The sequence below is a fragment of the Dromaius novaehollandiae genome, chromosome 9 (assembly GCF_036370855.1).
Source record: "Dromaius novaehollandiae isolate bDroNov1 chromosome 9, bDroNov1.hap1, whole genome shotgun sequence".
In the NCBI taxonomy this organism is placed as follows: Eukaryota; Metazoa; Chordata; class Aves; order Casuariiformes; family Dromaiidae; genus Dromaius; species Dromaius novaehollandiae.
The window spans coordinates 16,941,040-17,220,982 of NC_088106.1; the positions used below are offsets into that span (position 1 = coordinate 16,941,040).

General features: G+C 38.8%; 3 long non-coding RNA genes across 3 annotated transcripts; 1 reads left to right on the top strand and 2 right to left on the bottom strand.

Annotated features, from left to right (window-relative positions):
* The first annotated feature begins 41,609 nt into the window (after positions 1-41,609).
* On the top strand, positions 41,610-163,991 carry LOC112981690 (uncharacterized). Its single transcript, XR_003258778.2, has 22 exons — positions 41,610-41,723; positions 44,642-44,894; positions 47,221-47,355; positions 49,973-50,147; positions 54,949-55,041; positions 59,427-59,511; positions 60,316-60,380; positions 62,486-62,619; positions 66,969-67,199; positions 67,301-67,461; positions 70,543-70,759; positions 88,812-89,086; positions 91,393-91,435; positions 91,530-91,626; positions 95,008-95,183; positions 96,541-96,603; positions 100,642-101,018; positions 103,363-103,459; positions 135,388-135,566; positions 151,719-151,914; positions 161,521-161,563; positions 162,658-163,991. It is a non-coding gene; the product is annotated as an uncharacterized LOC112981690 (long non-coding RNA).
* On the bottom strand, positions 90,711-93,256 carry LOC112981691 (uncharacterized). Its single transcript, XR_003258779.2, has 3 exons — positions 93,159-93,256; positions 92,335-92,903; positions 90,711-91,485 (listed from the first exon to the last, which is right to left on the bottom strand). It is a non-coding gene; the product is annotated as an uncharacterized LOC112981691 (long non-coding RNA).
* LOC112981694 (uncharacterized) lies at positions 94,386-122,444 on the bottom strand. Its single transcript, XR_003258782.2, has 3 exons — positions 122,345-122,444; positions 112,793-112,977; positions 94,386-94,528 (listed from the first exon to the last, which is right to left on the bottom strand). It is a non-coding gene; the product is annotated as an uncharacterized LOC112981694 (long non-coding RNA).
* Positions 163,992-279,943: the final 115,952 nt, after the last annotated feature.

The window sequence follows — 279,943 nt, forward strand, 5'->3', positions numbered from 1 at the left end:
CGGAATACAATATATTACTGAAAAAGATCTGCTTCCTTTGACGTTATCCAACCCACCACTCTGTATATAGTTTATGGATACAAGAGTTAGCTGATTCTTAGAAAAACGTGTACTCTCCAAACAATAACAGTTTGAATAGATTACATTGAAACCCTCTAGAAGTTAGCCTATATATATCGTATTATAATATTAATAGAAAAATCAAAAAGACAATGAACAGTCTGAGAGATACGTGACTTTTGTGCTTTAGATTTGAGACTGTGCCACTGAAGCTGAGATAACACAGTTTGCAAAAGAACTGAGAAAAGTGCCCTTGAAAATCAGGGAAGGTCAAAGAGCTATGCACTTCAGGCCTTGATTTCTGCAGGAGGGCTCCAGCTAGGTGCTCAGTTTTCCTGCAACACAACAAATCCCTGTTATTTGCAAGGAAGCCAGACCATACAGGAGTGAGAACAATCTTCTGCTCCCTGGTTGTTTTCCTTTTTCCCTGTGGCTTTTGGACCATGTCATTTCCCTTTACAAAAAAATAGCAGAGGGGAGATTCTAAGTAGCCTTCCTTTGGATGAGGCGTCACCTCTTCCCCTCCTGTTCTATATCCTGCTATCTTTCAAAGTGAAGGAGTGGTAACTCTGAAATCTTTGTCATTTAGCAGCTGTGGGAATTGAATTCACTTTGCCTGGAGCCATACACAGCCCTTCTCACCACCGTAGCTGATGTTTCATAATTGTTAAGGTCTGTACCCCCGCAACATGCCTGGGGAAGGGCAGTCGTCACCATCACTGAGACACAGTATGACCAAAGGCAAGAAATTGCCTAACTACGAGATGTAAGGGTGCACCTGGGCTGCGTCCTGATGCTGGTGACATGCGGTTCAGGTCTTTGGTGCACAGGGGCCGCACCCCAGTTTCCGGTGGAAGGGAGACCTAGGGAATCTGGCTGATCAGTGGACTAGGATCTCAGGGTGTATCCCAGCATTTCCTCACCTGGAGGTTAGGCATCACCAAAGAGACTGATGTGCCTGCCCTCTGTGCTTTCTGTAATAGCACGTAAGAAGACTTTGATTTTTGTGGGTGGATTATCATTTAATTCCAAAGCATCCTTCTGGGCAGGGCACTTCCCCGGGCATCACTTTACTGCAGAAAGTAATGATACAATCCTCCTGGCCCTGGAGGGATGCACTGACAGCTGACCTGTCGTCTTGAGGAAGTGAGACTGAGAACAAGCCTCCTTCCCTGTGTTTATGAGGGAATTTTTAGTTGCCACTGTGTTTAGTGAGATTTTCTTATGTACAGTTGTATGTTGGAATCATCTTGTAGGGACAGTGGAACCTCTAATTCGTGAATCCTATCTGAGTCAAAGCACCGAGCAGCCCAGGCTTGAGGTGGACGCCGTGAGGTGTGCCTAGGAAACTTTTGCAGACAAACCCATCAGTGCCCACAGGGATTGGCAGGGGTTTTGTGAGTTGCACTTTGGAGCTGGGGCCCCGTATGCCATGGGCTGCAGGGGCATTCAGTTGCCCCCAAAGAGTAGTCTAGTGCCATCTAAGAAGCCTTGTTATGTCCCTGCCTCAAACCTACCTTCTCTAACGCCTAGCTTAGCCCATACCCCAGCTGATAGACAGCTTGTGTTTTGCTCCTTTCTAGAAATTTCTTGTGCAAGATTAGGGCTTTTATTTGCTGCCTTTGTTTTCCTAAATGGCTGAATATCTGTTTCCTACTTTATGCCCAGAATGTTCTAGAAATCTTGATCCTCTGATCTTTGAAGTTTTACTCTTGTCCACCTTGATTTCCCCAAAACTCACTGCTTTTGGTCTCAAGCAACCCAATTGTCTTTCACAAAGGACTGCTGCTGGCACAGAAACAGCAAAAATGCAAAATAGGATTCAACTGTATTGATTAACATTTCCTGTTCTGTGATGGCTTTTGTCCTCTTCTTTGTTATTTCATATATATTCAAAAGTAGATTTAATCCTACCAACACTGCTAAAATTAGTTTCACAATTAGAGTACCTTATTTTATAATGAAAACATGGGACTCTGGATTTCACACATGCATTAGCGTTTGCAGGATGAGGTTATAATACAGTGAACTCATTAGAACAAGGGATTCTCTCTTTTCTGCTGTTTGCTGCACAAAGAATAATAGAGGTTTGATCCATGTCCTTTTTCTCTTATTGACATTAAAAAACAAACACACAATGGAAACTGCACGTAGATGTTACCAGACAGAATAGAACTGAATACAGCTGGTTGGAGAAGTTTCATAACAAACTCCTGTTTTATAGATTTATGCTATCAGCTGCTCCTACATTTTAAATTATCTATATATGCAGCTCCTGTATGTTTGGAAGAGGCTATTTAGTGAAGTAAGCAATCTATTCTGATTGATATTTGAAAAAATTAGAAGTCTGCTTTTTTATGAGTCATCTCTAGCATCTGAAAGGCATTTGGGAGCTTGAGAGGTGCCTGAAATCCAATGGGTATAAGAAGAATTACTGAATTCTCAGCATTGGTCCTGTCGCAGGTTAGTTTATTATATTTGAAGTTTAGAATTTAAACAATACATTATCATATTTTGATGATTCCCACAGAAGAATGAAAATAAAATGTGCTTAAAAACAAACATATACTTAAATTTTGGCAGATAAGTCCTTCTTAGTTAACACTTCACAGAAATTACTTGTATGTACTTGACAACAGCATACATTTTTCATAAATCTGATTCTTGTGTTCTCAGGCAAAATATAAGGAAAAAACAGCAAAAAGGAATATGACAAAGATGACATCTTGGTAAACTCACTGAGCTTATTATCATCAATAGTGAAAAGAACTGGAACAATAACCAGGCATATAACTTTGGGTCATTCTTTACTCCTCTTTCTCTTCATCCCTAGACTATGGCCAAATCTGACAAGTTTTTTTCTTCTAAATGCATGAAAAAAGGTAGCCCATCCTATCTGACAGCTTAGCCTCTTGTTCAAGTTCCAGTTACTGGTGAGACAAGGTATAGCAATCATCTGCAATGGGACCATGAAGCCAGTCTAATAACCTGAAATACTCAATAATACTGAGTCTTCCAACCTCCCTCATCTGAATCGTGCTACTGTGTCCCCTCGTGGTATATTTTATGTTACTAAATTCAAAGTGTTTTGGTCCTCATTTTTAAGGTCTCACTACCAGTTCCTTTATGAATGGTTGCTTAGACCCCTTTCTTACCATGTCATGAGGAAGTTAGTGCAGTGTCGTTAGTGCACTAAACACGAGGATGAAAGTAATTTTGTTTTTCTCTGGTCTCATTTGGAAGTGATACATTACTAGTACATTACTATGATGGTACAGTGACCTCTGGTCTTCTACTGGTCAGTCCAAGGAGTATTGCCCCTCCAGTTTGAATTGTTAGCAGACAGCATGTCTTCACCTTTTCTGCAGTGGAAAGCCATTGCTCTTAGGAGTCTGCTCTCTGTTAACTGGCTACAGAAATAGCCTAGAGAGGTTGTGAGAGTGAGTGAGGAACAACTGGTATGCAACTGCTATGGGATCCTAGCAACAGGGATGAATAGGAGGAAAGACAGATACATTAATAGGTGCAGATCTTCACACATTGTCATATCACATGCCAGGACACACTGAATATGGTGGTGTTAAGCATGCAAAAGGGTTATCACACAGCAGCCATTTGGAAGGTATGCTTGCTTCCCAGCTGGGAAAGGTCTTTATATATGTACCCTTCCTCTGTAATGATGTCCAGCTGTGGATTTAGGTTCCTTATTTTATGAAAGTGTTGGCTTCAAACAGCCTTAGTATAAGCAATGCCATGTACCAATACTTCAGTTGTTCTGAATACTATCGGACACATGTTAAATGACTGGTGAAAACTACCCATCAGAAAAGAATTTCCACTGATCTCTTGTATGTAGGGTAATTTCAGTTTTTGCTGAGTTCATCCTGTTTGTTGCTTAACTTTTTGTAGCACAAAATCTACAGAATGTGTAGGCACTTCAAAAACAACATCTAAATTTTTTTGTTTTGTTTTATTTAAAAGCTATTTCAAATTGCCCAGGCATATTTTTGTCCCATATCACCAGCAGGACTCTTAAGCTCAGAATATATTATTGGTTTCTTGATGTGTTATGTGTTATCTGACATCTGCTTTCTTTGTCATGCCAAATCCTCCAAGCAATATTTTGAAAGACCTGAAAGATATTTTAAGTAGTAAACATCTTCTGGCAACAATACTTAATTTCATCACTACTCTTAAAAATTTTGTCTGCATGTTAATTGCCTTCTGAGTTTCCATACGGTCTCTCCATTGGTATTCTAGGATTTTTTTTTTTAACTACGTACCTCATGTAGCTGATGCCATAACTTTTAGAAAGATAGTTATAAAAAGGTAATAATCTTTGTGATTTCCTTTCCCTTATTCCCTTCAGGCCAACCTCCTGAACAGAAGAAAAACTAAATCATTGATGCATGAGAAAACAAATACAGTGTTTTTATATATACTGTAGTTTGAATTTTCTCTATAGCACTTCCTTAAAAACACTATTGCATAGTTATCCTAATTACATGGTTGCTGTCTGGCCAGCAAAAGAAGAGTTCAACAAAATAACCTTCAGCAATCCTCTAAAGACTGCGTTGGACTTTGATACTATTTTCTTTAGCTCTGACCTTAACCTGGTGCTGAAGGTTATCTAAAGACAAAAATAGACTCAATGCTGTCTACTCTGAATTTTCTGCAGTAATAAACATTGTTATGTTTGTGCTAAGATCTTCAGGTTTTCTACACAGCCAGTCCGAATTTCTGGCCAGGGCCTCAGTTTTCCCATCCGTAAACTGGGTTAACCACTGACTGAGATCTGTGGATACCATGTGCTGTGTACCAAGCATCACTGTCCATGCTTTGATTGTAGTGTTAACAGGATGTCATCTTCTACCATCCTTCACTTGGAAATACTTAGCTATATAAGCCTACAGGAAGCACAGGGGAAAGAAGCCCTTTTATTCTTCTCAGTAGTTCATTTTTTTCCTGCTCAGGGAATGCAGGGAGGTGGCATTTCCAGGCTGCCCAGGAATGGGCACTAGCGTTCTTCTCACACCAGGGCAGAAGAATACAGATCTCTTTACTGGAGGCCCCATTTCAACCCACTGTGAATGGTCCCACTGAAGACACTGGGCCAGCTACACAAGAAAGACCAACTCAGTGCAAACCAGGTGGCAGCATCTGGCCTGTTTTTTTTTTTTGCTTGTCTTTCATTTCAACTTCACAGGATATCTTGGCTTGCGTCGGACGATGGTGTTTTTCTTTAAATGCTTTAGTTTTAGCACCTCACTGAAAAGGAAGGAGTTAAAATTTAATATTTTGTATTTAGCTATGTGATCTTTGCAGGCAGAAGCAAGAGAAGTGGGGCTGTGCCTCAGGACAACCAGAAGCCATGGAGAAGTGCAGTGCAGGGACAAGCATGAGATGATAACTGTCTCTCAGTGGGGCTCATTCCTGTGAGCTCAATACCCTGCTAAAATGACTGGCTTTTGGTCAGCTTAGAACATGGGCAGAACTTGGTTTGCTTCAAAAACACAGCAGAGACATACCCTGTAGCCCAAGGGGAAACCAAAAATCTATTCCTGGTAAATTGAACTTTCAGGTTTTTCCTTTCAAATAGCCAGGAATCCAAAGAACACCAGAATACAGACTGTTCAAGGTTTTCTTCCAGAATACGTTTTTTTATTTCTCAGGATTCCTTTATCACTTTATCAAAAAGTAGCTGGGGAGCAAGGAGGAGAGGGAAATAGGAATTTCAGGAAAAAGTGATATACTCATGAAAAACAGAGAGAAAAGTATCTGTAAGGCTGGACTACCCCACTAGAGCAAGCTAGTTTCAAAGCCAATGGACATTACAAGCCCAACTATTCCCAAAGGGGAATTATAGGCTGCAAAGTGAAAACGAACTGTGTGGGTATGTGTGTGCTGGAATCTGGGGGTAGCGAGAAAAGAGAAAGATGCCTTGTTTAATAAACATGTGCTACAAGTGTGAAAGCTGCAGTAATTCAGTTTCTAAGTCCTACCCACATCTCCATTTCACAAATTCTCTCTTTCATATGGATATAGAGTTGACCTTGCAGGCTTTTAGGCTTCTAGTGGACAGGGTCAGTCAGGGCCCAAGCCACCGCTCAACCTCCCCCACACATACTCAGTTATATCTTTTTACTATCTCTGCTGGACACCGCACCTTTCTGTAATTATAAATGTCTGCTTTCTGTCACTTCAAAGCTTTCTCAGCACTGGGAGTCCTTCTTCAAAGACTTTACATCACTGAAGAACCTCTGTCATTGACAGGAGGTCTGTCTTTGAAGTTTTTCATGCCACTTATTGATTTCCCCTTTTTAGGATGTTCATATAAGAAAATATTTCACTGTGTTTGAAAATCTGTATATTTTTATGTTGTTGAGGAGCTACCTCTTTGAAGAAACAACACTGTTGCAGCAGTGTCTCTGTATGAAGAAATCTGATAGCATATCTGCTGTATGCTTTATGTTCCTTCAAGCTCTCATTTTTAGAAACTTCCTGTCTTTGTTTCTTTTCTACTTTTAGGTACTATTTAGGTACTTAAGTCAGTGTGAAGCTTTATCACCTATGTAAATAAGCCTAATTTAATGATACTGTCCGTGTACTTAAAACTTTGCATGTGCTTAAGTAGGTATCCTATTGAATTAGCAATGAAAAACTGATAACAGTAACTTTGGTTTGAGCAAGTGAAAATGATGTATGCATATTTAAGTAGGAAGTATTTGGAAGTATAGCTGTACTGTTGTTCCCATAAGTTTGAATTTTATTAACAATATGCATCAAGACAACAAAATTCTACATTTTTAAACACAAAGATGTCTCAGATACTCTCAAGTTATCATCATCAATTCTTTGCTAAGCTACCAAAAGGGACTGTGTGAGCACTCTTTGTCAGATTCAGTACAAAGTCACTTTCTTAGCAGAAACTACTTGGAAAGTGGTGTGAGCAAGGCTTTGCAACTGGGGAGATTAAGGCAAGCTCATCCAGGCTGTCCTACCAATTCAGCTGTGAGGGAAATAAGGATCATTTGATGGGTGGTAAGGTCTTCAACACTGTTTCAAAATCCCTCTCTCATTCTGTTCTAATGGGCAATTTAGTAGCTAACATTTTTGGAGACTCAACTCAAGTCCCTTTAAAGTATCTGAAAAGGAATCCTTTTTTTTTTTTTTTTTTTTTTTTTTTTTGAGCCTTGAAACCCTTTATTTATGCCAAGGCTTTTTTTGTATATAAGAAGGGGTCTTCCATTGGAGTTGTCTGCAAAATGCCTCTGAAAATTAAGCAAGTTGGGACATTTCAAAGCAGAGATGTCCCAAGCCAGCACCCACTTTGCTCATTTCAATCTTTGACACTATGAAGATTTTTGAGGAATTGTCTTCTGAAAATGTTTATCTTCTGAGCTGGCTTCCTGGGTAAGTTCACATTGTTCATATGTTAAGAGGAAACTTTTGACCTTGGATTACTTCAAAGATCTGATGGTCTTTCTCTTTCTCTCTCGATATTTTGTCAGCTCCCCCTTCTTCGCACATAGGTTAATGTAGGCTTTTTGTTCTTCAGGATCAAAAGCTATGGAGTTTTCCCTTATTCTTTGTATTCCCTTATATATCATACTGTCTGTTCTAATTCACTGAAAACAATGAAAATAACTGCCTAGGATATATACATGCCTGTATAGAACATTCTTGAATAACCGTAGTATGCTGTAGAATAGAAAAATATTTTCCTCTAGTGATATTTAATGACTTTAGATATATTTAAAGGCTATCTTCCTAGTCACTGGGAAATGTTGCAACAGTTGAATGTGTCTGAGAGATGTACTGTTAATGTGGAGCTGTTCTCCATGTGCAGAAGAGATCTGACAATTATGGACTTAGAGCACACGTGTGCATTGGCCCAACATCACATAGACAGTGAATCTTTTGCAACATTGGGTCTGTTGTGCACCGGCAGTGCTGTGCATGCATGGATGCGTTGCGCGGTGCATGTTTTACAGGGCCTGCCTGAATACCCAAGGTTCTTAATTCCAGTGCTGCAGAGGCAAGCGAGGCAGAGTGGGAATTGCCCAAAAGTTCCATGTTTCCAGGAAACTGCTGGTCAGCTGGACTGCCTGACATGGGAACCACGGAGTGAGAGGCTGAAGTTAGTAGGTTTACCTGAAACTCATTGCAAAAGTACTAGTCTAGCTAAAATGCTTAGAGTTGTCAGGTGTGTTTAAAGGAATACACGGCTTTGAAAATGCAGAAAGATACATTTTATCATTCATACAATACCTGGGCAAACAGCCAAATATTCTTGTCTTTTTTTCCCCAGAGCTAAAGTATAGTAAAACCTCTGGGAAATTTGGACCGATACTGTAAGTGACACAGTATCCACAAACAGGCATGTTTGTGAGGATAATCCAGAGTCAAGAATGAGCCTGGATGAGACATCAGATGCCTAATGTTAACTGTGGCAATTATGTTCCAATTCTGCATTCCATGGCTGTGACATTTCTGTTTAAAATCAACCCAATTTCTGGATTCACAATGAGATGATGCCATGGCTTCACGTTCCTTTTGTGGTGTAGACAATGATAAAGTTACTGATAGGTTTTCAGTTTAAACATAAGCTGTCTTACTTTTGGGGTACTACTTACAATGGCTGAAGACAGAATTAGAATTACTCCAAAACTATTTTGCTAAATTAAAATCCAGCTCCTCTGCTTGAGCCAGGAAATCTACTGAAGGAAATATGTATCATCATGTTAGTAGGCTAAAGATAAGTTAATTCTAAGAAACTGATGTTGGACTAAAGAAGTTTTACCTTTTATAGGGGTCTTGACAAGAGAATATCCTGACTTCATGACCAGAGGCAGGAGGTTGGCAGTTTTTCACATCTGCTTTAAGTGCTTCCTGTCTTTACAGGCTTAATTTGGCAGCTTCTACTGAAACTACTTGTAAAGTTCTTGTTTCTGAAATTTTCCTGATTTCAAACTCTGCTTCACTAAGGTAATAGAATGACTTCTGTAGCCATCTGGATCTGACTTCTGTCTTTCATGTACCAAGTTGAGTTGACACTGTGGTAGACAGGGAAATGGTAACTTCTCTTCTCCTTGTAAATTTTTTTCATGTACCAAGTTGAGTTGACACTGTGGTAGACAGGGAAATGGTAACTTCTCTTCTCCTTGTAAATTTTTGTCATGTTCAAGCTGAGGATTCCCTACCTACATTTTCTGAATATTGTCTCAAATACTGTGCCAGATTTATGGAACTGTTGCTTTTCTACTGCTGCTCTTCCTAATAAAATTACTCATAGCCCATGATAAGGCCTTACTCCTTTCATGTCTCCATCTGAACCCAGAGCAGCTTGCAGAGGTGTTCGGGATAGTTGGTTAAAAAAGGTAAGAAATGATCAACCCTTTCTGTGTCTTTTTATAAGCTGTGATGACACTACCTTTAAAAAAAGAATGAAATTTTTGTAAATGAGATTAATGTGTTTTTCTTTGTAATGAATTGTCATTGACATTTTAATATGAAAGGGCAAAAGTTTGGGGTATATATTTATCCTATATGTTTGTAGTTCGTATAGAACAATTATATAATGGAAGGCTGCTTGTAGTGCTCTTCTCTGTGCATCATTAATGTGATACTTTTTTCCTTGTCACTAGTTTTAAACTGTAGTATTGTAAGACAAACATCCTCCTTCAGTTGCTTCCATTATACTGCATACTATTATAAAATGAAAGGGGAATGTTGTACTTTATCTCTTTATATATTATAAAAATAATGAAGAGGATAATTATCAAGGCTGTAGTGCAATTTCATGGCTTTGCTGTCAGTTGCAAACTGCTTGAGCTGCATTCCTTTAGTATAAAATGTCAAGAAAACCCCATGATTGAAATACAGTCATCTAATTAATTTCTCTCTGTTATTACTTTCATGGGCTGTGTCTGTGCAGAATACTCACTGATGGTTAATAAAAAGAGAATGAAATGTAGACAGTCCAGTGTTAGCTTTTAAGTTCTGAGTATCTTTCCAAGCCCAACCTTTCATTGTGCTGATAAACACAAATTAGCAGACTGAAAAAAGAGCTGAAACTTTCAGTCTGGTATTCTGTGCAGAGCCTTTGCTGAGTGTCTGTTGTATCATATCTCTCTTCAGTAATTCAGTTCAAAGCTGAGTGTCTTATCTGAAGTCTTACTGGTGTTGCCAGTGTCTTGATGTGTGTCATTTCTACCATAGCCATAGGGTACCATATTGTCTGAAGCCCTCTGCTCTCTTGCACTGCTGGATCTTAAGGTCTGTTACTCTATATAATGCTACAGATGTCACTGTGCCTGTATACACTACCGGGAACTGTGCTGTTTATACGAATATGAGCCACTCTCCTGATTTTTGGTCCCTGAAATTGCATTTGTAAAAATGCCAAGACATATGTGTATGCAGGTTTGTCTCTTTTTTTCTTTTAAGATTAAAAAGCAGGCTGTTTATATAGTATCAGTGGGTGGTAGTTAACTCCAGCCAGAAGGTGGGGGCTTGCTGCCACTTAAATATCTTGCTATTAAGAAATGCAGGTGGAGTCTGTACAAATTTGTGCAAAGGACCAAGAACATGGACTCTGTATAAGCAGAAGCTGAAACAAGGGATGCAGTTCTCATTTGGAGAGAAAAAATCTGAAAACAAGTATTTCCCTACTCAGTGATTTGCAGGATCATCCTCTGTGTTAGAACTAAGCTGTGCTGCATGAAGATGTGGGATATCCCACTGACTTCCTAAGCCCAAGGTCTCACCCAAGCTGAAGCTTACTTATTTTGGTACTGACAGCTGCAAAGGTTCATATTTACACTAACTCCTTAAAAAAAAACATGAAATTCCCCCCTTTTTCACAAATAACTGTGGTAAACTTTGAAAATTGTCTCTCTTTTTTTCTTGCTCAATCACACTGGGTGCCGTAACACTAGAGTTCCTCTAGCAAGAGCATTAAGATGCTTTCCGTTATTGCAGTCTTGAGGATCTCACAGTATCCTGTAGGAAAGACCGTTTCTGTTCATGTGATGGAGATCGGTTTTACACAAGGGCATTTGGGCTGCAGAGGAGTTAACTTGCCAAAGACTACTCAAATAGGCTAAAGCAAAACAGTTCCCTTAGCTCCTTGACCTCAAGTCAGTGGTCTAACACCTTCATATTCCTTCCTGCTCACACATTGGTCAGTCTAGGGCATTAAAAATCAAACCCCAAAACATTTTGGATGAAGATGTGGCCCCTTTGGAATTCATGGCAGCTTTGTCAGCAATTTCAGGGAGGCCAGGGCTTCATCCATGGTAATTAACTGCAATAATAATGCAACACATTCAACAGGAAAATTGTCCAAGCTCCTGCTTTTGTCTTTTGCTTGAACTACAGCTGTCAAAATGTTTTACCAAAGTCTTTTGTAGAGGAAAAAAAAATCTCTCTGGCTAAACTGAGTAAAAATTTGGAAATTTTGAGAGTAAAACTCCTGTTTCAAAACTGTTCCCCAGTTTTACTCTGGACCAGATGTTCTTATTAAACCTCTTGCTGAAGACCATTTTTTTTGTTTCTTGTTTTTAATGGAAATCACAGGTTTTCTAAATTCCCTGCAAAAGTTCATTAGCATTGATGAGTTCTGCTTTACACATATGACACTGCCTCCTGCAGGCTAAGCTATAAGTATTCAATATAATTATGGCAGACCATAAATAATGAATATACCTATCAAGGCTTTGCAGGATTGCTTGTGACGTGAACATAAAACATTCTGAGAATGGGAGAAGCAATTGCTTGGTATCGGCTGTTTAATTGTCTGATTTATAGAGAGGGAGTTGAGCCTGGGTTTGGGCCATACAGGATGTTAGTTAATTCTGGAGGTTTGTGCTTGAATGGGTTTCACTCCAGCCTGTGATAGACATTTGTGCAAAGAAATCAAGTGTTGTTTTTGTTCCTCCACTGCTGTTGCTGTTGTGCTGCAAATCCTCTGAGTTCTTCTGAAATCACTGAAATAGCAGGCTATGTACCTAGAATGGCTGGCCGCGTGGCAGATAGCTTCTGCCAGGTATTCCTGGTACGTTTGGCAGCTCAAATGAGGAATGAGTTAATATCTTTTTCCAGGGCTCAGCATTGCATTTAGGCAGAACCCTGCACTGGAGGGAGCCACATCCCTTCAGTCATATTGCCTCAAGGAATCATGTCTCAAAATGCAGAAGCCCTACTAGGTGTCCTGGCAGCCCAAAGAAGTCCTCCCTTTGCTGCTCTACTTCAGGGGGTGAAAATTCTTTCTATTAGTATAGTCAGCCAGTTTTGGTTGCCAAAACATTAGGTGAATTTCAGCCGTGGTCCTACTTTTCCCTCACCTATTCTGTCCTTCTGTATTACTGTGCTGTAATAGAAAGGCATAACAGTGTGCCTTGTTCTCTCCCTTTTTTCTGGTGGTAATAAATCTGTGAGACATCTGGACATCAGCTGCTCTTTAATTTGGACTGTCCAAAGAATTGTAAAGAGTATTAAATGTTGATAGAAAGAATGTAATTTTGCAATGTAATTTTCTTGTTAGCTCCATAAATTAAAATGATGGTGCATACAAATATCCCTTTTATTTCACAAAAGGTCCATTTAGTCCAGTGACTGGGAAGAAACAAAACCACCTGCCTCAGAGGAAAGTAAAATAACTCTGTGATCACCAGTATTAAGATAATCTGTCCTCAGAAAACGTTTTTCTGTAACGTTCAGGAGACAGAACTTGGATTCTTCTGTGAACTTGAAGATTTTCCTTTCTCAGACTTCTTATTGTCAGTCTAGGGGTGTAGTCAACTTGCATCTTTCAAGTTCAGCAGACGTTTTACAATGGGCTGTGAGAGGGTGACTTGAATCACCTAATTTTCCAAAAGCTGAGTGTTTCTCTTGGTTAAATTAGAGCAGGTCTGCAGTCATTCCATTGCAGTCACTGCAGTTGTTCCTGTTTGACAGTGAAGTTATGGAGGAAAACTGGTGTCCAAAGGTACTGTTTACTTTTAAGTGATGAAATAAAAGTCCCTAGTCACAATAGAGAAATATAAGCACCTTTTTAAATCTTATACAGGGAGCTGGGAATAGGAAAGAAGTCCAAAAAGGAAAGGAGCCCAGCTTGTAAATGGACATTATATTAGGGTCTGTTTGGAAAGTGCTCTTGGAAATCCATTATGTAACCTATCATAAAAACAAATCCTGAAATCCATGAAGTTATATGGAATGATTCCCTGATCTGAGCACGATATGGTGTTTGCAGATGACTGTTCTGTGTATTGTGCCTTGCCAAGCTCATTTTGTATGATCTTCAGTGTGTTACAGGCTTAAGGTGCACGGTCATTATTTTTATCTCAGGGAGTCTGTTGATTTTATGATCTGCATTCGCCTTATGAATTCTTCAAGTCTAATTTCTTTGCTTACCTTCAACTGAGGCATTTCATAGTTATACAAATATGTGTTTATCTCTTTCTCTGCTTGAGGCTGTTCTAAACTGCCAGGATCTCGTGGAGGGCTAATTTCAGTAATGTATAACACACTGAATGCGTCTGCAAAGGTGTCAAGGGATAGAGCATGGAAAGTGCACTGTAACAATTCAGGAGGGGAATACCAGTGAAGGACAGGGACAAGAATATCAAAAAAGGCAAAGATGTCATCCACCTCTGACAAATCCTTCATATATTTATACACAGACACTATGTAAACTGGCTTAAAAAGTTGGTTATCTGCAGTATTTGCTCTGTATATCTAATTTATACAAAAGTCACTGTCTAATTGGCTCTGCCTCATCCATTTGACTTTCTTCTGATCTTCGTTTATGCAGTGATTATCTTTGTAGAGCCACTTTGCAGTTATCCATTTTGTTGATTCTATTTAATGGAGGTGTTTTTTTTTTTTTTTTTTTTTTTACCAAAAAGCAGGGACTTTTTATTTCAGACGCCGTTAAATGTCTTTCCTTGAGAATTTTGGCTGCTTTTGATATAATGTTGGATCCAATAGCTGATACCCCAGCTCACCATCTGGCAGTTGATTTTCCTGCCCTTGTGTTCATGAAAAAATAGTTTGTCAAGAATGAAAATAAAAAGAAAGAATTTGATGTGTTATGGATAACTTTTTTGGAATCTCCCTGTGAGCAACTGGCAAGACAGCTGATCTGGTTTTGTTTATATTGCTTTGGAACAATCTCTAAGTGTCAGTTAGGTCTCTGACTTGCTTATTATTTAGGTCCAGTTTAGACGAGTAAATAATCCCTTTGACCTCAGTGAGATAATTAAAATGTGTGGGTAGTATTTGGCTTTAGATGCTAGGTGCTGGAATGGGTAAGAACTAAGCAATAGCAGGTTTTCCCTCTCTTCCATGCATGCATTGTAAAGAGTGCTTAATAATTAAAGAAGAATTAAATGATAAAAATAAAAAATGTCCTGGCTTACTCTTGGTACACCAAAAGTGGCCACTGGAATTGTTTGTAGTGCAAAAACAAAATCAACGCTTTTCTTCCTGCTGGAACCTTTGCTACATTGTATTTTTGTCTCTGTTATTTGTGATGCAATGGGCAGTGGGACCACGGTAGTTTGCAATTTTTGTGGTCTAAATGTTTTGATGTATATTTAAAATGGGTAAAATGAAATGCTTAATATTTTAAACTATTTTAGAGTCCTGGTTCTTGTGAGGCACAATTTGAATACAAAGGGCTGTATTAGATATAAGGAAAGAAGAGCATCATCATATAGCTTTCATTGAGGTTCTCATTGTGTTGAAAAAGAAATGAGAATGGTCTGGTACTAAATGAACAGGATGGTGAAATTATCCAAACACTAAAATTTTCAGCATGCCTTCATACAATGTTTAGGCCCATATTCGGATCCTGTATTCTTACTTTAATGATTATGACAATAAGACCAAGAAACTTGATATGAAACTTCTCCATAAGAATGAGTTTGAGAGAGCAGAGCTAGATGTAGGATACCTGCAGATGAGGAAGTATGTCCCTCCAAGTTCAGAGTTGTTTTAAGGCTAAACATGTTTCTTCTCATCTGCCTCACTAAGCTATGTCTTCTTTTGCCTCTATATTAGAGTTGGCCTTAGTAAATACAAATAAAATTAAAAAAGACTCTTGCTTATAAAACCTGAGATAACTGTAAAACCGAAATGTGGCTGTGTGGCTCTTATCCATTTTGGTAACCCATGCGAAATGAGAAAGAGACATTTTAAAATTTCTTCTTAGAATTTCCATTCTGATTCTAATGAAAAACTTGAAGGTAGAAGAATGTTGGAATTTTTTTTGCCCCAGATGCTTTGAAACATTAAAAAATAAAAGGCTGGAGTCTGGCGTTGGTGTAGACCAGGTAAAACAGCAGGAGCTATTGTAATATAGTGAGAAGGATTCAATAAATCTGAAACTGTTACAGCAGCAATGGGATACTTTCAACATAATTCCCATTTCTTTGGGAACAATTTTGTAATTTAAAGTATTTATTTATAAGGTAACTGGCAGAAAGAAGTAAAAGTGACAGTGTTTTCAGTTCTTAACTAGTAATCATAATCTAGTTGAATTCAGGGTAGAACAGCTACTGTAATACATGAGAAACACAAGATAATAACGGAGTCTTAGCTGAGAATACAGAACATCTTGTATTTGTAATTGCATCCATCTTGTAAATGAACAGAAACTTTAATTGAGGAAAAACTTACTATGGGAATCACTAGCAACAAAAAGCTGTCTTATGAGCCTTACTTAGACTAGATGTTATTTGTCACAAATCAAATTTGTTCAATTATTTTGATAGAGGGAAAATAAATCCATCAGCAGAGCTTTTTGGAGCTACAGATGTGTTGTATATGTCAGTGTTTTTTCCAGTAGGGAACTATTCAATAACATTTTTAATATGCAGCATTCTGGGTATATTATATAATAATAATCAGTGTAATTTAGTGCATTTTCAACATATTACAGAAAATTGTATTATTAATAAGTTTGGAGTTGTTAATGGTAACTGAATCTTGGGTTAAATAACTCAAAGATTAAAGGCTGAGGAACTAATAGCAAAATAATACTGTGAGAAGGGGCTGGATGCTCTCTATTGAGAAGTGTCAATAGATCCACAGCCAGGCAGTGAGACACTGGAGAAACCCGAGCAAATCATGTCCTATGACCATTTCTGAATTAACAGAAATATTAGTGGTAAAATGGAAATGTATTGAAAATAGGTGCTAAGCAAGGATGCCACTTATCTTGAAATATATTCCAAATATATCCCAAACTGCTTTTTATTTCCCCTCTGGTGAGACAAAGGCAGAGGATGGATGCAGTGGATGCAGAGGACAGTGCAACCTATATGAAACAGGGAAGTAGAAAACAAGTATTATTTATGGCATGTACATGTATTATATCCAGTTCCACAAAGGTGAATATACCATGACCTTGGTATCCAAGCATCCTATTTCTGCAATATTTAGCCAGATCATGGCCGGCACAAGAGATAAAAGGATTTATTCCCTTGTTCTAATATGTTATTCTGCCATTCCTTGAATAGAAAGGAAGAGCTACTTGTTCTCCAGGGTGGTTATTCCTCTCTGGATTGGTTATACTTCCCTTTTGTCACCTCCCAGTGACAAAGAGAAGCAGGAGTAGAGAGAGCTTTGTATCTGCCTCTGCAATATATCCTGCAAAGTTGGTATGATGGGCTGCCGAGGGCATCCTGCGTCACTAGAGCAGGGGGATTGGGACTCTTCTCCCAGCTTAGTAAGATCTCACGCTACCAGTTCCATCCCTCACTTTAAAAGGATTTTGACAGCTCTGTGGGATCACTGCCTAGGCATATTGGTCTTCAGTTTAATTGCATTGCCTCACAAAAAACTACTAGATCACTGGTGTTGCTAAACACACAGACAGGATAAAGCTACCCCATCAAATTAGTTAATTATACTACTTGCTCATCCAATTTCAGCATTTCACACTTTGTAAAAGAGTGGGTAAAGTCTCGTCTACCACGTCAGCTTCTATACACTACAATCATTAAATCCAGTAATAAGCTTGGATGCAAATGTGACTAAAATAATTTTATTTAAAAAAGCTTCTAGAAGAGGAGCTTATTCATTGCCTTACAACTGAATCATGTTTTCACAACAACTCTGTGTATTCACTTACTTTGAACCAGCCTGAATGATGGGAGAATCAGAACTTGACTAGTAATTTGATTTGTTCCTGCAGTCTGGGGATACTGTTATTCCAGCAACGGGGATTATGTGCTTTTTTTACACATGGAAATTGAGCAGAGGAGCACAAGCTATTTCACAATAGCTCCCCTTGTGGACAAAGTATTTTGGAATAAAAGATACTTTAGTCTGGAATAATTAGTGCACTGATTATTCTAGAACAGAATAAGTGCGCTAATTATTCCTACAGTGTCCACACAGGGACAAACAGAAATCTATTGAAGAATAGCTTATTCTGCGATAGCTATTTTGGTCCATTTCCTCATACAGGCAAATCCTACTGCTGTTGTCAGCAGGTAATGAGTGTATAGATGGAGAATGTGGATGGATTGCATTAATGATCTCTTCCCATTAGTGTTTCTTTGTGCTTCACTTTTGTTAGCTTGCAGAGTTAATTGCTTAAAACTCCCTCTTAAGACAGACACATTTCTAATCCCAGTGTCCCAGTTCTTACACAGAGACCCTCCAAACTCTTTTGAGGGTGACCCGTCACCAGCCAGCTGAGCAAGTCAATGCTCATATCTGTTTGTTTAAGCAAAATTGATGTTTTTCAATGGAATGTATTTGTTTTTCTGCTTGGTGTTAAAGGTTCTGCTGCATTGAAGCCCTTTTATACATTTTCCTGAGGATCACTTTGCAAAATAGTTTTGCGATCATTTGAAAAGTTGCTGGAAATTTCACCCATGTGAATATTGTTTCATCAAATGGACAGAAAACCCATCTCTGTGGGAGTTTAGGGAGTTACTGGTATGGAAGGGTAGGAGGAGGATTCATTAGATCCCGGACTCTATTTCTCCCTCATATTAATAATCAGTACTCATGCAGCACTTCATGTCTTTAGTTCTAAACTAATACCTTTTCACCCAGGTCATATTACCATCATTATTGACACTAATGTCTTTTGTTTAATCCACTTGGGCCCTGTTAAGTTTAGAAATGCACGTTTCTCTAGAAGAAGGAATTGTTGCTTTGCTGCAGTGTGGCTCTCGTGGTGCTCCCGCCGCTGGGCGAGAGCAATGTGCTGCTAGTACCGGGAGGTGAGGAGGTTAATGTGACACTGGGGATGACAGCACCCTCACCTCATGAGGTACACAGGGGAGTCGGCAACCAGTATTAGCTTTCAAACTGAAGATGAGAACAGCTTTAAGGAAAGTTTTTAAAAAGGCCGCTAATCTTGAGTTCCTAGTTTGAGCCATTTTAAGGTAATCTCAAACAGATGCATCTCTCTAAAAAGGAGATGTAAATAATCTATGCCCATTTAAAAGGGAATTACCAGGCAAACCCAGTGGGCTGTATGTCTAGGCTCTGTGTAGCTTCTGTTTCTGTTATTGTAGAAACTCTGGCCTAAGAGTAGAACTAAAATAATAAAACTCATTTTTCAGTTCTGATGCTAACTTACTTTATAATCTTAGGCTACTCATTTAACCTTGTGGGGCCTTAGTTTTGCATGTGTACAATGCATTGAAGATACTACCTATAGGCAGCATGACAATATAAAAGGTTTAATATATCTACTAGCAAATCTGTTATGGAGATGGGACTCAACCATTTAAAGGTATGGAAGTTGCAACGCAAAAGATGGGAGAGAAGCAGAGGGGGATGTGTGTAATCTATATATGGGTTAATGCCTATTTCATTACAAAAAGCTATTTGTAAAGTACTAACTATTATTAAAGGCTGTGAGAGGATAGTTTTGAAAGATAACCCTGTATCAGTTCCTCTGGACCATACGGGTTTTAGAAGTATCTTTCCCTCAGCAACTGAATTTCCCTATTTAATTGGCTGCTACATTCCTATTAAAATCAGGTTTCACTATGCCTAACTTTCTTTTTCTCAGTGTGTATCATAAAGTTGTAATTTAGGTGGTGCTAGCTCACAAATGTGAGTTACCAGTGTTCTTATAGTGTGATTTTGATAGAGCATATTCTACCACTCTCTCTTGTCACCAGTGAAGTGCAACCTCTCAAATAAGACAGTGAGTGGTTGTATTTAGAAATCTGTTTTCATGGGAGAGAGGGAAATACGAAGAGGAATTTATTTGTCTGCTTGTCCCTCCTCTGTTACTCTGTTGTTTGCTTCTGTCTTTTCCTGCTTTGCGCAGTAACAGAGAAACAGAATGCAGATGGGGCCATAACTGGAAAAATTCTAAAAATACTCTTTTGGTGCCAAACACTGGAAAAATACCTTATTTCTTTTCATTTAGAGGTAGAGAAATGGACTATTTGGTTCAACAGCAATTTGGGCAATGGAAAACTATTCTTTTCTTTTATTACTCTGATCGTCTGAGTAAAACGCTATACCATAGCAATATAATGTCTTAAGGATACAATGTCACTTTCTCACTGAAAACTTAAGATGTTATACATGTTTGCAGCTGGAAAACTACTAGTAGTTTGCCCAGTGCCTCCCCAGCTGAAACAACATTCTGAAATATAGCAAACTGACAGATTCTTGAACTTTCTCCTCTGGTTTGCAAGGGTAAACAGAAATCCAAACAACTGGAGGTCGGCTTGTGTCGCATTCAGACAATTTAGGGACCTGTCCTGATCTTTTGTACTCTTTCTCTGCAAATCTTTTACAAGGCTCAAGGAGCAATCACTGTGTACGTTTTTGGCCATTACAAGCACAGATACCTAATTTAGCCAAGTGTGTAGGTTGAGGCTTTCTATGTGGGTTGTCACCGAGCGGCGTGGAAGAATTTTGCTCTTCCTGGTACAGAGTCAGCCATGTCAGGAACTTTAAAGGCCAGCATTCCCTCTGCATTTGGGGCAGCCAAAACAGAGAAAGGAGCTGGTTTCACTCTTCCTCGGTTGGAGTTTGCCATATGATAGTGTGTCCTAAAGTATTCAAGATGCTACAATTTGATCCAGGCACTTACAAGATTGGAGACAGGACTGTTTAGATAGTAGTGCAGCAGGGACAAGGGAACAAAGGGTGGCTGGCAGGAGGAGGAAGAGAAAAATGCATCCTACATTAGTTATAATGTAGAGAAAAGCTGCAGATTTAACCAAGTGTTGCGCCTCTCGTGTGTTCTCTTTTTCTTGCTCTTGAAGTACAAAAACGCTTACACTTGCATGCCTATCTGGAACATTATTTAAGATCTCAGAGAAGCGTGGAGAGTCTGACTTTGTGCAGTATTCATAGCTGTGAAGTTGTCTTCACACACGCCTTGTGGGCGAGAAGCCCTACCAGCCAGACATGGGAATGTTTCCCCTGCTACTCTCTGGGTAACGTTACACATTTTTATACAGTCAGGCCTTCGGGTTCCACAAGTTCCCCCTCTGCGATGTTGCTGAGCTCAGCTGTGCTCTGCTTTGTTCTGCACTAGGTTTAACTTGGAGAAAGGGAGGCTGAGGAACAGAAACAAAAGTCACTGAGATCATTGGGAGCCTGGTGGGAAATTTCTAACCAAAGAGTTGCGAATGATCAAAAGATTAGAAGTTTGCTTTACCTAACTAATGATCTGCAAAGTCTGGAACTACAGGAGAGAGGTTTTTTTTTTTCTCCTTGCAAATAAGAGATTTTTATTTGAAGTGGTAAAAGCTCTGGGTCAGCTGCTTTCCTATAGGCATTACTGGTGGGTATTTCAATCTTGCCTTTGTTTAGAATTTATAGAGTTTGTGCTACTTTTTAAAATAATTTCTCTAACAGTTATGGGAATAGAATGTATTTTGGAGGGGGTTTTTTTTGTTTTTTGTTTTTCTTGGAGATTAGCATAGGCCTTCAAAGCCAAATCTGGATTATACCTCAAAGGGTTTGCGTGTTATCAGGGTACGTATGTTATCAGGGTTAAACAATTATTTTTCCTGCAGAAGGCAAAAAAGTAGTCTGACAGTAAAGCAAAGTGACACTATGCAGCTCACGAAATATGGAACTGACCTTTGCATTCAACTGGGGTAAGAGCCTCAATAGTTCCTGAGTTGCTCGGGTTTTGACAGACCCAAAAATTTAAAGCAAAGCAGGGTTCAAAAATTTACAGTTGATTATCATACTCTGTCAGGGATTCTCAAGGTCTTTGTATGCAGGGTATCTTGAAATGTGCCCCACGTTCGCTAAAAGCTGTCCTTGTTCTGGCTGAACAAATCCTGACATTTTGGGTTGTTACAGAACAGTACAGCTTTTTGCATTGTTTGTATGGATGCTATTACCTGAGCACAGAATTAATACGAGAAATTATTTTTATTAACTAATCTTGAGTGTAGTGTTTTGTATGGGATAATGAGTATAATTTGAACCTTCCCAGCTTTCCACTCCTCAGTGTGTCTGTTGTTACACCCCTGTTGTTCTGCTTCTCCGCAAATGAATGCGCCCTCTTGAGGTGCAAGCATATTTGGCAAATCGTACGCTTCTGCTTCCTGCGCGTTCTTGTAATGTTCTGTTCATAAGAAAAACTTGTACTCCTCTGGTTTCCTCTCTTTCTGTGCAGATATGGAGGTCAAAGACTCTGGTTGTGTGAGAGTCCCTACCGCAAGCTTATGGTGGCACAGCCATATAATTTTGTCTCTGAGACTCAGTTTCCCAGTCTGTGAAATAAGAAACATATCAGAGCACACTCAGAACAGCTGCAGTGGTTTGTTTCCTCTCAGTTTTTCATTAACTTCAGCTGAGATGTGTATCTGGCATGTGAACAGCCCCAATTCAGTTCAGCGCAAAGGAAAGCAGGCCGGCTTAAACCATCTCCAGCAGTTTTAGCATACTGACAGCAGTGCTGAAAGCTAATCTCTCTGACTCTGCCTGGCTGTGGATGGGGAAGTACTACAGCTCAGATGACAAGCTGATAAGGGATATTTTCTGCCATAGTTGCTCCTGCTGCAGAGAAATACACTCTGGGAGTGTTTACATGGATGCCACTGGAACAAGTCGTAAAATAAGCTGAGACGGCATCAGGAAGGCTGAGAAAGCCTGGCCCTATACAAAATGTTAGTAAATAGTATTAATGCATCCTAATGCTTTTATTAATTTCCCTAATTCAACTTTCTTATTTTTGCAGTTAACTTTGGGACATTGAAATTCATGACCTTTGGGTCAGATTTATGAAAGGCTTGCCTTTGTGTTCAGGCAAAACTCTTTGTGTCTGTTCTTTTAGAGAAACATTTCTTGCTTCTTATCCAAACTAATGGTCCAGATTCTGATTTAAATTGCATTGGCTTAGCCATGGAATGATTCTTTTGAAGCCAGTGCGGTTGCTCCAGATTTACACTGGTGCAAACAAGTGCTGAAGTCAGCTCATAAATAACTTGGGTATGTGTGATATTTTGTGGCGAATTCAATTCAATGGTATCATAGTCTACATCTACACTGGGAACCTGGGAGCCTGTCCTTGGCCATATCCCAGCTCCTCATTGGAGCAAGACCTTGGCATGCCCCAGCTTTCCTCCCCTCCTTCTCCTTGGACAGGAAAGCCGGGGAATGTGTGCTGGACAGAGCTGAGGCACATTTTGACAGCTGCCTGGTTTGATGAAGAAACAGTGAAGACCTCAGGGCACAGAATGACACACACTCAGAAATGCAGCCATAAAACAAAAGCTTGTGATAAAATTGTGTGTGAAGCATCAGTGTAAGCCCTGCGGAGTGTAGGAAAGCTTGGTCGTTGTGCTTTCTTTTAAGCCCATGCAGCGCACACAGCCACCAGCCAACATCAGCTCTGTGAAACAGTGATGATGGGAGAGGGAAGAGGCTCCCAAACCCTTCTGAGTTTTGCAGTGTGACAACACTGTCTTGGTGATCAGCCATTTAGTGCAGAAATTTCCCCACCTGCTGTCTCCTTACTGAGAGTACGATCAGGGCTTGTAATCGTATAGGTATGATTGACAATGTCAGGGAATATTGTCTCAATACAGTTATGGACAAAACTTGTAAATAACCACTTAGTTATTAATTTGATTGTGTTTAACCTCATGTAAAGTGGAGAACTTAGCATGTGCATAAAAATGTGTTTCAGGTTACCTAAATGGTCTAGGAGGGAATGCATCCGTTGAATACAAGTTATGCAAAGGGTTGTGCAGCTTGTTGGAGCAAGAAGAGCCCTCAGCAAGGTATGAGGGGAAAAAAATAGGAGGGTAAATAGTGAAACATAAGGAAACAGTTCAGCAGAAATGCAGCATGAGGTTGCTTCTTCTCGCTTGGAAAAAAATGGTGAGGCTAACACCACTTCCCTAGTCCCGTGGCTGGGAAATGGATGAATCCATATTTCAAGTGATCATCCCAGTGATGTCATGTCTTTATTTCTCTCCCCACCTCTTAAATACAAGATATTTTAGGGAGAATGTAACTACTTTAAAATGTTTCGTTTAGTCAGTATTAAATAATCTTCCAAATATAATACTTTCAGCTTCAGTATTCACTTGTATCATTGTTTCTTCAAGGCATCTCCACTGATTTTAGAGGCTCACTCACTCCAGAACTATACAGGGTAAGCTGAGATCTGAATGGGTTTCACAGATTCCAATCCTTATTCTTCTGAAGTTCAGTTTTTCTTGTCTCTAAGCGGTCACCTGAAATACTCAGGAAATACGGATGCTTGAAGGGAGAAGGAGACGTCCATAAATATGAGGAAAGGGGAGACGTTTATTGTACTTATGTAATAAATAGTTGTCTCTTGTGCATAAGATAAAGCTTTGTAAATGAACGGAATGCAAAATTTCAATGGTAAAATGTACTAATTATTTTGGCATAGTCAAGGTGTATTTTATGAAGGTGGGTGTTGTTCCAGTTCTTACTCTGTTTGGTTTAATTCCAGGAGACACACAGTCTGTGTCTTTTTGAATTTCAGTGTTACTCTTTCCTTTTCATAGCCAACTTTTTTTTCCCTTTCTGAAATGTGTAGCTTGGAAACGAGGTCCTTTTAATGAAGCTTTTGAGTCTCACAAAATATGATTAATCTGATTAGTGGTTCAGACTCTTTTTATGCTTACATTAACTAACACAAAGAGCCCCCCTACAGGTTAAAGTTTAAATGTGGATTACCAGATAAAGCTAGTCCTGACGAGGTTTCTATGGTGCAAGGAAAAATTGAATTTGCCTTTCACCTCATTTCAGCCTTTGTCATCCTGGTTTTTGCCCTTCTCCCTCATTCACAGTGAGCATATTAATTTTGCAGTAAAATCTTTAAGCAATTATGCAGATAGCTTGGAAAAAGCAACACACAAACACAATAAGAAAAGCTTAGCTGAAAAATGGACCCCAGATATTCATTAAAACCAGATGACAACATTCCTAGTAGCATAACTTTGGATGTTTGGACTAAATTTGTATTAATGTGCCACAACCAGATGACAAAAATGAACCTCTGTCTTACGACTGTATGTGTGTATTGTACTTTCTATTTACAAAGTAGTGAAGTATAGTAAGTAACCCATGAATGTCTTTTTTGATAAACAGCTAAGAAAGGCTATCCCTTCACACACAAACACATCCATCTTTAGATAGCATTCCTCTGTGGGAGGCTTGCCTTCAATTTAACAGATAATGAACTTCTTCAGATGAATCAGAAAATTGATAGTGAAATGAAGTTTAGTATTTTGCAGTGCAGCATCTACCCATACAAGGATGTTTATAGTTTCAAAATGTGGTTTATTAAAATTGCCCTTTTTTTAATTTCTCATCAGTCTAGTTACTCTAGCTATTTTTTATCCCTAATCACTTTATTTTGCAGATTATTTTTGTTATTGCTCTTTTAGAAATGGCTACATGAAATTGGAGAGAAATAGCACCTGCAAATAGCACTTAATTAAAAGCATGATTGTATTCAGGGGCTTCCTACATAGTTCTGTCTCTGAACAATGAAGATGGAAAGGATTGTTTTTTGGCATGCTCCATATGATCCAATAAAGCACAACTAACACAGCACACTGGCCAAGATGGACTACAGACTCCCCTCAGTGAACACACATAATTCCCATTACTGCTAATGGGAGATGCATGTCCCTACAAAGAAGCAGAAGAGATCTTATATGTACATGTCATACACATGAAAATGTCTGGCAGGGAAAGAGGTGTTTAGTCCTGACAAATTGCCAGGAGGTATTTCGTTTTTCTGTTAATTATAGTAATTATTTATCATGCATTAAAATAGTGCCCTAAATTTACATGGCACTATGTACAGCACAGATACACTATATTCACTGCTGGAAGGAACGTACAATGTAAAGATGGCAAACAAGTACAGTGTTAGGCACTGTACATCATCCGGAGTAAGAAGAAGTCGTGATCTTCTTCCTGGAGGTAAAAATTTTAAAGGACCCAAAGGGCAAGAGACCTGTCTTGGGCACAGCGGTCAAGTGCAAGTGTAGCTGAAGAGACCCAGCTTGGCAGAGGTAAGGTGAAGGGCTTGGGAAGAGCCTAGGGAACGGAAATCGGAATTCGGGGAGCATCTTTCCAGCACCCCAGGAGTGAAGGTGTGGGCTGTCAGCATGATCACTGCTGGGAAGTCAGCGAAAGGACCAGAATAGCAGCTGCAGCTGCAGTAGCAAGAGAAGGTGAGCTCAGTAGCAGCAGTTGAAAGGCAGGGCTGAAAGAGAGAGCGCAGCCATGCACAAGGTGAAAGATGAGCCTTACAGGAGAAAGAGCTTTAGCAAAGGAGATGGAAAAGAAACTTGGAGATATTTTTGTTTGTTTCCTGGTTTATTACACTGAAGCAAATAACATGGTATTCCAGTTGGCCTATTCAAGAGAAAAGCAAATGATTAACAGGCCTGGAAGGCAGTCTGGTGAGTCAAGGGAGATGTACTGGAAGGCAAATCAATATGTTTACTTTGGGAAGGACTAACTTGGAGATAGAAGCTGTTTGTCAAAGAGGATGATGAGGAACGAGAGAGAGAAAGCATGAGAGGAAAGACAGGATGAAAAATGAGGGATTTGAACAGAACTTGTGGAGAGAAAAGGCATTGAAAGTTATTGTGAAGCCATCGAGAGAGCATGCTAGGAAGCAGAAGAAGAGTTCGGTTTTTGACTTACCCAAATAAAAAGCTGTTTTACTCCCTTGATATTTTCACGTGAATGTTCAAGGATTTCCAACAGGAGAGGAAGCTTTAGCCAATTGAAAAAGCCAGGTACCTGCTGTAGAGGGCAGCATAGCCTGGAACTGGAGGAAAACATCTTTTCTGTGGCAGAGACAGGAACAATAATAACCACTCGCCACTGAGTCTTATGTTAATCCTTGCTGATGTTGCCCTGGCCTTCCCCTATTGTTGGTTTTAACTGGACCCAAGAGAATCTAGCTTTTAGTCTGTTTGGAAATAGGGCTTATATGATTACACATCTCCGTGTGTGTGTTTTGTGTCTGTGTCAGGCTGTGTTCTATAGAAGGTGAATCTCCTGGCCACTTCCAGCCTAGTTTGAGCAAGGGATTGAGCCCTTCAAGAAAATTAACTTCCTGCAAGTTCTGTGGCAATTGGTAGCGACAGAAGATACGCTATTGTTCCCGCTGTGGGAAAGGCTTCTTGGATATCAGGAATCCTTGCAGGACAGAGAATGTCCCACCTGGGGCAACATTTTCAGCTGGAGCTTTGCACCTCTTGAGGTCCCAGAGAATCTAAATATGAGCACAAAGCCAAGGGAGAACAGGCATCTTTCATTCTGCTGCTCGTGGAACTACTTGTATTGTAATTGAAATTTAATCTGAGTTCATGAAATGTTTATGAACCTGGAGCAATTGTATAAAGTTTCAGTCAGTTGCACTGCAATTTCATTTGCATATTTATTTGGGGGAAGGAACACAGGCCATCGAATATTGCAAAAAAGAATTTTTTATTCTTTATTTGAATTTTGAGTTGGTTTGAAGTAGGTTACTGGAAACTCTTGAGTAATTTGCAGGATTAAGAGGAGCTGTCTGGACTCTGTTTGCTCAAAAGAAGTAGCTACAAGCTTTCAGCCCTTGTGTTATCTTTGAATCAGCTGGAAAATAACTGATGGCAATAACCAGTGGCAGGCCTCCCAAACTGTCAGCTGAGAGCTTCGTTATGTATTCTTTCCCCCAGTAGGATTACCCGGGAGAATGTAAGGGGGAACACAACCGCCTAAGTGCTGCTCCAGAGACACGGGAATGTGTTTAATTCAGCAGAAGCTGAAGGCAGTTAGAAACCTACGTGTTCTTTCTCATAAGGCAAAAAAAAAAAAAAAAGCAGCAGACAGATACTATCTGAGGACCTTAGATTACATGGCTTCTTGAGCCACTCTGGAGATGTAGGTAGTTTAGAAAAATCTCTTGACCTTTTCAGGTTCCCTCCACCATGATAGTTACGTGTAGCCATGTAAAACGATAGGTAGTTTACAGCTTGCCTTCCCTGCGGTGAAGCTGATTTACAACATGCTTTGTGTGTAATTTGGCCATAGAGAGACAGTTTTACACCCAGCGTTTGCTTTTTTGGCTATGATGAAGACTGTAAAAATACTGTGATTCTGGAATGTGCATGTTCTTAATTTGTTTCTTCTTGGAGATGCAGGACTTGCTGAGAGTGGCAGTAGATTGAGGTAATCCACTGACCTAATATCTAGACCTAGACTGATTAGATAATCTTCTGAATGAATGCATATTTATTTTCCTGATTCAATAGAGTTATTGTGTGGGAGCCAGTCCTGACTTCCACTCAGTGGAAAGATTGGGCAGCCGCTTCCCTTTCTCCTCCTCCTCCTCTTTCCTTGAGGTCACTAATGGTTCAACTTAATCATGCTTTGAGGAATCCTGTGGTAGCAAGCCTTGGCAGAGATCTTAATTATTTTCTGCAAGGTGGACAGACACACATCCTTACTTCTCTGCTGCATCTGTCCAGCAGTGCTCTCTTTTATGATAAATCAATAGATATCTTTTATTTACCTTGTCTCATACTATCAGCACTAAGTGAAATTCATTTATTTATCAAAGTACCAAGGCCTCAATATTTTCATCTAGTAAAATTATTCACAATTCCTTCAAAGTTCTGTGCAGGCCACTGAATGCTGTGGCTTCATGGCCTCCGAGAGGGGATTTAGCCCGTGCGGGAGGAGCTTGAAGCCTGGTGATTTCTGACAGTGGACAGGAGAACCCAGGCATGGGCTTGCATCAATGCAGCAACTGATTCACTGCAAGAAAACCAGGTTCACCACTCTCCTGCTGCGTCCGGCTGTATGGGAGGAGCAAAAAGCACTACTGGTGCTGGGCTATCTGTGCTTATCCTCTGCCTGGGTGCACCGACCTCTTGCAGCATGGCCCTCAGCTGGAAGCCTGCTTATGTCACTGTGACAGCTGGTTACATCACTGATATCAATACTGCCCTACTCTGGGGACCGGATCCAAATGATAGCTCCTCACAGCCACCGGCAGTCAATATCCACTATCCTCTTCCCTTGCAATACACAGTGCTGGTGCTGAGCTGACTGCTCATATTCTGGACCGTTTGGCTGGTAAGGTTAGATAATGCAGGAGATAATGTCCCCTATCTCATTAGCTCAGCATGGTTGGCAGAGGTCTTGTATTGCATCAGCTGAGGATAGGGTAGCTTGATTTGTTGGAAGGTTTGGATCACCATCCATCATGGGCCAAGAAGGACCAGGACTCAAAGCAGGCTGAACTGCCGCTCTTTTCCTTGCGTGTTCATCCCCTCCATCAGGATCACTCAGTTTCTACCAGAGATCTGATGTGGTAGATGCCACGGCTTTTATCCATCCCTACAGGAATCTCAGATGACAACTGAAATTAACGCCTATATTATTATTATGCGTTAAATTTAAATAATCTATTTAAGAAAATGACTAACAATTTTATGAGGGTCTACTTATTAACACGTATGGCCAGAAAAGCAAAAAAAGAAATGTATTGATTTGGGAAAATAGGTCTAGAATATCAGTGGTGCTGATACAATCATACTTGCAAGAGCTGAGGCCCACTGTTCTGAGTATTCATTAAGTTATTGCCTGGCTGAATAATGGAAATTTGGAGAGTGATTTATATTATTGAAATAGCACAGAAACTACCACAACATCTATGATTTACTTTCAGTCTTTCATATATATTCATATTTTGTATGCACAATGACAAAAACTGGAAAATGTAAACTGGGAGTGTGTGTGTGTGTGTGTGTGTGTGTGTCCTTCCCCTCCTGTTCCAGCGAGGAAAACGATCTGTAGATTCATTCATCCACTTCTGATCATTAATTCCACAGAAAAGTTGACCTGGCCCTTAAAAAATAATCTGCAGTGTAATTGTTTTTGAAGGCTTTTTTTGGATGCTTTCAAACAGTTTGTTTTCAGTCGGTGATAGTTTGTCAGGATCATTAATGCTGATATTACCTATAATGTTTCAGTTACAATTTAGTGCAATGGACATCTGTTTTATATTTGTATCTGTGTATATTTACAGTTCGAGAGGTGGGGAGCAGAATTTAAATTTTTCTTTTTGGTATTAGAAGTAAAAAAAAAAAAAAAGAAAAAAGTACCCAGCTGCGGGAAAGTTTGTCTAAACAAGCTTTATTGCCTGCAAGTTAACAATATATCTTTCCTTCCCTCCCCCCAAACTGTTGATTTCTTTCTGTCCTGGCTTTTTTTTTCTTTCTTCTTTTTGGTCAGTTTGATATACATTCCCCCTTCCTGGCTGATGTTTCTTATTAAATTATAGACATATGTTGAATGGAATCATTAAATCTCACAAGTCGGAGTCTAGTTTTCTCGCACAAGAAAAATCTCTTCAGCTTCTTTAGGACAAAAAGCATCATGTATTTGGGCTCTTTTAAAGCACTTAATAAAGCGTGAAAAGATATGACATCAATCCCACTAAAACACAAGGGAAAATGAATGATGTTACTGTAAATCTTTACATCAATCACCGCCAGTACTTTTGAAACAATATAGTTTTGTTTGCATTTCAGAAGTGACAAACAACTCTTCTGACTGGCTTAACATAGTCACTTTCCATTAGTCAAGACCAGAAGCAAGTCAGAATTAAAATGTGGCCCGCGGTTGCTAGGCAGCTGAGTTGTCTTGACATGGTGGTTAGTTTCCTTTTCATCGAGTGACAACAGTGAAATGAAAGAAGTTTTGAAAAACTTGATAATGGTTTTCAAAGGAGGAGGATAATTGGTGGGGCTAGCTTGTGCAGCTCTGTGTGGAAACTTTCGTCCGCAGTAAGGGAAGACTGTCACTAAAAATTTAAACTCTTGTACACAAACTTGACCTGGAATCTTCTCCAGGTTTTCAGCGGTTCATTTGTAGAACACTTCTCTCAGCCCAAGGGGTGCTGGGATGAAAGCGTCAGGACAGATGGGTAAAGCCCCAAAGGAAGAAAAGAATCAATAGTTGTGATTTAATCCATCGGTGAAAGGGAGGAATTAAGTAAAATCTTTAAAATGGGGAATTTGTAAAAGATCTTTTGATAGTACCTATAGCTGAAAATAATTTATTATCTGATTGCTGTTGAAATTTAATGGTGTTTGGACTTAGAAAAGCATATTTGTGACACATTTCGCCAGATACTGAGCAATTTTCCTGCTGTTATTTTTGATATTCTCTAGACAATAGGTAATTTAATTCAAACAAATTTCCCTGAGATGACAAAAACCTAAGGCGTAACATGGTGATCGCAAGGTAAGCTTTTGCTGATGATGTTAATAATGCAAAAACTAATGGGACATTAATATTAATAATCACAGAAGTTGATATGAAGTAATATTTGCATTAAACTGTTGTAAAAGTCAAATGCATGTATAGCTGTCCATATCATTCATTTGTTAAAAGAAAAGGAAAGAAAAAAACGCTCAGCAAAATGTACCCATAATGAAAGAAGGGACCAATTAGGGTTGGATTAACATTCATGGTTATTTACAGTTGTTTTTGTACTTGTTCTTGTGCTCTGACTTCCTAAAATTTCACAACCCAAAGATTTAGAAAAATGGGGTTGTTTAGACGCGAGGTGCAATGAAGTGGCTGCAGCCATTGTGCAGACACCACCTCTCTCATTATACCCTCTCAATCAACACTCGGCACACAGGAAACCGCAATAAAGCCCATCTGCCACGGTTAATCTGCAGGCAAACCCACACCCATGTCTGTGCCCGTTACTCTCCAGCCTTATTATTCTCAGATCCAAAGCTTCATAAGGGATCAGCCAAAGTCCATTAAAGTAAATAATAGCTAGAAATGACAGGCTTAGCAAGGATTGGGAGGAAGTTGAAGACCAATCTGAGCTGTGAGCTCTGATTAATAGAGAAAAGCATTAGGAGAAAAGGGGAGAAAAATGACCTCAGCCTGCTCCAAAGAATTCCTGAACCTTGGTTGTTAGGGCAAGTGCTACCATCTGAGACGTTAGTGATCCTTGAATTTCCTTCACTTTGATGCAGCTCAAATGGGAAAATTTTGAAGGTTCAGCAAGGCCCCAGACCTCAGCTGGAAAGCCGTCTGGAGTCAACCCTGTCAAAATTCTCTTGTGGAAAAGAAAGCCTTTATTAGCTAGATTGCAACAAAAAACCCACAGCCTCTCATAAGAAGAGAATGCATGCTATAGATTGCATATACATTAATTATTAGAGGGTATTTAATTGTTCTCAAATGCATGCAAATGTGTGCAAAAATCTTTTAAAATACCAGCCAGAGTAAAATAAAAAAAAAAGAAAAAAAATAAGAAAAACACTCTCCTCTTTTCTCCTCATCCTATTTTTCTTTGTTCAACTTCATTTTTAATAGAACATGCAGTTCATTGACAAATGATAGAATTGCCCTGCTTGGGAGGATTGGTAGATAACACTGATGCTTGCAAGGATGTTGCATGTAATGTTTGCTCTCCATTATCTCAGCTGTGTGTTGTACATGAACAGACTATAAAGAAACCAACACCAAATCAACCCTGCAAAAGGATTTCTTTTTCTCCTTTTACTGTTAGGTTGTAGCGCTAAGGAAAATTAATCTCGTAAAAACAGAAACCTGGGCAGTTTGAAAATATTTTCTGTTGTCTCTTTGCACAAATTACATGCCTCTTCTCCAAGTATCAGGTGGGAATATGATTTATTTTAATTGCTAGGAAGCATGAGCAGTCATTTACTATTCATTCTTTTATGCCCTTGTATGGCTTTTTAAAAGTCCACTGTGCAATTAAGATAGCGTGTGTTCCACAGCATCTCTGCAACTTCAACTGAACAAAACCCTGGCAATAGAAAACCTGGAAGTGATTTTAGATCTAGCTATATTGAACTGATCAATATTGTTCGACAGCCCAAACAAAACTATTCAGAAACATCTGGTGCAGCTGTACAGGTGTCTCTCCGTCCCTGATGATTTTTTGGGCAGATATTAATGATCTGAGTGAGGGCTTCCTGTGAGGGCAACTCATGCGATGATACATTTCTTCTGAAAGTTTATGTTACAGTGTGCAGTTTTTATAAACAAGATGGAGAGGACGGTGGTTGAAATGATGACGGTACCATGATATTGCCGATAACTTGGCTGATGCTCTGTTCGTGTGCACGTGATGCAATTTTCATATTTTAATCTTAAGTAGAACCAGAAATGACAATTATGAAAAGACAAAATAGATACCACCAACAGCTGTAATTGCTATCTACACTGCTCAAGGATGGGCAAAAGACATAGTAAATCAATATTAAGATCTCTACATATGCAGGTATCACAACAAGGACATCATATAACATCATTATAAGCAAATCCTAATAAAATTTGGACAGTTATTCCAAAGAATACAGGATGAACTTGGTGTGTGTGTGTGTGTTCAGCTAACTAGTTCGCTGCAGTTTCAGCTGGTGTCTTAAGAGAAAATAAATGCTTGCATGTATAAAAGCATAAGGGTCTTTCCATAGAAAAGAACATGTGTTTTAGGAAAAACAATTCTATTTTATTTTCTATAGGTGAATAGACATTGCTGGCTTTACTGGTAAGAATTCCAACATTTTTCTCTTGGTCAGGTAGAAGGTATAAGATGGCGAAGGGTGAAGTGGCACTGGCTTACTTATAGAAGTAGTAAACTACAGTCTATCTTTTTGCCTTGAAATGTAGGTGGCATGTTTGGTTTGGAGCTTTGGGCCTAGCTGCTCAAACTGCATGCCTTATAAAACAATTCTGTATTAAAAAGTAAAAATATTCCAGGGTTAAAGAAAACGTACAAGATTTTCAAACGAGTGGAAGCAAATGCTATCATGATGTGGCTTCTGTGTAGTAATTAAATGAAATGCAAAAATGTAGAATGCAAGCACTAAATATTCAAGTCACTAAGATAACTGAAAAAAGCAATAAACAAACTGAACATGGATGGAAAAAGGAAGCAAAATGTTTTGTGTAGCAACGTTCTATTAAAAGGAACAAATAAAACCTCCTTATGCTTTCTTTAAAATTAAAAACAGCATTATGGTATTACAAGATAATACAAGGAAAGCCTACATATAAAGCCCGACTTCAGCTGTAACCTTTTAATGTGATTTTATACAACTATTAACTTTTCTGCCTAATGAAAAACAGAGTTAACCCAGCATCTCTTGGCGTACACATGATGTTGTCCAAGATACGTTTCCTTTTGACATACTCAGAGCTATCAAAGACAGTCCCCTGCATGCATCTTTTAAAAGTCCTGAAAGTGAGGATCACGCAAGATATCACAGGTGTCTCAATTAGTTTTGTGTACTTTTGTTGCTAAAAGAAATGTATTTTCACATATACTTTTCCTCTTATTTCCAAGGACTAGGCTGCCTAGAAATATAGACCTCATCCAATGAATAAGGCAGAGTCGGAACAGTTCAATAATAATTTTTGCCATTTTGTTATAAGTAATGCTATAAATTTGAATTGATTTTGGAATTCATTTGTTGACAGAGGAATAGAAATAATAATCTCTCAGTAACATTCAATCAAATAGTCCATCAATCAAAAGAGTCCGTTGCTGGAATCAAAGTCCCTTCTGTCTGTGAGAATTAAAAAAACGGATTGTGACACTGAATCCAAGTTGCTCAGTTTATTATACAGGAACTCCAGCCTATAGCTTCCTCTTATGTTATTGGTTAGTCTCCCTTGGATATTTTCTTGCTGGCTATGCTCTTAAATGTATCTGCAGTCCACAGATACTCCTATAAATTTTGTTTATTTTACTCTAAGCTCCTTATTTCTTACTAGAAAGAATATTTTTAATGAAAGATTTAGTGTAGGCCTCTGCTTATAAACATGAATTTAAGCACATGGAGACAGAGATTTGCCCAACTTCAAAATACATGCAAAGTAACAACTTGTACTCTTTAGTCATTTTGCATGCTGTTCAGCAAAAGGTGTTGGTTTTTAACTCCTAAGCCACCAGGAGGTTGCATTTCCCATAACTCGGTGCACAGGATGGTGTCCCCCCGTGTTTTGTTTAACACCTGGCACGTTGCAGAATCCCATATATGTCACCCACAACTGGGCGGGTTTAACGAGCGACCGCCCAGACTTGTTTCAGTACAGGTTTTGTTTCAGCATAGCGTCTAGATTTGTTGCCAGTATAGAAACTGCAGATTCTGGTTATAGCGAACATCTTTGAATGAATTTCTGAGGAAACACAAGCCTATGCTGTGGGATGATAATGCTGTATATTTTTAATAGAAACCATTTTACCTCCTCAGTGTACAGATACTGGATAGAAATGGAGACCCATCAATCCTAACCAAAAGCTAATAACTGTAAAATTCTCTGGGCAACCTTGGGCATAATTTGGGGAAGTTGGGACCAATTCGCTAGGCATAAAGCATCTTCAGCCTAAGGGTTCCCTGGCATTTTTGACACCCATCACCTCAGGGAGCCAATTCTCACTTTGCCCTATTTACTTGTCGCAAAAGCCCCATTTCTCATTCTATTACCCCACAAGTGGTAAGCGGAAATCCCTTCTCCTCCTTCTCTCTCCCTGTTCTTCCTTATCGCCCATAGCAGAGAGCTTGAGTAAGGAACTGTTTCCAGAACTGTCAGGAGCTTTCACATCTGTTCCCTTCCTGGAATAGAAGGAAAATATAAATATTTGGCCCTGGGATAATTTATTTATATGGGAGCAGAAATTCATTTTAAAGCATCCGTGTCAAGGATTCCCATGGGTCTCTTAGACACCCCAGAACTACCTCCAGGAGAGCAGGGACTTCATTGCTACAGTAAACACACTTACAGTTCCCCACAAACACGTCAATAACAGTCACAAATAGCCCCACTACGTCTCGTACATCGAGAGGCAGGGAAGTGTGCAAATGCTATTTTTAGAGATGAAGCTGGAAGTTTAATCTTAGTTCATGAGAAATATAAAGATTAAAAAGAACCCAAATTGGAAAAAAAGAAAAAAGAAAAAAAGCCCAAGTTTTTGGGGGAGCATCAAAAATCTGTGGAGGTAAAGCAGGAGCAATAGGGGGAATGGAGTGCTATTTCTCCTGCCGTTATCTTTCCAGCCTGTGTTTCTTTGGACAGTAATCACGAGACCCAGATGCTAAGGGTAAGTGATATTTTCCCACAAGCCGTTTCTGGCTCGCTGGCAGCTTTCGCAGGCAGTTGTGCTGGCAGCCCTGGCGCTGCCGCTGGCTCCATCCTGCGGCTCTGCCCTCCACGGGGCGCCTGGGCTGCGGGGGGCCACCGCCCTCCCCGGCCCTCGGGAGCTTTGCACCGGGCAAATCCCCCGCGGAACGGGCAAGTGGGTGCTTCCAGGGCAGGAGGAGGATGTTCCCTGGCTGTTGTAGACGTTAGGTGACTTCAGGTACTCAGGCAAACTTTGTCCATTTTGCAATTCCTCATTCTGCGTCTTCCCTGACGTTTAATGTTTGTCACGAGCACACGGCTGGGGTGTAAGCCCAGGTGTTAGTCCTAGTGCGCTGCCAGCTTTTGCATGATGTCCTTTATCTCTGTAACTGCATTTTGCTGTCTTTTTGGAGACTTTTTTTTTGTATTGTACCATATGCATGACATATTAACAATCTCAGCCTATCAGAAAGTAAATATAATGTCTCAAATACAAGTATAAGATTAAAAAAAGAGAGTTCTGCACTACAGACAACAATGGCAGTTTTTTCCCCCCAACTTACCTGTAATTTGATCGTGTTTTAGAACAATTTTTTTATAAGTATTTTGTGAGTCATTCTGCTTATTCCATGTGGAACATATGGATACAACTATCTTAAAATAGTTTTTAACACATTATTCCACCTACTTGATACGTATGTTGCTACATAGCCAATATACAATATTTCTTTTGCATGTTTATTATTTTCTTGAACAAAATTAGAAGAATTATGTTTATAAAAGAGATTTATAGATAAGACCCTTGAGCTTTTTAATAAATCAGGAAATAATATTATACACATTTTATACTATTTTCCCTTTTCTGCCCAGTGCGTTCTACTTCATTTACAGCTGAATTGAAAAAACAACATTCCTTGAATAGTGATTAACTTCTCCTTTGTGACTTTCTAACTTTCAGTTTATTAATTCTGGATTTTTCATTATAATCAGTAAATTGCATATTTGTCAAATGATTGCAATGAAAATGCAGAAAATTCTATTCACCTGCACAAACAGATCTCTGGAGAATTATCTTTTTCCCTGAGTGCTCTATGCGCTTTCTAGGCTGCTGCTTACCAGAAATCTGTGAGATCACTTGTTAGATTAGATTGGAGTTGTGTATCATTTTGAGATTACTTTGTCTACAGAATCATTTCTTAGAAATCCATATACTGAAAATGTTTATTAACTGGCTGTTCATGTGCTGTCTGCTTTTTTTTTAAATAGAAATAATGAACTCACTAGAAATGAGAAAACAAAAACCCTCTCAACCAATTTGTGTGAGCTTTTACACTTTGATGTCACAAAATCTGTTTATTTCTATCTCTGCCATGAAATTACCACATGCCAGAGATTCCTGTATGAAATGTTGACAGTCCATATTCCTAAAAATGTATGATTCTTGAAAATTTATTTTTACTAGGCTGACATCAAAGACTACTGTGGATTTCCTGGCCATTGTGGACTGATGGGTAATATTTTTATTCACCATTAGTTCTGCAAGAATCTAAAGGAAGGAAAGGCTCTCGTCTCAAAGAAGTGGTCATGTTAATTTGCAACCATTTTTTTTCTTTTAAATGAAACACACACAGAACGGCCAGTAAAAGCTATTCCAAATCTAGGCATATTTAGAATATCTGTTCCCTAGAATCCATTTTTATGAATTTCCTTTCAGGACACCGTGGGTTGTTCTTACAAAATCTAATTCTCCTGACCGGTCCTTGGTAGGTTCCACACTTCCCAGCTCCTGCTCTTCAAAGGAGAATGCCTCTTTTTGGGGGCTTGCAGGACTGGGTATGTAGATTGTGAGCTATTTGTCCCATACTTTTTTTTTTTTTTAACGTTCCATGAAATGGCATGCATCTTGTGGAAACAGCCATTTTAAGTGTTTGCAGCTCGTCCTTATAGGTTTCCTTACAGGTCAAAAAAAAAAAAAAAAAAAGAGCCCCAAAACCAAATAAAACCACAGTGGCTAATATTTGCCATGTACTGTGAGTACAGTTGTTGGACATATTGCTAAACTATTTCCAGAGCATCATTTCTGAAACGGAATCCCATTTTTTAGCGAAATACCTGAAAAGGCAGTATTAGTGTGTCAGTTTGTTTGTTCACATGGCCGCTGGCTCCTGTGCTTTCCTCGCTAAACTGAGGTAATTAAACAGGATTGTTCCTTTTCCTCCCTGCAGTGCTTCAGCCCTGAAAAGTTTCTTCAAAGAAACTCTCGGACTGTAACTCAGGCAGCTTTGGAGAGCAGAGCTCGCACTGTACTTCAAAGCGCAGAAAATCGTGCAGCTGCTTGGAGCCCGCTTGCCCCAGGAGGTGTCACTGTTGGGACTAGCAGGGTGAGCTCAGATCTGCTGTTGATTTTTTAAAGACTACACTGACCATGAGGTAGGAATTGACCTGTATTACAGCTCCTTCCCTGCCCCCAGCCCTTCTGGGGAAAGGTAATCACAGGTAAAATTCGCTGATGGCTGCTGTAGAGATATGGGGGGGAAAGAAAAGGGAAGGAAAAAACCCAAACACTGGATGTAGGGTACCTTAAGAAATACAGGCTAATTCAGACTGGTTGAAATAGTCTTTTTTCACTCTCAAAGTACTTGTAAATGATACTGCATTGAAGATAAATTTTCGTTGTATAACTTTTTTCAATTTAACGTTCTTCAAAGTGAAGGACAGATGAATTTACGTGATGTGGGGGTTTTATTGTGCAAATGTTAAGATCTGACTAAGTGGGAGTCTCCTAAGTTATTTGATATTTACTAAACCCTTTTCTTAAAAAAAAATGAAAAGGTATAAATATAGAGCACTCCAATATTAAAATTTTCTAGCCATAGGTACAGTGAAAGTATTCTGTGTGATTTCTGGTGGACTTACAGAGACTGTAGCATCTTCCAAAAAAAAAAAAAAAAAACCACTGATTTTAAGATTAGAAGTTTTCATGATGACTGTTCTACATAGTGCAAAAATCTTAGTAAGCTAGGCTTAGATTTTGGAGAAGCCTACTGTAGGCTGAGGTCACTTGCTTCCATGGTTAATTATATTCACATTTTGCACCCGATTTCTAGTACCAGTTTGTCTTCTTTCAGCCTTCAACTTGTGGATATTATCACATTTGTTTCTCTAGATCTATCGGTTTGTCCATTTTCCATGCATTCTGGTGTTGAGAAGTTTCCTATCTACGCAGCAGTAAGTTAAGACCCAGCGAGTCACGTCTTTGCCTAGCTGATTTTTCTCATTCCCCTGGCTACGGCTCAGTTTGTGGTTGATATCTGGACATATGCATTCCAAGGAATTTAAAAAAAGAAAGTCAGTTTAGTTTTAAGTGTCTTTAAACTCACACTTCATGTTTTTGTATAAAGGATACAGCAGAGACTCTTTTCTTTTCAGCTAGAACTGCTGGTATTAGCACACTAACTGTTGCCTGTAACATTAAATTTTACTTCCAAGAACCTAAATGGGGGATTTTGAAGTTCTTTGTCTTTGTGTTGTCACTGTGGAAAGCCCAGAGAAGCAGGGTTCCACTATCATTCAGCAACTTCCTTTTCTTGTGCTCTTGATTTAATTTCTCTGCGCTTTGATGTATGTTTTACTTGAGTTGCAAGAAATGCATATATAAAATGCCACATGCGTACAAGAATTCCATATTTAAATGGTTTTATTTCTCAACGTTAAGGGGAGCCCTGTGCACAAAGAAAAACGATTGCCCATTAATTTTTAGACCTATAATCCTAAAATGTCTCAAAATGTCATAGAGGCACATACATCATAGCCAAGATAAACTTTTATAGTCTTTTTACTTTTTTTAAAAAAAAGCAAAGTTATACTGTACATGGTAGCTTCAAAAAAAGCACAATTATGCTATTTTGCACAATATATTTATCAGTAATCCGTTCTGTGTGCAACTTTAAGATAAAAGCCTGTAGTTATTTCACTGCTTGCTTTTCCAAGTCACTTAAAAACAGAAAAATTGCACATTGAGAGACTGGCCAGTAGAGGCCTCTCTAGATTTGCCTTATGATTAAGGACTCTCAGACTGCCTTGAATCAGACACAGTTAGCAAAAGTACTTGAAAAGATTCTGTTGCATGGAGGGGGGGGAGATCACTTTTTAATGCCCTTTTAAGTTGCACGGTGTTGATTAATGTTGCCCTTTACATTAATGATGTTTCAAGTAAAAGAAAACAAATTTAAAATGGATAAATTCTATTGAGGATGCATTAATTAAACAGAGACTTTACCATATGCTGTGGCTGGAGTGCTTGCTGGCCTTTCTGTTGTTGTTACCTGTGTAAAATCCACCCCATCCTCTACATGAATGCCCAAGCTGAATAGCCATTTGAATGAAGGCTTTAGTTTGATTCGCCATACAAGGGGTACTGTGTCACTGTGTTTTCTTTCTAGGAGTCACTAAGTGATTTCTATATCTGTTGTCATGGTGATATAGCAAAGCAGGGGAAAATGGGGGCAACTCCAGGCTTTCTCTACACCCTCTGCACTAAGAACTAAGATGTTGTTAGCAGGCCTATAAAACATTGGGCTTTATCTGGGCCTTCTTTTTGTTCTCTGATTGTCAATAAAACTCATTTTAAGGGTAACAAGGACATCTAAATGTCATCTGTCACAGTGTTAGAGAGATTAAGTTTGTTTAGGAACTTGTGCTGGACAAAAGGCCACTATTTGTTCGGCAGATACAAAGCAGTGTTGGCCATCAGCAGTCTTGATTTAGAAGGAGGCTGCATGGAGCATCCAGGAAAGATCAGCTCAGTTGCAGGTGATAGTAAGAGGCTCCTTGACATGACAGCATTTAAAACAACACCAAAACAAATATGGTTTTGAGTCAGGAGTGGTATATCGGGGTTTTGTTTTGTTGTTTTTTTTCTTAATGTCTGCTTTGTAGACTGCACGTTGCTGGAGTAGCTGCATAGACCTGAGGTAAGAAAACAGCCATTGACAGCAGACGGCCTGTTTAAAAACATGACACACACACCTGATAGTCCTTGACTGAATAAATAGAAGAAGGAAAGGAGGTTTTTCATGGAAAATCCAACAATAATAGGTGCAGCATTAACTCAGCATTTACTCAATAAGAGGCTAAATGGAAAGTACAGATTAATGAAGACATTGGTGTTATTAAAATCAAATCCTGTGGTTCATATGCTTTTCTTAATAATGAACATTGTGGCTATTGGAGAGGAAGAACAGGATTTTTTCTATTAATTTGGCACACATCCCAGATCTCATTCAACCAGAACCTATCCTGTGCAAAATGCAACCCATGGCCTTTATGTTCCACAGTCTTTCGTTTTATATTTGTGTTAATCCAGAAAAAGGGCTTTTCTTTTTTCAAATTAAAAAAAAGCAAAGGGTGATCTTTGAGCTTAGATATTAATTAAATAACACAGACCAGCCATGTTGATTTTAGCACAAAGGTTGGTAGAAAAATGTTCTTAGAAGGGACATGTGATGGTGTTTATTGGCGCTACAACTGTATTTAATTCTGATATTTGTGTTTGGATAGAAGCATGGTGTATAATGCTGACTGTGAAATCTTTTGTGGCTTGTTGTTTATTTAATGAGATCTATAGTAGAATATTCAGATCTTATACCTTGACAGGTAAAAAATATTTTAATCTCATTTGGTAATATTGCTACAGTTCTGCTACCAAAAAAGCAGCATTTGAAATGCATCTGAACAATGGAGTTGGCAAAGCTAACTGCTTATTTCGCGATATGCTCTATGTGAACTGTTAGTTTGACGTGCAGAAGGAAGCTGCATAACTGACTTGATGGTGGGTTGTGCGCATCACTGCAATATCAGCTCCTTAGCGAAGCATTGCTCGTTATGTTGACCCAGCCATTTTCCCCAGAGGTGTGCAGGATGAGCCATGGAAGAATGCAGTGCGGAGCAAGGAGGAAAGAGATGACCCATGGGAAGGGCGTCTTCATCCGCTCTGGGAGCCCAGCAGTGAAAAGCAGGAGGGAATGGTGCGTCTCGGGGAATTAGGCCTTTCTCTGTAATGAGCTATCAAATCAAACCATCAGTTTGGTTCTTTCTGTGGATGGGAATAACTCTGGCTTAAGTAGTAAGAGTCGGTGGAGCATGTTCTGTAAGCTTCCATTTTCTTCATGTCACAAGACAGTGCAGTCACTAGTGAAACGAAAGTGCAAACACTACAGTAAATCCCCTAGAAAGAAATCTTGCCAAGAACGCAAAGCTATATCATTTCATTCCCTCTCTGGGTGTATGACAGCAAAAGTTAAATGTGTGCAAGAGTGTGTATTGTAACGCTTGCTTTAACATACTCTGCCCTAAGATCCTGTTTCAAAAAATTGCTTGCCTAATGGCTGAAAAGTTGTCTTGAGATCGCTGTTATAAAGGATAGAAACCACCTTCACTATCTGCTGTCTTCAGCGAGACCCGCATCCTGGGCTTTGGTGCATGCTGCAGAGGGCAGCTTGAGGGGGTGCGAGAGGAGAAGACCAGCATTGCTCTCTTGTCTCTTTCTATATCACTATGTCTGGGGAATGTAAAATTGTGGCAGGGAGCCTCTCTACCACCTACAGCTTCCTCATGTGAAAGAGGCTTTCCCATCCAAGCAATTTACATGGTTTTCTGACCTCTGCGTGACCAGGCTCTTGCAAATTACTTATTACCAGGAGGCCAGAACCCAGGCTTTAGCGTTCAGTATTGGAATCCGTTGGCAGAAAAAACATACTGCAAGGATGTTGTGAGAAAAAATGAGTGGCTCTTTCACTGCCGACTTCTTTATGTTTATGACCTGCCACTCTTCTGTTTTCTATTATTTTAGGTATGTAGTCTGCTATTCATTCAGCCATGCCAAAGATTCCTTAGTGTGCGCAGAGTTACAAGATACAGCCTGGTCAGGGAGCCAGGAGATGCTGTGCACCTTCTCCTTGCTCTAACCCTGCTTTGCTGTGGAGGAGGAGTTGCCTCAGTTTCCTTCTCTTTAGAGCAGGAATTCTGGAGTTTACAAGGGGTCCCCAGCACCTTGCTGGACCTTTATTCAAAGGACAGCCTGACGACGTAAACTGATGGATATTTCTAATGTTGACAGTGATGCCAAGGAATGTGGTGCTGCAATGTTTTCTCCATGATGCAGCACTGTCTTCTTCTGGTGGAACAAGCTAATATATTAGGGAACAATGCTTAAGACTCAGGTACTGAATTCCTGCCCAGTTATTTTTAAGGGTAAATTTAATTTTTAGGTTTTTCTCTGTGCAACTCTGTGGAAGCTGTCACCTTGGCATCACTGGGACAGCTAAGTGCTACTCAGTGTGAGAAAGGGTTGCAGAATTAGGCCTCAGTTAGGAAATGTTTTAGGGCCATCAAAAGCCTGACCCCTTCTTTGGCTTCAAAGAAGTTATTGCTAAGTATTATTAGAACATTCAAACTGGGACACTCGTAATAGTGCCTGGAGCAGAAAGTGCTCTCACTTCAATAGGCGTTTTGCATCGGCAAGGTCTCCAGGAGCAAGCTCACAGCCTTTGAGCTTCCCGCATGCTGGTGGGAATAAGTGGGCAAAGGTGCCTGTGAGTCTTCAGGTGCACAGAATTGCCTCATCAAGGCCTGTCTGCAGATACCTTTCCTTGCACTGAGAAGCCCCTCGTGTTGCGTAATGTATTTTTTTGATGTAAGTAAAGCCTGGAAGAGCAATCCTGCCGGTTGGTGGGTGCCTTCAGTTTCCATTGAAGTTAGCAAGAGCAGAGGGCATTTGCCCCGGTTGGCAAGCACAGACCTTTAATGTTAACTAGAGAAATTACCTGGTTGTACACCAGAGACTTGAAAATTGTGGGAACATTGTACCCGTTATTAGAGCAGCTGCTCAGAAAAGAAAAAGAGAATAATAAAATTGATTCTTCATATTCTTATCTGCCACAGATGTTAGATGTGCTTATATTTGGTAAGATGATTTCCTTGGTAATACTTGTTTTGATGTTATTCCTGCTTGTGGTTTAAATAATAAAAGAGCAATGAAATAACTGTACACTGAAAGAAAAAAGTGCTGTCAACTTCTATTGGAATAGCAGGGAGCCACAAAATATTATATTATTATTTTTATTCAGGCTTACGATTGGATGGGAGATGTGACTGTTCAAACTCTCTTAGTAATGAGTTTAATGTTACAGTTACAGAACAAGCCCAGTTAGAGAAGTTATTGCTATTTAAAGTTAGTTCTAACAAATAATGAGAAAAAATTAGCCAGACAGCAAAAATGAGTTTTATTATATTTTTATAACTGTTCAGTTACTGTGAATTGCTAAGATTTGTAAAGATCTTTGAAGATGAAAAGCTCTGTGTAATATTATTATACCAGCTTGGAGAAAGCAAAAGGAAAAATCCCAGTTCATCCTGTTATAATCCTTTTAGAAATTTTAACAAATCCAACTGCTTTCAAGTAGTGGAAATATTTCAGAAAGTGCCACCACCACTACTGCTGTTGCTCCAGGCTGTATTATCATATACCATAGTGTGCATGGAAGCAAAGCTTAACTAAGGTCATTCTAATGAATTTTGAACAGTTACATGGACCTAATTTGACTTTCTGTCCTGTATGAAAGGCAACCTCTTCATGCTGCAGCACCCAGCAGAAACCCCTGAGTTATCTTATCAATCTCATCTGCATTTTTCATCATCTGAAAGAGCTGCAAGTAATGCTTAGGCTATGAACTCTGTGCACATGTGTGCCTTTTCCATCTTCAGCACAGGGGCTGAACAATAGGTTTTCTCAGCCTGAAAGGAACTGAAAATGTATTTTATTCTGCTATCTCCACTTCTGGCTCCAGTTTCATTCTCATTTTTGTTACCAGATTTGAGTTCTTGGGTAGAAAAGGAGAGCATTTTACCAAATTCCTTTGATATCACTTCTCTCCTTCATTCACAGGTGAGCTGTGAAGCTTTCAGCAGCTTTCCAGGAAGCTGGTTCCCTGTTGTCCGTGGAGCAGGCACCTGGAAGTCCTGATCTCACAGATTCCTGCTAGCACTGCTGGGGAACAGGGCTGTCCCTGCCTCGAGCCCTCCGTGCTCTCCCTGCAAAAACCCGGCCCCTAGTCTGCCCAGGGGTCCATCCACACTCCAGGTCCATCCAGCACTGTCCTTCCTCTGAGCTTGTCCAGTGCTAGTTGCTGCAGGAGAAGGTATGAAAACCTCTTAGTAGGTAGAAAAATACCCTGCCTTGCGGCCCCAGGTCTGCGTGTCTCAAACTAGTAAACATCCTAGAGATTTAGCATTCTTTACAAGATATTAATTCTCATTTTTCCTGTTCACTGTGGTTATTTTTTACTCCCATAAAATTTAACTGAGGTAAATTCTTGCTCTCAAAGAAATCAAGCATTGGTGAGTTCCAGAGTAGTTGGGAATGAGAATTGCCATTCTGCAATGAATGAAATATAAATATGAACATTAAAAAATTCCTGAGAAAAATGCTTTTTGGAAAATTTCAATTTGGAATCGTTGGAACAGTTGCTTTTGATAGCATTTTGGTGCTTCTTTTAAACTTTTACCTAATATATAATATCCACAGTGAAAGAAATTGAGTCAATGCATCAAAGTTTAAATGAAATATTTTACTTTGTTTGAAAAATGTTTGTTAAATGTTTTTATATAATGTTACAGATCCTTTATTTATATTGCCTCTGTTTTGATTACCTTGCACTATCCAATGGAAAACACCGAAAAAAATGTATTCAGCTGTCTACCATTGTTTAATTATGAAACCAAAATAATAAGTTTCTTTTTATCATTGTTACATTTGACATCTTTTCATTTCAGTATATACCTTGTTCTGGGTAAAGCTTCTAACCTTTCTCAACTATTCAGTGTTCATACTTGAATCATGCCCTTCTTACATATCTCTTTTCTAATGTAAATAACCCTGTTATTTACCCTTTCTCTTCAGGTGACGATTTTTTTTAGGTCCTTGGCCATTTGTAATTGTCTCTCTCTCTCTCTCTCTTTTTTTTTTAATCAGCTCCCCTTTATCTCTGCATTATCCCTGAAAGTAATCAGAGTTGGTGCTGTATTCTGGAAATGGTTATGTCATTGGTAGAGAAAAGTCTTTTAATGATATCTTTATTTTTCTCTGTCATATTCTTGCATCATGTTTACTTTTTTTTCACTGCAGTTCAATATTATACTTATTGATATATGTGCTGTCTATCTTCCTGAATTTATCTTAACTGAAAACACTTTAAGGTTAACAAGAAAAAAAATTAAAGCACTGAATTAAACAAATTTATTTGTCACATTAAAATATATTGTTATCATGGTTCGCCCATGAAGCTTAGGTCTCTCATAGGGTGAACCATAGTTGTCCTTGGTTGTTGAAGGCATTTAGTAGCTCATGTTCTCGTTTTAAAATCCTAAGCTGTTCCTAAGTTTTTCGACAGGTTTTCAAACTCTTTGACAAACCTATGCCACGGTTTGTATAACAAAACCTGGTGCACTCTGCATTGCTTTCGATTCTACGGCAAGAGCAGCACATAGCTGTAATTTTATTCAAGTTCCCGGCACCATTTTGTCTAAATTGCTCTTCCTTTGTGTACCAGGTTTTGCAGTTCACCTGTCTGCAGGTTCTTCAGGATATACTGAGTATTGCCAGGCTGCTAGGATGCTTAAAGAATTCTTATCAAAATGTGACTCTGTCTTCCACTGTCTCATAGGAAACAGAAAAGGCTAAAAGCAGACTGTGTAAGGCACCTGTATCTGCAAATTAGACTAGTCCTGCTTAGCTTTAGACATCCAGCTATGTCGGGAGGCTGATTTCTCTTGGCTTCCTACATATTCTATGAGACAAAGTAGAGCTTAGTTTATTTTCAAGTGCAAGGAAGCGGTAAGTAGCATCGCACGCGTGAGCCCTTTGTGTTTGTAGCAGCCCCGGTCTTCCAGCTTCTGTGGAGGGAGAGGTGGCCCAGGTCACAAGCAGCTTGCTGCCTTTGGGGTACTAGGAGGTGCTGTGCTGTTGGGGAAGAAAGGCTACACACAATCCACTGCTCCATCCCGTCAGTCCCTAGTAATATTTGCAAAGGCCTTTGGGATGTTTGGTTTCTGCAAAGCTTCTTGTGGTTTGTACAGCAGGATAACCAGCAACTCAGTACAACCAGCCAGTAAAAGTACCCCCCACAATTCTCCGAGTAGTTGCAAACAAATGGGAGAACAGGTAGGTATTTTGGTATTGCCTGAAATCTAGTAGATTTGATTTTTGTGGATGTATTGTGTAGCAGATGTTCCACTTCTGAGGTCCATCACTCAATCGGCTACATGACCTGCCCTCTTGTATTGTAATGGGGGAGTTTTCTGAACTTGGTAGATATTAAGCCTTTTTGACTTTTTAATGCTTAAGCCCACAGATGACATTAAATGTTGCCAGCTTGCAGAGAGACAATATTATAACCTCCTGTCAGTAAATCTCTGTGTTTCAGGCATGATCAATCCTAAATTCTCAGTCTTGATTCCTTTTGTTAGATATTAATTTCAGTGGACTTCATGATGTGTTTTGGCTTCTTTGTCTGGATTGATACAAGACAGTTCCAAGATCATGGCAGATGCTCAGGTCTTCAGACAAACACGTATTTTCAAGGAGCAAGCATGGAGGGCCTTGTAAGTGGATATTTTGATTATTTGGCATCCCAGAACCCTTCCCTACTTTCTATTTGTAACCAAGTTACTCAATGTGGCAATTTTTCATTTCTTACTAGAACCGCTACCTGAGCCACCCCAGATCTTCACCCAATTATTCTGTGGATTTTTTGTGTGATTCCTTTTCTTTAAATAATGAATCCAAAGGGCCTGTTGGCTCCCCTCTCAAGATCTCCCCTCTCAAGTGGCAGCTCAGAGACTTATTTGAGATTAAATACAGTGTCAGATCAAGGCCTAAAATGTCTACTGTTAACTATTAAGTCCTCAGAGCTGTCCAAAGAATTACATGGCAGCACAAACCCCCCACTTCCAAACAGCAACAAATGTTGAGCAAGAAAGATTTGAGAGAGCTAAATTATCTCGTTAAATTAACTGGAACATTTTAATTTTTACTAGAGTTGAGTGAGCTTGAGTAAATATGACGAATTGGAAGCTCACTTCATTTAGCAGACATCAAACACACACAGAACGTTGCCCAATTTAATTTAGCCCTGCCAAGCTGGGAAAATGCTTGTGTAATGTCAATGAACAAGAAAAGGGCTAAAATTTACTCCTCTTTGAGAATGCATGCATAAATCCCCTTGACATAAACTGGTGTTGTATATGTGTGTACCTATATATATCATAAAGCTTCCCTTGGGGAAAAATCCTCCAAACACCTGCAACCAGAGAGAATTTGTGCTACTATGAGTTGTTTCCAAAGAAGTCAATAATAGCTTTTCCTATTGTTCTAAATGGAATATGTAAACTCCTGCCTTACACCCCAAGGTTTATCTCCTTTTCCTCTGCTGTCTCTTATCAAACACATACCAGCACAGTCGCTTGTTCAGTCATGCTCAGTAGAGAGGCTGTTATTTTTTTTTGGCTTTATACCCTGAGCTTAATGGGCACATTTTGTGAAGAGTGAGCCAACCAGGTAAATAGCTGCTACTATGGAGCTTAAGAGCTACAGCTCTCAAATTAGGAGGTGCTTTTTGTCAAATAGGCCTCTGTAGCTCTAATATTAGTAACAAAACAAGAGCTTTTCAGACAAGAAAAAAATCTTTAGTCTGACTCTGTATCACACTTAACTCTGTTGCCTTGTCAAATATGTCAACGTTCATATTATACAGTAGCATTCATCTGCAGATGCAAAAGTGCTTTACAAATATTACCCCTTGAATAGTTTTAATTTATATTTAACAACCGGTTTTGTGAGATATACTGCTCGAAAAGAATCTCAGTGGACTATTAAAAAAGTTAGTATAAATAAATTATAGTGATTTTTTGGCTTTCCTGTTGCTCTTTAGAAGGGTGTTTGTTTGAGCTTCAGAACAATGCTACCAAAGCATGCTCCAAACAGCTTTTTTCTCCTTTTGTTTTAGCACTGTGTCCACACATCTGCATGTTTCTCCCAGTCCAGTTTCAGCTTCTCCATTGTTGTAATTTGTAAGCGTCTTTTGGTAGAGCACAAGGAAGTAGGTACATAGGAGCCAGAATGCAGCCTGTGTAGGCGCATCGTGCTCTCAAATGCATACAATAGGTAAAAATAGTCATCCTTTTTCTCCAACTTGTTTATGAAATTTTATTACTTTTTTGCATGCTTCAGAAACATTAGATAGAAACATTACTGAAGGAGTTCCTTGCCTTAAGGCTATGCAACTTCTGCTAGTGTTTTAAGGCATTTTTATTGAATTTTTAAGCAAATGTACTTTGAGCACACTCTTTCATTTTATGTTTTCTGAGGGCGAGGTGGCAAGCCTGCTTGCAGAAGGCAGATGTCACAGACACGAGCTGCACTAACAGAGCTTGCACTGTTACCTATCTGGAACCAAAATAGTAATAAGTTACTTACCTGATCACTGGTAACAAACTGGATGTTAGTTATTCCCTATCATAGTTTATCACCTAGATTATTAGTTATAAATTATTGTAGTGATATTCCAGTCTCTGAATATGTCTGCGAGAAATGGTATTATGCATGTGTTAACAGAAGAATGCATTGAGGCAAAGAGAAAGGAAGGCCATATCCCCACCGGGAAACTATCTTCAAGGCTTCTGTTCTTGGGTTCCTGATTTTAGCACTCTAGTTCTTGAATATCGGAGCTGGTATGTGCTCACAACACTGCTTTGGTGTTTCTGAAACTGCAGGTACTTTTTCCCTTTGAAAATCAGGCTTTTGGTGCTGAAAGCTGGGTTCCCAAACAGAAACATTTAAAAGCAGGAGCCTTTAGAAAACTTGACCTTGATCAGGGATGCACAAAGAGACAGTGAGTGGAAAAGAATCTGGACTGTGCATCAAGTGATGGTTGAGGAAAAAGAAGTTGCTACTGTGGAGCACATGAACTCTTGCTGGTAATGTGGAGAGGGTGCTCTTGCATGCTGATGGAAAGCATAGTGACCACCAGTCCTTTGGGTCTTAAGTTGCTGCATTGTGCTAGGATGGGTTTTTTGCAGAGGGAAAGGCTTATGGTCTTTTTTAGATAATACTTCTGCTGACAACTGGCAGGTGTAAGAAAGCTGCCTTTCAGATAAGCAGTCCTGAAATAATTAATGAGTTCATAAGGCATGGATAACTATTGGCATTCTATTTTTTAAGAGCAGGTGAAGTTACTAGACCTACCCTAAAACTCCGGGTTTATATCCTTGACGATGGGCTACACAGAAGCACTAAAACCATCGCACACAAAGGCACCACGGGATTTCCACCATCAACATGAGCTCTCTGCCTGCCTCTGGCACTAGCTGTCAGAACTGCTTCATCTGAAATCAAGGTAAAGAATCAGCTGCACTAAATACTACAGGACAAAGGCATAAACTAGCTTTGTAACCCTGGGCAACCTGGATGTTTGCTGACTGACAGTGTGAATGGCAGCCCAGTTGTCAGTCTAAAATATCATCCTCTAATCATTTCAGATGTCACCCGACAAGATGATGGCTACTAAAAAGGGGAATAATTTGGGAAAAGTCATAAAGCCCATTATCTCCTGCTGAAACCATTTCTCTTTGCCATTTCTGAAGTCTCTGCAAAATAGATCCAGAATCCCATATGTAACATGTGATTGGTTTATTAAGAGAGAGCGGCCACTTAAAGCTGCACTGGGTAACCCATTACGTTCCTGAAGAAACCTGCCCCCGAGATGCCACTCCTTCATTTCTTGGGAGGTGACTCCAATCCAGACATATAGGATAAGTGAAATATTTTATCTGTTCAAAATATAACAGGGAGCAAAAGGCGGTTGTACCAGTTACTCGCACACACAGCCTAGCAGATCAAGGAGAGAGGCTGGACTTGCTCACAGTGGCAACACGGTGTAGTTTCTGGCTAGGAGTCTTACTAATATTTTTTCTCCTTAATAAAGAAAAACACATCTGAAGACATTGTTAAGGCATTTCCATTTCTGTTTAATTTATTCAGTTGCATTTTAATTTCAATATGAAGAGAAGACTACATTCTAAACTTCAGCGTGAATGAAGGGCTGCACATAAAAGGGGAAATAACAAATGAAAGGAGAAAATCTCTTTTGAGAAGGACAACAAAATATAGCAGTGGGGGAGGGGAGGATGGGAAAGGAAGGCAGAAAATGGTCCCTGGGTCTTGACCCTGACATATAGTCTGCAAATCTGAAGTCAAAATATAGTTTGTCATTCAGATAAAACAAAAAATGAACCCACAAGTTGATTCTTTATAGCAGACAGTTTTAATGACACAAAGCAAAACTGGAAGACATTTATTGATCAATGTGTTAGTTCTTTCCAAGATCCAGTGGAGGAGATCCCAGGCTGTGAGCCAGAAAATTCTTTATCTCATTCATGTAAAATATCTCAGAGAAATACACTGAAAGAGAGCTGCCAAACTTTGGCAAAGAGGAGGAGGATATGCTTAGAACAACTGTTAAACATCTATTTCCTGTAGGCTATATTCGTGTTGGGCCTGATTCTGCCATTTTCACTCTTGCTGGCTGATAACTAACTCTGATTAGTTGCAATGAAGTCAGTGGAATAACCTAAATAGTAAAGATTGGAATTAGAATGAATACAGGCAGAAGAATGTGATCATTTGTCTTAATGAATAATTTTAGAATGCTTGCTATCTACCTGAGCAAATCGAACATAGCCATTATTATAATGTGGAGGCATGGAAGAATTACACCTAAGAAAAGGTGTAATTTCTTACTGACAGTTGGATTTCCATTAGTGTATCATGAAAGTACAGTTTCTTCTGGACTAATCAGTTCCCCTTGCCAAAACTTTCTGTTTTTACACATGCTAGTTCCCAAGTCTTTGGTCTGAATTTACAAACTGGAGCTTGAATTCTTTTATTGAAAAAATTATGTAAAAAACAGCATACTGAAGTATCTTCCCGTGTCAGGTTAGCTAATTTTGCTGTCTGCTTCCAATAATATTACAGCTGTTCCAGCTGTTACATCACATGCCTTACTTTAGCTAAGGTAAGTTTGGAAACACAAGGCCTTGGTGGGAGACTGTGGACACCGAAAGGTCGATGTTCCACCCATAGTTTGAGATGAAGGTCCTGAATGCTCGTGGTCATGGAGGACCTCAGAACAACTTCATATAAAGTATTTATTCCAGCTGTTGCAGAAACTGATCTTAACTGCCTCTTAAAAGATGCTAAACTCTGGTATCAAGCCTCAGTGGCTGTAAATCGTATTTGTAGTATAGGCTGTGTTTTACTGATGAGTGGATGTGTGTGCGTATGTGTTCGTGCGTGTGGTGTTCGTGCGTGTGCATGCATGTGTTTACATATCTCAGGTTCCCTTCTAATCTGTAGAGTATATACATGTTTATATAAATCTATATATTATTTATTACTCTAACCCCCTACCAATGAAAATCTATTTATGTTTTAATATACCTTCTTCCGTGTGTCCTGCTCAGCTTAGATGACAGAAACAATGTGATAGTAACAGCAACTCCTTTTTTATGGCTAGAATGGCCATACATACTTGAACTGTAGAAATGTAAAATCAGAAGGCAATAAATTCTGGCACTGCTGAGAATTACCAAGTCCTATGTGATCATGAAACTGTCAAACTAAAAGTTCAGAGACACTAGGAAATAGAGATGTATGAGTGTCTATGTGTGTATGTATCTGTGTCTATAAACAGTTGTTTTCTGTAGACACTTTTAGAAAATCTATCCAATTCTGTATAATATAGTAAAGGTTTGAGTTTTCTATGAAATTTTACATGGATTTTATATTTATACACAAGTTTCCTATGTCAGCAATAAAAATCTGCTGAAAACAGTGTGAAATTGAAATACTCCCAATTCATTGTTTAAATAGAGCAGAAGTAGCCTGCTGTTTCACAAGATTTTTTTTTCAAAAACATCTGTAATTTTAGGTGTTCTGATTAAATTTTGCTTAGAGTTTTGCTGCTGGTTACAAACCTGAAATGCATAGTGAAATCTCAGGGTGCAAAAACACTTAGATCAGAATTAAGAGCAGTGTTTGCCTAGTACCTCTGAACCTCAGAGTCTTTTAAAGCTCTGATCTACATGGAAAGTCTGAAAGGAAACATCAGGGCTGTAAGAAGTAATAATAAACAGCAGATCTTGAAAAATAATCTGCAAAGAGCCAAAAGCCCATTTTAGACAGCAGATTATTAAATTTATTACTGAATATTGCTATGAGAAATCTCAAAAAATATTTTTCTTACCACTGATGCTTCAGCTACCCACTTTATATATTCTGTTCTTTTGGTCATATCACTATTATCACAGCTCCAATGAAACTAGTGCTAAAGCAGCTATAGGGCTGTTTGGCTTTAGTGGTTGATTTTGTTTTACAAATTTTTTAAAGAAATCTGTGAAAAAATCCTGTTAGTTAGTTATCTTTCATCTAGGAAAGTCATGCCCTTAACTAAAATTTAATTCCTTGTTATGTTTTAGTGCCATACTTTGAACATCCCAGTCAATTGTCTATAGAAATTGCATCTGCCTGTGCTTCTGCAATATCAACAACTCTTTAGTCTTCTGGATACAAAAAACTAACATTAAAAAGAAAAAAAAAAGCACAACTAAGAATGTAACGTGGTGTTGATTTGGATTGCATTACAGTTAGATATGCTTCGGCATCCTGCAACTAAACCTATCTGACCAATAGCGGGTTTAGTCCTTAGTGGCTAAGCAAATGTGTGTGGGAATTTGAAATTCCTTTTGCAGAGTTGTTAAGGACCTTTCTCCTCTGCTTTGGTACTTGAGCCAGCACAGTGGACTGTTGAATGCAATGACTTGTTTTCTCCTAAAGAATTTCCTCCTTCATTCTCACTGATGATCATCTCTGTTTTTCCCATATTACCTTTTGGCAAAAGTGACAGCCTAGTGTGCATTAAGAGAAGGCCATGAGAGAGCTACCGAGCATCCTGGCCTGTAGCAATCTCTACCAAAGGGAATCACTAGAATGGTGTTTGCTGGAGGTTATGTAGGTACAACCGGGCAGAGGGATCTCTAAGCACGAGCCTGGTTCCTCTGCTCTTCCTTACAGGTCTGACACTGGCCGCTGCTGGAGGCACAAGTGCTCGAGAGACTTTTGGTCCCACTCGGCCTGGTTGTTCTTATGCTACAACTCTTATGTTACACTTTGATTTTTCATCTGTTTTCTGCAGATAGTTAGATTTCTAAAGGGTAAAAGGACCAGAAGAAAGTTCCCTAACTCTATACTTCTGAAGTCCTTTGGTTTTACAGTCTGTTCACTGCATAGGAAGGAGGAAAGAAAACGAAGGTGAAGAGAACAAATATGGTGGCATCCCTGCCTTTCTCAGGCTGGTAATCCAGCTGGTCACAATTTCAGCTCATTGTGGCTCAGTTTTCCCAGCAGTCTTAGCACTTTCTGCAGCTTAGGGTCTCAGATGTCAAGAGTTGATAGAGAACTACAAGAAATGAGTTGGTGACTAGTGATCTCTCGTCGTTTTTTTTTACCGGATCTGAAAGTCTTGTCCAAGTTTCCCATAAAAGGCAGTTTCTCTGGAGCAATTTAAAGGGAAAGCTTTTTGCATATTCATTAGAAGAATCTCCTTTAAAAGTCTGTTCAAGGGAGCTTCTTTCAGCCTAACCAAACTTATGATTCTGAAAATAAAGTTCTACTGCAGCAGTCTTTTCTTATATTGTATTTATAGTGGGAATTCTGAGAAATCCCAGCCAGTTGCCAATTGCAACATTGTACAAAGCTAAAAACCCCTATAGCCCCTATAGCACTTTCCCAATCAGGCCTGATGGCAACATATTCTTTTCCGTTCACACATTTATTCTGCGCAATTGAAATTAATGCAAATTTTAGTATTTACTAGAATACAATGAAGTTCTCTTTAGTCATCTTGGGCAGACTTGAAGAGTTGATTTATTTATTAGTGAGGACAGATCTGGCAAAATACTTGTGTTTATCCTTAATTTCCTTAATTGTAGGACTATTTTTTTAAGCACAGTGCTCTATTGTAAAGTTTGGATAGGAACATGCCTGAATGTTTTACTAATGTAAGTCTCACGATTGGATCCGTTGCTATAATGTATGGGTTCTTATTAAAAATGTGTTATTTAAGTTTTTTTTTTTTTCAGGAAGAAAAGCCCAGCACTGCAATTCACATTTTAAGAATGATCGAGTGCTTTAACTGTTTGTTAGTTCTCCTTGGATATGTATTGTATTTAAAGGTTAAGTATGCCTCGATGAAAAAGTATTTGCCTTTAGCTGTTTATTGCTATTTTATCAATTGCTTCAGACGTGAAAAGCCTTTTTATTTTGGTTGAGGTTTGTTTATTTCTCACTGCTAAACTTTTCTGTAGTTTGCACTATATGTCACTTCAGTATTATGCATTAAAATCAGGTTTGAATTTTGGCTTCTCATTGGACTATTTTACAAGGAGAGAGATTTTACACACTAAAATGTTTTCTGTAGAACACAGCTAAAAAGAAAAGAAAAGAAAAGGTGAAGTAACTAAGTCTATACTTTATGTCTCCTTGAAAGTATTCTCTTTAAAAAGAGTTTATGTAATTTTACATAATTCTTTTGGCAGGAATGTTTATTGCCCAGCTGTGTGAAATTATTAATGTACCTCTCAAGCTACATTTTCAAAGATTAGTAATATATATATATAAACCTCTTTGAGGGTCCTTGATATATACTATTTTTATTGGAGACCCTTGTTCCACTTCAGTAAAAGGATGACACAAGATGTTTACTTAAAAAAGAGTCTTTGACATCCTCCTGAGAATGTTTTGATAGAATGGCATACATTTGGTTACAATTAGTAAGCCAAACAGTTTGCCATTGTTATCTCACTGTGTTTGTCTAGAGACTGTAAGGAGCTTTCAAAAAATATCCATCTCCATGTTTCAGTTAATTGATTGCATGTTCAGTAGGATTACTCTGTTTTATAATACTCCCTGTCCTTTTAGTTTTATCTGAGAGATTTTACATGAAGGCATGTGGTGGAAAGCAAAAGGGAAATATTGGCACAGCTAAGCATAAAGAGATATTGTAGTTGTATCAAGGCTAATATTCCTCTGTGTGGGAAAAAATACCGATGTGTTCCCGCTGCTTCTGGGTGCAAGATGTTATACCCGAGGGCTGAAAGTAATAGTTGCTGGTGCGAAAGTATTCACCAATATCAAGTGCAGATGAATGTGTTCTGAGCCAGCTGAAAGCTGAGTTAATCATATTTTAGCTTAATATTTGAACTTGTACTCTGTCTGATACAATAAATGATAGCTGATTTAATTCTTTTCAAACTTTATTAACAGTGTGATTAAAGGACTCAAACCCTTATCTGACACCTTTGCTATGCTGTAATCTGTTTGCTAATTTACCATTTTACATGCAATTCATAACCTCTCTTTTCCTTCTGTATTTTAGCTGAAATACATCATTCTCTGCTGCATGCTTTACTAACTAAATAGAGATTGAAATCTTGAGTCTTGTTTTGGATAGATAATAGGTTATCTTTGTTTTTGGATAGTAGGCATATCTTGGTAAATACATCCCATGTTGCTAATGATTGTTTGGTGGCTACATGAGTTAGCTGTCTTTAATGTGAACTAGTGTCCACGTCACAGAAATTGCCGGTGCAGTTGTGTCCAGGTGAGATCACTGGTATTCTAGGCTCAGGCCTGACAGCAGGACCTGGCGGTACTGTGCCTCCTTTTATTATTTTGTTTGTTTGCACTCTTATTAGAGCAACCGTCGGTCACAATTCCTGTAACAATAAGTTTGCACTGGCAGGAGAGATACATTGCAGGAGAGCTTGCATTGCCATTCCACTCGATAAACCTGTGTCTTTAGAAGGGCGTCCTGTATCTCTTCTCTATGAGACTGGTAAAGCCATGCTGCTTCCATGAATTTTTGGTGAGAGCGGTTAATACTGAATTGAATAATTCCCCTTTGAATTATATATTTAACAAAACAATTCCTGAAAAGGCCTGCTAGGTTCTGGATGGGTGCACAGGAAGAAAAGGGTAAGAAAATGCCTCCTTTGACCCGCGGCTGTGGAAGAGCCGTTATTTGCAGCGCTTTCCACAGCTATTGCCTCAGCTCCCCCAGCAGGGTGGGGAAGGACGGCTTGCGCGGAGGTGTCCTCCGTGGCTGCTCTGCCCCATGTCGCCCTCCGAGTGTCAATGCAGAAGGCAGTCAAATTTCGTGGGTCTCTGTGCCACAGACACATGACTTGCACCTTGGCGTACCATGCGCCAACCCTCCTTTTGTGCAGCAAAATCATGCTGTCCGGTGCCTCCAAAAGAGGAACTGAGAGTTGGGCCCCTCCGTACATGTCAGCAACAAACACACTCTTTTTCATTTCCTTGCCATCAGATCTAAGCTATGTCAGTTCATGTTCTCTAGAGCAGTTTGAATTCAATTTAGCTGGTGATTAAGTTACTTTGTTCAAGTGAATTTGAAGCTGGTAGGAATGTTTGCTCAAAGGGTTAACCTAACCTTCTCCAAGATTGTAACAGACACTGGAAGATCAAAAGCTCTTCCAAACTCCTAGAGAAAAAAAGAATTACCACTTTTACAGTTTTCAGTCAATGTCTTCCCTCTGGAAAGAAAGTCTATGCTTAACATACTTAAGCTCACAGTGCAAACGATTCATATTGTCTCTAATCATAAACATAGTTTGTGTGGTGTTTCAGTTCTTTAAATGTATGCAGTAGCCATGTTTGTTAGTATTTGGCACTGGTGACATCATCTTTGTTGAAATGCCGGACAGTGTGATGAGTCCCAGATGTTAAACACACCAAAAGTCGAAAGGCAGAATGAAATAGAAGGATCAACTGTAACAACTATGGAAGTAATAAAAGGCGATTGATTCTGTTTTCTTCTAGTATTCAAAGATAATTCTTTTTAATTTGTTTGAAGCTTGTTTTGCATAAATGATCAATCAGAGGCTATACTGAAAACTCTGTGAGTGCAATATAAGGGAGAATTGAGATGTGAATTTGGGTGAATGCTGAATAAAGCATAATTTGGCTTCATGATTGCACTACTTCCTTTGTTTTTTCCAGTCTTTTACTTTTGTATGTGCAGATTACAATATATGCAGAAGATGTGCACTGAGAACCAAATGTTCCTGTCTTTGAACTGCCAGGATTTAACGTGTCATTTGGATAATGGTCATGCATGGTTATGTCAGCACATCATGTTTTCTAATGTACTGTAACATGACATGCCAACGTAACCAAGAGCAGCACCATTTCCTAATGACATGTCATGTCTGTGAAATGTAAAAAGGATGTGACTTGCTGAAGATCAGGCTTAAAAATGTGATTTTATTTTAAAATTAAAATCACTTTGTACACAGGTTTTCCTTTTCCAAAAGTTGCTTTCATGAAAGAGTGTTTTAGATGCTTTAAGGGAAAAAAAAAATCTTAAAGGTACCTAGATATGGTTTCAGATTAAATGCGTATCTGCCCAAACATTTCATGTTGCACACATATGGTAAAATAAGCATTAACAAATAACACATCCGTCTAGAGCAACCTCAGCACTAAGTGAGGCTGACATGACTAATGTTTTCAAGGAAAATCAGGCAGAGGTGCTCCCTTAATCTCATACCATGAAAAGTTACTTTTTTTGCACATTCTATGATAGTGTTCAGTGTCATAAAAAATTCCCATAGTCACAGTTAAAAAGTTGGTTTGGAAAACGACTACTTAGTTGTCAAATTTATTTGCTTAATGTAGTGCAGTTCTCCAGGTTGCAAAGGTATAAGACAAAATGTGTTAAAGCCAAGGGGAGAAAAAGGAAATTTAGAGCTTGCGTATTGGGGGCATTACAAGAGGAATGTACCCTATAAACATGAATTATCAGCTAGATGTATGTAACAGATATGTCACTGTCTTCTCTTATAAGATTTCACATCAGAAAAAATATAGAGATGTATCAAATTATAATCTTGTTTCAGTTCTTCTTAGTAGATTATTCTTCATTTGTTTATTTGGGATGAAGCTTTGAAAAGTACTTGGCATTACTTTCAGTACATTTCTGTTAAAATTGATAGGGGTTTCATCACCCGAAATCAAGGGGAGCCGCATTAACCTGCAGTTACGTGTGCAAAGGTTCCAGGAGGTTCTTGGAAAAGACTCCTAGGACTGTAAATGTGAATGTGTTATTAAGAGAGGAGCATTTGTGTCTATGAGGTGTTCGGTTTGTTTTGAAAACTGAGTACTGACACAAATCTCAGGCTTCGTTGTGTTTATTATGAGCAGCCATCGTGCGTTTTTACTGAGTGTGTTCACAGAGTAGCTAAAAAAAGGATGGGAAACAGTTTTCATCTTTCACTGAGGAAGCAGTGGAAAAAACTCTGAAAAGAATACATGTTTTCTAAAACCTGAAAGTGGAGGAATTAGTGAATGAGGTCTGTGGCATTGGATGATGGTACAATTTTCTGTGTGCTGCTCAGCTCCAATGACACTGACACCACTGAGTAAATGGCATTTATTTGAAATTATTTTGATTTCTCTTGCCTTTGCTTTCAGACTACATAGTAATTTGGGAATAAACAGTAAAAAACATACCAAATTATATTGTTCCCTCTGTTTTTAGGACTGCACATAGTTTATATTCCCATCTGATACATGAAGAATAAGCCTTTTTTGTCAAGGGCTCCTAAAGCTATTAAACCTTACAGGTAAGTCATGCAGATACCCTTACTAAAACTAATACTGCTACAGGATTTGGTTAGATCTTATTTTCAAGAGCACTTATGTTATTTAGGAGTCTAATTCACAGTTCTGAGAGCAGCTTGGATGCTTAGTATATTAGATCTCACTGACCTTCAAAGGGACATCTAAGCATTTATGGTCAGATTCTGAATGTAATGGGAGGCCAGTAGGATTTTCTACAGTGCTTCTGCACCTCACTCCCTTTGAAATCTCTTTAAACACTTTCCTCCTGAGTCAATTTAAAAAATGGGTCATGGATTTCTAAATCATGTGCGTAGTTATGAAAATATTATGTGTAATTTATTTACACCTTCTGAATACCCTAAGAAAAAAGTGTGCTGTAGTCCTTTAGTAGAAAATGTTTTCTCTGAATTTTGGGACAAATCTCATTTTTCTGTCACTAATGTGTCATTTTAGTCATTACTGCTGAGCTGTATCATTAGAAATCTAGGTCACATAGGGCATGCTTAAATTACATATCAGATGACCCAAATGTTTAAGGCAAGCTGGTGTAATTCAGCATCACTTTAAGCAATTTATGCCACTGAAGATCAACCCCCTCAAAGTCCTGCATCTTCCTTAGTGAAATTACTTCACCTTCTCAAGTCTTTTCTAACATCTTCACATATTAGCCAGGACCCCCTACCTTCCCATCCCTGGCTTATTTGACTGGCTTGTGGGACTGATGCAATTACTGGCTCCATATACAGCCCATTATTAGTTTAAAAAATACAAAAATTTAATCTGAAACACAAACATACCTGTTATAGATGGTGTGTGGAAAAGCTGAAGGAGAAAAATTGCAGACAAAAAAAAGAGAGAACTTTGCTTAAGGGTAAGTAAAATATGTTTTATCTATTCATTGCATAGTTATGATAATACAGTATCCTATCATATAGTAAGGTATCATACAACATAATGTATCTTTTATATGACTTGGGTTATAACTGTCAGTGTTATTTGCTGAACAATTAGTATGTGTGCAAACAGAACAGTTAGCTTTGCCAGTTGTGCTTTTCTTGCTTTATTCTTCCAACCATTTTCCAGCTGACGTTTCCTTTTCTTTCCATTCTTATGGCTAGAAAACTGTTCTATTGCACACTGACAAATGTATACTGTGGTAATTAAGAGTACTCTTCAGAGCTATCGATTAAACACCCAGTGACTTCTTGCAGGGCCATTACATTTGTGCCGAAACAGTGTTATCAGACTCTACGCTAGCACAGCTTTAGTGCAATGGCTTTTCGTTGATTCTGTTTAAAATACATGGGAAAACATTTGCCAGAAGCATGTGCTGCATGTGATGTTGAGCACCGACTTTGCAGCTGTCTCTGTAGTTCTTAGAAAGGTGAAAAAGTGATGGCTTATGCACTGTACCACCCAAGTCTGAATTTTTTGCCTAAGGTCACCTTATATTTGTAGATCATGGAAAATTAACCTGAATATTTATGATGGCATCAAAAATCAAGCAGCTGGAAATTGTTTACAACATTTTTAAGAATATGAAACCAACTTCTACTGTAAAATAAATACATCTGTTAGAACTGGAACTGAACTGTTAGAACTAAAACTGAAAGCTCTTTGGTTCCATCCTGTTCTCTTAAGCACCTGAAAGCTGGAAAATTGTCAGTAGTTCAGTTTTAAAACACTGATGAGGAATGTATAGGTAAAAGCTAAAATTGAACACAAGTACCAATTTAATCATTTTAAAGACTGTACATGAAAACAAATCAACTTTAATCAAGTCTTAATTTGAAAGAGATGCCGTAAAACTCTGTGGACACTTCCAAAATATAGGATTGCAGTGTAGCTAATTTTTCAAAATTTTATCCACTTATGCCATTTTCCTTTTAGAAAAATAAATTGTTCTATAGCACAGCAGTGCATATGTGCACATTGAAAAAGAGCACATTAAAAATGTGCGCAATATTGGCTTCAAATATTTGTTGGATTTTCCTTCTGCAGAATCATGATTTATAATCTGCGACTAATTTAATAGCTAACTGGAAAAATACATCAAGAGAAATAGCACTATCTTTGTTTAGGCAGAAGTAATCTATTCTAAATCTTGGCACTGCTGGCGAGTTGGTTAGATTGCACTGAGGGTATGAAAACATCAAAACATTTGGTTTTGTTCAAACTAGAGGAATAATGTGTGTACTTTAGATGAGACACACTGCTTGCCTAAAAATGAATATCTTGCATGAAAGGGAAAACTGCGCATCTGTTAGAGCTATGATTTTCGAACTTTTTCTTGCCAAGTACTACCATCAGCAGCAGTGGTGACAGCAGCATCAGCTTCCAGCTCTACATGGGGTCACATGTCACGTTGCAAACACTTGCGTACCATTTGTGGTATGTGGATTGCAATTTGGGAATGCCTGTGCTGGAGCTCTTAATCCATTTAAATGCAACTGTGCTAATAAATAAAGGATCTGATTTAGAGACTAGAGTTTCATTTTACCTCTCTTTAGGAGGTTTCATATTATGTGTATTTGGTTTCTCCAGTTCCTCCCAACAGCTAAATGCTACTTGCACTGTCCCTTGATTTTTCATTGAAGTACTTTTGACTCATGAAGCACATGGGTTTTCAGGGTCTCCCCATTTCATGTTTTAAAGAAAATTCAAAGATCTGTATGGTCAGCAGTCCCCGTCCACTTTCTGAGAGGGTCTTCGTGAACCTTTCAGTTGACGTGTGGTTCACTCTGCTCCGTGAGCTGAAAACAAACTAGCATTTTATGCTACCCCATGTTACCAGCTACCCAGTCCTAGACTATGAGTCACTGAGCAGCATTGCATTACAATTCAGTAGAGCTCTGACAACCAGCATGCAAGACTTCATCAGAAGGCATAATGCTAGTCTGAGAGGATAATAACTATGAGGCATTCTTTTAATAAGGACCATTTTTAAATGTTAAGGATGACTTGTTTTAATTGAAGGAGGGGAAAGGAACTCCTACCAAGAGTCGAAGAGATCCTGCAGAGCTCTTCAAAGTCTTCAAACTGTCTCATATAAAACAGCCTGAGAATCAACAACGAACAGAAGTTTATGAAAAATGTCCCACCATCTTAATGTAAGTTTCCGCCAACTGGGTTATGCTCTTCTGCAGTTTAAAATTTGGCCTTAGTCTAAAATAAGACATCTGACCATCCTAGTTACTGCAGGCAAATCTTGAGAGACTCATTTAATGGACCCAACTTTTGCTGGATTTATGTAAGCAGGGATGCAGAACAATTACCATTCAAACCATTCTTTTCAATCTACTATACAATATCCACCTGTTCTGTCAGACAGCAGGAATGTATGCCACAAATACAGACTACTGCCGTGACAGCAGCAGGTGTATGGCAGCAACAACTAATCAAATCAGCTGAATCGGGGGTGTGAATCACATTGCACTTCTGTATAATGAAAACAAGAAGAAAAGAGCTAAATATTTGCTTGTGGATTTTTGTTGTGTTTTATTTTTAAGCCCTTGATTTAAACTATAGGCAGTACAAATAGTAAGTGCAAGAAAAACTAATGTATAATGAGGAATTCAAAGGAAATTTACATTTCTTCCTTGCTGCAAAGGATAGGCAGAGGGAGATAGGTACAGGAGACACCCATTGTAATCAGTTAGAAAAAGCGAGGCATGGGTTTTGATTTTCCTAAAGAAGCAAATGCAAAAGAACTCTTTCCTGTACCATATGACTCATGATGCTTCTTTACTAGGCTTAAAGAGAATTGAACTTGAGTAATAGCACCATTAGAGCTCTTTACCGGGAGCCAATTCCTGTGGTTTCACTGGGTCCAGCTGCTGATGACTCACAGAGGAAGTGGCAGAGATTAGGTGCACAGGGAAGAAATCAGAACAGCTCAGAAATAAAGCAAATCAACCAAGCATTACCTTTTGTGCACAACAGAACAATGGCTTAACAGCTAAGGTTCAAAATGATCCGTCTTATTCCCCTCATTTGTGCTATTCGTGTTGGAAAGACCACCAGGAAACATGTGAACCACTGTGGAATACACACTGTAATCCATGGAACATCTCAATTAATATTCCCTCTTGACTACAGCTAGAACAATACATAGCATCAAGCAGTTTAATCTCCGGCAATAATGCCTTTTGTAAGATCAAGAGGTCTTTCCCTTGAATTAAGTTTGAAGCAAGGATTTTGAAAATTAGTTAGGTATTCTGTATGTTGTATAGTGGTGGCTCCAGGTTTCATAAGCAATAGCTAGGTAAAAAGCATAGAAAAAGGTTGGTTGTCATTAGTAATGTTGCTGTCAGTAATTTCTCCTTTGCAATTTTGACATTGGGTTCCCTTTAGAAGAGAGTTAATCCTCCAGTGGGCTTTGTTACCCACCAATATATCCAAGACTGTATAAAATTTAAAACACTGCTGCTAGTATTCAACTTCATGCTAGAGAGAAAATATGTCCCCAGCAGCAAAAAGTTAAAATGGCTAATTTAAAAGGGAAGATGCAAAGGGAAAACATACTGGGTCTTGTTTAAATTACTGAGGTACAGTAGTAGTACTGCTGTTGGCTCACATCACCACAGTCTCAGACACATAGCTCAGGGGATATTTTCTTCAAGGAAATTGCTAAGTCTAACAACTGCTAATTGTTTAGTCTATAAACTCCTTGGTCTTATTTGATTTGCTATAGATTACTAGAGTAACTTATTACAAGACATGAGAATATGTTTGACTAATTTATGCTGTTTCTTTTACAAATATTTGAAAATGATAAAATACTAATAGCATTCCAGGAAACAATTATTGCAAATCCTGCTAGGTCAGCAATTTTTTCTTCTTCTTTTAGAAAGAAATTGAAGCAGAGTTAACCTACATTCCACTTTCTATTTCCCATAAGAATTTCACAGTTAGGATCAGTTAGTGATTATAGAGAGATGCATTTTATAAACATTTCCCTTAGTGATTAACGTGAAAGAATTCACTACCATCTCTTTAAAATATTGAGTAATGAAATTTACTTTGCAGTGTTTACCATCAGCTACTTGAAGCTGGCGAGGTGACTGTGTGACAGTGGTACACAGTCGCTGCAGCAGAGTTTTTAAAGGCTCTGTCTGCCCTCAGCTTAAATTGCCTGTGCTTTTGCGCCCTGCCGGTGCCCGACTCCGGGGAAGCCGAGCAGTAGGCAGCACCGAGGGCAGCCAGGGCACACACAGGGTGCTATCGTGCTGCCGCAGGCCATGAGCTGGGGCACCGCGGGTTCAGGGAGACCTGCACGGGTTGTCCTGAGATGCAGGAACTCCTCTTCCCTGCATGCAGCCACATGGCATTCGTGCACTCAGTAACGCAGGGACAGAGCAGATCAATTCATTTACCTTCCTCTCTTAAGGGTCAGTTATTTGATGTTTTCATTATTCAACTATCTCATCTGCACTGACTCTTTGGCAGATATGTGAAGATGAAAGGGATAAAACCTTACTCCTAGTAATGCCATAAATATGGAGGAAAAAAGGCGACATACATTTAATATGCGCTAGAAATTGTTTATTTGGTGCCGTTATGCTATCCCTTTAAGATATGCTAATTTGAACTGGTTGTCAATACAACATCGCTTAGCTGGTCTTCATTTGGACCTTAGAGCACAACAAAATTATTGGTACATAAATCTCTACTAATTTACTCTAGATTATAATTCTTTCATCAACATGCACATATAAATTATACTATTAATCATAATGATTTCTTTCAGTATTCATGTGGATGTAATATGTAATTTCATGGGAATCCCACTGTAATTTAGGATGAATTAATGTCCACTTATTGGAAAGCGCCTACCTACATTGATGTTTCTAGAGGAAAAAACCAACAACCATGACACGTCTTAGACTGCAGCCTAAATGACCAGGGTGCTAGCAAACAACCACCAAAGGAACGTCACTGCAAGTGAAGGAGAGTTATCTTAAAGGCAGTTTGTTTCAAAACTCATTAGGCCAGATGGCAGCCTGTCTCCTAGGAGCGCACAAAGTACGTGTGAGGGAGCGGAGGGGCTTCTCTCTCCTTCACCCCGACACCGGGGAAGAGCAGTGTGAATACGCGGAGTGAGGGGAGGGCAGAAACAGAGAGGTGTTGCTAGACACTGAAAAAGGAACAGGACAGGTTATCCCCCAGGATGACTGGGGGGTCGAGGCTGGCAGCGGAAAGCCATCTGCTGCCCCTTTTTGGTGGGGCAGGAGCAATCACAGCTAGCTCAGTCTCCATGAGTTACACCTCCGAGTTGGCCTCCACAGTAAATGCCGCTGAGGAGCAGCAGAAGCAGCAGTACTTTTCTGCAGGCTGCATTTTAGCAAATGGATTACACGTGTGGAGCGGGTAGGCTCACGGATTGAGCGCTGGACTCATGCAGCTCATGGGTGGTGCCTCAGCTGGGTTGCTCTGGCCTCAGTTTCCCCTCTCTAAAAAATCACAGGTGCCTCCTTGAGAAGTGCTGTGCCCTCTCCAGAGGTAAAATATGATATTACTTAATCTAGCTATCAACTATATAAATGGAATTTATATATGTGTATGTATATATACACACACACACATATACACATAAGTAAGAAAGTGAAGGGAAAAAAGGAACTTCTGACTGTAAGGAAAGATTCATTAGGAAAAATGAACTAATCAGTGTTCTCCAAGGAGAAATTCATTCTGTTTAGGAGGCCATACCCTCTGCTGCTGCACATACTTAATATAATTTATATTATTATTTAAATCACTGCGTAAATTTTAGATACTTTTAAAAATCGAGTTAATGGACCATACGTTACTGCTTAGCATCATTTATATCAAGAATTAGTGGCTGTTATGATAATATATGTGAATCCAGAGGAGAAAACACAAACAAGCACGTATCATAAAACTCATCTGCAGCATGGGTTTAAAATACACCCACAGAAATGAGCCCTTGGCAAAGTTGTGTGCACCGTGATACAGACTCTCCTTAAGTTGAGCGCATCCCTGTGTTTAAATATTGGGTGTTCCTAAAATCCCTTACCACCAGACAGTGGTTCTGTTCCTGCACCAACCTGCCGTGGCAGAATATTTACTCTGCTGGGAAGCATCTCCCTCTCCTCCCTTTGGATACAAAGGGATGTGTGATCGCAGCACAGGTTTCCAATAGCCTGAGGAAGAAGTGAAGGAGGCAAATTAAGGAATTCTGGGGGAAAACCCAGGGACGTAGAGAGGCTGCTTAGGAGCTGAAGAAAGGGGCTGGGAAGCTTTAAACAGGCACAGTCTAGAAGCAAAGACAGAAGGAAAAAGAGAAAGATAATAAGAACCTGAAAGAGTGAGAGGATCTGGCAGCTGAGATAAATCCAAGGCCTTCTGCTATGGGCTCATTAAAAGACAGAAGATATTCCCTTAAAATGTCTTACCTGTACGAGGCAATAAAACAGCTGTGCATCATTGCTTCCGTTAGGTTAGCGGTGCTGTATTTCATTCCCGTGCGTGCCAGCAGCAGAAAAATTTTGACAAGAAGCCCAGTTTCTGAAGCTTTGACACAAAGCATTTCAGAGACGGAGATTCCTGTCACTGTCGTGCTGGAGCCAGCGGGTCGCAGAAGGGAGCGCACTGCCACGGGGAGCGATCCCGGCTGGGATGGCAAAGAGCCACCTCGGCCCCAGGGGAGAGGAGCCACTGACACCACGAGGTGGGTCCGAGGCAGGGGAGCAAGCACCAGCGGCCCACCGATAATGCAGGGGGCCCCTGTTAACCCTTCTTACTTAACTGCACTTCTCTAACTTACTTTAGGATGACCCTGAGAGGAAGTGGATTCAAATCTTTGGAAGACAGAAACTGAGGTAGAGAGAGAGTCATACAGCCCTTCGCTATGGACGAGGTACCACAGAGCCGCGTCCAGGAGTTGAGACAGGGGCTCTGGAAGGGAAAGGGCAAACCTCGCTCCCTGGCACGTAGGTATCAAACCCCTCATCTCGCTGGAGAAAGGGTCTCTCATCCCAAATCCTTGCACAGGACGGGGGGAGGATTTGTTCAGATAAAAGGTTGGCCGTTACTTTCTGACTAATTAATTTTTGTGCAATTGCATTAAACATGGTCTTCAACTAGAAAAGCAGTCTGGAGCTGAGGCTACTTGGCTTTTGCATCTCAGGCCTAAATTCATCTGTGCATTGTATTCCCTCATTTGCAGTCTTTTTTTCTTTCTCAGGCCTAACTTGTAAACTTCTTACTTTGTGAAAGGAGTTAAGTGTTTTTTCCTCTAAATAGAAATTAAAACTCTAGCCATGATCCTTTGCTGCTGTGGCAGTGCAAAGGAGTACAAATAAGTAAGCTTTCATTAACAGAGACAAACTTGGTCTTCTGACATCTTATGGCAAGCCCAGACTAAGCAGTTGTAATGAAAGTCTAATTTTAAATAGAAAGAGCAAAACTCATCGACCACATATTGCTACCTCCTGCTTGCACTAAGCTTATGTTCGGCCAAGAGGACAGTGAGAAAAGCTACCCTACGTGTGTACTGGCTAAATGATTTGCTCCTACTAAATGGGTTTTCTTCGAGAAATACCAGTCATGTTTTATAAAGCTGGGTTTTACTTTGCAGTTTGGAACCCACAGTCACCTCATTCCTGAATATGACGTTGGATAAAATTGTTTTCCTTTCTAAAACCCTAAAAATAATGTTTTGGTCTGTTCATTTCAGGTAATAGTAATTGTCTAAATGATTACTGTACCTAAATTATTAGTTGCTGTCTAAATGAATGCCTGCACTGTTAGGTCACCCGGCGTTTTGTATGAGCATTTGTATTGCCTATACATAAATAATTTTCTTTTCTGATGAATTCACAAACTGCTGCCTCAAATGCTCCCTACATATTGTGTGTGTATTACTTGGGGTCTGAAACTAAGTGGGTAGATTGCTCACAGCAACGCATTTCATCCATGTCCTTTAGTTTCGGATGCAGAGTGCACCTCCAGCTGTCCAGGAGCACCTCCATTACCCAGCGTTGTGGTAGAGCAAATAGCATTCTGGCCTCAGTCTTCAAGCAGTAGATTAGTGACAGCAGTAGGCAGACAACTTTTGTCCCCAGGGAATATTAGAAATCTAGAGCTAGAAATAGATGGATTAACTGAAACGCAACCCAACCTCTGATCTACATTATTGCCTCTCTTCTTTATCTCACAAGGGATGCAGAGATAAAGAGTGATAGACACTGATAATGATGGAAGTCCATGATAATACACCGAAGTGATAAACTTCTTTGTGGCCCTCATTGTGCCCAGTTGTTTTCAGCTGGTTATGAGCTCTAGCCTCAAGCTATTTACACCATGATCAGGCTAGTAATTAGCAAAATGTTTAATATAATATAGAAGCAATTAGGAGGTGATAACATGCAATTAAGATGTGTTTTCAGATTAAAGATTTTATAGTGCTCTCTTTCTTGAAAAGATAAAGTGCCTATCTCAAAATGTCAAACTGCAGTGATTTAATCTGAGTTATTTTCAATTAATATGCATGTATTCTTGCGATGTGTTCACCGTTGTTATTGACATTGATAAATTAAGCTCATCCCAGCAGAATTTATCCTTGAGTCGCTCTATATTTCCTGAATGTCAGTTCTTTATTTGTATTTTTTTTATGCCTACAAGCTGTGCACGATCTAACTCTAAGTCCCTTGATTCATCCCTGGGATTACAGTAATGTGTCAGTCTGAGTGGAACAATAATCTGAAAGGGCATTGTTATAAATAGTGTGTTAGAATATAATTGTTTGTCATGTCGTTTCTCCCCTTTAAATCCCTCTGAGTCCTGTTTAAGTAATTTAGACAGCTAGAATGACAAGAGTCTTGAGATTTCACTTATAGAGTTGTCCAACCAGTCTTCAGCCTACCCGGCCTTTTGAGACTGTCTCATCTGCAGAGTAGGAAGTGCAAACAACAGATGAGTTCCGACTACACTGTGGATTTGTTATGAGATTTCACACAGGCCATTTATAGAACAATGTAAATGCTACTGATACTAATTTTGCTCTGGCTAGTCAATAGACTTGCTTAGACAATAGGCATTAGGATGTTTCCTATTATCATTAAAGAAGTTAAATCCCAAAGCATAGCAGTTCAGATACTGCAGTTCTGTGTCTGAAGGAGAGGCTTTTTTAAAAGAGGCTTTTAGATAAATTTTCCAATCATAAAGAAAAAATATTAGAGGCAAGAAGGACAGGAGATGCTTTTTGCTGAGCCAGCTTTTTTCTCAAAAGAGGTAAAGCACCTTCAATTAAAAAATATGCTAAAAATGGGGGTACTCTACTTGATCCAGTTTCTGGATCATGGAGGATTACTCCTTGTAACACATATTTTGCTCTTTGGTCCTTTCTAGCTTTTTTACATCATTTCAAGCAATGAGGCATTTAAGCACCAGAGAATGTGCACATGCCACATAACAAAAGGTTCTCCTGAAATTTAGTTATAATTCCCTTTCCTTTTTCGGCTATGTATTTTCACCGTAGCTAGTGCTAACACTTTGCAAATATTTGTATTTATGTCTTTTCTCCTTCCCTTCATTCTACCCATTTAGGGTCTGTTTGATGATATTTTGGACACACATGATTGCAAAAAGGCAAGTTAGCTGGCAGTCATTGCTAAGCAGGGCAATTTACATTTGGCTTTGTGTCATCTGACTGTGATTAAACTCTTTGGAGACTGTGGATTTAGTAAAGTAAGATGATATAACTCACCATAGTTTATGCTGACTGGCCATTTCTTATTATCATTTAGTCAGCTAACCCAGTTCTTAACAGGATAGTCGAACACATTGAAATGTTGCTATTTGACAATCCCTGAGTCATTGTTGGTCAAGCCATGCATATTAGATTCCTGTCTATAGGTAAGTGTTGATAATATTTTTCATTAATTATGTCAGACCATCTTCCAGCCTCTCAGTATCTTTCAGATAAGTCACTCAGGGCTTAGAATCAAATGCCGTTCTCAAGTGTTATCTGTGAATATCTCACTGTCCTGTCCCTCGATTTTGCTTCACAGACCAAAGACAAGCAAAGAACAAACAAGAAGATTAAAGGAAACCACCAAAAGCTGTAGAATTGTCAGCTAGTACTAGTGCTCATTATATGGATGAAGTTGTTGACATTTTACATATATAAATGGTCTGAGAAAAGCTATGTAAAGACTTGAAAAGAAGCCTTTCTTTTGACAAGAGGAAAAAGGAAAAAATGTTAAGAACCTCTGCTGAAATTTATTGGTGAGTAGGTAAATATCTCCTGCCACTGGGCCAACAAGAAATCCCACTCTAGGACTGAGATTAGCTGTACTCAGCTGATTCAACCCAATAGTACTGAGGTCAGGTGGAAAGGAGTGACAAGCTAGCTGGAAAAGTTGTAATAGTAGTGTTTATTTTGGATCAGTACCAAAGGTATGACGAGTTATCTGGAAATATTTTAAATGTCTGGGGTAAATAGAGAGACTCAACCCAGAAAGAATTATGGTGTTTCCTTCTCCTGTTTGGTGAGGTAATTCTGTGAGAATATCTTTGCTTTGCTCAATGGATCATACTTTGGTAGAGGACTTACTGGCTGCAGCAGCCAAAACTGATGGCAGCACTCTCTTTGGTTTCAATGGCTATAAGGTGGAGCCCACAACCACGGGGGGCTGGTGGCAATGGATGTCCCATCTTGGACACTTCAGCCAACCTCACAGCAGAGAGGGGAGAAGGTCCTTGCATACTGATAAAGCAGTGCAAATGCTGGAGTCAGTGAAATAGTTGGTGTCACTTTTACAAAGATCACCCTGTTGTTCATCTTGAAGCAAGTGCTGAAAGCAGATCTCAAAAAAGGCTCCTAGTTGCCTCTGATTGTCTGTGTTACCCTGAGCAAGTTACTCAGTAGTCCAGAGGTGTTAACAGAGGGAGATAATAACTAAGGTTGGAAAAATAAAGGATAGATATAAAAAAAATTAATGTTGACAATATAAGACACAGTCTAATACATAAACAAATATACCAGCTACACAAGTGTTCAATGCCACTGGGATATTAACCAAGAGGGGTATGTCTATGCTGGATTTGCCTCTAGCTACAATTATAAGACCATTTGTCCAATATATTTTTGTCTAAAATTTTTCTTTACAGGCACGCCATCAATGTCATACAGTGCTTACTGAATTATGCCACTCACATATTTAATAACAAATAATCCTTACAGGAACTATTATGGATTTAAGTGTGATTATAGTAAGGATATCCAATAGCTACTTTAACTTATACAAATATCCATTTTGCAAAGCCACAGACTTAATTATGCTGTAGCCCATATCTGTGTCAGTTTTAGTTGTGCTTCTAATAACTTCTTTTTACTTCTGACTAAAAATGATGTGTGTTACAAAATTTTCTCAAATAGTGTTTGTGATTATTAGGTCATCCCCTCACAGCTGAGAAATGTGACATTGAAAATGTTACAAAGTGTGCCAGAGTTAGTGTCACTAGCCATTTCTTTGGGTTAATTTCTGTATAAGTGAAATCAGAATCAGGCCCAATATTTAATGCAAATGGTCTTTCATGTGTGACATAACAGAAAATTAAAAATTTCCACTTGATCAATAGTGTCAGCTGGTAAAAGAAAACGTGGTTTTTTTCTAGTGTTTGTTTCTCTGTTTCCACATTTATGTAAAGCACATTTAAGAAAAGAGGAAAACAGATTTTTGCACAGCTACCTTTGAACCTTGGAGTTGCTTTACAACACTTATTGCATTACTAACAAGCCACAGGTGTACACTACAGGAGCGGGTGAAAATGTAATTGAGGGGTATGATGACAGTTAATTGTCCATAATGTATTTATCCCAAGATGCACTTATGCATCTGTTATATATTTAGGTATTTGTTACTAGTAGCTTTGGTGATACTTAAGCAGAGGGGCATCTATATCTAAAAGACAATAAAAAAGGAAAATGCTATCAAGGGGCTCTAAAGTGGCAAGACAAAGAAAGTTCGTCTCTTTTTCACTGTCTCTGAAATGAATAGGCCTATTTATTTCAATGGGATTTTTTTTTCCATGTATGCCATATTACGGTTTGAGTACAAAACACTTGACTCCTATTTCAGGGTGTACTACGAGACTGAATTACTTGATTACCTGCAGGCATTTTAGTAGTGATATATTTTGATATTTGCCTTTCTAATATAGTTTCTTCTCTGTTTCAGCTTATTGTTGTTATAAAACAGCTTTGCACAATAGATTAAAGTAGCGCCTATTCACCCATTGACACGTAGAGGATTTATGTGTGGGAGTAACCCACAAAATTCCCCTCCTCTTTACTGCCTCCCTCCATGCATGCCTTGAGAATAGATGTGATAATTAGTCATCTACTTTTATCTATATTTGTATGCCATCCAGACATTTAAGATGAGAACAACAAGCCGCTGTACTGAAGCGGTGTCCTGAATTCAAAATGTTGTGATACAGCTCAGCTGACTTACGGTGATTGTCCATTTTCTGGGCCTGCTTCCACTCTCTGTGAAGGCAGTAGCAAAACTCCCACAACGGTCAGCAGTGAGAATAACCAAGCCTCAAAAATGAGGTTATTTCTTTTTGAGATAGATCAACAGAAGCAAAATAATTGAAACCAATGTGCATGTCTTTAAAATCCAGCATAGATTATACCAGTCACAACAATATCATGTTAGTGCAGTGATTAGTGTCAGGCAAACCCTGACAATAGCTTATACTTTCCAAAACTTACGATGTAAATGGACACGCTGTACAAGGAGGAATAGAAAGGAGCAGGCTAACCCAGTATCACACAGTGGCAGAGCCGAGATCCTCACTCAGTTCAATAGTGCATTATGCTCCTTGCAAAGTTAACTTTGTAATCAGAGTTCATCTTTCTTGCTGCAGAGCTGGTCCTGCATTCTGATTTTCTTGCACGTACTCCTATTAAGTTTAGCAGGATTTTGTAAGAGGGACAGTAGTCCAGCTACATGTAAGATCAGGGCCACATTATCTTAAAAGCACAGAACTCAGTTCATATCAGAAGCTGTTTGCTACATTTGAAATTAGCTAAACATTAGCATCTTAGAAATATTATTGTAAGTTGCTGAACACTGATATTAACCTGCTGCATGCTTGGAGTGCTCTGATAAAAATGCAGTTGCTGTGGTAATTGTTATATTATGTTCAGAAAAGTGCCAAGAATATAATTGCTTGCAAAATGACTGTGCAGTTCAGCTTTAATCTACATGGCAAAACTGTTTACTAAAATTAAAAAAAAAAATCCAAGTCTTTGCATAAACAACTATATTCAGAAGTAGGCTCTTTATTAAACTTTTAACACCAAAATTATGTTTATAGTTTTTAACGAGATGCTATTTGTAACATCTGCTGCTAAAAACAAAACCAAAAAGCATGTAGCACCCAAGAAACCCCAACAAAAAACAAAACCCCAAAACACAACAAACCTAAACCACCAGAGGATGATTTCCTTAAGAATGTTCTCTCAGGTATGTTCAGAATATTAATTAGGCCCATCTATTTCTGTCGGATAATAACAATGTCCAAGAACTGAATAGAATCTGTGACCTGTGAAAGGGCCATTCATATGCTTTAGTCTGCCTTAGCGCATTCCTTAACAAGTGAACATAGACCTTTTTCATAGTCAACCTAAATGTTTCAACTGTGTGTTTCATGGTTTGGTTATTGTGTCTCCAAAACACATAGCTTTTTTCTTTCTCTCTCTCTCTCTCTCTCTCTCTTTTTCTTTTTTTCTTTTTCTTTTTTTTTTTTTTTGGTCTAGTGGGAAGTATTCCATGCTCCTCTCATTTAAATGCTTACACATTTATGGTTATTTTTACTGCCATACCTATGGGGCTTCTTACTGTATTGCCTGTAGCTGAAGGAGATTTTAAAGGAATTAAATTTGTTCAGTTTAAATCTTCAGGGGCATACAACAATATCTTAAACAATTAGCAATAATTAAAAAGCATCTATTCGAACTGTGTAAAAACCAAATAGATTTCATTTAAATACAGTAGTCAGGCCTAGAGGTTTTTTCATTAGCATTAGGAAGGATCTTCTCTCCTCCCCACCCTGCATTTATTTTAGGCAATTTTTCAGCAGTTACTTTATTAACGTATTCTGTCAGTTGTTTGGCGGCTTCCAAGGTACAAAATGAGTTTGTCGTTTCAGAGCATTTCCCAGTAGGTTTGTCAGGGATCACCGAAGCCTCCATACAGCTGACTTGAGCTGGCACACTCTTTGGTTGCCTACGCTGAGGCTGAAAATTGAACTGATTCAGAAACTTAAATGTTAAATGCAAGTCTTTCTATGATAGGCACATTGGCTGTGCAAATACATCCACTGCACAGTAGTCTAATGGAGATACAGTCCCACACATAATCTTGGTATATCTCTGTAATTATAATAAACATTAAAATGACATTAGAAATATTTGAAGATCTTACAGACAAATCTCTCTTCATTCTGTGGGTCTGAGTTGTTAGATTTGCTGAGTGATTCTCCTCTGATGCAGTGCTCTGTGTGAGCAGGACTGTCCTCAAGCATGGTGCATGCACTGTGAGCAGTGTCTGGTGCTCCTGTGGACATCAGTGATGGTGGAAGGTACCATCAGGTGGAAAGCCAAAAGCTAGCTGTGGTTAATCCTCACCCAGAACTCCTTCCCCATACAGCCCCAATTCATCTTGCGTTTCTTCTAAAGCATACTTGGGAACCTAAAGTCAAATACAGGATGTAGCTGGGACCTTTTTAATTTGTGCTGTTGTGAGTGAATTGTGTGTGGAGAGGGAGGTTTCATGCTGCCCCTTACATGCCTCTGCTCTTTTCCCTCTCTGTTCATAAACATGTTCAAAATTTTCATGAGAATTGTAGCATGAATAATGCTGTTGGGGTGCGGTGTCACATATGTACTTTTTGGTAGCAATTTTGATTTAAAGATGCCCAGCTGATCACTCTTGCTCCCACAGCACAGTTCAGTGACCCCAAAAGAAACTTGGGTTGACATATCAGAGAGGGCAGTGTACAGCAGCCAGGGATAGAAAGGCTCAGTAGGCTTAAGGGAGAGTGGCAACCTCTTTTTCCAGCTGAAGATAATGTCTGCAGAACTGCATCATTCCTGTGTTATAATCAAAAGTACTTAGACTTTTAGATACAAACTGAGCAAGTTTTACAGAGCTATTTTATGGCGGTGCTTAAATACATTAGGATTCAGCTCCCCTCCTTTTTATAATTTAGCCAACAATGTATAAATTTGGCTAATGAGTTCTTTTTTCAAACTTGATATCAATGGATATTTTCATAAGTGGATGAAAGGGGAAAGGATACATTCTAGACAGTTTGTTGTAAGTGCCAAAGAAAGTGACAGCTATCTACATGAGCAAAATTTCTAACAGAGCCTCACCTTCACTGGAAAATGCTTAAGAGTCCACAAATAGAAAAAGGTTAAAAACTACTGACCTAAATAATTGGTTCAATTTTCAAGAGTGCTGAGCATCCAACTGTTCTCATTGATTATAAACAGATGATGATAACAAATAACAGCTCCCATAGTTGATGAAAGGGATCTTTTCTCGGGAACTTGTCCACAGATGCTTAGAAGAAGGATACATCTAATACAAGTCTTTGATAAAGAGGAACATTTCTCCCTTGGTTGCCTATTTTGTATGCATAGCGTACATAAATATTTTTGCTTTCGCACTATCTTATTTTTCCTTAGAACTCAGTGTAGAATTGAACTGTAACAGATAAGAGAAAGCATAAGACAAGATCTTAGTTTCATATGTGGATTGTATGCTACTTCATGGTTCAGTCCTGAAACTGCTTTCATATTTACTGTATTTTTACATCCCTTTTTAAACTTTGTAAATTCAACTTCCTATAATACAGGAAAGTCAAAAAAATGTATGAATAATCTTTTAAATTTTATACTAGCTTTAGATCTTTTTTGGTTGCCACATCCAATAAGTTTCATGTTTTGATTCTATGTTATCGTGGTAAATACAGAAAACCTGTGTTGTTTACTAGGAGGAAAATTGTAGTAAGTGTGACCAGGAGAAAATTCAAGCTTGCTTTTTAACTGATAATTCCTGACACCTTCCTTAAAGTCTTTCTTTTTGATGTTCCTATTCATACACTTCGGATTGCTAGGTTTTTAGAGGTTCATCTTAATTAATCTTTTGAAAGGTTCTGCCAGATTGATATGGACAGTGAATTTTGTCAGTCTTGTTATGCAATACTTGTACTTGTGACTGACAAGAATCTGAATTTAAAATACTCAAAGTCCTCGTGACAGAAAGGCTTTATATATATTTGCAAAATATCAGGGTTCTAAAATAATCAGGATTCTAAAATAATAACCCTGGTCCATTTTGTCCAATTCTATATTGCTCTTATCTATCAATATTTTGGGTAGCTATATCATACCAATTGTCAGCAATGACACAAATTTATTGCAGAAGAGTGTTTTCCAGCACTTCTTGTTCTAAGTGAGGGCATTATGCTGCAATGTTGACATTAGCTCGAGCCGGCTTAGTTTATACAGAGATTAAGCCATCTGATCTCTAAAGCCATAACTGCCAGGCGAGTGTTTGTATGAGTATTTGACTAAATCAGTAATCTGTCCTCAGAATGGTTTAAAACTGAAAACTCTCCTACCCCCAAAATTCTCCAGACAACTATTTAGAGATAAGATATTCTAGTCTTGCATTTCGGAAGCATGTATGGTCATTGTGCCATTATCCCACAAGGTGCTAAGCTTGGCTAAACAAGCAATGCTGAGCGTAGCCTGTAACTGCCAGGCTTGCTCACTATGCCCGGTACATACTGAATGGCAAAGTGGAGTAGGGTCTGAAGTCAGTGAGCCACTGATAAACCATAAGGGGTAGGAAAGGGAAAAAAGGATGCTCAGACACAGAGGAGATCTGCAGGCAACTGCTGGTCATTGCACTCAGCAAGTGAATGAAGCTGTGCTATGGGAAAGGGCAGCAACAGTCATGAAGGTACCACCTACACCTGCCTCACCCTCTGCCTATTTTAATGACACCCAAATGCTTTCAAAATCATCAATTTCACATTATGACTTCAATTTAAAGTGAAGTTTTTTAAAAAATAAATACAATCATCCTCTCCACTCAGAAGAGGGAGCCAGAAAGCCAAACTCAGGAAATCCTGGAGGCCGTAGAAATAGGAAGGCTGCTGAGAACACACACATGCAAATGGCAAATTTGATTACAACGATGGGCTGTCTGCTTTGCAGCTCCTGGAAGCCCACCCTCAGCCATAAAAATGCAAAAATAGTGCAACAGGCAATGTGGCAGAACAGGGCGCTCTGTATTCATTCACAATTAGGTGTTCTATTCTGTTGTCACCAGATGCTGCCACGCACATTACACAACAGAAATGGGATTAGCAGGAATAACAAAAACCTGTCAAAGCACAAAACCATGGCCTAGTAGTCCTGACAAATTAAACAGCCTACAATGAGTGCCAGAGCATGAAAATCACTCACCCTTCTTCTTCTATCTCTCAGAGGTAGGCAGTAAATGTCTTCTTAAAGGCAGGCCACCATGTAGTCAACACAAGAAGAAGGGAAAAAAGGCATTTTCATTTCTGATTGAGTGTAGAATAAGGATAAACCACCTGGCTAGTGAATATCTGAGAACTGTATGTTTCATTCGGTAAAATACAGAATAATTTCCATGTTCCTGGTATGCCCTAAGTAACCTATGACCTAAGTAACAACTTAAATTTTGTTATACCTATCAATACTCGTTCTGTAGTTATGAACTGCTATGGATTGCTGTTCACATTACATAGATTTATATCTATGTAATGCAAAATAAAATAGGTTGAATAGGTAAGAGAAACTTATGCTTTGCTCACTGTGCTCATGCTGGTGGGTCATCAACATAGGATGCTGGAGGATTCAGAGGGTGAGAGAAGGCTATCTGTATAGAAACCAGCTCCAAGGCTGGAAACCAGATGATGAGTTCTTTGTGCATTGCTCTGGGACAGCTGCAGCATTTGCAGGTTTTTAAGATAAGAACAATGATAAAACAGGAAGCTGGTGCCTGCTATAGCCTGTTTTACTTATCTTGAGTTTAATAATGGTGTTATTAAGCTGAGCAGCCAACTGTGCTTGAAATTTCTTTAGAGCTATGTGATGAGTTGCTCTTTGTAATGCAGTGGTCCATTCTGCATCAAACATGTCAGAAACAGTGACTTGTGACAAGCTTTCTCACGTGCTTTCTTCAGGGCATCTTTTGGCTTTGTGGGCTGTCTGCCGCTCACCCTATTCTCCGTAGCTGGTGATCAGTGGCCATTCTCATTGCATCTGTACGGCTCTTCAGACAGAAGTTTTTTTCTCCCAGCCTCTTTCTTTACTCTCTGGTCCTAAGCTTGGTGTGCTGGTATCCTTGCCATAACCTCAACTTTATGGTTCTTCATTTTTGCTGTATACGGTTTCTATTAACAGATGTGAAAGGACATCAGCTAAGGTGAGGGGTACGGGTAGGTAGCTAGAAGATCAAAATCATTAGGCAGATTTCCAGATGATACTTTCTCCCACAATTCTCTTTTGTTTCCTATACTTCTTTATCCTCACTTCTCTTCCTGCCTAAGGGGTGGCAGATGAGTAACTCAGATTTAGCTGCTACTGTAAGTTTAGATGACCAATTCAGCAAGGGTGACAAATGCTACTTTCTTGACCCCATAAGATTTCCAAGATTTCTTCTGGGAATTACTTACAGAAGATGTATTTCTTATCTGTGGCACAAAAATCATTTTTCCACTTTATTTCCGCCCTCTGAGAAAGTCCTTGGAGTAATAGATAAAATGTCAGAAATAATTAAGAAAAATACTGATATACACTGTGGCAGCGAATTATACCTTTTGGAGATAGTCATTGTCATTGTCTGTAGCCAGTCCCCTGATAGATATAAATGCCAGCTTTATCACCTTATTTTAGATGATGATGTGTTGAATCAATGTTGATGAAGACTATATTTTGGGAACTTCAGTTGAAGGGAAAAAATATTTTCTATTGAGAAGCAGAAGACCTAAGTTCAAAACTGAGTAAGTAGTCAACATAGAATACAGAAATTCCTTCATATAATAACTGTTTGATCCTGTTCATGAAAATTGTTCCTTCTGTTTTCCATTCTTAATTTCCCTTTGACTTGCTTTTGCCTTAGACACCTTTGTGCATGGAAAGTAAATATCTCTGTATAAGAGTGCTTAGACCATAACCATGTTAATATGTTTAACAAATTAAACACTCAGAACATCATGTCTGCAGTGGTGGGCCAGTGACAATGGCTAAACTCAGAGAGTTCATGTCATCTTCATGTTGTGAAGGAGAAAATAGGTAGGTGCTGGCCTTCAAGGAATTTCCATCATGGAATCTCCTGTGACTCCATAGCATACATACTAATATTTCAGCAGCCATATGCTATGGTAGATATAAGCAAAGCCAAAGAGATCAGAGACCTTTCCTACAGCAGATTTAGGAAATGCATCCTTTCTCTTGAGGTTTCTTGCAGGAACCGATAGCCTTGGAGACAACAGAAATGTTTATGTTTTCATGACATCCTAGAAAGGAGCGTATAAGGTTTACCTGAGAGACAAGTGAACAATACTTACATTTAAATAGAAAATACAACACATTGCTTGCCCCAAAGTGACTGAAGCAGAAACTCCCAAAATATTTCAAGCAGCTCAGGTAATCCTGATCGAGAAAACTGCCACTGTGGAAGAATTAAGAGAGTGAGCTTAAAGGGGCTGATTTGCAAGACAGTAGAGACACTGGCCGATAAGAAATGGAGAGTTGATGTTAGTGTGATAAAAAGCATAAAAGCAGAATGGCAGGAGAAGATGCAGGAAGAAGAATAGGAATGGCAAGAAAATATAATGAAAGATATACAGAGGGCTGGTTGCATAGCAAATTTGCCTGCAATAAATATAATGTATCAGTTCACTCAGGGCTGGTGGTAGCACAGTTCTGTCCCGGACTTTTAGTCTAAGAGCTTGCTTTCTGCTCAGCATGGAGAGCATGTACCCTGTTAGTACACTTGCCCAGGAGCAATGCCTTTACTTTCCTGACTAAGCTGCTATTCAGATTATTAGGTGTTTATGTCCTTAAGAAAGAAACTTTTTGTCTCACATCTTTTTTTTTTTTTTTTTTTTTTTACAAAAAGTCATGTTTATTTTCAAGGGAAATGGATCATGACTAGATTTATAGTACTGTGTTCTCAAAGATCAAAATGCATGACCACAACTGATTTATACTTTTATTTATAGGAAGTAATATAAAGGAGCAATGAGCTTATATGCAGCTTAAGTGTTAGGCATTTATCTTTTTCAAAATGCATTAGGAAGGCAAATGGACTTGGAATGCCAGTTAGAAAGCAAGGATCGCTCACTGCAATTTATTACTTTTTGTATTTAGGTAGATTTGGAGTACGAGTTATAGTGTCTGCAGATAACTTGAACTGCCTGCTGCTGCTCTGCTATATACTGTGAGGTACAAGGTAGCAATTGGTTGCATAAGGGGATAAGATTTGGTACTAAATCCTCTTCAACTTCTAAATGATACTTCTGTATTCTTTGATTTTTAAAAAGCCTTAAGAGATATGTCTACATAGTAGATAGATACTATAACCTGCTCTGGAATGTCTCTATATAAAATAGGTCTTGCATCTGCATGCAAACCTCTGTAGCTTACTAAAAATTTTTTCCATACCTTGGGAATTCTGGGATATTGGGACAGAGCTCAGGGCAATAGTAGTCATGATCTACATTTGACGTAAAAAGTAGCTGGGGACAAAATCCTCAGCAGGGGCATGCCCCAGGCATGCTGTGTTAACATGAAGGACAATCTCTTAAGCCAAAACATTGTAATTAAACTATTTTTCTGCCCCAATATATTCTAGTTATATATTCTACTTATATATAAAACCCAGACTCTCCCAGAAATTTTTTAGAGTTTTTCTGATATGTTTTGATCACTCTTTTTTTGTAGCTTTAAATCTCTTTTCTCCTTGTCTATATATTCAAAGAAAAAATAACGATGGAAAAAATATCCTGTTTGCTTCATGGACAGAACAGGTCTCTGATGGCAAACAATAGCTCGTTGTTCATTTTTATTACACAGGCATGTAAACCCACTGAGACTGGCTAGGGAAGTCTACATTTTGCTGCCTTCATAGAGTTCTATATGGAAAGCATGGAAAACTCTGTGGTATCTGAGACATGCAAGCAGTCTCCAAGAATACAGTGTGCAAATATAATCTGATACATGTATCAGGGAGCTGGAAAGTACATTGCATTTTCATGTAAATGTATTAGCAAAGTCCTCAAAACTAATTTCTTGAAGTAGTTAGGAAAGCTGACAGAGCATAACAGACCCGGACACTCTTTTTCTTGTTGCTCAGCAGACTGTGTTGATTGGCTGGGCTTAGCAGAGTGCTGCACACATCAACTAAGTACAAATTGTTGGCATCACCTGAAGATTATTGTTATCACTGGAAGACTGCCTGTCATGTGGTTAGTTTTAGCGCACAACATGGAGTGTGGTATGAAGCAAATTGTGGATGTTGTAAGATGGAGTACGAACTCGGGAGCTGCAGAGCATATCCATGCTGACACAGCCAAGGGGGCCTGGCAACCGAACTCTGGCTCCTGCTGGCCCGAAACCCAGATCTACCGAAACTTCTGAGAAGACCCCCTCTCCTCACCTCCCTGTTGGCATCACTGTGCTTTGAATCAGGCTCTGTCCTGCTGACATTGCAAAGGATGAGTCCACCTTAATACTTTAGTTTGGCTCAGGCATGTACTTCTAAAGCAAATCTTGTGACCATCTCCACTTTTTGTGCTTTCGTTCACATTGAAGAACAGTCTTGAGTGTGTGAACTGGAATTGCTTCTGGATAAATGTAAACCAAAAGAGGTGCTCCAGGAGTACATCTGATGTACTCAGTCTATGGGGTCAGACATGAGCTACTCTCAATTTAAAAAGAAAAAAAAAAAAGGCTTGTAATGATTATAATGTCGATCTCTGGTTTTCAGCATCAACTGTTTTGCCCTGCAGATCCGCTTCTGCTGGTCTGCACTACTTGCTGGCATAGACATAGCCTTAGGGCTCAAATAAGCTTTTTCTTGCAGTATAAAAGAATCTTTCTTGTAACTTCAGAGGATGCTAAGTCTGTCTGTGGTTCAGGTTCTTAAAGACTGAAATGGTGAAGATAATACTTGACCATCTTTATCAAACAGTACACATTCTCAGATGAAAGGCTGGGTAGGTCCAAAATGTAGTATTAATATTTTAACTCTGACTATGGCACCAGAATCCTTATATAATTCTCTTTAATATATACATATATTTAAAAGGTACTCATCTGAACAGTTAAAAATATATCAAAGTTCATGGCATTGCACTAACCAGATTATTCTCTTAATACAAAGTGCTTGGACTGCCATGTGATTTTCAGTGCCTAGTAATTGTTTATGGACCAGTTTGCATCACAGTGCTGTGTATATATATAAGGGTGAAGCAAAACAGCAGCCTCTCTTGGTGTAGCAGACTGTTTCTAAATAAATCTGTATCAGGTAGGTACAGTCTCATCCTATATGAGGCAAAAATCATGAATCAAACATTTAAAATATTGTGACAGTGTGACAGGGCAGTTTGACATTGTGAATCTTTCATGAAAGAAGAAAAATATTCTTTGCAGTGTTTTGTTTCAGCTGTTTTACTCATAATCAGATTTTCTTCACTAAGAAAATACTGCCCTTTGGATTTTTGCATTGAAATGTGAAAGCAATGTACACATATCCAAGTGAAATTAGATTTGGTTATTTTTTTCTCTTATTGAAAATCAAAGGTACTTAGGACCCAACATAGGAATTGTTTATGTCACTGCGATATCAAGCCATTTTTGTGGAATTGCAACAAAACATGATAAAACACAATTCTTTGCTGTTGATGCTGTTGGCAATGTTTTGGACTAGTGAAAGAGACACATGCCTTATTATTCAGCTGTATTTTGCTTTCTATATTAATATATGATAAACATACAATTAGTTCTATAAGTCTTTGAAAGATACAGATTCACTTTAATATTTTAAAATTAAGTTTGATCCATCTTAACTTTCAGCATGAGTTCTCATTGGCAGCATGACGTTAATAAATCATCAGAGCACCATTGATCAACTGACTTATTTAACACTGCACAAACAGCAAGAACTTGCACTGGGCCACAAACCCCACACCGTGCCTTTGTCATTAAGAGAGTTAATAATTTCACACTGACAAGTTATTAAGTTCTCTCTAGCCTCAGAGTTAATAAGAAAAATATTTAGAAGAGGCTTGTAAGCAAAGCACTAGCCTGCTTCCTAAGAGAGGCCGTGGTTGAGTCTGGTCCCAGATCTAGGAGAGCTGGTCCAGGTGATACAGTTGCTACTGGCTCTATTCAGGGCCCCAGTTTCTCTACCTGAAAAATTAGGAAGATTATTCTGGTCCTTATAAAGTGCTAACAGATCTATTGAGTCTCATTCTTTTCAATCCACTTTCTACTTCTGTTGTAGGATACAATTTTCCGAGTGCTGTAACCCTTAACCAATTATCTTAGACTTTAGTCTGACTCGGCTCATTACATGTTTCTTTGCTCTCCATTCCCTGCTCATCTTTCTTTGATGTTGCATTTTCTTACATTCCCCGCATGCACTTGTAGGATTCTGCCTATATTCGCCTTATTACAACTTCCACTAGCTTCATAATGAACTGGCTCTGTTTTCTCATTTCATGTACTGAAAAGAAACCACTGCCCAATAGCAACCATTAAGAGCACGAATTTCTCCATCTCACTAAACAGAAACACTCAGATCTTCACCTGATAAATGTAATAAAATTTGCCTAGCATCTAAATTAGGTCTTAGATTAGAACAGTCATCAAGGCTCCCTCTCTACTCAACAGAAAGAAATATTCAGAGAATGATTCAGCCCATACAAGATTTGAAGGTGTATTAATTCTCCATGAAGCAGAGAAAGAGCCTTGGATGATTCAGTTCCTTATCTAATGTCCTTTACACAAGGAACAGCTGAGTAGACCACATCCTTCAGCCTGGGAAACAGCTGGTGCAGGGAAGATATGATGAAGGTTTAGAAGATTGTGAGTGTCATGAAGAGGGAGAATTGTCCACTGTTTTTTCAGATACCAGAAGTGGGGGCAGAAAATGAAGGTAAAAAACACCGTTCAAAACAGAATAAAGTGGTTTTGTACACAGCATTTAGTTAAGCGCTGGACTGCCACCTGCCAGCATGCTGTGGATACCAACAGCTTACGTGGGTTTGGTGGTGACTGGCCATGTTCACTGAGGAGAAATCCAGTGAGGGCTGCTAAATAGGAGGTCTCTAAGCTGCAAATTTTCAGAGGCTGAAGAGAATTTTGGGGAAATGTCACTAAACATTTGCTCCATTCTTATGCTCTGTTTGCAATGTGTGGTTGTGGGTTCCCCACAGAGGACAGTCTGTTCAGACCTGCTAATGGGCCTGCTCCTGTGAGCAGAGTAGCACGTACACATTAGCGTTTGTAAGACAAAGTTTCTAACATACCATTAAATTGAGTTTTAAACAAATGAGCTGATAGAAATGCCATTCAAATAATCACATTTCAGTTCAGCAAGACTGGATTTCAGTTCAGCAAGACTGGATTTCTTTTCATTTGAGAGAGAGCTCTGATCTAATTTTGTGTCTTCCGACTGGATTTTTATTTTTCCCAGTTGGCAGGGTAATGGGTTACATTCTGGTAAAACACACAAACATTTTCTAACTGCAAACCACCATGTTTCAGTGGTTTCAGCTTTTGAAATTGTTATCTGCAACTGCTATTACTACACTATTGTAACTACCACTTTTTCCCAGATTGAATGCATTGCTATTTGAACTCTGATCCCGTGGATAGAGTGTGAACAGCACCTTTAGTAGGATGGCAAATGCTATCTCTTAAGCCATGGCCATTTAAATGGTCATAGTCTCTTTGTATTGAGCCCTGGAAAAGGACAATAAGTTCTAAACTTTTACTAATGAATGAATTGTGTGAATTAATATATTTAACCATTTTAAAACATAGAGTATGTGTATACTGAGTTGTTTGTGGGACTGAATCTCTAGTAATATTTTTAATTAGAGATTGAATATGGGTCCAAATGCAAAGATCTTAATAAGTATGTGAACCACTAATCACATAACTAGGCAGACCTTGATGTGTCTTCAATATTTAATTTAGTCAGAAAACTTAAATAATTCAGTGATTTTTAATTAAGGAAAATAGGGTATTTAGTTAGATTTTTTTTTGGCCAGGGAATATATGTCAACATTATTTCATGCCTTTACTCTTCTCTAATATCTTCTTTTTCCCCAGCTTGGTATTTTATGGCTTTTAGACTCTTATTTAGTTATGTATTTTTTTGAAAACAGTGACTTTGAAGCCATAGGTTTTTATTGATCACATTCACATTTACAAATCAAAGTGTCCTTATTTATATTTAAATCCTTCCTCTCAGCTGCTGTTTGTTGCTTTTTAGTTATGTCACCAATCCCACTGGAGCTCAAAAAATTTAGCTGGTCCTCTCTAAATTCCCAGACATGTTCCTTTCCCATGTACTCTCCTGTCCCTGCAGCTTCTGATGTAAAACAGATTTAAGTTTGTGTAGAGCAGAGGTCAACATGAAAGCTTAAAACAAAACAAAAAAAAGCTGGCATTCAACTTTTAGCTCTGCTTCCTATTATAACTCAGAGCTCTATTTTAGTCATTTAAAAATGGTAGTATTGTTCTGCATCCATACCCTACCTCTTGCTTTCACTGAATTTTTTAATGACTGTGATGCCCAGCTTAGACGAACTTCTAGGCTAGTCAGTTATCATGCAGCTGAAGTGCAGCCAGTTATGCCACTACAGGAAAATTGACAGATATTTTTCGAATTGGTTTCTGTGAAGTTTGCATTTATTTTGCTTTAGGATGTGGCCGAAAGTAAAGCTTTGAATATGTTCTTTCCATTGCTTTGCGCAGTCATGACTTGAGTGAGTCTTTGGTTTGGGTAGTGGGAGTCGTGGTTTCACAAGATCACTTCAGTAATAGATTTATTTCCTATAAGTTTATTGCTAAGTTTTTCAAATTTTTGTAAAAAAACAGGACACCTTCTTCAGTTCTGTAGCTTTGTAATAACACATGCATTTCTGAATGCCTCAGTAAATAATGAGTTGTGTTGAATGAGGATTAAATACTGCATGCTATGGTTCAATGTGTTAGCTCATTTACCAGTGTTGTATATATGTATCCAGCCTTCTGCATTTTTCAGTGCTTAATCAGATGGAAATAGCAATTGGAGGTGTAATTCAGTGTTGTGCTTAAGGTCATTAAACCCTGTGGTAATGGGCAAATCCAGACCCTGCTGTAGCCTTATAAGGCAATTTGGCAAAGAAACCAGCACTTTTTTACTGAGCTGGTGAGAGCTGGACAAGAACCATGTCCTTGCTGAGGGATGAAACCCCATTGTATGGATGCTCTGTGTTTTCGCGTACATGGGACAAGTTTAAGCTGATAAGGATATATAAGAAGCACCTGCTGTTGTGTGTCCTTCCAGCTTCTCCTCTTCTAGGGAGAGGTATGTACCCAGAATAGTGCTGGAACTGCTCCTTGGTGTGCTCCAAAAGTATATGTCTACTCTTCAGTTCAGCATGGGAGTACCCTGGTCAAGGACTCTATCGTGTACATTTCTGCAGAAAGAGAAGTACTTTTTCGCCAGGACCTTCATCCACGCAAAATGAATCCAAAGCTGGGGTAGGATGGAATGAAGGTATTCACCACTGTAATAGTTAAGTACAAATCAGAATTAAAATCCTAATACTATAAAGGTTTAGGCCGTAGGCCTCTGTAGTGGGTTGGGAGTTAGACTGAAGTTAGAGGGATATGAAAAGTATGTGCACTTACGTAGGAGCAGACTCATAAAAGATTTTATTAATTAGGGACAATGGGTAGACTGCTCATAGCAAAGTCACAGCTTTCAGCTGTGAATTTGGTCTTAATTAAGCACTTCTTTTGCTTCTCAACAAATATGACCACTCCCCCCCTAAATGGTCATTTATTGCCCCTCTCCTTGAGATGATTTCTTAGTGGAGATGGAGGACAGTGTGGAATACGGAGAGTAGATAAAACAGCTCTGGAAAATTAGAGGAAGGGTTTTTTTGATGCATGACAGCTCAGAAATCATCTTGGCCCTAGGGCCTTCAATATGCTTGAGTCTTTTGTCCACAATGAGGAATCTGAGCATTTTGAGCATTTTGAGGAAGGTCAGATGGTTAATTTTGAAGTTGTTTGCTACAGCTGTGTAAATCTTAGAAAATCCTGCGAGGCCCTGTAAGAGGCTGGACTTTATCACAAGAAAATTGTCGCTGTTGAGGGAGATTCCTTTACAGATGTTTCTGAGATGGAAGGAAGAACGGGGAGAATAGATTTTGCATAAGCTCTGGATCTAGTATGCCATGGAATTTTCAAAAGCAAGAGCTATTCGGTAGAATCCACGGCTGATTTAAGATTGTTTTAATACCTCTCATTCCTTACATAGGAACTCTGTGAAGCATACCAAAGAGTAGCAGATTTTAGAAATTTCAACAAATGGTATTGTTAACCCCAAGGTGCTCAAAAATCATGAATTAGATCCTGAAAACGTTTGAGATAAAAATAAGAAAAACAGTACATTTAAAACATATAATAAAAGTTAATGTGTCATATTTTCAAGGATTCTCTGATATTATTAAGGGTTATAAACACTGTCTTTTGTTGTTAGACTTAATATATTAACATTTGCTCCATTGTTATAGACAAACACTAAATAACGGAGACTTGCATATAATCTTGAGCTGGCAATGTTGTCCAGATGGCAGACTTTTTCCTCCAAACTGTGGCAATCCATCTTCACCCTTGTTTCCATATTAATTACTCATGCACATTATTGTATGCTGGTGAAAGCTAAAAGAGTAGAATTTCCAGGTCCTAATCCTAACTCTTTTTGCATTATAATATTGAAACATGGTTGTCAACAATTTTGACAATTTTTTTGGTGATAAAAGCATGACAAAGATACTTGTGCATTCTGGTTAAAGTCAGAAGTGATTACATTCAGTCTTGTGTATATTCAATAGAATCTTTCATTTGGCACATGCAGTAGGTTACTGCATGAAAACAGTTTATGTTGCAGAACGTGGTAAAAGATAACTTTTTTTTTTGTAATTACAGGAAAATGATTCTTCAAATTCTGCTGTTTTATATACCCCAAATCTCCTGCCTTTGCCTCTCTTGCTATTGATGCCACCGGAAAGGAGCATATTCTGCACAACTCTAGAAGTTAAGCTTTGTATTTCAATGCATTTGCTACTGCCCCTTTAGAAATACGAGATACAAGCCTGAAACTACTACAGATCTTCATCTGAGTATTAGCTCATTCAGCAGTTGAAAGAAACACTATCTCCAGCAGCCTATAGGCAAAATTCCCACCAACATCAAGGGAGCAGGTAAGAGTTTGGGTGCAAGTGAAAGCTTTATGAGTCCTTGTATTCAGAATGTTGTTACTTAAAAATATTGCAATGCATTGTTTTTTGTTTCCTGGAGGGTCAGATTCTGTCACCTCTCTTGCCGTAACTAATTTACAGGGCTTCACTGAAATAAATAGGGCTATTTACAGAGTACTGGCTACTTCTACCCACAAGCAGGACCCTATTAATTTGCATACAAATTATTTTTAATGTCAAAAAGCTCTATTATACTTATTTAAACTTGACATTTTTGCTGCAGCTGAAGTTAAATAGGTGAAAATTCTGTCTTCAAAATCTCAAGTTTTAAAAGAGACATGACTCTTTGGATTTTGGATAGTCTGACTTCCTTTTCGACTGATGTGTCAAGTCCAGTATTTCAGTGTGAAACACTGATGTGACAGACTGCCATAATGCAATGTGTTTAACCACCTCAATGATGCATCAACTGGAAGGAGTTCCCAAAGATTCAGTTCACACATGCACACACACGAAAGAAAAAAAAGGAAAAGGAAAAAAAAAAAAGAGGGTGAAACAGTTTGGGGGAAGCGGAACGTAAATCTTTTTCACATAGTTTGGCACAAATTTAATTATGAAGTATTTGTAAATGTTCAAGCAATTAGGCCACTCAGTTGTCTGACTTATAACTTTGAAGACAGATTATCTTTTGCAAGAGAAAAGCTTCTCTCATCCCAGGCATTTTATGGTGACTGCTCCAGAGGGGAAATATATTTTCCATAGGTGATGAATGTGGGAGAAAAGTGTATATTACCATGGTGTCGTTAGCTGAATTTCAAGATTTTCATAAGAATGGGATAGTTAAACCTTTAAATTCCCAAATTACAAAACAGAAAAAAAAAAAAAAGAAAATCACTTTCCCCTTCCCACTCAATATAAATAGTCATGTAGTGTCAACTCCGTACTAATTGCAGGTAGATTCACATTCACAAGTTGAAGGAACTGCATGAAAGCCCATTAATTTTTCTCTGTGGCATCAAGTGCTTTTCCAGTGTCTCACTTTCACACTTGTTTTGCTTGTTGCCTATTTAAGCTCAAAACCTGGTAATTCCCTTACAAGATAAGACAGTCTTTATAAATTATCAATAATTTAGTCTCAATGAGACTAAATGGATTGAACCAAATCTGTTTCTTTGCACAGAACATTATCATAGCTGGAAAAAGTAAAGTTATAAATCTATGACTAGAAACCCCAATATCCACATTGTGGATATTGTTCTGTCAGATTCTTTTGTTTCTCCCTTTATAGTCAAAACATATCCTCGGTTGTATCTACTGGGTCTCATCATTTCGCCTCATAGCACTATCTTCTTTGGCTTTACTGACCACATAAATCACAGAGCTTTTGTCTGATATTGGCTGATTGTTGTCTTCAATTATCCTGAGCTTCCACATCCCCCTATTCAGCAAATACAACGTATCGTATAGGTCTGCCACAATTGCAGCTCATTGTAAAAACATATGATTGATACTCAAGACCTGTTCCTGCACAGAGACCTGCATGAATGTATTTTATGCCTGCTCAGAGTCCCAAAACACCCTATGGAAGCAAAAGTACTTGCATAGATCCCTAAAGAGTTTGGGGCTATGTTTTTAGATTCTCATATTCATATCATAAATACCGTAACAGTGTCATGCCAGGTAAGGTGACAATGAATTGCTTTGGTGTATGCTGGTCATGCTGATATAAGCGATAGGTTTGCCAGCTGATGTCAGGTGGGCAGAGGATGAGTAATCTTTTTAGAACAATTATTGTATTCTGGCAGACCAAATAGCAGACCATTTTGTGAGCTAGTGTCGCATGTCCCTTCCCAGTCACACTGAATTGTTACAAAGCTTCAAGCTGCAGGGAAGGTATTTGGAGTAGAAAGTCTATCCTATTTACTGGCGGTCGATGCTTGGAAGATACCTTTATCAGTGACTATGTATCATTATGATAGTACACTTTCGTATGTGATGTAGAATTTGTGATACTTATATGTGGGTAGTACACCTTAACAAATGGCATCTTTATTGAAGTTAAGGCATGGCACAAACTGGAGCTTGATGTCATAAAACTGCCAGGCTTATCAGCAGTGCTCTGTACAAGCTTGTGCTGCCAAAATCAATGGGAGGAAGTTGACCAACCAGCAGGGAGCGAGGAGGGGAAGAAAGGATGATGATATGGGAGAAGGTTATTGACTCCATGGTAAAAACTTTGGGAACCACCGATGGGTGACTTGGCTGGCGTGTGGGTACTGTGGAACAAAGGCTTGTAAATATTGTTTCAGAAAACCAAGAATGGGAGCAGGAGGGAGGTCAGCATCAGATCAGGTGAGTACGCACTACACGCTGTTGTGTTTCTTGAGTATCATTTTCTGAATCTGTCAACAGAGGAAAAAAATTATTAAACATTCCTTCCCCCAAGACAGGAGCAGAGCACGACTTTCACAGAGCAGCAACACAGATGGATTGGGCAGCACAGTGACGGCAGCAGCAGCAGCAGTGAGACCCTGGAGCTGGAGGTGTGTATGACCCTTCTGCAGAAGAGAAACTGGCAGGACAAATTCAGTGAGTATATTTTATGTGGACAAACCAGAGCTGTCTGCAGGCTGGGTGCAGATTGGAGCAGAACATGAATGGCTGCGCTCCACTGACGAAACGACAACCCAGATACTGTTCAAATAGAGAACGGGTTGAATTTACCCTCTCTCCTGTTGAAGGCAGTCCCTGTCTTGGCTGCAGAAGGAGTTTGAGCCCTGAACATGTAGACCAGAACTAAATCATAACCAGAGTCTGTCTGAAACCTTGTCTGCCAGCAAGCACAACAAAAATAACGTCTGTCCGAGCTCTGCTGCAGCTGAATTCAGATGTATCGCAACAACGAGCTGCCTCACTAGTGCTGACTGCATGAGGGAGTCTTGGCTGGCTGCTCGCAGCTGCATGTAACCTTTTTGAAAGCACCCAAATATCTCAGGAGCCTGAATCTCATTGAAAGTCAGATAGCTGAAGGGTAACTAACGTAAATAACAGTCTAAACACAGCGAGATTGCCTGGAATGGTCTCATAAATCTCAGAGCTCTCCCTCTACCCAAGACTTGGCACTTCCACTCTGTGGAAGTTGCATAGTGGCTGACGGATTGTTGAACGGCGTTTAGTCGGCCAGATCTGGCGGATTTTTGAAACAGCCAGTGGCTGCTAAGTTTTTTCAGCCTCCCATTGCCCTTCCTTACCCATGCCTGTTGATCTTCTCTGGGACTTTGCGCTGGCCACATGACGTAGCTCTGGAAGTATGTGGTGCTGCACGTCTGCGTCACGTGCTGCACGAGGTGGTGGTGAGCGTGGAGCCGTCTCACAAAGCATGCAGCATGCCAGCTCTCTTTATTTCACTGAGGACTGGAGGGTTTTTTTTCCCTGTGGATCTTTTGCATGCAAGTCAGGCTTCACATAGCCCACAGTCAAGAAAAAAAAAAAAAAAAAGAGAGAGAAGGGGGAAAAAAAGAAATCCTCCACTACAGAGACAAATAGCAACATGTGGCTGGAAGATAACAGAAACATTCATGCAAGTGCAAAAATTAAATATGGAAATATGAAAATGAGGGAATCTTTTTTTTTTTTTTAAGCAATAGAACTGATTCACTTGTCATTGCTGGAAATTACATGGGGCCTTATTTCTTTAGCAGCCTTTGTCAAAAGAACAAAATAGAAAAAAAATGTCCAGAGATAAGAAGCACCATCTCCATACCCACTCTTTGCAGTTGGCTTTGGTAGTGAGAGTCTTTTGCAAAACTTTGCAGCTAGCCTAAAAACAAAACAAAGAAACGAAAAACCATTAGAAAAAAATGTGCAGGATGCAGATGTGCAGTCTTCCTCCCTTCCCGGCTATGCCTTAAGTCTTGCTGCAATGTCACACCTTCCTGGAGAAGGCTAGATTTATTTTAAAGGGCTGTTTCTTGTTTTTCTACTATCATTTTCTGCAGCTCCTCCCTCCCCTTGTGTCCCTTCTCGCTGCACACACCCCACATTTTTGCCAGATATTTAGTGTAAAAATTATTACCTCAGCTTCCTGCAAGCTCTGCCCCTGCCTGTGGTGGTTTGAACAAGCTGCCTGGTTGCTGCAAAAAGAGCGGAGCGCTCAGCAACGAGGCTGGTTGTCTCTGAGCCACATCACGCTGGAGTTTGCAGTTAAGAGCTGCCTCCAGGAGCAGCAGAGGGATAGAGATACAGACTCCAGTGTTAAAGATGCAGGCTACTGGGATCACACTGCTCCTTTGCCTGTTAATGTGTCAGTCTGTGTTTACAAAGGGAAAACAAACAAACAAACACATGATCCTGTAAGTTTTATTAGTCCCCAGAAATCAAGTTATTGAAGTATTCTTTGGCAGACAATAAAATGAATTTTCTAGTCTTCCTCTTCTTATAGTAGGATTTTGTAGGCATTATGATCATACTGCAATTTAAAGTGCATAGAGCTGGGACTGTCTCTTACCAGGGGTCTGTGCTGTGTCAGGTACAATTAGAAACCGGGGCTAATTGGGGCCAATATGCAGTTATATGTAGTACAGTGATAGGGAAATAAGCTTTAATTTTAGGCTAGCCTGTCGTGACCTGTGTGAGGAAGCAGTTCTGCCTTTGGAAACTAGCATGGGCCTATTTTGTACATAGACCCCCTGTTACTGGGGTGCAAAAATAAGCAATGACCCATGGAGTTTATCTATAGGAGGACAGTCCAGATGTTGCAAGTGCTCCATGGCAGAGTCTGCAGCTGCAGTTTTGCCCTTTAAAATGTGCACAAAACACTTTTTAAAAAAATTGTTTGATAGTTAATTAGCTACAACATTCCCCAGTGAAGGCAGCTTTCCATTAAATAATCAATAAATCATCTAAAATTGGGGTGATTTGTCAGGCAAAAAGTTCCTGCACTATGTCATGGGAGCCTTGTGACAGCCCAGCTTTTATGGCAGGGAGCAGAACAGGGCTTTGCAGTGTGGTAGGAAAGGCCATGATCATGGTCCTGTCTCCTTCCCCTCTGACTAATAACAACCTGTGCTTCAGAGCATGCTGTTTTGAAGTTTGGAGAACGGGAGAATTATAGCTACGCCTTGTGCAGGCCTGCTATGGTTAGGCCTTCAGAGCAAAGCAATCACTAGCACAGAAGGAGAAGGAGCTGGCAGTGTGTGCATGCGTGTGTGCACGCACACTGTAATGTCCAGTCTCCAAACAAAGCAGAATCTGTGACACCCTAACATCCTCGGTGAGTAAAAGGTCATTAATGGGACTTGCCTTGCTTGGCTGTTTTTGCTATGTTATTCTCCCACTTTTCTGTTCCGTGAAGTCCTGGATAGTCCCACTCTGCAGGAAGGCGTGATTGTGACCTGGTGCACCCAGAAGAAGCTTGTTGTGCTCAGTGGGTCAGGGCCTGACAAGCTTTCAAGAAGACGTATCCTGGTTAACAAAGTGCTTTTGACACTGAGCAATGGCAATATGAACAGAAAAGGGAATCAGAGGCAGGATTACTTCTCTTTCATATTTCGCATCAATATAAAGAACACAGGTTTTGCTCTCTCTTGCAAGAGTTGTGTCATTCTCCAAATGAGGTAGGTATCCTTTCACTGTGCTCTTTCACGTGTGCTCTTAACTGTCACCCATGCACCCTGTTCCCACAATTTGTAGTGTACTTTGCAGAAATTTACTGTTCTCCACCTCTTTCTTCTACTTTGATGTCTTACTTCCTCTGCTCTCCCCCTTTATGTTTTCTTTTTTCCTTAAGATGGTTCTCTTATTAAACTTTTTCCTCTTCTTGACTAGCTCTTTTCTAATTGTTCTTACTCTCTAGAGAGTATCTGTATATCGCTCCTGCTTTCTCTTTTTTGCTCTAAATACTCTTCCCTGTTTGATTTTCCTAGGCTAGTAACGAAACTCTGATTGACCATCCCTCAGCTTTGAAGAGTGTCTTTTCCCATCTCAGCCATACAAATTGTCTACCTCAACTTATCTTCACCTTCTTCCAACATATAGCTCCTCTGACCGCTGTGTTTGCTAGGAATCTGCCAACTGATCACGTTCAGAGACATCTGGGAAGGTAACCTGCTCCAAAGGTTCCTGCTGCCTGTTCGTTCCCTAAACAGAAACCTGCCTAGTTTCATCTCCTCTCCCCCCCACAGTTAGCCCCAGGTATTCATTCAATATTCAATATTGTATCAGTCAGAAGGAGATTGCTTCTCATCTTTAAAGGGTGCCCAAAATGGTAAAAGCTTTTCCTTTTGCCTGCTCCTAACTGGGTCTAGAGAGATGGGAAGTTGGAGACAAGGCTACCTCCACGCCTCTTGGTGTGGCCTGTCCTGCAGCTCCCCTGTTGCTGTGACTGCAGTCAACAGATAGGCCTGGGTTACTGCGAGTAGATTGTCCTTCTTTAGGCTGGCAAAGGCTTGATGGAGACCTAGTTAGTCAAAACGCTGTGCGTATTCTGAAAGCAAGGACAAATCAGATGCCTTCTTTAATACGCTGAGGATTCAGCACCACATTTCAGATCACATGTTTCTTGGAAGGACGGCTTAAAGACGGCACAGGCAAAAAAATAGAGGAGTCCAGTTCTGATTTATAATGTACTCTTTGTATATGGCTTCTCTCATGTGGAATGTGGGGAGGTTGTAAAAAACTGCACAAAATTAACTTGCAGTAGGTTAAGTAAGTTCGTACCTCATATATTAAATAAATAGTCACTCTGCTAGAGGAATACATAGACATAGAGTACATGGTAATGTTCCAAAAACATTCAGGTAGGAGGCAGCTTCATGGGCCTGCAAAGACTTTGTTGTCAATAGACCCACAGAATGATATCTGCCATTTCAGAAGTGAGATCAGGGGTCAAAAATGTTTTTACAGTTGCAAAAGTTATGTAGGAAAGCCTGCAATCTGCCTGATTGCAGCAATCACTTCTGGCCCCCACTCTCACTTCTAATGCAGAGGTGAGTTTTGCTGGAGGGGGAAGGGTTGTAGCAGATGAGGACTATACTGTTCCAAACACGTTTTTTCCCTTATTTGCTAGTAATTCAGGTTAACTAGTGTAGTGCTGGAGATTCATGTATTGTACAAACATCTGGCTTCTATTTTTACTCTGTTTAGATTTAATCTGGCTTCAATGGAATATTGTGATATTGCATATTAACAGCCTAAATATCCAGAGTGAGGCAAAAAAAGTTTCTTTCTATTGGTTTTGAATTTTCATGTCTTTATTATCACTCCTTGTCCTTGTGTAACAAAACAAGGAGAACAGAAGCATAGATCTATATTCTCTAAACCAGCCACAGTTTCACATACTTTTATCATGTTCCAGAGGAAGCTGTGCTGTTGTTTTATACAATGCCAGTAGTACCACAGTACTTTAAACAGCTCTGTGAAATGCAGTTACTTCAATTCCTGCTTTTGTCATTTCCTAGGACATTAGAAAGATCTGGAGCCCCAAAGGTTGGATTAAGATCTTCACTTCTTCAACAGCTGAGGTCAGTGGCACCTGTCATTTGGTCTGCACTTCTCACTCAGTCTGAGACAGGTTACTAATAGACTCCCCCAACTTAACAAGCCAGCGAGCCTTAGAGGCAGCTGTTTCCACTGTTGTGCCTTTAATGAATGAGCCCTAAAGAAGGTAATTTCTTTTCTCTTAATATATTATGTAGCATCAACACCTGGACTCAAAGCTTACTGTAGTTTTAGGGGGTCTTCCCTTAGTGTTAGGGTTTGAGTAAACTGTGCACCTGATACTACTCAGACCCAAAATACTGTGAGGCACTTATTTCCATAAGAAACCCATTTTGTGTTATTAAAATACAAAAATGTCTAACTGGCTGACTTCCATACAAAGGGGGAGGGGAGGGAAGGAGCCACACATAACTTGAGTTACTCGAGCATAAGGTATTTTTATTCAATTGAGCCCTTTACTTCAGATTAGGATCATAGCTTCTTTTGAGTGTACAAGTTACTTTGAGTTCTTAGTTCAGTGCTGAAAAACTAACACTTCTAGACATCTCTGACAAGTTCAAATAAAAAGCCATTAAGGTCTTCTGAATTTAAATCTCACTGGAAAGTTGAATTTACAAAAATGCCTGTCTACAGCGTATATGAAGCTTTACAGGAAAACAATAACACAGGTTAAGGCAGCATAGGAAAAATATCGTTTGTATTTGCATCAATATTGGGAGAAGAAGAGCTGTATATTATAGCAAACAATTTTGTAATGGATTCTGAGGAAATGGTGAAAAGATTGTGCTCATCAGGAAGCGATATGTGTATTTTTTCTTTTTATATCCCTGCGTAATAAGGCGCAATTGTGCCAGTGTTAGATTTGCAATCTGTTGGAAGGCTATTGATTGATTTATTTATTTGTACATACATGATATGGAAAATTTAATGTATTTTTTATGATTTAAGCATTATACAATAATAATAATAAATGACATATGATTCTTATGCTTTTAACCCACTGGATTTACAAAGAAGGCCAATGTTTTAACAGATGGATAACTCAGAACTGACCAGGAAGCAAAAAAAAGCCCTCTAAAACTAATACATCTCAAGGAGGCTGTAATTATTTCCTTCTCTGTGACTTACAGCAACACATTGAAAGTTAATAAAGATAAATGTAACATTTACAGGGTAATAAGAGATTGTGGAAGGAAGTAAACAAACCTAGGATATAGTGCATCTAAGTAAACACAAAGGTTGTAAAACCTTCAAACTCAAATATCAAGAGCACTGCAAATTAATGCTGCGCACAATAGAGCCTTTGGAAGCTAACTTAATCCACCCCCATGTATCTACATGAGGGCCATGCATAACAATGCATGAGCTGGATTTCCATTAGAGTTTCCTCTGCAGGCTGTCAGTTGTTTGAAGAAATAACAATTTCCTAGGCATGAAAGCTTTTTCAGAATGTTCCCACTGATGTGTAATAAAAGTGACTTTACTTTTTTTTTTCTTTTCGCCTCTCCCTCAGCCCCTCCCCCCAAGATGTGACTTTTGGGGGGAAGAGGATGGACTTAGACCCTTGGCCCCCTACCAGTTTACCTTGCCTGGATTATCAGTGCAGGTGTTAAAATAATTGAAGGTGTGGTAGGAGATACAACCCCTAATAGCTTTTCCTATATGGAGATTACCTAGGTAGAGAATGCCAGAGTACCTGAAGAATAGGCATGTGAGTACCTTATTAACATAGCACCATTCAGCGGCAGCTGCATATCTGGAAAAAAAACCCTTTAAAGAGCCTATTCATCTATGTTAATGGGCCCATTGCACAGTACATTGTGTGGGAAATTAAGTCTCTGGCTGTGAACTTCCTGTGCTGTGCAAGCTGCCTTGACTCTTTTTTATTGCTTCAGTGTTATTATCTCCTCCTGGAAATAAAAACAATCATGTTCTCACATTTGAGAAGCCAAAACATTCCCAGATAACAAACTGGTTGAAAGTTTCTTTTGTTTCCCTTATTAAGTGAAAAAATATGTTTTGAAATTAAAGTAAACCCTAAATTAACATCAAAGCCCATCAAATTAGCTGAGCTGTCATACACATGACAATGTTGGGTTTTCTTTTTTTTCCTCCCCTGTAAAATACACAATTTAAATTGCTTTCCTATTTATTGTTCCTTCCTTGGAATTAATTTTTGCCACAAAATATGTTAATTTATTCAAATGAGACATGATTTTTGAATGTTTAACTGGCAAAAGAACTGCTTTCCTGCTGAAAGACTGAGGTAGAAAATAACAGGTTTTTTAAAAGTTTTTCCCTCTCAGATATACCCTCTTTCCATTTTTGCACAGAATTGATTGATTCTTTAAAAGTAGACGTGGAAAAGTATACTAAAAATGGAAATCTTGCTTACTCAACATATTTCCAAGCTCTAGCATGAATTTGAGAGTAACAGATGATGTTGTACAGCTTATATCACCTTCCACCAAGAAAGAATTATCATCAAATATTTAAACATTTTTTTCATCCTTCCTTTATGATCCAAATGCTGCACATTGCATCATCATCATCATTATCATCATTATCTTCATCATGCTGATAAAAGAAAGGACTAATGATCAATACTAACTGATTACAACTCAATTAAGGAGGATCTTTTCAGTGTAATTTTTTATATCTAGCCTCTTCCAGTCCTTCAGCATTTTCAAGTTAACTTAATACGTTCCACTATTTAACATGTTTAATGAGCATGCCAGAATATAAGTAAAATCATCATTTAATGTGCTGTATTGCTTCTATGGTGCATACTCAACTTCCCTTGGACAACACTAATATATAAAGAGCAGCCAAAAAAATCCAAACTCTTGCTCTCTTAGAAAATGAGAGTTCTTGATGTAAATTGGAATAGAATTTAGCTCTTCAGATAAAAAGCTAGCTAGAAGCACTGCAAAGATGCAAGGAATTGCTGAAGTAGAGCAGATTCACTCCAAGGCAGCTACCAAGTGGTAGAAATAGTAGAAGGAAGTTAATGTGGAACAAGCTTCATATAAATCATCACTTTATCCAGTCTGTTGCACAGACTTCCCTTCCATCTATCCTATTATTTTTCTTCAAAATTTTAACTATGAACTGTTTGGGGCAGTGATGGTTTGGTACTGTGGCTTCACATAGTACCTTGCTCTATATTCTCTGCTTGATAGTGTCATCATAATGCAAATTATTATTGTTGCTGTTAGAGACTGCACTGAGTTCTCCTCGGCAATAAGTAATATCTCTGTTAGTAATGTCACTGACAAGTGGTATTGCAGCAATATCAAATAGGAGATCAATGTTTCATATTAGTTAATTGTTTAGTCATGGAAATCCTTCCCTTAATGCCATTTATCAACTAAAGTCACAATAAATTATATTCTGTTCAGCACATCTTTCAGTATCACTCTGAATTACACTTTGATGACATTTAGGTATTGGAATATTAAACATATTTCTCTTTCCAGTACAGTCTAACACTTTGTTCACAATGCGGGCCATGTGGGAACGTGTACCCATTAATGCTCTGGGAGACACTGCTAAGAGTTTGCATATTTTAAAAAGTCAGAGAAAATTAGAACTGCAGGAAGACCAACACATGGCACCGTCATTACGTTAGTAGACATGGCATTGACATTATTACTTTTATTTCAGCGGTATTATCTTGCATTACATTTTTACCCTGTGCTTTATTTTTTTCATTTCTCTCTTGTGAATGGGAAACCATATAGTGTACTTATTTTTTAAAAATATTATATATGTGTCTCATTTTGAATTTTTAAGACTGGCATTTTGCAGGTTTTATAATAAGTTGTTGAGAGTTTAAAAATATACAGGGAAGTTCCAGGCTAACCATTCCTATTTAGTCACTCTTACACAGCAGCAATGTCATTTTTATATAGCAAGTGTGCTGTTGGCATTTCAGGAATCACAGAGAGGGCAGCAATTTGGGCACAAGCAAAATTTTTTGAAACAGTTCTTGTAAAGATAATTCAGATTAATGGGCCATTTACAGTCTTGCTAACTTACTAATTGACTATGTGCTCTAGGTAATCAGGGTGACATTACTGCCGGCACAAAAATGACATCTCGTCATCAGAAATTTTCTTCATTGGCACCGAAAATGCCAGGCACATCACCTCTGACTGTGTGGCCACCACATCTATGAACCTTATTGATTTGGAGTCATGCTGTGCCACACTGGAAAACTGCTCCCTGCTGAAAGACTCAAGTGGATCAATCCTGAACCATGAACAGAAACTCAATAACAAAATGTAGTAGGCACCTTTTCCCATTAAGTATTCCTCAAAGTAAATTACATTAGAGAACATCACCATGAGGAACTTCCCTTGGGATCTGTGGCCTTCCAGAAACTAACACAGAGAAACAGCAAAACAGGAAGGAAAAGATGTGTATATTGCCAAAGGTATTTTATAATCACTGTTCTCAAATATTTTCCCATAAGGATATTTTAATTTTGTACTGTAATTCTCTTTCTAAACCTTAAAAACCCAGCTTCCTGTTTGTTTTTTACCATGATTGAAAGTCCCTGGTAAGTCATCCTGTGACAGATGACTCTGAAAAAGAAAGTTTTCTCTGCTTTGTCAATGCTTCAGCATTTTCATGTATTTATCAGCATTTATTTTTGAGAGTCTCATTGTGATTGGGCTTGAAAATGAAACAAGCCATCTAACTCCTTTCAGCCTCATACTGTTAACAAAGAAGGCAACAAAAGCTGTTCCAGGGCTTCATATTTCCTGACAAAAGATAGAGGGCTGCAGCAAGCCCCATTCATATTTAAATGCTCCTGGCTTTGGAATTAAAAGTCCATCTTTCATGTTACCATTTCCGTTCCTTGCTTTTTTGTTGGTGTTTGCCGGCAATGAAAACTATGTTCCAAATATTAGCATGATTCTTCATTTCAGTCTACAGAACTTCTGTTCCTAGAAAATATTCCTTTTTCAGACCTGTAAGGCTTTTATAAATAGCAGTTGCACATCATTTTTGTTTTTAATTGTCTTTCTTACAAACTCATTTTGGATCAGGAAAAATATGGATACACTCACTCTCTACACATGTGAGTAATTACTGGTTATAGTTGAGTAAGTTTTATTAAAGCCAGTGAGACCCCCACTCTCAGGAAAGATTACTCACATGAGTAAGGGTTACAGGACAGGACAGGATCATTTCTGTTGCTGAGGTCTCGGACAACAGTATTTTTGCCCAAGTGGCTGATCTGAAAACTTGACAGCTATAACCTATGGGCATAGGGTTTAATTCTGAATTGGTTTTGCTGTTAATGAGTAGAGCAAATTTCATTAACAACCCTCCTTGCACTGTAGTCAGTCATGCCTAATATCTATATATTTATCTATATTAAATATTTTAATATTTTATTTCAAAGAAAATTCTGGATTATGCAAAGAGGGGAAAAGAATATGCACTGACATATTAAAAAAAATGTTCAGTTACTTGGAAAAAGTGATTTCTCAAAGCCATGTAAAAGTCTGGAAAGTATTATTTTTATTCCTTAGGAAATAACCCTGGGTTTCTAATTAATGTCGTGAAATTAGTGCCATTTATCTGAAAAACTGAAAAAAGATCTATATATGCTCCAAAGTTCAGTGTTTGTCCCTGAGCTCTAACATGGGATATACTGTGTGAAAGTCTAACATGGGATACACCATATATCATCTCTATTTAGAGCCCCTAGGCAGGAAGTATGGATAAAAAAAATAATCAAAATTACTGTTTTTCTTTACTGAAAGCCCTCTAAGGAATTCATTGGAATGAGTTCTGTCTGCCCATCTAATTGATAATTATTTAATTAGCAATTTATAATGATAATGGGATTTTACCCCCCACCAGTCCATCTTGTCTGTAAGAAAAATATAAGTAGACAACCTTATGTATTACTTTACCACTTTTGGCAGTTGGCATAAGATATTGTGGGCCAGCGTTGCGATTCCCTACAGTTAAACCATAAAAGCAATGTATTCATATATTTCCTTTGCCCACAGTGTTTCCTTTTCTCATTACTGTGGGTGACTGGCATGCTCACAATGTGTGTGGGTGCGCAGGCTTGTTGTGTCACCATGGACAGTTCTAAGAGCAGCTTCATTAGTTCTTTTTACAACAAAAGCTAGGTTTTTTTTCCTGCCTTCTCTTTCTTTCCCTTAGTTGGCATGCGGGCTGAATTTTTCTTGGACCCCCTGCTTGACTTTTTTTTCAGAACTCCTTTTGAACAGTGCAGCAGTGTGAACACTAGGAATTGTAACTGATAGACTGTTTGCAGGAGAACTCATGAAAGTTCTCTTTGTTCACTTCACATCAACCTGGTTTATGCAGGCCCTCCCCCACCGCAGCCAAATGGGGAAAAGGAAATCCACTTTTAATTATACATTGATGGGAATCACTGTATAGTGAAATTGCATCAAGTGGAGAATGCCCACTTTATACTCTTTTATCTAAGAATCCAAAAGAAGCGTTGGCTTAAAAAAACTGGATATGCAAGTGTAGGCTTCCTCATATATAGCCAGGCGTGGCTAATTTAAACCAATTTACCAACTCCACTTCCAGTCCTGATAAAAATTTTCTGCAGGATCTTTGCACTGCTAACGAGGCTTGGCCTTTAGGCCTTGAGCCTGTAAGGTCTTATTTTTGAGATCTCCCCAAGACAATGGGCCTTTTTGTGTGAAAAGAAAGACTCACACGTGTAAGAAACTTACAAAATTTGAACCAATATTGTTGCTTTTTTTTAATTCCCTCAGACAAGCACAGTCGAGCAATTGTGTAGATGAGTCCTAAGGGCAAAAAGAAAGGAGAGCCGGTGGCAGAAAGAAAAGATTGCACAACCTTGTCAGAAGTGTAAGTAAACAAGAAAAGCAGTTTGTGTCATTTTATGCTGTTGCCCAGTGAAATGAATGGAAAGATTTTCAGCAGTACTGCAGGGACCTCTGAGCTTATAAATCATTTGAGTAATATGCTAATAAATATGTAATATTAGTTTTCTTAGACTTTTTAAAATTAATATCACAAAATACCATTAATGCAGTTATGACAATGTGGGATATTCAGCTTTACTGCATACTAATGAAAGCTTACTGTGGTTATATTTGCCTTTCGTATCCTCAGAAAATGCAGAAAGGAAAGATTTGTGGTTTGCTCAAACATGTGGTCAGGAAAGGAATGCTTTGAAAAATATTCTTGAAGTTCAGTTTTTACATTCTTTCCTAAATTCCTTTGGCTTGGTCGTGCCAATTCATTTATTTTTTTACAATTTAGGCATCTGTTTTTGTCATCTTTCCTAACGAAAAATAACTTAATATTGGTGAAAGAAGTGTCGTGAAGACCAAAGAAAGTGTAGTCTACCTAGAAACAGCTTATGATACTACCCATATAAGTAGTCAAGAAAAAATGTTAACTGAGGACATAATTAAGTAAGTGGAGTTATGTAAAAGGACTGGGGAGAAACAAAAAGATCTCTGTGAATTTTAAGTCATTTTGGCCTGGCAAACAAAAGAATCCGGAGGAGGCTGATAAATTGTACCTCAAAGACAAAATCCTGATTACATCAAGGTCAAGGTGAAGGGTGCAACTGTGTCTTGCAGAAGCACAAAGGGCATGTGTTGGACTGAAGGACTTCAGCCTGTGTCATATGAATCCCGATGCAGGCACTGCATCTAAGTAGAGCCTGAGAAAATGCAGTGACTTTACACCGCTCTTACTGGCATACACTTCTCTGCTGCATGATCTAGTCACAAATGTGTGACTACATAGTTCTTTTGTCCCCCTTCTATTGGGACCTATTCTACCCCTCTCCTATTTCACCGCTGTCCCAGATTGTTTTCCAAGAGGCCTTCAGAAATAAGTTTATTCCTTCCTTAGCAAATGTTTGCACAAGAGGAAAACACGTGTGTTTTGTGTGGTTGTAGTCAGAAAAGATCAGGAGCTGAATAAGGCAGAGATTACAAACGATATTGGCTTGAAGGAACTGAACCAGAACTAGTCTGCGGGAATGCTCTAGAGTATCTAATAAATAACAACGCAATAGCCTTGCACCTGATACAACACTTGCTGAACTGCATTCCTTTCCTCACCTGCAGTTCCCCCAAGTTATCCTCAGGAGGTCATAGTAAGAACTGAAGTTCTAAAAAGCAGGGGGTTTCCATGGCTTTTTTTGTTTATTTGTTTACCAGAATCAAGAGTGAGTTTCATACTTGCAAATCAAAATTGTGTGATTACATGAGTCCATCAAGGTTCTGCTGTACCAGAGTGGGATCACTATACCTTCTTAGATGCTCACAGTTTTGAAGAAGTAAAAACGAAATATGGAGGTATTCAACAGCTAAATATTGACAAATTCTTATGGATATCTTTTTGGCAAAACTAAAGCACCTTATGATGTTATACTGCATGAGGCAATTTGAAAAGGTTCATTAATCTCCAGGTAAAGAAAGGAAGGAATCTGAAAGCACAAGATCTCAGTGAGATTCATGGACTGGGTCTAAAATTATTCAGAATAAGCACCAGGTCAGCTTCCAACAAAATGAATTGTCACCGAGTTCAGCCACCAAATGACGTGGAGTCATGGAAATTGAAGCTGAAGCAGCTGTGTGGCAGGAGAAAATGTTCTTTTAGATCTGGATAGGCTGAGCCGCTCAAAGAAGCCTCAAGAAAAAGACTGCACAGGAACAACTGACACACAGCGGGAGCTGACTGGAAGTGGTCCCTCTGCCTGCTGTGAGGGAATCATCCAGGGAGAAGAAGATGGGAATGAAACTGACTTGGGGAAAGGATGAGTGGGGGCCTGAGGATAAGAAAAATAGCTTAGGAGTGTGTTAATAAGGAAACCTGAAGTTTGATTGTTCTGGTTTGGTTTCCATATATGTCCATACTGGAGGTTATTCAAGAGAAGCTTCAAAGACCAGTCTCAAGTTGGCTGCTGAGAATAAAGCCACTGAGGAGGGATAATGCTCTTACAATAAAAGGGTTAAAAAAAATATAGGAACTTTTTTGTCATGACTGTGTTGTCCAGATTCTCTATAGCTCTCCTAGGGCAGGGCAACTGCTTGCTTTCAGTGGCGTTACTGCTCATTTATTTACACCCTCATTCAGTTTAGAATTGGGGCTCTCTTCTTGAAAGCTTTGAAAGATATAGTTCAGCAAGTTTCCTTCTGTGAGAACTTAGGATCACTGTTTGAAAGAAAAGCACTTGAGGCTGATGCACTTCAGTTGGAGTTCTTCTGTACTGAATTTGCACATTAAGTACTATACCTTGCTCTTGCCTGCTAAAACATCCCTCATTTAAGAATTCTTCTAAGCGTAAATGACAGAGAGTGGGATATGGTCTCCAGATCTATGCTGTAAGCAGGCCCTTCAGGCAGCTTGGGGAGCCAAGAATTGCTGGAGTGTGGATATGCAACCCACATCATCCTTTTCCAGTGGTATGTTCCTGCGACAGTGGTTGGAAAGGCAGTCCCATGCCACTAGAAAAACGCACCAAGCCAAACTTCCCACAGCTGATTTTTCTAGTGTAAGCTTACTTTGGGTTCTGGGCTAATGTAAAGCAGATTAACATATGTAAGACATAAGCACGTGGGTCCCTCAGTAATCCAAAGTCTCTCTACAAGGGCATTCTATTCCAAATGGTGATATATTATTAATAAGGGGACAGATTTGTACCACTTACTCATGTTCATGAAGTATTGCCCAAGAGTATGATCCTCACAAAAGTAAGGATACGTAACTGGACATTAGATTGATAAATAGCACTAATGATTGAACATTCAGTTTATGTCTATAGAATCTTAAGCAGATATCCAGCATACAGTCACTTCAATCTTTACTGACAGGTTTCAGGCAACTGTCTCCAAGTTTGTGGAGATATCAATGAGATCAGACTTTGTCCACTTACATTTTTATACTCTGCTTGGCTGCATATAGCCAAGAAGGCTGACACCTGCTAATGGAAAAGCCTTTGACAATGGTATGTCTCTTTTCACAAGAATATGAATAGCAGTCACAGATCAGGAACCCCGTTTTGATTCTCACCATATATTTTTCTTTTCTCCTCAGTTCAGCCATACTCATTTCATTAGGCTAGGTCAGTTAGGTCAGGCAGCCTTCTAATTATCTCCCAGAACCAAAGCTGTTGCTGAACTTTTAGTTCAGAATATTGTCTCTTTGCCTGGACCTGGTAGGGTTATCCTCCATTTCACTTCAAAATTATGAGGACCAATTCTTATATGCTTGTGTATACTTTGTATACCTGCCAAGTCTTCTCCTTCCATTCCTTCAGGTAGTCTCAGAAGTGACTGATTATAAATGCTGATCTGACTCTCTAAGCTTTCAGCAGCACACCTGAGGTTCCCATTTTCTTTCATGGTGAACAGTTTTTCTTTCTTTCTTTGACTTTTTTGAGGAACTGATTCCAAAGATTTTATTCACAGTAGTTAACAGGTGTGAACTTGTGTTTGCTAGCATAAGTATCGTGCTGGGTAGCCCTTTGTTCACTTCCTGCTGCTTCCCCGCTCTATTATGGCAAAACTTACTTTAATAGAAGTTTTTTTTTTTTTAATGGTTTGTACAGCACGTATTTTTAAAGCATATTATGGAATAAAAGTGAATACCTATCATAACAATGTGTTCCTATGAACCTCTAACAATTGGGCAGATCCCTTGATTTCAATGGACCTACTCCAGAACAAGGGACTTGTACCACCTGAGCGGGAGTGCTAGAATCTGGCCCTCAACAGATGCAGTTTTGTTTCCACCAGCATGTGCCAATTAAAATGATTCTGCTGTAATAAAATATCAGGAGACAGAAAAGAAACCGCCGTGAACTAAGGCAATACTGAAGAGTTAAGCGCCTTTTCAGCAGACACAGATCCCCTGCTCCACTGGTGATCAAGGGTAATAATGACATCCACTTTCCAACGTAGTGCTGGGCTGCTGAGGGCTGATTCTGATGCCGGTGGATGGTGTGAGTTGTTGAGGGATATTCAAAGACCGTGTTGGATGGGCGGCGGGAAGATCTGAAGCCACAGGAGATGTGGAGCAGAAATAATAGGAGGAGTGGTAAGAATGACACCATTTCCAGAATGTCTGAATTAAGAAGGAAGGTAGGAGAGGTTGAGCTGTGTTTGAAATGTTTTGTCTGCTCAGTACAAAGTATTTGTACAGCGTTTCTGCTGCTAGTGCCTGGGAAATGAAAGTGAACAACTGAAAAATTTAGTTCTATGATTCTTTAGGAGAATTGTTTTAGATAGCAAACAAATGAACAAACAAACTAACAAACAAACAAACTTTCCTCTGATTATTTTGCTTTTAAACAGGAATTTATAAAATGCTGAGATAAGTCTCAATCTCTTTACACCTGTTTCATGCCTTTGTTACCTGACCACTGTCAGGGACATTTCTCCTGATTTCCATAATTTGAGTGGAGACTGAAACCTGTGGTCATACTTGAGGAAACTTCTTACCTAAGAAAACTTAGAGATAAGAATGTTTCTGCAGTCAGTTTGTGTCTTGCCTGGTTCTCTTTACTGTGGCTATTGTTGCTCATATAAATAAGAACAGCAATGCTTGTACTTGCTGACGCTCTGAATAATTACAATTCAATTTCTATAATGGTAACTGTGATATGATTTCAAGCTGGTTTTAGTGTTATAGAATTTACAAGATATACTACTTTAATTATGACTTTTGCCCCTCACTGCTCAATTTCTTTCTCTTTTCCTGCTTGAGTGTTGTAATTCAAGCTTTGTACTTTTTCATTCACCTTGATTTAAAAAAATAGTTGGAATGGGAGAAATTCAACACCAAACAGCATAAGAAAAAAGTAGAGCAAGAGCAAAGAAAGCGTACAAAAAATGAGGAAAACATTTTCATTGAGTCTGACTGGTGTGAAAGCAAAATAATTTAGGAGGAGAAAATATCAAATAATTTGTGCTAATTGTGGAAATGGTAAATGGGTTCATGTCATATTATATGTAAGACCTTGCGTCAAAAAATGTATCACTTCTACTACTTTACCTTTAGCCATTTCAAATGTTAGCTGAAATACCCAGAGCTTCTGAAACATTCACTTTGCATCACCAGTGCGCCAGGATACAGCACACACAAACTTTTTGAACTCCTATGCTCTTCAACCATATTTCCTTTTCTCTCCTAAATTTCCACCTCTGCTAAAGAACTCCCAGGCTTCTTGTTCTCCCGTAAACTTTGTAACAAACTTTTCAAAATACCTGGTGCTGGCAGAGACAGGAATCACACCTTGGTAAGGAAAGGGAAGGTTTCCCCTTCAAAGGGGAAAGAGCTTCAAAAGAGAAGCTCTTTGTGAACATGCAGAGGTTCATTCCCAGTAAATGGGCATCAAATATGGATGATCCATTTTGTAAAGTTAGGCATTGGAAGTAATATACCAATTTAGCCAGTGGCCAATGAGATGAAAAGCTTGGCAGAAAGGAATTATAAGACATGGCACAGATAGAAATAGAGAAATATAACAATATCACTAGAAATGTTTTTAACAAGAAAACAGTCTTTTGTTGAAAGGGAAACATTTCGCAGCAGAATCTTCCTATTTTTTAAAGCAAGGCTGATTTTTTATAAGTCTCTAAAGTCCAATATGGATGCTTTAATTGCTGAGAGAGAGACAAATATGGTCTTGCATTCCCTTCCCAGGTACAAATTCACACTTGAACATCTAGAACCATTTTGACTGGAAATAGACATTTTGACACAAAGCATTTTCTCAAAAGTAGTCATATAATTGTTTTCAAATAGTTAGAAGAAAAATCAACATTTTGAAAGTTGATGCAAAGTAACTTGTGTCCTCCAGATAGCTCTATTCATGTATTCTTTAGCTGTCAGAAGTAGAGCGTAGCTCAGCAATTACCTGCATTACATTCACATCTCCCTTTTTCTGTTAAATCATGCACACACATTTTCAATTTATTAGCACTGGATAAGTGGCCAACTATCTCTAGAAGCCTTGTAATGTGTAAATTACCCTAGCCAGTTCGAAGATGGGATATGTGTCCATGAAAGTGAATTACTCACAGATCACAAAAGAAACCACCTTTTCAAAATTATTTCAGATGGTCTAATTATCTGCAAAATGTAGGATTGGTTTTGTGCTGTTGGAATTTGTTAATATCCACCAAAAATGCTTTTGGCATTTTTCTATGCACAGCAGGAAAATCGGTATGGAACTGGAACTTGTTGTTAATAAAACTTGAAAAGAACAGCTTAAGGTCTTTGCTGAGCTATAAATGGTTTAGGCCTCTCAAGCCTACATACTGTCTTAGGATGAGAGCACATGGAAAGGACACATGAAAAGGCAATTAAAGAAAAATTTGGGGTTAGGGTATTGATATTATTAATTAGAGATGAATCATGCTGATTAGAAAACTTGACACTCCAGAAATGGCAAAGCAAAGCAATCGCTAACATGTCTGGAATTCATATTACCTGCCCAAGCAATTTTCTTTCTCCTTCTGTAAGTGAACAGTATTGTTCATTTCAGTAAGATATTAGAAACAGACACTAGACACTCAATTCCCCCTTCTTCAGGCAACTGGGATTTAAATATCCATTCAGTGCAGTAAATGATACATCTATCACGAAACTCCTTTTTAACTCTATATCTACAGTTGCAGAGACATGGGTAATATATAATTAATAGGCATTTTACATTTTTATGAAGAGCAGAAATGTGTACAGTTTTTTCCTTTCTTTTAATTTGCGACACAGGCAATGGATTACCGGCATTGAATATATATGAAAATGATGGTGCTACATATGAGAAAAAAGCAAAAAAGTTTTACGGAAGGTTAGATCAAGGATGTTAAGTTTGGTGAAATACTGAAAATTAATATCTATTTCTGTCTTATATTAAGACTCAGTAGTAGGTTTCTGTATCAATAAACAATGTTTACATGTTAGCCCCATATCTGTTTTCATTTAATTTTTCTTGGCTTGTGTTTAGTAACACTGGTAGGTGTATGCTGGGAGTGGTTTGTGAAGAAGCGAGATCTGCTTGGGGGACTGTGATTTGAGTCTTGTGGGTTGGGACTGTGGTGTTACGTAGATGTGCTAGACCTGGCTTATGCTCTGTTCCTTCCCAGAATCAGTATCGGGGGTGCAGCGGAGTCTGCTGGAACTCCTGAAAGGATTTCCCAGAGCTCAATGTGGAAAGTATAAATGGAGCATTTAAGTAATGTAGGGTCTCAATAGGAAAGCGAAATTAAACATTTGAGTCAGCATCTGGTACTAAAGATACAAGAAAATTCTTCCCTTCCAGATTCACTTTTACAGAACACAAATATGAGAAACTATTTTGGACTGAAGTGTCAATAGATGACATTTTTGAACAAATATGATAAAATCAACAGGATCAAGCTGTCAGAGTGAGATGGTGCTTTTCTAGGTGGAATTCAAACGTGAAATTCTTAAAGTTTAGCTTTTATACCTGATGAGTTAATGAAAAGTATGAATACGATCTCTTTGAGAAGAAATACAATTCTGTAGGAGTTTAATGAACAATGTGAATTAAGATTGGGTGATAAAGGTATTGTAGCTGGGTTTTCCAAAGGCCTTCCAGAGGGTCCCTCTCCCAAAAGGTCTTTAAGAAAATGAGTTCTTATGAAAAAAAACAGAGAATGACTTGGATTAATAATTGAATAAAAGATAGGCAAATGGCAGGAATAAAGTAACAATTTTCACAGTGAAGGTAGATTGCTAGTGGTATCACAGAGGTCTCTGTATTTGGACTTGTGCAGTCTGTACGTTCATAAATGACTTTTATTAAGGGAGTGGAATGATACAGGAGATGCCACTGTTTGCAGTTGGTATAAAATTATTCAAGACTGTCAGACTTACAGCTAATTGTGAAGGTTTGCAATAAGATTTCCAAGCTGACTGGATGATAAAATGGCATAGAACATTCAGGGTGAGTTCCAGTTGCTGGAATATAGACCTGTAGAGTCATCTTAGAGGGTCTAGACCTCTAAATGTCAAGCATTTTAGAGGCTTGACATATCCACATGAGGCTGGCAGACCTGAGACAGTCAGACTGTCCTTGTCTATGAGTTTAGATGCCTATGTTTGGGCAATTGAATCCCATCCTCAGTGTCCGTTAATGTGTAGTAATATGCATGGAGAAAAATAACTCTAAACCTATACAAAGATGGCCTCCAAATTTTCAAGTAATTGGTCTTGGAGTCAGTGTAGATGAGGTTCTGTAACATCAGTAATGGTCAAAACTGCAAATCAGTTGCTATTATAATTAGCAAAGGAATAGGAAAAAGGTCAGAATAATGACTATGCTCCTGTAGAAACCTGCTATAGAACTATGCCATGAATATTGTGTTCACTTTTGATCACCCCACCTTCAAAAAAGGTGTAAGAGAACTAGGGAAGGATTATAGGGAAGACTGGAAAATGGAACTGCTTTTGTCTGAATTTAAGTAGATTAGGACTCTTCAGCCTGCAAAAGCCATGTCAGAACAGAGATAAGACAGAAAACTGTAAAAAAAAAAAAAAAAAAAAAAACCCAATAATATCAGAATGTTAACAGGGAGTAATTATTCACTATTTCTCACAGTACTAGATGTAGGGCACCCAAAGCAAATGAATGCCTTTTAGGTTTAAAATGGAGAAAATGCTGTCAATTGTGGACTTCATTTCTACGGAAAGCTATGGAGACTGAAAGTACAAATGGGCTGAAAATGGCCAAGCAGGCAGCATCATGGAGTTTTGGTCCATCAGTGGTTCTCACACAAGATAACCTGGAGTCAATGCCCGCCACAGTCAGTTTCCAAGTCAGAGAACTGAAGGAGAAATCACTTCATTCATGCAACTGTCTCTGCTTTTCTCTAGCCACTCACCAGTGCTGGAGCAAAGAAGCACAGTTACAGGAAATTTAGTCTAACAGTCATGACCAATTCTGTGTTTCTATTATGACATTCCTTACCCTAAACTTTAGTGCACAGGCTTCTCCATTCCTTAAAATGGTTGAATAAATATGCAGGGTCTCTTCTTCCACGTATATACAATTGAAATCTAAGAATAAATTTTAAAACATCAAAGCTTGCTAAGAGAAACAAAGAAACCTCTCAGGACACCCACAAAAAATTTATTGTCTCATATTTGCATGCTGAATCAACTTTGAATCAGAGCACATATTTAACATACCTTATATTCTTAGCTCTGACTGGAGAAACAGCCTAAAATCATCGCTGAATTAGAGCTTCCTCTGGAAGGCAACAGCTTTTGAGCAGTGACAGAAACTTTACACAACTGTTCAGGCCAGCCGCTATGTGAGGGAAACCATGGCTGATGTAGGTGCACATACTGAATTCAAATGCACCGAAGGTAATCTAGAAAATAGAGAAAACAGAAACACAGGAAAAATAAGACTAAAATCTTCATGGATTTTTATGGCCAGTTACTAGTGGTTTATTTTGTAGCTCTTACTTCCACTTGGCGCCTGAAACCCTCTCATACAAAAACACGTGCCTTTCCGCTCTGCTCTGCAGCGCTGTGCTTGCCCTGCTCAGAGGCCTCTGCAGCCTTTTCCATCCAGCCAAGGACAGCTGGAAGCTTGTTCTTACTTGCTAGAGGCTGCTTAAGGCAGTTGTCTTGAATTCAGCTATATTCCGGGTCCTGCTGGAGGAAGCATCTGTGCAATCTAGCTCGTCGAGTGAGCTGTACAGGGCTCGTGTCAAATCGAATGCCACTAGGAAGGCTTTATGAGAAATCATCTTTCTCTGACTCGCCTACTAGATGTTTCCTGCTATCTGAGATTGTTCTGAGCTTTTGCCTATCCAGGTAAATAGGTGACTGTTTGCAAAGGCGAGTGACATCAACTGACAGCCTTTAGTGCTGCAGCTCTGGCTTAGTTTGCCACTGAGGACACACTGTGCCAGTGTTCAAATTAAAAATCATGACAGCTCAAGGTGATGTAACTGTTACAGCCAAAATCCTAATGTGAACCATAAGCAAACAAGTAATAGAATAAAGTAGGCTCCTAATATTTGATACAACTATTTCACAGGGCAATCTTGATTCATTTCTACTGTAAAAGCTGTTGATCTCTTCACTAATAAATGTTAGTAAAAGTGTTTTAAATTTGCAAACAATTGTATATATATATGTGTGTGTATAAATATATATATGTATACACACACACATATATATGCATACATATATGTATATGGGCATGTAATTTTTTTCTTTATTTATTTTGCCTTGCCTGAGCTGGGGAAATATGAGTCAATGGTGTAACTGATGCACTTGTAATTGTATGTGAATCCCACAGCAATGAAACTGGATCTTCTTCCTTAATGAGAGCTTTGAGGGCACACTGGGAGAACTGCAGCGGCAGCCTTGCCTGCTGACAAGCCCTTTGCCATTTTTGGCACTCAGGCTTTGCAGGGTTTCTGGTTTTAAATCTCTATGAAAAGCTAGGCGCAAAGATAGACACAATATGGTAGTGATATGCAGCAATGGTCCAGTGAACTATAAATCAGTGATAGCTTAAAAAAAAACCCTGGTAATGTGGTAAACTGGTCTGGCATCACGAGGAATGCATAAGAGATTCTTCTGGGACAAGTGCTACAGAGCACCAGGGATGCACTTAGATAGACAAAGCCGTCTCTGAAATACATGATGAAGTCTATATTTTTAAAAAAATTTTGTGGAAGACTTTTTTGCCCAGTCTAGACTAAGCTGAGCACTAACAGGTCCAGGTATTTCTCAGTCCAGCAGTGAAGTGGTTTCTCTGTCAGGTGATTGCTAAACCAACAAGGTGACATGTCCTGAGCCAGGAGGGCTAACAGGTGGGACTCTCTGCCTTAGCAGATAAATTACTACCTTAGGCAGTATATAAGAAATAAGCAGAGCTTAACAAGGTATGGAGATAGGGGGAGTACAGATTAAGAAAAAAAAAGAAGGCATATATCTTGGCATTCAGTAAGGATTGTGAAACACAGAATTGCCAAAGCAAAAAGAAAGAAAAAAGTAAGAAAAAAGCAGGAGAATTGCTGCACACTGAGGACAGAGTAGCAATTAAAGATAATCCAGGTATGACCGAAAAATTAAATGAAGACTTTGACTGTATTTTGAAGTCAGAAAAAACCTCAAAATGGGAAAATGGGATTAAGTGAAGCATGGGTTTATCAGAAAAAAATATCATGCAGATAAACTTGCTATCTCCTCCCCTTTATTTTAATGATAACTCGATTTCTGAGATAAAACAAATGCAGTAGATTCAACCTGCCTGGTCTTCAGTAAAGCATTTGAATGCATTACTACATGGGGAATTATTAGCTAAATTGGAAAAGATAAGGACAAGTATCAGCACTGTAAGATAAGTAAAGAACTGACTGAAAAGGAGACAGGAGTGGGCTATGTTGAAAGGATTTGTCTTTCTCCCTGGAGGAAAGTTACAAGCAGAGTTCCTTTAGGATTGGTCTGGGGATTAATTTTATTTAATATTTTCCTTAATGACCTAGGCAGAAAAAGTAGGAGTGTACTAATTAATTTGCTGATGATACAAAACTGGGAGATGTCATGAATACAGAGGAGGATTGGAATATTATACAGGAAGAATTAAATGACCTTGAAGACTGGGTAATAGAAATGGGATGGAATTTAAGGTCATGCGCTGCAAGGTCACGCATTTAGGGACTAATGAAAAGTATCTGCTACGAACTGTAGGCTCATCAGTGGGAAATGTCAGAGAGGAAAACCACCTCGCTGTAATCGTTGATCACGGAATTACTATGAAATACCAGTGTGCTTAGGCCATGAAAAAGGAAAATGCAGTCTGAAAATATATTGAGTAAGATGTTTTTAATGGAGCAAGGAAAGTAGGTATTCATGCCATTGAATAAGGTGCTTGTCCAACATCACCTAAAATAGCACAGCCGATTCTAAATCCCTGTGGTTGGGGCGCAAATGCTTTTTTTAAATAAAACAAAAAAACAACAAAAAAAGCAGATCCAAAGAGTGATTAGGATGGTGACTAGGGGAAAGGATGGCCTATCTGAAAAGAAGCTCAGCCCAGCAAAACAGAAGTTGCAAGGGGATGCAATTACTGTCTGTAGATGTACAATGAGGTAAACCCCAGGGAGAAAAAAAAGCTCTTGAAATTAAGTGATAGTTTTGACATGAGAACAAATGGGCATAAATTGGCTATGAATACGTTTGGACCAGAAACTGGAAGAAGGTTTCTGAACACCAAAGCCGTAAGAACAGGAGTGTGGGAGAAAACACAAAGCTAGACAGGTTTTTTAAGTGGGTTTCTGTGATGTGATTCATATGGTGGCAGAAGTTTGAACTTGATGATTCCTGGTCCCTTCCAGTTCTGTGCCCTGTTTTTCAAGGAATCTTGCTTCACTTTCCCTTTTCTTGGGTTATTATATTTTCTTGTATATTGTTGGTTTTAACTGTAGATATTTTACACGAAAACCTCCTTGATATAGTACAGATATTACATAATATCTTTCTGTATATTACCTATTCTCTTTTCTCAGAGGCAAACAGCAACAACAGCTCATGTCTTGCAATGATCAGGAGAATGGAATGAAACAGAAATAAAAGTGCTATATTTCTTTGCAACAAATTTGTTATACTGCAGCAAAAAATCTAAAGTCAGAATGAAGTGGAGAAAATAAATATTTTGAGTCACATTCAGTGCAAAAGCATATTCAGAAGTAAAAACAAGTTCACTGAAAGCTTTTGTTTCCTTTCTGCATACTTGTAAAATCTGTTCAATCCTTAAATTTTTGGAAATGCCTGAAGTACTTTCCAGATCTGAAAATTTTCACAGCACATAGACCAAACAATTTTCATGATGACCCATTATGTTTATTATTATGTTCTTATATTCATGCAGTTCCTCCTTAGACAAAAATTACATTTTCAGTGGTGTTAGGGATTTTTTCTGTGAGGACTACAGATGCTAATCTTTAATAAAAAGTTAGTTAGTTTCTTAAAATGTAAATATTCTCTTTTCCTAACAGGACCACAGTTGTTAGGTTATAATTTCTCAGTTTTATGTCATTGCTATTAAGAAGAGCAATAATTGTCGGGGGGAGAGGGCCAAGGTGTCCTGCTCTTTCTCTCTCTCTCTCTCTGTTGAATGGCACGGCTTAATCATAATGAATGGAAATAGTCCCAAGGATATGTACAGTATTTGTGCTATAAAATAAAAACAAGTCATATTGTGCCTTTAATGCCGTCTCAAATGGATTCTCTCATTATTGCATTCTGAGAAATTCTCTGCCCTAGTATGTCTCAAATCTCATTCTAATCATTACAAATTAGCAATGTAGAGGTTGATAACCAGCAGCAGCGTACTCTGATATGAAGTAAATAACGACAACCCTGTGTTTCCCAGGAGAGGGACTGTCCTTTATGATATCCAGTAATTTGAACAGAGTTCTTGCTATCTAACTGATTGAGGTGTTATAACTATTTAAAGTTTGAGATTATTTCCAGTGTCTACTGCATCTAACAAATATTGAATTACAATACTTTGTGTAACCAACAGCTTATTCGTTTTTGTCATGTGCTGTTGTGTTGTGTTTCATCAACTTCAGAGACAATGATGCAAAATAATGCAATGTGACACCATGAAATACAATAAGATGTGACATAACACATTAGAAATTTAAAGAATGAAAAGCATCAGTCAATTCGGGAAATAGGAACCCTGTCCAAATTTATTGTGACAAGTAAGAACAGTGCAAACACTAAACAGTTTTCAAACCAGAGGGCACCATTGTTTTCTGACCACCCAAATTGCTTGCAGATACTGCCGTCATCTTTATTTTTAGTTTAATTTAGTATGCGCAGAGCTGGGAGCTTTTTCAGTTTGGGCTGTGTTTTTGTTGTTTTGGGGTTTTCCTCTCTCCTTCCCCCAGCCTGGCATTAGTATTTAAATATCTAAATTGGCATCTGAACGACTTGGAGTGATTGTCGGCAACTTTCCATTCCAAACAAACCCGTTCCTTGACATTTCAAAGATGCATTGCTAACAAGCTTCCAAGGATTTTGTTAAAATCCAATTCTGTGAACACAGGCTCAAAATGGATGAACAAAAAAGCATCTGTATTAGGAGAAAAGAAGTGTTTTCAGTTCATATCTAGGGTATGCTAATTGAAAATCTAGAATCAGGCTGCTTTCCTGTAGAGTACTAAAATGAATTGGAATATGAAACAACTCTCTTACATCTGACTACTCCAGACTTTTCTTCCTCACATTTTCACTGTCATCTATTCATATCTGTCTGGTGATATTTAGGTCTGCATTAATGGATTAAAGTCCACATTGATCTCAGTTGGAAAATATGAGTTGCTGTTGCTGATCACCCTGTGCTATTGCCAAAGCCTTCTCCTTTGCTAGTAAAGTCAGATTCTATTGAAGTCTATCCCAAATAGTCATCTGTATAAACAATGATATGTGATTCTAAACTTCAAGCACATTTTCTGACCAGCTGTACTAACCATTTTTATGTAAGCTTTATTTAAGGGCAGCACTACCATGCCGTGAAGTCAGACAATGAAGAGATTAAAACTATTTCTTTTTAATCATTTTAGGGCTTGGATGGCTCATTTGATCGGACACTGGCCTTTCATCACAGGGAAAAGCAGCTCATATCTAGCCTTGGCCATTGTGTTCAGAAGTAATCTTTATGGGATGCTTATAAAATGTTTATAATGAAATGAGTACAGGGATTCTCAGTTTATTTGTCAGCATGGTGAAGAAGAACAGGGAGCTGTCAACTAGCATATACACAGGTGAAAATTAAGTCTTCTAAAAAGGATTTTTAAAAGTGCAAAGCTCATACAAGCACCTAGCTAAATGAATAATAGACAGGTGACTACTAAAAACACATTTTCCCTTGCAAATCAAACATTAAATAGTACAGAAAATCCTTTTAAACCAGTAAGTGCTATAAAAATCTCTGTAGAGGTTTTTTTTTTTTTTTGTGCACTAAAGGATAAAATCCAATATTTGTTGAGATGCATGGGGAAACAAATGAATTAAATGTAGGTATTTATGTGCTCCTCCTGCCAGTTTAAAAAATAATAATGATTCTGGGCCAAATCCTTAGCTGAATGACACATCTGAGGAGCTCCAATAGGTGTTTTTTGTGATAAATAAAATAGCAATATACACTTGTTTTACAGAACTGTCTAAATCTGTCATTAATTGAGTTCCATTTATCACATCAGCTGAGAGTATGGCTCAAAAAAAGATTCACCTGATTTTTAACATGAATTGGAATCTAGATGGGTTCAGTCACAACAGAAGTAAAGTTCTGAAATGCATGTAAGGCTGTCTGAGCAGACTTCTAGACATCATTGCCCTCAGGTAGAATAAAATCTGATACTGATGTGATTTAAAGGCAGCTTTTAAAGTATTTGGGTAACCAGCCACAGTTCATTTTGAAACTGGCTTGTAAGTATTACTATCTATTTAAAGAATTACTCACGATCATATGATCACATGATACTGAGTTTTCTATACAGCCAGGAAAACAATTCAGAGGAAAGCAGCCTTCCAAGTTTCCATATTTATGACTGTAGTCAAAGAACAAATTAATTTGTGTCTGGTTAGAATTCAAACAAGTTGGGGTTTTTTTTCCCTCTTTGTAGGTTCAATGAATATTATGAACTTTGTGAGTTATTAACTCAGCATCAAAAATTGATAGGCTTTTCATGAGCTATTTATAAGTTGATATATTAATAGGCTCCTTCAAAAAATGCAACCAACACCTTGGTTTCAAGTTTTACGTAACAGCCAAATTATTGTCAGCCATTGAGATTCTGCATTTAGGGCTTTCCATTAGGTTTCAGAAAGGATTGAAGAAGGGACATTATTGGCTTCCTGAATGGGAGCAGTGCAAAAGTCTAGAGACTTTGGATTTTAAGGATTTAACTTATCCGCTACAGCTACTCTGCTAGAGACTTGAGCATAAACTTGAGACTTTGAATTTTTATGATTTAACCTACTGTATGCCAGGACAACAGGCAAAAAAGAAAATCAGCAGGGTTTCATGAATCATATGCAACTCGGTGAGCATATATAATGTAGGCACATTATATAGAGAATATTTTTAACACAGGTACCATTTTGGCTGGTAATGGAAGAAGGCTTCTATAGATTTCTGGGGCTGTGCATGTCTCCCCATTGTATGACTCTGAGGCCTGCCGAGAAAAACCCCCGGGCCCATGCTCTGCTTGCTCTGCACAGTCCAGACCCGGGGAAGGACCGCAGAGTAGGTCAGTATTAGGAGAAGAGCCATGGACTTAGTCCCTACCCGATGGCCTTCAGAGCTGACACTTGCATTTACAGATGTCCTGGTAGCATTTCTCTTCTGCACAGGGCCTTGAAGCCCCGCATCAGGAGCTCTCTGAGGCAGCAGGGCTCTTTTCCTCCCTGGCAATGGTTTGTGCCTGTGCCTTCCAAAGAACGACTTGCAACTGGCATTGCCAACTGCTTATATTGTAAATAATGAACCTGATACTGAGTAAAGTTGTGGCATACTCTTTATTCTTGCAATTTCCAAGTGCAAGTTCCTTTGAAATAGCCTGACAGTTGAAGGAAAGTAAATGTTTTGGCGTCGGGGGGCTATGCCCATTTATTCCTTAGTTTCTCTGCTACAGCTGCAAAGGAGAGAACAAACTGGAGTGGTGTGTTTTGCGACGCGGACATCTGCCCACTAAATCTGGATGAGCCCACCAACATGTTTCATGTAGGTCACCAGTCAGCCATCAGATGGTAATGACTTTCAGTCACTAAGGACCTGTCCAGGTTTGAACGTGTGACCTAGAGGTGAAAGGTTCTGTATAACTCAGCACTCCCCTGAGTCACCCAGTACCTCACCAGTTCACACTTTGATGAATCAAGTCAGAAAAGAATAGAAACACGCTGCAGACAATACAGATTGCATGAACCAGACTCTGGAGTCAATTTTTCCACTACGTTTTCTGCAGCTTCAGTGCCATCAGCACAAATATAAATTCACGTATAGCCAATAAAAAAATTATCTACTCCAACTTTGGGTAGAAGCCACTGCATTTTTTTTTTAATGTGTACCTCCTCACTGCTAGATTTTTGGGAGAAGCTGCCTTTCAATTTAAAAAGGGTAATGAGATGATATAGAGCTAGCTGTTGCATGACAGGGAGGATTAGTTTCTTAATATTTGCCTGTGCTGGAATTAGAACCAGAGCAAAAAAGGTAGGTATGAAGAACTGTATGGCATTTTGAAACAAATAGTAAACTGAATGGCAAGTATTGTTTTCACATACATCAATATAATTATGGATCAATTAGTCTTTGAAAGTAGTGGAAATACTAGTAAAATAGCAGAATATGAGCCATTAGTGTAGGCACTTTTTGTATGGGAGTTACTTTGGCATCTGTGTGCATTTTTAGTATCAGTTTCAACACATATAGTGGTTGTAAAATAAGTTGCTAACATTTAAGGCAACACTAATGTTGCTAATATTTAGATATATGTTTTAAATTCAAATTCAAATGATGGCATAGGTTATATTTTCCATCCTTTCATGAATTAAAGATTCCAAATAGGGAATCAGATGTTAAAAAAAAATAACTTCTTCTCTCTCAACTTGAACAGTTAGGAATTCTTAAAAAGTGATATGCAGCCATTGGTTCTGCTGAGATGTCTGTGGTGTGTATAGCTTCAGGTCCCACAAAGGCAAACAGCCTCTTGAACTCACACCTTCATTGACTGGAGAAAGGTTATATGCTTCTAAGGCTACAGTTTGCCATATCACAGATTAGTAGGTGCAGCATGCAAGTTAAAGATATGTCTATTCAGCAGAAAAAAAAGAAAAAAAGAGAAATTCTAAATTCTAAAATGTCAAACCACTTACCCTCCTGCTTATTATTTTAAAATTCTCACTTATGGCTTAGTGTTGGGAACTGAAAGGCTGAACAGAAATATTTTTAAATCCATGTTGTGCTGTTTCATATAAAATAGTAAGCAGATTTTTTAACTGATTAAGCTTTTTGCATTCTCATTTGAGTACTGGTCCTTGGAATACAAATGAAGGAAAAATAAAAATTGTATAATAACTGATCTTTGCCATGGTGTCCAGATTAGAACCATGCTCTGCGTAGAAGTGATGGGCATGTAAGCCTTTTCTATCAGGAGATCTGTCTGACACTCATCAGGCAGTGTTACTTGATCACAGCTGGATAAAAATGCACACCCAGGGCAAATCTGTAAACACCAGCTTAATCTGCATGGGAAAAGTTACTGTCATCTCCTCCGACAGAAAAAGCCTCCAGGACACATTCCAGCAGTAACAGTCACTTCAGTTTGTTACAAATGTTGTCAGAGTTAGACACAAAACCATTATAGATGTCAAAAAGCTACAACTGAAAAAATAAATGTATTGCTTTTTTGGTATTTTATTTTAGAAAAACTAGAAAAGTCAGTAGTTTTATCACTATGACCAAAGGAGTGTGTATGTGTTGGGGGGAGATCTCTATCATACACCGCTAACTAGCAAGCTGTATTTTAGCCTGTAATGCACAATGCTCTAACATTGCTTCTTTTTTATCTCAGGACACCTTAAAGAGATTTTTTCTTTTGAGGAGGGGCTGTCATTTGGCTAATATTTTGCAGAAATCTTCTTTGTGCATAAATTTAAAACAACTTTGTCTTTAGGACATTCCAAAACCTACTTTTGGCTTCTTACCTCTGTCAAGGGTTGTATTTGCAATTGCAAGACTGGATCCCATTATTCTTGTAATAAGTCCTGGAAAACACCGTGGATCACTTCATCCTCAGAATAGCTATAAACTAATGAAAAAAAAAAAGGGCTTTAATCAACTCTAGACAGTTTATCTAAAATAATGTGATTACAGATTCATATCTTTCTTGTCTTTTTTAAGCAGACATTCACATTTCCTTCAGTGAGATTATGCATATGTGCAAAGAGAGCGGGACTTGGGATTTGAGTCAGCTACCCAGTACTAGCAATGGGAAACTTTCATTTAAATTTAATGTGAGCTAGACCAGACCCTTGAGTCTCCAAAGCGAGAATCCTGATGCCACAAATTCCCTCTCCAGCCTCACATCTTCCCTTCTACCCTCCCATGCTCACACTCATGCATAACAGAGCTGCAGAATGGCTGGTTTTCTGCAATGTGTTAAATAAGAGGAAAGGGAACATTCAGAAGAAAACTAGGTATTTGGGGCTTTCTTCAGCCCAAGATTAATGTCAAGAGATTTTTCTTAGCATTAGTGTCAGTGCTAGCCAGGAAAAATGATCCCATTAAAGGGCCCCTCATGAATAATTCATGAGGCCCAATTTAGTGTTAGTACTAAGGGTGAGAGATAAACAGGTGATAGAGTTTGTAGGGAAACCATTGCGCTTGGCATGGTATTTTGATGTTATTAATAGTATTTTTTTAACATCTGAATATGTGTGGGAGGAGAAATAATATAGTTTTTTAAAGTAATGTTACTACTCAACTTTGAAAGTGAGGATCCATGTGATCCTGTATCACCAGATCATTAGTGATGAGCTATTCCCCCTTAAGTGCATTAAAGTATAATGCTCCATAGACATGTCAGTAATTTAGGGGCTGTGTTTGGCAACAGGATTCCTCGCTTCTTTGCTGTTCTCTTCTCAGTCCATTGTGAGTATGGAAGAATAGTTACCGCATGTAGCAATTAAGAATTTTTTTTCTCCTCAAATTAAAAGTTACATTTTTGCAATAACTGCAGTAGTTGAATAATTTATGTCCATTTAAATGGAATAACAGCACCGATGTTTACTGAAAAACCTTTTGTGTTTAGTGTAAAAAGGTGAAAACTATGGTGGTCTAGGAGAGATGGGGGAGGCCTGTGAGTACATGAGTGTTATTGTGCCTGTGACAATTGTCAGACTTCAAAAATACAATTGACTTCTTTAAATTATAGCATTAGTAGGTATATTCCAGCCAAACAGACTTTACAGGAGATGGAGAAAGGGCTGGTTGAGCTGTATTAGCTGATCACACAGGAAGCCCCTAATAAGGCTGTAAGGATCCTTTAATTTAAGCAGTATGTCCTGCTGTGTGATCACACATTTAAAAAGGAAAGAAAAAAGAGAAGAGCTACGGTATAGCTATAGGTGCCTGTAGAAGGCAACTGGGAGTCGTGCCTTTTCCCTGCTGCCCGTTGTGGCCAGCCACAATTCGAATCTGAGCGTCTCCATGTTCTGCCACCGCTCTTCAAGCCTCCTTTTTTTCTAAGCAACCTATGCATGGAGAAATGGCTACCAGCCACTCAGTGGTTTTGTTTTATACTGTATATTTTGCAGTTCTCACTTGTAGTTAGAAATACAAACAGAAAGAGAAGAATTTTAAATTCCTGGCAACTCTGAACATATAAAACGAGAGACAGTTTAGTACAGATGTATTTGCTGGGCCTGGCAATATGAGCCTTTCTATCTTATCAAACCTACTTTTGCATCCAGCCATAGGATATGATTCTGATTTGCACTAGTATAATTCCAATGCTACTTCCAAGGTGCAGGAAGGCTAGTGAGATCAGCATCAGGCCTGCTGCATTTATTCTGATAAATATTTACTGAAGATTGAATTCTACCAAAATGCCACTAGGATTTTACTCTAAACAAAAAATTATGTCTTTGGACTTGTGGCCTCTATTGCCAAGATCTGTGAGCTGTCAATCCCAGATGCTCATTCCCATGCAGTGGCTAGAGCTTGCATGGTTGAGCTGGTTTAATCCAAAACTAGGATGTCTCCACCAGTGAGTGATTGGCCTAGAGGCATGAAGTGACAGGACAGTACTTCAAAATTAATTTACTTAAGTGATGTTGCTGGTCTTTCTAGAGTGGTCACCTCTGTGGGACATTGGTTTTGTAAGCTAAATGCACATTTCTCAGTGTATAATAATCACTATCCCCTTAAGCCCCATAGGGCGACATAAATCCACTTTAAAAAAATTCTGTAGTGGCTTGTCTATGCATATGATAGTTCAAATTTCTATGGTAAAAAACACCGTCAACTCCCCAAGTTTCTGTTCTCGAAAAAAAACTCTAATATATCCAGGCTGTAATTAAAAAGTTGTATTTTTATAGCTGTACTTCATGAATCTCTACAGAAGTTAGGCAAGTAAAAAATATTCCCTGCTTTGAAATTTCTGTTTTATTCCTAACTGTACAAAGTGGGTAAAATATGAGAGTGAAATGCAACCTAGTGATCCAGGCATTGAGGAGAATAATGATACAATACACAGAGAATAGTTTTAAAGCATTAGGTTGAAAATGTATTAACATTTTACAATTTCACACCCCGATAATGCAGTCTAAGGGGTCCAGCAGGAGATGACGTGCCTTTACTGTGATGCCAAGAGAAGGTTTTCTTTCCACCTGCCCTCTTCAAGTCACCTGGAGGGATCCAGCTAACTGGTCAGCAGAAGTAAGGATGGAGATATGGGATTCCTTCCTCTTCACCAGACTTAAAAGATTCCTCTTGCTGCAAGGAGTGAGGTCAGATATCACTGGGGCCCAGACTTGGGTTTGCTAGTGGATTTGTCAAGAAGCTGAAATTGTGCCAGCAGCCTGCAGTTATCCTTCTGCCTCAGGCTATTGTCAGTCCTCATGGTGCTACACTTTTGTCCTGAGGAAAGAGGGAGGAACAAGCATGGTCCAAGAGGCTGGTTGCTTCCTTCCTGCTGGTGAGAACAAGGTCTTGCAGGAAGGCGGTCAGGAAGACCCACTTTTGACCACCAGGATGGTCTACGTGCTTCCCGCCTCCAAGGCATTGCAGGCTGCAGGAGAAAATGTTTTCTTGCTTCTGTGGTGAAGCACTATCCCTGAGGGAGCAGAAAGGATGGCATTCTGCTTTACCAGCACTGGGGTATACCTTCCCCTTCTGCTCAGAATACATGTGTAAAAATGCATTCACTTCTTTGAATAGTTGGTAGCTGTGTAAACGGTATGCTGTATGCGTGTATATCCTAGTTTTTCAGGTATCAGGAACATGCACATTTGCAAGTTTGGCATTATCTGTTTTCTGTGGCATTTTTGAGATGCTACATAAACACTATTCTACTGTAAAATGCTTCTGCCTTGGCTTATGCTTGGCACCAATTTGCATTGTAATATTACTGACACTGCCATTTAATTTGCCTAGTTGCCTATGGCCTAAGTGTAGGTAATTTACAAACCTTTAACAATGTTCAGCTTTCCTAAATGGTAGGGAGAAGTGCAATTACACTTAAAATGCACTGGAGCTCTATGTATCAGCAAAAAAGGACCTACAAAAGACATAATTACGATGTAATTGCTCACAAGTTGATGAAGTAAACATACATTATTAGAAGGCACTCATCTATTCAACTTAAGTGACATTACAGATAACATATTGCATAAATAGGAAGCCATTTTGTGACTAGTTAGTATAATAATAAAGTTGAAATTAAAATGTGTTATATGAATTTCTAAGAGCACTTCGAGCCTTGGCATCAGCTATATAGTGGCTTGCATTATACTCCATTTCTAGTTTTAAATGTTTGAATATTCTCTAAAGATATGTACCAATAAGTAATGGCATTATTAGGTACCCCCTAAAAAAAAAAGTTTCAGTTAAACATTTAGTTTGTCTAAGGCCATTTTTATACAAGGAAAATCACACAATGAAGCAGGAAATGGTCAGAGAGAGTGAGGAAAATTTTCAGGTTTTCCATTTGATAGGCAAAATTGTTCAAAACTTACGCCAGATTCACTCTCTCCTTCGTTTGTGGTCATCTGAACATAACTATAACAAAGGCAGTATTACTGCTGTCCATACCCCGTTCCAGACACCTGACAGAGCGTAATACTGCAGAGGACACACTGGACACCTGCTATTCAGGACTCCTACATTCAGGTGTAAAGACCAAACACCCAGCACCAGGGTCCTCCTGCTCTGCTTCAGTCAGTGGTCTTCCCTTATTGCAGCAGTCACAGGCTCTGCAGTGTCTGTGGACTTTGGTCTTGCACGACAAAATTGCATCCTGAATTGCTATCATATTTTAAAGATTCATGGCCTTGCATCTTTTTAACACATAGTGATTGAATATGAGCATGTAGAGTTAAATTTGGACATTCAAAATAAATGGTCTCTCTGGATCAAATTCTGTCTGAACCTACCAGCCCTGTGCCTGATAGTCAATGGCAGGATAGGCTTTGGGGGGTATTTGAGGCAAATGATGAGCTTACGCTCATGAAGCCTCAGGAACACCCGTTCCTCAAATGAAAACACCATATCCTCTCAAACCATGTGCGTATATGAGCATTTTCTCCTTTTTCCTGCTTCATAATGATGCATATTCCTTATTCCCTGTCCCTAGATGAAATCTTTCAGTGCCTGAATAGCTGCTGGGCTCCCTTCCCTTGCCAAGTTCCCCCCCCCCCCCCCGAGAGAAGTCAGGCTCCGTCTGCGAGGATGCAGAGCCAGAATGGTGAGTTTGGGGCCCATATCGTTACTGAAAGCAAAGTTGTCCCCTCAGATTAAGCTTGTGTTGTTAAGGTCCTAATTGGTGTAGAAAACTTTATTTTTAAAGAGTTTGCTTTCTTCTTTACCTCTTGTTATGCTTTGTGCTTTCCCAGTTAAAATCACAGTTCAATTTGAAAGTCAGGCAAATATCTTAAGACTCCTGGAGCCAGCTATTTAATGCTTTACTTTTCTTGTATGACCTTACAAGCTGTCTGACATAGTGTAGGTCTAGAGTGGATTGTTTACTTTTAATTTGCTCATAACAGCTTTCCTTGCCAACTTTTACAAACAATATGATATCATAGATTTTTACTTGGGATTCCACTCTGTTGAACACAGCTCGAATTTTTTTTTTCTAACCTCTTTTACTAGATAAATATGATAGTGGATTACAAACTTGTTAAGTATTTCCTTTTGGAAAACATTGTCTGATACTCGATACTGTACTAGGGCTCAACCTAAATTGGTTTAATTCCTTCTACCTGCTGTGTAGTTAGATGAGATCAACTAGACAGACCTTTCCCATTGGTTAAAGGTCAAAAATAGCCTAAGGAAGTGTTGTTTACAACACATCATGTTGAGAAATATACTTTTCATAGAAGGCATGACCATATTTTCATTAGCAGTGATAAAAAGCTTAAACAGTGCTGCAGATATAATTACTGAGGATTATTTTTAATCACAAACCTGTTTTCAAGAAGCTGTAGAAGAATAAAATTCACCAGAGAATATATTCATTATTATTTTACAATAATTATAACCAGATTATATGAAACATTGTTATATTTCCAAGCATTTGAATACATTTTAGAAACTCCAGTCACTTCAGAGTGAGTAAGAGTCATATTCTGATGACATTTATATAGCTGTAAATAACTTCACTGGCGGTTGACCCTATGTAAAATTATAATGGAGTCACTGATGACTGAAATTTTGACTGACATTGTTTTTTTCTCATTTTAATTATTGTTAGATGACAAGATGGAAACTAATCTGCTTATTTATACTATTCAAATTATTTAATCCTTCCAAAAAGAACCAAATTATTAATAGATTTTTAAATGTTTTGTAATGCAGTTGTCTTCATTTTGCAGAACTGAATATCAAACAAAGGTTACACTCATCTTTACAATGAATATGAGTTTATAAAAATCTCACGTTAAATAAGTTAAAAAAAATGTTTAAGAAATATAGTGTCTGTTCCAAACTAGAATAAACTGCTGTCCATTTTTTTGATGAAAGCTTGAATTTTATACTAATCTAGAGTGAATTTATAGTGAATTTTATACTTACCTATAATAGATGCAGTGGTCACTGAAATGTTAATAACATCGTATCTTCAGATATTGATATTGACTGTTAACGTATTTTAGAAAAAAAATTCAATATTCTCTGCTAACTAATGTAAACATATAAAGAATGCACAGGAGGCACTTTAGCATTAGCTTTTATATTTTGTATGTATAGTTTCCTAGGAGAGATTTATTTCTAGGATATTTTCTCCAAAAGAAAAACAGTACAGGGTTTTCACCTTTATTTTATATTGGAGCCCTAAAGCTTGCTTGAAAGATGTTTACATGGACCTAACAAAACAATTAGTCATTTTCTTGAACCATTTAAGCTGGAAAAATGGCTTTTTCATTAAACCTGAATGTTTCATGTAGACATTTTCAAAACAAAACAGTAATATTTTTTATTTCGAAAATCCTGTTCTTTCATAAGTGATTATTTCATTAAGTTGATCTTATAGGACAACCAAAAAAAGCCTTGAGCCTCAAGTGTAACCATTATTTCTTTAAATTTAGGCATAGTGTAAGCCAAAATTTTAAATCGTGTGCATACATTAAGTGGGATTTATGGAAATGATGGAGGCTATTCACATGCTGTGTTTCAGAGGACTGGGAATTAGAAGTCTTTGTTCCTTCCATAGTTGGGGGAAGAGAAAGGCCTCTCCAGAGGGGGATTCAGCAGTTCAGGAGTTACAGGATTTCTCTACAGGAAGAAGACTGCTAGAATGGACCATGATATTTTTCAAACAGTATCTGACCAGTAGAGTGAGAGTTACATTTACAAAATATGGAAGAGATCAAGGTTTTTCTGCTAGGTATTAGTTATATGGTAGGTAGTGTTAAACAAATGATAAGAGATTGATAGATAATTTCCTGTAAAGTCCAAATGCAAATTTCAAAGTAAAAATAAATGCAAATTTTCCAAAACTATAGATATTGTTCCATGTTGTTGCCATCCTCCCAACAGTCACATCTGTTCACACAAGTCATATCTGAGAAGAATAACATTTTCAGTTTTATACGGCTTGACATCTTCGGAAGACTAGACAGGGGAAGATCTGGTAATTTGGTAATTTACAGCATTAGATAATTAAATCACTAAAGAGGAGGGAAAAAAAACAACAAAATGATGATGAAGAGTGACTTTCAGACATTTGTGATGACACATTTGCCTCTTATGTGAAATTCCCTGAATTTTCATAAAAGATATGCACTGCAGCCTTGAAAACCTGATTTTATTACAGATCATTAGCGTTACATCTGAGCTGGTTTTAGGAAAGCTCTCAACTTCAGTGATCTCCGGTCAACTACTTGACAAAACATCCTGACGTGTTGACTTTTGAGCTTCTTTGGCAAATCATGATTAATTAATTTTTGGATGACTGTCTTGGTACTGGAAACTACCAATGTCCTAAGATGTAAAATCAAGGTTAATGGTAATGCCAGGTAGCATACAATATTTGAATATTTAGGATGATACCTTAAATTTACTATTTTTCTTAATCATTCTTAGTTTACCTTTTTAAATGATTAGTTAGCAAAAAATGTGTTGCACATTTTAAACAGCACTTAAATGGAATCAGTGGATCTTAAACGTTCAGCAGGTGGAGAGTATGTGGCTAATATGGACAGCAGAGTCCATGTTTGTATTTTATATGACAAGAAGCAGTAACTTGGTAATTAAGTAAATATTGTAATAAGTATGGCTCTGACATCCACTTGAAGCTTATAACTCCCCAGGGAACAGATGCTTAATTTGTGGCCCTGATAATAACCTAATGAACCTCGCATCTTACTGGATAGCTTAATAAACTTCAAAGAAAATAAAACAAGAATCTATGAGTAAAAGTACATCCTTAGCTTTTCATTAAACAAAATGAGCATGAGTCAAGGCCCAGCATGGCTTCCAAAGTTAAAGCTACCAACTACAAAGCAAATGTATGCAGAGAAATGTACAACAAAAGACATAGCTTTTAAACCTCCAGTTGAGTCTCCATAAATGTTGCTTACAAAAGCTACCATTCTCTATGTTAACAAAAAGTTGTGGATATGTTCTTCACTAAATCCTCTTTCCCCATATAATCCACCTTGTGCACTTTATCTCAAGTGTGTTTTATCTGATCTAATCCTGGGCTCATTCATTCTCAGATAGAAGCAACAGGATTATTTCACACTTAAACTAGGCCCAGTCTTTCTGTGGGTCCATAAGAGGACACCTGGGTAATGAGAAATTATCTATGGAACAAAAGATTAAGCAGGTGCTAAGGAAAAATAATTCTTTCAAATACAGCATTTATTTATGGAAAAGATAAAACATTTTTATTCAGAAAAATGTTCAGAGGAGGTCCTACATTTTAAAAGATGTGAGCTCATACAATATTTAGTATCAATATTACTTGGCACAAGTTACATCAGAGGAGACCAAATTCTGTTTTAGTCACACTAAGCAACATTGATTTCCTTGGAATTAATCTGACTTTTAATGGGTGTAAAGTGTGCAGTATACAGGGCATATCAAAGGAGTGATTTTAACCAGCTGAAAGAAAACAGTTCATACCCTTTTTCCCTGCTCTACCAGCCGTTAGCTTAGTATACTTTGAGTAACGGGGGATAGAGGAGGGAGGCTTTGTGGCTCAGTAAATTAATTTCAATTTTTTTTTTTTTTGGTTCACAGTAGTTGGCAAGACAACTTGGTTAGAAATAAAATCTCCCCCCACCCAGAAGTTGTGGGACGTGGATTAGTATCAACCAACTTCAGTCTCCTTTTCTTGATTTGGCATAAATTTAAAAAATGTATACGTGTTCATATATCTATTCCCATACCATCTCTATAGCATCTATATCTGCCTATGTATCTCCTTTGGCTCTTGCCTGACTGAACATGAGACCTCAGGATCACCTCAGATACTGTCTCCTCTCCACTTCCAGCGTCCACCAGACTCTTGATGCTGGGTATGAAGGCAAAGCAGAGGATATGCCCTCTTTTCTTTAATGAAGTTACCTTAGTGAAGGAGAAGGAGCGTCAGGCACATCTATGGAAAAAAGAGGCATATCTCCCAGCAAGCAGGGTCACTGTGTAGACATTTTTGCCTCTGTGTTCCTTTGATTCAATTGGCTAACAGGAAGAAAAGACATTTCACATGACTTAGTCCATATAACACATCCTCAGCTCAGTATTAGCTAGAAATTAGAGAGTCAAATATTTCCAGTTATAAAACCATGGACCAGTTCCCGAGGAGATATAAACTGGTATAACGTGCCATTATTTTCTAATCATTCCTTCCTTCCTTTTTGCCATCAGCCTCCTTACAGACCAGGGTACAACAGCAGAGAATTTGTCCCCTAATTCCACAGATGCAGTGGGACCACGGACTGATATCATGACTGAGTGGTCATCCTCTGAGTTTTGTTCTCTCCAAAGAAATATTGCAAAAGTGCAGTATGTGAATAGTTTCACAGGATTCAAATGAATATATTAATGACTTATTACACTAGAGATAGAAAACAGATACACATTAGAAGGAAAAAAAAGAGCAGATGTGATCTAAATCCTCAAGCCTAGAGATATAGACTAATCTACTGCTTAACTGGCTAAGGGGGAAGAAAGGTCCAGTAGGTTATACAGCTGCACGGTATTGCAGGTTTTGTTCCTTTTTCCTTGAAATGTGTGATGATCCATATCTTGTTCTGGCATAAAGATGGAAATGGAGTTTACATTGGGCTTTCAGTTTGGGAAGGGAAGGGAAGGTCTCAGTTCCTTGAATTTTCACAGTTTCACTGGATGTACACAGGGAGGTGAGAGTGCTCAGCACCTTGTAAGCATCTCTGGCTCAATACCAGAAAGCAAGAATACTACATTCAGAAGTGTATTTACTTAAAGTGCTAGGAAAAGGTACTTCAGCTTTAATATTTTAAAATTCTTACCTAAGACATGATGCATGCTTTGTGGAAGCAAGCGCGCCTCAGCAATACAAAGCTTCAGTTTAGAATTGTATTATCAAGGATAAAATGTCTGGATACTGAGAACTGAAGTTAAAAGGCATAAATCCCTTCTTTTTTGAAGCATATGCAAATACAGCTATATTCAGTCTTAGGGCTTGTAAGTTACTTTTCAAGTTGTCTCCTAAGTCAATCTGTATGAATAACTAGGTTTTTTTAAATATGTTTCCAGAGAGATCCAAAAGATTTAAAGAAACATTAATATATTATTAGGTAGATGGAAAAGATACATCATGACTTAAAAATTTGCTTGAGCCAGATCAAAATTCTGATACTTTAAATACTTAAAAAACTTGAAATGAAGTAAATTCATGATAGTTCTTGTGCAAATATTGAAAAGCTTCAGTTGTAAAGTACTTTTTTTCCTGAACTTGTAGAGACATTTTTCTAAGTGAAATAATTCCAAAATTAATGAGAATTTTATAGAAGAGGTTTTTTTTTTAAGAAATCAAAATTTGAGCTGAAAAATCGTGCTTTGGTCAATTTTTTAAAAAATGCCTATAACATGTCCTATGCCTATACATGTTATACCATGTATAACTGAGAATGGTTGCCAAATTTTTTTTTCTTCTGTGTGGAGTAGCTCATTTATGCACTATTTTATCTAACAAATTAATGGAGCACGTTTTCTCCCAGATATGCCGCTGGTAAGATCCTTTAGACTTAGAGAAAGACTAATACAAACATGTAGAAAGACAAAATTAGAATCATGCTAACATTGTTGAATGCCAATATTAAACTAAAGCTAATTTTTCTCCATTAGTATTTGGCAATGGAAAACACTTCTTTTTTGTCCTTCAGTAAAGCAAGCTTTGCTCATCATCTTGGTCTCCCCAGATCCTCCCTGTTGGTGTGACAATTCCAGCACATTGACCAAAAGGGTGAGGGGTGGAAAAATAGAGTAAATATGTAAACATCCGAAGCTCAATAAAGTACTATTAATAGCTTCTTTTAGAAATGACTGAACATGGAGCAGCAATTCTCTGTCACCTCCAGGAATTCCTCTAACCAAAGATTCATGCACATAGATTTAGAGAATTATCCCTCTCAATAGTGGGAGCAGTAATTTAGTACCTGCTGTTTACAGTCATTTAACCCAGGAGGTATTATCCAGGACACATACAGAAAAAAGATCATTACATTTTTTTTGAGTTGTCATCCAATAGCAATTAACAGAAATGCAAACAAAGTTAGGGCTGTCAAACAGGTAAGATGAAATTTTAAATTCTTTTCAAGTATAGCATTTCACTGTTGTTTCCAAATTTAAAACAATATGCTGTTACTAAAAAATTAAATATCAGTAGACTTTGAAGACCTCAAAGTTTTCAGAAATATATTTTAAACAGAATTTTTGTCCTTTACCAATATCATGGTAAAACATATTTGTCAGTATCAAGAATATGTATTTATCTTACTGATGGGGGTAGTCCTATTTGTTTATGATAAGCTGTTGCTTCAGATAAAGGTATTCTCTTGAATATATATTCAATTATTATAATATATTATTATTTTATTATATTATATTATTATATTACTATATCATTATATTGTTATATTATATTATTATAATATGTTATTATATATTATTGTATTATTATGATATTATAAACTTTTATATATTAATCTTATATACAAGATATGTGACTCTATGGCTTTATGTACAAAAATAAACCCTGAAATGACATAAAATTCAGGCAAAGTGGTTAATATTCTTGGCTTCTTCAACAGAGTTCCAAACAATATAGTAATTGAGAAGGGAAAATTAGAAAAAATTTTGCAGGAAAAAAGAAATCACCCTTAAGTACTCAAGCATCAATATAAAAACCTTTTTGTCTAAGGGTAACAATTTGTGTATCAGTTGCTGTTCTCTGATAACTGAATAACACAGTAAAACAATGGGTGCTTGTCTTAGAACAATGCAACTATTTTAAAGCTGATAATTGTTTACAGTGTGGTTGGAAAAAGTGATTCAGAACCTTCATGGCAAAAGATACTGCGCTGACGTTGTCAGACTTAATTTTTGACCAGTTAAAAATGATTTGCACTTTCTTCCGCATAGTGGCCCTCCGCCCACCCAAGCAGCCCTACTTATTACTTGGATTTGAAGTTTAAGAAATAAAAAAATAGCATGCAAATTGTCAAATGGATAAATAAGACAGAATGCGTGTGTATGTGTGTGTGTGTACATATATACACACACATATATGCATATGTGCTATACCCCATGTATCTATATACTGTGGTGGTTGCTCTTCTGACCAACAGATAGTGGCAATTATCTGTATATATGTACATGTATGAGAAAGAGGGAACAGATGTCCATGATTATGTAAGTTATGGTAATTAACAGTACATAAATGAAACAAGTTTGTTTTTGTTGATGTGTCACTTGCACACTGCTCCTCTTGAGCATTGGGTTACATCCTGTACACGGTCGCCTTATTGTCTACTGTCATAAAAATTCTGGTTTTGTTTCTGAGCAGTCACAGAATGGGACTTGCCAGCTGTCATGGAAAATGTATTCAGTTTCATTTCCACTTAATTTATCTAATCTTAATTCTATTATTATTTTATTATAATTATTTAAATGCTTTGGGCAACAATCTAAAGTAAAAACAAATAAACAGTAGGAGTTCCAGATAATTTGTAAGTGATCTGAAAGGTCTAATGGAAACAACATCTTTATTGCAGCTTTATTTTTTGAAAGGTTAATATTATAGAAGCTTCATCGTTGCTGCTATAGTTAACAGTCTGTCAGCGCTGACATGTTAAATTCCTGTTTCATGAGATTAACGGCTAAACTATAAAAACTCTCTCTGGACAGAAAAAAATTTTTATGAAATAGTGTTTAGATGTTCAAACCTTGTAACTGCAGGCCTGATACCACCCTCATTTTCAGCACTATGAGCTTGAAACTCAGACGAGTATCTGAGACCATGATTATGTCCATTTCTCTTCAGCTCTACACTTGCATCCTGAGGCACATGCTAACTTCCCTGGACTTCAATACAATCTGAGTGCAGACTTAAAGATCAACCTGTTCAAGCGTTGCGCTGAACTGAAATGGAGTCAAGGACTGTAGTCTTCGGGCCGCAGCCTGGAAGCTGCTCATCTCTCTTGGGCTTCTTCAGAAAAGACAGTGAGTAACTGCATTCGAATCAGTGCACAGCAATAGTCTGTCTCACATTCAAAGTGTTTGTTGTTTTTTATGCTTAATCATAACCTTCAGCTTGCATTTAATCTCTGAATTCAGTAACATTTGTGCACCCAGATTTAATCCACCCTGTCTACAGAGTCTGGGTACTCATAGAGTTCTCATTGTCACTCATTTTACTTCTCTGTCAGCTTTGTTGCCTTGTCTCGATCCTCCACATATCACAGCTCGGTTAGGATGGCTTGCAGGGTAATTTGGATTCTCACTCTCTTTCTAATGCAACAAGTTAGTTATTTTTGTAGCCTCAATCTCATTTTAAGATCTTTTTTCTCCTTCTTTTCTAATTCAGCATTTAGATAGTGCAATTCAAATATATAAAAAGATGTTTCACTGCTTTCATGTGATTAAACCACTGGCAAAAGCTACAATCAAAACCTGCAAAAGAGCTAATAAAAATATACACAATTGATTCATTCAAAATGAAGAAACAAAGCCAATCCACAATTTTACCCCCATTCTAGAAGTTTCAGATAAAAAAAATAAACTATTAAATTCAAATATTCCATTGATCACATAATCACATAGTGTTTAATGTCATCTAGTGTGTGAGAAGATTTTGATTTGAGTAAGAAATTGCTGTAAAATATCCTGGGCCTTATCTAGCTATCACTGAGGCTGATGCAAGGCTCTCTGTTGAGCATAATGAATGCTGGATCAGTCCCTTATAATCACCATATACATAGGAATGAGTTGTAGAATTTGGAGAAAAGAGAATTCAAAAGGAAGCTTCTGAATTACATCTCAGCTTTTAACTTTTGAGAATTCAAACTGTATTCAAATCATTATAAAAAATGTTGGATTTTTAACTAAAGAGAAACAGCTGCAGATTGTGTTACTTCTCTAGCATGGGGTTTTTTTTCACTGTGTGAGACAAACAGTTACAAGTTAGGAAAGGAAGGCAAAATTCCAGAGTGATGATTCCAAAAGCAGTTTATTTAGAAACTGAAACTTGACTTTATTTTCTCACAGAAATCAAATGTGTTCGTTTGGTTTGGATACTGCGTATTGACAAAGGGTGGGTTGTTTTTCCTTTTTATCTGAGTCTGATTGTGGAGACAGAGAAAAATAATCTGTACTGAGTGCAAACAATGATCCAAACTCATTGTTTGCTTGAAATGGCTGACCTTGCTAGAAAGATGTGCCCACACAGATGACCGTGCCTCTAGAAGTAGTTAGGAAATCCTGGCAAGTGGCTCTGCGTCTGTGTGAACAGATGCAAGCCGCTTTGTCGGTGCTCTGATCCAGGAGCCATATAACGGCGATCGGCTGACAGCGTGCCTGAGGAAGTCTACTCTGGAAAGCCTGGCCCGCACGTCCTCCTGTTGAAATTCTTCTGAGGGGAACCTATATTCTCTCTTCCAAAGGGAACAGGGAAAGGCACAACAGGACTAAATCAGTGCCCCCTGTGGCAGCTCAGCCTACCGCCACGGGAGTCACATTGCTGTGTTAGAAACGGGGAAGTTTGGTCGAGTGTACCGGTTGGTGTCAGAGCTGGGCAGCCCATCACCCTGTTGGTGGAGCTGGACCTTTCATCTCTGGCCCCGTTTTCTCATGATGGACACGGCGTTTTCTCCTCCAGTTGGCATGAGAAAGCTGTGAGACTGTGACACAGAAACCGCCTTGTAGCTTGCTATTAAGAAAGTTTAGCAAATTGACTGCTGCTAAAATAAGAGATATGAAAGTGCCATCTGCAGTTCACTCACACGGGGCAAATCTCACAGGCCTTCCGTAGTCAGAACACCCATGGAGTAAGCACGGCAGGAGCTGACCCGCAGGATAATAGGGATGCATACTGTATGAATTGGAAGTAACACCTGGCCTTTGTCTGGAAAATTACCATTTTTTTAGGCCAATCTTCAAAGCTAAACATTTCTTTAGGACTCTGGAGCCATTGAGGAGGCAGACAAAAGGAAGAGAGTCATGGAGAGACATGTAAAAGCTGTAGATCCAGCAGAAAAGGCAGGAGGCTATGGAAGAAGGCTGGAAGAACAGGAGTAAAAGCCTCAGTATAAAATTCCAGTTCTTCCTGTATGGATCAGTTTTGCCAAGGGTGAAAGGAAAATGAATTTCCCAATACACTTAGGTGATCTGATTACACAATTACATGCTTGCCTAAACTTTAGCTACATACAGTTACCCATCCTTGCAAGTAATCAGTTTTTGGTCTGTGTTTTACAACATATACTTAGTTTAAATACAAAATACATTCATACGTGTGTGTGTGTGCAAATATGCATAATCATCAAAATCTTTGCAGTATTTCTCATTCTAGATGAAGAAAATGCAGCATTTCTGAGTAAACATACATACCATAGCGAAAGAATGCTTTATCTTTAGAAACATCCAACATGCATTCACTATGCAGGTGTAATTAAGAGAAAATGCTGCTCTTCTGCATCAGAACTCAAACTTCTAAACAGATGCACAACCAGTTACACTCAGGTGCAAAGGAGAATTGCACAGCTTAACTGGAGGTGTTGTATGCAGACTATTTGGCAGTTGCATTCTCACAGATATCTGACTCTACTCTGAGACTGATCCAGCATAACATATGAGTAGGTTGAAGTCAACAGAACTACTCAAATGCTTAAAATTTCACACATTCTCAAATGCTTGCTTTTCTGGATCAGGGTTTTGTGAATGATCGGCCCCAAGGCCTCTTGGATTTTTCTTTGGGTGATCAGGTCATCGAAATGAGAATGCCATCTTTGTAGAGACTTAGCAGTCACAAACTGCAAGCTGATCATCAGCCTAATTGCATGTCATCCTTTCCTAAATCAGATTAGTCACAAATAATTATCAATTGCAGCTCTAAAATCCTGACGTAGTTTGAAAATATAAGAGTTTTTATGAAGCTTATCTTGGAGACCCAGTAAAAAAAAAAAAACAACAACAACAACAAAAAAAACACAGACATGCCAGCTCTTAATATAGCTGGTGATGCTGCCTAACAGCTACGAGAAAACATCAGGGAGAATTACATAAAATAGCTAAGATCTTTTCAAGGACAAGTCAGCTAGCTGACCAACAGCAACTGGAATCTGCTGTAGTTGCCAGCAGCCACCATCGATATTTTTGCATTGTTTTGTCTCCGCTAGCTCACAGCTCTGTGCCAGCTGTTAGTATTTTAAATAAATTATGCAGCTTTGATTTGTACAGGCAGCGAAAAATCCAGCTCTTCTGCTGGTGGCACCAGGTTTACCCAGCCTGAGCAGCCTGGTGTGAGCTGTAGAGGTTACGTCAGTCTCCGGGTTGAACCATGAGCCGCAGAAAACCTCTACAACCATCTCATGGGCTATGGGGAGACCCTGTCCCAGGAGAACACTCTCTTGCACAGCTGTTTACTCAAGCTGTGTACAAACACCATTATATAACCCTGAGACAATATTCTTAAGTTTCTTAAGCAAAGCAAGGAGACAAAGCTATGGTCTGTTAGCATCTCAGTGTCACACTACATTTAATTAGGTGGCTTACTTAGTGCTTTCTGTGCAATGCTGTACACAGAACTAACTGCATATTATAACTTTGGAGAAAGACTTCTTGAGACACCAAATATATTCCTAGTATGTAACAGGTTCAGGTGTACAATATGTCTTGCCTGAACAAATAAATTCTGGTTTAAGTTTCTGTTCATCTGTCTCTTCCATCATCAGAACTGATTTTTCCCCATACTAATCTCTTTGTCCAAAATTAAAGCAGCAGACTTTTATATTTCCTTCTCGAGCACCTGTTTCCTGTTTTGAAATCTAGGGTAAGGGGTACTCTAGTGAAAGAGGTTTTTTTTTTTTTTCCTGAGGGAAAAGCCCTTACACCTAGAGCACAAATAAGGTTGGTTGTATTTGCCTCAAGTGCCAGAACTTAACATACCCTTATGCTCCAGTTATCCAGCTGACATTCTTTATTTATTAGATTTTTAGTACAGTATGTGGCATTATAATCAATGCATTATTGACAAAAGCACTCAGATCACACACTATTTATTTAATTTACAATGCTGACTCTTATTTAGTAAAGTTAATGCATGCACTGTGTTTCCCTGGCACATTCAGATATATTATTCAGAAAGGGCACATGGATTGCACAACAAACCACTATAATGTCTAAGTTATGTCACAAGCATTTCTGTAAACTGTTGATCATTAACCTATTCTCTGCTGTAAACCTACCTTGCTACACATGTGTTGGGCAGTTATTTGGGAAGTTTGGCCATAGTTATACAGCATTTTTAATGTCTGCTAAAGTCATAACACAAAAAGCATTTTATTATAACCTGCAGGCATCATAAATACTAAATCTCCAACATTTTTATAACCAGTTGTATCAAAGGCAATCTGATTGTCACTCTTTTGCACATAGGATTCTCCCATTAGTAAGCAGTCTTATATTACAGGCATAAAACACTGTTAAGCATTTTAGCTCTGCCAGACTAGCTGCAGCTGTGTCACATTTGTGTTTCCTTATTTTATGTGTGCCAGTTATCTAGATTAAAGTTGGAATAGCATAGCACTCCACTAGATGACAGGCTTGGTTTAAAGCCAGACCACTTAGTGATGCTTAACAAACAATTTTCAGCTACATACAGTAGCATAATTCAAAAACCTGAGAAGACTCTAAATTATCAGGCATGCCATGAGAGACCATTTCTGTTTTGGATAGAAAACAGAACATTAAAATGGTCCCCTCACAAATACATGGAGTCTCCCAAGTCAGAGACATCAGTGAAATCATCTGATTTAATTTTTTTCTACTCAGTTTTGAACAAGTGTGTGGCACTCCATGGCTTTGAACGTACACTTACCAGTTATCACCAGCCCAAGATGGAAAAACAGTCAGATCAGTCACCCATGAACTTCAGCAAGTCCTGCTTTCAAAAATATTTTTTTCTGTTCTCTGTTCTTACTCACATTTATTCTCTGTTTGCTTGACTGTGGTTTCTAAGCTATTAGCTGCTGATTCACCCCTGGTGATGGGCTGCCCCAAGGCAGCTGTGGATTGACTTGCACCCTGTTAGATATAGATCCACCCTGAGCTTCCCATCCATTAGGGTGGGACAATGTGTCCTCCTAGATCCTCATGCATATTTGTGGGAAGTCTGTGATTCCTGGGTCTGACACATCCTTGCCCATGGTGAGGAGGAGCAGGAGCTCTCCTGTACTCTGTTGAGTGTATGGACTGGTCTCATGCTTGACCTTTTGGGTAGGCTGCTACATGAAGGAAAACCCAGCTGCACCATCCAATGCCCTTATTTTGCAAGTTGTTTAAAGTAAGATTGCTTTTTGCAGTAGAAAAGCAAGCAAACTAAACTGTGCAGAAGGTAGACTGAAACTAGGTTCTGAACCTAGAGGTTTATCCATTGCTGCTGTGGAAAAAAAAAAAAAAGAAGAAGAAGGAATTAGCCATTGCAACTGCATTATATACAGAGAAACAGGCCAACAGCCTGACTACAACACTGCCGCCTCTGTGACAGCTTGGGACGTATGTAATGACCAAAGCTGTGCTTACGGCTGATTCCTTGCACATTAAGGAATGAGTGTTTGTGTTAACTTCAGAGAGAGAGAGAGAGAGAGAGAGAGAGAGAGAGAGAGAGAAGGCTCATTGCCTGGACCTGCTGAGGGAGAGGGAGAGAAACAGGGCTTCTCACTTGAATCCTCCAACATGATTTAAAACAGAGAGCTTTGCCTTAGCAACTCCATACATCTGCACTCTTTTTTCGGATGGTTCCTGAAAGCGTATGTGATCACAGGCCTATACTAACAACTTTGTAATCCATTAATCTGAGAATTAGAACTCTCAAAGATGTGAAGCCCTGTGGCATTTCTTGAGACTTACCAGTTGGGTTGAAGAGAGAAAAATAAACTGGTTCCTCCATAGTGAAAAAAAGGGAAGTTGTAACAGGATCCCTTATCAACTCAGGGAAGTGGCAGCTCTCTAGACTAGGGGCTTGGAGATGCGGCCCGTTCAGCATGCCTGCCTTCCCCAGCATCTGCCCAGCTAGAGGAGGCCACTATGGTGGGGAGCCGTTAGAGAAAACCGTAAACCTGTCCATACGAAACCACACGTGACTGGTTTTCTTGTTTATTATAAACTGTGCTGTAAACACAAAGACAATCAACAATAGCAGGAACACCTAGCATTTAGCAAAGGTCCATAAATGAATGAAGTCAAGAAATAAGAGGTAACCTGAGCACCGGTAGCAATAACGTAACAGCTGTAACCTTTCTTTAAGAGGCAGAGAAACAAAATGCATTCTGCTGCTCAAAAAGGATTAAAAAGAGCTCACAGTATGATCTTTGCAAAGTCTTATTCATTCATTAGTCTCCTCTCTGAAAACTTAAGAGAACATACTCTTCTATCCTTTACGCTTTATGTTGTGTGCATTTATATTTTAATCACTATAAAAGAAAGTCTTGCACATTTCCTTTAGCCATATCTGTCAGTGTTTTAACATTGCAGGGCCTGATTCTTCAGCTGCTGGAATCAATGGAAGTTTTCCCACTGATATCAGTGACAGAAGGATTGGGCCCCTAATTTTTAGAGGATTGAAGCCATCCTTAGAACAGCATATGCTCTGCTCTCCACTTTCTTTGATGACTTCTAACATTCTTTTGATGTGGACTCCAAAAAAGACATTTTTATCTTTGGATATATGTGTTTTAAAAGATGAAAAACACCGAATAGCAGAGTAAGAACATTTTGTGTTTCAGGCCACAATCCTATTTAAACCAAAACTTGCTAATAAGTGTTAGATGAAAGAGAATAAAAAGTAGAAGAATAAAAATGTTGGGCAAACAAAATGAGTAACAACTAAATAGACACCCTCCAAACTCATGGAAATACCATACTGTTTGAATCAGCGGTGTATGCACACATGATGTGCACTGGCATGGCATAAAACTGTGACTTACACCTCTGGTGTCTGTCTATGATTATGGGCAGGATATTCAAGCAGAGGTCTCTTTGTGAGCACCTTGCTTCTGCTTCTCTGCACTCTGCAGATAGAGGCATTCAGACTAATGGATAGGAGGGTAAATGCCATTTGCAAATACAGAAGCCTGGTGCACTGGCAGGGTAATGGTGGAGGGAGGGGTAGAGGCTTGCTAGTATTAGATTCGCTCGCTCACCATTACGATGATTAAACACTGATGAAGTCTGGATGAAAAAGTAATTCCAGTGGCTAGAGAACTGCAGAAGATGCTTGGCACTCCTGCAAGGTGCTGAACAGTCACAGCTCTGAGCAACTTGATGCAATATATTTGATGATGAAACAGCTAATGGAATATAATCACATTGTTTAACGTAGTATGCTGGAAAGATGCTCCAAAATATCACGACGATATGTGTGATATAAAATCTGGAATAGAATAGAATAGGATAGAACAGAACAGAACAGAACAACATTTCCTTTCAGAGGTTGGGATTTTGACCTCAGCTCTGAAGTGACTTGAATTTTTTTTCTTTTTTTCTATCATAATGCTTAATTATTATCAAATATTCTTAAGATCTGTGACATCTGTTAAACGTAATTACTTTTTCTTCCATGTGTAAATCAAGGTCCTCCAAAAAAAAAAAAAGAAAAAAAAAAAAAAGAAAAAGGCAGTTTATACTTAAATTAACTACTTTTATCTGCAATTTGCAAGTTAAGGTGTATGTAAAGCCTGTGGCTATACTAAAGGCTCAGTTGTGCCTCCTAGGCACAGTGTTAATTAAAGGGTGATGTGGATTTGTACCACTCTGAGGGGAACTCTGGAAGGGATTATACCTTAGAGAGACACAATGCCTCCAGTGCACCACAGCATGTAAGTAAAATGCACATGCTGTGCACCACCCGCATTGATGTTGCTCAGCATCTCTGTGGGCCCATCTCCTTCCCAACCTCCTCATCCCCGTGGCTGAGGTTGCACCTAGGGGGCACTCAGAAGATGCCGTCCTGGCGTACTGCGTGCCAGGGAGAGCTGGTACTGACATCCTTATCATCTCGGCTAACTATTCAGAGGCTGGATACAACCTGACCAAGGATAAACAGAAATTGCCAAGTGTCATTCCCTAGATATATTTTCTCTTTTTATTCAGGTCTTTAAAAGCCTGACAGTGTGTATGATGCTTGACAGCTTCTATCATCATACCTGAGCCCATCCTACACACAGCTTATTTTGAATAAATCTACATCCAGGGGCTGATTTTGTTCTCCTTGATATTTTTCATCAGAGATCATTTTTCCCTGGGGTAGCCCTTTTGACACCAATGACGTTGCATATGATTTACCCCTGTGCAAATAAGATCAGCATCAGCCCCATAGACCTTTGTTTCAAAATATTGACAGTATTCAAAGGACATATTCCAATCTCTGTGTAAATAATGCCTGTGATTAATTTAATGCACATTTAAGGGTTTTTCAAGGCCATATTACTCACTGGATTAAATGTACATTTTGGTAATATATTATTGTTATTGTACATCCAATAGATCTAATTCAGCCCAGGGTGATTTTTTACGACCAAGTAATAGACCACTGAAAATAGGATTTATTATAGAAATGCCAAGACATCCTTATTTATAGTATAATAGTACAAATTGCCACTATAATAAATACTCTTCAGTTATCAAATCATTAGTCTTTTTATGGCAACATTGACAAATGATCCCATAGGCAGTATGATATTACTAATTAAATGTATTAACTTTCAATTTTAAATTGGTTATTGGATCTGGAACAACTGTACATTATATGATGCAGTTCAAGTAGAACTTGTGACCCATATTTTGCATATCTGTGTAGCAAAATGTGACTCCCCATAGTGCTTTAGAAGATCCACAAATGCAACACAAAAATGGTATACGTCTCAGCCTGTGATCAAACACAGATCAGCAGATTGCATCCACTTATAGGGAACTGTTAACAAGGAATGTCTAAATGGAAAATGTAAAAATCATGCTGAATCTTTTTGATAAGTTATAGTCTTTATTAATCCCAGAAGAAACCTAGAGCATTATTAAGAAGTCACCAAATAAAGAAAATAGAAGAATAGAATTAAATAATTGTGAAAATTCAACTGTTCAGCATTCTTTTCTTACCAGTAGGTGTTTATTTTCTAAGAATCTGTTCACTGTTCCTATATAAGAAACAACATTTAATTATGTATATTTGATCTGCAAAAAGTGCAAAACCAAGGTCCTTTGTAGAGGTTCTACATTTGTATAAAGTAAAATAAAATAAGCAGGCAGGATTAAGAAAATGTTATAAAAGGAAGCTTTGCAAGAAATATTTATTTGAACAATTAGATTGGCAAGCTTAGTAATATAAGAAATATACACTTAGCAACTTTTGATAGCTTAGATCTGTAGTACTTGGCAGATGCATCTTCTATCCTCAGTACACTCCAATATTTCAGTACTAGAAACCAAAATAATGTAAACAATCTAATATTAGATTCAGAATGAATTGTTGTCCAGTATTATTTAATTTCATTAATTTTATTTTTCAATATCGCTAACAATTAATTCAGAATTTTCAGGTCTGCTTGTAATACACCGAGGCTTGATTGGTAATATTGAATGTTCTGTTTGCCTTTCAGGTCAGTTGGATGATGTTTATTTTATTTAAGAGAAATTTAGCATATCCTTTCCAACAGCCAGTTAAATGTGGTCATCGTTGGTGCCAACCCACTATCCAGATTTTAAAGGGAGCTAAGTAGTTTAAACAGTTAACTGGAAAAAATAGTAACCAAAATGGGACGTAGTGAGGATTTTTCTATTTCTTTTTCTGGTTACATCCTCTCTGTCAAGATACACGCAGTGCAAGAAACATGGTAGCCATCATGGAAAAAACTGTAGTTTCCAGCTCTTGGCCTGCTCTCACTGCAGCCCAGTGCTGGGCCTTACAAGTCACCTAGAGCAGCTTCCTGGCAGATTAAACTTGCAACAGCTGGCTATTGCCCCCAAACCATACTATAGCATGGAAAAAATCGTGCTGGCTCTCAAGAAAATCTCTTCCTCTGCCTGCCTGCCCACTCTCATCCACACCAGCCTGGGTTCTTTCCTGCACTCGAAGAGCCAGCTTTATCCCAGGTGGAGATTCCAGTGCTTTGACACTTCTCCATCTGAAAAACATTTAGATACTAAAATATATAGCCAAATACCCATTTCTGCAGCCCATTTTACTCTCATTTGGCCATCACAGTATCTGTAGTTTTATTAATTTACTTTGAATCTCTGACACAGCTCTAGACTGAGGGTTAAATGTTCATAGCAAAGTATCAGTTGTACTCATTCATAGGCAGTAAAAGATGTGTCCATCTGTCTCTCTTAATTTTTCCCCTGCTAGAAAGCATCCCTGTTTTTCCCAGCTACCATTGCATTCATTTATAAATAATCATCTATAATGTAATACCCTTGATGCAATCCTCCTGTGTGTATGTCCTCTCTTCAGTTCATCTCACCAAACTTCACTTTAACCAGACTACAACAGCTTAGAGTTCAGATCAGCAATCCATTCCTGGCCAAAACCTCTGCCTAAATGAAATCTCAGGTGGTTGATGGACTAGCAGTTGCTATGAAAATTAATAATCTAGATTTATCCAGAGCACCTATAAAAGCCTCAAATGACACCTAAATCCCCCTCTCTGTTGTCTATATAATAGAATTTATCATGAAGGCTGCATTTTGAGATGGAACTTTTGATCTGGGGACAAAAAATAATTCATCCCTGATTTTCCACCTGCAGTTACTTTTGGAGATGCAATTATATCCACTATCCCAAAGCCAGAGGCCAAGTGGAAAATCATTCTAAGAATCAGATGCTAAAAGAATTACAGTGATGTAAAGGCCTCAAACAGCTGCCCATGCTCAGTTCACGCTTGATCCCAAGCCCATTGAAGTCACTATGAATCTTTCCTTTGACGTCAATGGGCTTCAGATCAGGTCCTGAGCAATTTTCTGAAAACCTCAGACAAATCAAAACCATTTCCTTTGGAATGAGACTGTTCACACCCCTTGGTAAAGACTATTTCCTCTCCAAACACAGCTTTCATACCAAAGTCACATCAGCTGTGATTCTATTTTTACCAAAGGTTGCATTTTTTAAAGAAGCAGGAAGCGTATTTTTTACTTTTATTTCACCTACAAGCAGCTAAGCTGTTTTTGTTCAAACTTTCAAAAATATCCCCAACTGGGCAGGCCAAACCTACAACCAAAAATGGGGATCTTTTCAGAAAGTTATGACCATCTAGAAAACTTTTTTTTTTAATGGAAACTCCTTGCAGACTTAACCATAACAGTCACAGCATTTCATGTGGTAGGGCATGCACCTTCCCAAGACACATCGGCCAGTAGAGTCAAGTAGATGATTTACTCTTAAATAACATATTACGTTACAACTTTAACAGAACTAATGTAACATTAACTCTTATATAGCACAGTCCACTAAATGCTGTATAAATTGTTTTGAAAATGCCTCCAAAATGAAAAAATTATATATTAATAAGGTATAGACTTGAGAAAAGTAGATCTACCTGCCAGGCACCATTTCCATATAACAATTTCCTGAGTGTGGTAGGGAGACTCTCACAGGGATGATTTTGCCTGTCAAAGGCAAAAGAGAGAAAAAAATATCCTTCTCTAATCCTTGTGGTGACCAAAAGAAGTGTGACATGTGCTGCTAGTTACCCCCTTCATTGAGGACTGTGAGTGTGGCAAATGTGTGTTCACCACCTAGAAAGAACAAAGGTGAAAAGACTTGTTCAATGTCACCATCTTCATGTGTGGAAGAGACCAACCGCATGTGCCAATTTGAATTTGTTCATCCATGTAAGTGGGTCTCCCATAAAGTTTTGCACTGGGATATTGCTGGCTAATGGTCTGTGGAAACTGTCTGGGAGGTGTTGTGTCCCTTGTTGAATGCTGCACAAGTAGCCATTCCTCCACCTGCAAGAAATATCAGCCTTGCTGCCAAATGGACTCCTGCCAGGCCTCTGTGGGATTCTGTACATAGTGCAACTGCCTAGAACAGAGCATCCGAGACTCCACTTGGTTCCATATATTTCAAGAACAATTTTGCCCCTTCTATCCAATTACTTAATTCACCATTTCTATATTGTTTCCTTAATACAATAATTTTGCTAGACCTAACTGTTCAGACCAGCATGTGTCAGTGTCATCCCTTCAAGGCAGAAGGGAATAAAGTCCCTCAGCTTCTTGATCTGAAATGACACTTTTCGGTGATGGTGGAATCATCTTAATTAGGTCAGGTGAGTTACCATGGAAAAATTCATGAGATAGTTCCTTTGCTACCTGAGTGTGGGAATGGCAACCCCAACTCAGTGATGGCCATTCTCCTATTTAATTTGTGAATATAACTAACTTTGCTCTAGGAAACAGCACTTTCTAAATGCTGCTTCCTGCAGAATCTCCTAGGGATACTTGCCAAGTTCACCGGTGTGTTTCTGTTGTATTGGGCCTCTACTCCTTGTGAAAACATCTGTGTAAAACAGATGGATAAGGTGATCTTCCTTTGTAACCTCTCACCCATCACTTTCGGAGTATTCTGAAAAGGAATAAGACGTACCTCTCAGGGGCCCCAGGTCTGTGATTCATTTTGATGTAGGAGCAAAAGCACATGTTTTGCAGAGGAAGAATGTAGATCCTATGGGATAACTTCTTAAGATGCACAGTAGTCTTGAGTAGAAGCTGAGAAAGCGAGATAAAGCCAGACGATGATACCCTAGAGCCTGCTGTAGGACGAATCGTCCAAGCTATATGGTTGACAACCCTGGGATGAGATAAAGCAGAAGAAATGAATACAGAAAGGACAGCCTAAGAAACTTTTCCTACAATAAAAACAACAGTTAAGAAGCCTGACTGAAAACTATTGCCAAGTGCTGCTTCTGGACTGCATCACTTTCTTCTATAGTAATGAAAGACTTGTAGGAAAATTTATTGTCCATAAAGGGCTTTTTCTGTTCCTTCAAAGGGCCAGAAGAACGGACAGAGACCACTAGGCTGCCATAATATGTGAAATTGCCTCCAAACTGTACATTGTACCTCACATGAAAAACAAGCAAACCAGGAAGTATAAAATAAGCCTTGAAGGCAGTGCAGGGGGGTCACAAGCTTTTTTGGTGTTAGGGTCTTAGCGGCTTCGGCTGATGTCAATTTAAAGAGACAAATGATTACACCACAAACAGAAAAATAATGTGGCATTATTCCCTGAGGTATCAATATCTCATCACACACATTTTTTTTGAGTTAAGCAAAAAAAAAAAAAAAAAAAGACAAAAACAACCAAAAAAACCCCGAACCAAAAATCCTGCAGTTCCTCTGAACATGAATTTAACCAACGGGTTGCCTTGCTTCATTAAGTATTTTTAACCCCAGCAGAAAACCTGACTTGTTTAAACAGCTAATTGGGACCTTCCTTGTATTATGTCAGTTCAGGAATCCTAAAGAAAAGACTACAAACACACACAAAAAGAGAAGGAAAAAATAGGCAGTCATCCTGTGTGTTTAAGAATTTCCCTGGCAGATACTGGATTTCCAGTTCTAAGTCATTTCTTAAACAGCACTGGCGAACATCAAAGAGTACTGCACAGAGCCTGCTGAGTCCCAATTACACACCTCAAAAGTAAATGTTACCTCAATGGAAAGTCTTCAGAAATTCTAAATGAAGTAAAGGCCAAGATGTGCAATTGTTCCCTAAAAAATGCAGACCCTTTCTTTACTGATAATGATTGCTTCATTAAAATACCTAGTTATTAATATACGAAACTACCTCACTCAGTGAAAAACTGTTTTAAAATGTATTATAGCACATATGGATATTATTACTGTTTGCAAGATATCAGGGAAAGAAGTGTCAAATAATTAATTTCAGTGTATTTCTATTGTTTTTAACAAGCCATCTTTAGAGACAGGAAATCTTTTCTGAACATGGCTCATGTTTCAAATAAGAAATAGTACAAATAATTGGTGTGCTGAAGTCAGAGGAGCACAAGAGTCGTTTTATTAAATAATGAAGTCTTTAAAAGCTCTGTAAACTCTCTGTAGCTAACTATGTGTTCAAAGAGATATCCCTTTCACATCATTTAGCAAAAAATCATAGCAACAACAGTCTTTGATAGGTTTTTTTTTTTTCTCCCCACAGTAATGTACAGATTTTTCTGTAATGTATTAATCCAATTCAAGGAAAAAAATAGTGATATAGCCATAACATGTATTCAAATAAGTATTAAATAAGGAAATAGGCATGATGAGTACTCTTTAATTTCTACTGTACGTTCTCACTAACCTTCATGCCAGTGCTCACAAACATATTCCTGTCACATATGCTTGCCTTCCTGCAAGTATATCCAGAGAACTGGGAAATGCAGGCAAATGAAAATGCCAGAGTACCTTCTGTAGCCCCCAGCACACCTAATGTCACTATTATGGAAAGACTTTTTCAGTAAAATTGATATGCTAACACACTACCTAGTATAATATATATCAAATATGTAGAGGGGTGTGTGTGCGTGTGTACATATACTTTATTAAGCCTTTGCATTAAGCAGCCACCAAACAAGTGTTTTTTTTTTACCCACTGCTATCTAGATTATTACTTTTTTAACTCATGCTTCCCCTGGTTCTCCCTCTGAGGTTACAAGGAGTTCTGTTTTTTTTTGAAGAAACAAACAAAAATAGGTCCACCTTAAAGAACTGGATGTAAAACGGGGGACTGATAAAGTGTGTTAAACCTCTTTTTTTAGATTATTTTGATTCTAGGCTAGATGCATTGCAACTGAAAGTGGTTAGGTACAAGTAAGTCACCACTGAACCACATAGCAGATATACATGATAAATATTTTCACTGATAGCAGAAAGTCTAATTTCGCAGGGCAAAATAGTTGAAATAAGACTTCATTGCAACATATAAAAAAAATAATAATTCCCCATTGTTTCTGTCTTCATTTCTACAACTTTATTAGAATTACAAAATATTTTTAACTTGCTCTTCATTACTCTCTAGTTGCCTTCCACTCACTGCTTTTCTGTTATGGCAGTTTTTTCTTGATTTTGTTTTCCATAGGATTTCTTTCTTTATTTCTCTCTTTCAACCCAGGACCATAATATCTTTTCTTATTATAATGGTTTTATCTACTTTTTAATTTTGCCTTTCTTTTTCAAAAATTCTGTCCACTGTCTGTATGGGAAACATAACTCAATGGTTTACCTTTGAAAGGAATGGGGAATCATACAAGTGAATCACTGAAGGGGGAGAATTTACATTTGATTCCATACTAAAAACAGCTGATGTTGACTGTAAATGGCGTGGTATGAAATACCTATTAGGACCCTTGCTTTTAAATGATGAGCTTTGAAAAATGCCCTTTAATGAGAACAGCCATGTTACATTAACACCTACTTCTGTTGTGAAAAATAGCAAAAAGTGATCCAGCTTTGCCCATACTCACAGCTTCTTGCTGCCAGATCTGAGCTTCGGTGCTGCCTACAATCAGTGCCAGAAGAGACAAGCAGAGGAGTCAGCAGCTGAGACTGTAGAGAAAGAGCTCAGCAATAGTTGTGGGCCCTTCTAAAGAAAATATTAAGATATAGATGTTTTGGGGGTATTTCTACTCCATTAGGCAGTCATTATGCCCAATGAGGACTCTTACACATCTCAAAGGTGGATCTGGTTGGTCAGGTATGGGCAGAAGCGGGTTTGGATAGAGGATTGGTCACAGCTATAAACCAGCTATCAAGGTAGTCAGGTATCAAAGCTATCAAGGTAGTCAGTTAGCAGCAGCAGTACTGAAGCTAAAACACAGAAATCACATGGTAGGGAGGCAATACACAGTAAAATGTGAGGAGCTTTGAAGTGCATGTTACTCTCCTTTTTTTTTTTTTTTTTTTTTTTTTTTTTTTTTTTGCCTGCTTCTGATCAATACTAAAATAATTTAGAACTGCCATTTAATTCTGAATCCAGATAAATGGCAGCAGTTCCTGTAAGTCTTAGAACACTTGTCTCAGTCTATGTGGGATATTCTGGGTGCAGGCTTCTGCAGTTTTCTTTGCTACCATGAGGACTAATGGATTGCTCTTTTTTTTCAGGATATCTTGGATTGTGGACTGCAAGGGACCAGTCATTCCTTGTGGCTCAATATTACCTTCAGCATGATCCAAACCACAAATGTGAGACTTTAGTTATCCTCCCTTTGTTTCAACAGAATGGAACATTTTCATGATCTTTATGATTTTTATGACTTGTTTATCAGCTGAAAAAAAACCCCAAATTTGTTCTTAATTGGTAAGTGAACTCATGTATATTTTTAACTTTTTGTTTCTGTTTCAGTTTTTATAACACAGTTATTTCTTCTGTGATGCCATAAAGTCTCTGGCTGTTTTACAGTAAATCACTAGTTTCAGGACAGTTAGAAGTCATGAAAACTTGCTGATTTCAAGCTTGTACTAAAAAGGATTCTTCAGCTCACGTTGGTGTGCTCAGACTTAATAGGATGGCCTTGTTCCTAGATGATATCAGCATTTTTTGCTATTTGCAATTTTAAGAAATTTTCTATTAGTACAGTGGTACTAGACTAGTACCAAATACTTTTAGATTTCAGGTTACTTGGTTCAAACTGCAGTACGTCAGAGACGACAGTGCACTTACCCACTAAAAAAGATCATTTAATACAGTTTTATGAACCACTACTGTTAAAAAAGATATCCAAGTTGTCATTTTAAAGTCCTCTTATTTCTTGTAACTGTCTTACCATATCTGGCATCAAAACTACCAGGACAAAGTGAGGAACTCCCTTGTATTTGGGATAGATTCAGGGAATATACAAAATATTTCTGCATTGTAATGCTAAAATGATTCCTCCAAATTATCAGCATGTAAGGAGAGCTCCAGTTTTACATACTTTAGTTTCTGTGTGCCTAAACAAAGAATCCAGATTGGGACATCCATATTTCTGTCCAGGATTTCCTAGACACAAATATGTGTTCACATACCCTTAAAATATTTGAGGTATGCACAGTAAATCCATTGCTTTCAAAACATGTCAGACTTACATGTGAATCTGCAGAATAACTGGACACCACATGCTAAGCAGATATTATTCGTCCTGGAAAATACAGATATACTGTGAATGTCAGAACCACCCAGCAATGCACACCAGCGCTTCCCTGACTGTGTCCCCCAGGACAGTGAACCTGGTGCTTCCCAGCACAGTGCTCACATAAAACACACATGTATAGGCTACCATAGGCCAAAGAAAGAGTATGTCTCCTCTATAACAAAATGTACAATATTTCTAGACAGAAAAACAGCAACATGAAAAGCCCTGGACTGCTGGAAAACTGTGGCAACTCTAGATCGCATGCATGTAGCTTTGTAGCAAGTCCCAAAGAAATTATGGAGTTGCACTAGTCAAAATAAGGTTAGATCTGACCCAGTCACTTTTCTGCTCAAGAGAAGACTTTGGTCTTTGGAACTGGGCGTTACCATAGATCAACAAACAAAACTAGCAAAATGATAGAACATACATTAGAGTAAGAATCATGACAAGGTCATCAAGAAACTCATGAATGAATTAAGCCAATAGAAACAAGCAAAGTGAAAATATCCAAATCTATACACAATCAGTCTGGGGAAAGATAATGTTACAACAGATGTTCAGCCTCTTGTGCATTTTCAGCAATTCCAAATTTCAAGAGACAAACACTGCTTTTGCAGTGTTAGAGTACATGTCCAATGGGAGGTGTTTAGAGAGTGTATATGCACTTTAAAAAGCTAATTCTTTTTGTGAGGCAAAAAAAAGAAAAAAACCTTACAGAAGATGAAGGTCTTGGAATTAGCTCTGTTAATTCATCTCCACATGCCAGTGTTGCTTGATGTGCTGCTTCAACCTGGAAGCACTGACGTGTACAGACAACCAGTCACATTGAGCCCAGCAGCGGGGGACAGGGAAGCAGCCGGGGAGCAGGCAAATGCAGGGCAGATCTCAAGATAGCAGGGGAGAGTGCCAGGAACAAGGATTTTGCGTCATAGGAAAGCTATTTTGTTCTTCCTGGAGACTTCTACCTTATATGCCAAAAATGGGATGTTAGGCATGCAAGGTTGAATTGCTGTATTTCAGCACCAAAATACTGATGTGCAATGCAAATTTCAAAAAACAATATCACTCATTCTTACTGGACTGCTTTGATAAAAGTGTGTATGAAGAGTGCAATATATCTTCCTTGTACTAATATACAGTATACACAAATGGAGCTTTAGATTAGCTGTCAACAATGTCATATCCATGTTTATAATGCCCTGTTCATGCCTGGGGCTGACAGTCTTTCTTATTTTTATTCACAAATTCCATTTAATAACAGCAATAAGTCACTCTAGACAGTGCATTTCTAAGGGATTTTTGCACTTCTCAGGTGGTTAAAGTCACTTGACCTTCGGCCCCATGCCTTAAAAACTCCCTAAGAGATGTGCTAAATTGCCCAGAAATACATTGCCTGTCATGTCTTGTTGCTTAATTAAGGGCCAACCTAGATGGCCTATAAGAACTGCCCTTAAGTAATTACTAATTGATCTCCTACTCAAGGAAAATGAATAAATTCCATAGCAGCCGCACTGTCACATGGCATTTGCTCAGATTCATATTCCTCCAACAGAGAGTGAAAAGCCACAGTGAACTGGTGGACTGAGCACAGAAACATCTTTAGAGCAGCTAAGCCTCGCTCCCTGAGTTTGTTGTACCTTATTGGCTGCAGCCACAGCTCTCAGTCCTGGGTTGAGGCAAAAAAATATTGCTTGAAAGTCAAAGTTTCTAGAAGCTAAGAAATTTTAGAAATTCTTAAGGTTACAACTCTGTTGTCTGTAACCAAGCAATCTCAGAGAATGAAAAATCATCACTTGATGATAAAAGCATAAAAGATTATAGACTACCAATATCCCCTTGAAGGAAGGAGGCAGGATTTAGATTGGAATAGGAGAGATTCTTGCAAGTTTTGTTACCCAAATTATTTATCAGAATACATGAAACACACTTCCTGGACTTGTTCCATTTTCTGTCTAAGGCTCCAAACTATCCAAAAAGTGTTAATATTCTCTGTTTTTATAAGATGAGAGTGCTTTGGGCTATATCAGAAATCTTAAATATAAGTATGAATGATGTGTTCAGGTATGAGAAATCTAAAAACTATGCTCTTAAAAAATGTATGGATAACAACATTTATTAACTTCCTATTACTCTGAGCAAGACTATAGGCACATATTTCCTCTCCAAGAAGTTCTCCAAGCAATGAGTTGACTTCTCACCCTACTTCTATATTAGTTGGCATACGTCATAAAATTACACAAAGTAAAGAATGAACCATTCTCTGAAACATTTCCCTTGAACACACTCGGTGAAACGAGGATCCCATTGGAGTCAAAGACAACGTTTCTGTTGACTTCAATGAGGCCAAGATTTTGCTCTGGTAGACATGAATAATACAAAACTACACAAAATTCAGGAACCATTCTGATACATGGCAATACGTGGTCCAGGAGCATAAGCCAAATTTGATAGCACATTGTATGAAAAACCGTACTGGTTCCACGCTCCCAAGAGATGCTTCGCACGGGGATCCACCTACTCCACCGAAACCATGTTAAGGAAAGAGCAGCATTTTGCAGGGATGGCTGAGAAACAGGAAATCTGAATTCTGGGACATCACTTTCCCTGCGTAACTCTGCAGGTTACTAAAACCTACTCAGGTGTGTAGGTTCAGCATCAAGCCTTCTGCTGCTGTAGCACCGTCTTCAGGAAAATGTCTTAGTTACAGAGAATATATTCTGATCTCTGCAGTGGCACTAACACAGGTAGCATAACACTAGGAGCCATCCTAAAATATATGTCTGGTTTATTACGTCCTTAACTGCCACATTTTCCATGCCTTTTAATATGTAAAAGGTTATGGAGTTGGTTCCCGTGAAACTGTAAAATGTTATCGATCACTGCGGCCTGTCACATAAATACACATTCTTGTCATTATGTTTATGTAATTGATTGCTATTATTTGATTCTGACATATTTTTAAATCAATCTCTTGATATTTTAATGAAATAAATGTGTTAACCAACAGCCATTCCTTAAGCCTTGTGGTTTGAAACAGCAAGCTATGAAGAGTCTGCTTGTCCCTACCTGAATAAAACCAAAGGATTGAAAAACACATTAAAACTGGACAAGGGCTCATTTCAATCAATTCTCTGTGTACATTGTGTAAAAATTACTTCTTGTCCTATTTTTACAATTGATATAATTCTGGAATAAGATGTTTGTTTAAACTGGCTGCCAACAAGATGTGTAATCATATGTAGTGTAAGCTAACTTGTCACAATATAACATTTTTACAGCTACTCATGGGCAGCAATGAACTGTGCATTTCCAATATTTTTTCAGAACCTCTGAGCTCAGCTAGTGACATATCATATTAACATCACAAAACTCAATATTCATGCAGCATTTTGGGGTAGCAGAAGAGCTTATTCCTTTAAAAATAAGGACATAGTAATATCGATACTTCTGATTTCTGGACGTGCTTTGCAATTTCTTACAGCTGAAAAGGGCTTTGCTGTCATCATGTTCTGCAATGATTTTTGTGTTTTTTCTATAACATTTTTCTCCCTACACATATGGGTTTTATATCCTCTTCATGTTGGTATAGCATGAAGTCTTATGTGGAATTTAGAGGATCTGAACTAAATGTAGCTAAAAGGAACTTTTGGATGAACTGCCTGGGATTTGTTCAGATCTGTTAAAGTAATGGGGAAAAGCACAAAAGGATAAAGAAAAGAAAGGCCTTAATCTTTGTTCCATGAGTGATAAAGCAGCATCACATGGGTGAAAATTGGCCTGACCTTCACCCACATGATGTTGCTTCTGCCTCAGCCACTCTTTCTTTGCTCTGATTAAGTGAAGATAGCCTCTTTCTCTGCAAGGAAAAGTCAAAGAACAAAAAGAAAAAAAAATCCTGTCTTAACTATAAAAGGTTTATTTTTTTAATCACAGTTGGGCTCATACAAGCCAGTTTCTAATCTTATTTTTTTAAGCTAAAAAAGTGCCTTTTTAGAATTTCTTTGGCTCGGTTTCTTTACCCTCCTCCTTCCCCCCCCCCCCCCCCCCCGAACATCAGGGCCTAGATCTTAACATGCTTCCCTTGGATGTGCTTTGTTGCTCATCTTCACTTTTACATGATAGCTGCTTGACTTAAATGCGTTTTTTGCCAAAGGATTGCCCCTTGGGGAATGGAAAAACTGGAGGGAGGGAGAGGAAAGGCAGTACTCAGCTGGCTTAAATGGCATGTACAGTATATCTATTGGCAGGGTATTGCCAACGCTCTGAGGAAACTTTTAGTGCTGTTATATCTCAGGTTTTACCACTGGATGCCATACACCAGCTGATACACGGTTTTATGTGTCAGGTTATCCACATTCATAGAGACAAGAGAATTTTACTGTGACACTACTGTCAAAAAACCTCTGTGACTAATATTTTTAACAGCATGATGTTTAAAATTTGACAAGGATATAATAATTCATTCTTCAGATAGTCAACATACTCTGAGAGAAAGTAATGTCTGCAAAGGTTTCAAAAGATGCCCATTGAAATTAGTCTCTTTTTATGGATATTGTATAACCCATTTTCTGTGACACTATTGCAACAGGACCAAAATATATTTTTAGTAGGATGCCGATCTACCAAAATCAATTAAACCTAAGGTTAGGTATATGCATATATCTATGTATGTGTGTATCTATCTATCTGTTTGAAGAGCCAAGAAATCTGGCTGTGAGCCACTGAATTATTGGCTAAGTCCACAGGCTAGGTTCAATTTCCACCCGTCATTTTTTCCCTCAGACTACAGGAGCTAAGTGTATATGGTACTATGCAACAAAATGGAATGTTAGTGCAATGTGTAATGTCTGTTATTGTATCACACGTCTGAGTTAGGGAATGAGGAAAGACTTCCCCAACTTACCTACAGAAGACAGGCTTCAGAGAGCTTTTAGCTGGAAACCCACACACTCTATATTATAAAATGGCAAATTACTTAATAAAAAAGTCATTATTGAAATTGTCATGAAAATGACATATGAGATTATGTCACATTAAGTCATATGAAATTAAAGTCATACGTATGGATACTAGTGTGAGTTGTGTAAGTCCAGTGTGACTACTGCTGATTAATTAGTGTTGGGAACAACATACACCAATTCACTTTGTTTAAAAATTTTGTAGCAGCTATAATTTATAAGAATGCCAATTTAGAACATGCTTGAAATAATACAGCTTCTAATTATGCTATGTGAATTACACTAAAACCAACAACATCTCTTCCTCTTTGGCAGTGGTATGCATTTTCAGAAGAATCAGCATGACTTATTTTCTGGCCTGGAGAGGCATTGTCTAGCTATACATCTCTGAATAAAAAGAAGAATGGATTGATTATTTTTAGTGATATAACTGAAAGTAATAAGCTCTATTTTTTGAGTGTGTATTAATACTGGTCACACCATCTAAGAATATGTTCCACTTTGTTTTCTCGAGTAAATTCCACCATTGTGCCCACAGGGAGTACCACACAAAATGTTGTGGTTGTAAATATGTTCAGCAACAGCTAGAATCTGGACTCTGATTCAAAGCCCATTGAAGTCAATGAAAAGACTCCTATTGACTTCACTGTGCTTTGGCTCCGGTGCTTGATTATTTAGAACTTCTAATGATTATTCAGTGGAAGAGGCAAATACGATGAGCTTTGGGTACTGAAATCCTCTTGTAGTCCTTTTGTTTATAAAATAAAACATATAAGGAAGGATTTTTTTAGGGCAAAAAATTATAATTCGTATAGCAAGTTTAAAATGCTCTGCTATTCAGTACGTATATACATTCACATACACACACGTATATGAACATATACTGAATTATATACCTATACACAATGCATACAAATATACACTCACAGACACATCCCTTCCATGCGCATACAAATTATATGCATAATTTTTGATAAAAACCCCTAGGGTTTTATTTGTTGGCCTGAACAGGAGTGTCCATCTGAGGCACCACGTGGTACCCGAAACACCCGCGTGGGACTGGCAACAGTGACAGAGGGTCTGTGAGAGACATATTTCCTTCTGGATTTTCAGTAGGAGGCCTGGTGGAATACCCAGGCCTTGTCAGATGGCATTAGAGTCTTGCTTTTAGGCAATTGAAGGGAACCCTTAGTGTCAGTAGTTAATAATCAATAGTGGATTATCAAAGCTCCATATATTTTCTCTGCAGTATTCTTACAGAACTGTTTTTAAGCGCATGATTTGACAAGCCAACTGGTTTTAATTTTGTGTCTTGAATCATTATTTCGTTAGCGAGAGGACAGCATTCATGATGGCATATAAAATATTGACGCAATAGGCTAAATTTAAAAAGATGGAACAGATCGAGAACCACATTAAATAACAAGAATGTGTTTTTACTTAAACCACTAAAAATACATTTAAAATACATTTTTGGCTGAATTGTCTGGCTCTCTCAAAGTCTGTCAGTACTACAGCTTTGCTTTCACATGCCCATAAAAGCTCACATTAGGTAAACATGGTATCATCCTGACCAGTAAGGAAATAAGGAGGGGAGGTAGCTTGCTAACTTCACCTGCTAGTTAGCAGCTATTGACAGTTCTAATTTGGAGCCCTTCTGGCTATCAGACAATAATGAGGATCTGTACCTTTGTTCCTTTAAAAGAGTCTGAACCAGCCATTGTATCTTACTGAAAATGCACGTTTCTACATATTAAATTGCTCTACATACAGCATGTTTTGTATGATTTTTTCAGTTCATGGCAGCTGCCTCAAACAAGCTTGAAAGGCTCTATTATGGTCTATTGGGTCAAAAATGGCCTTTTTTTAAGTGCCAAAGTACTTAGTTACAGTGAATTGGTAACACAATATCCACACCATAATATGCATATTGTGCATGACAAAAGGCGAATAATTTGTAATCCCCATTTAAAATAAAAGCATAAATACCTACTGTATTCAGCAGATCTGAAATGCTCTACCGGTACATATTTAAAAGAAACTCAACATGTCTATGTGAAAGACCAAAATAGTCTGTGTTTTGTTTATGGAACTTATTGAAAAAAAGTAAGATTTATTGCTCTTTTTGGATTTTCGTTTATTCCCACATCAGTATTAATTTGTAATCATCATTGAAATGTAGCTTGGGAAATTCACAAGCAAAAATCTGCATCCAAATAATACTGGGAAGGAGGGAGAACAATCAACATTAAGTCTACCATATATGTAATCCTCCAGGGCAAGGTAAGTTCAGATCAGAAAGGTGTCTCATCCTTCTTAGAGGCCCATTTCTGATTCTGTCATTCACACTAGGAGTCCTCTTCTCCTTGGAGAAAACAAGAACAAGTTGGAGAATAATGCATGGCTCCATGAATGGCAGAAATTAGGTTATGATTGTTTCATTGCTGCATCACTTTGCTTCACAAATTCAGTGTTCCTCACTTTTGATAACATTTTTCTTATATTCCTTCCTTATATATGATACTTACTATCTTTCAGTAACAGAAGGAAAATCCATTAGGCTGGGGTGAGCTTTGGCAAGGGCAGAGAAAACTTGTCCAGTGTCACCACCAGATGTGGGTAACACTAGGGACTGCTGTACTGCATGATCACTGTCCTCCTCGTCCTTCGTACAGTCCTTATTTGCAAGAGATTGCCTTAGTCTGCCTGCTGTTTCTCACAGATTTTTTTCTGATAACATATATAAATGTCATCCTCCATTTTGTTATAATCATTTAGTGATCCACATACAATATATGTAATCTGTAGACTTACTTTTATCTGCAAAGCCTGAAGATCCTGTTCATTATGTTTTATGTGCCAGAATAGATCAAAATTATTCCCAGAAGGATACATGTTTAAACTGGCAAAGAAAAATGATTGACATCTACCATAAGCACTTTTGTCAAAGCTTTGGCATGTTATCGGTTTGAAAAACTCTTCTAATGAACAGTGTCCACACTCACCAGATGTGTTATCAAGAATATGCCAGATACTTGTAAAATTCTGCTGCAGTCTTAATGCCAACTGTGTAAAATATAAACCAGTTAGGCTACAAATTCTGCTAAAGAAATTTGGTTGGATAAAGACCTGAGCCTAAAGGGTCAAAGAATGTAAATAATTCTAGGCAAGAGCCTACCCTCTTGGCTAGCTGCAAAAATTGGGGATTATTATCTCTACACTCAAACACTAAATTGCCTTGTATAAATTTGCAGCTTTATTACTGATAAAAGCAGAATTGGAAAACACTTAGGTTAAAATAAAGCTTTATATCTATATCTGAGAAAGAAAACTACAGTATTGAATATTCCTTTTTGTTTATCCTTTTATTCCTAAACACCTATTGCTGGCTCATAAATATTCTTGTTTTCAGAGAGTACAATAAGCACTAAAACAAAGTCTGTCATGAACACATTTGAGAGAGGATTTGAGCAACCAAGAGCTTGGCAGAGTATTTTAACAAAACCCTTTTTCCTCCAGGTTTTGAAAGAAATGTTCTATATTACAGAATGCTTGCTTAATCCACCGGTGCATTGTAGGCAGGTAGGCTGGGTTCAAATCTGCTCTGACCACCCAAAGACAGCAAAGCAGGTAGAGGATATGTGTGAACTGGGATCTTGGTCTAGGTTTCTCCTGTAACTGTTTCAGGTATCCAAAACAGGGAATTGTTTTAACCAACCACTCATCATGGCATTCATATTAATGCTTATTAATGCCTATTAATGAACCTCTAAATCTCAGAATATTAAATACCAGGTAAACTAATTTAACTAATTAATATTACACATTACACAGGATGAATTCTTTTTTGGAGCTGTGTACCTGTTGGGACTGACATGTGAGTAACAGAATATCAGATTTTTTTTGTCTATTTGTCTTAGTTCCAAGAAGAAAATAATGCATATTTGCAAATTCAGGTAAGAGCTATAACACAAAGTTAGTGGTTTTTGGGTTTTTTTTTTTTTTTTGAGAATCTACAATAAAACTCAGAAAAATTTGACCTAATTATTAACAATTTCTGGTCAAGCTCCTACCAATCATCCAAACACAGATTTTAAATCCTTGCTTGGATGCTCTTGAAAAGTGGCCCAAGAAAATAAATATGTTTTGTTTAGTGCTACTTATTTGCAGCTACTGCTTCCACACTGTCCATCACAAAATACAATAAAGAGTAAGATATGTTTTTGGTTGTGGAGATTGTTCCCATTCCATCATTTAAACCCTGGTTGGAAAGGCTCCCTATTCCTTCCCTGGACTTGGGGGAAGTTCCCAGTTGACACAGGATCAGGGTATGAACCTCACTCCTGTAAATGTCTAAAAGCACCATTCGTGCATTATACTAAGATAGGCACTACACATGATTTGGCTGATATTCCCATCTGCTAGAACCGCTATTGCTTGTCTAGTATCTCCCTGCTTCTCCCTGCCATGGCAGAGCTTCCCTCATGTCCTGGGAGGCTCACCAACAGCACTTCTTCCACTAGCTTCTCTTCTTTTGGCTAGTTCTTTCTCAGAGTTACTGTACCTTTATGCAGAGTAACATTTTCTGAGCGGAACTAAAGAAAAAAACCCAAGAGCTTATTAGAATCTTTGTCAAAATTACAAACACAGAGGTTGGTATATATGCATTTTAATAATTTCTAGTTATGCCTGAAGTTAATTTACAGAAGCAGTTTTACATTATTTTAATGGCATTCTCTACAAATAAGATTCAGTGATTTCTGTTTGGTTTCGATGTCTTTTTATGTTTTGCTTGTTTTAACATATATATTAATTTGCTTTATCAATAATAAGAAAAATTAATAGAGCTCTTATTAAGGTTAAAAGCACCTCAGAGAAGTCATTGTCTGTCAGCTTCTGTTTTATTACAATCATTGCAACAAAGTTGTATTACTATCACTGACAAAATAACAACTCCTTTTTCCCTAGCAGGTTTCAGGTTGCTTTTCTGCTCTTGCTCCTGCAGAAGAATGGGAGCAACTGGAAACTGTCCTTCAGAGTTAATCCAAAGCACCTGCAGAGCAGCACAGAAATGGGAATGGCTCCAGCATCACCTCCCTGCCCCACGCGTCTGGGGCGCCTTAGCCCTTTCCCCACCACACTGTGGCTCATCCTTCCCTGGCATCAGATACCACTGATCCTGGCTTTCCTTGGCCCCTATTTCTTCCCGAGCACAAGCGGACTCTGCTCACTAGTCCAAAACAGTGCAATACGTCTCATAATTTCTCCCTTAAGAGGTCTAATCCTTTGGATTTCATGAAGGCACTTTTCCTGTTGACTTCAACAGAAGTTGTATCTGAAGACGAATGGCAGGATAATATCCATTTGAAATATAAGTGGACAGCAGCATCAAATGAGATGGTTGTTGAAAAGGGACTGAAAGGAAAATGATGATGGGGCAAAACTATTCCTTCATACCAACACCTTCAACCTTTTCATTTCAGAGTGTTTGTTAAGTGATGAAGAGGGTCTCTCTTTGGTTAATGTAATTTAAAGATAATTCTTTGGAAAGGAGAAGGGAGCCTTTCACAGCTGTATCAACAATATCTTCTCTCTTAAAAAAAAAAAAGCAGCTGACTTGACATGTCAAGCATCACATATTTGGCCATGAAAGCAGAATATAAGCCATGCTAGCCAATAGCACAGGCTTGGAGCAATGCCACTGAAAAGTTGTTCTGTAAACTGATGCTACCTTATTTCTTAGACGCTAGGACGGCTTGCTAAGATTTAATAGCAATATAGAACTACCACATTCCTGGTTGATATTTCTTTTCTTGTTACATGAGATCCATGCATGAAGTGAAAAAGAGCAAATGAACCTCAGGTTTACATCACCACTGATATGTGAATGATTGATCACCCATTAAATCACATACAGAGCTGGTAACAGCACACGGGGTAGCGTTAAAGTAAAATGTTTGATATTCTTTACTCTAATTAAACATGGAAAGAATATGATGCAATCTGTATTGTAAATGTTATTGCAAATTATAGACCTAAAGGAGAGGTGTTATGCCACCTTTATAGCCCCCAGTTCCTGGAGACTGTGACTTAGAGCTGCCTCAGGGCTGCCCTAAATTACACCATTTGGTAATGACTCCCAAAGGGCTGCTATGCATCCAGTGGTTGCTGGAGTGTAAAGTACTTTGGCTATGCCAGCAGCCCATCATTTCACAATGGAGGCTGAGAGCAGCTGGCATAGTGCTTCGAGGAAATCCCCAAGTAGTGGTTTAAGACATTTTTCTAGCACTTTTTTGTCATGAGAGTGATATAAAATAAAGGCCAGATTTCACAAACACACAGGGGCTTTTTCTTTTTATTTAAGCATCTGTAGTGGGTTGATGAACTTGGAGATGAAGGTTTCTACAGGGTTTCAGAACAGGTACCAACCTAATGTTGCTTCAGCTTGGCGGTATTCCAGGCCTCTGTCCTCATCCCGATTCCCTGCTCCGTAACACTGGCTGTTGCAGTGCAATACCACTGTCAAGTCATACTCCTGACTTACGTCTTTGTAAGTGAAAGGAGAATCCGATTCCCCTTTTAAGTGCAAGTTCTTCAGTTCAGGCTCACATTGCACCCTGCCCTGGAGCTGCCTAAGGTACCAGCTGAGTTGACATGTATAGAAGGCCCTTTGAGTACACTTACATCTAGCTCATCCCAAAGCTCAGACCATCCAGGCAAAGTGACTGATTCAGACACTGTTTTTATGTACAGTGTACAGGTGGGCCAACCATTCTTACACAAATATCTCAAAAAATCATCTGTGAAGTTATTACTTAGCATTGGCAGTTTTAGGGACTTGGTTTAGATGTGATACTTGTTCACTTAAAAGCATCCTGAAGACAATAACTCCCTGCTAGCAGCAGAAACTCACGAGTTTCAAGCTCAGCTGAGGCAGTCCAAAACTCAGTTGATGACTGCGTTTTCAAACCTATCAGGCAACAATCCACCACTTACAATGTTACTAAAGGCTCTATGAAACATAGAGAAACATCAAGTTATTGATAGGGGAGCTGTACACAGCTAGGAAACGTACAAAGCCTCTGGGCATCCACAGAAAGGCTCGGTGTCAGATTTACTAGAGAGAAACAATTATCAAACCTATCCTAAGATACCTTTTAAAAAAAGTCAGTCAGTCGCAATAACATCAAGGAGAAGGATGAGTTCTGTGGATGGGTGAAATGTTCATGGATGTGAATTCCTAAAGGACCCACTTTTAGTCTGAACAGAGAAAGGTCAGTGTGAACCAGCACCATCCTCAGGCGCAGGACAGGGGCTGAGACTTCCTAAAGGGAAGCAAAATGCACCATCCCTCTCTCCTCAACCTAGTTCCTCCTTCAAGCTAGAGCTGGCTAGCAAGTCCCCATTGGGTGGGAGAGGGTCAAAAGGGGGGTGCGGGAAAGAAGCTAACACTTCATCAAGTCTGTTCCCTAAGTAGACATCTACCTGTGCAAGAGGAAGGGTAACAGCCCTGCACTTCTATCCTCTTATTGCAGGGTTAGGATAGTTATGAGGAAACTAGTTTAGTGTCCCATACATACTCTCAGATAGACTCTTGAGGAATTCCCAAAAGAAGCTGAGGAAAGCAAATCAGAAAATCATAGAATGAATCACAATAAAGTGGTCAGAAGGAGACATCATCAGGTCCATTGTGCAGGATCAGCTTTAGCTAAATAAATTCTGATAGCTGTCTGTCAATCTATTTTTTAAATTATTAAATTATTTTTAATAATTGTAACCTCTTTATAATTCTATTAGCAACCTATTCCACTGCTTAGCTATCATTCCCATACCCTGGAATGACATAGTTAGTCAAGACTTAACGTGAGGTAAATACTGGAGGTCCAGCACAACCTTGCTATACCTCCTTCTTTCACAAAATCCTCTCAGGAGGTTTGAAAGAAACGTGAGTAAAATGTAATGGCTTGTAACTTACATATCAAGGGATAAGGGCCAAAATCTCAGTTCACTTCAGTGGTGTAAACCTGGCATAACTCCGTGGAACACAATGAACTTACTCCAGATTTCCACTGGAGGTAGCATTCAGTAACTGAGGACAGGAAACTGTTCTTGCGGTAATTTAAAACAACTGATTTTTTCCTGCATACTCTTTTCTTTTTTGATCTGAAGGCAGAAAGAGAGGGATTGATAAATATGTAATTAAAGAGAGTTAAAGTGGAGACAGGAGTGAACAAATACCACTATTTTTGCCATAGTTCTTGAGGAAGTTAAGGTGGAGGTGCAGAAAATCAGTTACACTGATGCACTTCACTTAGCATGGGAGTTCATGCCGTGCAAAGAGCTTAATGTGTGCAGCTGGGCTGCTAGCCTAATGGGCATCAATTGTTATCTGTGGAAATGGTGTCTGCTAGAAGGAGCCTGGCTACTGTACCTATCTGTGATGGCTAGTGGGATTTTCGACATGCCAGTGACCTTTTCTTACTCATTTTGCTGAATTTTCATCCAATAAAAGCCACCATCTGCCTGGTCCACCCAACCTCATATTGTGCAGTCTAAGTCCATTGGCAAGGGTATTGGGGGGTGCAGGAGAGAGAAGAGAGGTAGTCTGCCAATATAAACCGGGGACTGGGGAAGGAGGGGATCTGCTGAAAGACCTAGGCACCCAAGCACTCTGCACATTATTTGTTCATATTTTTATATATGCTTTTACACATACATACATACACATACCTATAAAATGTAACTTTCTACTCAGCATTAGAGCATCCATTTCTATCCCAAACAACCAAAAAATGCTGTAAATATACCAAAGGGCTAGTAAGGACCTTTGTGTGCCGTCCTATACTGTGCACAAAACGGACCGGTGTTCCCACCGTGCCTCTCAGCTCTATACAGAAGTGGCACACATGCAACGACATCCCCAACAGGCAAATCTGTATGAGAATAACCCCACCACCACACCACTCGCCACTTTACGTCTTGCCAGTTTTGCAGACTGATTTATAGCTAATATCCCCCATCACCTTCATGACCCTTTAGGACATCATGCATAGGAAAGTAAATCTTGTTCTCACCAGAGGTAGGAACTTCTGGAGCTCTCCCCTACCTGATAAGGCTTGCATGTGGGGAAAGTCTCCCTACATTTTCTTGCCCCACCACCCATGCATATAAGGGCCAAGCAGAGTGTAAGCTTATCTCTGTGGAGCCAGGGTGAATTTTATTGGACGTAAGACTTATCTCTTGAAACAAACATATTCCTTCCAAAGGAACTCTGTGAAAACTAGCATATTTCATCATTAGCTCACATTTTCTTAAGGAAAACAATTTTACACCTGATCTAAAAGGATCCAGTTTAATAAGAATCTTGATTATTAATTACATGTCTTATAAAGCTCCTGGCACATGAAGAAGCTATTGATAATTATAAGTAACTAAGCACAGAAATTCACACAGCAAAAACTTATTACCTGTTATTGCTGTTCCCTGACCATTTGTGATGATTGCATGCTGGGTATGTTTACAAAAGAGTCAGGATCTGCAGCAAGATATTAAATAAATGTGAATTTAATAGAAATGTTGCCGACTTTTTCTTCATTGTATAGCAAAGCATTATCCTGTAAGGTTTAAGTATGGAATTTTGGGTGGAATAAAAGTCACAAATACCAAATGGTATTCCTCCATGGCATTACAACAGAGGTACACAAGCCAAATAGCTCTGTTCTTGTGCTGGCAGTGGGGGGATTTTCAGAATCCTGACAAGTTAAGGCTTTGATCAAACATGAAAAGGAATACAACTTGGTTCCAGACCATTTAGAACAAAAGTATTGTTTACTTTTTTCGCTATTATTTTGCAGAATGGTGGGCTTCTCATCAAGCAAGATCAGCTTCAATCATCATGTTAGGTCAACATTTGACATTCCAAATGCATGAGTGTTTTGCACAGAAACTATTTATCAATAAAATTCAGCTCTGTTTTACAGATGAAAGTCTATTTTAAAGGTTGAAGTTTTACCAACAAATCTCAAACCAATTGCAATTTTAATGACGTATTACCAAGTCAAATATCTACAGTAGGTAGGTTGAATCCTGACATAGGTGAGTAGGTGAGCATGAAGATTCTCTTTCAGAGAAAAGCAAATTTCAAGAGGGAAATCTGGACTCTCAGGGATTAGAGAGGTCCTTTTGCAGAAGCACTGGTAAGTAAAATTCATGAGATAGGGTATTTCTTCAGGGAAGGGAGGTCTATATTTGGAACCGCTTTTTAGGGCCTTAAACTTAACTAGGCTTTTATACATGGGCCAGATCCACAGATAAACCAGATGTGTCCTGGGTCCTCTCTAATCTAGTGAAGCCACCCCAGTTTACACTGGTCAAGAATCTGACCTTGTGTCTTCACTGGCAGTGAATTTTGCATGCATCTGTCCTCTTCCCTGTATTTACCATTGATATCAGTGAAGTTTTAAAATGTCTTAGTATAGGTGTGTATCAGCGAGATCTGTTGGGAGAGGCATTTGGGGGGAATTGTAGGAAAAACAATTACCAGTCTGAGTAAAGGAAAGATGCTGCTTATTTTCCCAAGAGTCCTCCAAAAGGCTACTTGGAAAGTGCAGTGATTTTTGACAAATTGTCAAAATCTTTGAGGTGGCTCTGATGCTGTCAGAGCATTTTTCTCTCACCTCATACAATGTTTTTCAACTCCTCCTATTTTAACAATGCTAACAATAAAAAATCATCGGATATTCTTTTGCCATTTTAAATGGCTATTGTTCCACTGTATTTAATCATTAAGGAACCAGAAGGGACACATTTCATTGAAAAATGTTCATTTGACCCTCTGTAAACAGCAACTTGAAGCATTTTAACAGGCTCTTCAAACTGTTTGGACAGAAATAAAGCAGCATCTGGTTTGAAGCACGCTTTCATATTGTATTGTTTATGTTGATAGCTTAAGTTCTTTGCTGCGCATTGTTATTTATGACAATTGAATGTAGAACATTTTTGATTCAACAGAGTGCTTTTGTTCTACAGCATGGGAATAAAGCAATCAAAGCTGAGGTGACTTGACTGATTTCATTTAGAAGGTGAATTCCAGCAGGCCTATTAGTGTTAAAGTAGAAGGAGGGGGAAGGAAAGGATGGAGCAGGTAACTAAGGGATACAAATTAAAAAGGGTGAGAAATCTGGGAAAGAATCCTGCTGATGGTATGGACTATATGAGAACTTCAGGAGTCACTAAAGCCATGGGAAGAAATTGCAGGAATCTGTCCAAACAAAAAGGCAAGAATTCTATATAGATGCTTCTTTCTTTTTATTTTTTGCTGGGGAACTTGCAAGAAAACATTGATGCTTCAATTTCTGTGCATTTTAAACCAAGAAAAAGTAAATATATATATATATGTTTTACAGACATTTCCATTCTGTTTTCTATGTTTTTTCAGAGATATAAATGGACCAAATTGTGCTTGTTATAAACATAAAATTAGTCCAATGTCAAAGTAACCAGAAATACATTTATTCTAGGGTTAATTTCTGCAGTGCAGCTCTACAGTGAAAAATAAATAATCAGAAATAACACAAGGTTGCACCAGTGGTAGCAAAGCTGGCCCATGGTTGAGGAAGTTCTGAAAAAGGCTTATCAGAACAAATTATTTTAGACAGACATTACCTACATATTAAAAATATCTAAATATATTCAATAATGTGCAGTCATAAAGTATATATTTCTATATATTAAATATATAAATAAATACATTAGTAGATCCCTTAATGTTAACATCAGGGAAAAATGTAAAATTCTTTCAAGTGAAGTTTTTTGTTTTAAAAGCAAGTTGAAAATGTCTTTTTGGGCAGACCTTACTGCAGGAAAAGTAATCAGGTTTTGAGGAAATCTGGTTTCTAAATAGTCTATGGAGGTTTTAAGGGAGAGAAACGTGTTTGAAAACTTTAATAGACATTACACATATCTAAAGCAGCTGAAGAACGCATTTGTAATTATGATTCTTATTTTTGTGTTTAATTTATTCTGTCTCATGTTTCTCAGTATTTACTGCATAAGGTGCTGATTTTGAAGGCAGACCAGAGAGCTTAATTTGATTTCAGAGTTATTTCCCATATATCCTCCACTAGGACTGAGGTCCTGTAACAGCAAACAGGAGCTTGGCTAGACGTAGTAATTGTTGGGCTGTATATGTAGTGATTGGGCTATATATATTTACTTAAAGATTCCTAGTAGACTTCCCAGCTTCAGCCACATTCAGAATTCAATATTCAGCAGTATTCTAGGCAAAGGACTACAATAGAATTATATATTTCTTCCTGTTGTAACACTGTTATATATGGTAACATCTCAACTTGTTGTTTGAGAGAGCTTTTTAGTTAGGCTGAATTAAACACTGTATTCCTGCCTTCCTCCCCTGTTCTCCCCTTCAGGGTTCGGCATTCTGCTATTTAGTTCCTCTCGGGCTGTTTCCCTTTCATTTGCCTTATTAGTAGATAGGTCAGCAGCTGATGCCACCTACTGTGGGCATCTAAAGACTTTTCTTTAGTTTCCTTTTTTCCTAAAGCTTGAGAAGTTGCCACTTTCTTTAGTAGTGGTACACAAAAGATATTAAAAAATCATTTAAATCTTTTCTAATTAGAAAAACCATACACTGCACCTTCCTTTACAGGTATGTATGCACCTTCCTTTATGGGCACATATAAACTCAGTAACTCATCCAAATATCTTAAGCTGACAAAGGTGACTAAAAATCTAAATCTGTTAGAGATACATGACATATTAATTAACATCTTTCCATTTTCAGAGCTCTTTTCATCTATAATAGTGTGGGTTTTTCCCTTCCTGTACTGAGAACCCCCTGGAAGCTGGGGAAGGTCAGACCTTGGCTGCATTGTTAAGACACAGGGACAAATTGGCATCCATAAATCAGATCTGCATTGCTTCCCTTGAGTATTTTTACAAGAATCTGAACAAATGCAGAAGATGATATTGTACTTCTGGGTCATGCTTGGCCATAGAGGCATGAGAGGCAGCGTGTGCGTGCACACATCTCAGTAGGAGTGAATAAACTGCTGAAAGAAAAAGCAGTTACATTTCTATGTCCATATTTTACACATTTTTAAGAAGAACTTGAACTAAATCTGTCCTCAGATGCTGGAATGATCAAGCAGGTCCTGCATGCGTCTTCTTTTTTTCAATTTAATGTGGGTAAGAGTTTTCTGATATTCTACCATCCTTCTCCTGAACTCTCTGCTCTCCTGTTATATCATTCCCTTTCATTCAATCATTTGCTTTGAGAACAGTCCCACTAATGCTCTTTTTTCTATTTTACACTCTTTTCCCTACCAGCTACTATCTTGCTCTTTGCTCTTGTAACATCCTCTCTGTTTAAATTTGAACCTCTCTTTCCCCGCTGGCTTTCTTTCTCTACTCTTGAGCACACTACTCTATATTACGTTCTGTGCAGGTCCTCTGTTATCCTTCTTATCTTTTGAGTTATTGCCCCATATCTATCTCCCATACATCATCCATGTATTTCACAACTTATCTTCCAGGATAATGTTTCTAATTACGAAGCCACAATTCTCAATACTTTGGATCATCTAAAATCTGATTTCCAGTCATTCTGTCTGCCAAGATGATCCTCCTCTACCCTAGTACCAACTTTCTTTATTAGCCATCTCCATTTTATTTTCTAATGTCTCTCTGATTTCTCTCTGCCCCAGTTCTCTACTTTTATTTTCCTTTCAGCTCACCAGTCCTTCCATAACTTACATCTTTTTCCGCCTTTTTTAATCAATGTACCTCCATGTTCCTTCATCTTCTCCTTCTGTGCAGTATTCTTGAGTCATACAATTTGTTCATTGCTTCTGTTGTTGCCCTGTTTTATCTTTTCCTAAATCTACTTTCTACCAGCTGCTACTGCTCTGGTGCCTCTGTTGATACAGACATATCTACCCAGTATAATGGATAAGCTGTGGCAGATTTAACAGCGACTATTCTAGGACACAAAACACACACTTGTCTAGTCTGTTGTTTGGCAGGAGGTTACTGGCTCCAGTGAGTTAGTACTTGTGTATCTACACATATGTATCTAGTACATATGTAACTACATATGTATCCCTAAATTGGCATCTGCATTTCATAGCCAAGTTTCTGAGCTTAAATCACTGATGTAAATCCTGGGGTGGGAGGCCTCCAGATGGCAATTTCAAGGTATTTGTGAGAGTGAATGGCTCCTCGAACTGAATTTGCCAGCGCTGGCTCCACCCTCATTCATTAAGTTGAATTCATAGAATGACTGTGGACATTCCCAGTCTGTACAATTGTGTTTTCTCATCATTTTGTGTTGGCTCCCTTGCACTACAAACCCCGGAAAACAGCTGGACCATTCAGTATAGTTGTCCTGTGGTGTGTGGCCTCTGAAAGTCCTTTGCACTTCATAATCATCTGCCCTGCACATCCAAAACATCTAGCCAAGCAACTACTCTGTTACATGACCAAGCCACCTGCAGGAAGCACTAGTTTATGCAGCACATCCAGGTGTACAGCACAAAATTGTACTCAGGAAAATAGAAAGAAGTATGCAGATTCAAAACTATACTGGTAGGCCAAATTAATTCTGCATAGAAATTGGAAAAGGGATGACGAATTCCCCTGTAATAAAACACAAATTGGTTCCTGTAATGGCCTGTTTACAAGGCACTGGTAACCTTGCTGCGTATTTTCCTTCCCCTTCCTACATGCAGCTGCATTCAAAATATACGGCTCCAGAACCAGTACAGTTGCTAGCATACAGGGATATACAAAACTGCTCCCCTCTTGCAGATGATTTTGACTAACAGATGTCCACAAGTGTGCAAGAAATGCTTGGTTATGTATATCTGAGTACAGGCCTATATGTAAGCACATATGCAATCATCTTGCTTGCAGCATAGCAAAATTACATATCTTGTTCTGTCTAGAACTTTCCCTATTTTATTTGTCTATGAACATTAGAGGTTGTAGGATCTTCTCTACCTTGTTTGCTCCCCATTTCATGCCCCTCAGATGTTTTAAGCATCTTAAATCAAAATATTCTTCCTCGATCATCTCTTCATATAGCATATACAGGAACTTTGTTGTCTTTTTGAAAGTTTCAGGTGGCTCCATTCCTTTTAAACAGTGTCTGGTCTCCCAATTATTCACAAACCTAAAAATTCAGCTTTCTTTGTTATTCCCTTACATAACAATCTAACTTTTCTGTTTGGTATGGAACCAAGAATGAAAACTCCCCAACTGGTGAGTTAACCTTGACATGCAGATTTCTCTTTCATGAAGTCTTTGCTTTTGGGAGTGTAGTTGTAGAACATTTTTACTCATACTCCACATTTCATATGGATCTTGCACAATTTTAAATCTTCTGAAATAATTATGTTCAATTTACAAAATGGGCAAGGAGTCATATTTGCAAATGCATTTACGCAATAAGATTATACAAGTCTGAATTTCCACACGGCACTCATTTTGGCTTTTGGAAACCTTGCCTTCTGGCTTCCAGCAAACTTCTTAAGTGTCTACATCATTGTTGATGATTGAAACAGAGGATCCAAAATCCTGATCTAGGAAAATTTCCTTGAAAATTTCTGAGCACTATCAGCCATCTTATCATTTTCAATTTGGCACTGATGCCAACAACTGGCCAATAGTACTTGCTGCGAACACAGACAAGGGGTTATACTGAAATATGGGGAATAAAAATGTTGTGCATCTGATTCACTATGAAAAGTTGATTCACTGAAAAAGGAATTTAATTGGTAATACACAGTTCTCTTTTGGTTCATTAACACAAGCATTAAGGACTACTATCCTGTTCCTAGCAGTACAGCTATAATTTGGATTCTAGGTGTTCGGATTTCTTGGGTTTGGAATCTTGACAGCTGTTGTTGCCAGACCCTGCCTTCTCACACTGCCTTTGGCTGTGGAAAAAATAACAACCACAGCATGTTTAATTTTACTGTCTTATAAACATAAGGAAGAAAATCACTTAAAATTACTTCTGGATTTTCATTAATAAGCTTAATAATCTCTTAAGAAGTCTTTGGCAAAGCAATCAATAAGAACTAAGGGATTACAAGCTTTAGATTTTAATGAGAATTGGTTGTTTGTGGTATTTCTTATTCTGCCACAATCCATCGTCAAAAGAGTGCGTATTAAGATTTCTGTGCCTAGAATCACAAAATCAAAGTATCATATTTGCATTACTCATGTGAGCTTTGAATTGGACTAGTCAGATGAACAGTGCTAAATGTGCACATTTGATTTTGTTGGCCATTTTCCCCTTTGTTTATAGGCAGCACAGATTTTTAGGAAGGAATTCAGTGGCCAGCTGCCCAAATTAAAGAATAGAGAAAAGATCAAAGTAGTGCATATTGCTACTGTGGTAGTTATTAGCATTTGTGATACCTTATTCTCATGACAGAACAGAAAGTGGCGTAACATCAATCTTGTTTTGTTACAAAAAATAATAAAAAGGGGAATTGGTACAAGTACAGCTGTTTTCATTATAATCTCAAGAAAGTAATGTCAGAGTCCTCTTCAGGGGCTATAATGAAAGGACCTTTGAAGAGCTAGTGTATTCTTCTGTTAGTCACAAAGGTACTGTACGCAGTAATTCCTTTTCTTAAGAAATGGCTGTTCCATTAGACCAACAGGAACTGATCACGAGGGTCCCACTATTGCTGAGATGGGGTCATGTAGAGTGGAAATATGAGCTCTATAACCCTTGACCCCTTTCCCCCTTTATTTCGATTCCTTTAACAATGCATGGTTGGCAGACAAAAACAATGGAAAGTTCCAATCTCTTTTGTTTGGCTTGGGAAAAACTCAAGCCAGCTCAGTTTTGTTTTTACCTAAAAGTATGTCTGGGTTTCAATTAAAAGGAGCTACTTTAAGTATGCTAGTCTGTGAAACTTTGAAAAAAGCCATTGTTGCCCATCCATGATCTAAGCAACAATGAGATACAGATTCTCACAGTGTGTCACAGTAAAACTACATCTCATTTCTAACTGTAGAGGCTAGGAAAGGATGGGTTGCTAGCAAGCTGGATTTTTGAAAAAAAGCCATACCCATTCATATCTAATTATTAAACCATTACTTTTAAAACTGGACATAATATATTAGAAATCCTATGTCATGGAAATCCTGGTAAAAGGGAGCACCACAAATACTGCAAGCACTGGTGCAACCTGGGAGCTTAGCAGATGATACCATGCCTCCATGTCCTTTACAGAAATGTTACGTGCTTTATTGAAGGGGAAGTTTAATTTTCTGAGAATTCAAAAATACGTGGTTCAAGACTCATAAAGAAATAGAATCTGAATTTATATTACAAATTAAGGGCACCTATTTCTGATCTGCTCAGATCTTATGCACACATGCACTGATTTCACAGCTCTGCACTCATTCAGAGGTAAAATTCTAACCACATCTTCTCTAATTTAGGGTTTTGTAAGATATAAATAATAATTTCTATCTTTTAACATCAGTGTACAACAACTCAGTGTCTTCTTGATCATATACATAGATATGTGAAACAGTGATTTCCCTTGCAAACATCTACTCGTTGTATCACTCACGTGGATAAGGAATTGGTCCTTTCTATCTCACTGTGAATCTCCTTACATGACGCAGCAAAATTCAGCTGTCAGTAGTTACCAGTGTAAAATTTATAGTAAGAACACTGTAAATCATCTGGAGAGAACTGTATTAGCTCACACAAATCTGTGCAGGGCAGAATCATATGGCAGGTATTACTGAATAAAGGGAAGATACAGCTGAAATCCTTATGCCATTGAAACATCCATAATTTTTGTAAGGTCAGCAGTTTACCTTTGCTCCATTTTGATATTTCCAAGTTACAGTCTTGGGCTGTTCCCCAGACATACGACCTATGTAAGCAGATCCCTTTGCACATACAGGTCTCCCACATACATGAGAAGCTTAGGAGAAGTGTCCTGTTTTAGGTACAGTAGAAGTAACTGAACTATCAAGACTAGAGAAGAGATGGCATTAGAAAACCTTACAGTTGCAGGATGTATAATTACAGCTCTTGTACCACAAGTGAACCATACTGAAAAGTTTGCCAACCTTAATTTTAATTTAACATTTCCAGCAAATCTCTCTGCCAAGGTACTCAGGCCTCACTTGCTAAGGGCAGGTGCATAAAAAGACTCCCCTCCAAATTTTAGAACCAGTTCTTTTCTTCAAATGATGCGCTTGTAGGAAAGCGCACTTTTTTCTTGTATCATCATTTAACCCTAAAAACAAGCAATTCTTATAGAGCCTGAAAAACTTTTGCAGTTTGAAGAGTTCCTAACTTTTTAATTGCAAGGTCACAGGGTACTTGTCAGGGGGCCCGTGTTACGCTAATAGAAAGGCATTTGCAAGAGGCAACTCTGATGAGAAAGTCACAAAAAAGGAAAGCTTCAGAGTGAATTATGAAAGTATTTCTTTCCTCACTGCCACCTCTGTTACAGTTTTGCTTCTAGAGAATTAGGAATACATACACTTAAAGAGAAACGGTTACAACATGGATTCCTAAACTTGGTTTTGTAAGAAGTTGTCTCAGTGTCAAGACCAGCCATAAGGATGTTATAGCTGGACCTGAATTAGATCAAAGGGCTTCCTGGAGGTCTTGCTGTATAGAAAAAGCAGATAATTGGTCATTCTTTGCCAACCGTTTGACCAGCTGCAGGAAGGAAAGAAATGTTCTTATTTAAAATAGCGATAACTGAAAAAGATGGTACCACAGTCCACCTTCTCTGCGGAAGCTGAAGAGAAACACTTGTTACCTTTTCCCCATTAAAATCTATGTACAGAAGCACAAGGTACCAGAAGAAGGAAAATTTCCACAGGCAGATGCATGGTTCATGTCCAGATGCGTACCATCTAGGAATTAAATTCCTTTATAATGTGCAATTCTAAAGACTGTCTTATTTTTGACACCCAGATCAAAGCCCATACGTTCATATCCTGCCTCTCGAAACAGAAGGGTTCATTTTTTTCATGATTTAGAGAGACTAGGAACAAAATTTTGCTTCTAGATGTGTGCACTAACTTCCCCAGTTTTCATGAAAACTGTGGGTATACCTCTCCAGGCAGAATTTAGCCTGGTGTATGGTTTTGATTCACCCTGTCTTCCTTTAATGTTCAAAATCTTAAAGATTATTTGGATATAATACATGAAAGGGAAGACAATATCTGAAAAAGGACAGAGAACAATTATTCTCTGTTTCAAGGGTGAACTGCCTTAAGTGAGCAGAAATCAGTCACAGGAGGCTGCTTGCTTCACTTATTTTTCTAACTGCTCTAGGCAAATAAAGATTAAGCCATTCTTTTATCAGGCAGGCCCTCTCCCCAGTATAAAGACATAATCAATCTAAATCGAAGGCAACTAAGAGATGTAGAGAGGTTTTTTTGGGCAAGTTCTCCTGCTGTATAATGACATAAATGTGTAGGGTTAATTTTAGTTTAGATTTTACTTCAGTATATAACAGAAATAAAGGTTAAAGATAGACACCTGAAATGAGTGTTTCAAGGTTTTATAATAATTTGCAGAACAGTTAAAAAGGAGTGTTGTGTGTGATTTGTATAATTTATGTCTTCACAAAAATCATGTATGGTGAAATTCATTGTTGTAAAATACCAGTATCAGTGTACAAGATCAGCTTAATTTCTCTATACAAGATCAAATCAAAGGGGATAAAAATACTTTACTTTATACTGAACCACTGCAACCCTTAATCAAGTTTAATCCTATTTCCCTCTTTCGGAAATCCCAACCAAATTATGGTTCAGAGAGAAGGCAAAAAGTTCAGACACTTTGAGTTGTCAGGAGAGATTTAAAAGAGTAAATCTTTATCTAAATGCAACCCTTCTGTGTACATCTCTCTCTCCCTCTCTCTCTCTCTCTCACACACACACACACACACACAAGTTCATGATTTTGATGAGAAGAATGTTTTATCCAACACGATCTCAGATTTTTCTTCTGCAAAACCAAATTTTAACTTATGAGCTATTTCCTAGCCCAACTCAAAATCACATTCTTCCCAGTTTGCTCATAATAGAAATGACAAAAATAAAACCTTTTTCTGAACTCAGGAAAAAATGTGATTTTGCTCACCCTCTGATGATCAGAATAAAAGGGAACAAAGACTCAAACTACCCACAGCCTGAGCTTTAAAAAAAGAAAAAAGTGGCTTTTCTCCCCCTCTCCTGCTACTTTTTGTGGTTGGGAAAGTTTTGCTGAATCTTAGTTGTGTTTTTAAAACTGGGGCATAGAACCAAGAATGCTCCTTGGTGAAAGATTTTATTTACACCTTAAAAGCTTTATGAATTCTGCCAAATCACTTCATATTTACAGGAAGTAGAGCTAGCGACAAGGATGGTGTGCAGAGCACCGCAGCCATTTCATCAGATAAGTAACGATATATTTAAGTCCTTGGGAATTTTACTTGTGTGTGAAGTCAGGTCTTACTCTTTTAATCATTTCAATGATATATTTTTCAGCTTTCAAATGGAGGGTTTGACTTGATTTTGTAGCACTAATTAACTTCTGAAGTCAATGGGAATTTGAATAACAGTAAAATGGAGGGACCAAAACAGCACTCAGGAACACTATCCAGTGCAGGTGTTCCTATTCCAATAATAAAAGTGTAGCTTCTCTGTGACTTTCTCTTCTTGAAGCCTTAGAGAGTTCCTTGTAGATGCAATAGGCCTCCTAGGAAAACACAGATCAGGCTGGAGAAGGTCCACGGAGATTTCTCCAAATATATAATGTGCCTAGGAGTTAGAGCCCTTGTTCCTTTCTCACTGCAGTGGGGAAATTCCTCCTGAAAATGGGGATGGATTCCAGAAGCTGTGCTCAGCTACAGAAGCTGCACTGAGAGAAAAATAGCCCTACCACAGCAGCAGCCTAGCCTAGAGTCTATGTATGCACCTCTTTGGGTCCAGAATCCCTCCTGCTATGCCTTGCCTTTGTATTCCCAGTTAAACATTTTTCATGAAAACAAGACATTTTGCAATTATCATCCAGCTCAATCTAAAATACACAGGGCACAACAGCATTTTAATTAAAGCGTAGGATCTTAAACACTGACAGACTCACCTTCACATGCTTTCATTTTTAATTAGATGATTCTATTTTGCTTGACTCAGCTCTGATGCTCAACTTACTTTCCACATATTATAAAACATGTTAAATGTTGAACTGCTGCAGTTGTACATTGATATTACTGTTCAACTCATAACTGGAACACTTTTAGCACTTCCTAGGTGTAGCTTTAGCTTTGTTGTGTGCTGTAAGTCTACCTCCAGTGCTAAGCCAAGATGAAGCCAAAACACCTTGCCTTTTCTGCAGTCATTAGAGATTATAGTGCAGGTTTTCTTTTGTGGAAATACTGTGAATTTAAGCATTATGTAACAAAACCAACCCAACAAAAAGGAATCAGTGAACTGAAACACTGCTATGGGTAAGCTAATTTTTCATTGAAAAAGGCTAGCATTCAGCAGCCCGTGTATGTTAGCATGCTGATGTCTTTTGAAATCAATTACTGTATTTCATTAATGCAGCAGATGAAGACGGTAAATTAGTTCAATCGCAGATGAGAACTCAGAGCCTACTGGAAGTTGATTTGTTTGTCAGCACCCAGGAACTTCCAGCATGAAACACATCTGTCCCAGCCACATTCTGTCATGGGGAAAGGAAGACTGGAATATGTATGTGTCGGTTTGCTAGTCTGAAAATGCCCTTTCTTTCTGAGTGGCTCTCACTTTGCTTGCCTCAATCTTCCACAATTACTTCAAATTTCAAACCTTCAGAGACAAATTGGCAATACACAAAGCTGTGACATTCCAAAGACAATGCTCATTGACAGCAAAAGACTCGTGTGTCATATGCTTCAAAACTCAAGGAGAAAAGGAACTTGAGAAGAGACTGTCACCCTATGGTGAAGGCATATGGCAGGTTTATCTTTTTACCTAATCACCAACCATGTTGCCCCCTAATTTGGAATATGGGGATCCCTTTCAGGAATTATTATGCTTCTAAGCCAGAAGGAAGCTAGACTCCAGAACTGTACAGGAGGTGCAGGAATGTGCTACATGCTGCTGACTGGCTTGATGGACTTCAGAAAAGTTGTGGGGGGAAACGAAGACATAAAGGGCAAATGAAAATGAGGGCACTTGCACCTTAGCTCCGATTTTAGGAAATGGAAAGATAACTGTAGAAATCCTGACTGCTAGTAATCTTTGACACCCTCATTATTAGGAGGTTTTTAAATTTTATTCATGTGGCTTGTATTCAACCTGACAAGTCATGTAGCGATTAAAAATTGGAATGCTGCTACAACAGTGTTAGAATTAGGATCAGTGACTGGTTTAACTCTCCCTGACAAGGAAAGCCTGGCAAATGACTCGGTTCCAGCCAGTAGGGAATCTTCAGCCTCACTGCGCACCACCAATGAGTCCTGACAAGCCTCATCAAGACAGCCAACGTGGGCCTAGCAGATGTACTTGAAAAGTTTCCTTCTCTTGCCTCCCTTGCTCCTATGCAGTTTGTCGCTGGACTCTGCCACAAGTGTCAGGATGTGCCTAATCGGAGTGAGTTAAGTTGTTTGAGAACTGGAGGTAAGGAACTGGACTTTTTAAAGTGCTTCTTCCTTCTCACCCTTCTGGAAAAAAAAAGAATTTTTGGAATAGTTCAGACCCAAAGATGGGAGATTTCAGAGTCCAGGTTCCTCTGCGACAAAACATTATGAGAAGCTGTTAGAAGGAATTACTGTGGAGCAATTACATGGATCACAGAGGACTGAAATTTCTATTACAATATGTGGGCTCTGCCATGGGTCCTGCAGCATTCAACAGCCTCAGTGATGTGTTCAGATAATGATTTTGGCTCCCTTGGTATCTCTCTCTCTGTCTCTCTCTAATAACATGCTGCCCTTTCTGCTGTACAGTTGCAGGACAGATGTCTTTGACTGATGTGTTTGAAACTTGGGTGGCTTAATATCTATGTTATAATAATGCCTGATTTTTGGTATCCTGGGAGAACATCTCTCTTGGCACTTAAGATATAAAAAACAAGTGACATTTTGAAATAAACAAGGCCTATAGGTGGTAGAATTAACACTCAATCTGTCATCCTGCATGCAAGGCAGAGTCTCAGCCACCAGAGGATATATAAAAGAAAGTATTTTGAGGTAAACAGGCTAAAAGTTTGAGTTCCTTATGAAGAAACTAAAAGGCAATTTTTGCTCTCTCTTTCTCAAAAGGTGTGCTAGTTTCCAGGAGCATACAGCAAGTATGGGGGCAGAAGGGCAGAAATTCTGCCCTTCCCTGGGCAGAAGGGCAGAAATAGGAAAGAGTTTGAACGGCCACTGTGGAGGCCTTTATTTCCCTGTGCAAAACGGAGCTGGATTCTTTGACAGCTCACTCATAGGCAGTCTGCGGCATTGATTTTAGCAAGTGGGCTAGACCATTGACTTTCTCTATTTTCTTCACTGCATGCAGAGGTTACAAGGATTGGGCTGTGCCAGTGTCTCTTTAATCCTTCTGTGCCCCTTGGGGTAAGGATTCCTTTCCTCCCAAGCTGGAAAGTCAGATTGGCGGTGAGATTTTAGCCTAATATAGCACCAGCAATACCGACAGCTCTGCTGGCTAGAAAATCTGAATGCAAAGAAATGATAGTTTTATCAGAGAAAAAACATAAGCGAGTGTCTGGTGTATTTTTTTAATTCCATTTTCTTGGCTATTAACAATTAATGATGGACAAGAAATTCTAAATTTTTGGTAGAGGAATTCAGTGCCCAAACTCATGTGCCGTTCCAGTATAGACTTTAAATACACAATGGCAGATATGATCTGGCTCTGATAAAATATTACTGTGTGCTGGCAGAAGAGATACTAATCAGCTCTTGATTAATATTCATTGTATACATATATGTATTCAGGAAATTAAAAGGTATTTTCAGACAATCAGAGAGCTTCTAGCACAAAAGACGTTCTTAGATAAATTGAACAAACAGTGGTCAAGGCAATCTCTTGAATTCAGAGTTGGTGAAAGGCCAGCCACTTCATTTTTTCATTCACCCTAGAGGATTAAGAAAAACTGAGCTGATAGAATCTTGTGATCCCACCCACTTTGGGTGCATGTTTTCTAATTAAAATGGAAATTTGATCAATTATCAAAAAGTGCTGGCTGATAGAGATGTGCCATTCATCTTTTGTTCAATCCTGCATCTGCCTTGGAAGCAAGAGGAGTGTTTTCAGGTTTTGCAATAATTTAGACATTAAAAATGTCATGATTACTATTATACTCACTTCTAACGCAGTGATCATTAGTATCTGAAATGAGTCAAACCAAGCCACTGCCCTGTCCTCCAAGATCATACCAAATTAGCTTACACATAAATATATACAGAGAATCACATACAGGCAGATAGAGATATATATCTGACATTAAAACATACATCTGTAAGTATCCTGGCATTTGGAAAGGCTAATAATTTCATAGAATTATTTGAAGAATCGGGTACTTCTCTGCGATGTGACTGGAGGTCTCAATGACCATTAAAGTCAGGTAACAAAAATCTAATGTGCAAACCCATAACTCCAATTCAAGCCATTGGAGATCCTCATGAATAATTACTCATCAGCAACAGGGGGTTGTGCATACTCTGCCTGGTGCTCAATACATTTTGAACACATAACACCCCCATTACAACCCTATCAAAACTGGAACGCTGAGTAAAGAGCACTGGGCAAAGAAAAAACCTTTTCACCACTAATATAAATGTTTCTGGCCATCCAGTGAATCAAGGTTCTTACACTGATGTGGACTCTTCATAGTCCTGTTTGTCAAAGACCTGGGATCTCTGAGGAGGCAGTGGGCTGGCACTGGGGAGTACTGCAAGGGTAATGGCCAAAGATTTAAATACAAATTAGGAAACCAAAGTCAAAAAATGGCTGCTGCTGAGGCAAAATGGGAAGAAAAAGGTCAAAGCATGGACAGAAGGAAGATGCTCATGGAGACACTTTTGGCCAAAGCATTAAGCAATAACTGAGGAGCCGGTAATGGCCACGCTTATGCTAAGATGAGAGACCAAGAGCACATGGGATAGCTGATTTTGATGTTACGCTACCCTAATACCTCTCAGACTGGTTATATACCCAGTTAAAAAAACTCTCAGAGCTCAGAGCTCATACACATCAACAGCTCAAACAGGAAAGGCTGGTCTTAATGCACTAAGAAAGCAGACTGGGAAAAGCCACTGCTAATCTGCTGCCTTCTGTGACAGGGATCTGCCGGTTCCCACCAGTCCGTCCACAGAGTCTCAGGTTGGTGAAAAAGTAGGTAAACAAAACAGTCATATTAAAAGCTGAGGAAAGACATGGCCTGAAATGAAACAAATAGATGACCAGAAAGCTCCACAAATACAAGTCTCAAAATACAACTGCAATCTTCTTCCTATCATGCACTGTCTGAGAATATCCTTCAAGTGAAAAGTTGAGGGAAGATGAGAAGGGAAACCTTAAAAGGCTTAAAAGCAAATTCTCTCTCCTCTTTCTTACTTATGTCTACTTAAACAGACTGAAACTGGCAAACATGTGCTGTTACAGGGCACATGTATATGTAAAACCCCCAGGTCAAGCTCCTCCTAGTTCTGTCTGGACAGATCATACCGTAGAGGGCCAGTAGCTCTGCCAAAGGCAGTGGGAGTAAAACTACCCAGGCTTGGAAAGAGTGGAAGGGCCTGGCTTGTTTGTTTACAGTAAGAACGCTTCAGCTCATGACATTTTTCCTCATATTATTTTGCACATTGCTCACTTTTGCTCCTATATTCAAGTTCCACTTAAAGCACTCACCACAAGTCTTTAAAGCCTAGCCCTATGCCTTGGACTCCTTCAAAAGTGAGCATAAGTGATTCTCCACCCAGGCTGGGTGTGAAAGTGATTTTCTATTGCTGATGCTCCAAGTATTGTTAAAATTAATAAAGATCATTCAAGCACATGTAGTTTGGAGCCATATTAATAATACCACTAATGCATTTGCTCCCCCAACAGGGCATAGATGTTTAGCTATATTTGCCTTGGATCACCCGGCTGCAGAGGATCATACACTACATAAGGTGAAGAGCAACCAGAAAACGTGGCTGACTAGACCGGAGACCCCATTTAATTTTTTGTACTAAGGAGCATGCGAGGATAGCTCTAACACCTCTTTGGGATTGTTTCTAGTGCTTGTTCCCTCTCTGTGGGTGGGTGAGCAAGAGCTAACGTAATCTTGTTTGTTTGCAAATTACAGAAAGTTTAGTCTTATTTCATACAGAGGTGCTTTCCAGAGTTTTACTTATTAAGGCCCCCAGCCTACATGAGCGGAGTGGGAGTGGCAGGAAGAGAAGTCATCTCTCTCCCTTTTTTCCTCTGGTAAGAATATACCTTTGTCATGAATGAACTTCAGTGGGGAAAAAAATCTTGATTTGTCACAAAGCTCATGACTTAAATTGTGATGGGTGAAATTCTGGCTATCTTGAAACCAAACTAACAGTACAAATGGAACTTCATATTTTTAATCTAAGTTTGAGGAAGGATTATATCATTCCTTTGCAAATAACTTTGAGCTTATGCTTTTTAAATTTCAAATATCAGTTCAAAACTCCAGAATGAATGGGAGCAAGTCTGAAAAAACCCATAAATTAGATAACATTGTTTATTTTTGGATAATTCAAAGATTACTTTTGTATCTGACATTGACCAATAAAGAAAGAGTTAAATATAACTTTGGAAGGTATTTTAGTCATAACAGTAATCTCTTTATATATCAGTGGGTCAATAGTTCAGTAAAAGAAGGAACTATAACTTGAATAGACACTAATTAAAAGAATCAATTCTTATCCTACTACATATGTCCAGTCATATTAACACATTTCTAGATTTCTTACTCAGTGGACTAGTCAAGATTAAAGGATTTGCTAATATGGATGAACTGCGTATGCTTCCAAACTGACTGAGCAGATTTGTGAACAAATTAGTTCATTTAAAATTGACAGTGAAAGATTGATTTTGCACAGAATGAGTTACCTAAGGTATTCATCATTTCCTCTGCTTCCATGCACAAGACAGAGATCTGCTTCTTTTTCTTTCTGATTGTAATAGGACTGCTTACTGAGCACCTTTATTTTACAGCCATGATTGCAGCCTGTCATTCTTTTAATTTAGACATATTTTAGCCTCCACAGACCTTCAGAAATAACTTCCTTAAAAGCCTCAGTCTAATGACTCATTACATGAGTTGCTCAATTCAACCACAGTACTTTAAATTGTAATGCAAGGGGAAAAATTGCTAATTACACAGAAAAAGATCCAATTACCCCTGAGACCATTTGATTCATTATTCAGATTGTTTTGGGGGGTGGGGGAGGGAGGAAGGGTGTCTCTAAACATGGGGTTATGTATCAATGTATTGTGAATGGCACTTAGATGTCAGATTTGCCATCAGTTATCATCATTCAGTTTTATCCAACATCTCTATATTTTCACCTACCAATCAAAATAGATTTTCCAGACTGCGATTCATGGATACGTGCCTGGGCTCTGACCCCTGTTTTTAGCCATTTAATGACCTTAAAGAAAACTATAACCAATCCTTTCCTAATACTACTACATTATAAGTAATTGTTTTAGTTGCTGCAGGAACTTATGTGACCACAAATACAAAAGAAAGTGACACACAAGTCATGAAACCATGGAGGAGAGAGTTTCTCCAGGGAAGAAGCATTTTTTGTGCTTAAAGAATTTCTGCTAGCCTTGAGCCAGGGAACACTCAGACATTTTGCTTGTGGCTTGCAATCCCTCCCATATGCCATGTACCTCCCCTGATTTAGCATGATGTTTGCACTTTGGTAGGAGCTGGAAAACAGAACTCAGTGTAAATGACAAACCTATCACTACTGTCCTCTTCTAAGCTGAAACTGCTGAGATTTATGCTGCTTCAACTACTACTATAAAACCCTTTTGGACCCTTCAGAGACAGATCACATCCAATCAAAACTTGGCTTTTGTTCACAGGACATTCAGGATTCCCTTAACAGGACCGAAATCTCACCAAACCTGGCTCATGTTTCAGGGCAGAAGGGAATCTGAAACCTGTTAAATGCATTCTGTGTTCAGTCTGACAGTTCTAGTAACTAGATAATCAAAAATTTTCCATGTATGTATGCTTTTAACTTAGTCTGTCCAGATGTGAAATGAGATCAAATTCTGGTTCAAAGAAGATTTTAATTTCATTGTCTGAGAGTTTTTATGCCAAAATTAACAAGACAAATGAAGGTGATTGTAATGTAGAAAAGCTGGTAAAATCCTGCTGGCAGACAATAGTTTGCAGCTAAACTAATGTGAAATGGAACAATTTTAAGAGCTCTCGGAGATAATAGTTCTTTCTAAAACTTACAGTCTGCACAGTCATGGCTCCATTTTTCTAAGGGCTAACTGAATCAGCACCCTGAAATTGTTTCCTGAAGCATGTGTTTCTTCCATAACATTCACTCTTTTGCAGTATATCCAATTCAGTCATCATTAAACCCATCTCCTCTATGATGTGTGAGCCAAACATTCCCATTTCTGCAGGATGTTACTGTCTACTCCACACTTTCATTTTATGTCCCACTGTAATCAGTTCATTTTCTCTCTTCCATTCATGCTTCTTACTCTCTACCATTTGTTTTTTCCTACTAAATGCTCAATATTATTTGCTATTTCTGATTGTATTTCAGCTCACCTTCCATTTTCTTAAATTTTATGGAATTTCTCCTGTCAAGCATGTTATGTTACTTAAGATGACTTATGCAACAATAAAGGGCATATAAGTGCCATACAATTGTTATCTAGCTGTTAAAGTGAAGCAGCAACATAATTGTAATGACATTAACAAGTAGCTCACTTTTTTAGTGTGGAAGAGGATAAGAGCAAATGTTCTCTGGACTTTGCTCTGCAGTTGTGTGTGAGAACAGGACATAATGAAGACACTCTCCCCACCTTCAGATTTTTCTTTCACAGTTCAATTCTGCCATTTCACAAGCTTGCTGGCTCTAGGGTTATGTGCCCTGGAAAATTGTTGTCTGTCACCTGTTAATGTATTTCCTCACTTATCTGATTGACAAATTCCCTGCCTTGATCATTGATTTGTACAGATACACATGAATGCCTGATGAATTCAATCAGAGGCCTTCAACACTTTTGGCTAGTTTATCCTGTAGGGGTTTATCTTTAGTCCATTTTGAGAAGTAATCCATAGCTGTTACCAAATATTTGTATGTGTCAGGGTCAGTAGTGAGAAAACAAATATCACCATTAATTTGTGCTATCTGTACAGTTCATATCCTGATGACCCTGCCGTGGTGCTCTGCTGGATCACATTTGCTACGTTTTACTTGCTGCGCAGCCAAACCTGACAGAACTTACAGGCAAGTTTAACAGGAAACTCTCCAATTTAGTGGATTTAGCAGCACTCAAAGCAGTCTCCAGAAGCCGCATGGGAGCCCATGGTCATAAATATTTAAGCAGATTCTGAGCTCCCCTTCCTGTGAGCAGTATGAACCCTTTGCAACCACCACAATTCTGTCCCATCCCGCAAAAAAAGTCATGAGTTTTAGCAGCCCAACTGCTGCACCTGAGTGGGGAGCAAGCACTGATGTTCACAAGCACAAGAGTACGTCTGTGATAGTCTGCTACAGAGACAGCTCCCCCCTCAGCTTGCCTGACTGACAGCTCAGAAAGTCTGAACAGGGCTCACATTCCTGAGATTTCAACTCTGAAATGAAGGTCAGTGCTGGGGAGCGGAGCCGCAGGGTGGGAGAGGACGGGAGAAAGGAGAGAGTCTCTCAGCGATTCCACATGCCTCCTGCGTGCTCTGCTTGTTTGCACAATATATGTATTTTTTACATTAAGAAATGGAGCCCAATTTATAAGCCGGGGTTTCTGCATTGGCATAAGACTCCTTTGCTATATTGTCTTTCCCTCAAATCATAGTGAACAACAGTCAAAGGACACAATATGCCAATATGTGGGGCTAGCAACAGCTCAAACTGACTTAAACACTAGTCAATGCTATTCCTAAAGTATCGCACACATTAAATATTCATGCTTCTAACTCATGACATTGCTTAGGAAGTCTTAATTTGTGTACAGCAGTATAAGATCCCAGTTGACTTCTGCTAAACTATTGATCCCTCTTGGCACATCATCCACTTCAAATTATTCTGTCTGTGGTCCCTGAATTCCCTTAGGACTCTCAAAACCTTTATTTTTCCAGGTGAGCTCAGTCTACCTCTTTCCCCTCACACTGTCCTAGCTTGGATCAGCTCTGCTTCTGCACTGAAACAGCTGCTTTAACAGGGTCGTTAGTCCAAAAATGGACAGCTTTCATCCAGCCGTAGCACAGTCACATAGTGACTAGCTTGAGTAATAGATCTGTCCCGGTAATACAGCACTGTACGTTAGCCAGAATTTTCCTGTCTGTAATTATATTAATCAAAACTAAAAACTCTGCAGCTTCAAAAGACTCACCACTTTTCTGCCTTCCAGATTGAACTTTTATCTTTTGTTCTCGCATCAAGAACTTCTTCTGGTCTCCTCAGGAGCAGGTCCGGGAGGTTTTACATTAAACAAACATCTCACTTCTGCCAGAGGCATTGCAGGGTCCTTATCTAAGCCTACTGATGACAGATTTACTAGACCTGGAAAGGTGCAGGGTAGGGTGTTGGAATAAAAATCAAGCCAGATTTTCTGATCTGATCAGACAGGAGAGAAAAAAACAGGAACCGTAGCTGATTTGTTTGTTTGTTTTATGTTTAGAGTGTTATTTATTTTTGATTCTCATGAAACTGAAGGACTAATAGTGAGAATATTAACTGAAGCCAAGTGTAGTGTGAGAGCAGATGCTTTCCAAGCTTTCCGTACAGCCTTGCCAACCCTTCACAGAGCAGTTCTGGGTTACCACACTTCTCTCAGTCTTGAGCCTCTTTTTAGCAGCAAGAGCTAGTCACAAGCTACTGACTGATGGTTTTGTGATTTAAAGAAATAATCAGTAATAACAAGATCACGACTATTGGGCATATTTTCTTCAGTAACACAAGCAAGAATGGCATTTGTTTATTGTGTGTGCATGACTGGGCTATAAAATGCACACAGTGAGAAGATGAAGGAAGGATAATTTCAGGTTTTACTGAATTTCTGTGTAATTTGTCAGAACATTCAGAATTTACTGAAAAATTCCCTCAGCCCTAAAACAGGACTCTGTCCTTAAGTGTTGTGGAATCCCAGGGATTTCGTGTTCATCAGCAAGCAGTGACGCATTAGAGGTCTGATCTGGGAGGCTGGATGTCCTCTGGAATAAAAGAAAGTGATGAGAGCTGCTGAAATCAATGAGAATGGTGAGTCAACACCATGAGTCCAAGGAGGGAAATTTGTGCTTAGCAAGCACTAAGAAACTGCTCTTGCCTTTGTCTAGCTAGATAATGAATCCGATTAGAAATATAGGCACTTACAGTTTTGCCAAAGCAATAGTAATGGACTTTTTAAAGCATACAAAGATGTCTCCGCTTAAGTCTCAGTTATGTCTGAATGAGTACAGGCAAGTTTAAAGCAAAGACTGCATCGGAAAATGACTAGCAGTGGCGCACAAAACTTCTGGCTAACTCAGCCTTTCTGAGAAAGCTGGTGGTCCGTTCCAAGAAGAACACTCACTAAAACATCAGTTCATGCTAGAACTTCCGATGCAGTGAAAGTCTGCATACCAGACGCTTACAAAGTTTTCTGTAATAATAAATAGGCATCATAATTAGAAAAGCAGATATTTGCTTTGCTACTGCCTCCAAATACTTCTGGGAAATTCATTTGATGCTTTCAAAACATCTGAACTGGCTTTATAGGAAAAATGAGCAATTTCAGGTGTACGATCCATTTTGTCCTAATTTTGAGAAAAATATTGACACTTTTTAAAAAGTTGAAATTGATATTTTTGTTTTCTTGTTATATATCGTACTAGACTGACAAAGAGTAGTTTTGCCAGCTGATGCTTCAATGTTCACTTTAAATTTAGGTTACATAAAAGTGTAAAAACCACCCCTTAAAGCCCTTGGATATTGTTGCTCATGAACTGTAAGTTGCAAAGGATGCCAAACCATGTAAGCTATGCAATAGGGATAAAACCTCTGATATGGATTTTTGTAAATCTCAGAGACAAATTATTGGAATAAAAATATGCAATGCATAGCTTGTGTTTGTTTTTTTTCTTCAGTGAGGCTTTTTCCATGTCAAGCAACCTCATCTAAAAATTTGGCTCAGTCCTGATCCTTTAAAATTCCACCAGCTCTTATACATTAGCATTTTCATACTTTCTATTTATCACTATGCTTAGAATTGTTGCAGTGTGATAGAAAGAATTATTTTTGAAGACATAAGTAAGCCTGTTATCCACATGAATAAGGAAGATAATACGGTGAATCTCTCTGAAATGCACAGCCTTAGTGTACAATCAGTGTATTTCTTTCATGTTTATTCCTTTGTCACATATTCATTTGAGAGGGTTCCACAACATGTGCAGTATATGCCATGAATTGGTTTGCCACCAGTTTATCCTTTCAGCACATTTTATTTCACTGGTAAGGCAATCATTACATTTTGGCAGATTTTTATTCATTTAATAGCTTCATTCTCTTATCTGATATTCATTTAATTGGATTTCAGACTAGTTTCACATAGGATTTGGATAAATGGAAGCATAGGTTGCAACCTACATGTTCTCTAGCAGAAATTCGTGTAAGTTACTTCAATTGCCATTTAATACACAATTATTGCTTTGCAATTTATCTGTTTGAGTGTTGCTTTTGACAATAGGACCTGTTTAGGGTATTAGTGTCCCTGATACTGGAGCATGCAGACTGTAGGTTATAAAGACTATCAAACTCAGCAAAGTTAAGCAAAACAGTTAACTCTTACCAGGAGTAGAAGAATGCCAGATTCCACTTTTAGTGACACTCACACAACTCTACCATCTTCTGTTAATATAAGGAATGGCCTTTATCTGCTCTCCCTTTCCATGTCCTCCCCTCGGCAGGTTGTCTGTGCAGGGATTTTTCAAACTGAATTGATTTTGTTTGGATTATTTGCTGCTGCTTTTTATTTATGAAAGTTTTTATGAAGTTCTCCATTGTATATTTTTCTGCCTGTCACAATTCCAAGCACATTTATTATTAAAACTGAATAACTTACTAACGAAAAAGACAAGAATTCAGCTACAGCAAACTTTGTGACTCGGATATTCAACTTGCATGTCTATCCTTAGAAATAACACATGTTCACACACATGCATGCTTGCACACACAGATAAAGGCACATTCACCAATAAACTAAATCACCGGATGAACATAATTTTTAAAATTGTCATTTCATAAATAAAGCACATCCTGAGAGACTTTTAGTATATCACTTCAGTCTCCCTGAATATTTCGTAGGTCAAGATTTAGCCAAGAGTAAAGTGATTTGCCAAAATTAAAATCCTGTGAAAATGGAGAGTTTTTTCTACTTCATTGGTGTTACAAGAATATAACTGAGGACAGAATTTGACCTCATGTATCAAAGAAGGATTAAGCCTTCTATGGTTTTGGTTTTGATTAAAATCATCATTGTTTAGCTGTACAATATATTTATGAAGACAAAAACATGAAAGAAAAGAATATATTTTGAGCATTAGGAAATCGAGGCAAATAAAAAGGTTAAAGAAAACTATTTCATAAAATGGCATGTAAGCATGTGGAATACGTTACCAAAGACAAGAGAGGTAACTTAGAACATATGTTTATGAATCAGTATGTTCAAAAGAGAACAAGATGAGTTTCTAGACAAAGAGAGAATAGAGTGTGAGGAATGCAGGAAATTAGAGAAGGAAAAAAAAAAGCAGAAAGGTCAGTTTTATGAGGATTAGTAGCTTTTAACAGAGCAAGGCTGTGAGCAGGTGGAGTTCCCACCCTAGTCTGAAAGGCAAATGTACAGCCAGTTTGTACTTCCAACTCATATCCTTTTCTGGAGGGGCAAAGGGGTGAGAGGGGGTTGTCTTCAGCAAAAGTCGAAACCATAATAGCAAAATATAAAATCCAGGTCAAGATATCCTTACTGTTCCTAGAGTTTCGCTGTCAAGATCTCTGGCCCGGAACTTTTCCCCCGCTGCCAAATAGGATGCTTTTACCCTAATATCTTTGTAAAATTAACAAGTCACAATCAAAAAGCAGAACTGGCTCAGCGACTTCACAGCTAATAAACACCTGATAACCGAAGACCTTGACTTTCTGCTATGCCCTTTTTGCAGGAAAGCCAAAAGCAAGCCAGTCACTTTAACTGTTCTCTTTTCTATACAACGTTCCCAGGACCACATTGCAAAGACCTGTACTGTACATCCAGTGGAACATCCTCATGGCAATTTTTGCAGTGCAGCATGCCTTGGCATCATCTAAGCATTACTCTCAGGAGAGACAGGAAATTATTTTAGGAGAAAATCCTAAATCCAAAAGTGAGGTAAAAGGCACCCCAAAATACCCAAAAGCTACTTTTGAAAAGCCTCTGTTAACCCAGATGACCTACTAAGTTTTGCTACTCAGAACTCATTTCTAGATGGCACCACTTGATGAATACATAGCATACCTCTAGCAGACCACTGCTTCCCAGAAGTTTCAGATTCTCTGAACATCCTAGAGAAAGGTTTATTTTTCTGTGTGAACATGGACAGCAGTATAGGTAGGAGGAGGGGCTGAGTGTTCTCCTGTGCTCAAGGTGTGCATCTGCATCCATTTACCCCCTTGTTTGGAAGTTCGATATACTTTAATATTTTTCCACAATAAAGCCTTTGTTTTTCTCTCTGATTGTCAAGTCAAAATGCAATAAATGGGCATGGCTGTGTTGCTGGCAACTCCATAGCCATATATTTCTTTCCTGGCATACATCCTAGAACAATTTTGACCAGTTCAAGATTTTTAGGATTTCTTTGAAAAAGAAACTCATGTTTAAATAGTTTTTTTTTTAAATAAATGAAATGTTATACCTTTTTGTTCACTTTAGATCTTGTACAGAAAAAAGGTTTTTTTCCTATGGCCTTGATTCAAAATAAAGATTTCTAATTTCCTTGTGAGAAAAGCAAAAAAAAGCCTGCAGAAAGCAAATTAACACTGTGTAGGTATATAACGGGATCAGCGAAGTTCACAGCATGTGTTCACTATCATTTATGCAGCAGGAATGCAATATGGCATGTGAACATGTATGTGGGCTGACAGAAACACAAAAATACCATGCAGGGTGCACAGGGGATCATTGGGAAATTCTGCACTGTTGAGAAGGAGTGACACTGGTGAAAGACATTAGCCTCTCTCTACATCAAATCTAATCACAGCGGAGGGGTTTCTATACCGATGGGGGAGGCCACACTCACTCCCTCCATCCTTCCACCACCCTGGTTGCTCTTTGCTCCCCTTCATCCACCTGAGCTGTATTAAGCCTCAGAAAAATGCCCCTGTACCTGTTGGAGGTGTTCAGGGGAAACCTACTCAATAACTCTACCTATAGTGCTTTTTGCACTTTTCTCACTGTAAATCATATTTTACATAGTAGCAGTTCCTTTACACCCCCATTTTGTTCCAGGAGGTGGGATGCTGTAGGAGTGGATGTTTTTGTTCAGTGGTGGTTTCCTGTGTTGTTAAGTGGCAGCAGATGGTCGCCCTGCAGTGAGATGAGCCCTGGCCATGGTCCTACTGGCAGGGGCAAGAGCAGTCAGCTGTCCCTTGCATCGAAACTGGTTTTATCAGGAAAAGCTGGAGAACAAGATAAAGAATCAGATTTCAGTAAAGCAGCTACCCCATCCCCCTACAGCATCTGTCAGGGCCTGCTGGCTAAAGTACCACCACCCTATGAGGGCTCCAGATACCCAAGGAGAGGGTATGCTGGGCCATGCAGTGCCTACTCCCACTCTGAACAATATGTTTTTTGCCTTATGTTACATTACTATGGATGCGTGGTTTCCATGAAAGGGTTTTATTTTTTCATGGCCACCTGTCCTTTGCAGGTCACCAGTCTGAGTCACCCTTTGTTGTCCATGAAGTGGAATTTCAGAGCTGTGAATATCTGCTATTGTTTCATTTCTGTCTTTCTGCAGTTCACACTTTCCTTTCTCCTAATTTCATGTTAGATTTATTCTGTACTGAAGGTTCTCTTACATTTTAACAATAGCTTAGTTCAAGTTTGCTACGTGCTCCTCTTCTGAGTACATATTTTTGTTCCCTGGCTTGTGTCCATTCTTAGACAGCACTCATTAAAAGTTTTTTTTAATCCTTGCTCCACATTTGGTTTCTGACAGCATTTTCCTAGGCATTGTGTTGACACAACAAACTCCTTCCACTGGCAGTCATTTTCCTGATAACGTTAGATCTAGAGCTCACCATCTGACTCTGCAAGCTTAGCTCTTCCTGCTACACAATGCACTTCAGCAGCACACTGTGTGATACAAAACTCAGTTTTCATGGCATGCTCCCAAGATGCGCTTCTGGCTCTCTCATTTGCTTGTAAGATAAAGCTCAAACAAGCTCCTCTAACAGAAATATCACAAAATCAATCAATTCTATCAATCATTATTGCAAAGTGATCAGTCAAGCTGACAGATGGCTAATTGGCAAGTATCAGTGGTGCCTCCAACTGTTCCTGGGAAGGATCTGGTTAATAACGCCCCTCCAACATAGTGAGTCTGGATCACCAAGGTATGAGTGACCAAAAGTTTCTAGGCAGCACACAACAAATGAAATCACAGCTTTCAAGTCTTTCTTTGCTATAGCTTGGTCATTGATATTTCAAGCTTAACAGTGTTGTTTAGAGACGACTGATCCATGAAGTTGCCTGGTGTCAGCTCCCTCCTTGAACTGAACGAGCCCACATGCTGCCTACCTATGCCACAACCCCCCCCCCCCCCCCCCCGCTGCGTTCCCGGAGCGCTGCAGGCAAGTCAACACACTCCTGTTGCAAATTGAGGCCTGACAGCTTTTAACACACCTCTCTGACTTTCATTTCCTGAGAAGGTTTCGGCCAGTAAAGCTCAGTTAATCATGCAAAACATGCAAAAATGAGGCAAGCCCAGCAGATGTAAACGTTTCTCAGAATACGAGCAGACTTTGGTGGAAAACGTTTACCATTTTTCCCACAATGCTTCATGATGCATGCCTGCGAAACCAATGTCTGTTTCTGAACGTGGACAGCCAAAAGCTCAGGTCAAAATACTGGTAAAAAGAGGCTTTGCCCACCTCTCAAATTGAACTTGCTATTTTTGGCAGGTTCAGTAAAGCAAGGCACAGTTTTTATGTTTTGCTTGTTTGTTTGAATGTTTTGTTTGTTTTAGTGGGAAGTTATCTGTGGAATTTCTGGAAGCAGAAATGTTGAAATAATCTGAAGAAGGCTGTTTTTCAATATTTCTGTCCAAGTTCAAACCATTAAGCTTTGGAAAATTTGAGAGAAAAAACATGTTCTTATGATACTTCAAGCACTATTTCTACCTGAGTTTATTATGCAGCTTTCTTTGCAGGCAGGCAGGATTAATGGTTGCTCTTGGAACTGGGGTGTTCAAGTTTTTCTTAAAACTGTGGCTTGTCTAATTGATTGGTCTATAAAGTCTAAAGTAGGTGCTATTGCTTCAAAAGCTGGCACAGAAAAGAATGGTACAGAGAGCTTGTGGTCTATCAGAATACTTGTTCCTGGGCTTATAACAAATGTTGTGCTAGAATTATTGCATCTTCCCCAAATGTCTTTATTTAAAGAGGAAGGAGTGACATAAATCTAGAGGAACTTGTTTGTCTGGAGTGTAATTACTTTAGATTTACATAAGGTTGCTGAGATCAGAAGTTGGCCCAATGTCTTCCCATGTTTTTTCTTTCCAGCCGCACCAGTGTCGCCTTTTTATTGTTTTCCAGTGATATATATAGAGAAGAACAGCTTAAACTGTTCAGTAAAGTTTCAGCATTACAAAAAACTATGACATTCATCATTTGACAGAAAGGGTTTCTCTAATCACAGATGATCAATATTTGCTACCTTCCGACTACTGCAGACACTTAAATTCACAATAAAAAGAATGTTATTTTATAGAGAGTAGAAAGAACTACAGTACAGTTATACAATAGATTTGCTCTTGAAGACTGAGAAAATTTATTTTGCACATGCTTATTGCAAAATACTTAATTGTTTTTGTGATCAAACTGAAAGAACAAGAAGTCATACTGGAGCAGGCTGAGATCAAGGCTATGTATTTATGGGTCCATTTTAGCTATTCAGCAGCCTCTGAATCCACAGTATCCGCAAAGTCTGTTTTGTTTTTTTTTTAATTTGGGGAAAATATTACTCACAATTTATTTCCTTTTTTAGCTCAACACACAAAAATTCTAAGATCAGCCTTGTCAAGCTGAAATAAACGCATAGATACAGCACAGACAGACAAAACTGGTAGTAGGATCTCATCTTCATGTACAATTTTCACTGGAAGACTAATACAAAGTCACTGAAATGGAGATAAAAACTGTGATGCTACGATCAGTTAAGAAAGTCAAAACTCCAATGAACATTCTCTTCTTTCAGCTGTGTATCTCAGTTTTCAAAAAATCCTGATCTAAGAAATTCTTTCTCAAGACAGCGATTATAGACTGAATCACGTCATTTTGATGTGAGCCTAAACTTTAGGGAGATCCTGCAACTGTAGTGTCCAACCACCTGGAGAGGCCAGCTCCAAATGCCAGAGTCAGGGTCACACCAACCTTATTGACTGAAGCGGCTTGAATTTGGTTGGAGCTCAGGGTCAATCTGAATTTGAATTTAGACTCAGGGTCATCTATATCTGACAGCCATCAGCAACACTGAAGACAAAAGATATAGCATCAAAATGTTTAGGTTAAGGCTGGATAGAGATGGAGGAATGTGAATCTTGGGATCAAAAAGGTAGAAATAGTATTGCTTATCCTGCAAATATTCTAAGACACCACATTTTTATCAGTTCATATTTTCTCAGAGCTATAAAATTTTCTTGAGGAAAAAAGTATAAGAAGAGAGAACTTTTTTTTCCCCTCAAAGGCAAAATCATCTGTAGAGAGATAAGATTCAAAGGAGAACTCAGTAAGGACTCTTTTCCTGGGTCCCAAAAGAGAAAGTACATTGTACCATAAAAAGGGGAAGTAGGAAAATCATTGTCAGATGTTCTTTCGAAAGACCCTTCCAATGTTTTATAGACAGATGGATAGATAGACCTCTCTGTAAATCCACAGGCAGATTCAGATCTATGTTTGTTACAATATATAGGTGCACCCTAACTCAGAATAACCACTTGAGGTTACTTAAAAAAACTTGAGGTTGCTTTTAAAAAAATTAGTGAGCCCTACATAGAAAATAACTAATTTTAGCTGTATTCACTGGTTCATTGGCAGCGTGCAAAACATAAAACATGACTTCGGAAAATTGAGGCCTCCCCGCCCCAAGGTAAATACGCTGTGGTAATTACAGCTCCAGTTGAGAACTAAAATTTCCCACTAACCATAGGATTTCCTAGATTAACTAGTTCCGTGATGCCTACCCTGCTAGTGCAGTAAAGATTGCTGACTGTGGCCTTTAATAAGGGTGTGGAGACACTTGAATGCCTTGAGCAACTATACAACTTGCTCATCAATGGCTTACTCAGAATATTGTAATAGTGGAAAGCTTCCCACTTCCACCCTTTGCAGACAGTTCTTCCACTTTTATGTGGAAGAATGTTCTCATCAGCAAAGGAGAAACCCAGCAGTCCCATCCACTTATGTCAATCAGGAGATAACTTGTTTTCTCTTCTCAACACGCTCCTCTCTTTTCCCTTCTGCGTGCTTCTGGGAAGGCTGTCCCATCCCATGACATGATGGAAGCTGTGAATAATGCTAATATTCAACAGGACTGTGGCTTACATGATTGTGGTCTGGATGAGGTGCTGATAAACTCTCGATGAAATGCCCTATTGTAGTGTCAAATTATTGTGGTATGTCCACATTATTCCTGTTCTGGGACATCTGTATTAAAACCTGCAGTGCGTCTGACAACCTTCAGTCTTTCCTTTGGAGTGATGCTGAATTAATTTCAAGTACAGTCATTGTAGTATGGTAGGAAAGCACATCTCTTTAATCAATATAAAGATTGAACTGTTTTACTCAGCAGTCTGTCTTTCGCATTTGGGCAGAAAAATGTGGACATGCTCCTCCTAAACAATACCTACGCATGCCATGCTGGGGTGCTGACAGATGGACATTCTGTATTTACCAACTCCCCCCTGTGGTTTCTTTGCTGTTGGATGTGACATTCTTCAGATGTCTGTTTTATGAATGTCAAAGACCTCATGGCTATTTTGCAAAGAGTGGAATTGTTAAAACAAAATCTTGGCCTGGCTCCCTATTTTAGTTTTCATTTCCTAAGTCCTGTTACCAAGACCGGAGCAGGTCCTTCCAAAAATGAACATTCCCTGTCAATGTGAAACCTTTTAATTCCAATAATGAATAAACCTGGTAGTCTGCTCTGTTCTATACTTAATGTTTTCACCTGATCTAGTTTCCAGGCAGCACTGCCACAACAGGAGCAGTATAGGATTTTACTTGATTTATCAAACTAATGAGTTAGTTTTATTGTAAGTGATTAAATGTGTTTTACTTTTTAAAGCACAGGAACTGAAAAGAAAAGCATCGTTACAATCTGAAAATAACTAGAAAGATAAGTTCATTAACTTGCCTACACTTGTGCATCATAAAAACCTTGTTAAAAATTACTCCCTAGCCTGCTGTATTAGCTTCTTTATGAGGTAATTTCTCCATACAGTAATAAGATTTTTCTTTTACTCTCCAGTGCATATTAAACCCACTAATCTTCTTTTATAAACTATAGTTTCAGCCACTTTCTCAATTTACTCACTTTAAAGATATTCTCCTATTAATATTAAAGGTAGCAAATGCAGATACGAACTTTGCAAAACAGTCTTTCTGATTTATGGCACAATCTTCTAACTGCATTGCAATAGCACAAAAGGGACAAAATAGTAATTGTCAAGTATGTCTCATGACAAACCAAACAATGTTTGTCCCCATAGAATTATTTTCCCATCACATTTATTATGCGAATGAACTATGGGCATATTTTCCCCTTTCTGAGCATAAATACAAGTCTGAATGTTCAGTTCACTGGGGTCTATACAATTTGCACGGATGCAGGGGATTAAGGACCTGTTTCACCAGGGTGTTACTGCAGTTTTACACCACTCTCATGCCACTGCTTTCAAATGAATACAACTGGAGTAATGCCAGGGAGGAACAGGTTCTAGGTCACCAATTCTGTTTCCATTAGAGTAGTCGCAAAATTTCCCTTGAGTCACAGTGAAGTAGTACAATTGGTTGAGCATAGGCTGGAGCAGGGAAAATACAAATGAGCTATAAATTAACCTTTGCTTTGTTTCAGCTGTAAAATAAGACAAGTCTCAAAATTCCAATAAATAATCTCTGCAAAGGATACCAGTAATTTATTATTGTCATGATTATCATTATCATTTTTATTATCATTTGAAATGTGGCCATCCCTTGTCATGGCTCAGGGAGCCCTGGGGTTAGAAGCTGTGCAGTCACTGAACAACAAGTCAATCTTTGCCCTACAGTACTTAAGAATCATATTTAAATTCAATACTGTATTTTGCAAAGTGCAAGTGCCAGGTTACCCAATATTTCTTTTTCTTCTTTTAAAAGTCAAAGTGCCTTTGTTCTAACAAGAAACTCCTGAGATACCAATATTCTTTTTACATGAAACACGAGGCTAGGCAGAACATACATTGTGCTGGGCACGTGGCTGCACATGTGACACCATAGGAATGACCTGGGAGCAAAGGTTTTTAATACAGGCATAATTCTTCTCATGAAAGGATATCTAACAATTAAACCATATGCAATTATACGTAGTAAAAGATGTGGCTAAACTGCTGATTTCTCAGAGAAGGCAGAGAAACAACTCTCCTTCATTAAGGCTGTATCACTCAGTGCAGGGGAACTCGACAACCCAGTTCCCCCTTCAGAGCACGTAGCATGCTCCTGCAGCAAGGGTCCATCCCAGGAGATTTGGGGCTTAGCCACTATCTGGTGGAGTCAGCAGAAGTGGTGATCAAGGGGAAGAGAAAACTTGCAGTCCTCTCTTTTTCTGTGAAGACTGGTGCTACTGGCACTGCACGAGTTTAAAGGTAGATACTAAGGCTCTTACTGACTTCTGCGCAGAAGCTGATGGAAAAACAAGGACTCTCCAAAAGTTTTGGGTGCCCATTATAAACTAGTAGATACAACTATTGTTAGTTCAATGTGAATACACAGACCTTCATTTCTGAGCATACCACCATTTTCTGAACTTTTGGCTAACCGGAATTATATTTCTTAATAGTGTCACACTATTCCTGTAAATCCAAAACCAAGACATCACAGATACGCAGGCCTCCAATATGCGCTTAATTTATCTGAGTCAGCACAGCACTAGAGCCAATGTGATCACTGTTAAAGTCAGAGATGACTGAAGAGTTAAGCTATAATAAGATAAGATTAACAGCAAAGCTGGTGTTTGTACACTTTTTATAACATCTCTAATACTCTGGAAGGGAAGAATGTCTCTGTGAATTCTCTTCCCCAAAAATGCTTGCATGGGCAATCTTATATATTGAAAAAGTCACTGGACTAATCTGCAACATATTTGTTCAAAGTTCTCCTCTGGCAAAATTCACATAAACAACATCACCACAACGTAGCTGCTTTGAAAACAGAAGTGCATTTACTATTTTGGAGGTGTTATTATGAGTCCACTGATCATGACTGGAGAAACTTTTATTGCCATGTTTTATTTCTATATTTTAGATTTTAAACATGCACCCTAGTAACTTGTTTATGCATTCACTGTTGACTTGTTATAGAAAAACACACAGGCAATCAGACTGGTGCAATCTGATACCTTACAGCTGAAATTTTGGGGAAAAAAAGTGACTTGTTGAAAACCATTGTTTAAAGATGCTCCCAGGAAAGGGCAGCTGGGAGAGAACCAACCCAAGCTTCTGAAATGAACATTCAAGAGTCTGCAAAAAAACAGACAGCATGTATTTGTCATTAGATATTTTGTGGAAAAAGTATTGCTTACATTTAATTTCCAGTATTGTGTCATTTTGGGTTACACACAACCAGCTATTGGCACATTTCTTGTTTCCAGGAATTGCACTTTATAGGAGTAAGCTCCAAAAGAGCTTACGACCTTTTTTCACGGCACTTGTTACCTCCACAGTCCAGTAAAAATATAGACTCCAAAGCATCCTTAGTTTTAGTAGTTATTGGATACCTTGTAATTATTCATATATTGTGATACAAATAAATGAATGATCTAGAACTGGGAAATGCACACTGTCAATAATAAAATAAAAAACCCTTGCTTTGTTTGTTCTTTTCTAACACTTCTCAGAATATCATTTTTCATTTGCTCTACTTCTTGAGTGATAACAGCACAATTATCCTTAGCAGTGGCTGTACTATTTTGCAAATGCCTGGAAGTGAAAGGCAGTCAATTAAAATTTACTGATTCAGTAGAATAAATACATCCATTTTTTTAAAATCTGTGAAGACGCTTTAAGAGTACCAGTGAATTCAAGTCTTTTAAGGCAAACATATTTAAAAGGATTTCCTTAACTAATCAGTCCATTTAGTCATGAAGGATTCTATTTTATGATCCTGGAGGGAGTAAAATAGGGGCACGTACAGAAGAACATAGCAACATGCACAAGAAATGTTTCATTTTTTGCAAGCACTCAGTCAAGGCTGGCAACAACATTCCTGAAAGAAGATTTTGCCAAAGCAAGCACCAATTTCAAAGTGGCCAGGTGAATTATGCACCTCATTTCTCACATTACTTCAGAAAAAAACTAGCTTTGAATTAGCTCGAAATCTAAAACTTGGTACAGTTTCTCACAGGAACACTGTTTAAAAAAGGAAAAGACTCATGCTGCTTCAGAGAGCTTTCACTTACACCTTTTCCATTCCACACAAAGAGCTGAAGCAGTTCTGATGAAAGTAACATACGGCTAATTTGCTATATTTATGTCACTGATATGATACTGACAGTATTCACACAATGGAGCCATTATCCATTAAGACATATGTCTTCCTGGTGTCTGGGTATGTGCAAGGGTAAGAGGAGAACCTGGGCTTTTACAGACAGTTTGAGAAATTCAGCATCATAGGAAAATGGAGAGGGATAATAGGCAGAATTATCTCTGCCCACTCAGAGGTCATCAGAGTGATTTTTAGGCAGTTAGCCTCATTTACACATAAAGATAATGTAAGGTGCAAGTGTTCGGTTTTATTTCCACGCATGGGAGAATCTTTGATGTTTACTGAGTAAGGCAAGAGTGAAGGAGCTTTGCGTTTGTCCCTTTTACTGGAATGGGTATAAATCATAGTTTTGCAACATGGGCTCAAACCAACAAGACGCAGGCCAGAAGTGCAGAAACAAAGATGTATATACTACATAGAGTACGCAAGAATGCTGCAACTGAATGATAACCCTTACAGAAAGGAGTAGTACTGCATAGCAGAGTTTAAATTTCTCTCCTTCCCATTAACCCTTCATTTCCATATTCAAATCCATCCTCCTTTGCTGACACAGAGTTCTCACAAATTAGTCTACCAGACTAACAACATGTCTCACTGACCTGTAAGAAGTTAGCTGAGTTACATTAATGGATGATGATCCTTCTTGACCTAAAGCACAGATGTTACTCTTTTTCATACATTTAGTGTCCTATACAGACATTTTTTTAAAGGACCAAACAGTTCCCAACAGAATATTTGTACCAAACCTTTTAAGGTTCATTCAAGTCTATTTTCTTTTATATTTTTTTCACCCTTAAAGGTCATTTCACAAAAGAGATCAAAAGGAAGCTCTTCCATTCCCCCTCTGCAGGTGGCCAGCAGCAGATTAACTACTAACAGAGATGTCAATGTATAAATCTGGATGATTTGTTTTACACAGCATAGTAATGCAATGTTATTGTCATATGTTATGTTTACATACATTAAATAGTATTAAAAATGGTCTCCCCAAATTAGCTGCCCAAAATGACTCCCCAAAATTCTTTCCCTAAACAAGCTGCTCAGAGGTGTTCTGTTCTGATGTTTGTAAGACACCTCGAAGCTGAATGAGTAACTCATTTTACACAAGAAATAGAGTTTACGCTAATAAGCTCCTACAAGAACAAAACATGCATCCAGTCTTTTGCCTTTGTCCCAGGCAGGAGTTAGTCCCTTTAGTTTTGTATTTTCAGTACTCTACCTCAGTCAAAATTGAGCCTGAAATTGTAACAAGACAGATTCAGATGTGCTTTCCATGAGTTCTTGAAGCAAGATTGTTCCAAATAAACAGAGCCTTATTCAACTGTCAAACAAAAATTGTAACTCTCAAACAAAAAATGATGCATTCACACTTGGAGGAAAATTCAGAGATTTCTTTTCTTTTCCATAAAATATTTTGTTGATTCAGTTATTCTGCTATTCAGTAAATTATTTTGAAGAGTCTTTTTTTTTTTCTTCCCCCTAATTGGGTCATAGTTTAAATAATGTCAGCAGCTCCTAGCAGGGCTGAATACCATGAACTACTGTGCCCTTCAGCAGGTAAAACTGGAATCTTCTTAGTTGTGTTGCCCTATTTCTTTTAAGGTAAAAACTGGGAAAATAGTGAGGGCTCTTCTTGTAAAAAATAAAATAAAATAAAAGAATGCCTGAGAAAGATTCTGTGAAGAAATCAGCTGCTTATATAGCCATTTGGCTTCAAAGCTATAAAAATAGGATGTTCACTTTCTGACCCAAGTATGTAGGGCAGAGAATAGAAATGGGAGACTTTTTCACACTAAAAAGAAGTTAAGAATGAGATTGGCAGTCTCAGAAGGCAAAGTGATTATCAAAACTTAGAGATAACCTTCCAAGATGTTATACACCTAAAGAGGTCTATCAAATGGTCTGCTCCTGCCCTAGACATTTTAAATTGATCTCCCCATTGCACTACCCTGGAACTGGGAGTGTGCCTTCTGCACATCAGTCAGAACTCTTATTATCTCCAGACTTCCGAGTGTTTAGGCAGTCCACATTGAAGACATTTTCTCACTTTTCACCACCGCTGTTTCAATTAAGAGTGCACCTCCCCATTGCAAGGTCTACCAGTGAGTACCCAGACTTATTGTGCAGCTTTGATACTGTCTTTATACTAGAAAAAAAGAAAAAAAAAATCCTTTTTCTACCATGTAGTAAATGTTTCCTGGCGATATAAGACATGTGAGACCTTTCCTTTTAGAGAGTAAGCATGTATCACTCCAACTTAGGCCAGTGACACCATTCTATCCATTTAGGATGGGCTTCAGAGGTCACAGCTTGGCCAAACATGACTTCAGCTTGCAAGAAAGGAAAGATTAGATTAGATTCTCTGAACAATTATTATATAAATTGTCATTTTAAATGAAGCATTCCAGGCTTCACTTTTTGGAGGAGGGCAGAGGCAAAAATAAAAGGTGAATAAATGGGTCATTCCCTCCACCCCCTGCCATGAACTGTCTGTGTAAGATCAGGTCAAATACTTGGAGCCAGAACTTGAGAGAATGCTGTTTCCAAAGTGTCCCCACAGGGAATTTGTGGGGAATAAGATTACAGTAAGGTTATACCATGGCAATAGACAGGTTGTTCAGTCACTACAGGAGAGTCCAGTTGTTGGGCTAAAAAGACAAATTTGGGAGGGCCAGCACTGGCAGTTGGATGGAGAAGGAGGACCACTTATTTTTTCCACCACAGTTCAGGCCAACCAAACTAAATTCAATGTCCCCTTAGATTAGGAAAAGGTAGATGTTGCTTTCCAAATGGGCAGGAAAGCCACTTTTACTTGAACCCTAGAGACAGCCTGTAGGCAAGTAGGGTAGTGACTGAGAAACTTCATGACTGGGGAAAAAATGGTTGAAATATTTTCCTTTTTTAGTGGTATTTTGGCTTGCCACATTGTAAGTTGTGTTCAAAACAAAACTACCTGTCACATGAGGCCAGATTGTAGTAAGAAGATGGAGCTTTCTGACATGGTGGGTGACTCCCACCTGTAGCCCCATTACTCACTACCAAGGTGACATACAGCACTTTGCATTGTACTGTTTATTTATTCTGGATTTCTCTCATCTGATGTGATGAGCTTGACCTAATAAAATTAATTCAAAGACTTCCATTCTTATATATGTTCTTAGGGTTTTTAGTCCAAAGCATGCTTCGCTCACAGAGCTGCAAGCACCCCTAACCACACTACAACAGTAACAAACAAGTAAGTGCCTGAGTTATCCCAACTTTCAATGAAAGTAGGTCACTAGGAAATCTGGTAATATCTGACTCAAGCTGGAGAGTTTATTCTCTATATTGTAACATATTTATAGACACCTTCAGAAGCGATAGATGGAGGTAGCACTTTGCCATGATATTATAATACAGCTTAAGCTAATCTAGAAAGTCCATCAAGACAACAGTTTCAGTAACATGAATAATTCTTTATGGAAATACTGCAGTCAGGCAACAATCCACAGGGAAACATGATGCTGGCTATAGTAGATGAAGGTTGTAGCTAAATGATATCCTAAAGCAGTCTCCTCCAGTTAGGGTGCCAAGGAGCCTTGACTGTTCCTTATTTTTGTCACATGTACTTTGTGAAGGATCACACCAATAAAATATATCACTTTCTCTACCTGCACTGCACCTGAGACAGTCTCCATCTGGTAATGAATTCCAAAGTCACAAATCTCCACTGAAAAAAAGCAGATAGAATTTGGACAAAAGATACTTGACCTTATCAAAGTGATAATACGACTGGATTTTCAGCATTTCCTAGACCTTTATATATTAAACGACATTACTAGGATACCTGGTGCATCTACTGTAAATAATATTTGGATTAAAGTACTGTTAATAGCTGCTAAAAATACCTCACTAAGGCAGTGGGAAAGTGAGACAAATCCCTCTATTGCAGAATGGACAATATTCTTATCCAATTCTGCAGCAGAGGAGGAGATGCTCTCTCATATTGGAGAGGAACTATTTTTAGGAAGCGTGGGGCCGCTTGGGAAGAGATAAAGCGCAGGTATAAGTGTAAGAGGTTTAAGCTTATTAGGAAAAGGTATTAAGATGACAAACATGAAATTAATGGGTTTTTTTTTAGTATTTGGAGAATGCAAACCCATGGAATATCATATATATGTTAGAGGTGTTCCTGTAAAAATGCACACAAGCATTCTTGTAAACATGCACAAATGCCAGCAGACACAGAAGGTTACATTAATAGCAAAGACACAGTTTCATCTGGGTCTTATACTGGAAGTACCAGGAGATAAAGTTCCATTATGGCTATCCTTCTCTCAGACAGGATATCTAGACACAGTCCTCAGTTACCAGCCTTGCTCTCAGTGAGCTGTGTAAGAGACGGTCTTGTGCTGTCCAGCTGATGACTAGATAATCGCTGCCTACCCAATTACACAGATCTCTATTTAAAACCTAATCTGAGAAAGCACTGACTGTCTCTGACAAGGCACCTAGAAGAAGTGTCTTGCCAAACCATCTTCTCACTGATATAAATGATTGTCTCAGCAAAGACCTGAATCAGTCTATAAGCAGCATGTCAACCAAAGAGTCCTGGTGAGGGACTAGATGTAAGAGCTGGCTTTTGTAATCCTTGCATCTAGATGCACTATTAAGAATAACCTTGTCCATGTTAGTGGTTCTGCTCAGATCTGTGCCAAAGTATTACTAATTTTGAACATTCAGAAATCACTATCAATCTGAATAGCTCCTGAGATTTTTAAGAAAGGCAATTTTTAAATCAAAGATAAAATTTGGCTTCTTTTTTATTTGCTTTCTCAATTTGGGCCTTTGGGATAAATAACTTCAAGCCTTTCTTCACAATCAAGAAGATTGAAATTTAATTTCAATTTTTATTAATTTATACATACTCACATAGCTCCAGGAATAGGGGTTTTAAAGAAAACACCAAATATCCTAAGATGTGCAATAAAGTCAACATGAATAATGTTTTCAAAGGCTGGCTCCAGTCCAGAAAGTGCTATGTTAAATTTGTTCCAGTTAGAAGTCACTTTATGAAGGGAGTTCAAAACAGAAAATGACCCCAGACTTGCTGCCAACTGTTATTTGTTCCATAGCCTTTTCTAATTAGTAGAGTTCCTTCAATTAGTAGCTGGAATTGGTTTGCATACATCCTCCAAATTGCTGTAATCAAGCCTCAAACTAGAAGCCTGAAAAATAGAGGGTAGTAGATAGACTGATTACTAGTGGCTGGCAGTACATCCAACAATAACCAGAAGTGAACCTGCATCAATTTAGATATACCTTTTGCTTTCCGAGCCACACATATGTGTTGCGATGTATTTTGTCACTCTGACACATTGCAGCAAGACAGTATTAGGTCTACAGCACAACAGATAACATAGATTAGAATAAGCCTTCTTTTTCAAGCACTAATTCACAAAACAGATATTTAGTTCCTTTAAGGAACTGTAGTAGACAGTATTACTAATGACTCCCTTTCCTCAGTCCATTTCCAGGATGCCTAATGAAGTGCCACACTTAGTGCTCAAACACATAGCTTGAGCAGCGCTGGGAACTCAGCTCCTTTTCATTCAAAACTCCCTTTGATAATAATTGAACTGTTAACTAATTAGTATAAACTTTGGCCTCATGGAAAAGAATGATCAAAACTTCAAATAAAATTTTCCAAATGTAAATACAAGCAAAGGCAGAAATATCTTTTTTTATTGGTAGCATATAGAAACTTCTCAACCTATGGAACAAACCACTTGACAGGTCTTTTCCCTTATATCAACTCAAATTGAATGCACCACAGTTCTTTGAGAACAGTTTCTTGTCCAGCAATATAATACGCTGTATTCGTTCAACCATTACAGATGCCACATCAACTGGTATTAACATACTCTCATACCAATGTTTCTCCTATTCAGTCAGTTCATCAACAGCCAGAGAACAGCTTTGTAATAGTTTATATCAGACAGTTGGGAATAACTTTCCCCACTATTTGGTCAGGCTGCTTTTACGTCTATGAACTGGCCAGGCTGTCAAGAAGCGCTCAGCTACCGTTCAGGGCTACATGAACTTTGCAGAAAAGCTCAGTGGTCATCAAGCCCAATAAAAAATAACAGCAACTGAATGTTCCCAAGCCTTCAGCAGTGCCAGTCATCACATGAAAAAGAAACATATGCAAAATCACAAATAAGACTGAGGTTTTGTATCAAAAAGATGCTTGCGTCACTCCAGCTTAGATGATTAAGATTTTGTGAATAAGAAGAACATCAGATGGAAAAAAAGACAGGGTTAGCTTCTACTATCAGAAGAATAAGCAGTCATGAACTCTAAAACTACTAACAATGTTCGTGTTTGTGAATATTTGTCTGGTCCACTCCAGACCTGGGAACAGCCATGAACCATGACAAACTAAATTCAGCATGGAAATTGTAGTGAAGCTAGGTTTTACTGTTTGACTTTTTCTTTCCTGTTGTTCATAGACCAAAGTAAGAGAAACTGAAGAAGCCAGGAGCCCCAAAAAAGAAAAGGAAAAATTCAAAATATTCCCCAAATAAACAGATCAGCTGTTTTAAATTGACTTAGCTGCACAGGTTTCAATTGTGCAGTATTAAACATAATAATGTTTCCACAGACTTCAAGAGAGCTACTGCAATTTATACCAGGTGAGAATCTGAGTTGTTCAGAAGGGGTGCTTTCCAAATTTAATTTTTGATTTAGCACACTTAGACAGTTCCTGTTCTTGTTCCAGGGAAGTTGCTGGTCAGAAGGAAAAAAACTGCCTGCATGAGGCTGACCGCCCCCAGTCCCATGAAGCCATCCATATCCACAACTGGTCTCCTTTGAAGCTGATGGAGTCAGAGTGATTTAGCAGCAACTAAATATGTAGCCCACAAAATCATTCATGCTGTATCTACATTGGTAAGCTGTCTACCACTAGATAATACTGAATGCCTGCAAACAGAAGTCACTCAGGCACCATAAGGAAGTTTGTCCTTAAAGATTTGCAACAGATTTTGCTCTTCAGTGTCGAAATGCCATGAGCCTAAAAGGAGAAAAAGAACAGTGGGAGTAAAGTGTGTTGGACATGCCAATAAATTAATGATAAATTATTAAAGCATGATTGGAAATATTGCCATTTTTCACAGCTGTCAGTTTAAGTATAAAAGCATCAGCACATTAAACTAGTTACTGCTTTTTCATAATTGAGACTTTAGCTTCTAGCTGTGCCCTGCAGCTTTTCATTAATCACTGGGACTGAAGTTCAAGCACAATGACAGCTTAGAAGGCATTAAATGGGCAAAGTATTTTCCAGGTACAGCTAGTAAAGGCCTTTTAGTCCTATAATCCTCAGCTAATTGTTTTTCAAAGTCTCTAAATAAAATCTGCTCATGGCGTCTCCTAGTGACAGAATTAGCAGCGGACTGGTTTTCTTTTTATCTTCACACACTTTCTCTCACTAAAATATATTGAGTGCCTATATGTTAGCTGTATATAACAGGTGCAAATGGATTGCGATATGTAAAACTGTAACTGATACTTGACCAAGGAAACATTGATTAGATTGCCTGGGAAACAGCACTTCCTGAATACTTGTTCTAATCATACCATTTAATTTGTCATAAAAGAAACAAGATGGCATGGAAGACTTCTGCGCACGGCGAGTTTCCCTTTATTTACTCAAGAAGAAAATGTGAGAATTTTAAAATACAGTGGTATTTGCATACTCACTGCCCTGGAATAAACAGACTTTTCCTCTGTCATAGCTGAGCTTGTAGGTTCCCATCTTGGGTTCCTAGTATTCCTCACGCAACTCACTTTGCAAAGATTTGTACATCAGGACTTAATAGATGTGCCAAAACATTCTTTCCTTTGTATAACAAATTATCAACTGCATTGAAATTCATTAATTATGTCATCTAATTGGATTGAGGCAGGTGCAAAATACCTCAGATGAAGTGGTCACTGGCAGGAAGGCCTAAGCACAAGTTTTTCTATTAGAAACCAGCATGTCTCCAGACTCCTGGAATTACTTTGTACTTATTGATTAATGGCCATAATTTATTATAGTGCAGAAGATCTTGCATTGAGTTAAATGTGTGATTAATCAATTTTCCATCAAATTATGAACAGCAGAACAGTTGCAAGAAAGGAAATACCAAGTGAATTTTTCCCATGGCATAGCAATAGAAGGTATGAGGACTTCTGCTTGAGGAGAACTAATAACTGTCTAGCACTTGTTTAATATTTCCTGCCACACTGATGAATGCCATCCACACAAATAGGCCACAGGTATCAGTGATTGAAAGACCACCAAATACGTTTTATAGCTGCCCTTCTTGTATAATGAAATATTCTTTAAGCCCATCTCAAAACAATTTATTAATGTAAAATGCATTTCTGCCTTCAGCCTGAAATGTATCATTGTTAAGTCAACAATATTATATTAAACTGATAACTGATATTGCGGGAGAAAAAGTCCCTAGGCAATGTAGAGATGAATTTGAGATTTTTGTGTACAGAAGCTCATTTTTATTTCCATCAGAAACACAGACATGTGACTAATTGATGTCACTTCTAATCAGCTAGTAATGCACATTACAAGTATAGCATGAGAACATTTGGGGCCCAACTGGAGGGGAAAAAATCCCATGGTATTTCTGTTTTTTATTGAGTAAAGTGACAAGCTTCCTTTCTCAGCTGAAGCAGCGTATGCTGTAAAGTTTTATATTACACTGTGTCTTCTATGTGCCTTTTTACTGTGTTACACAATCAAAGGATGCACCTCCCTCACTGAAGGAGAACGATATGAAATGCAAAGTGACAGCACATATTAGAACATTAGAATAGCTAAAAAATAGAGAAATTAATGTGGATTATTTGGAAAATGGAAGTACAAAGGAATTTTCTTAAATTCCCCTGTGATGGTCCCAATTTTTATCTTCAAATCACAGTGCCAAATTACTGACAGTGATTTGTCTTACAAAAGGTACCTTACAGCAGTGCAGCCCAGTTTTTAAGATAGACAGGAATAGTTCTTGCTATCCTCCCCCAGCAGCTCCCTAATTACCTGGCTATAGAACAGAATTAGGCCCATCCTTCATGCTAGGGGTTACAGGAGGTGGTTACTTGTGACAAATAATCATTCCTCCATATATACAAATTTCCTTTTTGCTGCACCTAACTTCCCAAGTAGGACAGGGAGCTTTCTTCTCTGCTTGCTGCCCATGTTGGCACCGCTTCTGAGGTAAACATTTTCTTCTGCTTTTAAAATCATGACCTCTAAAATGTCCTACCAATTCCTGTAGATGGTGCAAGGAGGTCATTTAAAAGTATGCTCATCTTTTGGATGGCCGAATGTCACAGGGCCAAATGTTTAGAAAGAAGTGGTGAACAACTTCTTGAAATTAGATTCCTAAAAATGTCCCTGGTCTAACCAACCTGTAACTGCTTAAGGTGACATTCTCTTGATGGCTTTTCTAAGATGTATTTCTAAACAAATTGAAAATATTCACACTATGCAAACAGGTGTTTGTATCACACCCCACCCAACAAACTCTATATTTGTTGCCTCTGTATCATCCACAGCAAGATAACTTCAAAGTATGTGAGCTAGATTTATTGCCAGAAGGACAGATTAGAAATTTAAATCTGAGGAAAACATATTATAAAATATGCTTTATATTTTATAAATAAATTATAATGTGGTATTTAATCAACAAATCATTAACTGCTACGTTAGGAATATCAGATCTCGCTTCATTTGCATGCTGGAATATCGCTTGTGGACATGGGAAATCTTGTTTAGAGTTTCTATTCACACTTCAAAAAGTTGACCCTGTAGAGGAAAGGATATCTGACTTGCTTTCTTTCCAGCTCATGTTCTCTTTACTCAAGGGAAGTATGGAACGCTTTCACATACACTCTGTTCTTGTGTGACATCCATTAAAAGTGTGTTTCTATTCCCCAGTGTGGTTAGTGTAGTGAACTTTTCACTTCATCTCTGAGGAGAGGTACCACAGGGAAGGGAATGGATACTAAATAGTCAGTCATACATAGCTCTATGATGTATAATGTGTGTGCTCATCAAGAAGGCTTTGAACATATTACAAAAAGTGAAGAGTGCATGTTACTGCTGCCCTGGGAAAGTTCAAAATCACATTGCTGTCTAGGTGAGTGAAAAATTGCTGAAGCATACAAAAGGGCAGTGTAAGGAGTACAACAATTTAGCTGTGCCATGACTTTTACACTCTTACCATAAACAAACAAATCTCTGCTAGGTTAGATGCTCACTCTGAGAAGCAAAAGCTGAGCTGCAGTAACTGAATATTTCTTTTGAATCCTGATTTTGGGACAAGGTTTAACACCAGGGACATTAGTGCAGGGAATAAACATACCTTTCTTCTCCTGGGCATCTCAAAATAAGCATTGCATCACATTTTCCGAAGACACATAGTATTTACATTCACTAGCAGCTGCAACACCCAACAATACAGGCTATTACAGTTCTGATAAAGGTAGGTGAATAAACAGCATAGCCATTAATAGGGTGAAATAGAAAGGGACTAAGTTTTGAATCAGATCCTGATACCTACAAAACATTGACTTGGCCCACTGCAAATCCTCCCCTTCATGCAGATCTAGTTCTGGGGGCCAGGTTTCTCAAGTGCATCTAGGAAGGTGAGAAGGAGTTGTCCTCACACACTGCTTAAGGCCCACTGCTAGGACACGCAGACTACAGCTGTCGTCTGTGGCATAGCTTAGGAGCCCAAACTGAGGACTTGGCTGTAGCACCCAGCAGCACCCTTTCAGCCCATTCTCTGCTTTTCTCCCATGGAAACTTAAACAGAGAAGAGCACGAGTGCTATGAGATCCTGTTTCTCTCTTCCACAGGGACAGGATGCAGCCTGGACATGGGCCCAAGCCTGCTGGAATAGTCATAACCCAAGTAGTCTACTCCTGTGTTCCAGCACCATTTCAAACAGTGCTGCCCCTGCTGCTTGCATTTAATACTGATGCACACTCCGATACATCTTTTTTGATTTTTTAAAAACCATACTAAATTTGTTACTAATTGGAAGTCTGTTCTTAGCAAACGAAGTCATACAAGCAAACTCCCTGTGAGTGCTTACATGAGAAAGGTAAGACAAGGCAATAGTTGTCTACTCAAGCTTCTAAAATATGAAGATAAGGCAGCTTGAAGTTCAGTGCTATAGCATACACCAAAAGAAGAAAACAATGAAAAAGGGAGTTATATTACATTTGTAACAAAATCCAAGAGGGACTGACACTACCGATAAATAGCTTGGGACCCAATATTAAGGACACTGAGCTGACAGTCAATTTGGTAGCTTTGTTCTGAACAGCTGCAAGAATTTGCCTTTGGTCACTTGAAGGAACAAACACATGTTTCTCTTGGAGATATTAATTATTTTATTGCTTTCCTCTTAAACTCTTTTATATGTCTTCTGAAAATATTTGTTTAAAGGTCATGTAGATGCTGTGGCTATAAATGTAAGAAGATGTTGAGGGCAGGTCTGGTGCTCAGATGCGCCTCATGGCTTTCACTGGCCCCTTAGGAAAACCAGAGGGGAATGCTTCAGGCTGAGGAAGACAGGAGTGAGATCTACAGGGTCATAGAAAAGATCTTGGGCAGAAAGGGGCAAGCAGGAATAACACAGGGAAGAGAACTAAAGTCTGAACTGGGAATGACTTTAGGAAAGGGCAGGCAGCAAAATCTAGGTTTGAGATGAAACATGAAAGAGTATCAGGTAGGTTTATATTTAGGTGACTAAAGCTATTTTAGTAGATGACTGGGAGGCAGATTACTTCAACCACATGAGTCTATGTGCTGTCTTGGAGCAATAGAGTTGCAGAAACCAACACAATGGATACGTGGCCAGATGGGGGAAGCAAACCCTTTTACATCAGAAAAAAATCATCAGGCAGAACTACTCCACCAAAATCTCTTGAAATAAAAAATTCAAATAAATATTCAAAGTATTAAAAAATGCAAACTGTGGGTGGTATCTCAGCAGAGATCGGGGCATCTTCAGTAACTTCTGTAGAACTATCTTGACTTACATAAACTGAGAAGCTCCTAAATTAAGTCAGTACATCACCTGGGGAGTACATGAAACTAACATATAAATATCATCATCCATGTTAAAACCAGAATTAAGTCCATTAAAAGCCTTCCACTTCAAAGAGTAAAATGCAGCTTACATATAACATCTTACAGATACAGTTTTCCGGATCTTAAATGAGAGTACAGTTTCTTGAGGAAACATATCCTTTAAAGTCATGCATGGTTCTTGCAGTTGTCTCACAAACTAGGAGGCAATATTTAAAAACTATCTAAGATTTCTGAAGAATGATTCCTCTGGCAATTTATTTTGGAACTTGCCCTTGTATATTTATATGGTTGCGATATTCTGAATGTCCATTACCGTTTCAGAACAAACAATTATGCTTTAACAACCATATATCAATCAGAATGAGGTAAAATGATGAGCTAGACAATCGAGCTGTAGCTATTTCTAAGCTGATCTGTACTTGTTATAGCTAAAGTTGATTCTTTCTATATTCACACTCTTTGTAGTATTTGCTGTACAGTAAAAAACCCTTCTCCCTCCTTCGCCCCTTGTAAAACAAGCAGAAGTAGCAGTTTGGGATTTGGCAGAAACAGCTCCCATGTTAGCCCACAGCATCTCCTGCAAAATAATGAACAGGGGTACGTGCTACTTTTGGGTCTGCTAACCTCCATCAGAATAAGAGCATTCTCCCCTTCAGCTTCTCGTTGAGTATCTTTTAGTTAACTGTGAAATATCATCACAGTTTCAGATGGCTGTTAAATCCATCCTCTATCACTGGTTGGAGAATCTTATCTAACTTTTGCTTTAATCCTTAAGAACTTAAGCACGTGCTTATGATACGTCAAATACCTCGCCGCAGCCAAGCCACCCGGGAGAGCAAGCTGGCCCACACGGGAAGCTGGTGGTGGTATCGCCGCCAAGCTCTCGCTGAGATTGTAGCAAAGAGGGGAGGCAGCTCTGCAAATCTCTCCCTAGCTCTGTGGGAACCGAGCCAGCGGAGGCTGTCCAGGGAAGGGCTGCAAGAGCCGCTGCCCAGGCCTCTGCCAGCGCCTGCTCTCCTCCTGCCTCGCTTGCTTTTGGAACAAGATTGCCTGGCTCCAGGCCCCTGGCATCAAGCGATGGGCAGGTGGTTTGTGCTGCGGTGACCTTGCTCCAAGCAGACTTCCTATCACCAGGGGCCGGCCACCAAAGGAGCAGAGCTGGTCCTTGAAATGTAACCTCTGACATTCAGGGTAGCACCGCGCATATCACTGAGTTTTGAAACAGTTGAGCATTTCTGTCTTTGGGCATCGCATTCACCCTCAGACACGCACCAAATACGCACACCAATTTTAGAGCCCACAGCTCTAAAAATCCATCTAACTGCTTGGCCAACTAAACCAGCATTTTTTAGATAACTGGAACACAACTACTGAAGCATCCTGCAAAAATGGAGGGAACAAAATTATCTGCAGCACTCTCAAAGGAGTGTGTTTCCCAGAGAGCATGAATGAAGGAGATAGGCCAAAAAAAGGTGCATATAATGGCAGTAAACCACAAGCATCTAAATATGCAAGAAGATCATTTCAAGGAAAATTTTAAGCCTCATTAGTACATGTTTTTTGTATTACTCACTATATTTACAGAAGACAATACAGGACAGTTAACATGCCAGCACGCCATGTCATCAGGCCAGCATTAGACCAGTTGTGTGTGTTGTCTCCAGTTTCAATAGGGTCTATTAGGCAATATGTCCTGGATCAACTACCTGGGCAGCATCCAATATCAAGGGAAATTGCGAGGAGTATTTTCATTGACTTCTGTTGTCCTTGGTCCCCAGCACTTAGTGAGAAAGCAGCTGCTTGCAGTGGCCTCATCTTTATGCCATGCTGGGTTGCAAGGGGTTTGCTTGGGGCCACCAGGGGATAAGGAGAGAAAACAGGGGAGGGAAGGTGAGGACACTTCCCTGAAACACTTCTTTCTGCATCCAGGGATGGGGGGAAAAAATGAAATCCTAGCACAGAGGACATCTTGTTATAAAATTATTTTTCACTTTTCCTTTGGCCAACAGTAGCGTTTAGGGAAAGTTGATTTTTTTCCCCTGCCATCCATGAGGTGTTCATTATTGCAAACAGTAGGAACTCAGTCTCCAAAAATATATTTGGATCTTAAGAAGAATAACATACGGACTTTTAATGTTTGGACATCCATTTTAAAAGAAAAATATGAGTGGGTTTAACTGTAGTTCTTATGTGAAGTTTATACATCTCATACATTTTTTCATATGGTTAATATCAGTCAAGCATGGTTGATATTCTAGTAAGGCAGTTTCTTGTTATTTTTATACAAAATATCCTCCTGAAGGTACATTAAATGCTCTATAGTCCCAAATCTAAAATTAAATTTTAGGAAAAGATCTTTTAAAAATGGTCTATTGTGTTAAGCCATACATGCTAAATGTTATTGCTGGCATAACACGTCACCACAAATAACAGAATTAATTTTTCTTTTACAGAAATTAGTAATTAAATAAACAAAACATAAATCCTTACAACTAACTTCTCCCTGCAGTAGCAAGAAGTTGGACATGGCTAAAAAGCCTGAGAAAAATTTTTATCATAAAAGAGTTTTATTTCCAACTGCACCAGAGCTTAACTTGGGCCAGATCACCTTCCTTTATGGAAAACCCAAAGAACTGGAACCCTGGGGGACTTTCTTTTACAGAGAATCCATTACAGTATCACACTGGATGGGAAATGGGAGACCAGCTTCCTTATGGAAAAGGAAACCGGGCAAACCTAAATGACCCTATGCATGCCACAAAAGCCCTGTGCTGATCTCAGACCCAGACTTGCTGCTCCAAGACTAGCCTAGAGACTTTGGGAAATGAGACTGAGCACTATTCTATGTACAAAGGGGAGACCTAGGTGTAAAGAAGTCACTTCTGCACGGGTAACTAGGGATGCTTGTCCACCATGAGTCAAGAGCAACCAGAAAAGAAGTCAGAATAACCCTAGAACTAAAGGGCACCAATACAATTCCAGCAAGGCCATTCTGTACCTTGCATTATTAAGATTGCCATTCAGTCATTTTATGTCCTGTATACTTACAACTGCCTGCAAACCATATTTTATCCTTATCAAACACTTTGTGGTTACACTTCAGGCCAGATCTAAGCAAAGATATAAATCATCTGTCAAATAAAATTGTCAGTCTGCTCCACCCTTATTCTTTCTCAGTAAAGATCAATTGAAACAGTGTAGAAAAATGTCAACAAAATCAAATCTTTTAAAAAGAAAGCAAAATGAAAGAACTGTAAGTTGTGGCCCACCACACTTTAAAGTAACTTTTAGCTGTGGTTTTGGATTTGGACATATCTAAGCCAGTAGGGGTGGTAGCTATTATTTACTGCTTAAATGCGAATCTTTGTTTTCCTTCTAATATGCCTTATGGAAGGAAGAGACATCTGTGCTAAAGTAACCAGTCTTTATGGGTGGGGAAAAACCATCTGGGTTAAAGTAACCAGTCCATGTTTCACTAATTCTAAGTCAAGGAGCAGTGACTACATGAAAAAAAAAAATGATGTCTTGTTTAAATTAAAACACTGTCTTTGAAAACGAATATTTTAATCTTCCAGTACCACACTGACTTTGTCCACCAGTGCATTTCTTAACAAAAGTCATATAGTAATGTAAACCTGACATGAACAAGGTAAATTTCTTTCTCTATTGTAAGCTTTATCCCACATATATTGAATAAGTTTTGGACAGGTAAACATCAGCAAGAGTGGCTATTATAGAATGGTAAAACCACCTTAACTGACTTCCAGCTAAAAGTCAACAGGATTTGTATCCTGAAATCTCTCAAGTATTTTTGAAAATATTCCCTCTGAGCATTTGCCTTTCAGTTGTTAATGCTTCATAACAAGATTCTTGTTCCTGTCTCCTCAGATCTGCGTACCTGTGTAATTGTCCTCATCTCGCTGGGCCACCCATTTGCCCTCCACTCAGGCAGTAATTCCCTAATCCCATTGTCAATGCTCCATTTCCTTCTCCCAAAAATCAATGTGGCATTGACTGTCCTCTTAGATCTACCTGCAAGACAGCAACCCTCTCTCTAGCAAGCCCTTCCCAAGGTCTCTTTCTAGCGAGGTGCCCACAAGAAACTAACCACTGGCCTATGCCAAGGCTAGAGGACACTTGGCAGCAGAAAAAGGTCTTGAAACACTTAACCTCATATCCCAGTCCTGACTGAGTCCTTTTTGTACTGCCACAGAGGGCACTTTGGTCTGTCTCCAAAGGGCATTTTCTCCTGTCTCAGAAAGCTTTAATGTCATCTAAGCCCATCTTCCCCATGATTTAAGCAGCCATTCCATGATGCTGTTAAAATATTGTTACCCAGTACTTCCTACTGTTGAACCTCCCTGACCTTATTTTTCTGTTCTGCTACATTATTTTACAAAGTTAGTTGCAGAGTAGGGAATGAGCCATTAATCCATGAAAATAAGTGGCAGGAATCTACCCTGTGGCTGCCCTTGCAAATACTATTCTAGTTTGGGAAAAGTAGAGTGACAGCAGAGATTACTCCAGTTGCTCCTAGGAGTTTTAAGCAAGAGCGATATGTTACCTTCTTTGTGTGGTGAGAAGAGGAAAGAAGGGTGCAAGACCACTGTAACTGAGCAACATGGATGTTTAACCTAGCTATTTGAAAAGCCCTGGCTAAGGTATTATTCCAGGGACTGAAGTTACTCTTCATGGTAGGGACAGAGGATATGAGTAGCTGCCAGATGATACCAAGTTAGGGAGCAATCTGACTGCTTTATCATGGCCTAAGCCATATCTTCCAATCTGCCTTCTCCTGGAATAGTAACCTACACATACCTATTCAGGCATGTGCTTTGGTGAACTTCTGCTTGACTGCTACAACGTCAGACCCTCCTCTGAGAAGCCAAAGCCAGAATTCAGATTCTATATTTATTGCACACAGTTCTTCAAGAGGCAAACAGGCTTTCCATCACACTTCTTGAGGCACAAAAGTACCATGGAAAAATCATTAAAATGGCTTAGATCCAGAACTACGCACAATGTAAATATTCATATCATCATTATTACTTAGTTTTGACTGCTGTTCGCAGGAGGCCACAACAGCCTAGTATGAGGAACCTGGCACAGGCCTTTCATTGACAGAACTGTATGTTTGTTCTGTTTTATACTGTCAGTGATGTATAATCAATTGCTGGTGCTTGATTTGTACTGCCTATGGCACTAGGGAAAATTAAAATTAGCATAAATTATAACATTTAACCTTTCGGTACTAGCATGAAATGATATATAGGCAAACGGCAGGGTAAAAGAATCATTTCCACAATGTACCTTTTGATGAACAAAAATGCATGCAAGTGAAATGAAAGAAGAGCTTATAACAATGTTAATTAACATTACAGCATCTTAATGGACTCTTCTCACTGCAATGTTTTAAAAATGAAAAAATAAGATCATTAATCAGGTGAAATCCAACTGAGAAAAGTGTTATCTGGATATCTTCTGCCAAGCAGCAATTTTACCATGAACCCACTGTCCATGTGGGCATTGTCCTCCCTTACATATCAGGAGGCAGCAGCTTCAAAAGACTGAAGAAATAATGTCCTTTTCTGATGCTCTTTGGTCCTCATATTTAAAGCAAATGTTTAGCCAGAGTTGGCCTTAATTAAAAAATAAGTGTGTTTCACTGATGCTTCCTGAGGTATGCTGAAAAGTTTGGCTAAAGTAATTCCGCTTTGTTGCCATGAAAACACCTAGCCTTTGAATGGATATTGCTCTAGCTCATATTACCCTTTTTGACATAACTTTCACCATTTAAGTAATTTTTGCTATGCTAATTGTTATTCTTAAATGAGGAAGAACACCACAATCTAATCCCCTCAGTTTTTAACAGTGAAAATGAAATAGGAAGGAGAATATAAATAAATATAAAATATATTCAGATTTCCACGTAGTTTTGTTCCTTTTATGAACGTATACAGCAGTTAAAATATACAGCAAGCGATCTAACCCCATTTACTTCTGGAACATATAAAGACTAGCCATAAACCCAGAGAGAGACAGACAAATATATGGATACACAGACAGGATAACATTTTCAAGGTTTCTGGTGAGACAATCCTCGCAACAGATGTATTTTTTAATTTAGGATTTCAATACAAGCTTAGATCATTCATAATTATACCCTCAGACAAGGAGGGGGGTATAAATAAATTTTAATGGAAAGGAAACAGTCTGTAGAATAAGCATTTTCTTTGAATCATAACAACCCTTTGAATTTAAAAAAAAAGAGGCTTTTCTTGAGGGATTGGGTGAAAAGCATTTAAAACACAGCAATCCTTCCCACTTTCTTCTTTGTTTGAGCAGATGGCTGGTGGTCAGCAAAGGCTGAATTTGAAAATACTGATTTGTCAGACCAATTCTGGCCCTCGAACATAAAACAAATGACCAGAAAAGGACTATCAACAGCAGAGGGAGGCAGAAAAGCAGAGCGGTCTCTGAGATCTGGTGCTCATACCGAAGAGCTGAAAAATTATACAGAAACTGAAAAAAGGAGCACTAGAAAAGCAGCTCAAAGAAAGCACTCTTAAGACCTTACTGCTCCAGACTCTGGCCATGTACAGGCACTGGGACTTCTTTTGAGCTGTGAGGATAACAGCTTTAAGCCTCGACAGAGGGGAAAGCGGGTGCCTGGATTCAGGCCTTTTTGCTTGGGGCTCTGATAATCCAGAGACAAAAGTCAATAGTGAATTCCAGAGCAGCAGCTGTGATGTTTCCATCTGGGGACCAGAAAACATCTGAATGAATGAGAGAAATGATCTAACAATCAATAACTTTTTTCAAGGCATCACAAGAAGCCTTTGAACAATATCACAAGAGGGGGAGGGGGAGAGAGAAAAGCTGTTCTAATGGAGGGGAAAATGAAGCCACAAACAAGACCAAACTGACATACAGTAGAGCATGATGTTCACAGGAGTAAAATGAGTCTGGGAACTGAGAATTTCAGTCCAGGAAAACATAGTTTAAACTGTTCTTAGCAAGCCTGACTAGAAAAGTTCCACTGATTGTGGAGAGGAAGAATGGTCCCTTCAATTAATAAAAATCAGTAGATGCTCTAAAGTAGAGCTGCACAGTTTACTAGGCTAAAATTGTGTCCTATTATGCAGGTGATACACCTTCATCAAAGGATAAAGGTAAGAGGAAAGATCACCTGTATGTTTGGGGGGCAGGGGGAAAGGGTCAAGGAGAAGAAAGTAAGCAATAAGCCTTGTTCCTGATTCTTTTTCCCTGTAGCCCTTACTGGGCAGCATCCAGACTAACCCAGCAAAGTTTTATATACCACCCCTCCACATGCAATGTGTTAGAAGGGAATGGTGAGCTCAGAAAGCCTTTCTCGTCAGCTGAGATCACTGCTCATAGAGAAGGTGTAAGCTGAAAAAGCAGACAAAGAGGAAGAAAAAAAAAGCAAAAAAATAAAAAAGCCTGCTTCAGACCAAAGAGGGCTCAACAGCACAGCAATCCACCATAGGAGCTGAAATCAGTTCGGATATCAGAGGCTGAACAGAGTTGTTTTATAACTTACAAATGGCTGAAATCATCTGTAGGATTTAAGAATTTGCTAGTCTTGGTTAGTGTCCAGAAAGTCAGGAAACAATAAGGAAAAACAGCTTTTACATTTACTCCTGGGATAAATAGTTTCCAGGGACCATGTTTATACATTGCCTAGAGATTAACTTCAGCACAGAGGAATGATGCAGACACAAAGTGTCCATCTCCCTGCTAAGGTTTATAGGTGGGATATCAAATAAAGGTGTTGCAGTGGAGCAAATGGGACCTGTGTAATTTTTTTTTTTTTTTTTTTTTTTTTTTTTTTTTTTGGAATGCCACTGGTTCACTGCTTTATGCTAACATCACAAAATAGCTGCCGAGGCTTTGATTGGCAAGATAACTGCTAAAGGAGCCATAGCGACATGGAGCAAAAAGCAGCAGACATCAAAAAGCTACAAAGCAAAATTAATTGGTCAACCTCAAAATTTCTTGCAGGGTGTAAAAATTCAATAGCAGATTAAATTCTGCAGGGCTTTTCTATGGGAATTTATTTGGACTATAACTGTCATGGTCCTGTCATGGTCCTGTAACAACAAAAGTGTTCCATAATTTGCCTTTTTGTCATTTTACTCTAAGATATCCTATTTTGTTTAGAAACAGGACATACACAATGTATAGTCCTGAGAATTGTGCACACACAGAAGTCCAAAAAGCATGTGAAATTTTGACTTCTGCCAGAGTTTGCAGAGAGTCTGAGGGGAACAGCTTCCTCATTTAATTTATCCAGGGTCCAGGGGACTCTGCACTTCCTTCTCTGTGAAACTACACATGTCCCTGGGACACCATGGATTTGCTGAAGCCTTGAGCCTCCAACATACTGGCCAGCACTTGTCCTCTCCAACAAGGAGATAATGACATTATGACATACAGTGATCTCTTAATTATTTTATGGAATTAGCAAGGAGGGTAAACTATTATTTAGAGAAATGAGAAAGCCAGTTCCCAGCAGCCTGTGGCTGTCAGAAAGTGCCGGCTGACAAGCGAGACCCCAGCGAACAATGGATCAGTGGGGGCGAGGGCGAGCAGGGAGGTTAACTTCTGGACAGTATAAAGGGAGCGAAAGCCTAAAGAACAGGACTGCCCTGCCTACTAAGCATACTAGAAAACACTTCCTTGAAACACAGTTGAAAATAATAGTCCTCATATTTTATGTCAATAGGTAATTTCAAAGATAAGCCACAGCTCTGTGTGTATTTTTTATGAGGGTAGGAAGCAGGGAATGAAATACTTCAGAGCACCAGAAGATTAATATGACTGCAGAATTCAAAAGTTGTGCTATAGAGTTTAAACACTGTTGTAGTGGAATTTGGTCTCTGTGCTGTGAACTACACAGGCCCTAATTATTTCATGACATTTCTCCTACAAACACAGCCCCAGAATAGTTTATCTTGTTAAATAATTTAAAAAGCTAGGGACACATGAAACATCATCAAGCAAGCGAGGTTTAAACAAGCTTCTTTGTGAATCACCTGAACTCTACAACCTTCCAACCTCTTCCAGCCATAAAAACATAACTTGACCATGTTACATTATTCTATTTTTAAATGTAGGCAATTAAGAAATCCTGAATTTTATCACAAGGGATTCAGTGATCTTTCCACAAGGGATCCAGTCTTGGATGTACAAATTATTTGTTACAACTAAAGATATAATTCACATGTTTAAGGCTCCTTAGATGCTTAATCAATAATGCTCTGAGTAAATGTGTTTTTAGAGTCTGTGAGCCATTACTCCTCAAAAGCTGCAAGTTTGTAGCAGGAACATTGTCGTCTTCATGTGGAAACTCATCAATGCCTATTGACATCTCTGTTTAATTGCAATTTAAATCATGGTGTATTTCATTAGATCTCAAAATGGATTACAATGCTCCATTAATTTTGTAGTTATATATGTGAAAGATCTAGTAGTGCCTCTATGGGTCATATATAGGCCTCAGTTTGTGAAGGGAGCTCCTATTGACATCAGTGTGAGTTCTGTACATGGACTGAAGGCATGACACGGCCCATTATTCTCAATTTTCCATAGTACAGTCTCTGAGAGAACACATCACAATAGAAATTGCTTATCTCCAATGCATCAATAAATATATTCCAGGTTTATTTCTTCTCAAGACAAAAAATTCAAACATTTTCTGTGTTCATACAGTCACACTTTTTCTAAATGGCATTGTTGCCTTTAAAATTCCTTTCACCCACAGCATATAAAACCAACCTCTCAAAAAAGAATGTGCTGATGAATTAATGTCATTTATATTTCCAGAAGAGGAAATCAACAAAGGATCTTAGCTAACTCCAATTGGGAGTTCTGTCATTGATTTTAGATAGAGAAATTATTTCACAGATCTTTTCTGTCATCCTGTTTCACAACCGTGAGAAAAGATTTAAAAAAAATCCATAGGTACACATTGGCCAAAGGTAGACTAGCAGGGAGTAGCATTTGAAGGGTGTATGCATTAAAGAGAGGTAGATACAAAGGGCATAGTGAAAAAGTAGGGTATAATTAGGAACAATGGTGTAGTAAACATATAGACAGAACAGACAGAATATCAAGGTGAAAAATTGTAACAGTGAGACCTCTTAAACTGTGGAAGTAAACAAAAATAGTGGTGATTCTGTCCTCTGTGCTATACATGTGGAGCACTGTAATGCAGCGTTAGAAGCAACTGATGTTTGGTTAATGATCTCCGACCCTGCAGCTTTCGTGTCATGCATCATGAATGAAATCAAAGCACTTAGGGCTCAGCTGGACCTTGAAGACAGCCTTCTTTGCAGATATGGCAATATTCCTCCCTAAACTTCACTGCACACCAGAAGTGAAGAGGTGACAATTGTGTCCAGCTGCTGTGCTGCTCTTTGACCCCATTGCCTACCTGTGGAGTGGCAAAGCAAGCTTGAATTCAAAGCAAAATTGTACAACTTCTTTGCAGTAAGATTTCAGACTTGCTGAAGATTTTTAGGCCACACGAAGCAGGGGAGCAGTCAGGCTTGGTTCAAGGCCATCAGCAATCCAAGCACAACTGGATCCAAGGAGGAGCATGGGCCTCAGGGGAGTGCCAGAAAATAAGGGGCTACGAAAACAGAGATGAAGAGCAATGAGGGAAGCCCTGGACCACCAGGCTTTCTGCACCTGCTAATGCTGAGGCAGTTAGGAGGGTAGAGACAGTAATTATGCCTATCGCTACTCCTTCCTCAGGTCCCCATGCTCCGAGCCTTCAACACCGTGTGCCATGGCACCATGGCCATTCCTTTGCTCCCCGCAGCAGTGCCCAACACAACTGCTCCTTTGCCTATTCCCAGGGCCAATCCCAAGCTCCATTTCTTTCATGGAAGCCCAAGGACTGCATGCACACAGCAACAAGCACCAATGTGCTTACACAACAAGCACCGGACTTGTGCTTGTCTGACCGCACTGTGGGAAAACCTGCTGCAGGCAGGAAGCTCTAGTTTAGACTCCAGCTTCTGTTTTGCTACATCTGAGGAAAGCGAGGCACATTTTTAACCAAAAATAGATACTGATTAAAAGAGAATAATGTTAAGGATGAAGACATACAAAACTGAGGAGCTATAAAAGTGTCTTTAGAAGCATGTGATAAAAATCAGTAAAATTCATCATATTTTTAGTCAGTGTATTTACCAGTACCAAAGCGTCCCTTGACTCCCCTACTCCCTCCGCAAAAAACATTTACCCTAAGTCCCTCTGGTAGAGATTCCTCAAAAACATAACAGTGTCTCTCTGATCCAAAGTAGGGATCTGAGGACAGAAATGTGGATCCCAGAGCCACTCCAGAGTCATCCTGCAGACAACATAATTGCCCACACCACTCTGAGCTCCATTTCCTCTGCTTGGAGCAAATGAGTGTGTCTCGGGGCATTATACTGATATTCATCATGCTGAATGCCAATGAAACTTGAAGGTAAACTTGAGTGGTCGCAGCTCCTCAAAAGCTTCCAAAAAACCCACTGCTTTTTGTCCTAGGGATACAGATGGCCTTATCAGGGACTGGGAAAGACTTTGGCTGTGTAAAATGGCATACTTTAAGTACTAGAGGAGGCAAAAATGGATCTTGACAAGTGCTTGGCTATTGCCCATCTGTCCAGTTGCTGTTTTTTCAGTTCTCTACTGATAACTGATTGCTTACATATGATGCTATGTAGCATTAGAAATAAACAACCAACAAGGAAAACACAGAAAGCTTTGAATAGTGTTCTGACTCATACAAGAATTTTCCTCAGTAGCTAATTCAATTACCCCAGCTGGAAAGTGGAGCTTTTAAATACAGCCAAGAACCCAAAGACTGAAAAAGTAAGAGCACTTATTTCAAATCTGTGTAATGTTGTGGGATCCATTTTTGTAAGGCAGATGTTCAGTGTTATGCATGAAACATCAGATATAAAGTGACAAGCAGGACAGGAAATGCAGAGAAACCCGATATTGGAATAAAGGGAGAGTTGGAGCTATCAATTTACTCTCCTTCTGTAGCAAAAGGGAGGCCAATGCTGAACCTAAACGCTTAATACATTTCCTTATTAAGGATTGGACTTGGACACCTTAGACCTAACTATCTTCCACTGAAACCTCTGCCCTTTTCATCTTGTGCTACAGAGGTGGCAGGGAAACATTTTGTAAGGTGCTTCCTCATAGTGCCAAGAAGTTGTCTTGTTCTCACCTTTCTCCAAGCCCCACAGTCCCTACTCCTTTCTGCCAGAGCCTGGCAAATGCACTCCCTTCAGTGCAGGCACATACCAGTGTTGGCTGGGAGGAGCATGCTGCTGAGCTGTGGTACAAGGAGATGAGCAGAGGCTCTGAAGAAAGCCTCAGTTCTCTTTCGGCTCAGGTCAGTGGCAAATTTCTATTTAGTGCTTGTCAGAAAATGTCCTATATTCTCGTACTGATAGTGTGGCACTTTGGCTATCTTTTAGCTGCAGCATTGACCCTAAGGCAAGGCACCAGTCTTTTCAGGTCTGGAGTGCCTTTACTGAAAGTGCTGATTCTGCCCTTCCTCCAGAGCAATGTCATCTCACAGGGCAGGATACACCTGGGAGCTCCAGAGGGCTCATGCCACCTCACCAAGACAGAAATGAGCTTTGTAGGACACCAATGCACACCACTGGGCAGAGAAGGGCCAACCAAGCGTGCCAAGCCTGGGATGGAGCTGTTGACTCACGCAACCCTGTCGCTTCCTCCTGCCCTGCAAAGGAACCAATCCAAAAAACTCCAGGGAAGAAGGGTCCTCACTCCGTGTATGTCCAGCGCATTCAGAATATGAACCAGGGAAGTAAAGAGATGTCAGCAGTGGGGTGGGTGTGGAGCAAGGGAACTATTAAAGAAACCTCATTTATATAAATACTAGATTTTAACAATGGTACATGAGATCCTGCATTCCATTAGGCAGCTCAGTCACAGAGGAATGAAGTGTCATGTTAATTAAAGTCTGTTTCCTTGCAGTTCTTGCAAACACACATGAGCACAAATTGTGTAGTGGACACAGACAGAAGAACAGACTGTAAACACAGAACCCTTTAGGAGGTGCATAGCCATACACTAAGTTTGGGAGAGAACACTTGCATTCTGTCATATATGTTTTAATTACATGGAAATATTTACAGGGTTTCTTTTTCCATGAAGAAATTTTCTTCTGATTTTTTCTTTAATGACCATTTTCAAAAGACAGTAAATAAATGACCATTTATTGATCATGAAACAATAGAGTAGCTAGCACTTTGGTGTACACAGTTAACATAAAAAGATAGTGTGTGAAATGTTCAAAGTATGTGCATCATGAGTGAGCATTGTCATCAGTAGTTTGCTTTTCAATAAAGAAAAAATTGTTTGGGGAAGTTGGTCAAACAGCTAATGCTATTACATCCACACACTGCTGTTTTTTTTTTTTAATAAAGATCAGTAATGATATTCTATTAGAGCGATGAGACCAGAATTAATTTAAATAACTTTGTGCCTGATTCATGAAAAACAAAAAATGCCTCCACAGCCAGGGGCTATTATTTCTGTAATTTTTCTATGGAAAAGTCATGGTCTGCATTCAACTTCCAGTTTAAAAAGAAAAGTTTTCAATTTATACAGATGGGGTTTTATCTTTGCAATCAGTTCCACAGGAATTACTTAACTACTAAAAGGAAAAAAACCTCCATTGTCTTGTTCAGAAATACACCAAATCACACACTGAAATTCAAGCAAACTTTCCTTCCAATTATTTATCCACTCCCTCTGCAACTGCAGCCAGACAAGAAGAGTAAAATGGACACACAGAAGAAAACTGATACACAACTGGTCTTAAATGGTCCTTTGTTTTTTACGCATCAGAATAATTTCCATTCTTGATTAAATACAAATGCTACAAAGTTTTAAAAAGTATGAATCTAAAGATAAGAATGAATAAAAAATACAAATACTGCCTTCCTTTATGTGCTGCACTCCTATACTGTACAAAAAGTATGTTCTGTTCCACAACTAACATTTATGTTTACTCATAGCATATTTCCAAGCAACTTACAACGGCATTGTAAATAATGCTTTCAGTTTGCTCTTTTGCTTGAATTTTTTTTTCTATCATGAAAAAGAACTGTGTACCTTGGAGAGATATCCCAGCCAGCTGAGAGACAAATTATGTGGCGAGCATAACTTTATGAAAGAGTATTGGTTAAAGGAGGAATAAGAGAGATTCTGCTGTAACAAAATTAGATGAGTACTGCCTGCTGATTAGAATATTTTTGTGAAGACCAAATCATATTATATTTCAAATCTGGCAAAATAGTTACAATATTATTTTTATGTTTTAATAAAAACGTATACTTGTGGTTTGAGCTTGTTCTTTACTGAACAAGAACATCATCCACACTTTCGCCTGAAAATAGTTTGCATTCTAAAGTTACAAAGAACATTTAAAATTGATGCAACAAAAACAATGGGAAAGAAATCTCTTCCTAGTTTGTTTATAGTGTACTTTTGACAGTGCTTTCTGGGTGGCTAGTGTTAGTATTTCCTTTATAGTTTCCCTTGGTTTGTGCATGCCTTTTTCACAGCCGCAGCACAGAGAAGAACAGTTTTAAAGATTGATATATCTAATTGTAAAACCACAAAACCTGGCAAAAAGACACAGCATAGGGAGACTTGCTGAATTACTTTTGATCTCCCTTTAAAAACGAGTAGATTGGAAGTTTTTAAGGATGATAAACTTTTCATGGATTAAATAAAAACCTGCAAAACATTCTTTTTCCCACCTCTAAGAAAAGCACTTTCTTTCCACTTCAAAAGCCCAAATTTCCATGGGGAAAATTCTTCCCTCAGAGAAATAGCTTCAGGTGTAAACTGTTATCTCTAAACAGGATCTGCTCCCTGTTTTAATATTCCATAGCTCAAGAAAGTAACTCCATGAACCCAGATGAGAGGAAAGATATAACAAGAAAAATCCCTTGCATCTCATTTTTTTAAAGGATTTTAATCATTCTTTATTATTTTTTTTCCAGGGAATAGATTTCTTCCTAAACACTGCACTCAAGCAAGATAGATGGGTGAAAAAGGAAAAGATTCTTATTTGAATATGGATGGCAGGATCAGGCCCACTGATCTTGGCTTACTTTCTGCTTAATTTGCACTATAGCAAAAAATATTTCAAGACTCTTAGGTCCTGTTTTCAGGTAGCTATGCTATATAGTTTGCTGCTGCTATAAACCCTTTGATTTTAAAGAATTTAATCCCAATTACCCAAAAGCAAGCCCAGGCGGAAGAAGAATTGTTTCCGACTTTTTCATTTGTAATTTTAACATTAATTTTGCTTCCTAAATAATTTCCTGAAGATCTATAGGCTGCTTTACAGTTGCTTATTCCCTTTTTATGTATTTTCCATCTTTAGGCTTCCATTTAATACTTGTTTTTGTATTTCATGATAATTCTAAAACAGACTCAAAAATAAAATAATACCCTTTCTGGCATGAAAACCCTTTGCTTTAATACAAATACAGTGATTTAAGCACTCTTCTGGGGTTTTGTAGCTGTTAATGTTCCTGGTCTCAAATTTTAGCATCATTCTTTAAAATGAAGGAAAAAATCAACTTGCAATTTAGACAGTTACCAAATTACCAAAACTAGTGCAGCAACTCTTAATGAGTGAAACCATTAACAATTTTCCAACTGCATCCCCTGTTCAAATACCTTGGACACCTTGTTAGCACAGAATGAGGTGTTCAATCAAGAGATTGGGAATTGGAAGTACCAGGGCACAGTTTTGAGTGGTGATTACAAGGGCATGAGTGCGAGTGCCAAAGTAACAGTCTTCTACACTGCAGGAAGCTGAGAAACCTTCAAGTCTACATTTGTAAATCAGCCTGGATGATTACAGCAGTCACAAGCAAAGAACATATGAAACAATTATTTGCACCATTCTTTCACTCTTTTAATTTGCTCTTAAATGAACACAGTGATACTAAGAGCCATTAGTGTTTTATCTTTGAAAATTTAGTGTGACTTCATATCTTTCCAAGCAGCATTTAACATTGCTTAAAAGTAGAAATATAACAAACTATTGTTTTCTGATTGTTAAACCCCTTTCATGTCAATAATCTAAGCTTACGTTAATACTCAGATGTGTCTTTGAATTTCCCCTTAAAAGTATCTGGCAGATATGCAGAAATTGAATGATTTTAGACTTTCTACCTCTCAAATTACTTTGACAAAGAGACAGCTTTCTTTTCTTAAACTACTAATTTTAAAAGTATATTTTTTCACATTAATATCACATGATAAATGTAAATCTCTTTCCATTCCATTTAAACAGGAGAACACCCCTTTTTGTTGTTAATTTTACTACTATAATTTTATGAAATGAGTCCTTTAAAATATAGTTTTCATACCAACTCATTTTTCTTTGAATCCATAAACTGCAGTCGTGTAGGAGGAACCCTGAACATTTCTAAACCTCATATTTCAGACGCAAAAGTTTTTATTAGAAGCTAATTTCATATTAAAGATAAGGAATTATTGACTAAGGAAGTAATGAGAAATATCAAAAAATAATTAAATTATCCCTACTGAAGGAGTATAAATAGATAATTTATTTTAAAAAAAGAAATTCAAAGTATTCTGATACTTTTCTATACTTCATGGATCTGTAATCTGTATATAGCTATAATATCTCACTGCTTCTGGTTTGAAGAATTGTATTGTCAGCTGAAAATATCTAAAATAGCTGCATTAAATTTAAGAGAAATATAATGTTTACATTGTGATTTATTGAACAGCTCATCTTATGCCTTTTATAGGGATAACTAAGAATATTATGAGGTTAATTAGCATCTCAGGTGTACTAATTGCTTAAATAAATAGCAAGTACAAATTAGGGGGGTTTTTATCAAGAAATACTAGACAAGCTTTTCACACAGGACTGTTTTGCTCTGTTATTATAGGAAGGTAAAGCACTTTTTGAAATTAATCTATTTTTATTATAATTACTTCCTTGCATAATTTATTTCAGCCTTGCAAAAAATACAGTGACTCCCCAGTTAAAATGCATCATTATTCCTAACAAATCCTGAAGTATTGCCATGCATCAGTCCCTGGCTTTACTACTGGTTTCTGGAAAGTCCCCAGAATATTTCTCCAAGCACTAAAAGCAACAGATCGCTCCAATTCTGTATCTAATATTTTAGCAGTGAAAATTTATTCAAATAACAAATTTGTTCTAAAATTTCCAGACTGTGATATGCTCCACTGTGAACGACATGCTATGGATCTAAATGTCATTTAAGGAGATTCAAAAGTGTAACATCTTTGCTTCTATTTTCTGGTAGTTTGTTCTAGGTAACTTTAAAGTATGTATTACTATAATTCTTGCAACCTAGATGTGCTAACATTATCAGATAACATTATAAAGTTGCATATCACCTAAAAATAGAATAGATTATTTACACCCCTCCCCCCCACCTCGAATATACCTACAGCTGCTGAGAACAACAGTAATTGGAATTAAAAGGCTCCCTTTTGCAAACAGTAAAGTCTGTTTTTAATAATCGGAGGGTTTTCAGATGCAGAGGGCGCTGTTGTTCATGTATTTTGCAAGCATTTCCTGATGAGGAAGAAAAACATTGGTCTAATAGTTTAATGTTTATATTTTTAAGCTTTCCATTAAATGCCAGTGGAAACGCTGACATATAGATGCTACCTTCCACCCTATGCAATGAGTTTCCCGAAATCCTTTTTCTTAACAGACTAGAAAGGAGATGCCAGCTATCGTCACCCAAGTGAAATGTTTTTCACTGTTTCCACTTTACAGTCCATTTACCAAGACTTTATAACCCAGCCTCAAGGTTCCTCCCATTACACATTTTCTTATAAGGATATTTTAGTTATTTTTATTTTAAAAGAACACCAGATGTATTTAAGCATAACTTGCAATCCAAAATGTGAAAACAACTTGAAACATATCATTATGGTGGTATTCGTCAACATTTCTCTCTAAAATAGCTTTTGCAGTTTATAACGAATTATTACAGGTGTATTGTCCATAACAAAGTGTTAACTAATTATACAAATTAATTCAGAACAGTGAGGAACATACCATTTATGTCTTAAAATAATCTGATGTACAATAACTTTTCTTTAGACCTTTTTCTGTGTATATTAGCATTATACCTCCACATGGATAAGTAACAGTTTTACAGACACCATTAGTTCTTTGAAGTTTTTTTTTTCCTAAATCCTTATAAAATTTGCCACATCTTCTCGTACATTCACATGAATAATTTTCTCCCCCCTACCCCCCATTGGAAAAAATAACTACCATGCCTCAAAACTCAGAGAAAAAAATGTAGGTAAAAGCTTAATGACAATTTAGACCCGCAGAAACCAAGGAAACTTACAGTTACAGCTGAAATTTTGTGTTTAACTTGCATAATTGTACCTAAGGGTGGGAAAGAAGGGGCATCCCGCAGTCCTTGTCTGGAGTCAGGGGGAGTTCAGCCTGAGCGAGAGTTGCAGGATTGGGCCTGAGACATCTCAGATCAACTCCTGCCCCGAGTTTCTTGTGCTACCTAAGCCCAACAGGGTGTATCAGAGCCAAAGCAACAGGCTGTGCCCAGATTTGACTTGTGGCTTTAAATCAGACTAGAAAAACTGCTTCACTGGACTTTACAAAGTTTAACACTTACTTAGCAATGAAATCTGACTTTACCCCCCAAAAATTACTTGCAACACAGGATTTGAAGAAAAATAATCAATAAATACTATTTTTTCTTCCCTGATTTTGATTTCTGTTTTGCACTACACCCAAATGCATCTGCATTTTAAAGCATCTGCAAAGCATCCATACAGCACATTTAATTCTAAAAACTAAGCTAAGTTAAAACAAACATTGGGATAAATACATTTCTCATATGTCACGCCTGGTGTGAGGCTCTCCAACTTTTCTGAAGCATCTTGAAACAAACTCAGTATTTCAGCGTAACAAATAAGCCATAGGACTATGCGGCTCACCAAAATTGCTTGTAACTGGAGGTTTGCATTTCGTATTAACCAAAATGTTGCCCAGTTAAAACAGCATCTAAGCTCTAATAAAAATGGCCATTGTTAGCTTTTCTCCTGGAATCAAAGCTCATTCAAAAGTTTTCCACCTGATAAAGGCTTTAATATAGCTGAGACGAAGTTGCATTTTATGATTGGCAAGTTCTTTGCGACCAAGATACCCCCCAGCCTGACGGACTAGGACTCTGAGATGCATTTTGGCCCTGTCTTTATGTCAAATCACTGCCATCAAAACAATGGCTCATATTACATGAAAATCTTGTGCAAATGAGCCATAATGGGAGTGAATGACAATCTTGTAAGACCGTGCAGCAGGATTCTCCTTTGATCTGAAATATTGTTAATCTTTCTCAAACATAACACTAAGTATACTTGGCAAATCCTGTATGAGAAAGTCCCTATAGTGCAGCTCTGCAGATAGCCAGCCAGAAGTGAAGTACACACCAATACAAAGAGAGACACAGCCAGAAGTGAAGTACGCACAAATACTAAAAGTTCCACATTTGCTGGAAATTTATTTACAAGTAAAAAACCTCTCTGCCTGTTTCTTTTTCCTGAAAACAAGCTAAACCATATGCTTATTTATTCTTAATAATGGATATTTGCTGCTGGATCACAGCTTCATTTAATTAAGAAGCTGCTGTATTTAAGATATTAAAAGCTGCGTTTTGAAAAAGGTTTGCTTTTTCAAAACACAGTCCTTATTTATTCACAGTTTAAGAATCAGCCTCACTCTAAATTATAGTTTTAATATGATATTACAGGGAGAAAAAAATTCTAGAAACGTAAAGCAAGATTTTTCATTGGTAACAAAAGCATGATATAGGAGTTTATACTTTCCTAATGATGCTTAAAGCAAAGATCTGGAACGGTATGTCTCAGATGAGGTCATATATCAACTTCAGGATAGTAAAAACCTCTCCTTAGAGTATATTGCAGCCAGCTCGCACCTTTTTGTTGTGCAGCCAAATATGCAAGGCGTATGTAGACGAACGCAAACAGAGTAAATCATGTTGATTCAGTGCTAGTAGGAAATATGCCTCTTCAGTTGTGTGCTGCTTTTGAAGTACTGCCTAAAAATCAGTCTTGGGCTTCAAAGAGAGGGGATTATAGCCTTTATCCAGCAATTAATATGGCTGAAACTCAGAATGTCAGCACCTGACGACTATACAGGCTGGACAGTAGCCTGGTAGGGGTCCAGTCCCCCTCAAGAATTGGAATTTACAATAAAAATTAGTGCATAAATAGACTGGAATATTTGGGAAAGGGGCATAAAATTTTAACTTCTAACAACCTGTCTATATTTTGACATGTGGGGGAGAGGGGGAGTTGTGGTGTCCCTTGACCTTTAACCTGCCTTATCCACCTAGATCATTTTAATCTCCCACCAACTGTTAAGCAGAAAAGAGTGCTATTAAAGAGAAAGCTATTCCTTTTGCCTTCTTACATAGATCAGATGACAACCTCTCCAAGTCCCTCCTCTCTGTCAGAGTTCAAGGGTTCAAAAATGGTCAGAATATCAAGCAACAGAAAGCCAGCAGGACTGCCACAGAAAGAGTTTAAGCACTTTATATTATGCAAAGTGGTTTAAAAAGGGGGGAATTGCACTATTTTGAAGTTTTACTCCCCAATTTATTTTCTTAAATAGATACTTTGATATCAGAGGATCATAGAGCTTCTAATTTGAGGGGGGAGGAACACTTCAATGTGTTAAATGCAAAATTCCTACATTATTCTGATTTGCACCCAGACTCAGATACCTGATAATCTTTTCCATATTAACTCTTTATATGGAGTTTCTAGGAACTAGGTCACATAAATGTGCATTTATCAATACAGCATATTGTAAATAAAATGTGTATTTAGCATGTTAGATCTAGTCAGCATTTCAGGGAAAATAAAGTAAAACAAGACAAAATAATATAAAACAAAGCAAAATAAGATAATCTAAAATAAAAGATGAAATGAAATGCAATAAAATGAAATGAAATAAAATGGAACATGCAGTCTTCCTAGTCCATAACCAATCTCAGATGGCATTTCTACAATGCTGCGTATAGCACCCTATTCCTCAGAGAGCATCCAAGCTTTCTACTGTTTCTCATTTTTAACCATAGACAGTTGTTATAACACATTTCTTCCCAGAATTTCCACTTGCTTTGAAGAAAATATCCCCCAAGTACCCATGCTTAATGTACTTATAGAAAAGCAACTCTATATCATGACAAGCTAAACAATGTTTCTTTTATTAAAGAATGTCTGATATTAAATGCAGAGTTCTTATTTCAAAATGGTAAAAAATCAGTTTGAGAGAAGGAATATAATTGCTCATCATATAAATGGAATGGGTGCAACCCGAATGTAATTTTTAACAGAGCCTCACTTTCTAAATATATATATAATGTATTTGTGCATCTGTGTACAGAGACACGATAAACAATAGAATTTAGAAGACTCCATTAGATTTTGGCGTTTACATTAGGCCTTTCGTACCCCATGTATCCTAAAACACTTGACAATGTTCCCATTGTACTTAACTAAACACAGTAATGGTGGTGCAACAGCACAACGGCTTGTGCTCAGCCTTGGACGTTAGCGTTGCTCAACAACAGGGAGTTTTGGCTGCGCGGGAGGCTTAGCCTGCCTCACTTCACAAAAGTGCTGCGCAGACATTGCCTAGACAGGCAGCAGGGACAGGCAAAAGGGATTTTGGATTAACATCTCATCTCATGAAGGATGGCACCTCAAACGGCTCGACACCTCTGCACGCCATGCTGCCGCATCAGCATTCAGGATCAGCCCGAGTCCTAGTGGGAGACTTAAACTTGTGACCTCCCAGCCAAGAGGCAAGAGCGCTGCCAACTGAGGCACACTGTCATTACTGATGTGTGCTCGCGTGTGTTGGCATCAGTGTTGGCTACAGTTTGACCTCAGAGTAGAAAATTGATGCCCCTACAGATTTTAAAAGTAACCTGTACCTTGCAAAAAAAGCTTTGGCATGTTTCCCCATTGCAAGTTACCTCTTCTACCAGAGAGCAGCAGCTTCCACCAGAAGCCTAATCTCTAAATACTGGTGTCATAAACACCTTCAAGGAGTTTGAATACCTTTCAGACCTGTCTGGATTCACAGTATTTAATTCAGTCATTTTAGTTTCGCTTACAGTACTCAAGCCAGACTGGGGCCTGCAGCAAATTATTTTTGGATGACTGATATATTTAATGTTAATTATTGTAAATATACATTTGCATTTTACAAGTAAAAGCCATTCAAGGCATTTTGCACCAATATAAGGCAAGGTATTTCCCGATGAGACTAATATCAGTAGATAAAATATAAAAAGCAGGAAGAAGTATGTTCAACCGGTATTTCGTGTGGTACATAGCAAAGGAAGTCTCCTTGGGGAATATTTTCATTACATTACAATGTACATAAATTTGATATGGGAGAAATTATCAGTCTTGATTCTGCATCTACTGAAGTTACCATTACCAAATTAGACAGTTGATGATTGCAGACTTGGACCCAGTCGCTGAAGACTCATTCCAATTTGACAGTGATACTAATTGTATTTAGCAGATGTTAAAATCTAAGCATCTGAGGACCATCTAGATTCGCAAAGAGACAGTGTAAAAATGTGTCGTCTAGTTTAGGGCTCAGATGCATTTTAATTGTGGATGGACTTTGGAATAAATCTTTAACTGGTAGTCAAGACTACAGTTTATATTTCCAATTTTTTTTTAATCAGAATTTATAACTGATGTTTATCCCAAGCAGCTAGCACCATACCAAATTAAATTTAGAAGCACAAATCATAGCAGAAAGTGAAACTTTGCCAGATACTAGCAATAGCAATGCCAGCCAATCCTTAGACATAAAAGAGTATCTCTTTCTCAGCAGACATCTCAGGGCAATCATATGTTCCTAAAGGTTTGCTGAAAAGAAGAACTGGTGATTTGATGGTGGGTGATATCCAGCAACCATGTTTAATCAGATTTTAGCCCCCAAATCTTGCAAAGTCAGCTGGCTTTGGGAGTTTCTGATTGCTTCAAAAATCACGAGAGTGAAACAGTGAATCACAGCTGATCCTCTACAGCTCTAATTCAGAACCAAACCCAGGGAGAAAATATTCCAGAATGGGAATGTGAATACAAGCCTCAAGCTTATTCCCACAGCCTAGATACAAGGGGTTGAGCTGTAACATTCTTTCTATCCATTCCTTTTTTTGTAAAATGTCTTTGCTTGTTTATTAAAATGCTCACTGCTGTGATCCTGTTTTTTACCCAGGGAGCTGAGTAGATTTAAAGACAATACATAGCTGTATAAATCTCATGTTTACTATGCTTTCTGTAAAGATCTGCCTTGCTGACCAAAGATAACTTTCATAAGCAAAGTAGTGGTGAAAAGGCAGCATGAGGGAGACCAAGGGATTTATGCAGTCTGCACAGTGTGGTGAATTTACAGGCCATGTGGAAGTCAAGTCTTTTCCTCAGGAACCCAACTCAGCCCTGGAGTACAGTATGTCGACTGCCAACTCTAGCTCCCAGAGTCCTTGCACTGTGCTCTTACCCACATGTAATACCAGTTGCTTGAATTAAGTTATTCTTAATCAGAGAGATTTAGACCATCACTACCTAGAAGACCCATTACTGAGATTTTTTTTCCAGTCAAAACTTAACAAGACTTTACAAAAAACTGATGATAGCATTGACCTGAATGGGTGGAAGTCTTTAGCAGTTCAGTCCCAGTTTTTTTAATGAATTCATAGGCTTATTTTATTCTGGAGAGATGTAAATCATACATATTAATTTAAAGGTTTTATACAATGAACTTTTCCTGACCTCCAATCCCTAGTTTATCTTGTAAATGGATTCTTTTTGTTTGGGACTCATAGGCCAATTTGATCATTATTATAAAAAAAATTGATCACACCTATGATTCCAGGAGTCTAAGTTCTTCTTCTTCAAACTGATTCCTTTTAATTTGGACATAAATAGTGAGAGGGGGCAACTTTTACATATTTTCAAAAAAGTTTCTTCTGAAAACAAAGCCCAAGCAAAAAACTGAAGTAAATGTCTCAGATGTTTTATTTATACCAGTATTCATAACTTGAGGCATTTGGAGATTTCAGGAACTCTTTTCTTCCCATCTCTTACCAGCAGTTTTTCTTCTGGGTTTTTTCCTACCATAGCTTGAACCTGAAGGCCAGCACCTCAGGCACTGTTTTGGGATGTGGAATAAGCCACATCTTTCTGAGTGCCGTTTCTCAACAACATGAATCACACTGTGACCCTTCACTGAGAACTAACACCACACTGCAGGAGGTCTGCACAGGCTCCATCAGCGAAGTGGGACATTTTGACATAAGAGGAGCCCCCAAATCCAGCTGTCCTCATTGTCCCACCTCATGGAGAGACAAGAGACAACAGCCTCTCAGCAGTGAAGTCTGCCCCACTCACATTAGCCCTCTCTTGATTCAGTCATCTATGCCAAGTCATTACCAAAACCTCCTGTCTCCCTTCAGCCTTCTCTTCCCTTCCTTCCCCCTAAGTGACCCCACCAGCCCAAACCTTCTCAGCAAGCTCACAAATCGGCCTGAATCCATCTAGGCCATGTCATCTTCAGTTATTCAGTAGTTCACTTCCACCTGGTACTGCCTCTATCCATACACCTTTATCTTCCACTCCGCTTCTGCCATTACCACTACCTCTATGCTGGAGATCTTTCATGTCAGAGCCAATTGCTATGGTTACAGGCAATCTGCTGTATGTTTCATCTCCAGGAGCTGTAAATGAGGGAGTTTTAACAGCATTTGAGTAAGCACTGCCTCATCCTTGCATTGAGCATGCATCCCCATTCGAATTCGTCTATCCACTAGTTGCTGCTCACATCATATATATTACACTACTGAGAAAGTTTATCTAAACGTACCGAGTGCAGAAGAGCTCCCACCTCATGAGGAACAACAGCTACAGTATTTTCTGATCTTTTTCATTTTAATGGCATGACCGTAGTATCTCTCTGTATGCAAGGTGAGATTCTGACTGTGGGACACTGGTGGAAGAAGAGGTTTGAGGGAGTAACATTTTATCTTATTTTAAATCTACATGTAGTGCGGTAAAATATCAGTGAAATAACATATGTTCCTCTGCATATTGAAAACAAAAAAGCTCTACAATAAAAATTATAAAATGTGTTCTTACTTTGCATCTTAAGAATGTGATTGCTATTCCTGAAGTTTTAGTATCACAGAGATGAAGTTTATAGCAATTAAATATCAACTAAAAATATAATCTTAAATCCCAGCCATTCCATTTTTTTTTTCTGCACATGTAAAATAAGGATGAGAGTGTAGAGGGGATTTCAATACTGAATAGGAATGTTTGTGAAGTTCTAAAAGCCAGACAAAGCCCAAAACACTAATAGCTTAATATTTTAACTCAGGTGTAAATCATATTTGCCAGAGACGCTGTTTTCATAACTGCAAATGACAAGTGTCCTAAGAATAGCTGAGGATGCAATGTTTCTACAATTTTGAGTGAAAATTGACAAAAAACTCTCAAGATTGTACTAACAGGGAACTTGGCCATGAACTTTGCCTACAGTTCTGTCCGAAAACAAACCCCCAGATCTCCCATAAGCCTCAGCAGGATCAGGATTCTCATCTCAACACTCCCAGCTCAGTTCAACATTTCGTAGAGTAAATTCTGATCCATCCAGCCCTCTAATAACATATTTAGTTGCTTCTGCCAGGCTAAAGCAACATAAAGCACCTCCAGCCCTAAAACACCCTAAGCTGGAAAGCCACTGAGCACGTGGTCCTGCTACCCAGGCAGGCTAGCGCGGCTGCAGTGCAGGCTGGCATCCTCAGTGCTGGCCAAGACTTTATGTCACCACTGACGCATCGGCTCTCGCTAATAAATACGGGAAAGCTCCATGGCCTATTTTACACAGTAGTTGCACAGAATGCTCTCTTCTGGTTGTATAATCTACAATTCCACAAAACCTGTGCGTCAGGGAGCTCCAGTTCCTATCTCTGCTTATCAGGAAAACAGCCCAACGTAAAGCTTTCTTTCTGCACTGTAAAACCACGTGCAAGCGAAGCAAGTGCTTATGGAAAGCACAGTCTCTGCCTCTGCCATGGAAGGATGGAGAACAGGTCGGGTTTGGCTTGCTTTTGTTTCCCCTGCACCAGGCTAGCACAAAGCCCCTCACAGCACTCCAGACCGAGAGCATCACCTGAGCCCAAAGCAAGGCTTCGAACTCATCCTTGACAACTCACTCCGTCTCCATGTCACCCTCCACATCCACATTGCTCCTTCCTCCACTACCTTCCCAGCTTCAATGCATTCTGGTGTGAAATTGGAGAAATCTACTGGAAAACAATTCTGGTTTATAATCAGAGCACCACGTTTAGATTCGTTACAATGCAAAAATAAAATAAAGTTGAATAAATCAAGGCCTGAATTTGGCTTCCTATCTGTAACATCTTACAAAAGGATGGTGACAGCTGAATGAAATCAATATATCCCTTAGGCAAATGACTTTCCCTTCCAAGAATAAATCTTTACAAAAATAAGATTGCACACAGTCATTTCAGGCCCCTGAAAATAACATGGTCCACAAATACCATATTATTTGATTATATATTTTAATAACCTCTCTCTCAATTAACAATATGCCCTCTTAAACCCCTTCCTTAGAGTTTTATTACTCATCACGCACCCTCGTCTTTTCTGAATAATTTTTACTAGGGCATATAAAAGTACCACATTTATAAGGCCATTAAACACACACAGAATTCCTGGAACTGGCAGGCAGAGCCTATCTTGGAAGCAGATGCACCTCACCAGCAAAAAGTCATTTGTAACGCACGCCAGAACATCCGTACAGGAAGTCAGTGTGCAACGTGCGCTGGCGCTACTGCCACACGTCCAATGTTTCCTAGCAGCCTTCACTGGGTTTCCCAGCAGAAACGCCTGAAGCAGCAAGTGCTCAGCCAAAGCCACAGAAGATAATACATTCAATTTTATTTTCCCCAAGAGTTACAGAAGACCATGCCTGGTACAACTTTAACACCAGTCACAATTTATAAACACCTGTACATAAATCCCAGATAAGCTCTGAAGCTACATTTCTTCCTCAAAGTAGAACTACATGAGAATGTTTTCAATACAAAACTAAAAACATGGTTTGGAAATTCTCAGCTAAAATTCTTAGACACAGATTTTTAGCATCAACTGATTCCTGCATTCAGATTTATGGAGCATTTTGCATTGTTTCCTGCTGTGGTCATCATCAGGTCTTGGCTGTCACATCACAAGGAAGCAAGCCATGAGTGGCAGAAAACCTTGTGGTTGTCCTTATCTGCAGGATGGCAAACATGAGCCGAGTTCTGTGCAAAGTGTGCTAGGCTGTCAAAATAAAAATTACAAAGGGGTCCCTTCTTTCAATGAAGTAATATATTTCTGACTTTGCAAAAGTCTTTTACTTAGCCACAATTGCATCATATCTGAAATTATTTTATGACCTGGGGCATGCGTAGCAGGCCCATCTGTTCTCTCATATTGGCTCCGAGATGACTGCCACCATTTCGTTCAGGGTTTGAAAGTGCCAGAAATGAAACAACTTCCATATTTGTTAATGAGATTTACCAGAAAAAGGACACCACCAACAAAAGAGAGAACAAAAATAAACTGAATTTGCGCCAAGCCAACATTTTAACTTTTCAAATATATTCAAACGTACTCATTACAATTGTCACTAGAAAAACTACTGAAATCCAACTAATAATTAAAGGAAAAGTGACTGAAGGTTAGGACATATTTGGTAAACTACAGCTAGCTTTTACACTTGTGATTTTTAAGAACAAACCTTTAATTTTGAAATTCACAGTCTCTCCACCATTACAAGCCCCTTCAGGGCAATGATCTATCAAGTTCTGACTGTTTCAAACTGTTTGTGCTAGATTCAGCATCTATCACTCCTCAGACTTGCTGCACATTTAGCCACGGAGCCAAGAAACAATAATTTTCAATTAAGAAACCTGGAGAAGACTTGGGGACTTGATTTATGGTGCATGACTAATTATCAAATAGCTAGCCTAATGAAAATTAAGCTGCTGGTTACTACAACGATTTAACTATTTTCTTGAGAAGATACTGATATAACCCAGAATATAATTTGTTGAAGTTTTATTATATATTTTAAAACAAGCAAAACAGCAGAAATGATCTAATTATAAAACAGGCAAAACAGCAGAAATGATCTAACTAATTTTTTTAAACATGATTTTTTTTTAACATTGTACACTGTAATGGAGATAGATCATGTAAACTTAGATCTGAATTAAAAGCTTCTCATTGCCTGAAGTTAAAGTGTTTCCTTTTGGATGGTGATGAAAGAGATAGGAATATGAAGGAGGACATGACAGAAATTGCTTTTAAGGCTCAGTGCTTTTACAAGCAAAAGATTCAGCTCAGCAGAGAGTTGATACATAAAAACTAGGTTCAATACCTACAGTATTTTATATGTAAAATTCTGCTTAGAAATTCTGTTTTAGAATGAAATTTGTCAATCTTTAGAAAATAAGTAGGATAGTGCTTTGTGATATTTATTTATTTTTAGCTTTTTAAGGGCTTGACTGAAAGCCTAAGGAAATCAGTGGACTTTCTTCTCTCAAGCATTTGCTTCCTGCTTATAAAGGTCTGTTTCAGGGTTTCAAGGGTCTGATTCTGCAGCTGAGTAATGCACGCTCACACGCAATCCCATTAGACAGCTTAATGGGGGAAGGGAGAGTTTACAATGAGGCCCTAAGAGTAGAGGTGGAGGCATATTAATTACTGTTTCTTCAGTGAAGACTTGGTTAGAAATTCATAACACCATATATTCTGGGGCTCTAGTCACACAAATACTACATTATTAAGCAGGAAGAATTAGTGATGCTATACATGTCCAACACCAACAACTCTGCATTAAGTCACTACTATTTCCAACCCACACATTCACAGCAACTTCCACTGGTCTCCATGGATCTATACAGACAAAGGAAAATGAAACAATAAATTCTTGCAAGTCACACACTCTTTTGCAGAAGTTAAAAACTCAAAGATGTTTTTCCAAGGAACAAATAAATCCATTCCTATGCAAGACACCAACCTTAGTTTGATATGTGTCATCATGAACAATTCTCCTTCTGCTCTGAGTCCCTGCACACAGCACTCATAGGCATTGTTTTGTGCACTTAGGGGAAACAATGAGGAAGGAAATATCAAGATAAAATGACGAAAGCACTAGACTGGAGCAGCTGGTAGCAAGACTGCTCAGGATTGTCACCAAAGATACCAATCACTGAAAGGGAGAAAAAAGGGAAGGAGGAAAGGATAACTTGATTTATTCAGGAAATTGCTTGTTTCTTCTGAAGGTCTTTATGGGGACCATCGCTTTATGTTAGGAGGACAGCTGGTAACCAGAAAAGGAGGGAAAATAAATTAATTTCCTATCTAACTCTAAAGATTTGGGTCCTGTTCAAGTAGCTGTACAGATACGGACTGTGAATGTAACTAACGTTTTTCCTTCAGTTTCCCAATTGCAATCTGTATCCAAGAGCCTAAACTAACACAGTACCTTTCCAGCATTTTCAATACTGAGGCACCACTAAATCCTGATAAGCTCCAGTCTAGGTAGCAAAATTCTAGATCTCAAATTTGCTTGACTGTTTTAAAAACACACATTTAAGACACTAAGCCTTTTAGCCAGGACAGAGGACTTTGTTGACAAGGGTTTGCACAGTACACATCCATGCCGGGGGGGGAAAGATGGGCGATCCCACACCAGCTATTTCTTCTACAGTTGCGTAGTGACTGCTCAGCACAAGAAACAGAGCAAATTTTATCTGAGCCCTGAATTCATCCTTGCTGAAGGTGACAGTGACGTGATGGCTCTCAAGGCAACCCCAGATGCTAGAGTCCAGTAACAATCATTTGCACTGGCGCATGAGGAAGAAATCCCTCCTTTTCTCTCCCAAGGTGTTCTCCAGTGCCCCTCTGAATTGCTTGGACTGGCGCTGGGAGAGCATGTTGTCTTTGCTCTCCTAAACTCATTGTGTCATACTGCTGCGTGCTGTTAAGCAGCTGCCACAATTCATCCCTGGGCTGGCCATACTTCAATGGTGGGTGAAGTGATTCATGCATGTATGGACTGTAAAGTTTGTAAAGCACTTCAGGATCCTTTGACATAAAAGCTGCTACATCACTGTAATTTATTAGCAGAGTGGGTTAAGTCTTAACTACAATACCCTCCGAGGTAATGCAGCTCAGACTATTAGTCTGAAAATGGTCTTGAGAAGTTTACACACAGAACTAAATGTATACTGTAAAAGCATCCCCCTGTTCGCAGTCTGAGGCCACTGTCTATCCACAAAAAGACTTCCTTGTCATGGTTGTTTCTTTAGGTTGTATATCATTTAGAAGCTAGAAGCAAGCATATGTCCAGAGTTTTCCTTATACTGTATGGCAGTGCAATGGAAGCAATTGCTATACTCATTACAGGAATACTATCTGACTGAAAATGAGAGGGTAGATCTGTACATTCATGCATAGTTCAAGCTATGAAAAAAACACTGAGCACCTCTGTTCAAAGCTTCCTTTTGTCTCCTGATTTATCACAGTAGCCAGATTTTCCAATCAGGCCATACACTAAATGCCTACTTCAAATGAGCACATTCCTTGTGGGGAAAAAAATACACCAGACCAAGAAAAATGAGCAAGAAAATAAAAGACTATTTCAGGTCCAGGATGTGGCATTCATAATTCCATGCTACCTCTGTCAAGCTCAGCATAATCTCAAAAATTTGATCAATGGTAGATAAAATAAGGCATCATGACCAGGAAGCAAAATCTTACATGTATATAGTATGGGCTTTGTGTTTCTGTAAGATGCTGGCAAGAAATTTATTGCAGGAAGAGAAGGAAGATTATCTGTACAGTAAAAAAATATATGGCCCTTCATTAGAGGTGTCTCAGCCCAAACTTGGAAAGTTCCTCTTTTTTACGTATGTAAATTTTGCAGCTCTTGCTTTCTATTCCTTGCTATTAATTTTTAATGTTCTCTGATTTCAAAAACAGACTAATATTCCAAGTAGCAAGTTAACACATCCTAAGACCAAAGGGAGAATTGCAGTCATTTAATTTGACCTATATGAGTCAGGCCACAGCTATCCTACATGGTACCGAAACGTCACAGGGACATGGCTATCTGGGCTTTTGAATTTTCCATCATTACTGCCTTCCAATACAGACTTTGCCACCCTGAAAGTTTTTGGTCCTAGATACGAGATCTGGCATGCCACTTTAAAATTCATGCTGTTGAGCTGCTATTTGATCCAGAGCAGGTTAAGGATGGTGTTTATATACCCTCATTCACTACCCCTGTGCTAATAGACAAGGAGCAGGAATCAAGAGCAGGTTCACAGAGTCTTCCCCTAGATAGTCATTTCCTCACTTTCAATCAGTTTATGACCTTTTGCAGCTACCTAATGTTTAAATTTCTTTAATATGGACTTCATCAGGTTTACATAGTGGTACAGTTTTCTCTTTAAAAATCAGCCACTGAGTGGTACTAAATAAAACATAACAGAGTATTATATCATAGAAGTTATCAGCTAGACTTTTAACCTCCACAAAAATATTTTATTGAGTTTGACTCCTTTTTTCTGTTGCATTTCCCATTCACCTTTTGCTGCTGGTATTGAATTCTAGTCCATGGGTTTAATCCAAACTCAGCATCTTTTGGAGCTACTCTACCCTAAGAACCAGAGATGTTGGGGGCTTACAAGATGTCTGTAGTACCTATTTACGTTCGTGTCAAGCCCTAACCAGTTTCATTACCTCTGTGGTGCTAGCGTTTTCTAATGGTGTCTGGGACATGTCCTTTGTGCTCCCCCTTTAAATCGATTGGAGCCAACCACTGCTCCTTGCTGGGCACTGAAAAAGAAGCTTCTTCCCATCTCCTCATTCATTAGAGCAATGTTTAGTAATAATTGGCACAGGGATGAGAGGAGATACCATTCTTCCTTCTGTTAAAAAGCCCTGAGATAATGGAAGAGAAACCACTAATAGTACAAGGGTTGCTTGAGATTTGAATAAATTAGCTGACGATGGAGGGAAACAGAGCAGATGGCCAGTTAGAGCAGCTTAAGCCCAGGCAATCCTACACGAAGCAGCATGACATCAACGGGGCAGCTCGCGGAGAACGGCCCGTTCAGACGCCCAGACAGCCCAGCATCTCCCGACACTGGGCCAGGCAGGCGGCCCAGAGCCAACCACCCACCAAAGGAAAACACACGGCCTACAGTAAACGCTCAGGCAGACAGCTAAAAAAATAACCAGTAAGCCAACTAAGTATCAGCAGCTGTTCAGATAAAACAAACTCCAACCAAGCACCCACCACAAGATTCACCTCAAAAAACAAGAAATAGAGCATCTTATTTGTCCTTTAATCCCAGTTGGACCTAAAGGCCAAAAAAGTTAAGAATCTATGGTTTGGTATGATCATATAGGGTGGAACGGCCTAAAGAAAACAAGTTCAGCAGCCTCAGTTCATTTCCCAAAGGGCCTCTCATACCACTGGCAATTGGCAGCAACTGCCATTCTTCTTGGCAGGCACAGCCAAGCCAAGGACAGAGTGGGTCTGAAGGCTGTCCACATTTTCCTTGATATTTCTTTAGCTCAGATGACACAGGGTAGATGAGGTGAGATTTGTATTTACCATTACCTTGCCTCTGTTAGGGGAGGACTTCAGCACCTAGGCAATTGCTCTATCCACCCCCTTCAGAAGCACAAAAACAAAAATGATTTTTTTCCCCAAACAGGGCATGGCTGCATGAAGGGCTAAATATGTTTTGAAGTGAATCTTTATGCCTTGCATAGAAAAAAGTGAATGTCATCTTTACCCCTTGTAAGCACACAGCCCATGTTCAAAGAAACTTCACAAGTAGTGTGAAGGCAGATGCTCTTTGTTTCATGCCACTTACTAAGTTTTAGATCAAAATGCAGGAGAAAATAGATGTCTCCCTCTAAACAAAACAGGCCAGGTACCAAGGGAGGCAATTTTAAATATGACTGTTAAAACATAATTTTACTGAAATTAGTTTTTCTTTCTAAAATACTTAAGTTCTAAATAGAAACGTGATTACTGTTTTCTATAGACACTAGATTTTTATTATATAGGCTTAGACCTGAAGTTATCATTAATTCCAGGTACATTTAAACCTAACAGCTGCTGTTTCATGATGTTAACAGTGTGTTTTCCCATTCTTCAGACCACTGTACAAACTGTGGTTTAGACAGGCCATAACAAGTTGACCCAAGACAAAGTCCAAATTTGATGCCTAACATAAACCACCGGTAGATTATCAACCAATTCTGTTAGACAAGGTGCTGTCAGGGTGTTCCTAGAGGGGAACAGCCAAGAAAGGAAATCAATAATTTCAAGAGTTTTTCTCCTGCTTGTTGCTGTTTCCTGTTAGGAGATATATCAGATCTCAGATAAAAGTGCTAGCTTACCTAAATAACCTTTACAGGAAATGTAAAGTCATCCTGGCCTTTAAGCTCTAAACCAGGTAAGGCAGAAGGGACTTATCTGTTTACTGGTCGCATATACCTAAATCCTTGTGTATGTGGCTTTTACCTGATACGCGATTTAAGATATGAGCTAATTCTGAAAAGCTTCTATTTTCTCCACAGTTAAAGCAAAACTCACTGAAAACAAAAGAATGCAAACAAAGTAGAAAAATATCGTAATAGTATAACTATAGAAAGCTGAATCATTGATGGTCTTCTCATGTTTCACTGTGATTTTTCAAAGTGCTAAGTTTCTCTATTAAAATGGCATTGAGATCTGGTTTTACAGCATATTTGAAACACAGAAAAGTGTTACATGCTGGGCAATGAAATAGATTGTTTTTTTCTTTTTTTACTCTTGAAAGAGACCTATCCATTTCATTCAGTTCTGCCATATTTAAGTAAAAAAAACAATGGGAATCTACAAAAATATTTTGGTAAAATTCATGAATATCTACAGGGGTTCTGGAACCAAGAGTGATATTTCTCCCAACCTTCATAGGAATAACTCCCTAGCCCTACTCTTATTTAGCCCAAATGAAATAAGGAGACAACATAGAAAACAGTCTCTCTATTCTTACAAGACTTCATGCTTGTTATAGGACCATTAATACAAGCCAAGCACTTAGTGTGCTAAAGGTTGAAGTAATAGAGCAGCTATATATGCTTGTGGCTTAAATATTTACAAAAGACAGTCTCTGTGTTGAAGAAGTTACTGTGTCATTACAAGTAGCTGCATCATAAAGAGTAAGTTTCAGCGAGGGAGATTAGCCATAGGAAGACACAGGCAGGCATAAGCAAATCAAAGCAGTACAATGATATTAACCATGGGACAGCCACCAGGAATACAGCTAGATGTCATCAGATGCGTATACCTTGCAGAGTAATTCTCCGAAACCCACCAACATAAACAACATACCTAACATACCACATGTGGCTACTTTTTTAAGGAAAAAAAAACAAAGAGCAGTGCTCCTGCCTTACAAGTCAGGTATTAAGCAGCCTTTGTAGAGATGCTACTGCCAATTTCAGCAGAAATGCAGCTGTATAACAGACACCTTAGGCCAATTTTTGCAAACTCACTGTCTTCCAGGTCTTCAAAAGACAGAAATTGTGCTTTTTGCTTTGCATCTTGATTACTCAAAATAAAAGGTGGCTTTACCAACATTTCTGTTTAAAAAATGTCACTGCCAAAGAAAAGTTGTTTCAACTACCCTTGCTTAAGCAACATTAGCCATGTTGTATATCTAGTATGTGCTTTGCCTTTTCTCCAAATTTCTATGAATCAGTCCTCTACCTTATTCTGTCAGTAGCCCCACATAATTCAGCTGAGACATTTCTTGAAGAAAATCCATAATTAGCATAATTTACAGGAGATGGGATCAAGCTTCACAGCTATTAACAAGATAAATTTGGGTAACATGGTATTATGAAAATAACATTACACCTAGGTTAGGTTGTGAAATAAAAAGCCAAAGGTTAAGTGCCCTTAAGTATGCTTACAGTAATGATATTATACTTTTGTCAGGACATTTTAGATTGGTTTACTGGGTATAAAAAAATCAGAGTGGTTAACCTTTACCACCTCAGCACCACCCAGCACAAATAAACCATGTAGTGCAAACAAAAAAATAAAATATTTTCTGTGGTTTCTCAAACTTCCAGTCTCTGGAAAGACTAACATTAACATACCATCATCTGTAAAGACTGCACCCATGCTGTGCTAGATTTGTTTTTAGCACATCCCACCTAAGATTGTAAACCTCTTTGAGAGCAAGCTTGCTAATTTGTTTTTGGCACAACAGCTAGAGCCAGACCAAGATTTGGCTTTTGCTTCTGAAAATTATATGTGAATACAATGCCATACAAATAATGAAAAAAAATAAAAACACTCACCATTTGCTGGAATATCCCCAGGTCAACCAAATTTTCACTCTTGTGTATTTAGTGGTCCATTAACATGCTCTGTGACTATATCATCTTGCTTTCTCACAGTGACATTAGAAGCCTATTAAATGACTAAGTATACATACAAATGTTGAAGTAGAGAAAGGTGCTAAAACACAAAGAAGGATCAGGGTTTTTTCTGTTTTGTTTGTTGCTGCCCCTGACCAACAGTGCCTGCTTAGCTCTCACTACACTGTGTGCCCTTTCCCTAGCCTTTTATAACTTTCTCGGGCCAGCTGACTAGAATCAGGTGCAATCACTGCACCTGCCCCATCTTTAACAAGCCTCTTGAAGACTCTTCTGTTGATCTGGCTGCACTGTCTGGCTACAGGACGAGTTTCTGTCAAGCACTGGTGACAAAGGGGGAAAAAGCAGGTCTTTGCTCTAAGCTTCAGAGGCCTGATACCTCTTCCCTTCCCATGCAGCACCAAACCAATATCCTGGATTTCTGGAATATGTTGGACTCTGACCTGCATTTCCATACCCTCGTGTTGGTTGGCTATCACACTTAACATGCATCTTCGAAAATCAGAGGTGAAGCCTAATGTGAATCCTTCTTCCTGCCTGTCTAAGCCAGGCTGTGCCTGCAGCAGGACAGATGCCAAGAGGGGTAGCACTTGTAGCTCAGGCTCTGCCATACCCTCATCTTAGCCTGGCTGAAATACACAATCCAGTCCACTCAGACAGGGCTCACCATACTTGCCAGTGGAGTTACAAATATATCAGTGACATGTTTGCCTAATAGGACTTCAGCTGCATCTGGCACAGAGCAGAACCCTGGATTGCTTAGCTGAAGGAGACAAGTGATTATGTGAGAAATCTCAGCTGTCATAGCCATAAAATGAAGGACAGGACAAAAGTGATTTTGAGACTGAACTTGAATTATGTTGAAGTTTAGTTTTTAAAAGTCAATATCATAGTTTCCTTCATGCACAACTGTTGTGACAATTTAGTTGTCCAGCTACTAAGGATCAGCAGTTATGTCTGTACTAGCAAGCTAACAGAGTCAGGACATGGGCCTGAGCACTGGCACACTGTTGTCCACATCATCAAAGTCAGGAACTGGGCCTAAATTTTTCTTGCCTGCAGCAGAATTACTCTGGTGCCCAGTCTTTGTCCAGGTCTTGGGCTATCGGGCAATTCTGATCACTCTCAGCAAGCCACTGCAAGTTATTAGGAACCTTTGGGATCTGTGACTAGACACTCTTCAGCAAAAGCATTGCTGATTCTCAGAACAGGAAAGAAGCACTCACAGACAAGGATTTAAACCACAGCCAGGGTATATGCCTTTCTGGACAAAGCCAGTTCAACAAGCTCAGCCAAAGATGAAGTTCAATGCTCAACACAGATTGTCTTATCATATTCATTTCCTCCCCTCGTTTCTGCTAATTACCTTGCAGATCGCTATTAAACAAAACCTGTATAGTGGCGTGGTAAGCATGCCCCAAGTCTTATAACTCTGTGATTCCCAATATTTTGGACAAATTGGGCCAAGTCTCTCTCAACCCTTAACATTTACTGGGCACCAATATCCTCTCCAGACACTAAATTTTTGCTTGAAAACACTATTCCATTTACTCTTCTTGTGGTTTTGTATAGAGTTTCACTATAAATCACTCATTAAGGCCTTGGTTTGTTGCTGGAGAATCAGCAGTGAAAAGAGCACAGAGGAGCAGAGGGAGGCATCTTTTAGACCGTTCTTCCTGGCCTCTCTTCCAGGAAAGCTGTCTTTGTGCCATAAGTGAAGCTCAAAACTCCCTAAGAGGGGTGTACCTAAGAGGAGCACTGACAGGATGGCGCTTGCAAAACAGCTGTGCATCTCTGCCATTTTGGCCAACATCTGAGAAGTAGATCTGTATGTCTCTGGGAGTGAGGCAAACTAAGCATGCAGATGGAAACCAGATTATGGTGACTGCTAATTTATGAAACCTGAGTTATTATAAACAATGCACTTTTCACATTAATCTCATAGAAAATCTGTTTTGTGTGAGGAAAGCAGAGTAATTCATAGTTTCTGGGGTGGCAAGTTTATGGAATTTTATGGAAGTTTATGGAATTTAAATATGATTTAAATTCCTGCAGGTTTTATAAGATATAATTTTCACAAGTTATTCAGTTAAAGTCACATTTTCTTGTTTTTACTCTCTTACTCTCTTACTGGATGACTGAATTATCATGTATCATAACTTAAGCTTTAATTAGTAAAGGCTGTGTTCAAACACTATCCTACTCTGTCTGGCAAAATGCTATCCAGGAAGCAATGCTTTGCTTTTTATTAGCTGAGGCTGTCCTATGGAAGGCTGACTCTTCCATACCAGTAGCATGCTATCCACTTTAAGTAAGCAAAGGTTTTTACCTTATATAGCCCTGCAAATACCTAAATACAGCATTGCACTGTGAATCTGCTTGAAAGATATACCTCAGACTCCTGATCCGGATATCCTGACTTCCATCTGTCACATCTTGTTAAAGGCCAGCATCTTTTTAGGCTCTCCCTTCCATAATGTGGATGGTATTTATTATATTTCTCGGAATTAATCCAGCCCAGAGCTGGTTTAATGGTATCATATTCTGCTAATTACACAGTCTTAACATTCAATGTTCCTGGCTGTGAATTCTACCGAGCCTCAACATCTCCATTTGATGGACTTACTTGATGTTTTGGCTGCTGATGCTCAGACCCATCTGTTTGAATGGCATTATGCCCACTCATCAATTGGTCGGACCTTTTTATTACAATATAGATGTCTATCATTTATGAGTTTATGTTAGTTCTCCAACTACCAATAGGCTCAACAGCCGTGTAATGCTTTATGGAAAGCAAAAGATGCACATATGACACAAAAAATGAAACCTGGTGTCATTAGCAATGAAGATAATGCATTCAAGAGAGAGATATATTTACATTGTTCATTGTGAATAATTTATCAGCTAAATGTAGCCCGTTTTCTTTCTGTTTTGAAAAAAATTGATGTACAGGCATTTTTTTCCCAGACTATTCTCTATTGAGTCAGCAGTATATATAAACAAGTACATAGCTTTCAAAGTTCAACCTGTAGGTGTCTGTGGTTTTTTCACACTATATTTATTTAAATTAACATTCTGCTGTTTCCGTAGGCAGTGAATGAAGGGAAATTTTAAAAATAACTAAATAATGAGTGCCTAATAAAAAGTAATTAGTTACAAGAAATCTTTTGCAAGTAAATATGCCCTTCATATGAGAATTTGGGTTTTCAGCTATCACCTTCTGCAAAACACCTCCTGAACAAGTATTCACAGACAGAAAGAGGAATGAATATAGTCAAATTACACAGCCACTTGGGGCTTTAATTGAAGTTTTTGAACTTCATTAAAGACAATTTACACGATCTGTGCATCTAGTCCGTGTTTTTGCAGAATTCATTTTAGTTTACTTAAAACTAGTCCCTGTTTTTCTAAATGGAAGATCAACATTTTATATCAACATCACATGTATGTCAAGTACTAACCAAATACAAATCTTAAAACAAAATGGTGATATGGAATAAACAACAGCTAATAAAAGAAAAGCAACCAGCCAGGAGATAATAATACTGAGATTATTTTAGATGCCACTACACTATTTTCAATGATTACATCATTCAAAAGCCTTTAAATAGCTACTTTCTTCCCTTTTTTTGTTACCTGTCAAAATAGCAGCACCAGGAAAGGAATTTCAGACAAACAGTGTCTGTGTCTGTATCACAAATTTAACAAAATCATTTCAAGCATATTTTAAGATAGACTTCCCTGCTAGAAGGTTTTTTTGAGGAAATGGCAACAGATAGATAAGAGAAGGCTGTGTATTAAATCATGAAATGTGGCAGAAAAAAAGACTTCTGAATAATGATCAAATTCCTTCCAGTTTTGGCAGCAGTGGTGGGTTAGCATTTTGTTCGGTTGGTCTCTAAAAGTCTGATGTTACTCCTGACATTAATGGAGAAACCCAGCTTAACAACTCCCGTGTCACCAGATAGGCCTGCTTAGTAACGAAGCCTCTGTTCTTTTTCTTTTCATTTCTTTTTTTCCACATGAAACACATGTAACATATTTTAATCATTCAGCACTTCACTGGGAAGCTTTCTATTAAATGTCCCATAACACATGCTAAAGAAATGGAGTAAAACCCAACTGTATGCTCCCAGCGCAGGAGTTAACATGTTGCCACATGCAATGCCAGGTGCATCTAGTTCAACAGATAGTGTCCATCCTCACATGACAAAGACACACAGGACCCGATCAATGTGCTGTGGGGTCCTTGTGACTGCAGCTTGTCAGATACTGTCAGCTGCAATCTCATGCTGCATATTTCATGAGTAATGCACATGCTCGTTTTGCTCTTTCTCCACCAGTGCAGACACAGAGAGGATGTAGGCTATTGTTTGCTGTTCTTTCCTAGGAGCTATTTCAACATGCACTGAAACTATTTCATGAGTGGTTATAGAATGATTTTTCTGGCTGTGGAACTGGGGAATTCTTTGGCCAAGGGTATATTTTGTGGACTACAGCCAGGGAATTATCATCCCCCCAGTCAGAACGTCAGTCTTGAGTTGCCACAGAATTCCGGAAATGCTGGTTTTGGGGAACAGTCTGTCTAAAAGTGATGATACTGTCTCTTCTGGAAAGTCCTTTCTGCACTGAGATACTACTGAAGAAGAAACACTAATTTCTTGCTTATACTTAATCAGACTTGTTGACATTTAGATGGAGAAAAAAAAAAGGCAGCCGTGAATACATTAATGGTGTAGAAAAGAAAGATATAGATTACATGGACTCTCTATGGAAGCAAATCTTGCATGAAATCTTGTCATTTGATTAGTATCTCAAATCAAAAGTCTTACCACATTGCAATCTGGGAATCAAGCCAGCTTAGAAACTAAAACATATATTTTCAGAATAATTGTGTTCATAATGACAGGACCACATGGTCACAGCTTAAATTAAATAAAATCTTTCTATTATTAAAATGCAGGACACTAGGCAGCACCTTTAAAAACAAAGCAAATGACATCAGCTTGCAGAAAGAAACAGTGCTACTTCAGGAACCTGATCATGGACTACTGTATAGTGCTAAAGCCAGAATATAGTCATGCTCCTTTGTGATTTTCCACCAGGTAGAGCGAAGAGTGACTTCCATTGATTTTTCATTTTTGTAAACCTTGCGTAACCTTTGTTTCACCAGAGTGTCTTGAACTGATGCATGCTGGACTGTCCTACAGGCAAAAACTAGTCTTATCCACTCATCAGCACAACTTCTACACCACCACGCTCATCACCACCCCACCTCCAACTGCTCACTTGCTTACCTGCTGCTAGGGGAGGGTTTACTACAGATTCCCGATGCTGTCGCTCAAAGTAAAATCTGATCTCTACAGTCAGAGACACTCATATTTTAGAAAACATTTGTTTATATAACAAGTCTCACCCATTTTCATACAGATGACAATCTGATTTAAGCACTGTCCTAAGAAAAGAGAAGCAGGTGAGCTGCAAATCTGTGCTTGCTCTCTCTCTGAACACACTCCAACAACAGACACGCAATCAACATTATTTCCAGGCACCCAAGGACCCCCGTCACGTGCTGAGGTTTGTGCTAGGAGCTGTTCAAACAGCAAAAAAGATGATTCTTTCTCCAAAGTGCTCACGTTACTTATAATCACAGTAAACCAAGAATTTCTTTCATGTTTCCATAGTGGTGTTTTTTTCTGGCAGGAATCAGTTTAGGAACTCACAGTGGTTGCGTAGAGGACAGCCACCTGCATTTGAAATACCAAAACCTTATTCTAGTCTTAAAATATTGTGCAAATGTAGGACTCTGTAGATTAAAAGAAAAAAAGAAAGAAAGCTTTAAAATAAACAGTGCAAAATGAGAAAATCCTAGACATTATATGATTTTTTTGCTTATTTAACATTATATAAAGTATGAAAATTAATGTGACATGTGGATAACTTGTTCTCTCCAGAATGTGCTTTGCATGTCATAGATTCTATATGATGTTGCTGTTGCTATAGTAACTCTTTTTTACAGCAGAGCAAATACTCATACAAAACCTTTTGACTTTTAGTAAGAAAATTTGCATTTTCAAAATGTTTTCAAGTAAAGTTTATGACCTAAAAATAATAGATTCATTGTCTTTACCTTCCCCCATCTCTCTCAGCTTGATGTAAACAATTAAAAATATGCTTCCTTGATCAAGGACTTACTCTGTGATCTAAAAAGTGATTTCATCTCAAGGCTACATTTACATACTTTGCAATCCGGGAACTTAGAGTAAAATCAAATGAGGCTTTCAACATTAACTACTGTAGTAGATTTCCCTTTTTTTCTTTTTTCTTTTTCTTTTTTTTTTTTTTTTTTGTTGTTGTTTAAAGGTGATTAATTACTCAAATGCAGTGTGAACCATTCACTTAATACATGGTGTGTAAGCTCAGTCCTTTTTATCTTCTCTGTTTTGAACACCCAACCGGCCAGTTTTACCCCACTGAACTATTGCAAGACAAAAAAAAATCAATGGCACACACTTTGGATAAATACCTCTACACTGTACATTTGCCAAGAGAGCTTCTAAGATCAGCTCTGTAAATGTCATGATCCTTAATGCTATTGTGGTATAACTGAAGAGCGTTCCTTGAGCCCATTTGGCTAGGCTGACTAGCGCACTTTGTTTTCCCAGGAGAAGAAAGCAGAGTAGTAAACCATTTTTGCAGAATGTCATTCTCCCACAACAGTTTATGAAAGAAACATCTGTGACAAGAATCTTTAATGCTTTTCTCAAAGCCAAGCTGACAGTAAAAGAGCATTGCTAAAAGTGGCAAATCAATCCCATTCCACTCCTTCTAGAGCAGGACACCTAATTTGCTATGTATCACATGTATTTTCTTCACATGTGCTGAGAGGCTGTGACATTGATGTGGTGGCTGTCGTCCAAGCTTCTGTTGAATAAACACTTTGGCCATATAGCAGGCAAGCTGGCATGTTTAGCAATGTCTGCTGTCCGGTGTGAGCTTACTTCACCTCAGGGAAAGGTTTGTTTAAATTACAGATTGCAATTTTGGGATATAAAGCATATCTTTGAAAGCTGTTTTGAAAACCCTAAATCATCTGATTCATAGAGAGTACACTCTGTAGTTTGGGCTTTTTTAAAAAAAACTTGGTTTGCTTAGTGGGGTTTTTTTTGTTTTTGGTTTTTTTTTTTTTTTTTTTTTTTTTTTTTTTTTTTTTTACTACCTGGAAACACAGGCAGACCAGGCAGAAGAAAGTAACAGCAAACACAGTTCAGCAGCTAAAAATTATTTCATTACTGGGCTTGTGTTGATTGTACTATAAAAATATGATCATTTAGCTGCAATCAGCCTTACAAAGTATATCTGGATCAGAGAGAATATTTTTTACATTTAATTAGTTAAAACATCTGAAAGCTTTTACTGGCATTGGACAATGAGTCAAAGCTCTGGTGAGTGGTGTGCTAAGGAAATTGAGAGCTGTGCAGTGAATCAGAATGGTTTCTCATAAGTTGCTTTTATTTAAAAAAAAATGTAAGTCTACCAAAAGTTTTGATTCCACTAAAACTAAACCAAATAGTTAAATAAACTTTTGATGCCTGTAACACTTAGATTAATCTAATTCAAAGCTTTTTACAGAAGAAAGGAAGGTAGAAAGGGGACCACTGCTTTTGGCATGAGTCGTATACACTATAGCATTCCTCTTTCTTGTAAAGATGTTAAATGTAATGCCTCTCTTGTCACACTTCCCAGCACATGGGCCAAGACAGGTAGTTTTTAAGCACTGTCAGATCTCCCACTGAATACCATGGGAGTTTCTGCTGAGCTTGGAGTACACAATGTCATAAAATGGATCTAGATGGAGAACTGATAGCTCCAAGGGCCTTTACTGGCAAAGAGATGGATATTCACAGCTTTAAAAATGAGTGACATTAGCTGAAATGATGTGGGCTGCAATGAAAACAGCCATGATGGGCAGCAAAGGCAGATGGGTTGTAGTCTGTTCATTGTACACTAGTACACTAGTACACTAGTAAAAGTGTGGAGAAGTAGAAATTTAGAACCTAAATTTTACTTTTAAAATAAGGAATCCCTATAAATGGTATTCACAGAAAGTTCTTATTTACATGGGAGTTTCTGAATACAGGCTATGGTATTCAGGCTGTTTTATGTTATAGAGTGAGAAAGTTCTGAATTCCAGGGAAAGCAAGTCTATTTATTCCATTAGTTGCCATGGATAACACTTGTTTTTACACATCTTGGAGCCAAAGGAGTGGAATTGCGTAAATAGTGGGACTGGAATTTAGAATACTTTCCAAACAGATGTAACTGGCATCTCCATAGCTGTTCAGTTAGTGGCAATTTATTGGACAACCGAGTTCATCTCAGTCCTTCTGAATCCCCCCATGACTTGTAAATCAACTCAATGACCTGTGGGCAGAGAAGGTGTGGAAGAAACTCCAACATTAACACTAGTTAGAGTGATAAACCACAGCTACTAATTAACATAGCAAAGGAGCAAAATTAATGTGCCCCTGGAAGCTTCTGGTCAGCCTGAATCCCTGTGAAAGCTAGCAGGACTTAGAGGGTCTTCACCACCTCAAAGTGTTGTCTGAGAGATACCAACAATGTTTACGCACATGAGAAGTTCCTCTGAGCTCAGTTCTCCATTGTCCCAAAGCGAAGATCAAGCACAGAGAAGAGAAGCAAACTAGAATCACCCTGAGGCTGCACTAATGGCAATGTAATGGCAGTTTCAGAGCAAAGGTACACCTGAAAGATTTAATGTCAGTGGGAATCAACCACAGCAAACCCTGCTCTATCACGTCCGTTTCCTCTCCATGTCTCCTACCACCTGCATCTCCTGATGCTGAAGCAGGGAAGGATTTAGCATCTTCAGGAGGCAGGAGATTCAGTTCTACTACATCTTTTCAGGAGAAAGTCCCTCCACATAGTGAGAGATTTCCATTGCAGTTTTCAAGCGCATTTTAATTTGAGAATCCACTCATTTGACTTCAGTGGGACAAATCTGACATGCATTGCTGAGCTGGATCCTTAGGGAGAAACCTACTCTGTCTGCAACCACCTGTTGGCACTTGTTGCATTTTGTAGACATTCAGCTCCCTGAGGCTAGCACCTATTTCTGTATTTGTACAACTCTGAACAGGTGGAGTCCAGGTGGAAATGTGGAGCTTACAGGCACTACCCAATACAAGTGAATTTTTGTGACTCACAGCAGTTGCTGCAGTAATAAACAAGCAAGCAAACAAATCCCCCCCAGGTTAACCCTGAGCCCTGACTTTGCTGAGAGCATAATAAAGCAGGTAGTTTGCACACTGCTGGGATTTTTTAAAGGAAATAAATATGGTGCAATAGATAATAAACCATTTTTTCCCCCTGATCTTTGCTCCCTGTTGTGTGCTCCTGCTCCCATTATAGTAGATACCCAAAACATCAAAACAATTTCATTTTATTTTTCAAAGTTCATTTACTTACACTTGAAGGCTTTTGTTACAAAGAACAAAGCACATGTGTCTAACAGTTTGACCCTTCCTTCATCCTTCCCTAGGGGCTGCAATTAAACTTTTATTTAAGTAGTCATTTGGTGTGTGGGATACTATCCTAAAATACTTTGAATTGCTGGTTTTCGTAAGGCCTCCAGCTGCTCTATCCACAGCACCCAGTAATACATCTGAACACATTGGAAAGACTTTGCTAACATTGGGTATGCTTGGGAGGACTGATTATTTGGATAGAAGAAATGAAAATAGAGAAAGGATTCCTTTTAGGGAAAGGCACTGACTGCAAAGGACAACTGGAGTGTGTATTATGTGTCTATCCATTTCTTGCCCATCATTTTGTTTCTGCCATGGGAATACATCAAAATATTGGCTTCCTGTGAATAAGGCGCTTATTCATGACTTAGGACCTTGTAAATTCCATATGTGATTGTGTTAAAATGTCCTTATGTTTCCCATGCTCATACTAGATTTCTATGTGTGCCGGCACATTCTCCTCTCCTCTCCTCCTGTGCTGCTGTACATGCACAGAAATGGAAAATTTGGCTTCCTAACTAGATTTGTGCAGCAGATTTTGAAAAATGGCTGATTGATAGGAAAAGGGAGGAAGGGTCAGAAAGTCCCTCCCCACCTATACCAGCTCTTGTCCCCTTGTCTTTGTCATTCTTTTCTACTTTTTGGAAGAAATGATAGTCAAATTTGTTACTGAGTGGTTTTGGAGTTGCTCATCCCAAACCCCTGGTTTGGATGTTTTCCCTTCACCTTCTCAGTCATTTCCTTGAAAGTTTTCACACCGGAGGAGCTTCATTCACCAGTCTGTGGCTGCAAAGTAAATTCCTTTTGGAGGAAACTAAGCCAAAAGTGATGCTCTAACGTTGACATGGAACTTGAGCCCAAACCAAAACAAGGAGAGCATCCTCAGGAAGTCTTTCAGTGCACAACTAATATATTCATTCCAGAAAGTTTTGCATCACATGTGCAATGGCAACATTCAACCTAGAGGTCCCAACTATATTTAATTAAAAGCCACATAAAATGGAGTTGTGAGGAGCCTAAGCACAGACTACTGTCATCTGCAAGATCTATTCGTGTTGCACTGAATTATAGGCTAAACTAAGGTAGAGGCAGAAACATCTGCAAAGTCTGCAGCCTTCCTCTCAGTTCAATCACTATGAATCTCTGTCCTCTACTAGGCTATTTTCACAAAGTATATAGAAGCTTTGAGACCTTGGCCCTACTGATTCGCAGTTTGTGAATGGACAGGACTGATACATACATATAAGCTACATTTCCTCAAAAAACTGGCACTCATGTTGAGATCTAAATACATGTCTGCATAGAAATAGCAACACAGTTCTCAAGAATTACACCAAAATGTTTTTACATAAGGACACCATAGTTGTCAGCTCATACGTTTCCACCAAATATGCAGTATAGGACTAAACTGGAACTCTGAATTCAGAATTTCCTAAACTTTTGGTGGAAGTCTTTTTGAATCTTGTATGTGCATTTCATGAAGGGCTTAATCAAAACTCAATCAATTCCCACCTCACCAACTTTAGAAAGGGATTTAAATCCAGTACTAGATTTGGATCTGAATGTTGTGCCTGGGGGCTCATTTCTGTTATCAATTAGGAGTTGCTCTTGTGATGTATCAAAAGGCAGTAGCATATAGGCTGTTGTTTAAAGATGTACATAATGTAGCTTTAAATTTCATTGGGAAACTAAACAAAACCTCTGGCCTTAGGGCTGCATGTTCAAATACTACAGTCCCATAGTGCATTACACCAGTCAACACTTCTTTTCAAATACCACCCGCATAACAATTAACCTCACTTCAACCTTGAGGTCTCTGATTAGTGATGGCCTATTGTTTAAGTTCCATTAACATAGCCCCTGTGTTGCCCTATTCTCACTCAAATGGACTAATCAAATCAGTCACCAAGGACTTAAGCTCAGAGTCCAACTTCTTTAGTAAGCAGCGATTTTCAATTTAAGCAGAATGGTGGATGTCATCAACACAGTCACAATTAGTATAGCTCTGACATGGAAAACATTCTTAATGATCCCCAATTTGTGAAATATCAAGGGCCTCAGCAACTTGCAATATGAGAATTTCTATGTATACTAGAAAAATTACAATATCAATAGGGTAGTCATTAATGCATTACCTTATACCAGACTAGTCTGTGAAAGGACAGAACCTCAGTTGGATTCCATTTAATTTCAGGAAGCAAATGCTGTTTTGAACCAGTAGAAATAAAAACATGTTACAGCATTTTTAAAATGTTATTTTTCACTACCCACACCACATTTATTATGTAAAAAGGAAAGCATTGTTTATTTTTCCAAATCTAGTTACAGAGTTGTTATTCTTGACATTCCTCTTATTCGGATTGTGCAACTATGTTTTCATTCACATTAGCTGATACTTGCTGTTTCAATCATTCGTAATTAAAAATTGCCTAGTGTTATTTTTTTGGATTATTTTTAACATTATCATCTATTTCTGCCAAGGTAATAGATGTTTCTAGCACAAAATTCTGGGAAGATACAGCTGGAAAAGTCACAGAAAATGAGAATTGTACTTCACCATGTAGAATTCATGGCCAAATTTTCAAATGGGCAATATGTACATAATGAGAGTTACTGCCCAGTTATCAGCATAGATATCCACTGTGCACAGGCAAAGAATTCTTTTTTTCATGCACATGTAGTTCCTGCAAGAGCGGCATTTTCCAGCCCTTCAAATCTTGCTTTCTTTTGAATATGTGGCAAAAAAAAAGTGGGAAGCCACCAGTCATTCAGCAGGAAGTTGGTGGCACCGATAATTTTCAAAATGGAGTTTGTATGGCGTATAAGAAGTTGCTGAGATTGTAACTGGTAACTTCTACATAATGAAAAAGAACCTTTTTTTCCCTTTGTTCTTGTTGTCTTGTTTTCTTGCCAAACTGCATCTGCTTTCACAGTCAAATACATTTTCAGAGGATAGACTGCAGCAGAATCATGCTCTCTCACCTCTTCAGAATATGATGAAGTTTCTAGATAACGTTCACACGTAGCTTTTCTTTTATGATCAGCTAGCACATTGTGCACAGAATAAACATTGCCAGATGCATTAAATGTTTTATTTCTGTGCTTCAGAGAATGAAATTTGGCAGAAATATTCCCTAATTTAAATCCAGCTTTTGTCTGCCTCATTGCTTTACACACCATGTAGTGAAAGAACTGGCTTCACACTGCTCCCACACCACCAGTCCATCTGACTTACAATAGCTCCAATCTGCATTACATGGGAGGCCATGTGAGCGGTCCATTCTGCTCCTCCATCTCCACCGACAGCTGGAACCGGACTCGGAGTAAATGCCAAGAGAATTTGCATGATAGTCCATTTGGATCACATATGCTATAAATTCACCATTGCTGCAAAATGGCAAGACACAGGCCTCGTCTACACAGAAGTTACACGAATTTAAATTAAAACCACTTTAGTTTAAACCAGAACAAACTTCTGTGTAAACGCTCATAATACTTTAAAATCATCTCATTGCAGTTTATCTGGCACTGGCAATGTTTCCCTACAGACAGTTAAGCAACTGAAAGAGAAGCATAGATGCTATTAAGCAGCCTCCATCTTTAATTAAAATCACTTTAAGACACACCTTTAGCCCCTTTGCTGGTATGGGCTCTGCCAAAGAGGCTTTTGCTATTCATAGCTTTCACTCAGAGCAGGGGACAGCTTCTCCCGAGGTCATTATTTTCCTGTGTGCATTACCCACATGCAGCCACTTCCTCCTCTTTGGAGGACTCCAGAGCTGGCATCAACACATCGCCCAAAGTTTGGTGGAGTTTTGCTCCTCCGAGCCCGCCAGTAAAGGCGCTGGGGCACTAGATTGTGGAGTGGCAAAAGCTACACATTCTCCAGCCATTGTGTGGGCGACATTACCTCTAGGCATCGGCCCCCTGCCTGCACTGCCTCCTGTTGCTCTTTTGTTCAAGAGGAAACTTGTCATTTAGAGGCTGATTATTAGTTTTCTTTTCTCTTCCCCCCAAGTCCCCCTTTAACTGGATCATCACCAGTTTTAGGAGAGTTGCCCCTTTCTAAAGAAAACAAAACAGAATAAACAACCTCTTCCCAGTCCCTGTCAGAGCTCTCTTCTTTTCACCAACATCCATTTTCTCCCCAGCAAAATGAAAGGACAGGGAGAAAAAGACAGCTTCTTCCCTCTCCCCACAATGAAACAACAAAGAACACAAACAAAATTAAAATTAGGCATTTAAGCTGATTTTCACCACTTAACTTTTGACATGTTTTTGCAAATTTCCTTCAAGTCCCCTCTGAAGATTCAACCAATGAAACCCACTGTATCGGGTGGTGTTTCTAAGCCTGTTTGCATAACTTCTGCGAAACAGCCCACGTGTTGTTTGGAGCAGCAAAGGCACCTTTCTGTTAATGGTGAAATTCAGAGGCAACAGCAGAACAAAATATTTGTCCCTTTGGGCAGAAATCAAGGGTGAAATACGTAATTTTTCAACTTTATGTAACTCTGAAAATATTTTGGGTTTGATACATCCAAACCAGCTCCGCAAAAGGATCTCCAGGTGGGTGATTTATTAGAAGTTAAAGCCATTGCCCAAAAGTTCTGTTCTTTTTTATGCCCATGTAGCTTCAATTCAACTTCATTGTCTTGCTTTGAGAAGTAATTGTTTTTCTCCACAGAAATATTTTTTTCTTCCAGTAAATCTGCATCATATTCATCATCTGGAACATATTGGGAGCGCTGCACTGGGCTGAGCTTGCAGCTGCTCCCAATCATAACCAATGTGCTGAGAGCAGACCTGCAAAATCCTCAGAGAACGAGGGTGGGAGCGCCTGCCCCGCACCGCTCCTCCTCCCCACGTGCTGCACCAACGCTCCAGGGACTCCTCCGCTTTCCACTTCATTTCCAGGTGTAATTCAAAATGGCATTTCTGATCCATAAAGCCATTCATGGTTTAAGAGTCTGTATTTCTTCAAGACTGCTTCTCCATTTCAACATTATGTTTCACCTGGCAGCCAAGATTGGATGCAGTTGCATGAGACAAATAGCAAAGTTGACTCTGTAAAATACGTAGGAGTTTCCAGAATGACAGGCCAGTCTCAGTGGATATACGGCACGTGAGCAGTAGAAAGATGAGGAGTGTCTCATTTCATAGAAGAGAAAAGAAAGAAAGGCTTCTTTTCATTTACAAAAAACAGTATTTCCATTTTTGGTGAAAATGTCAAAAAATGGAACCAATCTCCTGAAAATGTTCTGCAGTCTTTCTTGTAGAATTTTTAAGACTTGTGTATTTGATTCGTGCCCATGGTTTATCATGGGCTATGCCAGTAGTAATGTCTTTCCCTCAGAAGCTATTAGGTGCTTTAAAGGTCCTATTTAGATTTGAAGTGAATTTGGAAAATCTAGAAAAAAAATATATATCACATATACATGAAAATTGCAAGATGTTACAAGCATAGGAAATCATGCAAATGGCACTTTGATTGCTGGAAGCAGAAGAGTAGAATCTCGTTTAATGAAGGAATGTATTCAACAGAACAAAAAGAGAACGGATAGCGTGTGCCAGGTGGGTGGCTGCATATTTCTTCACTGAGACCTGTTCCCTAGGTCTAGAAGAAACTTTCTCACTCCAGTCTGAGTCATATGTCGTGAGATGAGGGTATGCTTATATGTCATTGCAATTGTCCAGCTTCTCTTGGGAGTTATGTCTGGTTTTATATCCTAAATTATACATAAATCCTTAGTTTTATAATGGAGACAAAACATAACACTTGTCATACTACACTTGAGAGTCCTCTTCCTGTGTAACCCCAGGACTTGCTGCCTCCGGACGATATAACCTTTTTGCCTTTTCAAGGAGCACCAAGGCCTCCCCACATGCCTTCATTCTCTCTCTTCCTTCACGCTTCCCCATGCACTCAGTTTGAGGTCTCTCATCTTTTTTTGCTGATGTGGCAGCCAGCTAAGGATCTTACTTTAACGAAGACAAAAGTATGTTTTGAGAGTTAACTTAAGTAAATTTAATTTAATTTAATTTAATAAATTATTAATTTTAATTAATACAACAGGCTGAGTTATAACATACACTATATTGCCAATGGTTGTGATTTTATTGCAGATCTAGCAATATTTTATGGTTTCGCTAAAGATGGACAGTCTGCATTATTTCATCTTTTTAAAATAAAAGGAAATCTTTAACCCTTATGACTTCAGAGCATTTCAGAAACAGAAGACAAGTGGAAAATTAGGAGTCTCTATTTTTTTTAACTCTTTTTAAATCAAATTCCATGCTCTTCATGGTGTCAACAAGCTGTCACATGAGTTTTATGTGCTTGGGACTGGCAAAATTGCCCACAGCCCTGTGTAGGCTACAGTTCGACGTCCTAAATTGTGGGATAAGCTGCGCTCATTATAATAGTTTCAGTTGCATTAAGCCAGCTCAGTAAAAATAACTGAACTGAAGAAAATGCTGTTTTTCTTAGCTTAGACAAGACTTGAGTGGAAAGGTATAGTGAGCTCTCAGCACTATGTACAGCAAGAGGATGGGAAACCGTCTGCTCTACTGCTGCTGGCTTTTTGAGCCTAGGGACCTAAGAGATGCCCCAGGCTCCTCAGCAGCAGTTGCTAAGGAAACATTTTAGGGAACCTTTTTCATAAATTCATAGTAATCTCCATTTCTCAAATGTCAAGGCTAATGACTCACCCTTTGATTGCAAATGGGATTTACTACCACAGAATTGCTGGCAGCCTTCAAAGCTAAATTGTATTTGTCAGCATTTGAACACTTTTAGTATGTTGGTTACCACTGCTCCCCTTGAGTGAGCAGAAAATGTAGATACATGAATATCTGGCAGAATTCCCTCAGAAATATTTCAACCCTTCTTTCTAAGTTTCCATGTAGGAATGAAGGTGGGGATTATTTTCGGCTTGGTTCAGTGCAGCAGGAATGCCTGGTGGCAGGACGGTGCCCTCAGGCGTCTCCTGGCACCCCGTGCCGCCAGCTCATGCCCCCAGCGCTCACAGGAGCACGTACCCCAACAGCAGAGAGCCTGCACTCCACCACCCGGGGGATGAAGCGTAGAGACTTATGCCCCACCTTTCCTTCCAGAGGTCAGTTCAACCCAAATTCCTCTTGAAGGCTGCTGGACGTGCCCATGGATTTTGTTGCAAGTTACACACGAATCAGTGTCGTGGACTTTTCTCTGATTAATCTCTCTGCAAGTCTAATAAAGCAGGTTTACCACTCACACATTTGGGATATCACCTGAAACCAGACCAAGAACCTGATACTCCATTACTTTGTGCCTTCACAATCATTTTTCTGCCAAGTGCCAAGTTTGCAAATACACCCTGAGACTTCCTTCTTTAAAGTATTTGACAAGGTATCAACAAACCCAGACTTCAAGGATGATATCTATTGCTTTGAAGGCAATACATATTTAGAACAAGATTCTCTCTCAAGTAATACAGACCTCATTGCAGATGGATCTATTTCCAAGTTAAAAGCTTATAGGCTGGAATACAATTTAAAGAGTGGATACTTTAACACCTAGTGCTTTAAAAATACATAAAAGGACCTCAAAGAAATACAGACCTAACAACAACATTTCTGTAAATGACTTTACATAAAGTCTTCATATTTATATAAATGCATATTATAAACCCATTTTAATATTGACTCATACTATATTTAATGTATTTCCATTTAGTATAATATTTCCAAATATAATGTATTTTAAATGGATTCATACTATAAATTAGTGTGGCTTGTGGAAAGACTTTCTCCTTGGAATTGCCTGTTGCTGATATGCAGAGGACACCACTGATGAGAATGAAAACTTTGTTACATGTAACATGGCATTGTTGGGCAATGCATTCCACGAGACCAAAGCACTATGTACCCATTTAGGAATCCATACCTAAAAGAAGTGGAAATGGCTGCAGAGGAACACTAACATGTTATTTTAAAGTGTTTCCTGGTCACTTTGAACACTATTAATAAAAACAGGCAAATGGAGAAATCATTCATCCAACTTTTGCTTTCTCTGTGTGGGGAAAACATATCCCTCAATTGTGCTTTGTACCAGTCTGTCTAGAGACTGACAATTTTGTTTTCCTGTTGTGTCTGGCTACAGGGTTTCACAGTGTAGATCTGTTCATTTTTTAGCTGCTGTATTCAGCCAAATTGGCAGTATACACATATTCTTCCCTAGATCCAGGTGCTGGGAGAAGGGTCCACTATAGAATTTTCTTCGCCTGGAACATGAAGCCAGGAATCACTGCTTCTGGTGTGATAACAAAAGCCCATTTTTCTTTCTCTGTTGATTAGCTTCTAATTCCATATTTCTCATAGAATTTTACTCTTATTGACAACATAGATGAAGTACTGCAAGTGTAGAAATGGTTTTAGTCAGTCCCGCCTTCCTTAGTTTCCAGTGGCCTTATCTGAAATAAGAGTTTAAAAATATACTTGACTCAGAAAATAAGTCTTCAGACCTTGACCAAAAGCACATGGCCCCAAAATGCACAAGAAAAATGAACAAACATCTGCATTATCATGCTGTTTACTAAATGCTGAAATCAAAGTCCAGTCTATAGAGTATTTCCTCTTTCTGTAACAATACCAAAAAGTTTTTTTAGTTCTTAGACAGTCCAGAAGAAACCTGCTATGGTATTATTTTAGTCACACTGAGTCTTCTTATTGCCCTCATGATTATTTAAAACATTTTCTGGCAAAAATCCTAGTAATCTGACTTGGAGAATGTGACTGTTTTTAGTTTTAGATTCATCATTACCTATATCTTCTGCATCTGTGTGCCTTACTTCATGCGAAGTAAACTGCTGCGCACACCGTAGCGTGGACAACAGTATCTCTGAAACACCTGGACTGACCCATACGGATACCAGTTCCTTTATTTGCAAATACTGAGATGATACCTGCACAGTTAAAAGCAGCCACGTAGTTGCATGGGACCGTGGTACCTGTGGCTGTGACCTTTTAAAAGGCTTGGGCTTTTGCTTCTATTATAAAATGGAGATATTGTCTCTGAGCACTTACGGCCAATTTTACACCCACATAGTACATCTGAAACCCCGAGGTCCTTTGGTGAATTTTCTAATTCAAATGAAGTTTTATTGTTTCCTGAAAGGCAGCAATTATTACAAAATCATTTAGGTAGACTAACTCTTTGCTGTCTTGCTTCTTAGCGTGCTAACAGCTGGATCTACAAGCACAATAGATGTTCCTAATGCTCCCTGTTCCATTGAAGCAGAGATTTTCCTCTCATTTTGGCAAACAGTAGGCTGGGAGAAATGTTACTTAACTCACTACATAGCTATAAATCTGCTATGTAGATCTTGCACTTTTTGGGACGCTTATGGCTAAAAGTTTTGCTTCAGAAGCACATTAAGGGTTTTAGCTTTAATAAGGTTAAAAACCGTCTGAGCATTTTGAGACTACAAAGAAATAATATATCTGTACTGTCCCTTGCGATAGATTAGAGACAGGACTTGGTTGCAGTAATGAATATAAATGGGATTCCTTATTAAAGCCACTGGACACAGGCAGGACTGTAGCTCTCTCTGCTCTCCAACTCGCAGGCTAACTGCATACAACCTATGCTTTCTAATATTGCCGCACAAGATTGCCCTAAATCCTGGCCTAGATTAAACATCCGTGGAAGGGACTGCCAGCATCCATGAAACCTAGCTGCTGAAACTGCTCAGCAGTGGAAACAGCTTCCAAACACCAACTGCCAATACTTGCCCAGTCCCTAAATTTGCATTTACAGGAATTAAACAATGAAAAAGATTAGAGATTCTACAGCTGGGAATAGAAACAGCCACTGCGCAGAAAAACCTGTGCTTTTCCTTGCAAGGTTGAGGGTAAAAAGAGATCTGGGACTTGGAAGCCTAGGTATTTAATTTTTTAATTACAAAAATAACTTGAACTATAAACATAAATATACAACGGAGAGAGGCAGTCACCTTTCCATATGCTGCAGTCAGTGTTGTAGTCTCGCTCCAGCTGCTTTTTTTTCATGAAGGATGGACAGGGGAGTCAGTGACTGGTTATGGTCTTTAAATGGAGTCTGGACTGGGCTCAAGGCATAGGCGAAGCAGGTAGCTCTGATCAGCTGCATTGCCTAGGCCAGGGGAGGCACAAATTAGCTCCCGGAGGCAGGACAGCACATTCTTCCTGATGCAACCCTTTGCTTGCTCCTATGGCCACGCAAAGGGGGATTGTGAGATTGCGTCCCTCCTCCCGCTGCCTTCAGAGGCAGCAAGAGCAGAAAAGTCTCTGCCCCCCAAATCTGACTGCCCTCCTCTGCCCAGTGCACGGCTGGGCACAGCGGCTGCCACGTGGAGTGGGGAAGGATGCTGGTCGGATCCCAGGAAGGGACGGGCAGAGGGTAGCTGCCTGGCTGGGGCAGAACCTCTCCTTCGCCCCACTTATCGCCCCCTCCTCATACCTGCCACCTCCTCCTGGCCTTCCTGTTCCTTTGCCGCCGAGCCCAGCGTGCTGCAAAGATAAGCTCAGCCTCCGCTGCCAGGAAGCCTTGTGCTGGCCCTGGCAGCGCCCGTGCTTGGGCAGTGGTCACCGATGCTTCTCGAATTCCTTGAAATTCTACACTCCACACTTTTGGGGGCATTGCCATTTTTGAGGCATTAAACGTAGAGGTGTGAATCACTTTTGCAACTTGTTCGTGATGGTATTTTCAGGCGCTACCATTAAGGATGCTTTTAACTAAGGAACAGCAAAAGGCAGTGCCTTTTCCTCATTTTCTGAGGAGCAAGGAAGAGTAGGTTGACCGCTATTCACAGTAGATTCAGACCAGCCAGCTGGATTCTGGCCTGAGGAATATCTGTCAGAGACTCTGAGAGCTGTCCATGGAAATTATACTGCTAAAGTCAAACGTGTTCAGCTGAACTGTGGAAACATCTCCAAAAAAGGCTGTGGCAGATTCCTAGGCTGTGTCACAATTTCTCACAACGGGACGATGCCCTCCCTTGAGTACCTGCACACACCACCACATGCACACCTTCCTGAGGCAAACGCTCCTGTCTTAACCTCCAGAGCCCTACTCAGCAAAGGCACAGTCTGAATAAATGGGCGAGTGCCACGTAGGTGTGGGATCTCAGTATACCAAAAGGTGAAAGGGTGATACTGCTTTCTGATTTGAAGAGCTAACTTGAGGAAGGCCTATGATCACATCGGCTGGCCACATGTACCAAGTGAGTGTTGCACATGTTAATACATTAAACATATGTGGCTCTTATTTCCTATGTTAAAGGGATACAGTTTGCAAGCATCAGGGTGCATCGTTATTTCAAACGTGGGGTAAAAGTGGATTAAGGGCACTTAAAGATTCCCGTGGTACCCATGACTATGAATACCTGCAACGTCCAACTTTGATTTTAAGTTTCACCTTAACTTTAAAATTTCTGCATTGCAACATTGGTGAGGGACATGGGTTCATTTAAAGGCTCTTAGAAACAGCCAGGGCAACAGGAACAGTAACAGCACCCCTTTAGGAAAACACAGGAAATCTCTTGAGGCAGATGCACTGCAGCACTGGGGCCACCATGAAAGTCTCATAGTTAAAGAAACCTCACAACAGCTTCTAGGCAAAAGCCAAGGGGATCATCACGTCTTCTAACACTTCGTCTTATATTAGAAATAATTCTTGCTCAAGGAAGAAAAAAGAGCCAATAAAATGTTCAAACTTCATTCCTTTATTGGCTTTTTGTTGCCTTATGTTATTAATAAGAATTTACAACCTTATTTACAGCTTAAGCTTTTAACATGGGCTATGCTTGTGTATAATTTGAACTTTAAAAATCCTTGGGACATCATGAATTTAACAAAATCCTTTATGTATTAATGGAACATGGTGTAGGGTCAGATTTTTCAAAAAAAGCCCTCTAAACTAGACCTCCATAGTTTTGCATGAGAGGAAGTAGGATCTCCTGGGCACCTTACAATTGGATTTGGATATGAAAATATGGGATTTGCATGTTGCAAACATTGACCATGAAAAGGTGCAGGTGTGGACCCAAGGGCCAGCTTTCAGCCACTTTGAAACAGATTTCCAGAGCTGCAAAGTCTGAGAATGCACTTCTAAAGGCCAAATCACAGGGGAAGGGGGTGTTGTAGGGATGCTTTGGGGTTTTTATGTCACAAAACAGTGATATAATCACTTTGTCACCTATTTGACAGAGATGTGAAGACTATGGTTCTCTGGAGTAATGAATGTGGTGGGAAACATTCAGAAACCTTTTCTTAATTGCACAGTACTGAATATTGGTAAGGTTCCCCTACCAAAAACTAAGCAGCCAAAATCTGAGACTCCTAAATTAGAGAATACACATAAAAATGTTGGCCAGAGGCTTCTGATTTGTATATTCCCATCTCCTCCTCCCTCCCTCTCTTTCCTTTCCAATACTAGTGCGGTATTGAGTTGGAAATGTGTAAATGTTACATGTAAGATGCAGCCTTACTGTTGCATCTTTATTCAACATCAACTTCCAGATGGGAACTATTTTTCATGGTTCATAAAGCCAAATCCAGCTGCTACATTTGGACCTACATAAGGAATCCACATTTTATTGCTTTAGCAGTGCATATAAAACAATTGCTGTTGTTTCTTCAGTACTGGTGCACCTCACATGTCTTGATACATTTTAGATATTTAAATTTTAAAAACTGTATTTTATAGTTGCTTATTTAGCAGTGCACCGTAACCAGATCTTGCTTTTACAACATTTTCTGGATATCTAACGTAACTGAAAGGAAAACGATCTTGGACAAATGGTGTTCGATAGAGCAGCCATATATTCAGTTACTTACTAAGAGTGTTCAGCCAATTTCCTACGTAAACCGCAGCGATATTAAATACTTCTGGAATCTCAGCTTTATTAACAGACAGGAAGCGCAAACTCGGTATCTTTTCCCCTCCCCCTCCGCTAATCTGACTCTTTGATAGTCATGTGTTAGGAATAACCATGGAGTTTCTCCTAACGCAAAATATTCCCACAGCTAAGAGAAATTAACCCTTGAGAGCCCTCTGAAGAGAGAGTGCAGTCCATGTGTTCAGAGAGAGAAAAAAAATTCATTAGGAGGAAGTTTATATCACCAGCGGGCTCACGCAGCACTAGCAGCTATTATATCCAGGCATAATTCATTTGCATTTTAGATGGTATTGTCAAAGCAACTACGGCACATCAATTGCAGAGCAGAATTATCCAGCCTGGCAGAATTAGCCATCTTTGTGCCTTTCTCACTAGCTGCAGCCTGGGAGTGTTCTGCATCCGCTCGGGCATGTAGGCGATGGATTTTCCTTCCCATCCCCGAACAGGCAGATGTCAGTCTTTTTGCTCGAAAGCAAACAAATCCTCACCAAACGCGACGAGGTGGGACAGAGAGAGTTAACGCACGGGTATGACAGGGAAGCAAGTTTGCTGTGAATTGGGAAGCACAAACTATAGTAATCCCCACCCCGCTGAGTGGCTTCCCCAGAGGTCTGATACAGTGCCAAAGCCTCTTACGCATACTGAGACAAAGCTTATTTCAAGCAGAATTCAGCTCCTGAAGCCACCATACTGCTTCCTGACAGCCTCCAATTGCACTGCCTCTGTATTTGTGTTTCCTGCTGTTTATATTTACTTGTTCCCAGAGCCACAACAGCTACAAAAACAAATAGTTGCTATTTGCAGGGCTCTGTATCAACACAGGTAAAGTGCTTGCTTCCCTTTTAGTTTTACAAAGATTGTGCAAATAGGCTTTTAATACCTCAGAGAGATTAATTTGGTAATTATAAACCAGTTTAGGAACACATGCTAGACAATTGGTCATATAATCAGCATCCTTGTTTCAGAGCATTAGTGCGGCTGAGGCAAAAGGTTTTTAAACTATAAGGATACACAAACACTCCATCGATTATATCACTATTATTTCTTCATTCCATGGAGACAGAGGCTTGAAATATTACTTTTCTGTTTGTCAGGTCCCTGTGGATACTCTCCGGATCTATGCTTCTGTGTCTCTTTGGCCTCTATACAGCTATTGTTATGGTGTCTGATTTGGGTAATGGAGATCTTGTCTGATATACTCATTTAAAGAACCAGCTTTAGGAAGCCTAAGAGCCATCATTTCCCTTAATTAAATGCAGATAAATGATTAATACCGTAAATACGAAATTAATCAGGAAAAAAATTATGATACATATTGTTCGATCAATATTTAAGACATTAAAAAGGATAAGTCTGGTCCTGGGTAAAATGATCAAAAGTGATTTGTGCACGTCAGAAAATTCCTATGGCAAGATGACAGGGCTGTTGGGATTCTCAGTGGAGCTGGGCAGTGCATTTCAGGCAGGCAAAGTTGCTTTTTCAAAAACAGAAACTCCTCTAGGAATGTGCCAATTTCAGCAGCTTTTCACTTTTTAAACCGAACAGAGAAGAAAGAAGTTTCAAAGCGTTTTATTTTCACCTTAGCCATCTTTGGCTGGTGTTCTGTCTGAACAGAACATTTTCATTTCAAAACAGTTCCATTTGAAATTTGGTTTGTTTCAAGTCATCTTAAAAAAATGCAGAAATTTCATTTGTCAGGAAGTTTTAAAAACTACAAATGATTTTGATCCAGGCCAGAAGATGGGCCTCCAAGTCTTTCCTTTCAGAAGCACCACTGCCAAATGTTCCCTTCTGCTGAGAAAGAAGCAAAGAAAAGTATCAGACAGAGGGCAATTAAATACTTCTCCCTTGAAGACCATGCCCTAGGGGCAGTGCAACCCAGAAAATCCCTCAAGGTCTTAGGCAGGCTGCCCACATCACCTTTGCACCTCCCAAAATATCAGGCCACCTTTTCTTTTTTTGATGGCAATACCTACGCCCAAGCATCATTTACAGAGAGCGGCCAACCTGCGCACCCTGGTTTTGTGATTCCCACTTTCCACTCGCAGCCGCATCCGAAGAGCTGTACAGCACTGTCGGCCAGATGCGCCTGGCCTCTCTGCCATATGGCGTTTGAGGAGATGCACTTTGGTGTTGCAGCTCCCATTGCCAATAAGCAGTTTCCCAGTCTTTTACTCCTTGCATGACAATTCCTCTCACCCTAGCTGGGAATGACCTCTGTCCAGCCAGGATTTTTTTGATGAGGATATTCATGAACTGACTTAAAAGCTGAGGCAGAAAATCTAGTGATACTGTAATATCACTGACCTTTATATGCTTCTAGAAAGCAGTACTTTTAGGGCTCAACCATAGGGCATTAGCAGAGACAGTAATTTTTTTTTTTCCTTTTCATAACAACTAGCCTCACAAGTCTTCCTCCCTCCTCTTCCCCCAGTCCCTGGAGATCAGATTTATGGAAATAATGTCTCCTGAGATCATTTCCCAAGAACTCTGTGCCTTAGTCCACAAGAAATGCACTGCTAGATCCACCCACATAGGCAGAAAGTTACTGACCTGATGAACAAAGGCAGAGCAAGACATCCTGGAACACAATTTTTGGAGGGGATATTAAAGACACAGGAATGTTTGTGCGACAGTGCATTCACCCACAGAATGTGAGTCCACATGCAGACAGCTAACTTCCATCCCCAAGGAATCCTACTGACCTCTGCCTCTTCTCAGTCCTGCATTTGTTTTTTCCTAAGGATTAGTCACCACCCAACACAGGGTGAGAAGATACACCACAGATCAGCCTTCCTCCACAGAGACACATGTTATGTTGTGGTGCAAAAGCTATGATGTAAAGCCTGTCCAAGACCTGTTCAACCATCTTGCAGCCTCAGCTTCGGCAGAGGCACAGAAGGGGCACAACCATGAGGCAAGACCACCACAATGCACTGAGCCTCTGTCTGAGCTAGCTAATCACATACAGCAGGTGTTGTAGCAAAACAAGCACATGATCAGATCAACGAGCAGTTTCAGAAAGTGACACAGCCCAGACGTTGCAAAAGTCCTGCAGATCGCAGAGGCGCACCCAACCAAGTTATGGGCTGCCATATGGGTTGCCAGAACTGGGTATGTGAGACTGCAGTGAGGTGACTGTGCTCAGATGTTCTCAAACTAGGGCCAAACTAGCATCGTAACAGAGACTGACCAGTGTCTGGAGCAGTATCGCATTTTTCTTCACCTTTGCAAGCTTACTAGAAAATGTAATTGTTTATCCTCCAATTTGCAGATAAGGAACAAAAGGGTTCATCCACCAGTTGCACTGCAGAAACCATCCCAAAGACTCCCTGCTATTCCCATCCCACTGAGGCACAGCCAGCACCTACGGAAAGACTCTCAGAAGGAGGTGGTCGCAGAATAAATGGGACTCTGAATGCAGTTGCCATGGGCATATCTACAGTGAATCTGGGCACATCACAGGTAGAAGCAGCCGCAGTGGTGACCAGCAGCTTCAGAGACACTGGCATGCCCTCTAACTGGCAGAAAATGAAAATAACAGTGAAATCTGAGAAATCTTTCATTCTCCATCTGTAATGTAATAGCTCTCTGCAGATCTTGGGAGAGGCATGTGCTCTGGCTGGTAGACTGAATCGCAAATGGATTTGAAGGAAAGCAGAGGGCTCAGAATGGGGAAGTAGCTGAGCAAACAAGGTAAACTACAGGCCATGAAGTCATCTGAGCTCCTAACTAGAGCACATGATGACCATAAATGCATGGCACATTAGAGTGTATCAGGAGCTAGACTGCAGAAGGGGCAGCTTCAGCTGTATTGCTAGACACCTAAAATCCACCTAAACCCCACACTTAAATGGTGTGAATACAGGTACATAAGTGTTTTAGATGAAGAGCAAGACTACTTTCAGAAAACTAGAACTAGAGCTCCAAGCTCTCACCAATGTCTAAGCAGCCGACAGTGTGTAAGCAGAAAGCCACGCGGAGGACGCTGCTCTCTGCAGTATCCACCCATCCTCTGTGACTCCTTGGACAGCAGGGAGTGGATCCAGAAAGAACAAGCAATGGCAACATGGTGCCATAGAAGCAGTGGTAGAAAGCACTGCAGTGGCCCCTTAAATAGAGGTGATCAAAATTTGATTTTTCCATTGGATCCTCAGGCTTGTTATAATTTCAGGGATGAGACCAATTTAATTTTTATAGAGATGTGTAATCCACCATTTCTGCACAGTAATTGAAATAGGCTGACATGCAGCTATGTGCCCTAAGAGTCTTCCAAAGCACGTATCTTGGCACTTTCCGCTAGAGGGTAAATGACATGACTAGAAACCATACCAGATCCTCTATGTTTGTGCTTTTACATTTTAATTTTGATTGTTACCTTTGCCAGCAAACATCCAAGTGGCATTTGTTTAACTAGTTCTTAAAATCCTTCAGCAATGGAGATGCATGCATTTTGCTGATCTGTTCTTTAACTATGGCTAATCTAAGTTTCCCTTGGAGTACTTTAAGTCTATATTTTCTTACCAATTCAGAGAAAAAGTGTGAAATAGTTCATTGTGTTCCTCCCTGCAGCAACTTTTTACATATTTGAAGACTGTTATGTTCCCTTATGTATGCTCTGAACAGCCCCTTTTCTTCCAATTTTCTTGTAGGCCCTTCTTACCGCTTGGCTCAGGACTCTCTCCTTTGGTCCACATTGTTTCCTAAAAGCCATGCCCAAAGCTTTCCCACGCTGGGCAAGTGAGAAGGACATATACACCTGCCTTCCAGCTTATGCTCTTAAAAAAGTCTCAGTAACAGTTGCCTCTTTCAGAACATCCTGAAGGCTCGTGTTCAGGTTGAACCCATCATGACTTCTCATCCTTTTCTTTAGAATCAAATCTTTTGCTCTCCATCATGCACTTCTGCAGCTGACTGTTCCTCTGTATATATAGTAGCTACCTTTTACTTTCTCTCCCTACTCAATAACATTTTTTCAATCATTTCTGCTATCTGATTTCCAGTTCCACCCCACAATGTACCTGCAGCCTTTCCATGTTCATCCTGTCTGTGGATTTAACAAGCACAATCTGCTGTAGATCTGTTCTAGACAGACACTAATCAGTGATACTAGACTCCAGTACAGGATCCTGCTAGGTACAGATTTCCATTTAAACTGTCACTGGTAGCTCTCCAAGTATGGCTTTCTGACCAGGAAAACACTCCTTTTATGGCAGGTTTCATCAAGATCATGCTTTCTTAAACTAACTTATGGGCATGTCAACAGAGAGTTATCGACAGAGGGAAAGGTGAGATGTTCCCCCCACCCAGTCTGCTTTCATCTCTTCCAGCACCTTCAGGCCTTTTTTGAGCCCTGCCACAGCAGCAGCTTGCCGGGAGTTCCCCCACTGACATGTCAGGGGAGGAGATGGAAAAGAGCATCAGGGCTGGAAAGGGAAGATGGCACAGAAGAGGCTGAAGTGGAACAGGGCTGATTTATTCATTATTTACTTTTGCTCTAAGACACTTTACAAATCTTGATGGTCTGCTTGTGAGCAGTGAAACAGTCTTACCTCAAGCCAAGATTTCTGATTTTGTTACTGAATCAGTACAGCTGCTAAGAATATAAAAGAAGTGACTCTAAGTGACATGAAAGAACAGTCTGTGCAGATCCTAGAGAGCCTATTGCAGACATGAAAACAAATTCAATGAGATGGGGAAGAGATAGCACCCAATTTAAAAGATGTGTGGACAGAAAACTAGAGAACTTACTGACACTCAAAACTTGCATGGTTTCACTCCAATTTTTCTCTTACTATTAATCTTGCAAGCAGATACTGATTTCTTTTCCACCAAAAACACAATCTTCTCTATAAGCTAGCGCAGAAAGGTCAGTATTTGAAATCTGGAAGAATATGGAAGAAATGATGAATCTTGAAAAGTATACTGGTTCAAGGCAATTACTCTAGCCATACACAGAGCTATCTGTCAAAGAAATAAGGGAATGAACGTGACACTTAGGGGAGCAGGCAATATGCTAGATGTGAAATGCAAACAAAAAAAATCTAACTCAAACTTTACTTCTCAATGTGTGAACTTGTCACAGGAATTGTGACATGAATCTTCAGGTGGTTTCCAATACTGCATTCCTCCCATTTCTAGGTGAAACCCACGGCAGAATAAAATGCAAGCCAAAGATATTAATAAGTATCAAGTATTTTTACAGAGACTGTACATTTGATTTGAACTTCACAACTTTACTACTAAAAGCATGGATCTATTCATAACCTTTGCTTGACGTTAAGCTCTGCCTTTTTTAAAAAGAAGTCATCAGTCCGTCTATGTGATTAAGAATTAGAGGAGCTAATTTCATTAGGAAAATTGTAAATTACACTTCTCAGAAAGCAAACACTTGACAAACTGTTGAGCCTATGTTTAAAGACTAGAGTCACAGAGATATACACTAAAATCTATATATTTGGAAATAAATTAGAGTTCAGTAACTAATGTGACATGTAGAATATTTTGTTTTACTTGATGAGAGCAATTACCGTTACAAATTTTGATTATTCACATTTAAAATACTGGCAATCTGACAAGCCTTTAAAACAACTATTTTGGTTGCTAGTTTAGTTATCTTTTCAGCTGGTATAGTCATTGGTTTCACAAATTGAAAAAGAAGAGTTTACAGGGGAAAAAGCACAGCAGCATATTAGTAGAATTTCTTGGGTGGATCCCCAGACAACAACTTTTAGTTCATTGATCAAGCTTCCAACTTTACCAAATGCAGATATAGGAACCCAATTTCATCCACTTATTTCTGAGCAGACAGCCACAAACTTCAGATCCAGATGTTTAATTGCTGTAGGATCGGGCTACACAGACTCCCATTCAGGCTGAAAGCCATGTCCAGGAGAATTGCTTTAAGTCAATTGCTTAAGCCTAAGGAAACCCTTTTGCTTCACTTGTTCTGATCCACTCTTTCCCTTGCACCTTTCAGCAATCCATGGTGATCTCATTTACCTTCATCACCCAGAGGCACCACCAAACCTTGTATCAAGTTGCTCCATATTTCCAGAATGACTCCCTTTTCCCCCAAAATCAGTCTAACAGTAAATGCAACAGATTATTGGTTATACCTTGTCAATTTGATACGTGCTAGTACATGAAAAATGGTCTGTATGAGTTCATGGAAAATGAGAGCAAATGAAATACTAGCTATATAATGGCTCCGTGAGTAGAAATAAAGGTCTTATTTTACCATAATGCTCCTTTAACCCTGCTTTCATCCACAATTTTAATTTCATTTGAGTTCTTCAATATATTTTGCATTCCTACATGTCTCCCACACTGTCAAGAAAGACTTCTTCGCAAAGAGAAGTGCATGCCTGAAATGTTCTTTTCCCCCCCACTGGGGATCAGCCAAAGTACATTCATTACCTTAAATTAAAAGGAAACACTCAAAAATAATGTATTCAGGGATGTGTCTGCAGCAATCCAGGGTGGCAGATCAATTTGAACCCAAATGAGCAATATTTCTATACATGCAAGATGCTATGGTCCAGTGGAGCAAGCAGACTGCTGAAAGCATGAGGCACATTATCTGTCAGCTTCTCACACAACTTACGCTTGTGTCAATAGGAGCTACTTGTATAGAAAGAAAGGTGCACATAACTTGGACCAGGACTTATCACTGTCTCTCTCTCCTTTACCTTCCCCCTT